Raw genomic sequence first — 213369 nt, forward strand, 5'->3', positions numbered from 1 at the left:
TTATAGACAAGAGTTTGCGATGGTTGGAGTGCTGTTTTTTGTGGGTATTGGCTATAATTTTTAATTTTAGTAAGCCAACTAGATTTTTAGCTAAGGGCTTATCATAGTTGGAGATGCTCTTATGGGGTCAAATAACAATTTCCCATTTAACTTGAGTGTAGCTTTGCTAAATAACATATTAGTACATAATCGCAGATTAAATAGATTGACATCATAATTCATAAGGTTGTGTTATAGCCAGTTTTGGCTACGGATAAATGGAGAGGGCGCGCCCTCCACGGGGTAATCTCGGGAGGCGCGGCCCTTTGTCTGAAGAGCAGGTGTCACGTGTCTGAAGTGTGGAAAGAGTGAGTAATAAGAAGATAGGTGAAGGGCGCGCCCTCCATGGTCGCGCCCACAGAAAGGTAATGTGTGTGTGAGGTTGAGTGAGTCTCGATGACGACCCTTCCGAGGGATATGAAGACCAACCCTTCCGAGGGATATGAAGACTAGTGCCGGGCTCATCTGGTAGTTATCAGGCTCATCTGGTAGTTCCCGGGTTACGTCCGGGCGTGATCTATAATCCCCAATCCTGCTATCTGCCGGGTTGTCCTCGTGCGGGGGCTTGGGGTGATCATGATTGTAGAAGGCCCTCAGGGGTAACATGAAGGCCGATCATATGTCCGGGTCCTGTATTCTGGTGAGTTAGTCCTCATTGGGGGACTGGGACGATCGTGTAACTTGGCTCCTCATTGGTCTTACCTCTTAGTGAGAACCTTCGCTAAGGGGTAAGGACGCGTCACTACACCTCAAGGAAGTGGTCACGGCTCTATCCAATGTCTCCTCCATGCTACGAAAGAGTAGCGGTTAGTGTCATCTCTCGTAGTGGAGATGATGCCGTATCCGTGATGTACTTGGACTAGGAGTCTAAGGTAGTCGCCTCAAGGCATACTTCTAACTGGAGTAGAACTCTAAGTGATAAGTCACCGACCCACGGTTGGTCTTATCCCCAAGAGGCCTAGTCCTGATCAAACTAGGACTCCTGGTTCTATAGAACTACGTACGGCTTGATCCCCTATATAAAGGGGTACGTAGGCACATCAAGGGGATATATCGAGAGTTGTGAGAACGAGAGCAGAAATATATTACCTTGATCTCAGCCACCCTCAAACACCTAAAAACCACCGTCCACGGCGGATCTCCGTCATATAATCACCGTAAAAACACCTAAGTCCGTCAACGAACCTCACGTTTGTTGATTCACCAAATTCCTCTATCAACAAATTGGCGCTAGAAGGAGGGGAGCAGGTGAAGTCTCAAAGAGGAAGAGATGGCTAACCATGATGATGATTTGTACGAAGGAGAATACTACGTCGAGGACGAACCATACTCGCCGGTGCACATCCAGGACCCCCGTACTTTGCCAAACAACCCACCTCCGGTGGTGGTTAGTAACACGGAACTGCTCGGCGCCCTCCACCGAATGGAGCAGAACCAGGCAAGGTACAACACGAGGCTGAACACCATAGAGTCCGTGCTTGAGGAACTCGCACCCAGGCGTCCTCACCAGCCTAGGAATCACGACCGAAGAGGACGCAGACGTTTCAGACGCCCTACACCCCGAATGTTGGAGTATGAAGATACTACTCCTGACGCCAACCGTCCCCAAGGAGCAACTGCCAATCAGGGAGCTCAGGGCCCTCAGGGCGCGCCCTTGACCGTCTCCATACCACCAACTCAGCCAGGAGGGTCGGGGCAAGGAAGAGGAAATCAGAATACAAACGCCCGACCCTTGGCCGAAAGACTTGGGATCACACAAGACAGCTTAGCCATGATTGTGCATCTGGCGGGAGAGGAACAGCGAGAACGCCAGGGGACCCAAGGCGCGCCCTCAGAGCAAAGGCGCGACACTGGCGTTGGCAGAACCTACCGGGGAGTAAGAGGTAGAGGCAGAGACCACACATCGGTCGGAGGAAGAGGTCGTGGACCACCCATAATTGAATACCTCCCTTCGCAGAGCGAGTCTAGCCAGCACACGCCAAACCAGCTAGGTCGAAGAAGGTCGCGCCCCCTCAATGGTAACACGGGCGCAACCCATCAAACCAATCTTCAACAAACTACACCTAATGGCCAGACGGGTGTGACCACTCAAACCACTCCTCACGGTCATACGGGCACGAACCCTCAAGCCAATGCTCAGCAAACTATTCCTATCATTACTAATACTCAACAAACTGTCCCTGTCATCACCAACCCTCAGCAAACCACTCCCATCACGACCAACCAACAGGCCACTGCAACCCAACAACAAACACCCACGGGTACGCAGACGACCCTTGCTACGACAGTCGTTCAAACCCCAGGCGGCAACACCAATACTGTGACCCCACCCATCACTACCCTAGCTAACAATACCGGCACAACGGTTACACCCATTACTACCCAAACGACTACGCAAACTATCCCTGGACTCGGAGCCATCAATGGAGAAGACCTTAAGAAACTGCTTGCCCTCCTACAGGCTGGACACTCCACCGCAGTACCAAACATCCCTTCACCATTCACCGCTGCAGTTCGTGACGCCCAACTTCCAACAGGATTCAGGCATGTGAACGCAGACCTTCGATACCATGGTAATTCAGACCCCCGAGAATTCTTAATCAGGTTCAGCATTGAGATGGACTTGTACCAAATCCCAGACCTCGTCAGGTGTAGGTTCCTCGCGGCAAGTCTGAGGGAAAGCGCTCAGCAATGGTTTCAGAAATTAGGGGAAGGTGTGATCTCTTCTTGGGTAGACATGCAGCGAATGTTCATGATGCAGTTTCAGGCCGCAACCAAATACGCCCCACCGGTCACCACCTTAGCCAACGTCAAGCAACGCGATAACGAATCCTTAACCGCATACTTCAAAAGGTTCAACCAGGAATCTATGGGGGTTACAGGAGCGTCAGACGAAACCTTAAAAAATTTCCTCATCGCTGGTTTAAAGGTCGGTACTGATTTCTGGAAGCACCTACAGGGGAAAGACCCGTCTAACCTGTCGGAGCTATACGCAGCAGCTGAGTCCTTCAAGAAGGTAGAGCAGTCACTCGCCGAAAATCAGAAAGAGATCGCTAAGTCACGGGGTAAGAGAAAAGAACACACACCTAGCCCAGAACCAAAAGGGCGTGGACGTTCCCCAGCAAGGGTACACATGGCTAGCGATAGAAGGAACTGGAGCCCCCCGAGACAACCAGGCACATACACCCCTCTCGTGGCGTCAGCCGAGCACATCTATGCAGTAAGCAAAGACAAGGCCCCTTTCCGGAAGCCGCAGCCTATTCCCTATAATGTTGCCAAAGACAAGAAGAAGTACTGTGACTTCCACGAGTCAGCTGGACACAACACCGCGGACTGTAGACACCTTAAAGAGGAGATCGAGGAGTTACTCAGGGCAGGTTACTTAACGGAATGGGTGAAGAAATATAGAATGGATCACCCACCGGAAAGGCGCACCCGCGGAAGGTCACCCGAAAATAAAGATGATGAGAAGCAGAACGATACCCAGTTTGTGAGGGAAGGTAGCATTAGGAGCATATTCGGAGGCCCGTACATAGGTGGAGGTAGTCGAAAGGCAATGGAGAGGTACGCCAAGGAGGCAAGGGACTACCCCCTTACCAATGTAAACCACTTATCAGCTAGGGCCCCGAGAGTCTTCAAAGGAGAGACCATGGACATCACCTTCACAGAGGACGACGCTAGATGGGTACACCATCCCCACAACGATGCCCTGGTGGTCGCCATGCGCATTGCCACTATGAACGTTCACCGGGTATTCGTGGATAATGGAAGTTCGGTTAACATCCTCTATTACGACACTTACAAGAAAATGGGACTACCGGATAAAGACATGACAGTAGAGAATCTCTACATCTATGGCTTCGGAGGAGAAGCCATCAAGGCTAAAGGAACCATCCGCCTACCCGTGGCATTGGGAGAAGCCCCACGGGCGGCCACACAGATATCTGAATTCGTAATCATCGACCACCCGTCAGCTCATAATGCACTAATGGGGCGCCCCCTCTTGAAAGACATGAGGATAGTCACCTCCATCTATCATCTCACCTTGAAGTTTCCCACTCCTGGAGGGGTTGGGTGCGTGAAGGGATCTCAGTACGAGTCTCGCGATTGCTATGGCCGATCACTCAAAAATTTCCAAGAAAAGAGAGGGGCGAGACCCCACGAAGAACTCCACTCAGTCCACGCCATCTACTTCATACAATACCCAGAAAGTGATACGGAGGTCGCGCCCTCACCCCTACCATCAGAAGAACACATCCACTTCGAGGATAAACTACCCCTCGCACATGAGCCAAAGGTGGGAGAATGTAGAGAAAAAGCAGCGGAGGTAGAGGTCACACCCCCCACCAAAATCCGGAAGATAGACAAGGCAGAGGTAGTGATGGAACTGGATGATCCCGTACCCGTTGAAGGAACACTCAAGGATGCATCCCCAGAACACAGGGCAACCCCCCAACAATTTGATTTTGATCTAGACCCTAGGTTGCCTATGCTCGTGCAGAACACGGGACCAGCCGAGGACACAGTCGAGATACAGGTTACACCGGGGAGTGACGACAAGGTCCTCAAAATAGGGTCGAAACTAAGTTCTGAGGTAAGGATCAAGCTGACAGAGTTCCTAAAGACCAACCTTGATGTGTTCGCTTGGAGTCATGAAGACATGATCAGGATTGACCCGGCTGTTATGTGTCACCATCTCAACATCGACCCCACCAAAAAGGGCATGAGACAGAAGCGCAGACCAATAAGTGGGGAAAGAGCCGAGGCCCTCCAAGAAGAGGTAGATCGTCTCATGAAAGCGGGGCTAGTCAAAGAGTCGTTCTACCCAACATGGCTAGCAAACCCTGTCCTGGTGAAAAAACCCAACGGGAAGTGGCGTACCTGCATAGACTTCACAGACCTCAACAAGGCATGCCCCAAAGATAGCTTCCCATTACCTAGAATCGATCAGCTGGTAGATTCAACGGCCGGCCACGCCCTCCTTAGTTTCATGGATGCCTACTCAGGCTACAACCAGATCCCCGTGTACGAGCCTGACCAGGAGCACACCTCGTTCATTACAGACAGAGGTCTGTACTGTTATATCGGCATGCCGTTTGGACTCATCAACGCGGGCGCGACTTACCAAAGGCTCGTGAACATGATGTTCAAGGATCAAACCGGAAAGACCATGGAGGTGTACGTTGACGACATGTTGGTAAAATCCAAAAAAGCCAATGATCATGTGTCCCACTTATCTGACATGTTCGAAATCCTAAGGAAGTACAGGATGAAGCTCAACCCTCAAAAGTGTGTCTTCGGAGTAGAGTCAGGGAAGTTTCTTGGTTTCATGGTAAATCACAGAGGTATCGAGGCCAATCCCGCAAAAATCAAAGCTTTGATAGAGATGAAGTCTCCAACCAATGTCAAACAGGTCCAAAGCTTAACCGGGAGGATCGCCGCTTTGAACAGGTTTGTGTCGAAGTCTTCCGAAAAATGCAAAGAGTTCTTCAAAGCCGTGAAGGGTGCTTCCAAGGATTTTGAATGGACGGTAGAATGTGAAAGCGCTTTCGTAAAAATCAAAAAACACTTGGGTGAGCCACCCCTCTTAGCTAAACCAGATGAAGGTGAGACGCTCGTACTCTACCTAGATGTCTCAGATTATTCCATTAGTGCCGTTTTGGTGAAGGAGGACGCGGAGGGTCAGTCCCCGGTCTATTATGTGAGCAAAAGGTTGTTGGACGCGGAGACTCGCTACACAAGTATGGAAAAGTTGGTGTACGCGCTGGTACATGCATCCCGAAAGCTACGACCCTACTTCCAAGCGCATAAGGTAGAGGTGAGGACCGCGTACCCCCTTCGTCAAATCATGCATAAACCAGAGGTAACATGTAGGATGATGAAGTGGGCGATTGAGTTAGGACAATTCGACATTGACTACAGACCGCGAACCGCCATCAAAGGTCAAGCCCTGGCGGATTTCATTTTAGAATTCCCGGAAGATGGAGAGAACTCTGGCCTACTAATCAAATATGACCCAGACCTACCACCACAACCAGACGCCCCGAAAGAGGACATCCCCGAACTATGGTGGACGGTGCACACCGACGGAGCAGTAAATAGTGATGGGGCAGGTGCTGGCATAGTGTTGATAAGTCCCGAGGGACACAGGCTCTTAAATGCCATCCACTTCACCTTCCAACTATCTAACAACGACGCAGAATATGAAGCGTTAGTGGGAGGCTTAAAGCTAGCCCTCGAGATGAAAGTCAGAAGGCTCGTGGTAAAGCTTGACTCAATGCTGGTGGTAGAGCATATAAAAGGAGGGTACCAAGCCAAGGGACCTAAGACAGCTATGTACCTCAGATGCGTCCAGAGGTTGCTAGACCAATTCGAGGAAGTGCAAGTAAACAAGGTACCTAGGGAGTTCAACGGAGACGCCGACGCCATGGCAAAACTGGGATCTCAGAAAGAAGCTTCCTTATTGGGGGTAATTCGATTGGAAATCCAAGAGGTGCCTAGCATCCCAGAGCTAGATGTCATGGAGGTAGGAGACGGCGTCGAGCATCAAACATGGATGACACCAATATGGGGTTTCATTAAGGAAGGAAAGTTACCCGAAGATAAAGCCGAAGCACGGAGGCTAAGATACAAGGCAGCCAGGTATGTCGAGTATGATGGCAAACTATATAAGAGGGGCTTCAACCAGCCGTTGTTGAAATGTATAGACGGCGATGAGTGCACCTATGTACTGAGGGAGGTCCATGAAGGCATATGTGGAAACCACTCGGGAGGCAACTCATTAGCTATGAAGGTCCTAAGGCAAGGGTACTACTGGCCTACCCTAAGGAGTGACGCCTTCGATTTTGCCAGAGCATGTGATAAGTGCCAACGGTTTGCCAACTTCACCCATAACCCAGCAACATCCTTGACCAGCATGACCAGTCCTTGGCCCTTTGCCATGTGGGGGATAGACTTGATTGGGGAACTCCCTAAAGCCAAGGGAGGTGTGAAGTACGCAGTGGTAGCTGTGGATTACTTTACCAAGTGGGCGGAGGCCGCGCCCTTAGCCACCATCACAGCCAAAAAGATTAAGGATTTTGTTTTTAACTCTATTGTCTGCAGGTTTGGGATCCCTTACAAGCTGATCTCGGACAACGGAAAGCAATTCGATAGCAAGGAACTGAGAGGCCTCTGTGATGACCTAGGAATAAAGAAGGACTTTGCAGCGGTGTACCATCCTCAGAGCAACGGGCAAACGGAGGCAGTGAACAAGATCATTAAACACACCTTGAAGACAAAGCTGGAGGATAGCAAGGGAAACTGGCCAGAGGAACTCCCCATGGTGCTATGGTCTTACAACACGACTCCTAGGACTACGACTGGGGAGTCGCCATTTGTGTTGACCTACGGATGTGAAGCCATGGTTCAAATAGAGGTTGGAGCTGGATCGTTCAGGCGAGATTACTTTGAAAAGCAAGACAACAACGTCAACCAAAGACTTTACTTGGATATGATCGAAGAGATCCGAGCTACCTCGCAGATACGACTAGCTGCATACCAGCAGAGAACAGCGAGGTATTACAACAGCAAAGTAAAGGCTCACCCATTCCAAGTAGGGGACCTCGTCCTCCGGAAAGTTGTGCTCAACAACAGGAACCCCTTGCATGGGGTCTTCGGTGCTAACTGGGAAGGCCCCTACAGAGTGAAGGTGATACTATGGAAAGGAACCTATAGGTTGGAAGACCTCGATGGGAAGCCTGTTCCGCGTCCTTGGAACGCGGAGCACCTAAAGAAATACTACCAGTAGCCAAAGGCTGCATAGACTAGCCATGACACTAATGTCACCCCTAGTCTAGGGGAGTAGTAGTGCATATACGCTCTCTCCTAGGTACGGTTTTTTGCTAGTCTTTTTAAGTCCCCTTGGGGTTAACAGCTCCCTGGGACGGGTGCGGTTTCGTACTCGAGCGCATTATTTCTATCGTATTTAGGTATGGGCCCAAGGCCATGTTATGTTTCAACCATCTTAATAAAGGCCTAGAGCCAATCTATTTTCCACAAAAAGAATGTGTCGAATGCTTGTTTCTGAACATTATGGTTGAGATGGCTTCTGAGCAGCGCCCTTACTAATAATAATGTAAGCCTTAAAAAGATCCCAAGGCAGGCGGAGGTCGCGCCCCCTACCAGTATTAGCAAAAGAACTTGTATCAGAAGGACGATAAAAAGCACCCTCCCAAAGGTGGGCGCGCCCCTAATAAAAGGGAGGCCGCGCCATCCGTCTAATCACAAGTTCTAAGGTAACAGTTTGTTACTCGAAGTAATAGTCATAAATGAGCAATAGAGATTTCATAAGTGTCTTATAGTGAATTTATAAGCCCGCGACCTCAACAAGAAGGCGGTCGCGCCCCCTTCAAGTAGTTGCATGCAGAGGAAGCAATAAACTTACAGTGTAAAGGCGATAGTACATCGCAAGGGCGCGCCCTTTATCAACGTTGCTAAAGTTACATAATTAAGTGATGAGAGATCAAATGATCATAGCATGAATAAGCATTATCACTAGTTGGCAACATAAGCAGATAAGAAGATAAAGTTAACGATAAATTGCCGAAGGCCGCGCCCCCCGGGTGAGTTAAGTATGTCATAGACAAAATATCCTTAAATACAACTTGCAAGGCATCAAAAGAGGGCCTGCTCCTCACTGTACGATCAAGTTTAACAATAATTAAGGGGCTTGGTTGTCAGTCGCGCCCTGGGAAGTATTATCCTGAGGGCGCGCCTGCTCATCAGCTTCACGGCTGGAAGAAGCCTCTTTGGCCAAGGTCTCCTCGATAAGAATCTTCTTAGCAGCGATAAGCTCCGGCTGCTCAACCTTGAACTCTTCCACCCATTTGGCCATCCCAGAACCAAAATGGGAGCCCCAGTCAAAGGAGGGCGCGCCTGCAATAAAGGTGGCCACATAGTTGTTGACCCCATCATCGAAGGCCGCGCCCTCGATCTTCGCGGTCTCTGCGGCTGAAAGAGAGGCCTGGTTATCTTTAAGTTGCTGATTGGTGGTAGCTAAATCCTCATTGGATTTCTTCAGGCCCTCAACCTCTTTCTGAAGGGGCTCGAGGCGCGCCCTCTCTTCCTTAAGAAGCCTCTGGCAGCTCTTCCACCCTTCCTGGGCTTTCCTCAGATCCTCCCTCTGGGATTTGAAATCCTCCCTCAACTTGGAGAGATTCTCCTCGGCCTTCTTCAGGGAGGCCGCGTCCTCTAGTCGACGTTCCTCCTTGTCGTGGAGATGAACAAGGAACTCGGCCGCACCCTTTAGCAGAAAGATGTCCTTCTCCTCCTGAGGTTTGGCCCTCCATTGGTCAAGCTCCTTTTCATCGACATAGGTATCACCCATGTTGGCAAAAAGGCGCGCCGATTTGCTCATGGAGGGCGCGCCCTTGGTTAACTGCCTCTTCCTTTTGGCAGGTTGTTGTTCAGTAGAGGGAGCTTCTGGGATGTCAGGAATTGTCCGAGTCAGGGCAGAAGCCGCGCCCTTCTCTGGAAGTTGCTTAGAGCCAGAGGCCGCGGCCTTGTCTGGCTGGTGGGCAGCGGCACCTTTCTTGCCAATGAAGCTTGGACGAGGCATATCTGCACAAGTGAAACCAAGAAAAAGGGTTAGGAGTTGGAGAAATCAATTAATATTAAAGGACACGACCCCGGTAGGAAGGGCGCGCCCTCTCCCACTAAAAAAAATATATATATACAATTGCATATTTAAACGGCATGTGGGAAGAATAATGCAAGTGGAAAAATGCATAAAAGATAAGTGGCAACGTGCAAGGGCGCGCCCTTACGTGTCAAACGCAGCCTTGAATATAAAGCAAAATAAGCATGGCACATACTAGCAATCAGGGGAGTATGAATAAGAATATAACGTAAAGGAAGAGGGAATAAGTAGAGGGCGCGCCCATATGATGGGGCGCGCCGTCGTCATACCGTCTTCGTTGTCACCCTCCGAGTCGCTGGACTCAGCCCTTTTTCTCTTAGTTCCTTTCAATTTCTCGCCCACAGGGCGTCCATCAATGAATCTCTTCCATCCTACCTTCGTCCCAACTTCCTCTGGTAGTAGCTTAACCTTGATCAGGTTCTGCTCAGTAACCACAGAGGGAAGGTTCCTCTCAGCAAGTGGAAGGTTGAATACCTTGGCCACGCGCTCAGCTTCCTCTACTGTAAGAGTCGGTTTATCGTGATAAACTGAAGGAAGAAGGTGGAGAAGTAAGGATCTTGGAGTAGAAAGAAGAAAGGCCGCGCCCTCACCTGAAGGGCGCGCCCTTATAAGAACAAGAAAGGGAATAGCATACCTGGTTCTGGGTTAAACTGGGTGGTGACCCGGGTAGTGTTGTAAATATAGAAGAATGTGTCTTTCCACTTCTTTACATGCGTATTCCGTCCCTCAGAAAAACCTTTTCTGTTGTGCTCGTGCTGCACCACAAGGTAAAAGTATCCTGGTTGACTTTGAGCCAACCTGAAGAAATAGCTCACCTCCCTCATGGAGGGCGCGCCCAAGCCCACTTTATCGAAAAGAATATAAAGTCCAGCGGCCAACATGTAAGAATTGGGTGAGAGTTGTATGGGCACGACCTGGAACCAATCACACAGGTCGACATAGTATGATGGTAAGGGCGCGGTCACACCCAAGGGTACGTGCCTAAGGGTGGTGACCATTCTTGGTATTCGAATGTTTTCTTTATCAAAACTATGGGGTCGCATCCCATCCTTGGGGACAACAGCTTTCCCCTCCATATGATAATAGGCTTGCAGCCATTCCAGCTCATCCCAGGAGATGAAGGAATCTTGGTCTACACAGGCCAGTTTGCCTGCTCTTCTCTTGATGGCTTCCACAGCCCTAGGAGACAAGGTGTCATTATCGGGAAGGGTGTCCCACTCAATGTCTTCTTCCCATGACTCTATCTTGGGATGTTCGTAGGGCTCCGGAGAAGAGTCAGGGGAGGTGATTGTGAACTCACTAGGTCCCTCTTCAGGCGCGCCCTCGGATTCTGAAGAACTCTCTTGACAAAGGGGAGAGGTAGGAGGAGTGTCGTCAATTGCAATACTTTTCCCTTTGTCAGGTTTAGGAGGCGCGGCTTCAGTCGTCCTGGAGGGCGCGGCCTCCGTTGTGTTGTCAGCCTTGGAGTGTGGAGGGCCATCGTCGAACCACGACTCGATTTCGGAATCGTAGTCAGCAGGGCGCGCCCAGTGGCTGGATGGCTGAGCCTGAGTAATGTCCTGAGGCTGTGGCGAAGAGGAATCCATGTCTGAAATGAAAGTGCCCTCCGCTATTTGTTTGTTGATTCTATCTAAGAGCTCTTGTGGAATTCTTTGAGGACTTCTGAGAGGAGAAGGAGGAAAGACCTCAGGAGGGGAAACTGATATCCCAATGCGGCTGAGGAAATCTCGAAAGGGATGAAAAGGAGGAGACGCGCCCTCGTCTGCCAGCTGAAAAGAAAAAAGTGAAGAAGGTGTGAGGGCGCGCCCATGGAGATGAATATGAGAAGATAAAGAGAAAAGAGATGAGTGAAGATGGGAGGTTCGAAAGAATAAAAGGACGCGACCCGGTAAGAGAGGGCGCGCCCTCTATGCATTATGACTAGCGTATGGGAAAATGGTGGTCCAGTGTGGCTGTCACTATAGTTCGAGAGCGCGCCCACGATGGAGGCCGCGCCCTTGGGTACTTAAGCCCTTATTCGACAAACAGAATACATTCTATTACTAATTGTGATTTCAGATCAAACGCAAAGCAAGCCAATATACAGATATAAATATACATATATATAACAGCAAGAACACGAAGAACAGCGGGAAGTTAGAGGGTCATATGTGTAAATCTAATCGAATACGTGGTGAAATCTTGCAAATGAGTAACGAAAATGTACCTTAGGAGTTGGGGAGTTGATTTGCTGGAAAGAAATCGCTGGAAGTGGCCGGAAATTAGTGAATCGCCGCCTGGAGAGTTGGAATCGCCGCTGTGAGAGAAAGAGTGTGAAAATGGTGAAAGTGACGAAGCGAAGGGATATTTATAGTCGATTGTGCCAGCTGTCCTCCTAACGGTTACAACTTTTCAAATTCTTTGAAGGATGGAGGTCGCGCCGTCTGAGGTAAAGGCGCGCCTTCCATGGAGTAATCTACGGGGTAAAGCTGCCCTTGTTTATGACTCGAGCCTGAAAATTGGGAGATGAATAGTTATGCTGAGAAGATTCCATAGACATTTACAATATCTGTGAAATCTGGGGAGTACTTGTTATAGCCAGTTTTGGCTACGGATAAATGGAGAGGGCGCGCCCTCCACGGGGTAATCTCGGGAGGCGCGGCCCTTTGTCTGAAGAGCAGGTGTCACGTGTCTGAAGTGTGGAAAGAGTGAGTAATAAGAAGATAGGTGAAGGGCGCGCCCTCCATGGTCGCGCCCACAGAAAGGTAATGTGTGTGTGAGGTTGAGTGAGTCTCGATGACGACCCTTCCGAGGGATATGAAGACCAACCCTTCCGAGGGATATGAAGACTAGTGCCGGGCTCATCTGGTAGTTATCAGGCTCATCTGGTAGTTCCCGGGTTACGTCCGGGCGTGATCTATAATCCCCAATCCTGCTATCTGCCGGGTTGTCCTCGTGCGGGGGCTTGGGGTGATCATGATTGTAGAAGGCCCTCAGGGGTAACATGAAGGCCGATCATATGTCCGGGTCCTGTATTCTGGTGAGTTAGTCCTCATTGGGGGACTGGGACGATCGTGTAACTTGGCTCCTCATTGGTCTTACCTCTTAGTGAGAACCTTCGCTAAGGGGTAAGGACGCGTCACTACACCTCAAGGAAGTGGTCACGGCTCTATCCAATGTCTCCTCCATGCTACGAAAGAGTAGCGGTTAGTGTCATCTCTCGTAGTGGAGATGATGCCGTATCCGTGATGTACTTGGACTAGGAGTCTAAGGTAGTCGCCTCAAGGCATACTTCTAACTGGAGTAAAACTCTAAGTGATATGTCACCGACCCACGGTTGGTCTTATCCCCAAGAGGCCTAGTCCTGATCAAACTAGGACTCCTGGTTCTATAGAACTACGTACGGCTTGATCCCCTATATAAAGGGGTACGTAGGCACATCAAGGGGATATATCGAGAGTTGTGAGAACGAGAGCAGAAATATATTCCCTTGATCTCAGCCACCCTCAAACACCTAAAAACCACCGTCCACGGCGGATCTCCGTCATATAATCACCGTAAAAACACCTAAGTCCGTCAACGAACCTCACGTTTGTTGATTCACTGTAAAGCATAATGTAACGTAAATGTAATTACGATAACTCAACACATCAAAAGACAGAAAACAATACGTAAGTATAATACAGGAATCTACAGGTTGGAGATTCGATACGAACAGACAAAGACAATCAAGATATCTGAGACGAGCATCCGTCCACTGGAAGAAGTTCATTAACATGTTCAAGCCTCAGTGAAGAATAAAGTTCAAATCATTTCTGCTATCAAGATTGCCTGAAGATCAAGTATCAAAGACCAGAAGATTCCAGTATATTTAATTTGATTATTTATAATCAAATTTATCGAAGCAACATCTAACCCGGAATGACTGATCAAGTATATTATCAAGCAAAAGAATACAAGGGATTATTTCAGTTCGAGTCGTTCGTGAACCAGACCAGTGCACAGGACGTCAGGACATGCGAAAGTATTCAGTGGATTCGATCAACGAATTAATTGATCAAGTCAATCGAGCTGCTCCTGGATTTATTGCCTAAAGCCATATTAATTAAATATATATGTATATATATATATTAATTGTGAATTATTTGAATTTAAATAATTCAAGTAATTATTTTATCACAATTAGTTATATATATATATGTATATATTTAATTCGTGCAAAATGAAATGACTTGAAAAATTCTTTAAGTCATTACACTGTGTAATAGCTGAGGCGCAAGGTTTGACTAAAGTCAAAACCTGCGCCTCTCCTCCTCACAGTATAAGTCTGTAAAGAATTTCTAAGTCACTATATACATGTAACCACTGATGGAGCGCAACCTTTGACTTAGTCAAAGGTTACGACACTAAAACCTGTCCAGGCGCAAGTTTAATGTAAACTTAGAAAATTCTAAGTAGATGTTCTTCAGTATACAAAGGGTGCAACTTTGGTCAGAGGCGCAACCTTTGACCAAAGTCAAAGGCGCAACCTTTGACCTTTCTACTGTATACTGGAGCGCAACTTTTGTAACTTAGAATTTTTTCTAAGTTAATGGTACAGGGAAGTCTTTGGAGCGCAATGTTTGACTGGCGCGACATTTGACTTTCCCTTGTACACCAGTGGTGCATATTTGAGTTAGATTTATTTTTGTAAATCGAATCCGTCCAGGACGAACTCAAGTCGTCCAGGACGAACTCGTTAACCATGGTTAGTTGTTGGAAAGCCTATAAATAGAGGTTGATAGTTTCATTTGAAACCAACTACACACTTTGTAAGTGCACACACTATACACGTTCTCGAGAGTTAAATTAGAAGATCGTATTTATCGAGAGTTTGTAATAGAGTGATTGTAGTCTCTGCAGCCGACACTTGTGTTGGAATTTGTAGCACCCGAGGATTATTTCTAATACAAGAATATTCCCCGACTTGCTGGAGTTATTTATTTACGATTGATTTAACATGGACTGAAACAAGATTATCCGCAATTAAATTAAATCGAAGAAATTGGTACGACGTATTCAACCCCCCCCCCTTCTACGTCTGATTGGACCTAACAATTGGTATCAGAGCTTAGCTGATCGATATACAGATCTGAGATCCGTAACCAATCTGAAAAGCTAGCTGTCCGTACAATCGTAATTTTATCTGATAACAATGTCGACACACAAGTTAGGAATCAAAGTACCTCCATTTGACAAGGATGACTACAACAACTGGAAGTTGAAGATGTTGCTGTACATCAGAGTTGCTAATCCCATGTTCATTGGGATTCTGGAAAATGGTCCATTTGTGCCTATGAAGATTATTCCTGAATCTGTTGAAAATGGTGTTCGTATTCCACAGAAGTCTGTTCCCAAAGAGAAAAGTGAATACACTGACACTGATAAGGAATATGTTGCACAGGATCATAATCTGCAACTCATAATTGTTGAATCAATGACCAAGACAATGACACATCTGATACTAAGTCTGAAAACTTCAAAGCAGATGTGGGACACTATTGAGGCATTGATGGAGGGATCTGAAGAAGTCAGGGAAAACAGATACGATATGCTAATTGCCAGATATGAAGCATTTCAGGCAATACCTGGAGAGAACATTTCTCAAATCTACGAGAGGTTCATGTTGTTACTGAATGAACTCACCCTGCATGGAAAGACTTATCCACAGAAAGAGATTAACAGAAAGTTCTCATTTGTGATGCCACCCCATCTAGTTGTAAAGACAGAGACCATCCGGGAAAGAAGCGACTTCAGGACTATGACTTTGGAAAAGCTATTTGGAAAACTGAAGACGTTTGAGATGGAACTTGAACAGAGAAAGATTATATATGGTGGTGGATCAACAGAATCCAAGAGTATGGCCTTACAGAAGACCACTGCACTTATTGCTGATCAACCATACTTTGGTTATCAACAATTAGTTGAATATGGTATCAATGATCACACTGTTGCTCAGAGTGATTGTTCATCCATCAAAGCTGACTATCCTTCTACCATTACTGAGATTGTAGAAGCTGAAGTTGATGAAGTTTCTGATGAACCGGAGGATGAGTTTTACACTCAAGAAGAGCTGGAGCAGCTGGAAGATAAGTCAATGGCTTATATGGCTGCAAGGTTCAAGCATATCAAGTTCAGGAAGAACCCCCGGTACAAGAAAGCTTCAGGGAACAAGTTTCAGGGTAAAGGAGGATACTCAGGCTCAGGGTCAAAGACTACTGGCAGTTTCAAACCAAACATGTACGACAAGAGCAAGGTCAGATGCTACAACTGCAATGACTTAGGGCACTTTGCAACAGAGTGCAGGAAACCCAAAGCTGCTCCTGTCAGAAGCAACTCATATGATAAGAAGAATTCTTATGAGGATCTGAAGAAAGAGAATGAGAAGCTAAAAGCTAAGTTGGAAGCAATGGTGGCCAAGCACAAAGGAAAGGCTTACATTGCTGAGGGAAAAAGCTGGGATGACACATATTCTGATGATGAACCTGTCCAGAGCAATTATGCATTTGCATTAATGGCTGACACTGTCGAGGAATCTCCATCTCAGGTATCTCCTGAAATTTCTGTTGATGACATGACTACTGCTGATTATAAAAAGACTATAAATGAACTAGGTCAAGAGATGTATAACTTGCACACTAGTTTATTAGCTTCAGAATCAGATAACTGTAGTCTTTCTCTAAAGATAGCTAAACTTGAAGAAAGAGTAGATGAATTAGCTTTAGAGAAACTCATGAACACTAACCTTAAAGATAGAATTGAATATCTAGAGAATAAGGAGAAGTGTAGTGCAGAAATTGAGGAGTCCCTTAGGTCTCAGATTGCTGACCTAGAAACTAAGCTTAGGGCCTATCAGAATTCTGCCTTTCTACAGAAAGAGATCTTGGATAGTCAAAGGGTTGATAAGAAGGTTGCTATTGGCCTTGACTATAGTTCTTTGGAAAGAGCTAAAAGAAAGAAGAGAAAAGAGAATGAAGGCATATTTGTTTCAGCAGGAACTGAGAATGCTCCTGAAGGAACAAATATACCTAAAATTCTGAAGAACACCAAGACCCCTATCTTTAGAATGGCACAAACAGAACCTCTGATAGAAGAAGACCTTGTCATCAAAGAAGAGTTGAAAAATGAGGAAGTTGTTAAGCCTCAAGTAAAACAGGAATCACAAGATATACCTTCTAATTCCCAAGTCAGAGATGACTCAGATAAAACTGGATTAGGAAGTACTAGTTCCAACAAAAAGAAGAACAACAGGAATGGCAAGTTAGATCCTAAGAACACCAATTCTAGGAATTCTAATGCTAGAAAGGTTTGTAATAACTGCAATTCTACTAATCATCTTACTCATGCATGTAAAGTGATTAAAGTAGATAATTCTGCTTCTAGCATGCCAAACATTGTTAACATGAATGCTGTTCATTTGCCATGTGGTAGAGTAGGTTGCATGCAATGTGCTATGAATATGATGTCTGCATGCTTTACCATGTTGAATGCATCTTTTTCTGCACCATCTGCCATGAATATGAATATGCCTGCACCTTCTGTTGCCCCTGTGGCAAAGACTGCTAGTCCTTCTAAGAAGAAGGAAACTCCCAACTCCAAGTCTAAAAGCACTTCTGCTAAGACTAAAAAGGATAAGAGTCCAGTCACCCCTGAACAAGCACATGTTAAACCAGTTTCTGTTGATAATCCTGTTTCTACTAAATCACCTGGACCCAAGAACGTCTGGGTACCAAAGAAAGTTTAATCCATTTGTGAATGCAGGGCACAGGAAAGAAAAGAAAAGTTGTGTGGGTTCTTGATAGTGGGTGTTCAAGACACATGACTGGTGAAAAGTCCCTGCTCACAGATGTGGTGATGAGAACCGGCCCAATTGTAATCTTTGGAGATGACAGCAAAGGTTTTACAACGGGATATGGTAAGCTGAAAGTTGGAAATGTCATAATTGAAGACATCTCTCTGGTGGAAGGACTCAAGCATAATTTACTAAGTATCAGTCAGTTCTGTGACAAAGGATACGACGTAATCTTTCAGAAGGAAGTTTGCTTAATCCAGAACCGGAAGAACAAGGATCTTACACTCCGTGGTGTAAGAAAATCAACTTTGTTTATAGCCGACATAGACTCAGCAAGTAAGGGGGAGGTCAAGTGTTTCTACACCAAGGCCTCTGCTGATGATAGTTGGTTATGGCATCGGAAGCTCTCACACTTGAACTTTAAGACTATGAACTCTTTAGTTAAAAGGGAACTTGTGAGAGGATTGCCACAGAAAGAATTCTGTCAAGAAGGACTCTGTGATGCATGTGAAAAAGGGAAGTCAAAGAAAGCATCACACAGGAGCAAAGGCATGATTGATATTGGTTCACCCCTTCAACTGATTCATATGGATCTGTTTGGACCAGTCAACATTCCTTCTATATCAAGGAAAAGATATGCTCTTGTGATCGTCGATGACTATTCAAAATACACATGGGTATTATTCTTACATTCAAAGGATGAAGCAGCACTCGTCATCATTGATCATATCAAGAAGATTGAAAAGGAAGCAGATCTGCCAGTAAGGGCAATCAGATCAGATAATGGAACAGAATTTCGTAATGCTGTTCTTAATGACTTCTGTACTGATAAGGGCATCTCTCGTCAGTATTCAGCTCCAAGGACTCCACAACAAAATGGTGTCGTAGAAAGGAAGAACAGAACCTTGATTGAAGCAGCAAGGACTATGATTAGTCAATCAAGACTTCCAATCTATTTCTGGGCTGAAGCTGTAAGCACTGCTTGCTACACTCAAAATCGTACCCTGATTAACAAGGATTTAGATAAGACTCCTTATGAAGTAATGGCCAACAGAAAACCATCACTGAGTTACTTTCATGTGTTTGGTGCAAAATGCTTTGTGTTAAAAGAAGAGCATTTGGGAAAGTTTGATGCCAAAGCTGAAGAAGGCATATTTCTGGGTTATTCTTTGGAGTCTAAGGCCTACAGGGTTTATCTGATCAATGACGACAAGCTGATTGAAAGCATCAATGTAAGATTTGATGATACCAGACTCCCAAGTCTTCAAAAGGAAAATGAATCTGATTCTCTGGAATTTGAGAATTTAGAAGACATCTACTTAGGAGAAGATGAACCTGAAGCTGATATAAGAGATCCTAATGCAAATGAAGAGAATGCTGATCCTGAACCATCTGGAGGAAGTATTGGCAACAATACAAATGATCATCATGGTCACAGTGGTCAAAGTGGAGGATCATCAAATAGGATATACATCAGCTCAGGGGGAGTAAGTCAAAGTGGATCTACTAGTCATCACACTCAACACAACTATGATTTTGGTGAATCATCAAGATTGAATCTGCCAAGACAAAGGGTATGGAGTAGAGACCATCCTGTTGAACAAATCATTGGTGATCCAGACACAGGAGTGCAGACTAGAAGAGCAACTCAGAATGAATGCAACTTTGCTGGATTCTTGTCTCAGATAGAACCAAAGAAAGTTGAAGAGGCTCTAAGTGATCCAGATTGGGTATCTGCAATGCAGGAAGAACTCAATCAATTCGAAAGGCAGAAAGTTTGGAAGCTAGTGCCAAGACCTAAAGGAAAATCTATAGTTGGCACCAGATGGGTTTTTAGAAACAAACTGGATGAAGATGGTATTGTTACGAGGAACAAGGCAAGACTGGTTGCTAAGGGTTATTCACAAGAAGAAGGAATTGATTATGATGAAACCTATGCTCCAGTTGCTAGGCTTGAAGCAATCAGGATGTTCTTAGCATTTGCTGCACACTCCAACTTCAAAGTATATCAGATGGATGTGAAAAGTGCATTCCTGAATGGTGATCTGGAAGAGGAAGTCTATGTTGAACAACCCCCTGGGTTTGAAGATAAAGAATTTGAAGACTTCGTATACTTTCTCTTCAAAGCACTCTATGGCCTGAAGCAAGCCCCTCGAACCTGGTATGACACTCTTTCCAAGTTCTTACTTGAAAATGGTTTCACCAGAGGTATCATTGATAAAACTCTTTTCCATAAAAAGCATAAGGATGATATAATTCTTGTACAAGTATATGTCGATGATATTATATTTGGTTCTACTAATGATCTTTTGTGCGAAAGATTTGCTAAGTTAATGCAGAGCAAGTATGAGATGAGCATGATGGGAGAATTGTCCTTCTTCCTAGGACTTCAAGTCATTCAGAAGCCTGACGGTATTTTTATCTGCCAATCTAAATACATCAAGGATCTTCTGAAGAAATATGGAATGGAAGAAGCATCTACTGCCAAAACCCCTATGCCAACTGCTGTCAAACTTGATCAGGACAAATCTGGTAAGTCAGTTGACATCACGAAGTATCGAGGTATGATTGGCTCTCTTTTATACTTAACTGCTAGTAGACCAGATATCATGTTCGCAACTTGTTTATGTGCTAGATTCCAGGCTGATCCTAAAGAGTCACATCTTATAGCTGTTAAGCGTATTTTTAGGTATCTTAAGGGAACCCCCAATCTAGGGATTTGGTACCCTAAAGATACAGGTTTTAATCTAGTTGGCTATACAGATTCTGACTTTGCAGGATGTAAGATTGATAGGAAAAGTACTTCAGGAAGCTGTCAGTTTCTTGGACGAAGATTGGTGTCATGGTATAGCAAGAAGCAACACTCCGTGTCTACGTCTACAGCGGAAGCTGAATACATAGCTGCTGGAAGTTGCTGTGCTCAAATCTTGTGGATGAGGAATCAACTACAAGATTATGGACTCATGTTGGATAAAATTCCGATTCTGTGTGATAACACGAGTGCCATTGCCATTGCCAACAATCCTGTTCAACACTCCCGGACAAAGCATATTGATATCAGGTATCATTTCCTTCGCGAGCATGTCATGAATGGAACAGTAGAGTTACACTTTGTACCTACTGATCAACAAATTGCAGACATCTTCACTAAACCACTAGACGAATCCACTTTCTCTAGACTGGTTGGTGAACTTGGGATGTTAAATATGTCTAATTAATTAGACAAGAAATGACTGCAATTTGTTCGTAAGTTCACAAGTTTTAAAATGTACATATTTTCAGGACTTGTGAATTTACAAAGTGCATCCAGTATTTTACATATTAATCTGATAATTAGTTTTAATTATTTGCCATGATTTATATGATTTGCATGATTATGTGATTAATTGCTAAGTGGTAGATATTTAGAATTAATTTTCTTGAATTAGTTAAGTGCTTATATTCAATTAATGAATATTAGCATTTACTTAATTCATATTTTAGTTATATTTGATTAATGGATTTGAAGCAATTCAAATTATATTAAGTTTTCCATTAATTAGATCTTAATTAAAATATTTGCAGCATAATTTATTAAATATTTATTGACTGAATCTTGATTTAGTTAAAACTTATTTAATTTAGTTGTGTTATCAATTTGTTAGATTATTTTGAATTTAATCAAAACTCGTTTAACAAATTGGTAATATATTTGGGCAAGCTTTTCTCAAATATCTCTAAGTTTAAAGTGTCCAGTTGGTAAAAGCCTAGCGCATTTAGTCAAATGTTGCGCCACTATTTATCAGAATATGGATCTTTTGAACTGTTTTTTTTTTATATATATACTCAAAACTCTTCGCAGCGCAACGTTTGACTTTCCTATAGTCAAAGGTTGCGCCACGAACTGCTAATAGTGTATATATGTATAGGACTTAGATTTTATTTCTAAGTCACACAGGGTTGCGCCTCTATACACAGGGGTGTGTATAGAGGGCATTTTGGACTTTTCACAGTTCGCGCTCTCTGTTTCTTCCTGTATATACAATAAGGGGCAACTTGGTCATTCACCAAGTTGCGCCTCACCTCTGTATGTGTATATGTACCACACTTAACACCTTTTTTATTATCTTCAGCCATATACACACACCGATATATACACTCAAAACCTCCCAAACTGCCATTCAAACTCACGAGTTCGAGGTTTTTAAATCCACAAAACACCACCAAGATCCCGTCCATTTGGAATTCTGAGACCAGTTTCGTGATCCCCTTGACGAGCTCGTTCTTTTCATATAAATCTTTTCACGATCCGTCGTCGTTTTTCGTTAGGGCTTTTTCGAAACCTTTCACATTCAAGGACTGTTTTGTACGTGATTTTTGCATCGATAATTTTCGAAACCGATACCATTATTCTTAGAATTTCAAGGAGTATAACATACTTTAATTTCATCAAAATCTGAAATTCTTGGAATTAGGGTTTTTCGGAGCGTTATTAATTAATTATTTTCGTGACATAAAGTGAATATTTGTTCGTGTTTTTTCGTGAAACGAAATTTATAATCATTTTTAATTTTAATTAAAAATGGCTGCAAATTTTGAGATTCCGAAAACAAATTTCACAATTGTAGAGAATAATAATTTAATTACGCAAGCGAATTATCGACGTTGGGTAAGATATATGTCAGAATATTCATTTGCTAGATTTGCTATGACAGAATCAGTATATCTTAACAAATCTCTCCTACGAGATTTCTTGTCTTCCATTTCTGTTGTGAATGCAGGACAGGTACTTGGTATTACTTGTCAAATTCAGGGACGAACACTATCAATTACTGAAAATACCCTGAACACTGCTCTGCAACTTCCAACAGAGGACTTTGAAGCTGTTCCAGATAGGGCTGAAAGAACAAACTTTTTCTTTGCTATTCACTGCCAGAGGGAGAATGGTGATCTTCCAGGAAAGATGTACGTCAAGCATTTACCCAGAGAATGGAATTTCTTCTTTAACTCCATTTCTCATGTATTTGCACCAAAGACTGGAGGGTTCCATGGAATTACTATCTTCAACCAGGAAATAGGAATTGCAATAGCACAGAACACAAGGATAAATCTGGGACACTTAATCATGGGAGCTTTTCAGGATTCTCTAAGAAAGAACAGGAATGTACTTCTCTACCCTCGGTTCTTTCAGATTGTTCTGAATCAAATGCTGACTCCTGCTGAGAGAGCTGTCTATCCAAATATAGACAATGTCATATGCTCCTTCATGACCACAAGGGTGATATCTATGCTGGAGAGTCACCAGAACTACACTAACAATGAGGATGTGGTTCTTCCGGAGGCAATGCAAGAATTCTTAAACAACCAGAACTTGCCTCCACCACACATTCAAAATGTTGCTGATCCTGTGGTTCAGGAAGAGGAGGCCCCTGAAACACAAGCTGAAGAAGTCACTGAGTCATCTCATCAAGCTGATATCCCTGAGACTCAAACTTCTCAAATAGAAGAGGAAGTGATAGTGGAAGATGCACAGACATCCTCAGATGACAATGCTCAATCTGAAGGAGAGGATTCACTGCAAGACAACTCCACTGATTCTGAAGATGAAGTGAATACTCCTATTCAAACCACTGCAGCTGATGTAATGGTGGATGTTGATGAACTTTTCTCTAACACTTACAATCCACTGCTACAGTCAGGTATTCCTTCTGACTCTGACAACTTGTCCTTCGATGCACCTGATTGGGTTCAGAATCTTTTGGATTCCAATCAGCTTTCACCACCTATCACAAGTGCTAATGAATTTGAAATCCCCCAAATTCATAACCAAGGCACCACTTCACAAACACCTGAAGCAGAAACTACTCTACCCCTCAGCCAACCACTTATTATTTCTGAGAGAGAGGGAGAAAGTGCCTTTAGTGCACCACAAAAGGAGATTGTTTCTGAAACTGCAGCTCTGTCTCCTAGTCAAGAAAGGAGAATAGAACCTGAGACAACTGCAGATATGTCTATTTCTTCACCACCTCAGCCAAATACTATTCCAATGCACAGTGAGGTTGCACACACAGTTGAAGAATTGACGGTTGCGAACACTTTGTCGTCCATGTCAGGGATAGACACTGTTGTTTCTGATCCTTTTCAGGGTCAAGTGCCTTCACAGGCTTCTGGGGGAAACTTGGATGAAATGCCACTTTCTACATCCTTGTCTACCCCCCTGGGAGGAACATTCCCAGATCCTTCAAAGGACTCTTCACCTCTCGAAGGTGAACGGCAATCTGTTTCTGAGCCCTTCGTATCAGGAAGTGTGCCAGTTATAGAGGACTTGTCACAAAGTCATTCGCCGTCAAAGGCAGTTGTGGGAAACCAGGGTGCTTCGCCTATTCAAGGATCACATCCTTCGAGCCCTGTGTCTACCCACCCTGAGATTCCAACTCAGGATCCAACAAAGGACTTACTACATTCAAGTAGTTGGCAACTTGTTTCTAATGACTCAGATTCATCTGACGAGGAAACTGAGGACGAAGGCTCACGAACCTTCATTGCACCTTCTGTGACCTCTCTAGAAGAGGCTAAGAAGATTTCTATTGCAGGTACATCCACAGCAGCTGGAGATTCTTTGAGTGAGAGGGAAACACTTACAGAACCAGTTATACAGAAACCCTCTGCCCCACTGAGTGCTCTAGTGTTGCGTGAAATGAGAGAAACACCTGCAGAACGAACAAGTGAGAACCCAACAGCCCCACCTACAATTGAATCTGCTATTCCAACTGTATCTGTGACAGAATTTGAAGCTCTGAAATTCAAAGTTCAACATCTTGAAGCTGAGAATCTTGTTCTACGGGAGGAGTTAGTGGAAATCAAATCAACAATGGAACAAAGGTTGGCTGCACTTGAAGCTAAATTGCTGGCATCTCAAACTTCCAGAGAGGATTACTCAACTGAGGGGGAGAGAGCAGCAGAAAAAGCAAAAGGGAAAAGGGTGATCACAGGGGTGTCTGAAGAACTGATTGATTCTGCTCTTAAACATCAATTCAGTTACAGTCATGATGAATACATCCCTGAGTTTGTTGATGATAGAATAATAAGGATGGTTGGTGCTGAAAATGATGATCTGGAAGAAGGAGAAATCCCAGACAATGAAGTCTTTGCTGATGAACTTGCATATCATAATGACATCTTTCCTCCTCAAGAATTTGAAATTGCAAATCCACAAGACATTGCTGAAGTTTCTAAGGATTATGCTGAGCAAAGGAGAGCAAGGGAGAAGTTAGAAAATCAAAGACGGATTCGAAGGGAAAGGAGACTTGCCAACTTACATAAAGATGGAGCTGAATGGGATGTTGCTAGATCTGTGTTTGACTTTCCAGAGGTCATTCAGGAAAACAATGATGACGAAGTGAAAGATATCTTTGACTCCTTCAGGAACAATTACAAAGACTTACATGATTATCACGAGGTGTTAAATGATATCATTTCCACTGTGTCTGTTGCTGTTCTTCCCAGAAGAGGATGGATGGTAAACATGTCATTTGAGCTACAAAGAGAAGGCCATGGACTCAAGCATGTGTCAAGTCAGTTTCTCAGAGATCTATCTTTAACTGAGCTGTTTGTGGTAAGAAATAAGATCATCTCAACCGGCAGAAAGCATAATGAAGTATTCAGAGATATGGTGGAAGAATGGATCACTGATATTGGAGTTGAAATTCATGACAAACCTTCAGTTATCAAGTATTTCAAGGATGGTATGATTCAGAGTATTGGACTCACTGATGAAGCATTGTCAACATACAATCCTCGTATACTGAAACATCTGGAAACTCAAGTCAGGGAGAAGTGCTCAAGGACTAGCAAGGGAAGACTAACTGCAGAACTGCTATATGCCTATCGTCTGAACTTTGCTGCTCTGAGAGACTTAGACTTATCAGCAATCAATCGTCAACCACCATATCCACTGCCTCCACTCAATCCTGAAATTCCTGAAAATCCAAAAGCACCTGTTGTAACCTACAATCCTACCTCTGTGATATTCAAGAAGAAGAAAGACTCTGAGACCACTGCTATACCTCTGACAGAAATTGGAAAGTTCTCTTCCAAAAGAATCATTCGTGCTGTTGCTGCTGTCAAGTTATCAGTTGTGAAAGAAGATAAGAGTGTGCTCAAAGATTTAACTGATCTTCTGGAGATAAGAAAAGCTGTAGAGACTGTCCATAACACTTCAAGGGTTCGTGCTCATCCATCAAGAATCATCATGAAAATTGAAGGGATGGAGATGAATGTCACCTTTAAGAAGTTGAAGAAAATGGTTCATGTCCAGACATTAGAGAAGATGAAGAAGAATCTAGAGCAACCTCCACCTGAGAACACACTGGAGCAAGTGGCACTGAGTACCATCACTGCTAGGATTGAAGAAATTGAGAGCAAGCTCACTCAGAAGAAAGAGGAGGAAGCTGCAAAGAGAAAAGCTGAGCAGAAGCTGATTAATGCAAGAGCCAAGAAACCAAGGAAAGATTAGTTCAGGCTAGAGGAACAATGGCTGCTTGTATTTACTTTTGATTTCTGGAAAATGTAACATATAATCCAGACTGTACTTAGTATTATTTCCTGTTTAAAATAGTATGCTTTTTCATTGTGTCAGTTGAGTCAACGAACCTCACGTTTGTTGATTCACTGTAAAGCATAATGTAACGTAAATGTAATTACGATAACTCAACACATCAAAAGACAGAAAACAATACGTAAGTATAATACAGGAATCTACAGGTTGGAGATTCGATACGAACAGACAAAGACAATCAAGATATCTGAGACGAGCATCCGTCCACTGGAAGAAGTTCATTAACATGTTCAAGCCTCAGTGAAGAATAAAGTTCAAATCATTTCTGCTATCAAGATTGCCTGAAGATCAAGTATCAAAGACCAGAAGATTCCAGTATATTTAATTTGATTATTTATAATCAAATTTATCGAAGCAACATCTAACCCGGAATGACTGATCAAGTATATTATCAAGCAAAAGAATACAAGGGATTATTTCAGTTCGAGTCGTTCGTGAACCAGACCAGTGCACAGGACGTCAGGACATGCGAAAGTATTCAGTGGATTCGATCAACGAATTAATTGATCAAGTCAATCGAGCTGCTCCTGGATTTATTGCCTAAAGCCATATTAATTAAATATATATGTATATATATATATTAATTGTGAATTATTTGAATTTAAATAATTCAAGTAATTATTTTATCACAATTAGTTATATATATATATGTATATATTTAATTCGTGCAAAATGAAATGACTTGAAAAATTCTTTAAGTCATTACACTGTGTAATAGCTGAGGCGCAAGGTTTGACTAAAGTCAAAACCTGCGCCTCTCCTCCTCACAGTATAAGTCTGTAAAGAATTTCTAAGTCACTATATACATGTAACCACTGATGGAGCGCAACCTTTGACTTAGTCAAAGGTTGCGACACTAAAACCTGTCCAGGCGCAAGTTTAATGTAAACTTAGAAAATTCTAAGTAGATGTTCTTCAGTATACAAAGGGTGCAACTTTGGTCAGAGGCGCAACCTTTGACCAAAGTCAAAGGCGCAACCTTTGACCTTTCTACTGTATACTGGAGCGCAACTTTTGTAACTTAGAATTTTTTCTAAGTTAATGGTACAGGGAAGTCTTTGGAGCGCAATGTTTGACTGGCGCGACATTTGACTTTCCCTTGTACACCAGTGGTGCATATTTGAGTTAGATTTATTTTTGTAAATCGAATCCGTCCAGGACGAACTCAAGTCGTCCAGGACGAACTCGTTAACCATGGTTAGTTGTTGGAAAGCCTATAAATAGAGGTTGATAGTTTCATTTGAAACCAACTACACACTTTGTAAGTGCACACACTATACACGTTCTCGAGAGTTAAATTAGAAGATCGTATTTATCGAGAGTTTGTAATAGAGTGATTGTAGTCTCTGCAGCCGACACTTGTGTTGGAATTTGTAGCACCCGAGGATTATTTCTAATACAAGAATATTCCCCGACTTGCTGGAGTTATTTATTTACGATTGATTTAACATGGACTGAAACAAGATTATCCGCAATTAAATTAAATCGAAGAAATTGGTACGACGTATTCAACCCCCCCCCCCCCTTCTACGTCTGATTGGACCTAACATTCACCAAATTCCTCTATCAACAGTCGGTTATTTATTTATTTTTCTTGAGCAGATTGGAAGCCCTTCATATGCACGACCTCAGCCAGCGCAGTACTGGAGAACTGTCATGAAAGACGAGGCAATGCCCGAAGCAATTCAAGGCCTGATGGAAGCTAGAGAATCCGGACCGCCTCTAATCAGCCACAACAATCTGAAATCAGACTGCCATACGTCTACTGCCACTGGTACTGCATTCAACAACAAGAAATCAAGGCTTTCTGCTCGAGATATTGAACCAAGGCCTAACATCTCAGCTTACCACGATGATGAAAAGCTCAAGAAAGGAAATGCTCATGTGGATGATATTGAGCCCAGGCCCAATATTTCAAGCTATCATGGAGACGAAAAGCTCAGAAACAATGAGTCTTTCGACAAAGATATTGAACCGAGGCCTAATGTCTCAGCTTACCATGATGATGAAAAACTCAAGAAAGGTAATTTTTATCGGGATGATATTGAACCAAGACCTAACGTTTCAAGCTATCATGATGACGAAAAGCTCAGAAACAATGAGTCTTTTGACAAAGATATTGAACCAAGGCCTAATGTCTCAGCTTACCATGATGATGAAAAGCTCAAGAAAGGTAATTCTAATATGGATGATATTGAACCAAGACCTAACATTTCAAGCTATCATGACAACGAAAAGCTCAGAAACAATGAATCTTTCGACAAAGACATCGAACCGAGACCGAATGTTTCATCTTACCATGACGATGAGAAGCTTAAGGAAAGTGATTCTTTTTCAAAAGATATTGAACCGAGGCCTAATGTTTCAAGCTATCATGATGGCGAAAAACTCAGAGATAACGAGTCTTTTGACAAAGACATCGAACCAAGGCCGAATGTTTCATCCTACCATGACGATGCGAATCTCAAAAAAAGTGATTCTTTTTCAAAAGATATTGAACCGAGGCCTAATGTTTCAAGCTATCATGATGGCGAAAAACTCAGAGATAACGAGTCTTTTGACAAAGACATCGAACCAAGGCCGAATGTTTCATCCTACCATGACGATGCGAATCTCAAAAAAAGTGATTCTTTTTCAAAAGATATTGAACCTAGGCCTAACATTTCAGCTTACCAAGGTGACAAGAAGCTCACAGAAAATGAATCATTTATCAAAGATATTGAACCAAGGCCGAATGTTTCATCCTACCATGATGATGACAAGCTTACAAAAACAGACGCTTTCACAAAAGATATTGAACCACGACCTAATGTCTCATCCTATGATGACAATGAAGCGCTTAAAGAAGATAAGTCATATGCTGATGATTTGAAGCCAAGACCCAATATTTCAATATACCAGGAGTAGTTTGGGGTTGCAGAGTAAACATATGAGCCTCGAGCATCATATGATCCATCATCCTCATAGCGTTATCTTAAATAAGAGGATTTTCGTTTGTACTATCTATTTGTTTTGCTTTAGAATGTTGTTTTGTTTGCCAAGCTTAGCATCTGTAACATATTTCATGAAAAGAAAACGTGCTTTGTTTGTTTGTTCAATCACTGTCCCGGCATTAGGACACTATCTGTTTTGATGAACAAGCAACTGGAAGGATGAAAACAAGCACCAATAGTTTTAAATCTATCTCCAATCTCGGCCACTGTTGAAACCTTAAACTAAATTCTCTTACTCTTTTGGTAATGACAGTAAAAGACTGAATAAGAGTATGGCATAGTCTTTTGCTAACGATATCAAAACAAGAACAAATGTATCGACATACTATGAAAAAAGTGACTTTTCTTCAAAAAATTGATTGATACCTTTGCAAAAGTTTTTGAACTAAGGACTAGTTTTCGGCCTACAACGATGCTGAAAAGCTTTGAAAAAATAATATTAGGAAGGATTATAAACCAAGGCCTAAAAGCTCATTATATGATGATTCCGCCTTTAAGAAGGAATAGCCTGAGAATCATGCCTTGAAAGAAAGAAAAAACTCTCCAAACTCCCACTGATTTCAACCGAGAACCTGCAGAGAAGTTACAGAAACTACTTCAGGACACAAACTTAGCTGGATATTTCAATCAGTAGTTCAGTACACAGCAGCAGAAATGAGATTCCAATTCAACTTGTCAATAGCTTTGTGAATATCAGGCTTTAATGTAGAGGTGGCAAAACCATTAAACCAAACCAAATTTGTGAATTTGGATCAATATGAAATCACATTTAGAAAAATGAATTTGGTTTGGTTCCTAGTAGGGCTGAGCATTCGGTCGGTTCGGTCCAGAACCGGACCGGACCGAACGGACCGAAGACCGAACTTCTGAAAATTTTTGGACCAGACCGGACCGAAGTTTGTATATGGACCGAACCGGAACCGAACCGAAATAGTTCGGTCGGTCCGGTCCGGTCCGCCAGAACCGAACTTTTTTTGAAAAATTTAAATTAATTTGTGTTATAAAGGAAACTTCAAGCATAATTAATGTAAAAAAATGCAGCGACCAACACATGATTTAGAAAGCCAAGTAACATTCAAACACCATTCCAAAATAGCATTAAGTTTACAAATTTTAAAAATTAAAACAATGACAATTGACATTAGTCTGCTAGAGTGCTAGTTGATCAAAAATAAAATCACTGCATGTATTAGCCTCTGAGTTCAGCTAGTCGAAATAGCTTCTTCCTGCTCTTCCAACTTTGACTGCATAATTACTTGTTCTGCCTCCAAGTCTCCAGGTATAGTCGTATAGAGTCGGTGAATATAGATATTAGATAATATAATATAAGTGTATAAGTATAATATGTTATTTAATATATAAAATAAAAATATTATTTATATTATATATAAAAGTTCGGTCGGTTCGGTCCAGGACCGAAGTTTTTCGATGGGGACCGGACCGGACCGTATTTTATTTCGGTCCGGACCGAAATACCCGAACGGACCGAACTTTCAGAAAATTAGGACCGGACCGGACCGAAATTATTCGGTCCGGTCCGGTTTTTCGGTTTCGGTTCGGTTCTGCTCAGCCCTAGTTCCTAGTCTCACATTTTTCACAAAATATGGATCTAACTACATCTATCTCTCTCTTTTTAAGATTTCTTAATGACATACACTTTTGTGTTTTTTCCCCTTCTTCTTTTTGCTTATCATTTTATTGAAATTATTATGTTTTATAAACTTTTAAACAAATAATAATTCATTTTATCACATGTGAGTCAAGTATCAACCCATAATTTAGTGCTTAAATAATTCTTAATAACACACACGCACATCCCGTGATTCGAACCCATGACCTTTCTTCGATAAGTCTAAGAGTTTGAACCACTCTATCAACTCATACACCCACACAAAGTATTGGTGTATTCACTATTTATTATATTGTCACTTTAGTGTATTAATTTTTGTTCATTATTATATACTTGTTTTTTATTTATTAAACTAGTTTACTCATAATTCAAACTAAAACCATAACCACATTTATTAATACTAGTTGATAACCCGTGCCAAGCACGGGTTTAAATAAAATTTTAAATTTGTTATTTATTAAAAGAATAATGTCTTTTTTTAATTACTTACATTATCATATTTTATTATATTTATTTAAATTATTGTTTTTAAATAATATTTAAATTATTGTTATTTAATATAAAACTTTCTATATATTAAAATTTGATCCTGTTTTAAATTTATTTCATTACAATAAGGGTTCATGTTCAATGGAGTCCACAAAATAAGAGTATCGGAGTCCAAAATTATCCAAAAATAATCTACTCGTTTCAATTTTAATTTTTTTAGTCTACAATATTTGTAAACGTCTGACAATTTACAGGTTATGTTCTACAATATAATCGTTGCAATCAAATGATAAAACAATTATTTTATAAATCACTAAACACTATATATGTTCTAAAATATAACTCATAAGTAGAATAATGATCTTAATGATTGTTAATGTTAAAAGATGTTAATGATTAATTGATAATAATATTTAAAACTACTTAATGATGGTAAATTATATATGGAATTTGAATAATTAAAGATATTTATTAGACCTGGCAATTTGGTACACGACACGAAAATACGACACGAACACGAAAATACACGTTAAATTTAGATTCGGGTTCGGATTTTTATTTTATATACACGAAAGTACACGAATGTACACGATATAAATATTTTTTTTAAAAAATAAGTATATGTTCGTGTGTGTGTGTATATATATATATATATATATATATATATATATAATATATATATATATACATGTACAAATCTGTACACAATTGTATACATATATAAAGATTTAATATATATTTCATTATATAATACATAAAAATGCATATATTTCATTATATGATACATAAAAATGTATATTCTTAATATATTTTAATTAAATTTAATTATAATATTTATATTAAATGTACACGAAAAGTACACGACACGTTTTGAAACGGGTACGGGTTTGAGATTACGTACACGAATTCGAAACGGGTCGGGTATGGATTTTACCTTCAAGTAGACGAAACGTGAAAGTACTGGACACAAAAGTACACGACACGACACGATTGCCAGGTCTAATATTTATTATGACTAAACTAAAAGATTATGAGTGGTACTTACTACGTCTTATATGCGGATTTTATTAAACATAACTCTAACATATGTTTTATTTTAGTAAAATTACTATGTTGTTTGATGATTTTTAAATTGTGAAAATAATATTCAAGATCAACACATATAAGTTCGTTTACAGCGTCTTTAATCTTGAATTAAAATTTGAAATTTTCAAGTCAAAATTATTTTATTCACCTGATAGGCAAACATTATATATAATTTTAGTTGGAGTTTTTGTAGATCTAATAGTGGTGTTGTAGTTGTTTGATAAACTAATATTATAGTTTGACAAATTTAATTAACTTTTGAAAAATATTTAGATATAAAATTTTTGGAAGTATGTCTTGTGTTTCGGTTCTTTTATTATATGTTGCAATATGGACATTGGCTTCATCTTTGAGCTTTTATTTGTCAAGTCAGTGTTACCACCGACTTATTCGTCTTTATCGCAATCTTCTAAATAGCACTGAATAATAATAATAATAATTATTAAAAAATATATGACCAAGTTTTTTGGTACTTTGGTATCAATATTGAATTTCGTTTATTTTAATTTTGAAGTATGATAGAAATTTCATAGATTTGTTTCGTAAATTAAACTATATGAGTTTTAAAAATTAAAACGAATAATTTTGTTGACATTATTATTCTATTGGTAGGATGTTATTTTATTATAAAATCTTTAATAGTATAATTATTATTACTGTCGAATAAAAAAATTATAAGATGATGACCAAATTAAAGTTATTTTATAAAATAAATTATTTGAGTTTTAAAATTTGAAATGAGTAGCTTTGTTGACGGTAATTTTGTAAGTGTGATAATTATTAGTATAAAATTCTGATCATGCACGGAAGTATTCTCATAGTTATATGATGATAATAATTATTAAAAATTATATGATAATAACCAAATATTGGTACTTTGATATTTAATATTTTGATGATATTGATTCCGCTTATTGATAAAAATTATATATGGATATTATATTAATACCAATATCAACTCCTTATCTATTTAAACTCTAAAGCATGATAAAAGATTTACAGAGTTGTTCTGTATATTAAATTATTTGAGTTTTAAAAAATTAAAACAAATAATTTTATTAGTGAGATAATTGTTGTAATATACAACCCGGACAAATGTAGAAATTTTTTGATAATAATAGTAATAATTGTTAAATATAAAATAATATGATGATAGCCAATTTTTAATATGAATTTTGTAGAATTGTTTCATAAGTTAAATTGTTAGCGATTTAACTGTGCGGATAGGATAAATGTTATATTACAAAATTCTAAATACTATAAAAGTCTTTTTTACAGCTGCATAATAATAATTATAAAATCTTAACCAATATTGAAATTTTTAATTATAAAATCCGAATCAATATAGATGTCTTTTCATAATTGTATAATAATAATTATAAAATCCTAAAAATGTATAAAATCCTAAAAATATGAAAATCTTTTCATAATTCTATAATGATTATTGTTATTAAATAAAAATTTTATATAACGTTGTCCTATTCAATATTGAAGTCTTTAATAATAAAATTCTAATCAATACAAAAGTCTTTCATTGTACTAATGAATATTAAAGTCTTTAATAATAAAATTCTATTCAATATAGAAGTCTTTTGATGATAGTATAATAATGATTATAAAATCCTAATCAATATGAAAGTAACCAAATTTTGGTATTTTTAGTACCGATGTTCCATCGAAATTCGCTTATTAATAAAGGGTATTGATATGGCTTGGAACTAGATCCATTTTATGAGGATCAAAACCAAACCAATCACACATTTTGCCATCTCTACTTTGAAGCGAGGAGACCATTTTTCGGAGTTTAAAGTTCTACAGAGAGCCTGAGCCAGAAAACTTTGTCCCATATGGTTCTACCTGGCACAAAGACATTCTTCTCAAGGGTGATAAGGGAAGTCAGATCAAGCTTCAAATGTTTGGCCAGACGGAACATCGCGAGGCTGTTATCCGGGTTGTAGTGAGTATTGCCTTCATCCTCCCGAATAGATATAATAAATCAGGTTCATCCCACTAGTTCAAAGACAGATCTGTTTCCAGGATTAATAATCAAAATGTTGAAAAGGTGTTCATCTTTAAGTACTCGAGATGATATTTTGGCTTTTATTTTAGATTATGAACTTTTTTACATGATAATCAAGCTGCAGTTACAGGACAACAATAATGAGAGTAACTTATAACGTGAAATGGCAGGTAGAAAGAATAATCTTCTAGCTGTAGATGTAATTGGGGTCCTCTGACAAGTGATTGTCAGGGAACATTTACACAACAAAAGGAAAATTTTTTTAGTATCTGCGGTAAATAACCACGGCTAGATCTTTCCGCGTGTTTCTTACGCGGACACACAGGGCTATCCGCGGTTAATAACAGCGGACAACACAGAAACCCTAGGTCTCTCCTTCTCCAAAAAAATAAATTATACTCTCCTTTTTAAATTTATGGATTTAGATGATTATTATGATTAAACTAATTTTGTTTTGAATAAATAACAATTAACTTTATTTTATATTATATGTTTAGAATTCTTTGTTTATATATTTTTAATAGTTAGTAGATTATTATTAAAATTATCATTATTACCTATACATTCTTATGTTAGTATTCTATTATAAATTTAATTATTTTTTTAAAGTTTTTTTTATTGATTGACTAATTTATTTTTTTTTGTGAATAGTTAATATATAATTTTTATTCTTGTCACATATTATATATTATAAGTATTATTTATTTTTTGTGTTATATAAAATATATTTAAATTTAATTTATTTAACAAAAATATAAAATGCTACTTAGACAATGTATATTTTTAAATGTTTTTCTTGTTTTAAGTTTTAAATTAATTTAAAAGAGAATAATATTTATGTGGTATATATACCCCATAAAAGAGAATAATATTTATATACTTTACAAAAAATAATATTTATATGTTATATATACCACATAAAAGAGAATAATTTTTATTATATATTCTCTTTAAGTACATAAATATCACCCTAACCACGAAATCCTTTACAAAATCACACTTGTTAGAGTAAAAGAGAGAAACAATATAAACAGCAAACCATGCAGCTAGAAAGATCGAGAAAATACAAAAATATTTAGTATAAACGTCTAAAAACATACATTGTCTAAATAGCATTTTATATTTTTGTTAAATAAATTAAATTTAAATATATTTTATATAACACAAAAAATAAATAATACTTATAATATATAATATGTGACAAGAATAAAAATTATATATTAACTATTCACAAAAAATTGATTGAAATCAATAAAAAAAATTAAAAAAATAACAATTAAATTTATAATAAAATACTAATATTAGAATGTATAGGTAATAATGATAATTTTAATAATAATCTACTAACTATTAAAATATATAAACAAAGATTTCTAAACATATAATATAAAATAAAGTTAATTGTTATTTATTCAAAACAAAATTAGTTTAATCATAATAATCATCTAAATCCATAAATTTAAAAAGGAGAGTATAATTTATTTTTTTGGAGAAGCAGAGACCTAGGGTTTCTGTGTTGTCCGCTGTTATTAACCGCGGATATTCCTGATCTAGTGTCCGCCGATATTTAAAAAGTTTCTTTTTGTCCCAGCCGCCGGGAAACAGTGTGTTGTGTAAATGTTCTCTAACAATCACTTGTCAGGGAACAGGACCCATGTAATTGATGTGATTGTATAAATTGCTTATTGTTCCAATTATCTTTATAAAGCCAGAAATAACAAGTTTGGAATGAAAAGGAAGAAAAAACAAGAGAAAATTAATTCTCTTCCCTCAACAGGTTGTATTCTGACTTCCGAGTCACTTAACCTTACCTACGCCAACATATCAAACCCCGCAATACTATTGTTATGTCCTCACAGTTCTTATTGTGCACAGAACTTGAACAGAAAATGAGAAACTAAAATTGTCATCAGTCTAGAGACCATGATGGAGATGAGGAACAAAAACCCAAAAAGCTAAACCATGCACATCTGAAAAATAGGAATTCTTCCCTTCTTATTGGTAATATTTTCCTTTTTATGTGTTAAAAGAAAGTCTAATTATCTGAGCTGTAGCTTCTTCTTTTTTGTTATATTATTGTGATAAATTATAGTGAAGACAATTCAAGAAACGTTGCACAAGGGACTGACTACATACCATAATTTTGATGCACCTTGGTGAAGTTGTAAATGGCTTTTATCAAGGAACCAAACTTCATGGACTTTAAGGGTCCCATATGTCTGAAACAAGGAAACCGGTTTAACTGATAGTACTAAGTAACCTATACAGTAACACTACAAAACCTTCCTTCTGGTATGAAGGAGCAGAAATAGAAGACAAATCTGATGTCTGCAAACTTACATGATCTCAGTATATCGAAGTCTCCATGCTGGGAAACCGAGGTGACATCTTGCAGGCCCATAAACTAATAGAAGATCTGGATCTGCATGTGCACAACCTAATAGGATTTCAAGAAAACAGCAAAACATAAAATATATATTTAATGCATCATGACCCAAGTAAAACTGGGGAAGAGTCTACTAAAGAAATAGGAAATCCATACCAATTGCTTTTAGCGCCTCATCGATGCTAGAATCAGAATAAATAAACTCTTTTTGCTCTCCACCAATATAATTTTTCTTATAAAGGTAGTTAGCAGCTTCTGCAACTGCATGTAATATGTTTCCTGCATAAATAGGATCATAAGTTGGCATTCTTGAAACAGCAGTAACAGTGCCAACAATTACGCACACAGTAATCACTGGTAATATAATTTAATGAAGAAACTAAGCACTTAGCCAAAAAAATGGAAACGGAGTCCGGAAACAAGTAAATAGCACTAATCTAGTTTACAGTTTTACGCAACTTAGAAGAGCATTTTGCAGGAAAATATGACTCCAGAAATTCTTAATGATTATTAAGTTGCCTTATTTTTTAAATAATTTGACAAACATGGTGTTCTTCTTTGTTGTAATCTGACCAAGATAAATAAATAAAATATAATGAAATCTGATAGCGATAACATTTATATTAAACCTACGGCAATATCTTGAAAACAGAGACAAAATGGACCCTGAAATCTTATTATAATGGAAAGCTATCTTCCTGTTTATTAAATCTGATCTTTTTATATGTTGAAGATGCTGGAATTCTTTTTATTACACCAATTTTGATTGCGACGAGCACATGATTCTGGTCATAGATTTATCTTTCACACTTTCAAAAAATTTCTTTATTTATTTAGAAAGACTGCAGAAAAATTAGAAACCATCATGGTCTCGATTGTGACTCTGACACTATGATGCAGAACAGTGTTGTAAAAATAGCAGACGTATAGCAGCTTGACATTCATAAACTCCATGTTAGTAGGATATTGTCCGCTCTGGACAATAGTCAAACCTGCACGGATTTGTTTTGACTCCTCCCAGAAGATCTCATACTAATACAGTTGTTTTACCTGTTTACCAAGACAAATCTTCTTTATGTTTAAGGCGTGAGAATTGGGTTGACACCCACTCAACACCATGCACATTATGCTAGTAACGATCTCTGGTGTGCTAAGTGCATAAGACCCGACAAGATATATTTTAAGAATATAATATTGTTCCTTGCGGCAACATGCTATTGGGTGGTGATTTCGCTTATAGGGTCAAATCAATATGTTCTAAGAAGAAATATTTGAATATCAATCTCATTGATCTCACAAGATCATACCAAATCCCATTTGGCATGATTCTTGTGTTCTTGAGGTGGATGTGAATTGTTCATGTAAAGAAATTGTTTTGCAGTATATATTAAAGAAAACGAAGAAAAGAGGCTTTCATTATTTCATGTATTATTCTTTTTTGATGCAACTATGGTCATCTTAAATAGGAAAAACAAGGGTCTTTTATTTATTTTCTTTCTTTTTTGCTGTTTATTTAGGAAGAAGTTAAGCTAGGCAGATAGAAAATGTTAAGAAGAACAATGAAAGTGCAAAGGAATGAACAAACCATGTACTGGAAACTCATTACACTGATATTTACCACTTCAACTACAATATCAATGTCACAATAGTATCATTTACATGCTAGTAATCACAATTTCAGAGGTGGCTGAGACTTGGAATGTGGCTCCAGCGCTCCACCACTGCTTTTAAATTATAATTGCATGGCCGCCAGCTTACACATATTTAGCGAACAGTTTCACTCTCTGAAACATTTTAATCAAGTTTCACCCTCAGGAACATTTTATACTTAAAGCGGAGTTTAATATGTTTAGTTATCATCATACATACTATATATGAAAGAATGACCCAGGTACTGCTGAAGTATCCTGTTTTTCAAAAATGTCGGTCCAAAATGCTGAATATTGGCCCTATATACCCTCGCGCTACAAAATGAATGGGCTCTGTTAGCAATGTTGCAGGAAGAATGAGTTTGATTCATTTATAATTATTTCCAAAGACAAAGAGCATATTTATTTCCAAAGTAGTAGATGCTTTAGCAAGAAAACTTTCAGCTTAGGCCTTTAAATTCAAGACCTCATGCAGCAATGCAGCAAAATGCTGGTAATGTTATGAAAGATTAGGCAATGCCAGAAGCAATTTAAGGCCATACAGAACTTGGTCGCTTCTGATCAACACAATAATAATACCCGGACAGAATGTCACACATCTACTGTTACTGCTATACTTTGTTGTGACGAGTAATCAAGCGATTCTGTCTGAGCCATCAAACAAAGACCTAATATTTCATCGTAAAAGGATTATTTACTCACTAACAAAAACAAAATATTAGAAATATAGATGCAGGATACTATTTATTAGTACACCAAATTAAAATATTAAACTGGGGCACACGATATTGGTCACAAATGTTCTCTCACACCTTTTACTTGTGTATTTTTTCCTCACATGCAAATCTCTTCGAACATTATTGTTCGAAGAATAGAAATAAACTAAAATGGCCTTCGAATTGTGACTACAAACATAAAATGGAGAACATTATTGTTCAGTTTGAGTAAAAATACCAACTATTCTCGCACATCTGACCCTCAAAAAGCATGTAGACCCTACAATCTGCGGATTGATATGCTATTTACAGATAAAAATATGCAGAAGATTTCAAAGATGAACAAAATCATATGGCAGCCCTCAGTAAAAACATTTTTCAAGTTCTTAGAGGAATTTCATAATAATGGAAATGTATGCTGTCCCTTAACCAAACACAATGACAGTGACAACCATGGTCCATGTATAGTATAAAGGCTACAATATCTGGATTCCATATAATTATGCTTATAGGCCAGTCTCATAAACTGCAAAATGATAATGAATTCGAGATCAAGACCACTTTCTATATGCAAAATGGTGAACTAGAATAAGATCAAATTCACTATCGTAATGTTTTAGTGAAGTCTGTGATTACCTAGCATATATATCCGAGATCAGATAATACCAAAATTCTCAAGCATGAACACGATTTTATCAGGTTCTTAGGTTGGAACCCCCGTATCCAATATCCTCAATAGAAGTAGTAATTAAGCTCCATGAGATATATAGTTTTAAGTAAGAACAAACTCTAGTTAAGGAATGTTCTCACTTTTCACGTTCTTTTTCTTTTTTTTATGTTTCCACTTAATAAGTGTAACCATTCATCTGATAGGATAGTGGAATGCTCCTGTCCGATGTGCGGCTCATTATTGTAACATTATTACGCTGAACCAATCATAGCTATGCATCTTAGTATTTACCACCTGTATAAGAATCGCGCTTGATGTCAAATTTGCTACAACATATATACAGTAAAATTCATCTGTCCTATTGTGGCCGATTAAGCAGTATATATATGTAGCCGCTTTTCCTATAGTATACGTCTTCTAGTAATTGCTTGTTCCTCTTGTTTGAAAGATATATTTGTATTTGAATTAACGCGAAATAGAGTTTTATATATGTTCTACAGTGGTTCTGCGGTTTGAAATTTGAATTTCATGTAAAATGAGGAGTACTTACAGAACATTGCAGAAAATGTATAAAATTTTGAGTATTCTATAAGTGTTGGCTAATACACACCCTCTAAACGATGGCATTTCTTATGGGGCTAAACTACAATTTCCCATTTAACTTGAGCGTAACTTTGCTAAATAACCTATTACTAAATAATCGCAGAATATAGATTGACATCATAATTCATAAGGTTGCGACAGGACTGAATCAGATGTTGCAGGGAAATTGATTGCAATTTTGAATTGTAGAAGCAACTCTTGGCAGCGTTCGTCATCTGCGCAGCTAAATCAAACTTAAATGGTTTATCTCTGTTTTATGCTCAAAAGAGATCTAAATTAATTAGACAGAATTCTTGACCCTTCTATCTTGATCAACCAATTTTCTTCAACGGAAATGTCCTTCGTTCAAATTATAGCTTCTGTTTGACAATACTGTTATCCAGATGTTGATATGGGGTCTCCGCAAACTTAGGCTTTGATACCATGTTAAATGATCGATTTTTCTAAAATCTCAAGATATTGGAAAGAGGCTTGTCATGATCATATTGTATTCTAACATACCAGATGTTCTTGTAGCTTATTTGATTATTATTTTTGCTGTGGTCCCTTTTTCAGTGACAACACAATTATGTAACGTTATATCTTGATCACTTGGACATGGTACCTGCATAGAACTGAACATATCTGAATTTGAGTTTGCTGTGTATTGATTAGAACTAAGGCTTAATATTACATGTTGCTGATTAATTTTGCAGTGAAGTAAAAGAATTGTGATGAACGGGTTGTTGACCTGATCTTTCACATTTTCCGGGAATAAGGGCTCAAATTTCAGAGTTTGATCAAATGGTCCTGAATATTATTTTCTACTTTAAAATGTTAGATTGCACGGTGTTCATTTCTATTTCATTTCTTAACACCAAAAATCGTGTAAACACGAAAAAATGAAACATCACCTAAACGCCAGACGATATAACGTTTTCTTCTAAGAACCAAGTTGGATAATCCGGCATTAATAAGTAATATTTCGAGCCATCTTTCACATATACGAGATTTTGGATATTTTTCGTGAAAATTATGATATACTTGCCTTTTCTCGTAAAGAATTACTGTTATTTTTATTTTTTTCTTCTTCAAAGAAGAGTTTAAAATCCACTTATATATTATTTTATATATTTAACTCAATCTTACGATTTATACAGTTAAATCTAATACTTCAATCATATAGTCTTGTAAAGTTATAAAACTTATTGAATGAATAGAAAATGTTAAAAAAGAAAATAAAACGAGAAAACTTTAAAATTGTGACCAAAGTTTACTCAAATAAAAGTAACAAATAGTATACCCTGCTTCTATCTGCACCAGAGGCGGACCACTCGTCCAAAAATCAACAGTAAGACTGTAACACTTAAATCCTGCTATAAATAGCCAAGTAGCTGATGAGAGCTTCCATGCAAATTGCATAACAGTTTCTACTTTGATTGAACATGATGGCATCACCATCTGCTTTCTGTGCTGTACTTTATCTCCTCCTTGTAAGTCTATATCAGTATACTGCTCGGTTCTTCATTTTGCTTAACAAGTTTGAAGCTGTGTATATATTTCTCACATATATAATTTATATATTACTACGCCTTTTGTCCATGCATAAACAGTTGTTATTACCATCTTTTCGATTACCTGTATCAGCATTGTTCTAAAAGTTGGTTTCCGTAACTCAGTGAACTGATTAGTATTATCCTATTATTCAATTAATCATCCGATTAATCTCCGATCAATCTATTTAATTTCTTAGTAATACTTGTTTCGTGTTTTCACCTATTAAGTCTGATTCCCTTTTTTACAACAGTGCATGTATGTTTTTATTCTCTTGAATTGGCAAAATAGTGATGTCAACTATAAGTTAGCAATTATCAAACCATTGCTTGTCTTGTTATGTCAGTGAGTTTCTTTTTTTTTTTTTTCTTGAGCAGATTGGAAGCCCTTCATATGCACGTCCTCAGCCAGCGGAGTACTGGAGAACTGTCATGAAAGATGAGGCAATGCCCGAAGCAATTCAAGGCCTAATGGAAGTTAGTGAATCCGGACCGCCTCTAATCAGCCACAACAATCTGAAACCAGACTGTCATACGTCTACTGCCACTGGTACTGCATTCAACAACAGGAAATCAAGGCTTTCTGCTCGAGATATTGAACCGAGGCCTAACATCTCAGCTTACCACGATGACGAAAAGCTCAAGAAAGGAAATGCTCATGTGGATGATATTGAACCGAGGCCCAATATTTCAAGCTATCGTGGAGACAAAAAGCTCAGAGACAATGAGTCTTTCGACAAAGATATAGAACCAAGGCCAAATATCTCAGCTTACCATGATGATGAAAAGCTCAAGAAAGGTAATTCTTATCGGGATGATATTGAACCAAGGCCTAACATTTCAAGCTATCATGATGACGAAAAGCTCAGAAACGATGAGTCTTTCGACAAAGATATTGAACCAAGACCTAATATCTCAGCTTACCATGATGATGAAAAGCTCAAGAAAGGTAATTCTTATATGGATGATATTGAACCAAGACCTAACATTTCAAGCTATCATGATGATGAAAAGCTCAGAAACAATGAGTCTTTTGACAAAGACATCGAACCAAGGCCGAATATTTCATCCTACCATGACGATGAGAAGCTTCAGAAAAGTGATTCTTTTTCAAAAGATATTGAACCAAGGCCTAACATTTCAAGCTATCATGATGAAGAAAAGCTCAGAAACGATGAGTCTTTCGACAAAAATATTGAACCAAGACCTAATATCTCAGCTTACCATGATGGCGAAAAGCTCACGGAGAATGAGTCTTTTGACAAAGACATTGAACCAAGGCCGAATATTTCATCCTACCATGACGATGAGAAGCTTAAGAAAAGTGATTCATTTTCGAAAGATATTGAACCAAGGCCTAATATTTCAAGCTATCATGATGACGAAAAGCTCAGAGACACCGAGTCTTTTGACAAAGACATCGAAGCAAGGCCGAATATTTCATCCTACCATGACGACGAGAAGCTCAAAAAAAATGATTCTTTTTCAAAAGATATTGAACCAAGGCCTAACATTTCAGCCTACCAGGGTGACAAGAAGCTCACAGAAAATGAATCATTTATCAGAGATATTGAACCAAGGCCGAATATCTCATCCTACCATGATGATGAAAAGCTTAAAAAAACGGACGCTTTCACAAAAGATATTGAACCACGACCTAATATCTCAGCCTATAATGATAATGAAGCGCTTAAAGAAGATAAGTCATATGATGATGATTTGAAGCCAAGACCCAATATTTCAATATATCAGGAATAGTTTGGGGTCGCAGAGTAAACATATGAGCCTCGAGCATCATATGATCCATCATCCTCACAGCATTATCTTAAATAAGAGGATTTTCCTTTGTATTATCTGTTTTTATTGCAAGTATTAAGAATGTTGTTTTGTTTGCCAAGATTAGCATCTGTAACATATTTCATGAAAAGAAAACGTGCTTGGGTTTGTTTGTTTGTTCAATCACTGTCCCGGCATTAGGACACTATCTGTTTGGCTGAACAAGCAACTGGAAGGATGAGAACAAGCACCAATAGTTTTAAATCTATCTCTAATCTCGGCTACTGTTGAAACCTGAAAAAAAAAACTTACTCTTTTGGTAATGACAGTAAAAGACTGAATAAGAGTATGGCATAGTCTTTTGCTAATGATATCAAATTACCAAGACCAAATGTATAGGCATACTATGAACAAAGTGACTTTTTTTCAGCAAAAAAAATAGAGTGATACCTTTGCAAAAGTTGTTGAAACAAGGACCAGTTTTCGGCCTGCAACGATGATGAAAGGCTTTAAAATAAAATAATTTTATGAAGTGTCCCGTATGGTTCTACCTGGCACAAAGACATTCTTCTCAAGGGTGATAAGGGAAGGCAGATCAAGTTTCAAATGTTTGGCCAGACGGAACATCGCGAGGCTGTTATCCAGGTTGTAGTGAGTATTGCCTTCATTCTCCCGAATAGATATAATAAATCAGGATCATCCCACTAGTTCAAAGACAGATCTGTTGCCTGGATAATAATCAAAATGTTGAAAAGGTGTTCATCTTTGAACCGGAGGAATGCCCAACTGGTGTGAAGATAAGACTATGATCTCATAGCCATATCTGCTATAGTGGTAAGTACTCAGGATGATATTTTGGCTTTTATTTTAGATTATGAACTTTTTCACATGATAATCCAGCTGCAGTTATAGGACAACAATAATGAGCAAGTTATAACGTGAAATGGCAGGAAGAAAGAATAATCTTCTAGCTGTAGATGTAATTGATGTGATTGTATAAATTGCTTATAGTTCCAGTTATCTTTATAAAGCCAGAAATAACAAACAGAATCAAACACTAAACTGAAGATGTCCGATTCTGACTAAAACGCAAAGCACCTACGACAATGGTGGAGTATTTCTAATTTCTAGTACTGGTCCAAAAAACTCGTATATCAAATATACCACAAGTCAACTGTCTGAATATCAATTTGTGTCGAGAGTTCTCTTCTAGTAAATCAGACTGTTTTTTTGTAGAAGTACGATAATTCTCCTCCTGATATATTGGTTCATGTACCTGGAAAAAAAAAGTGAACAGAATTAATGAAGTGACTGGCCAACTACGATGTAAAGACTATTTTTCATTCGGTCATTGTGTATTACTATTTTTTTTACAACTGGGATAAAAAAATATTAAGCTGTTACAGAGAGCTCAACTTAGTTTGTGGAATGGAAAAGAAGTAACAAGTTTGGAATGAAAAGGAAGAAAAAACAAGAGAAAAAATATTCTCTCATCTCAACAGGTTGTATTCTGACTTCCAAGTCACTTGACCTTACCTACGCCAACATATCAAAACCCGCAATACTATTGTTATGTCCTCACAGTTCTTATTGTGCACAGCGCGTTAACAGAAAATAAGAAACTAAAATTGTCATCAGTCTAGAAACCATGATGGAGATGAGGAACAAAAACCCAAAAAGATAAACCATACACATCTGAAAAATAGGAATTCTTCCCTTCTTATTGGTAATATTTTCCTTTTTATGTGTTAAAAGAAAGTCTAATTATCTAAGCTGTAGCTATTGTTTTTGTTATATTATTGTAAATTTGTGATAAATCATAGTGAAGACAATTCAAGAAACGTTGCACAAGGGACTACATACCATAATTTTGATGCACCTTGGTGAAGTTGTAAATGGCTTTTATCAAGGAACCAAGCTTCATGGACTTTAAGGGTCCCATATGTCTGAAACAAGGAAACCGGTTTACCCGATAGGACTAAGTAACCCATACAGTAACACTACAAAACCTTCCTTGTGGTATGAAGGAGCAGAAATAGAAGACAAATATGACGTCTGCACACTTACACGATCTCAGTATATCGAAGTCTCCATGCTGGGAAACCGAGGTGACATCTTGCAGGCCCATAAACTAATAGAAGATCTGGATCTGCATGTGCACAACCTAATAGGATTTCAAGAAAACAGCAAAACGTAAAATATATGTAGCTATCGTTACCTAATTACCAAAGTATATAAAAGTGCAAAAGGACTTAATTTAATGCACCATGACCCAAGTAAAACTTGGGAAGAGTCTACTTAAGAAATAGGAAATCCATACCAATTGCTTTTAGTGCCTCATCGATGCTAGATTCAGAACAAATAAACTCTTTTTGCTCTCCACCAATATAATTTTTCTTATAAAGGTAGTTAGCAGCTTCGGCAACTGCTTTCTTTCCATCAGAAAACGAAGCCAATTCTAATGTAATATGTTTCCTGACCAGGGAATCAGATTTAGTGGCTTCCTGCATAAATAGGATCATAAGTTGGCATTCTTGAGACAGTAACAGTGCCTACAATTACGTACACAGTAATAACTGGTAATATATTTTGATCAAGAAACTTAGCATTTAGCCAAAAACATGCAAACGTAGTCCGGAAACAAGTAAGGGGTCGTTTGGTTGAAGGGTATCTGGAATCAGGTATGAGTTTTGTTCATTCCAAACCCATACCTGCTGTTTGGTTGCAAAAATTAAAACTTCAAACCCATACCTCAAACCCCCAAGGTATGGGTTTTTGATACCCAAGGGAGGAGGTGGGTATGAGATGGAGGGTATGGGAATCAATTTCATTTTTGATTTTTTGTCGCTATTTCAGTAATTAGATATTAATTTTTAATACAACAATAATCAATGATGCAAAAATATATAATAATAATGTTTTTTAATATTTTTATTTAATATAAATTAATAATATAATTTTTTAAAATTTTGAAATATATTGATTTCAGGACCCAACCAAACACCTGATATCAGATATGATACCTTAAACCCATACCATCTTAACCCGATTCCTCATTCCAACCCCATACCACTCGGCGAACCAAACGACCCCTAAATAGCACTAATCTCATTCAAGGTTTTACGCAAACTTAGAAGAGCATTTTGCAGGAAAATATGACCCCGGAAATTCGAAATGAAGTTTCTTTATGCTAGATTGGCAGGACAAATCTAATCTTCTCAGCTTTGGTAACAAATTACAAGTTTAATTAAGTATTGTGATACCTCATATAACTTCACACGGGTTAATTTCTCGAAGATGGCTTCCTTCGATTTCTTTAGCAAACCTAAAGATTGAAAATTGAAAAAAATGATCTTTGTGGTTCAGAGTGAGTCGAAAAACACTAGTTTATGTAACCAGCCAGTATAATAACTGTAAGAGAACACCGAACTCCTTACCTTCAGGGTCATATAGGCAGACATGCTTAATACCAATATTTTCAAGATGCTGTAGAAGTTCAAGAACTTTAGAAGTTTGACATGCTTCTTCACTGTCCACAACAATTGCCAGGTACCGGACTCTGTTTGAATCAAGGGAATTATACCTCTTTAATAACCCGCTGGATATAAGATAGCTTTCAAGTGTTTGACCTAACCCTAATGCAAAGTACCATATATTGACGATTAAATGGACTAAATGCCAGAGCAAAAGAAGTCCCAGATGTCCAATCTGCAAAAGATTTTAATGTCGAATGAGAATAATTTATTTAATATCATGCTCGACCAACTGAAAGCCTGAAACTCAACTATCTACAGATGCAGTTAGTGATATGTACTCATTTCTCCAGCATCAACTGGCTCACTGGGTAATTATATTATCACATACGAACTATTACAAGGTAGGAAATACAGAGCTTACTGATTTCTATTAATTGAAAGAGATGTCCTTGTTAACAGAAATGAAATAAAACAAAAATGGAAACAATAACCACTGTTTTCCTTTTAAACTAGTCATCTATAAATATCAATTTTTCAAATCTCATTTCAGTAAATTGTGGTCATCATTATCAATTCGAGATTATGACAAAACCCTGATGAGATATAAAAACAAGACGAAGAACTTCATGGCTATATTTTAAAAGTCCGGCACATCAAGCAAGAATGATGTGAATACTTCCTCCAGGGAGACATTTCTACATAAACTTCCTGAAGCCCCCATCCCACGTGCTTCAAAAAGCAGGTGATTATGCATTGTTGTGATTAAGCCGATCAAGCAGTCATTGCATTGCAAATATTAAAAAAAATAGTGCTTGCCAGCTGAATTTTTTAACAATTAAATTATAATAATAGATTGGAAAATTTCTGTTCTTCCTGGTATATTGTTTTAAAATTGTTATTACTTAATCATTGTTTAAATTAACGGGGGTGCTTATCAACCCTAGCTCCACCATTGCCGAAAAGTTTAGAGAGTTAGTGGTTGTTTGGCACGGTAGAAGCAGAGCTTTTAATGATAAAAAACCAGCTTCAACTTCCTGCGACTGTTTGGCCCCTTATCTATATTGACATCCAAAATATTGGTTACACAATTCTGGTGAAGAATGTTTGGCCCCTTATGACATCCAAAATATTGGTCACACAAATTTGATAAAGACAAGAAAGATGAAATAAGTTTCACCACAATAAAACCAGAAAACTTAAACAATAACGAATACCAACCTGAGCAATTTGGTATAATGTGATGGCTTTAGCTTTCTGCATCTCACCTCCAAGATACATTATTCTACGATCACAAATTCATAAACATAAATACCTACAACAACATTCACAATCACAATTCAAAAATTACATCAACAAATCAGTTGTATAAAACTCAAACATCATGAAAACCAACATCTTTAGAACATATCCAAGAAATGAAATTAAATTTATAAGAAAAAAAAGACAGGCCAGGCAATGATTCAAACAAGTGGGGTGCTATTACACAAGTGCAAAATCAACAAAAAAACTACAACAGAACAAAGCAAACAAGTAGGTCAGCTAACTTTTTTATGGGTACTCAAGAACAAAAAATTAGCATAGAATCAATATGTAGAAACAGAGAACCAAATTTAAAATTTTAAAAACACAGAAAAAGAAGCAAGAAATCACCTTTATTTAATTTGCTCGCATCAGGGGAGATGAAGTAATTATACACACACAGTAACACGTGAAGAGTGATTAATACAAACTTTTATCTGTTTTGTAGAAAATCCCAAGTTGGGCAGGTCTCTGTTTAGTTGAAGAATAACAAGCTGGGGGGTTGTAGCTCAATTATAAATTTTCAAATGACAAGAGTTTAGCGATTGAGCACAAGTGATGTGTCAAGAAACAATCAAGAGTTTAATACCAGCACGCTTCGTCGAACCAGGTTTTGACACGTACTTACTTTTGACGTATCAAAATTCAATATTCCGCACGCTCAGAAGGACAAGCTTTTTACGACTACGTGGACATTGTTGGTGAACGTGACTGGTATTTTTCCGTCAGACTAATAAAAATAACAATTTTTGTTTGTTTAAGTAGTAATTAGAGGTTAGTTGATTGAATTATACTTATGTTTCAGCTAACTGATTGAAGTAGATGTTTTGACTAGCGGATTGAATTAGCGGTTTCGTCTAAAACTGTTTGTTAAATAATTGTTTTATTAGCTTTTTATGACACATACTCAAACCTATAACCCAAAAAACTCATAACTTTTTGAAAATTAGCTTTTTGAGCTCAAACATCTATTTCAATCTGCTGACTATCAAACATTATTATTAGCGGATTGAGATGGTCAAACCTCTAAATCACCCTAAACCTCTAATTTTACTCCAAACCGTTAACTTTCAAACACAGCCTTTGGTGTATCCATGTGAACATGATGGCCTCTTGTATTAACAACAACCACAACAATTAAAACCATCTAAATTTATACTCCCTCTGTCCTATTTATTTTTTGACACGTTTTTTAAGATTTTTTAAAGTGTAGATCTATAATATTCTTCTAATTTTCTTTTCCCCTGAATAGAAGTTTGGTGATTATACTTATATTCGAAAAAAACAATTTAAAAAGACATTATTAAATTATATTATATTGGAGTCTCAAACGGGACGGAAGAAGTAGATATTAGTGTCTAGCACGTGCTCACGCTACACGTATCCTTTTGTTATAGCCAGTGGTCTGCGGACTCTACACTTTTTTTCTTTTTTTTGATAATTCGAGATTATATTTCATACTAAAAGGTTAGCCATCTCACTTTGAAAATGAGAGGACTAAAGGTACAACCCAGGACTTACATACCAACTAGTACTAGACAGAACTAAAAGCAGCTGAAACTAAACCAGATACTAGCGACTAAACATAGGATCATATATAATATAAAGCCATAACTAGGCAGAGAACTACTATAGTCTCTATTTCAGCTTCCAACCTACAGACTTAATCCAAGTCGCCGAGTGGAGACTCAAAAGCCCAGAGGGGTCTTTAGGGCCATAACTCGCAACAAATGAGTCCTCCACCGCTCCTTCAATCGTCTCCTCCATCTCGTCGATGTCCATCTCTATTCGGGTAAATCTTGGGGCATTAAGTTGGCCTAAACCAAGGTCATCCACCTGGTCAGCGAGAGGAACACTGATGTCAAAGTTAACAGGATCAGGGGCTCCATACGGCACCATGATATCCATGAGATCTTCATGATGCACCCCCATGCCCTGGTCCCAGTCGAGTAAATCTTCCACACCCCCCACCGGCCTGTCGAATGTATACAATTTTTTGCAGGTCTCCATGCCAATCAGAGGCGTCTTCGGGGGGAGTCTTCCCATCTATTTGCCTAGGGCCTCCATCCATACAGGGGCCTCCTATATATACAGTCCTTTAACTTTAGGCCCATGTAATAAAATAAAAAATAGATAAAAGCCCAATTAAATATAATGTTTTTTAATATTTTAAATCACTTTAAGTCTTTAATATATCCAAAAAGGTAGAAAACCTAATACCCTCAATTGAGCAGATATAGAACCAGAGCAACAAGCCAGCAAAGGTAATATATAGTGATCTCTTCAATTCTTCTCTACTTTGAGATTTTTAATTCAAAATTAATTTTCTATACTAGATACTACATATTTTTGATTATTTGTAGTATATTACTAGGGCCTCCGAAATCCTGGAGACGCTGCCAAGCTTGGCGAGGAAACGGGGAACACGGCTGCGGGAAGGGTTGACGTAGGCCACCACACACTTACGACTCTTGTCTCTGATGAGAGTGTCTAGTTGATCTGTGACGTCAAACACCGAAGCAGCAACTCCTTCACGGAAGTGTTTACACTTCGTCTCGTTTGTTAACTGGGAAGTTTTTTAAATTATTTGTTAATGTTTTTTTTGACAGATTATTTGTTAATGTTATATCTCTGTCATTCAATTTAAAAAATAAAAGAGTGAACTTCAGAGTTGTGATCAAAATTTACATTGATTTTCAAAACATTGGCTAGAGATCCAAATTCTCAAAAACATGGCCAAATTTTGGCTTCGCTTTTCAAAAGTGTGGCTTCCCTTGAATGTCACTAACGGCAGCCTAACGGGAACCACATTTTTGAAAAATGAACCAAAGTTTGGTCACTTTTCTGAGAATTTGGAACTCATTTTTACCCTTTTGTTCATTCCAAATTGTCAGAAAAGTTGTCAAATTTTGGCGTGCTTTTCAAAAATGTGGCTCCCGTTAGGCTCCCGTTAATACATTTAACGGGAGCCACACTTTTAAAAATCGGAGTTAAAGTTTAGCCATCATTTTGAGAATTTGAAATTCTGACCAACTTTTTAATAATCGATGTAAATTTTGGTCAAAACTTTGAAATTTACTCAATATAAAATTATTTGTTAATGTTATATTTAAACTGAATGACAGAAAAAATTTGTTTGAACGAAGAAGACTGAACAGCGTAACTGGGCGATGGAGGAATAAGACTAGATAACATACGGTTCATATATTGTACTGATGATTGATGAATGTGTGCACTAATCTTAAGTTCTTAACACGTATTTTTTTCAATATAATAATTTACCATATTAGAATATATTTATAATTATAAAACTAATAAAATAGATAGTTGATTTTCATTAACAAGATTAGAATCTTACCAAATAATGGTCTGCATACATTCATTATTATTCTTAAAAAATAATACATTTATTATTATATATAGATAATTGATTAAAAAATTGTATTTTAAACTTGTTCATGTTAGTTTAATGAAATGTCAATTATAAATTTTTTCTGATACCAAATATTATTAAATAAATATAATTTAAAATTTTTAAGTCATTCAGATTCAATTTAACAAATGTTTCAAAATACAATCAACCAGAATTTTCGTTCGTTCAAAAAATATGATCAAGATTTAACTTGTGAGTCTTTAAGGTCCGTTTGAGAGTGTTGTTGAAAATTGCACTGTTATCATTGAAAGTGCTAATAAAAAATTGTTGATGTAGAAATCAAATAACTGTTTGGTAATTTTTTATTTTTTACATATTTTGTATTATATTATAATAATAATATCTTTGATGAGATTTAATAGCGAAATCTATCACAGTAATCCGTAAAAACTAAAAAGCACCTTTTTACAAAAATATGAAAAGATGTTCTTTTTCTAAAAGCGGCTTCTTTTTTTTTGTCAGGATCTACATACTCGTAGATGAGTTGTATCATAGATACAATAACCGCATTAGGGATTACTTTCATCCAATAAAGTTTATCATCTAACCGAAAGATACGGAAAAATATCTCCGGACGTTTAGATAATAAGACTTGAAAGTCTGATAAGAAAACCCGTAAGGTCTCTCTCCAAGATCCTGAAAAACAAAGCAAACAAAAACAAGCATAAGAATGATAAATTAAATAAAAAAAGTATGTTGGAGGAAAATAAACCCAATTATGACATATAAATCCTGACAAAAATAATTATAATAATATAACATCTTATTCAAAAATAAGAATGTTAGAACTAATAAAAATAAGATACAATTATGAAAAGTGATAATGTCTAACCAAAGTAAGAACTTTGGTTAGACACGCAGTACTAAATAAATCATAATACATACTAATCCTTATTATGAGAACAAAAATACATAAACAAAAACTTAAGATTTTTGTTAGGAAAAGAAGGAAATCAAAATTAAATCATATTTATATCCCAATCAATGTAAATTTATTATTTAATTAACCAATTAGTCAACGAAAGGATTATCATAACATCACAAAGTAAAAGAAATAATAGATTCTAATTATTAATCCAAGAATAAATTAACCGCAAAATATTCAATTAGGACGATAATCGTGCCAACTGCCAACCCATATTGGTCCAAAAAATATATGCCACCAATTATGATCACCCAAATTGGTACAAACTCCTTGAACGTTATTAAGACCTAATAAAAGCCATAAATTATGGCACCCAATAAATTTTCATAAATATTAATAAAATAACAAAATTTAATATGCCAATTAAGCGGAATAAATGCACACAAACACTTACCAAACACACATTCATTTCAAAACATCCCTAATATGTATATATGTAAATATAAATTGCATTTACACAAATATAAAAGCGGCTTTTTAATTAGAAACTTTTGAGTTAAAACTGTTGTTGAGAAATGTTGTTTTTAGACTTACTAAATAGTTCTTCAACAACTTTTCGACAAAAACCTGATGTTGACAGCAATGCGAAACAGTACTTTATCGTCTATTTACGAATAAAATATATTGCTATAATTACTCATTTTTATTTTAGACGACAATAAATTTCTTAAAATTTATAACGACGAACAATATAAACATAATTATTTAAAAAATTCAATTGTACATCAGTAGGACGAACACAAATAAATTATCATTCTTGTTTATTCGTCACTGATCTTTAATTCCCTGTGTTGTACACAGATCTTGTATATGTGGATAAATTGAACAAAAGTCATTCAAAATTTTCAACGATTAAAATTTTGGACGTCCTATTTTAATGTAACAGTCAGAATCCTTTTTATAAACCATGATATAGTCACTTTAAGCATTTGATAATATTTTTGGTGCAATTTTTTTTGATTAGTTATATAGTAAATTTACAAGTTCATCTAGGGTCATTAAGAATGATGTAAAATCTACTCCCTCTGTCCCATTTAATTGTATACCACTACAAATATATATGTATTTTTTTATTTTATATACTTTTTGTGAAATATAATTACAAATATTAATTAGTTTACCGAAAATGATAATATATAATTTTTTAATTCCAAAAATCACTGAAAATTATCCAATATTCTAACATTATTCTACAACAGAATAATAATTATCCAGGACTATTATATTGCAGATGCAATTTCAAAAATCAACTTTTTTGTTTTTACATTTTGAATCTGTAAAATATTTCATGTATTTATTATTTAATAATAAAAGATCTTGTATTATTATATTTTTAATAAAATAATTTATATATTACAATTTTTTTTATTTTTTATTTTTGCTAAATATATATTATATATTACAAAATTACACTAACTTATAAGTTAAAGTTATCCAAACACTTCAAAAACTTATAAGCCACGTATCCAAACACATTTTGGAGCTTATAAGTCCAAACCAACTTCTCGTTTTTAATCCACTTCTTTACTTTAAGCAATAAGTCACTTCTTTTAAACTCAGCCAAACGGCCCCATAGTTCCGTAACTTATTTTTGAGATTTTCTTTTTCTGAATAAAAATATAACATCCAAACTTTAATTCAGAAAAAGAAAATTTTAAAAATAAATTACACAACTATACTTTACAGGAGCATTAAAGTCCGTGCCGCGTCCCCGTCCCCCAATGTATACTACTCAGGGGACACGGAGGGAGTATCTGTGATTGTGACGAAAGGGTTTGATTGGCTATATTTTGTCAAATTTATTTTTTTTTACACAAGACTCCCATTTTACTCGAGTCGGGCCTAGTATGAAGCGGTATCTTTCCCCATTCCCCTGCAGGATATAGATTTGGCACCAACTTGTTGCTTGCTGACAAAACTAATCAGAACAAGCACATCTCGATCCACATCTTCTTCTTGTTCGTGTGTATAAAATAAGTGCAATAATGTAGTTTTGGTTCTTGAGTAATTTATCTGTCAGAAGACAGAGTACTCTTGGACTCCTGGTATATATAAGTTAGAATATTTTTTGTTAATGTCTTCTCCTAAAAAAACACCGGAACATATGTATGTCGGGAATCCGGAATCGTTATACCATTACTTGCTAAATTTAGTGTCCTTTTTACTTTAGCCACTCCCGCAAACTACCATTCATGGTAAACTATATAGTTGCAACTTGCATATAAGGGGAAGCAGATACACAAGTATGATTTGATTTGATAATATAATTATACATATAAAACATGTTAACTAATTCTAGTTTTGGGGAGCTGTAGTCGTTTTGAACTCAGCCTCTTCCTTGTTCATCTTATCATTAGCCTCTTTTTTCTTCAACTTCTTGAGAGTTGATCTCCAGTTGAAGTAAGTCCCAAACAACAAACCCACCTCTTCGAGATTCCTGCCCTGAGTCTCAGGGAGTAAAGTGTAAAAGAACACCCATGCCACGCAAGCCACCCCGGTAAACAAAAAGAAGGCCCCACCGATCGAAATAGCCTCGTACAAGGATATAAATGTCATTGAAATTACACCACTCGTCACTCTATTCATCGCCACTGCGAGACTGCACCCTTGAGCTCTTAATCTTAAAGGGAACACCTCAGAGCTGTAGACCCACGTAATGGGCCCCATCCCGATCGAGAAGAACGCCACGTAAGCCATGACTCCGGATATAGCTATAGCCACGGCCCACGTCACTTTGTGATCCGTATGGTCAATGACGGTCAACGCTGTGCCGAGCAGAAACAATGACACGATCATCCCCGCCACGCTGGACAGAAGCAACGGCCGCCGTCCGATCTTGTCGAGCAAGAAAGTGGCCACCAAGATGAAACACGTCTTGGTGAATCCGACGGCCACGGTGGCGAGTAGCTTCTCGTTATCGTTAGTGATCCCGGCCTTTTCGAAGATTCGGGGACTGTACAAAACGACGGCGTCTATGCCACTTGCTTGTTGGAAGAAATGAATTCCCACGGCGGCGATCAAGACGTGACGCACGGCTGGAGTGGGGTGGAGCAGCAGCTCTTTCCACACGGCTTCGTCTTTGCTGCGTTTGGGGATTGCGACGACGTCGTCGTTGCATTCTTGAGGAATGCCGGCGGCTTCTTTGATGTCGATGAGTCTGAGCTGAGCTTCTTCTGGGCTGTCTGAGGTTTTGTCGAGGACGCGTTTCGCGTCCCCGAGCCGGCCCTGCATGACGAGCCACCGAGGTGACTCGGGCATGGCTAGGACACCCAGGGCTAGAAATACAGAAGGAACCGCTCCGATTCCGAGCATAAATCTCCAGCTCAGGTGTGCTGACATCTTCGAAAATCCGTAATTCGATACATATCCGAGCAAGATACCTGGCCAAATGACACGTGACTTATTAAACAAATAAACATTTTTCATTTTAAAGTTGAAAATAATTTCGAGCGTATAACTAGTTCGGTTAGATTACAACAATTTAGTAAATAACCGAATTGAATTCTTATATGGTGATCCAAACGGAATCAAGAATATACTAATTAGGAAGAGCTAGCTGTAGCAAATAGGTGAAGGAGCATGTGGCTAGCTGGTAAGGAAACAAAAGAATCGGGTAACCGAGACAATGAAAGATTGTAGTAAATGGTTAATGAGCTGTGTTTTCTTGTACATATTGCAATACCGACTTGCACTTTGGAATCACCTTCTTAATATATGTCCAACACAGAAGTAGCTAGTAGTATGGTCCTGTGCATAATAACGCAGTGCAGTCGCCACTGTTTATTGGTTGACCTTAAATAAATTTCTAAAAATGTTTAATCTTGCTACAAAGGATAAGCTATCTATCTTTACTAAATACTGCTCACAACTTTGACTATCGCCCACTCTATTTTTACAGGTCTTTCAACTTTTTAGCATACTTTCATGTATTGTAACTACATATTTGAAGTTATTATTATTAAAAATAATAAAAAAAATATATAAGGATTATAATTCACACTAAACAGTTTTCAAATTATATTTTTTTATATTATAAAACAAGGAAGATATAAGTCACCCTGATGGTTGGACAGTGGCGCTTAAAGCTTACTCCCGTTAATGGACTACCACACTCGGGGTATGAGTGTGCTAGTAGCCTAGCTGAATCAGTTGAGATAGGCGCAAGCGGGTCAGACACGGCTAAAAAAAATATAAGTCATGTTGGTGCATTATTGTCCGTCATGGTTAGTAATAACTATAACTGCACGGAATCTATGTCGGTGAAATTACTCCACTGTCACTTGCAAATTAAATTATGGCTTTCTAAATTTTAATACTTCAATTAAGACTCCTAGTATCTTCAAAGTAACGAGGAGTACACAAAATAACTGTAATAAATGATGTTTCACCTTTAGAGTTAGGTGCCGGCAACGTATACATATACTAGGGACAAAAGTAACATAAAAATTCATGTCTAGCATAACCGTTTAACAAGACTGATATATGCTTACCGGCGTTGATGAAAACTTCCGGGAAAGATGTGAGGAATCCGCGTGACGACGCTGGAGAAACCTCGGCCGTGTAGACCGGAGCAATCATGAGAGCATAACCCACGCCTATTCCGGCCACAAACCGGCCCACCATGAGAAAGGAATAGTTGGTGGCGAACCCCATGAGAAGAGCTCCGACGAAGAATATGGCGGCGGCGAATACGATGGTGTAACGCCGGCCAATCCAATCTGACGTTTTTCCAGCAGCGGCGGAGCCGACGAGGGAGTACAGATTGAGTATTCCGATGAGGATCTCGATCTGCACGTCGGACACTTTGAGGTCATCTTTGATGTAGATTGATGCTCCACTCATTACTCCAATATCTAAGATCATTTACACAAAATTAATTTATCGACCAATACGAAAACATGCACAAATCTTACACTATCTCAGACCGTTGATTTAAATCAAAACATATATAATTTTCGAAATATTGTCGAGACGATACTAATCATAAGCAAGCAAGATGGAAGTCATGGAACCTAGAACGATACACTATGTTACTAGAACCGTTCATTTAAATCGAAATATATATAATTTTCAAAATATTGTCGAGACGGTACTAACCATAACCAAGCAAGATGGAAGTCATGGAAGCTAGGACGGCACAACCAAGAGCATACTTGTTCTTCTTGGGTGGTTTAACAGGGTCAAAGGCGGTCCTTTCCAGTATTTTTGGGTCAGCCATTGCCATTATAGATGGATGGATATTGAGGATGGAATATGGATAGTATGAAATGTATGTAGCTATAGGCTAATACAAATAATCAACATGTGGTAAGAAGAAAGGGTGAAATCTACATGTGAGCGTGGCCTTGTATGTTGCACTACTGCTCTTTAAATAGACCCTGCTGGAGGCGGGACCTTGATACTCTACACACACTTCACATCCCTGTCACTTGTGTGAAATATTATTTAAGTGCTTTATTTATTGCTCCCCTCTTGGATTACTTGTGCTGCTTGTTCAAATTTTGATCAATTTCGTCATCAGATTAGACTGGATAACTAAATATGAACATATTTCCTTTTTATTATATATTGTTCATCACTTTATTTCTCTCATCCTAAACAAATGTGATAGTTTGAGTGTGTTCAAATCGAAATAAATTATATATATGAAATCTCTATATATAATATAGCTAGACAGTGTTTTAAAAATCAGTGCAACTACATCAAAATTTAAAATTTATTTTGATAAGAAATATATATATTTTTCTATTTAAATCTAGTTTTTATATAACATAAAAATCAAACATGAAATTATTGAACATGGGAGAGATTAGGGATGACAATTTGTATCAAACCAATGGATATCTAATCCGCACCGATCTGATTGAATTTTACCAAACCTGAATATTTCGATTCATGTTCAGGTTTGATTTAAAGCCGAACTATATTAAACTGTTTCGAACCCGGCCCCAAAACCCCGAAACCCATTTTATTCTGACCCGAATCTGAACATGATATGAAACCCGTTTATAATATATAAATAATATATTTATATATACATGCAATGTCTCATAATTTAAAGTAGTATTAGTATAACATACAATTTTATTACTACTAGTACTAAAAAAGATTATAATCTGTACAAATTAGAGTCTAACATTACTGGACTATATATTATCATTAAACATATTTCAGCAATAGAATTCGAAATAAGTATATTATTGGCTAAGATTTTGACTGAGATTAACAACAAAAATATATGTGAATCCAAATCATCAAAGATGACTAGCCATTTCGTTTTGATACTGTAACCCTTTGTTCAACTCTCCGATAGTTTTTATTATTAAATTTCTCCATTTCGGTTGTTTTGAGATAGTGTTACTTTTCAATTGCCTTACTTCATCTCTAATCCCTAATTCAATCCCAAAAATATTATTGCAAGAAAATATGAAACAAAATAAAGATAAAGATATCCAACTTGAACGTCGAAATGCACTAATTGAGTATTTGTGGAAAGAATATACTAATTTTAAGAATTAGTATATTTTTTATGGGTAGCGGTCCACAGCCATTAATGGTTGTGGAAGAGTTAAGTAACACTCAGTTTCTGGGCCGTTGGATGCATATCCAGCGGTCAGGATCATATTAAAACTTTTACATGTCCAGTGCTTTTTTATCGCTGGACAGGAATATTCCCGTACAACGCTATGAGAATATCCCCGTCCAGCGATAAAAAGGCGTTGGACATGTTAAAATTTTAATATAATCCTGAGAAACTGTGGGCTATATAAACAGTCCGTGGCAATTATATGCCAGGGATCCGGACCCATTTTTTATATAACATTTTAATTCTTTTAACTTATTTTATGTAACATTTTATCATTTTCGAATTATTTTGTCACATTTTATCTTTGTCTGATTGTTGATTTTATTATTAAATTAATGATGATTTTTTTTTAATATATCTAAAATTGAAATATATGCATACAGTAATGATGAAGGAAATCTATGCTGATTAGATTGAAATAGAATTTGAATCATGCTAAATTCCAATTTTTTGAATTTACACTTGGAGTGGGCTTATCATCCAATCACTTGCCTGTATACATATCGGTGACTGATAGCTAGGTTAAAACAGAAACGGAAACTCTTCTTTGGTTCAAACTCTATTCGTCGCTTTTAAATATCAGGCTGTTAAAGTTACGTGCCATAATCAGCTATGAATATCATTACTATCTTTTTTCATATAACAAAAAGTTAAGAGTACTCAGCTCCGTATGAATAGAGGAGTATTATTTTACACTTTTGTAAGTCAAGCAAGTCAGTGGCAGGTGAGCTGAGCCTGGAGGTGAACTTGATTGCTTTTGTCTATATATGTACACTTGCCATCAACTTTTCTAGTCAAAAACGATGGCCAACTTGTGATTTCTAAAATAATGGGATCCACTTTGATCACTGTCCTATTTTTCTTTGGAGTGATGGGGTGGCATATCTCATCCGATTAGAGGGGATCCTTCTCTTTTAGAACCAGGAGGGTGCTCTTATCTTAACGATAATTTAACATGGTAAAGCCGTAAAGGTACCCTGATATAAAGAAGCGGAGATGAAAATGGAGCCATGTACGCTCATTAGAATGCCGTAGAGAGGTTTTTTTTCACTGTGTACGGTATTTAAATTGATATACATATTTATTTCACCAAAATTTAAACCATCTTTGTAAAATAGACTCTTGGACACAGTCTACCTTGTTAGAGTTTGAGGCTTATTTTGAGGTCGCACGTATAAAAAGCACCCAGCATAACGTTGCCCGCAACTGCTATCATGTCATGAATCCAATTGAACATACATGATGATAAAATAAAATTTATTTAATTTTATTCAAATAAAAAAGCACGAATCGCAATAATAAAATTCACATATACAACTACTATCTGTCTCTGCATTTATATACTCAGTATTATTTTAAACTCTAAAATAATTTTGTACCACAAAATAAAATTTTAAAATATTCCCAAATAACACTTTAATTGGGTGGTATTTCATTATTATTATTGCGGATGAAACCAATAAAAAATTATCGTATTAGAACTTTAAAAAAATTCAGAATATTTTTGAAATTCCTAACTTTTTTTAAAAAATTTAGTCCATTGTTGAGGAACATAAACTCTTAAATCGCCCTTGTAAACAGACTCTTGGACACAGTCTACCTTGTTAGAGTTTGAGGCACATTTTGAGATCGCACGCATAAAAGCCGCCAGCATAACATTGACCGCAACAGGTATTACGTCATAAATCTAATTGAACATACATGATGATAAATAAACATTATTTAATTTTATTCAAATCTCGAATATCCATAGTTTGTTATCATAATTTTTCTAACATAAAAGCAATTAAAAAGAAAGTGCCCACAAATACATATTAAGATTTATTTACTCCTTTTATTCAACTTTGAATACAGCATAATATAAACAATTTCGAGAAACAAACTAAGATAACCATATTTAATCATGGCTAACAACCCTCTAAATAATAATATAATAATAATGTAATTGATTATGAACACGCTTACAATAACAATATCGCTAAGGTTGTTTCTGCAAGTTCGCAGGACCGCAGTTCTGGCCGGTTTTAGCACAATCGTTCCAACACTTTTTAAGACACAACAAGTTGACCTGACCATTCAGAGGAGTGCTGCAAACGCTAAAACATCCTCCGCAACAAGTCTCTTTAGGCTTGTCATCTGCAGCTATATTGTTTATGCTCATGCACACCAATACCATTACAAACAGCGATGCATATGTGATCTTCTTGCTCCCTGCCATTTTATTGTTTTGATTATTTTGATGAAATATACTTTGCACTTTGTTAGCTAATGATATGAATAAACAAACACGTTTCGTATTATTTATAATGGTGTGAAATAGGATGATATTTTGATTTCAGATGAATTTTATGATAAACTTTCCATAACGAAAGTTTAATGATAATATTAATGATAAGATGACACTTTAATTTGTGTATTTCGATAATTGTAAGGATAATGTTACTATGTATGTAATTGAAGAAGCAAAGGGAAAGAACTATATATATATATAGTGTGATATGATCTGGATGATAAAAATTCATTCACACAAGTTTATAATTAATTATTTATGTAGATAATGTTAGTGATGATATTTATAGAAATTGTATTACTTATTTATTCATATATAAATAATTTTAGTGATATTGTTCTCGTTTGCACAAATAAAAGAAGAAAAAGGGAAAAAAGATATTACTAAGATTTGCAGTAATTTTCCTATAAATGTAATTAAAATAATTTCAATGATTAGTTAGTAGCGGGAACAAGTCTAGTGATAAAATTTTCTGGATGTGATATTATTTTTATGTTTGGATAAATTTAATGAGTATATAAATAAACCAGAACAGTTCGAGTTGCCAAACATGCACATGGCCTGGGTCTAGATAAGGAATTACATAGCATTACATAATTTGTTTTGGTTGACCCCAAAAATTAGAGTTTAAAAAAGTCCACAACCCCGTAATACATGACACGAGTCATATACTCGTAAGAAAATTTGACATCGGCCGTTGGGTGTGACACAAAGGAGAAACTGATTTTATATACGCCATGATTTGCAGAGCTTTTCCCTTTTAATTCAGCACAGCATTCAATAAGGAAATTTTTATAAGTGGTTTAAGATTTATATTTCACTAAATATATGATTTTTAAAAATTTTTAAACGTAGGAACCCACAGCTACTACCCTTCGGATGCGCACCGGGTACACAATAGCATGCAAACTACGTGAACCAAGATAAACAGCACTTAAGCGACAGACTCTGATCCAGGAGGCATAATCACAAATTCTGATCGCTTCAAGAGTCGAACCCGTGACCAAGAGGATACACGTCCCCTCTTTTAACAAGTTGAACCAACCCTTGCGGGTGATTTTATTAAAACAGACGAGGGGACAAACTCCCGAACTACATTATTATAAAATAAGTCGTTTTATCATATTATAAATATATTATATCATGTGCGGATAATTTTTTTTAGAACTATAATGTTTTGTTTTTGCCAAATTTAAAGTGTATTTTATTAATAATTTGAAAGAAACTCAATCGGGACAAACCCCCGACTGATTATGCAACCAGGTTGAAAAACAAATAAACAAGCTAAATAATTAGTCGCTTTGTTTCCAGATTGCTTAACTACTTGAATACATATATTCTGAAAATTAAAAATGAAGATGATGATTTTCCGAGTAATCCAACTGGCATCTCCACTGAAAATAGTAGCTTCACAATTGACCAACGAGCTAAATAATTAGCCGCTTTGTTTCTGGATTGCTTAACTACTTGAATACGTATATTCTTAAAATTAAAAATGAATATGATGATTTTCCGACTATCCAACCGGCATATCCACCGAAAATAGTAGCTTCATAATTGACCCTCACAGACTCGAAGTAATTACATGGATAGTGCAAAATTCATAGGACTCATGAGTTTAGAGGCCTCATGTCATGAACAGATATTTTTTGTGAAAGGTGAGCACATGTGATATCCACTATCGTTCCAAACATACCCCAGCAATCTACCTGTCGGACACCAGCTATAAACATGTCAAAAGTGTTGTTGATGCGAGATTTCCACAACTCCCGGTACACCATAAAATTCATTTTCAACACAACCAACGCATCGCACAAAGCGAGACATTCAAATACACAAACAATAATTCAAACAGAAGTAAACGAAAAAATCCAAAAAGGTTTTTCGAGTTCTTTGCAAAACTCGATTTTATTTGATGAAGAAACAAACTAAAAGATGACGTTTATTGATTGAAAATTAAAAACAAGAGAAGTTGTATTTTGTGGATGGAGAATCGGAGGTTAGGAATTGAGATTAGCATGGGAGAGAGAATTGAGATGGAAAGATACGGGATAGAGATGGAGGTGGAGATAGAGATGGCAGAAGAGATGGAGATTAGGGTTAGAGGAAGATGAGACGGCCGATTCTCATGAGATTAGGGTTTTTTTTATTGTAAATTTATATTGACATAATTTATGGAACTGCAATGTTAATTGTCAGTAAAATAATGTCTAGTGTTAGTTTTTACGAGGGATGATAAATAGAACTTTAATATCATATTATTGAGTAATCTTCCCCGTCCATTAAATTTTTTAATTAAAATTGGATAAACAATATTATAATGGAAATATTACAAAGTTTTCTTGTTTCGACACGATCACATAATCTTCGACATGACCATGCTGTCATGTAAAAACTTTTATTATTTGAACTCTTATTATTTGATCTTGATACATGGTGACAATTGTTTAACACGAAAATTTAGGGCTGTAATTCGAGCCGAGTCGAGCCGGGCGAGTTTATTCGAGTCGAGCCGAACCGGCTCGGTTAACTAATCGAGTCTAAATTTTTACCCGAACTCGACTCGGTTAATTTCACGAGTCGAGTCGAGCTGGCTCGTTTAGCTAAACGAGCCGGTTTTATCGAGTCGAGCGAGCCAGCTCGTATAATTTTACACTTAATCGAGCCCAAACCTCTACCCGAACTCGGCTCGTTTAATTTCACGAGTCGAGTCGAGCCAGTTCCTTTAATTAAACGAGCCGAAATCTTTGCCCGAACTCGGCTCATTTAACGAGTCGAGTCAAGCCGAGCCCACTTAAACGAGTTCGAGTCGGGCGAGCTCGCGAGCCGCCCAAGTCGAATTACAAGCTCCACGAAAATGTGTTTAAAATTAAAAGATCTTTATAAATAAATAAGAGGGAATAATTTTTAGGTCAGGAATAAGTGGGTGGGTAAACTTTTAATGGGACCGTTTGAGTAAACTTAAAAACAAAGTACTTCTTTCTTAGAGAGTAAAGTGAATTAGATATCAGAAGTATATTAAGATTTATAAGTAATTAAATTATTTGAAAAATAAGTAGAAATCATGAAATAAAAAATAACATTCTTAATTTTTTATAAATATTCTGACTTTACACAAACGGTCAAGAAGAGTAGAAGTTGACTTTTTAGCAGAAAAAGTCATAAGTCGCGCTGCCCAAGCAGGCATAATTTTTGTACACCGGGCCAATCAATAAATATTATTTTTTTAATCTTCTTGCAATGATATTAGTAAGATTCTTATTGCATTATCAAAAACATATTCTTGATGCAAGCTAACGCAAGACCACGGGATATATTAAATTAAATTATTGATGTATTTTGCGTAAGCGCATTGTATTTTCGAGGATAATTCTTCAGAACCGTCCTTGGATCGCTTTATATTTTTCATTGACATCCCCACGGGCCGACAGATCTGTCGACTGTCGCATATTGCATGAATACTAAGATAAAAATGTCTAAAATATTTAGCAAAAAAAAATGTCTAAAATAATTGAACAACTTGCAGTTTAAGCAGAATAGATAATTAATAATACGGTCTGTTTAGTATGTGTCTATGACACATGCTAAAAATTAAAATTTATGAATTTGGATATGTTTAATTTGTGTGGTTGTGTATTTGTAGGTGGTCCATCATTATTAAAAAGTATTAAAAAAAATTTATCAAATTTTGTGTTTATTGTGTGTGCAAAAACACATACCAGAAAAGTTGTTAGTAATAATTTTAATTACAGAATTAAGTAATATGATATTGCTGAAAGAGTATCTTTAATCATGTTATCTAAAATAAGATAAAATAATAACTAACTAAAAATTGTTGAATTTTACTTGAATAAGATGTAATAATATCTTGTGTAAAAAAGTTATTTAATTATTATAGTGATAGATGATTTGAAATTATACTAAACGCGATTGACAAATTTTGTGCCATGAAATGTCTAAACTAAAGAAATATTTATATTCTTCATAATTTTAATTTAAACATGGCACCATATTTTTAATAAAAAAAACCCTTTTTTATCGAAGATAATCTAAATTTTCCTAACCAAAAATATCGGACAAGTAAGAACGGTTGAAATTATGAATTTATGCTTACTTCAAGTAGTAATTTTTGACTAATGACCGTGCAACAGAATTTTGATTGGTTTTTAGAAGGTTGGTAGACTGCTTCCTTTCTGTTACGCTATTGTTCAAAAAATATAAAACAGATTGTCAGATTGTATTCGTCCACGATATCCGATGTGGACGTGTATAATTAAACGGCAAATCGAATCTGTGCGCGAAGGGGCACAGTGTTAACACATGTGACCAAGCTTTCACACGCGATTTTTTTTTGATTTTTTTTTTAATATGACGATTATTAGTCTGATAAACTTAAGCTTGAACGTCGGTAATCGGCAAAAAGGGCTTCTTATTAGTGGAGTTTTTATATACTCGACCGTACTAATTATTCAACTATTTTGAAATTTACAATGGTTGTTACTCGGATTTCCTAATTTGCGTAAGAAATGAAGGGGGTATATGGTATATAAGGCGGATTCCAGAAAAGCAGGACTGCTAAAGTTGATTTTCTCACGGTCAATCAAGGCGGCACAAACCAACTTGAATCACCAAACTGAATCTTTAACTTTTATTTTAATATAAATTAAATATTCTTTAAAGAAATTAATTTTCATTTTCAATGTACATAGTAAACAAGAAATATATTTCGAAATATCATTCAAATAAAAATATTTTACTTGCAAATTGAGCCAATCAAGTGTTTTTTCTACTAAAATTTAAGTTGTTAACTTATGTCGTTAATAATTACTCCCTGATCAGACCAGTGATGGATATCAATCATCAATCAATATATATATATAAAGGAGGATGCGGGCGTCTCTAGAATTGTTCGATTCAGTCTTCTGATTTTTCTTAAATTTCGGATATAAACTATAATTATAATTCAAAAAATCATGTCTAAGAATTCTGAAAGTAATACAACTCTTTTCTTATTGAATTCTAAAGATAATACAACTCTTTTCCTTTTTATTTAGTATTTCTTATTGAATTCTAAAGATAATACAATTTTTTTCTTATTTAGTAATCTTCAGAGAGAAAATATAATTATAATTCGAAAAATAAGGTTAGAATTCTATAAGTAATACAACTCTTTTCTTATTGAATTCTAAAGATGATACAACTCTTTTCCTTTCTATTTAGTATTTCTTATTGAATTCTAAAGATGATACAATTTTTTTCTTATTTAGTAATCTTAAAAGAAATAGAATTATATTTAAAAAATCAGGTTTTAATAGGAATCATAAAATAAAAATAATTAACAAAAAAATAGGATATATAAAATAAGAATCATATATTGATTTTATAATAATGTAAATGATTCTTGATTAGTATTGTGTTTGACGGGCACGGGAGGCGGCCCAAACTAATTTTTATCTAAATAATAATAAATTTTTTATTAGTATTATGTTTGACGGGAAAGTGGCTAATATAATTTTTATCTATGTTATAATTTTTTTTTTGTTAAAACGGCGGTTCAAAATAATTACAAAATAAAATAGGATATATAAAATAGGAATCATATATTGATCTTATAATTATGTAAATGATTCTTGATTAGTATTGTGTTTGACGGGCACGGGAGGCGGCCCAAAACTAATTTTTATCTAAATAATAATAAATTTTCTATTAGTATTATGTTTAACGGGAAAGTGGCTAAAATAATTTTTTGTCCATGTTATAATATTTTTTTTTGTTAAAACGGTACCGCGGTTCAAATTAATTTTTATCACAATTAGAATAATTTTATTAGTATTGTGTTTGACAGTAAAGCGACTCAAACTAATATCTAAATTATAATGTTTTTCTATTAGTGATATGTTTAACGGGAAGATTACTCAAAATAATTTTTATGCTATTCATATCAAAATTTATAACGCCGCCGCGAAGCGCGGCTTTTTTCACTAGTATACTTATATAAAGGAGAAGCGAGAGGCGGGTAGGTGGCGCCTCTCAAATCGCTCCGTTTTATTTTTCTAATTTTCTGGAATTTTTGGATGAAATCAATATACTTATATAAAGGAGAAGCGAGGGGCGTGTAGGTGGCGCCTCTCAAATCGCTCCGTTTTATTTTTCTAATTTTCTGGAATTTTTGGATGAAAAATATCAAAAATTAGAACTACCTTTTTTAGTTTCGGGTATATTAGAAGTAAGTTTCAGAATCTGATTTTGTTTTAGATTATTCATGGAATATAGTAGCTTCAAAGTTTTAATCTGATTTTGTTTCAGATTATTCATGGAATATAGTAGCTTCAAAGTTTTAATCTGATTTTGTTTCAGATTATTCAATTATGGGAAAGAAAGATTATTTATGGAATATAGTAGTTTTAAAATTTTAATCTGATTTTGTTCAGATTATTTAATTATGGGAAAGAGTAGCAAACAAGTCTCTATCCACCTATAAATACCCGTATAGATCGTAGGATTTTGGATCATCTAAACACAACCTCCTCTCTCACTTATATAAAGGAGAAGCGAGGGGCGTGTAGGTGGTGCCTCTCACATCATTCCGTTTTATATTTCTAATTTTCTGAAATTTTTGGATGAAAAATATCAAAAATTAGAACTATCTTTTTTAGTTTCGGGTATATTAGAAGCAAGTTTCAGAATCTGATTCTGTTTCAGATTATTTATGGAATATAGTAGCTTGAAAGTTTTAATCTGATTTTGTTTCAGATTATTCAATTATGGGAAAGACAGATTATTTATGGAATATAATAGCTTGAAAATTTTAATCTGATTTTGTTCAGATTATTTAATTATGGGAAAAAAATAGCAAACAAGTCTCTCTCCACCTATGAATACCCGTATAGATCGTAGGATTTCGGATTATCTAAACACAACCTCCTCTCTCAATACCACAAACCTACCTGATAGTTCTCTTACTCGATTTTTAAGGGAGAAGCGAGGGGTGTGTAGGTGGTGACTCTCACATCGCTCCGTTCTATTTTTTAATTTTCTGAAATTTTTGGATGAAAAATATCAAAAATTAAAAATATCTTTCTTTTGCTCGATTTTTAACTCGTAGGTGTCGTTCTTCTGCAACGATAAGTGAATGCTGTTACAATAAAGGTTGTTGCAAGCAAATGTAGTTATAGACTGTTATATTGGAGTCGACAAATCCAAACACAGGATATTGATGGTTGATGTCAATAAATTAACTATTAATGATGTATATTTGTTGGTTATTCTATAATATTTGTTTTGTTCATCGGATATGTTTGTTGTTAAATTTTATATTATTTACTTTGTATACATGAAAAAATTATTCATGCATTATCTATTTGCTCCGTTCAAGCAACTTTTAAGAGGGTAGTTATATTTAAATTAAATGTTTTTGTGCACAATCAATCTAAAAAAATTGGAGGAAGGTGACAATGTAAGAACATGATTACTTTTCCAAAAAAAAAAACAAATAAAATTAAGATTCGTCATGGTTTAAATTGTTAATTACGTGTGTAAATTTATTTTTATTTTTTCACCATGAATTATAGTACAATTTTGCAATTTTATATATTAGTATTTGTATTATATCAAGATTTTTATAATATAAATTTATTTTATCCTACAAATATTAACTTGAAACATTAATATACTTTTTATAGACAATCATAAAATTATTTTATTTTACAAATATTAATATTGGATCATTAATATAATTTTTATAAGCCGCCGCAACGCGCGGATTCTCAACTAGTTTAATTATAATTTTAGATTGAATAAACCAATTTTATTATATATGAATAAATTACGAATTTGAGGATCCTTTATTTTCAAGAGTCACGTGTGATCCGTGCTCCCTCCCGGCCGACGCAGCCGTTTAATATGATTGTGATCGAAATGTATTAAAAGAGTGTGAAGCAACATGATTGCATTATTACATGTTAAAATATAGTGGTGTATAAGACAGATGGAGAGACCGAGAGGAGTTTAAGTTTATTGAGTTATTGAAATTATACGTAGTAATAATAATATATGGAAGATTGCATGTGATCGATCTTCACCTACGTATTAAGAAAACATAACATTGTCGGACAATAATATTTCTGGTTAAGTAAAAACAAAGATTAAATCAAAGAAAAACAAAGATTAAAAAACTTAATCTTCCGACACCTGGTTAGTTTGGTTTATGTTGCCCAATTATCGATACAAACGAAAAATACGAACTTCCAAGCAGGGCCGTTCCATACGATTTGAGGGTCCTGGGGCGAAAGAAGAAAATGGGTCCTAATTTTTTTTACTTCACTTTTAGTCAACTTCTGTAAGAAAATGACTATAAAACAATAAGGTGTACTGGATGTAAAAAAAAGAAGATTAAACAAATGTTTGATGACATTGCATGATTGATAGTACCATTAGTTTAGTTACGGACATATCACTTAGTATAGAATAGGCTTATCTATACTATACTATAATAATTCTATAACATGCGCATACACTGTTAAACAGTTTCATATACTAAAAACACTCATCATAATACATCATCATATAATATTTTAGAAAAAAATTATAATGATGTTAAAATGAAGTTATAAATATCCAATTTTGAATACTTTTTTTTAAAACAAGATCCTTCGTATAATTCTTTTTAACTCTAATCCGTTACACGACAAATATAGTATCCACAACAAAATATTTATAAATAGATAATAAATTATAAAAGCTGAATTTTTTCGAGAAAATATAATTAGTTAGTTAATATAATTTAATTAAAATTCAATTCATTATTACTAAAAAACAATTAAAATAATCTATATTATACTATAATAAGCCAACATGGGTATAATTTGTAGTCGTACAAAAGTTTGGTATGGTCATGTCTTAGTTATGTTTTTTTATTTGGTACTCTCCCTCTGAAACTAGAATTCTATAACATGCGCATACACTGTTAAACAGTTTCATATACTAAAAACACTCATCATAATACATCATCATATAATATTTTAGAAAAAAATTATAATGATGTTAAAATTAAGTTATAAATATCCAATTTTGAATACTTTTTTTTAAAACAAGATCCTTCGTATAATTCTTTTTAACTCTAATCCGTTACACGACAAATATAGTATCCACAACAAAATATTTATAAATAGATAATAAATTATAAAAGCTGAATTTTTTCGAGAAAATATAATTAGTTAGTTAATATAATTTAATTAAAATTCAATTCATTAATACTAAAAAACTATTAAAATAATATTAAAATTTAAATTATAAATAATAAATAAAGAGTTGTATACCCGCCCGTGCGAAGGGTTGAAAGGCTAGTATATACTAATAACAACTAGGGAATTATGCCCGCGCTTCGCGAGCTCCCTTTAAAATAATTAATAATTCATAAAATTGCTGTATTATGGATTTATTTTGTAAAACTGGAAGCATATGGGAATTTATACTAATACTGAAAATAATTACATCAACAAATGACGACCACGATAAAACATCAGTAGAGTCCATGGGTAAGACGGAGTATAAGGCAATATATTTGCCTGATACTAAAATTGCTTTTTGACAAAAATATTCTCTTACGTGAACACAGCAGAGCAATACATATCAAATAGCCTCTCTGATAATTTTCTTGACAAACACAAAGACGTGGCTCCAGTTCTTAACAGCTATGATCAAACAATTATTTTAAACGTCTTTACTATTTTTTCTTGTAAAGCTTCTCAATCAAATCTGCTGCATCTTGAACTGTGGCAATGGTCTGAGCACTTTCTTCTTCCACGCTGATCCCAAACTATTTCAAGTGCTGAAAATTTTTGAGTCTTCAGAAACCTCAGTAGTATCGGGGAGTCCCAATTGTTTCTTCACAATCTCACAGAACTTCTCCACTGTCTCAGGCTTAGCAGCACATTAATTGCACCAAAATACTTGGCTTTAGCAGAAAATGAACACCGGGCGAGACCATTATGACTTGCTCAAATATGGAAATGACAATCCATTTTCTTGGCTTTAGCACAATCAGTTTAGTTTTCAATGTAGCATGGTGGAAAAAAATTTGGTTCTATTTTCTTGGTTCTGTCTAGTAATTGTGTTTTTTGTAATTTGACAGTACATACACATTCTGGGTAAGGACAGACAAAGGTGAATGGACATTTGGGACGTATCAATGGATCTTGATTGAACTAAAGTAATACTCTATTCAATGATGTATATTCATTCTCAACCACGTTTACTAAGTCATATGTTTGTTCTCTTGTACAATAAGACTATACACCACTTTTAGATATACATATGTACATGATTATACCCCAGAAACATGAATAAAATCTAAGTGAAATTCAACTCACATTGTCAAAATCATCTTGCTTTATAAAAAATCCTTCAGACTATACATCTCAAATAAAAAATGCAATCATGCTCTTTGAAAATTATAAAGCAGACATAGTCTAATGAAATAATAAAGCAAATGAGGTCATCTGATAAAAAGAAACTTATGAAATCAAAGCCTAACTGGATGAATAGAATTCATTTTTAACAGAAAGAAAATCCTAGGATGAAACCCAAAACAATAATCTGAATCAAGGAATGATGCGGCACAAATACTGAGACATATAGCGCTTGCATCCTGTAAAAGAGGCAGGTAGTATAACACATTTTCCAACATGTGAGGGATCATTATCTCCCCTACGGACAGCATCACGCACAGAGGTATAAAGATCAGAACGAATAGTTGTCTGGTTTCCAGATATCCAGTCCAATCTGTACTGCTCCATGGCAGTGAAGGCGTCAATCACATATTGTTGCCACAATCTTCCACCAAGATGAGGTGTTAAACCTGATATAAAGATATGGAAATCACAAACAAATTTCTGATTACAGAGTACACACCATAGGAAAATAAATTTTTTGGCAACTATAAAAGGTACATATCTCGGTAATGACAAAATCAGAAAATATTTGAATCTTAATATGCATTGCTTAAATTCAATAACAAAAATAGAATATTTAATTTATCCTTTGTTTAAACTAATGTGAGTACATAAATAATTAAAATAGTTTACTGTCGAAAATATTTGAGTACAACAAAAAATTTTAGAAATCTATATAAATAATTTTTTTTTATGAATTCTTGAAAAATAGCAAATTCCTGGACAACACATTACAATATTATGAAAATTTAATTTTTCTTATGGTTAACTAATTTTTTGAGAAGGATATGTTAAATTGAGAATGATATGAAAAAAATATAACATGTTAACATTAATATTGTAAAAACAGTACCTTCATTCAGCCGTATCATCAATTTATATGAATAATATTCTTTCATTGAAACATGCTCTCTGATTTTCCGTTCAGCTTCTACATCAGTGCTATCAATTGGTGCTTGTCTTCTATTTTTAACCCTTTTCAGTGGAATCTCCGTGTGATATCCATCATCTCCTAGTGGAAATAAAAGAGGAAACTGGAGCTGCATGAAATAAGCATCTGTCTCAAATACACGCTTTAGGTAACCTTGGTTAGTTTGGCACACAGTGTCTCTACACCCAGATGTATCTGCACTGGCATTAACAATCAAACCTGCAACCTCATTGGATGGACCAATAATGTTCGGACGACCATTTTCTGCTTGTGATGATATGAGTATCAACTTGAACTCATCTTGTCCATTATCTCGGAATCTCCTCTGAGCAGTGAGAAAATATTTCACCAACTTGTTATTCTCATTAAGCATCCGTGTTAGACTTTGAACTATAACTGGATCCACATCATCCGCACTTGAACCGACAGCTCCAATTCTATTTTCAGTTTCATTATCAGTATCGTATATGTATAGCTGACAAAACTTTGGTTTTTCCCCCTCAGCGGGAATGAGGCTTCCAATAAAGTGCATATTCTGTCCTCTAATCTTGAAACAGAAAGGCGCTCCACCTCTATTAATTTTGTGGTCGACTTTCCCACCACTTGAACACATTGCAAACATACAATTATACACGCGGATATTCTTTCGGAAATGTTTTGTACTGGAACCTCCATAGAGTAGAGAAGATAATGGCTCAGGAGCATGCTTCTCCGGGGGGAGAACAACTTGACCACTCTTACAGCACAATGAGAAAATAGGAGCTGCATTCGGATTTGATTTATTGTTGCGCTCCATATCCCACATTATTCCGTTACATTGTCGGCAAATAGCATTTGGAGGACCGAGGTTGGCATAGCCTTGCCACATATCAGGATTAGAATCCTCAGTCGCATCCTCACCTGTACAGAAAATGAGTTGGTATGTAAGACTATTTTACAATACATGAATTAATTTGAAACTACTTATAACAAACACAGTACCTTCATCATACAGATTATCATGCTCTGTATCATCAGCTGCATCGTCAAAATCCCGGGAGAGATCCTTAACACCAGACGTAGACGCGCCACTACTTGGCCGGAAAGGTCTGCTAGACTCTGCAAGATAACAACCAAACAGATTGATTGGCTACATACTGTTCTGTTGCGAATAAATATGACTGCATGTATACATCTAGTATATAAATCAAAATTGATTAAGATATGTAGAGGCTGAGGTCCTTGTGCAATGGTGCTTAAAATACCTGATTCGTGTAGCCGGGACAACACATAAGACGATGCGAAAGTAGAACTTGAATTCTCAGACGTGTTGTGAGGAGCATGCCTGTTTGTGCTGTGCAAGTGAGGAACACTTGTCTGGTAGGTTACAGTGCTACCGGGAGTCCTGCAATCTTTATATAGAATGAAGATTTAATTAGCAACTTGTCATATAGTTTGACATCATAACACACTACTAACCGGCAGTAGTTGGAGACTTGTGAGTAGCTCCCTGTGTGCATGGTGTATTAATGTCATCTGCATGTGAATCCATAAACAATGAGTGTACTACTGAGAAGGAAACGTAAATATGTATTAACGCGGGAAGTTGAATTAATACCATCCATTGCAGTTGCCTGAGTACCTGTTTTATTGCCATCTTCATTACCAAACCTCTGCGCCAATAATTTTTCAATTCCTAGACCTCTGGTTCTTGGTTTCTTTGCTGCAAAATTAAACAGTAGGTAAGATTGTTGGAATTGAAATTATGAGGAAAGCGAAAGGCAATATAATTACCAGCCTTCGGCGCTTTGTTAAGATCAATCACTGATTCTTGGGAATTTATTATTTTGTTAACCCCTGGACCACGACGTCGCGGCTTTGAAACTGCACATGCATAAAAATAAAAAAAATACACATAAGCACATGTATTACATGCCAGTTCAAGCATCACCAACCATGCGAAAAGGCTGTAGTGTAGCTAATACCATCCTTTTTTACTGAGTCTTTTTTTGATACAACTGGAGCATCAACAGCAAGCATGTGCGAATACAACTTTGAAACTGCAGGACCTCTTCCTCTACGTCTGGGAGCTGCGCGTGAAATTGTCTCATTTTGGAAATAAATTATAGGTCATTAGACTTTTACAATTATGTACTGAACAGCAGACATGGTGCACGTGGAGTATGATAACTTACCCTCAGAATTACCACATCCATCAATATATAATTGTTTGTTCTCATGGCCACTACTTTTGACAACATTTTCTTTTGGTTGATTATAATGAGCAGGAGCATACTGGCCGACACCTGAAAGAAGCATGGTATCGTAAAATACAATTAAAGTTGATGATATTTAAGAGGAGAGTGACGATGAAAAGTGCTTTTGTTACTTCCAGATAAAGAGTTTTGTGTGACACATGGCTGCGTTTGATTGAACCCCGGGACGTGCTGCTGAGTTGACAAAGGGATGTTCAGAGCAGGCGCATTGATGTCAAGAGATCGGAGAGGTTGCCTTTCGGTAAAAACTTTATCTGATAAATCCGGAAAAAAAAAGTCAGATAACTTTATTCCAGATATGAACCCAGTCAACAAACAGAGGTATGCTTAATATTTAATGCATGTATATTCTGTGTATTGCTCCAAGAATCATGACCACTATGCACAGACATGAGAATACAGGAGGTGCTATTGTATCTATAGCCATGGCAGCAAATAATCTTTGCAAATTGCCAGTGTTTGCCACTGGATCATCTTCTGTCTATTTTCTACTTTTAAAAGGTGAAAACAGCTCTCTCAAAACCTGGTGGTTATCTTTTATATCATTTTATAAAAAGATTAACAAAGAGTATCTTTTATATCATTTTATAAAAAGATTAACAAAGAGCAAGTACATTAATCTAATCAAAAATTAACAAAGTAACAAAATAGACTAAAGAGGCAAGTTTGAAATTTAACCCATTGGGATTAAGTAGCTACTGATAAGGTACTAAAGAGGCAGTGTGACCATGTTATATGCAAAGTACTAAGGTAGGTATACACATGTAAGCTCTGGTTTTTTATGCTTTGGAGAAAACTTAAAAAAGTGACATACCAGCATTTGTATTAGCATTGTTCCTTGTGTTGACATTTGAAGGCATCGTTGAAAGCATCCTCTTGTGCAAGAATTCATCGAGTGCTGTTCCACCGCTGCGACGTTTAACGGCTAACAAATGCGAGATGCAAATCATCAACAACGGGGAGATCAAGTTTGACAATGGGGAGTAAAGAACTGTATACCTGCCTCGTAGTATGGATCACCCGTCCGAACTACTCGCTTGCGTCCTGTAAGTCGTCGTTGTTAAATCCATGTTTTTATGATACAGAGCATAACCAAGTTCCATATTAATTAAGTACCAAGAACATACCTGCCAATTCACTTTCTGTAGAACGTGCCGAGTCTTTTTCGTCGAGCACCATATCTGCACAGAAGGAACGTCAGTAATGATCACACAAACATTACAATGATCCACGCTTTTTAGGTGCATAGTTGACCTTGGACAGGATGCATACCGACAAAGAAAGAAGGTGTAGAATTGCAGTTTAAACTAAAACTACCTGTCGATCGGGAAGGATTTCTGCGTGGAGATGGTGGCTGGTCCATTGATCATAACAGTTGAGAGTGGTTACAACATATTTGAATTTGAATTTTAGTGAAGATATGAGCGTGGGAATAGGATCCTGAGTTATGCTGCGTGCGGAAGTAAACAACTGCACCGGGTCGAGGCATCTGGTTATTTTAAAACGGGTATATTAAATGGGTAAAATGAGGCCCTATTCTAGCATGCATTAAGAATACTAGGGAATTATGCCCGCGCTTCGCGAGCTCCCTTTAAAATAATTAATAATTCATAAAATTGCTGTATTATGGATTTATTTTGTAAAACTGGAAGCATATGGGAATTTATACTAATACTGAAAATAATTACATCAACAAATGACGACCACGATAAAACATCAGTAGAGTCCATGGGTAAGACGGAGTATAAGGCAATATATTTGCCTGATACTAAAATTGCTTTTTGACAAAAATATTCTCTTACGTGAACACAGCAGAGCAATACATATCAAATAGCCTCTCTGATAATTTTCTTGACAAACACAAAGACGTGGCTCCAGTTCTTAACAGCTATGATCAAACAATTATTTTAAACGTCTTTACTATTTTTTCTTGTAAAGCTTCTCAATCAAATCTGCTGCATCTTGAACTGTGGCAATGGTCTGAGCACTTTCTTCTTCCACGCTGATCCCAAACTATTTCAAGTGCTGAAAATTTTTGAGTCTTCAGAAACCTCAGTAGTATCGGGGAGTCCCAATTGTTTCTTCACAATCTCACAGAACTTCTCCACTGTCTCAGGCTTAGCAGCACATTAATTGCACCAAAATACTTGGCTTTAGCAGAAAATGAACACCGGGCGAGACCATTATGACTTGCTCAAATATGGAAATGACAATCCATTTTCTTGGCTTTAGCACAATCAGTTTAGTTTTCAATGTAGCATGGTGGAAAAAAATTTGGTTCTATTTTCTTGGTTCTGTCTAGTAATTGTGTTTTTTGTAATTTGACAGTACATACACATTCTGGGTAAGGACAGACAAAGGTGAATGGACATTTGGGACGTATCAATGGATCTTGATTGAACTAAAGTAATACTCTATTCAATGATGTATATTCATTCTCAACCACGTTTACTAAGTCATATGTTTGTTCTCTTGTACAATAAGACTATACACCACTTTTAGATATACATATGTACATGATTATACCCCAGAAACATGAATAAAATCTAAGTGAAATTCAACTCACATTGTCAAAATCATCTTGCTTTATAAAAAATCCTTCAGACTATACATCTCAAATAAAAAATGCAATCATGCTCTTTGAAAATTATAAAGCAGACATAGTCTAATGAAATAATAAAGCAAATGAGGTCATCTGATAAAAAGAAACTTATGAAATCAAAGCCTAACTGGATGAATAGAATTCATTTTTAACAGAAAGAAAATCCTAGGATGAAACCCAAAACAATAATCTGAATCAAGGAATGATGCGGCACAAATACTGAGACATATAGCGCTTGCATCCTGTAAAAGAGGCAGGTAGTATAACACATTTTCCAACATGTGAGGGATCATTATCTCCCCTACGGACAGCATCACGCACAGAGGTATAAAGATCAGAACGAATAGTTGTCTGGTTTCCAGATATCCAGTCCAATCTGTACTGCTCCATGGCAGTGAAGGCGTCAATCACATATTGTTGCCACAATCTTCCACCAAGATGAGGTGTTAAACCTGATATAAAGATATGGAAATCACAAACAAATTTCTGATTACAGAGTACACACCATAGGAAAATAAATTTTTTGGCAACTATAAAAGGTACATATCTCGGTAATGACAAAATCAGAAAATATTTGAATCTTAATATGCATTGCTTAAATTCAATAACAAAAATAGAATATTTAATTTATCCTTTGTTTAAACTAATGTGAGTACATAAATAATTAAAATAGTTTACTGTCGAAAATATTTGAGTACAACAAAAAATTTTAGAAATCTATATAAATAATTTTTTTTTATGAATTCTTGAAAAATAGCAAATTCCTGGACAACACATTACAATATTATGAAAATTTAATTTTTCTTATGGTTAACTAATTTTTTGAGAAGGATATGTTAAATTGAGAATGATATGAAAAAAATATAACATGTTAACATTAATATTGTAAAAACAGTACCTTCATTCAGCCGTATCATCAATTTATATGAATAATATTCTTTCATTGAAACATGCTCTCTGATTTTCCGTTCAGCTTCTACATCAGTGCTATCAATTGGTGCTTGTCTTCTATTTTTAACCCTTTTCAGTGGAATCTCCGTGTGATATCCATCATCTCCTAGTGGAAATAAAAGAGGAAACTGGAGCTGCATGAAATAAGCATCTGTCTCAAATACACGCTTTAGGTAACCTTGGTTAGTTTGGCACACAGTGTCTCTACACCCAGATGTATCTGCACTGGCATTAACAATCAAACCTGCAACCTCATTGGATGGACCAATAATGTTCGGACGACCATTTTCTGCTTGTGATGATATGAGTATCAACTTGAACTCATCTTGTCCATTATCTCGGAATCTCCTCTGAGCAGTGAGAAAATATTTCACCAACTTGTTATTCTCATTAAGCATCCGTGTTAGACTTTGAACTATAACTGGATCCACATCATCCGCACTTGAACCGACAGCTCCAATTCTATTTTCAGTTTCATTATCAGTATCGTATATGTATAGCTGACAAAACTTTGGTTTTTCCCCCTCAGCGGGAATGAGGCTTCCAATAAAGTGCATATTCTGTCCTCTAATCTTGAAACAGAAAGGCGCTCCACCTCTATTAATTTTGTGGTCGACTTTCCCACCACTTGAACACATTGCAAACATACAATTATACACGCGGATATTCTTTCGGAAATGTTTTGTACTGGAACCTCCATAGAGTAGAGAAGATAATGGCTCAGGAGCATGCTTCTCCGGGGGGAGAACAACTTGACCACTCTTACAGCACAATGAGAAAATAGGAGCTGCATTCGGATTTGATTTATTGTTGCGCTCCATATCCCACATTATTCCGTTACATTGTCGGCAAATAGCATTTGGAGGACCGAGGTTGGCATAGCCTTGCCACATATCAGGATTAGAATCCTCAGTCGCATCCTCACCTGTACAGAAAATGAGTTGGTATGTAAGACTATTTTACAATACATGAATTAATTTGAAACTACTTATAACAAACACAGTACCTTCATCATACAGATTATCATGCTCTGTATCATCAGCTGCATCGTCAAAATCCCGGGAGAGATCCTTAACACCAGACGTAGACGCGCCACTACTTGGCCGGAAAGGTCTGCTAGACTCTGCAAGATAACAACCAAACAGATTGATTGGCTACATACTGTTCTGTTGCGAATAAATATGACTGCATGTATACATCTAGTATATAAATCAAAATTGATTAAGATATGTAGAGGCTGAGGTCCTTGTGCAATGGTGCTTAAAATACCTGATTCGTGTAGCCGGGACAACACATAAGACGATGCGAAAGTAGAACTTGAATTCTCAGACGTGTTGTGAGGAGCATGCCTGTTTGTGCTGTGCAAGTGAGGAACACTTGTCTGGTAGGTTACAGTGCTACCGGGAGTCCTGCAATCTTTATATAGAATGAAGATTTAATTAGCAACTTGTCATATAGTTTGACATCATAACACACTACTAACCGGCAGTAGTTGGAGACTTGTGAGTAGCTCCCTGTGTGCATGGTGTATTAATGTCATCTGCATGTGAATCCATAAACAATGAGTGTACTACTGAGAAGGAAACGTAAATATGTATTAACGCGGGAAGTTGAATTAATACCATCCATTGCAGTTGCCTGAGTACCTGTTTTATTGCCATCTTCATTACCAAACCTCTGCGCCAATAATTTTTCAATTCCTAGACCTCTGGTTCTTGGTTTCTTTGCTGCAAAATTAAACAGTAGGTAAGATTGTTGGAATTGAAATTATGAGGAAAGCGAAAGGCAATATAATTACCAGCCTTCGGCGCTTTGTTAAGATCAATCACTGATTCTTGGGAATTTATTATTTTGTTAACCCCTGGACCACGACGTCGCGGCTTTGAAACTGCACATGCATAAAAATAAAAAAAATACACATAAGCACATGTATTACATGCCAGTTCAAGCATCACCAACCATGCGAAAAGGCTGTAGTGTAGCTAATACCATCCTTTTTTACTGAGTCTTTTTTTGATACAACTGGAGCATCAACAGCAAGCATGTGCGAATACAACTTTGAAACTGCAGGACCTCTTCCTCTACGTCTGGGAGCTGCGCGTGAAATTGTCTCATTTTGGAAATAAATTATAGGTCATTAGACTTTTACAATTATGTACTGAACAGCAGACATGGTGCACGTGGAGTATGATAACTTACCCTCAGAATTACCACATCCATCAATATATAATTGTTTGTTCTCATGGCCACTACTTTTGACAACATTTTCTTTTGGTTGATTATAATGAGCAGGAGCATACTGGCCGACACCTGAAAGAAGCATGGTATCGTAAAATACAATTAAAGTTGATGATATTTAAGAGGAGAGTGACGATGAAAAGTGCTTTTGTTACTTCCAGATAAAGAGTTTTGTGTGACACATGGCTGCGTTTGATTGAACCCCGGGACGTGCTGCTGAGTTGACAAAGGGATGTTCAGAGCAGGCGCATTGATGTCAAGAGATCGGAGAGGTTGCCTTTCGGTAAAAACTTTATCTGATAAATCCGGAAAAAAAAAGTCAGATAACTTTATTCCAGATATGAACCCAGTCAACAAACAGAGGTATGCTTAATATTTAATGCATGTATATTCTGTGTATTGCTCCAAGAATCATGACCACTATGCACAGACATGAGAATACAGGAGGTGCTATTGTATCTATAGCCATGGCAGCAAATAATCTTTGCAAATTGCCAGTGTTTGCCACTGGATCATCTTCTGTCTATTTTCTACTTTTAAAAGGTGAAAACAGCTCTCTCAAAACCTGGTGGTTATCTTTTATATCATTTTATAAAAAGATTAACAAAGAGTATCTTTTATATCATTTTATAAAAAGATTAACAAAGAGCAAGTACATTAATCTAATCAAAAATTAACAAAGTAACAAAATAGACTAAAGAGGCAAGTTTGAAATTTAACCCATTGGGATTAAGTAGCTACTGATAAGGTACTAAAGAGGCAGTGTGACCATGTTATATGCAAAGTACTAAGGTAGGTATACACATGTAAGCTCTGGTTTTTTATGCTTTGGAGAAAACTTAAAAAAGTGACATACCAGCATTTGTATTAGCATTGTTCCTTGTGTTGACATTTGAAGGCATCGTTGAAAGCATCCTCTTGTGCAAGAATTCATCGAGTGCTGTTCCACCGCTGCGACGTTTAACGGCTAACAAATGCGAGATGCAAATCATCAACAACGGGGAGATCAAGTTTGACAATGGGGAGTAAAGAACTGTATACCTGCCTCGTAGTATGGATCACCCGTCCGAACTACTCGCTTGCGTCCTGTAAGTCGTCGTTGTTAAATCCATGTTTTTATGATACAGAGCATAACCAAGTTCCATATTAATTAAGTACCAAGAACATACCTGCCAATTCACTTTCTGTAGAACGTGCCGAGTCTTTTTCGTCGAGCACCATATCTGCACAGAAGGAACGTCAGTAATGATCACACAAACATTACAATGATCCACGCTTTTTAGGTGCATAGTTGACCTTGGACAGGATGCATACCGACAAAGAAAGAAGGTGTAGAATTGCAGTTTAAACTAAAACTACCTGTCGATCGGGAAGGATTTCTGCGTGGAGATGGTGGCTGGTCCATTGATCATAACAGTTGAGAGTGGTTACAACATATTTGAATTTGAATTTTAGTGAAGATATGAGCGTGGGAATAGGATCCTGAGTTATGCTGCGTGCGGAAGTAAACAACTGCACCGGGTCGAGGCATCTGGTTATTTTAAAACGGGTATATTAAATGGGTAAAATGAGGCCCTATTCTAGCATGCATTAAGAATATATGGATATGGATACATAAATTATACAAATCCAAGTGCAGTGCTTTAAGTCCAACTATCTGAATTTTATATTGCATAGTCGTAGAATAACAGAGGAAGTTTGAAGATGGACGGGATGGATTTTAATAGCCTGTCTCTTGGGTCGCGCTGGAGACTGTTGACGTAGGAGAATCGCCTTCTGCAAAGAAAAGTCACCGAGCTGCTATGCATTTTTTATGATATGAACCTCAAATTTTGGTTGTTGATGCCGACTGACAGAGATGCACAAACAAATTTATTAGCCCTGTTTAAGGTGTATTATAAAATTCTTTTATTTTATAGTTTAAGAATACTCCATTTTTTTATGTGAGTAGAGAGTACAAATTAATTTATTTTTTATTATTTTTTCTGGAGAGCGGTGCAAATAAGTGCTAGATTTTTTTATAGTGGGTAGCACTCCATAGCATACCCTCTTATATGGAGTTACGTATCACACCATTATAAATATATACATAATATATATTCTATTATATTTTTTATGAAATATAATTTCAAATTTTGATTATTAAACCGAAAACGAAGTTATACAATTTTTTTATTCCAAAGATCATCTAAAATTATGCAATATCTCAACATGATTCTATAACAGAATAATAATCATCCAGAATTATTCTGTTGTAGAATCAGTTTCGAAAATATACTTTTTTAATCAAATTTTAAGTGTTAAATTACTTAAAATAGATTTATTTTATAGTATTTTATATTAGAATCACGTTTTATATGTATTTTATAACAGAATTTATAATAAAATTGATGATTTATAGTGGCGCACTATGTAACTCCACATAAGGAGTCCCTCTCTAGAATGTTGGCCTACTTATAATAATGTAACACTAGTATACATTTTTATTGTAAATAATATATTTAAATAAAATAAAATTATGATGTGAATTTAATTTTAGCCAAACTCAAACTCAAGTTGGCTTTGATCCTCGACAGCTCGACTCCTCAGCCTCACCCCTCACAAAGTCACACTCCAATCGTCGTCTTCATACTCCAATCTTCATCTCTTATTGACTCTCTCAATCGCTCATCAGTCATCTCTCAATCTCTACGACCGAAATGCAAAAAAGATTGGATAACTTTGTAATTAAAACACCTAAACCTCGTTTCTCCCTCGTCTCTCCTGATCTCTCCCTATCTCTCTCTGCAAACTCAAGTCAGTAGTATTTTTAAGGTACGTGGTTGTGTAGTTTTTGGACAAAGGCAGGTATTTTGTGTGTGTTTTTTGGGAATGCTGTGTGTTTTTGAGATGGGGTTTCTTGATTTCTTGTGGGATATTTGTCATTAGATTCCGTTTAAGAACATGTTTTTTGTTTTAAATTTTGGATTTCAAATATCATGATTTCATGTGTCATTTCAAATTCTAAATTTTACATTAGTGTTTGAATGTTGTGGATTTTAAATGAAATTTAAATCTAACTTTTTGTGTATCTTACTCATGGATATATTTTGGGTGGTCATCGTCCGCTTCGCGGTTGTGTGCGGGAGAGATAGCATAGCGGTGGTGGCTGAAATGGTTGAGGGTTGTGGCGACGGCAGTTCAACGATCAGTATGAGATCCGGTTTCAGAAAGGAATGCGTTAATTGTGCCTTAATTGAGAGCGTTTATTGTGCCTCTTAATTGAAGGCGTTTATTGTGCCTCCTAATTGAAGACGTTAACTGTGCCTTATTTGGGGGCGTTAATTGTGTCTTAATTGAGGGCGTTAATATCTTATTAAATGTGATTTAATTAAGAGTTTAATTGTCTCAATTATGAGTTATCATAATTGTGTGAATATTTTGATCAGCACATGCATATACACGTGATTTTATTAATAATTAATTATTGGATATGAGACAACCCGGGTCAAATCCCAAGCCTTTTCTGAAAATCGGGTCAAGTCCCGAATTCCGAATCCGAAAATAAGCCGAAATACACTGGCCTAATTACAGCAACTTGGGTAATCCACAAGCCCACCACAGACCCCCAAAAGATCATGATTTGTTGGTGCAATTGGTAGTAGTACTTATGCTTATAAACTAAACTAAAGTCCACACACTTCATGATGTGGGATTGGGGTGTTACAAACTCCCCCACTTAAAAATTCCTGACGTCCTCGTCAGGCCGAAACGGATAGCCCATAGGCCCAGATCGAATCTCTTTAGCCATTGTGGGATAATATCGGCTGGCTTCGTGTCCCCACTTCCGGACTCTAGCCATTGTGGGATAATACCACCAGCCTTCGTGTCCCCACCTCCGGCAACTTGACGAATCAAGCTTTCGAGAGCCTGCTCTGAATACCATATGAGACAACCCGGGTCAGATCCCGAGTCTTTTTCGAAAATCGGGTCAAGTCCAGAATTCCGAATCCGAAAATAAGCTGAAATATACTGGCCCAATTGCAGCAACTTGGGTAATCCACAAGCCCACCACAGGCCCCCAAAAGATCATGATTTGTTGGTGCAATTGGTAGTAGTACTTATGCTTATAAACTGAACTAAAGTCCACCCATTCCTCGATGTGGGACTGGGGTGTTACAGGATATATTTTTATTATTTTTATAATATATATAATCTGTTATATATATCGACTTATATTTTTCTTGTTTCCTTTGTTTTATTTTCAGGATTCTTGGAAAAAGACGGGTTTTTCTTTTTGGACATTAAAGTTTTATTGTCTAAATTTTCCCGGTCATCTTGCATGTCCGACAATTAGATAATAAATTTAAAAAAATAATCACAGTGAATTGCCGATTCATTTTGTGAGATTTATTCTCATTTTCAAAAAAAACAAATAATACAATGCTAATCTTTTGAGAAACAAGAAAAGTAACTTACTCCTATATCGTTCTGCAAATTCAGCCTAATATAGTACTAACTAGAGAAAAAAACGCGCTCCGCGCGAGTGAGAAAAATATGAAATATGAAATATTTTAAAAAACTCAGTATAATATATAATTTGCGAGGCATTTCATTCTGTATTTGTTGCTGAAATATAAGAAAATATTATCAGTTACAAAGATAGTAAGAGTGAATCAGCATTTAGTTACGAAAAGGAAGTAAACATAAACACGTGCTTTATCCTTCCATACATCCAAACTATTTACAAAATAAAAATGGCAGAAGAAACAGCATTACATCCTGCATCCGATTATTGTACAACCATAGTCTTGATATGTGGAAAACATCACAATATTCTTCAAAAGTCTTGCAAATCTCAACCTAAGGTAATGTACAGAAAGTTATCAAGTATTTGTAATCACTATGATATAAGTTTCTGCAACTACTGTATGATGCTCAAGCAGACCCCATCGCCTCCGTTTACCACTCATCATGTTCATCTGCAAAGCAGGCAAACTCTAAGGTTGTACCTTAATCAGCCCCATCTGAGAAGGTGGCATTACCACCAATTGGATGATCACACTTCCAGGTCGACCCAAACGGCTGAAGTGTGAGCAAACACCCTGGCCCTAAATCATTTACAAGACAAAAAATAAAAGGTCCGGGTAATTATATTGTACCAGAGAAATAAAATCTGAATATGGAACAAAATGGTTACTGCTTAGTAATGCAAGCCCGTGATGTTGTCTTAAAAAGTTATAGTAAGTTAATACTCTTGATCTAGCTAAATAATTGAAAGAAAGACTTACAGGTAGCAAAGGCAGTCCTTGGTCAGTAAGAGTGACAGTTGTCTCTACTCTCTGGTTTGCTGGGGTGGCGGAACCTGCAGGAAGATCTGAACTTGCAACCCCCGGTTCTCATGTAGAAACTTCAAATGGGCTGTCCAGGTCGTTCAGGATATATTCATCTACTTTCACCTGGCCCGGCGGATGCGCATAGGAGCTGGATCCAATTACTGGAATGATCATTGAAAGTGCTGGGGGAATAGGCAGAATGCATGATGTTCGGTAAGCAAGAGCCTAAAGTGTTCAAAGAGAAATATAAATTTAGCAAAGCATAACTATGTTATTTGTTAACACGATAAAAGCAGCCAATACAATTTGAACAGTAGGCAAAAAAGGGATCGCGATTATTAAAATATATATTAGAAAAAGTTTTTAATAGTCACTCTTGCCTCTAAGCATCTCCAAATAACCTGTGCTTAAATTTGCAGCTAATGTTTCCCACTACTATTTACAACATACTTCAGAGATATTGTGTAAAAGAAGTGATGAGAATATAGATTTTCCATAGCCATAAGTCCATAACATTTTCACCACTCAGTGTGCTATTATATTATGAATAGGAACGGAGTGCTGGACTACAACTTATCTGCATGAAAACAATGCACTTACCTTCACAAAAAACGATCCAATTTGACATCCAGAGAATGATTTCACAGGCCTCTTTTCAAGCTGGAGGATATTGTAGAGATATATTCTGCAATCTATATTATACAAATCTACAATGAGCTTCACCATTATTAGTCAAAAGCTTATGTTGTGGTTGGATTGGTAATATCAAGCATAATCAAGTAAAGCTGAAAGAACAAATGTACCTGTTATCCATACATGAGGCAGAAATATACATTCCATTTAAATCTTGTGACAGGCTAGCTATGCCATATGATCGTCTTTCCTGAGAAAATAGGAAAAAGTGATTGACTACTTCTAATACTTGCTCAAGCTAAGTGAACAGACAGACTGATAATCTATCTATACAGAATTCAATGATATCCCACAACTCGTATGATTTCATATAACAAAAGTTGTTATCCTATGCACATGTATAGATATAAATATAAAAGCCTATGAAGACCCTCATTTATATAAATATAAAGATAATTAGAGGCTTAGAGCAATCCATAGTCCAACATAGCAAAAGTAGATGAATCTTTGCCTCTGTGACATGGAAAGACATGGGTCATATGACTGTACACAGAGGGAGATTATGTTTTTGTATAAAAGAAATCTAAAAAATGAAATGCAGATTTAACGCAATATTACTGAGGGGCATAAACTATTTTCCAGATTTGAGCCTTTGCTAATTATGTTTTCACCATTAAGGCATATTGGTTACAGGTTTCCGTGGCAGTTCCAGGATAACAAAATGTAAGCCGAAAATTTCCCTTAAAGACATTAAAATGGGGAAGTTCACTTCAAGTATTATGTGACTTATCTAGCTCAATATCTAACACATCAAAAATGACATTTTCACACACACATATAAAGGCTTCTACGATATAATCTGTACTAACATTTGCAGAAATCAACAATTTACAACCATTTTTTTAAATTCAGACATGCTTAGATACCTTCATAGTTACCAAAGAAGGAGCCTCATATGAAAAATCAGGAGCTTCAAAATTGACTCAATTAGCTCATCGATTGGTTGAGTAGCAGCATGCCCAAATTCCTGATTAAACAAACTCAGACAAAAAGAGGCATCCGCCGTAAAATCGGCAAACAGGCAGCGGAGTAGCGACAATAATGAGGTGGAGGAAATCATCATCTTGCATGATTTTGACAGCTTTTCAGAGAAAATATGCGGGGAAGAAATCCGATTAATGCAATTCATATCAATTCACACACCCTCACATCAAATTACAAAACAAACACAAAAGATAACCAAAGCCCTAAAAATAATATACATAATTGACCAATACAATACAATCAGGAATAAAAAAGAATCAGAGCTTGACCTTGCAAGAGCCATTGCCAAGAGCTTCGTTGATTGTTAGTTTTGAAGTGAACCGGCACTTAAAACTTTGAGTTTCGATCCTTGAACTGGAGCTTAAAACCTTGAGTTTCAATTTTATGAATTCCCAACTGAAGCAATGAAGTTCAGTAATTAAATGGGGACCTTTCAACTTCAACAGAGGATTCAATTCAAAATTACAAAGCACTGATAAAAAAATTGTGAAATTCTAGAAATTCAGGAGAACAGAAGGAGAGATCTTGAAGCCGCCACGTCAGCCTATGAAGACCCTCCTTTATATAAATATAAAGATTTCCCTTAAAGACATTAAAATGGGGAAGTTCACTTCAAGTATTATGTGACTTATCTAGCTCAATATCTAACACATCAAAAATGACATTTTCACACACACATATAAAGGCTTCTACGATATAATCTGTACTAACATTTGCAGAAATCAACAATTTACAACCATTTTTTTAAATTCAGACATGCTTAGATACCTTCATAGTTACCAAAGAAGGAGCCTCATATGAAAAATCAGGAGCTTCAAAATTGACTCAATTAGCTCATCGATTGGTTGAGTAGCAGCATGCCCAAATTCCTGATTAAACAAACTCAGACAAAAAGAGGCATCCGCCGTAAAATCGGCAAACAGGCAGCGGAGTAGCGACAATAATGAGGTGGAGGAAATCATCATCTTGCATGATTTTGACAGCTTTTCAGAGAAAATATGCGGGGAAGAAATCCGATTAATGCAATTCATATCAATTCACACACCCTCACATCAAATTACAAAACAAACACAAAAGATAACCAAAGCCCTAAAAATAATATACATAATTGACCAATACAATACAATCAGGAATAAAAAAGAATCAGAGCTTGACCTTGCAAGAGCCATTGCCAAGAGCTTCGTTGATTGTTAGTTTTGAAGTGAACCGGCACTTAAAACTTTGAGTTTCGATCCTTGAACTGGAGCTTAAAACCTTGAGTTTCAATTTTATGAATTCCCAACTGAAGCAATGAAGTTCAGTAATTAAATGGGGACCTTTCAACTTCAACAGAGGATTCAATTCAAAATTACAAAGCACTGATAAAAAAATTGTGAAATTCTAGAAATTCAGGAGAACAGAAGGAGAGATCTTGAAGCCGCCACGTCAGCCTATGAAGACCCTCCTTTATATAAATATAAAGATTTCCCTTAAAGACATTAAAATGGGGAAGTTCACTTCAAGTATTATGTGACTTATCTAGCTCAATATCTAACACATCAAAAATGACATTTTCACACACACATATAAAGGCTTCTACGATATAATCTGTACTAACATTTGCAGAAATCAACAATTTACAACCATTTTTTTAAATTCAGACATGCTTAGATACCTTCATAGTTACCAAAGAAGGAGCCTCATATGAAAAATCAGGAGCTTCAAAATTGACTCAATTAGCTCATCGATTGGTTGAGTAGCAGCATGCCCAAATTCCTGATTAAACAAACTCAGACAAAAAGAGGCATCCGCCGTAAAATCGGCAAACAGGCAGCGGAGTAGCGACAATAATGAGGTGGAGGAAATCATCATCTTGCATGATTTTGACAGCTTTTCAGAGAAAATATGCGGGGAAGAAATCCGATTAATGCAATTCATATCAATTCACACACCCTCACATCAAATTACAAAACAAACACAAAAGATAACCAAAGCCCTAAAAATAATATACATAATTGACCAATACAATACAATCAGGAATAAAAAAGAATCAGAGCTTGACCTTGCAAGAGCCATTGCCAAGAGCTTCGTTGATTGTTAGTTTTGAAGTGAACCGGCACTTAAAACTTTGAGTTTCGATCCTTGAACTGGAGCTTAAAACCTTGAGTTTCAATTTTATGAATTCCCAACTGAAGCAATGAAGTTCAGTAATTAAATGGGGACCTTTCAACTTCAACAGAGGATTCAATTCAAAATTACAAAGCACTGATAAAAAAATTGTGAAATTCTAGAAATTCAGGAGAACAGAAGGAGAGATCTTGAAGCCGCCACGTCAGCCTATGAAGACCCTCCTTTATATAAATATAAAGATTCAGGAGGACAGAAGGAGAGATCTTGAAGCCGCCACGTCAGCCTATGAAGACCCTCCTTTATATAAATATAAAGATAGTACAAAGAAATGACGTAACACCTGTTTTTTGTTGTTTTTTCGCAAAATAACATGCACCACAGTTTTTCTACTTACGTACTACAATTGAAAATTTCTTTCATCATTTTTTTACATTTACAAAAATCGATTAAATGACATATTAAACTAGATACTTTTGATGATTAAACACATATTTTATTTATTATTAAGTTTAAATTTGTAATCCTGGATAAGGATACAGTAAAATCAGAAGAGAAAACTAAAACTAGATTTTGATTGTTGTTGGAATATAGGCCTCAGCCCAATACGCCAAGGCCCAAAAGAGGTCCAGCCCATTATTTGAACTTCAATGTCACTACTGCAACGGTCGAGGGAGGGAATCTCGCCTCATAAACTCACCATCACTTCCCTCCCGCATCGGACGGAAGCGTTACAAACTCAGGATCATCTCCCCCCTATATAAAGTGGGCAAATCAAGGGTAAAGGACATTCATACACTCATACATACACACTTACGCTTGCAATTCCAAAAACCTTTTCTTAGAGCCACTAACTTATTCTCACGCCGGAGGTGAATCGGGGGGACAATCCCTCACATTCTTCTCTTTTTGAGGTCACTCTTTTGCTTCGGCATTCGGCAGAATTTTGGCTCCAACATTGGCGCCGTCTGTGGGAAGCTCCTTCGGTCCCGTATTTTAATCAGGTTGCCCCAAGATACGGGATCGATCGGAGTCTTATAACAAGTTACAACTATTCAGAATTCGAAGTAGGCATTTTTATTGATTGTAAGGGAAATTATTACATAACTGGAGGAGAATTGTAAAATGGAAAGAGAAATGTTCGGTCGGGAAGCCTTACTGATAATATTTCCGGAGGTGGGAAGCATGCCAAGTATTCTTAATGGGGCTCCCATCCGTCCCTGCCAGTTTGTAGGTTCCCGGCCGAACGATCTCGATAACAGTGTAAGGTCCTTCCCAGTTCGGCATAAGCTTGCCTTGCTTAGTCGGCATAGAAGTTGCCAAGTCTCGAAGAACCATGTCCCCAACTCTGAAAGAGCGCTTCCGGATGCCCGAATCATAATACTGAGACGCATGCTGTTGATATCGGACGTTCCTCTGATGGGCTGCCTCTCTTTCTTCTTCTAGGAGGTCCAGGTTGCCCCGTAGGCCAAATTCGTTAGTCTTGGGATTGAAGACCTGGGTTCGGTAAGACTCTAGGCCAACCTCGACTAGAACAAGTGAATCGGTCCCATAAGCCAACTGAAATGGCGTTTCTCCTGTCGAAGACCGAGGCGTGGTTCGGTACGCCCAGAGGACCCGGGAGAGTTCTTCGGCCCACAGCCCCTTAGCTTCTCCTAGGCGTTTCTTAATACCGTGAAAGATGATCTTGTTAGCTGCCTCGATCGCTCCGTTTCCATGGGGATGACCGACTGAGCTGAACCTTTGTTGAATGCCGAAGCTAGCCAAGAATCCTTTGAACTTGCTTCCGACAAACTGAGTGCCATTGTCGGATACACACACCATCGGTATTCCAAATCTCACAATTATCTGCTCCAGGAAAAACTTCTTGGCGGCCTGTTCGGTGATAGCTGAAAGTGGTCGGGCTTCGACCCACTTTGTCATGAAGTCAATGGCCACTATACAGTATTTGGCCTGCCGAGTACTGGTCGGTAAGATCCCTACTATGTCGATGGCCCACATGGAGAAATGTATTGGACTGAGGACCGAAGTCATTTCTTCGGGCGGTTGCTTTGGAACGGTGCTGTGGATTTGGTATTGCCGGCATTTCTTGGAGTAGTTTGTAGCATCTTCCCTTAGGGTCGGCCAGAAAAAACCCTGCCGGAGTATTTTGATGGCGAGGGATCGACCGGCCAGATGTTCCCCACAGATTCCTTCGTGAACTGTTTCTAAGGCAAGGAGTTGTTCCTCCGAATCCAGGCATCGGAGTAGTGGCTGGGAGACTGATCGCCTAAATAGTCGGCCCCCGTTCTAAGGCAAGGAGTTGTTCCTCCGAATCCAGGCATCGGAGTAGTGGCTGGGAGACTGATCGCCTAAATAGTCGGCCCCCGATCAGTGTGTAGCTAGTTGCTCGGTACTTGATCTTCTGAGCTTCCTTCTTTTCTAAGGGTAGGAACCCCTTCTCCAAGTAGGCTCTGATGGGGGTCATCCAATTTATGCCTTGGTGAATCTCCAGGCAAGCTTTCTTGTCGACCGAAGGCGTCTTTACCTCAGTTAAGTAGATGGACCCCGTCAAATTTTGAGTCTCGGCCGAAGCTAGGCGAGAAAGAGCATCGGCGCGTCCATCATCTTCTCGACCGATGGCGCTTAATTCAAATGTTTCAAAAAACTGAGTCTGTTCTCGGACCTTAGCGGCGTAAGCTTTCGTTCGTGGCTCTTTCTGTTCATACTCCCCGGAAAAGTGTTTGACGACCAGCATGGAGTCGCTAAAATCCCTCAAATGTCTGACTTCGAGATTTTTTGCCAGACCCATCCCTGCCAGGAGGGCTTCGTACTCGGCCTCATTGTTGGTCAAGGGGAAAGTGAATCGGATGGCCTGACAGATCTCAAACCCATCGGGACTAGAAAGGATCAACCCAGCCCCACACTTAGATCCGGATACCGACCCATCCATGAATAATTTCCATCTTCCTGGAGTCTTGATGAGCTGTTCTTTCGGCTCCAAGTCTTTCGGCCCGGAAAAAGTGCATTCCACCATGAAGTCGGCCAGGGCTTGGGTTTTGATGGATGTCCGGGGGATATACTCTAGGTCGTATTCCCCCAATTCTACGGACCAGGCGACGACTCGGCCCGAAGCTTCTGATCGACTGAAGATCTTTTTCAGAGGTTGGTAGGTGACCACCTGTATCGTTCGCCCCCTCGAAATAGTGTCGCAATTTTCGGGAGGCCATGACCAGCCCATATGCGAATTTCTCGGCATTCGGGTATCGGGTTTCCGTATCCTTCAACATATGAGACACATAGAAGACCGGATGTTAGTTCTTCTCGTGCTCCTTTACCAAAACCGCACCAAGGGTTCGGTCGCTCACTGCCAAATACAGCTGGAGGGTTTCCTTCGGATCAGGCCTCATCAGTAGGGGGCTTTAACCAGGTATTCTTTTATCTCCTCGAAGGCCTTCATGCAGCGCGACCCCCACTCAAAATTCTTCGCTCCTTTCAATACTTCAAAGAAAGGGAGCGCTTTTTCAGCTGACCGAGAGATGAACCTGCGAAGGGCTGCCAGTCGCCCAGTTAACATCTGAATTTCTCGGATGGTCTTTGGGGCTTCCATTTCTAGTACTGTCTTTATCTTTTCGGGATTCGCCTCAATCCCCCTTGCACTGACCATATACCCTAGGAACTTGCCACTACAAACCCCGAAGGTGCACTTGGCGGGGTTGATCTTCATGTTGTTCCGTCTTAGGGTCTCAAAGGATTCTTTGAGGTCGTCGGCGTGATCACGAAACAAGGATTTTACTATCATATCGTCCACGTAACATTCCATGTTTCGGCCTATCTGATCGGCGAAAACTTTGTTCACCATCCTTTGGAAAGTGGCCCCGCGTTTTTCAGACCGAAGGGCATCTTAATGTAAGCATAGGTGCCCTTCGGGGTGATGAATGCTGTCTTGGGAATATCCTCGGCATCCATGGCGATCTGATGATATCCTGAAAACGCGTCCAGAAAGCTGAGTATTTGATACCCAAAGGTGGCATCTATCAGCTGATCAATGTTCGGCAAAGGGTAGTGGTCATTCGGGCAATTTTTGTTGAGGTCGGTATAATCGACACACATTCTCCACTTATTGTTGGACTTCTTGACCACTACCACATTAGCCAGCCATTCGGGATATTCAATCTCCCCGATGAACTTGGCTTCCAATAGTTTTTCCACTTCGGCCTCAATCACCTTCTGTCTTTCCACGACGAAGTTCCTCTTCTTCTGTTTGACGGGCACAGCCTGTGGATGAACATTTAGCCTGTGCCGAGCGATCGACTCATCCAACCCCGGCATGTCTTCGGGTCCCCAGGCAAAAACATCATGGTACCGACGGACCACATCAATCACCTTCTCCTTCAGCCCTGATTCCATGTCTTTACCGATCCGAACCATTTTTCCCGAGCAACCTGCGTATAATTCCACCTCTTCGGTCTCAGTGCCTGGTTCGGCGATCGGGTTCGAAAGATCATTCCCAAACTTCTCCAACTCAATATTGATAGAATATATTTTTATATATATTCTATATGATTTTATTCTCATATTTAATTATATTTTACACTGATTTGGATATTTATTTAATAGATTTTATTGTTTTATTGTAGGAAATAAAGAATTCCAAGTTGAGAAGGATTTGGAGATAAATTAGCTATTTTGGAGCCAAATTCTATTAAAATTCGGATTTATTGGGTTCTACCCAATTTCTACACTGATTGGGCCATATCTTGAGTTCCGGATGTCGGATTTGGACGATCTTACAGCCCACGCGAAGCCCTTGGAATTATCTTTAATTTGGAGACAGTCCAAGAAGCAAAATCCGAGCAGAAAAGCCTGTAAACTGAAGCCCAAATACAGCTGCGAATTTTAAAGGATAATCCTACTTGATTTTGGATTTCTATTTGGATATTAGTTTTAAATATTAAAAGACTTTATATTATTGGAGGAGGGTTAGTTTTATCAGGGTACACTCTTAGAATAGAATTAGGGTTAGAAACTAATGGAGGAGGCCATGACTTTTATAGAGGTGACACTTTGAAGGTTAAAGGTTCTCTTCTTTATTCTTATTAGTTTTATTATGTCTTTTGATTGTCTTGGTTATTTAGTTATTATTGAGTAGTGTAATCTAGGGCTTAAGGGGAAGCCATGTTTGCACTATGATGTTGGCATGATTTTACAGTGATCTGATTGATTGGTTAATTCTAATTGATATGTTTCAATACTAATTTATGTAATCGGCCGATATCATGAATTGATTCTATGCGAATAGGAGTATAATCGAGAGATATACTACTAGAGGCACACATACAATTAGCAGAATTGAATTTGAGTGCGAGAGCATCATTGGATTTCTGAGAGCGTTAATACTCGAGAGAGATTAACATTGCTTTAATTACCTGATCAATTGAATTACTAAAGTGATTATACGTGTAATCATGTTTCGAGAGTGTTGATACTTGAGAGAGATTAACATACTCTTGTTATTTGACCACTTTAATTGTTTTAGCTTAGAAGCCAATTATTGTGTAAGCATGGTGGACCTGATTGCCCTGGACTTTTAATATATTATTTTCGTGTCTTATTAGTTAGTGTTAATTTAGTTATATTAGTTAGTAAAATATTTTTACTCATCATTTGCTCTTGAAACAATCGACTTTAACTGAATAAAAATTGATAGCATCCGTCTCCTTGAGGATACGACCCGCATTTGCCAGTCTGCACTACAACAGACACCGTGCGCTTGCGGTTAGTTATAAAATAACACATCAAATATGCAGGGCGTGACCACTGCCCCCAGGACCATCTTCGGTTCGGCGCCGTTTATTTCCTTCGGCGCCACCTAGATCCTTGTCTTTCTCCAGATCCTCCAGCATAATGATTCGGGCGGATTTCTAATCGCCCCTCATCTCCCCCACTCCTTTCTCGGTCTGGAACTTTAACTCAATATGGAGGATCTTTCTCCAGATCCTCCAGCAAGAACGGGTCTCCCCAAAATGGCATTGAAGGGGCTTACCACTCGGACCACATAGAACTTGACTTGTTTCTCCACGGTATAAGGAGATTTACCGAGCAACAAGGGCAAGTGGATCGTACCTTCGATCGGGACGGGCTGATTGTCGAACCCGTAGAGAGGAGCTTCATAACAGGTATCAATCTATTTGCCTTCCAAATTCATTTTCTGGTAGGTGTTATAATAGAGGACGTTGACAGAACTTCCTCCATCGACCAGCACCTTCCAGATCTTGTTTTGACCGATCACGGGATTAATGACCAACGGATCCTCGTGCGGCAGTATAACATCCTCATAATCCTCTAGAGAGAACATTATAGGAAATGACTATTTAGTAGAGTTGATGCTATAGAGATTGTAGACATGTCGGGCATACTTTTTCTTCGCCGTCTTGCTGCTTTGGTCCAGAACCGTGCCTCCGAAGATCGTTCGGACTTCGCATCTGTACCTTTCTCCCTCTTCGGGTGCCTTCCCTATATCTTCTTTGGGACCCAACCGATCCCTCAGATCTTTAACATACTGGTTCAAGTCACCAGCCTTAACCATCTTCTCTATCAACTTTTCAAGTGGTAACACTCATCGGTATTATGCCCGTTGTCCCGATGATAGTCACAATAATTATCGGAATTCTTCTTGTAATCTGGGATCTTCATCTTTGGCGGCCGAACGAATCCTGGCTTCCCCTTAATTTCGTTGAGAATCTTGGAGACTGATGCGTTCAGAGGGGTGAACGTCGTGTTGTCTCTATCTCTTCTTCGTTTCGGCTCCCCTGTCCGACTTCTCGTCCCTCTCATCTCTTCGGCCTCGGTTCCCATCATTTCTTCTTCCCTTGTTGTCCGATCGGGAACTGTACCGATCGTCTTTCCGGTCATTCTTATGTCCCCCAATTGACTCCATCTTCCTTCTGATGCTCTCCCCCCGTAGGTAAATATCGTTTAAAGACTTCGGGGGTATATCGTACAAGGATGATCGGAGCTTCTTACCTTTCACCGGGTCCAAACCAGCCGTGAGGAATCCCGCAGCTTTTACCTTATCCAGGTTAGTTACCATCCCAGCCTCTTCTTTAAACCTGGCCAAGTAATCACCCAACTCTTCATTAGGCCTCTGTCGGCAGTGAATGAGGGCCTCAGTATCCTTCTCTCTTCGGCACAAATGAGAGTAGTGTCTTAAGAATTTGCGCTTCAGCTGATCGTAGGAGCTGACCGATCTTGGACGCAAGGATCTGTACAACATTGTAGCAGACCCCTTGAGGTAGGTTTTGAACATCTTGCAAAGCATGATGTCACAATGCCCCATACCGATCATCAGGGACTCATATTTGTCGTAGTGATCGATCGGGTCGCCCTTCCCGTTAAATCCATTCATTTTCAGGAACTGTCTCCCCGGGGGCGGCCGATATTGCTCAATCTCTTCGACTATAACCGGCTCATGGGTCAATGTTTTGTCCCCAAACATAGCCTTCTCCATTCGGCGGAGTCGGTCCCGCACATGGGGGCCTTCCTCCCCTTGGGAATCCGAAGGTGTGACATGCCTGTGACGAGGCCCTCGGGAGTGCGACTCGGAGTCCGAAGACCCGTCTTGGTCTTCCCAATTCCTCTTCTTGTTTCCTTCGCCCTCTGGCGCTCGATCTCCTTCGGCCTCCAGGGCCTCTCGGAGGGCCCTCTCCTGGAGCTCAATTTCCTCCCTTTGTAGCTGGAGGGCTTTTAGCCGTAATTCATCGGCCTCCCTCTTCTTGGCTAGTCGGGCGGCCTCTTGTTCCTTTGTCTTGGAAGACTGGGCCTTAGCGGCCTGTTCTTCCCGCCATTTCAGCAGCATCTGCTGTTGTTCTTCCGGAGTAGGCAGCAGCCCCTCGGGACTGTTGCCAAAGTCCAAACCGGCGTTTGGGTTGGAAACAAGCGTGCAAATATTTAAGTTTAACCGTGGGAATCGATGGGTATTATACTGAAGCAATTTTTAAGCTAAAGATGTACACTTTCGGAAAAAATAAACCTGTATCGAGACCGAATGGTCCAAGACATACATAAAAAGATATACGATGGAATTGAAAACATGTATGGAGACGATTAAAAGTCGAAGACATACATTAGCATTATCTAAGTTATATCCAAGACATACATCGGAAACGAAAACATGTATTGAGATAAACCAATTATCAAAAAAGGATAAATATCAAGTTGGTGACTCGTTTCATCCAAATGTATCAATTGAGTGACTGATTCCCAAATTGACTCAAATGAGCCACTTATTAGAAAAATTTGTATCAAAAATATCATTCTATCGTTAGTCAAAATTTTAAAAGTATTATATATTGAGTTTCGCACATTTTTTATGAATGGTATTACATATAAATGAAAGATTCCGAGTTCTAGTATTTTAGATAATATTTTTAGATTTTTAAAAATTTATCTCCTAATTATTTTTATTTAAATCAAATAAAACAATCAAAAAATTAAAAATAAATAGTTGATAAAATTTTAAAAATCTAAAAATATTAGCAAAAATAGTGGGACTCAGAATCTTTCATTTGGATGTAATACCATTCATAAAAAATGTGCGAAACTCAATATATAATATTTTCAAAATTTCGACTAACGATAGAGTGATATTTTTGATACAAATTTTTCTAATGAGTGACTCATTTGAGTCAATTTGGGAATCAGTCACTCAATTGATACATTTGGACGAAACGAGTCACCAACTTGATATTTATCCCTTATCAAAAACAAGCCCGAAGGCGAAATTAAATAAAAGCCCGAAGGTGAAATATCTTTACAAAGCCCGAAGGCAGATTGTTTTTACAATAAAAGCCCGCAGGCCAACAAATTACAAAAGAGAAAATTACTCCGAGTAATCAGTCTCGGGATCGGAGGAAACGACAAGAGGCTCGTCCGGATCATCAAGGCCGATCGGATCAGAAGCGCCTTCGTCCAGAAGTAACTTGTGATCCAAGCCTTCCTTATGAGCTCGACGAACCACCTCGTCCTACCCGATCTCGAGGAACCTATTCTCGGTCTTCTCCAGGATTTTCTTCGCCTTCTTCTCCCTTCGGCGAGCGGCCTTCAGGGCCAGGTTCCGACGCTGGACCCTTCTTATCAGGGTATCAACCTGGCCCTTCAGTCGACCCTCCGACTCCCGAAGATCTTTGATATCCTGATGGGCCGCATTCAGCTCGGTCTTCAAAGCCGCCAGGGTGTCTTCAGCAAGATTGGCCCTGATAGTGAGGGCGTTGACCCCGGCCATCTGCTTCTGCATGTCCTAGACTTTGTCGGTCACCGCCGCCGCCCATGGAGAAGCCTGCACAAAATTTAGACAAGTTAAAATCATATTTGAAGCCCATAAAACGAAGAGGCGAAAGAACGATGATGCTTACCAAGGAAAGAAAACACATGAGCTGCTCACAAGCTTGCAGCGCCGTAGCCGACTCATAGGTCCCCCTATCAGCCGGAAGAATCTGGGACCTGCAAAAATCCCCCGAAACGTCCTTGATCCGGTCGGGAGCAAGGATCGCTATCGAATCGGTCGATAAGACCGACCATTCGGGAACGCAAGGTCGGACCTCAGAAGAACCGTCCGGCCTCGTCCTCTTCCTAGCCACCTCGGGGGCTGGAACCTCTTCGACTTCTGAGGTCTTCTCGATCACCCCCTCCGAGCGACCGGCCTCTGGGGTCTTCTCCCTAGCCACATCCGCCTGGACCATGGCGCCAACCGTTTTTTCGCCACGTGCCCTTGCTTCGGCCTCCTTCTTGGCCGCCATGGCCTTCGCCGTCTTCTGCTTCAGGGCTTCGGTCCGAGAAGACAGTGCACAAGAAAAACAAGTGTCAAAGCAATGCACAGATATAAATGAAGAAATTGAATATCGAAAGAAAAGCATGGAATAAATAGAAAGACTACCGTCACTACCCCAAAGAGTGAAGAGCCACTCCTTCTCCCGGCTCATCGATAACAGAATCCGGTTCGGCTCCTGGACTTTGTTTAGTTTCTCAAAGTCTTCCAGGTCCTTGCCGACCAGAAAGGGAGTGGTGATGATTGAGGGGTCGACCTCCCTCCACGTGGAGAACTTGTGGATCGAGTGACCCCCCAGATAGAACCATCATTCGTGAGTCCCCTTGTTGCTCGAATTGGTTTCACACCAATTCGGTCGGCTGGTCTTGCGGCCGATGGTATAGAAACCATTACTCTTGGCATTCTTTTTGAAATCGTGATGATTCCAGAAAAGAGCCGGCCGAGGAGATACACCAGCCATCAGACACCGGTGCTGGAAGACGTTTATGTACGTGAACCCATTCGGGTCTAATTGGCCCAGGGCGATCCCCGTCTGCGTTAGGAGTTTCTTCAGCATGGGGAGGCATGGGGACCCGAAAGCCACACTTAAAGGCGTTCTCAGAGATGCCCACGCACCTATGGCCGTCCTCCGACTCAGGAGTTTGATAGATGCAGTCGTTCGCGATGGCCGGGTAAATATCCCATGATCGGTGAATCTGATATTTCAACCGAAAGGACTTCAAGTCGGCCTCGGTCAGCAACGACGGAAAATTGGCCATTGGAAACTTCAGCGCATCGCTGAAGTGATCCGCAGCCGAATAGGAGGTCCCCACAATGTCGTCCGACCGATCCATTTGCCTGCAATCGAGAGAAGGCAAATATAAGCCATGTACTCGGAAAGAAAGAAGAAAAAGAAATAGACGAGCCCGAGTACAGAGGGCCTAATCGGGTCGGGCCAACAGGGCTCGACTAAACCTAACCCTAGAAAACCAACCCAAGCAACAATACGACACGCATTAATCGACGGGGTTCAAGTACAAAGAAAGCAGCAAACGGAAGGGGAAAAACGACGGCAAGGCCCCGAGTTGAAAACTCGAAAACCACCAACGGGCCCCAACCAGAACTCTAATCTACAACAACTCAACAATATTGCAGTGCAAATGTAGACAAACAGCAAAAATCGAAAACTACCAGAAAACAACCAATGCCGACAAACCGGCAAGAAACCACCGCCGGAAAACACAATAGAAGACTCGATAAAACTCCTAGAAGTCTGATAACATTCTAAAACATAAAGACAGTAAGAGAAATCATCAAGGAAGGAAGAGGAACTTACTTATTGGAGAAAGAACGGAAAGAAACGGTAGAGGTGAGCCGGAACTGGGACTACCGCCGGTTGCTAACTTGAGACTGGGAGAGTAAAAATTCGAGAGAGCGGGGAGTTGTGAAGAAAGTGAAGGGATGTTGGAAATATGAAAAGAAACCGAGTAATGATTTGTATTTATAAACAAATTATGAAAAGGCGCGCCTCATTTATGGCACCCTTTGGAATGCACGGCCCAGATTCAACGCGAATCTCGAGGTAACGTCATCCAGCCAAAACCCACTCAAACGGCACCTTGCGCCGTTCGGATCAAACATTTTGAAATCATGCCGAAGCGCCTGTCGATCTCCCAGCCTAATGCCTCATCCGATCGGTCAGTCAAAACAAACTCAGACTTCGGCCGCGTTTACAACCCGACCGAAGCCTGGGGACATGTTAAAATATAGCCTCAGCCCAATACGCCAAGGCCCAAAAGAGGTCCAGCCCTTTATTTGAACTCCAATGTCACTACTGCAACGGTCGAGGGAGGGAATCTCGCCTCATAAACTCACCATCACTTCTCTCCCGCATTGGACGGAAGCGTTACAAACTCAGCATCATCTCCCCCCTATATAAAGTGGGTAAATCAAGGGTAAAGGACATTCATACACTCATACATACACACTTACGCTTGCAGTTCCAAAAACCTTTTCTTAGAGCCACTAACTTATTTTCACGTCGGAGGTGAATCGGGGGGACAATCCTTCGCATTCTTCTCTTTTTCAGGTCACTCTTTGGCTTCGGCATCCGGCAGAATTTTGACTCCAACAGCTGTTTTTGGAGTTGTAATTATAACCGCGAAATAAGAACGTCCGATGTACAGTTCTCAACCATCCAAATAAAATTGTTGGCGTTTTTTATCCACGGCTGCCATCTAAAATTGCACAGCAATTCGTGGCAAAATAAATATCAATAAATAAATTGCAAGCAGTTGGACATTGCACTGGCCTATAGCACTGGTCCATCTTTTTAGCCACGTATGAACATTTGACTGATTGGCACTGCCCATGGGCCATGGCCTATGATTTCCCTCGTGGGATTGAACATTGACTTTTGTACTTTGATAGTGGCCCCTCTTCGGCATTACTCTTGAGTAGACCTGGCAATTCGTGTCGTTTCGTGTACTTTTCGTGTCGTGTACTTTCGTGTCGTGTATCTGGTACACGTACACGAACACGACACGAAATGAATTCGTGTACCTGAAATCCAAACACGAACACGACACGAAAAAAAACGAAATAACACGACACGACACGAAGTACACGAATTTTTTGTGTGCTTTGGAAATACACGACACGAATTGAACATGAAAAGTACACGAAATGTACACGAATGAAATATACACGAAAAGTACACGACACGAAAAGTACACGAAATGTACACGAAATGGAAAAATAGAATATTAAATTACATTTTAATATTTTAAAAATTGATATTTAATTAAGTTTTATATATTATTTGATATTATATCAATGTTATTTATAAAAACTACTATTATAATTAAATTATATATGATAAATCATGTTATTATTAATTATTATTAATTATCTATTATTATAATTAATTAATTATGTCGTGTACCTCGTGTCGTGTCGTGTACCCGATGGGTAAACCCAAAACCGACATGAAATTAAGTCGTGTACTTTCGTGTTCGTGTATTTTTCGTGTCGTGTACTTAAAATGTAAACACAAACACGAATTTTTCGTGTCGTTTTCGTGTCGTTCAATCGTGTCGTATATGAAATTGCCGGGTCTACTCTTGAGTCTTGAGTGCTAGCTCATCTGCAAGATTGTTTTATTAACTTAAAATACACAAATAATATAGCTTCAAAAGAAATAACATATATATATATACACAAATAATATGTTAAATAATACATAAAAGAGGCTTTTAAAACTTTAGTATGTTTTCTCCCTTTGTGCACATAATTCTTAACTGATTTTTGAAGAATCTGTTTCATTCTCTTCGATATATATCAACTATTTTTCTCTCTCTTCTAATGAATATTGAATAATTTATAAATTAAACAAAAGAATATATATTATAATAATTGCTCTTAATTTAAGAAACTAAAAGACTCTTTAGAGATTGTGGTAAAAAGTTCTTAGGGCTCATTTATTAACGGATGAACCCTTCGAACTGAACTGGATGGCACGTTTCACTCTATTAAGGCTGTTTGTTTAAAATGTTTGCGGCTGAACGAGCCTCTAAATCAGGTCGACGACTGGAGTTACAAAATTTGTTTGAACCATCCAGACAGCCCACAACACAAACTTCAGTTTGCCTGACCTCCTCCTAAATTTTTTTATTTTATACTAATAATATTAAAAAAATTATTGAAAATCTTAAAATGAAAGAAAATTATATTTTATCACTGCAATTTATATATTAATTATAGATAAAATTTTAATAAAGCATATAATAATGATCGATAATCATAACTAAAATAAATTTAATGAAATAAAATATTATCAAATGAATATCTTAAATTTATAAAAATTATATAAATTTGTATCCAGAACTTTTTAAACAATGATTAACAAACAACATTTTCGGTTTGGTTCAGATTAGCTATCATTTAGAAATTCTAATCATTCAGAAAATTTGATCCAAATTTAACAAATAACCCCTTAGTTTTTATTGCTTTGTAGGTGATCCTTTGTTATTTTTCAAAGAGACAGTGAATTTAATTTATTTGGTTTTCAAATAGTGTCTCTGATATTATTGACAATATTTTTGTCACATTTTTGTATTCAAATTTTTTTATTAAATAACTGATATGGGGCAAAGTACTTTTGTACTTTGAAAACTATAATGAAATATTTTGATAAGAGACAAGAACAAGAACAAGGTATTTTCCTCGTCTTTATTATTTGAAATCTGTCCGGCAAAATTATTTTATTACTCCGTTCTAAAATTCAGTAAACCGGGTCTAGTACTCGTTTTTATCCCTATCCGAATTTCGAGTAATTTTTTTAACAATATCAATCGGAATTTGATTTCATATTTGGGGTCAAACTCAAATTTGATTTTTTCTATGTTTACCTAATTCTCAGAATTTGCTTTTATGAATTATGATATTGTCAAAAATTATTAAATAGATGTATACTTGAACTCCATAATAGCTAATGTGTTATTTATTATTTATTTATAACATATTATCAATATTATTAAATAATAATTATTATTATATAATATTTATCTATATATTATACAGCAAAAGTTATTATTGTTAAGTTTCAAATTTAAATACTTGTAACGAAAATCTGATTGAAATAAATTTAAATTATTTAAAAAAAATTAAATTTCCAAATAACTTGAATATTTATTTTTCCGCAGCAAAACCGAAAGTCGACTCCAATATGTTTCCCCTTTTTATAACCTTGCCTTTTTGAGTTCTTTTTTCTTTCTTTTTTAATTTATGGGTTCCACTAAAAAGGGAGCTGCATCTCCACCAACCCATTGGCCCATTAAAGACAGGTCACCTTTATGCATAGAAGTCAGAAGATAAAGATTGATGCCCACTTGTTTATCTCGTTATCAATGATTCTTATTGGTAAAACAAAAGCCCTTAATAATTTTGTCAATTTGATACTCCCTGTGTCCCATTTTAACTGATGTTTGACTTTCTGACACGTATATTGAGGTGTGAAAAAACAATATCTATACTCAATAAAAAAATTCAATTCTTATATCAAATAAAAGTTTAGATTCTAAATTTTTATTTGATATAAATTTTATAAAGAATAATTATGTCTAGATGTGATTTTTTTAACATCTTAAAATACGTGTAAAAAAGTCAAAAGCAGTTAAAATGGGACGGAGGGAGTACCTCGTTTGGGCTACTGCTGCGACTATTGAATTTTTCGTGTGTCATGTTTTTGAACTTTTGGTTGGGTATGAAATCAAATATATATATAATAAATTAAATAAAAATAGCAAAGACAATAGGAAATTTGGTAAAAAGGAATGAGAGCAAATTATTAATATTTATGTGTATTGAATATTACTCTATTTTCATTTTATAATGAGGGGGTAATATAACTTCATCGATTTATTTATATTTAAAAGAAAACACAATTCTATTTTAATCAAAGATATAAAACATCGTTATTTGGTTTTTATTCTACTCCCTCTGTCAGACAATACATGTCACTTTGACTTTTTTCACGTAATTTGAGGTGCAAATAAAACATATGTGTATATATTATTTTTCAAATTTTTTTTTTCTAAATAAAAATATGGATGTTATACTTTTATTCAGAAAAAGAAAATTTAAAAAATAATATATAGAAATATGTTTTATTTGCACATCAAATTAGGTGCAAAAAATCAAAATGATATGTATTTTGGGACGGAGGAAGTATATCGTATAGGTGCATGTTTGTTTGGACACCACAGCTTCCCGTAACTTCCTGTGGAGTATATGAAAAAGGGTTTCTGTTATTTCTTCTTTGTCGTTAACTCTCTCGTAATAAAGAAGTCTAGTAAGTAATTTGGGTTAATGCTCTATTTCATCATTGTACTCGATCAAAATTTTCAGTTGACCTACCGAGTGAAAAAAGCTTTCAGTCAACTAATTGTACCATTTAAAACTTGCAGTTAGGTCATTCCGTTAGTCTCCGTTAAAAACGTAATGTGTTAATGTTCTATTTCATCATTGTTTTTGCTCAAAAATTTCATTTCCCCTACCAAGTAAAGGACAACTTTACAAGCAATTTCCCTTCCACTTCCTCATGCTCCTGATTTTTTCTTCCACCTTTACTATGGTGTCAATGCATTAGGCAATGTAGCTGATGTAATCTGCCTGAGCCTGACTGCCTGAGGTCTTTGCAGAATGAGTACTTACATGATTTGGAAAATTCCATTAGCTTTACTTCGTTGAAACAGAGCCTGCCAAAATGGTGCTAACCATCCTGTAGTTGGTTCGTCCCAACTCTTTTTCTGAGAAGCAAGCTGAGCTTTTACGCACATGATTTCAATGAGAGTGAATATAAAAATAGTACTGAATAATAAAACAAACCAGTGGCTACCTTTTAGTTTTACAAGCTTGAGGAATGAATTAATGGTTTATATGGCATTTGGCATTTGCACCCTTGCCCCAGGTATAATCCAAATCTTTCTCCTCCCCCGGCCTTCTATGTCTGAAAATCTGAAAGCCCCAAACTAACTTGAAGAACCCTAATTTACACATGTAAATCTGAAAATATATGCGATTCCGTTAAAGTTAACGTTTTCCGTTAAAGTCAAACACATGGTTAACGGCGGTGAAATGTTTTTCAAACTTAGTTATGTGATTGTAAGTTTTTAGATGCTTTATTATTTAAATGAAAATTTTTTTGACTCGGTAGGCCACTTGAAAGTTTTGGTCCAGTACAGTGATCAATTAGAGTATTAACCCTAAGTAATTTGGGCTTATGATAGACATAAGTCAGAAGCCCAACTGCCTAGCTTTTCTTTTCTTTTTTTTTGACGAACAAGCATTTTATTAATAAGACTCACTTGTAACAATATTACCAAACAGACCTCCTATCGAAAACTCGATCCGGAAAAGAACGCGACAACCTAGCTAGAGTACGCTTATTCTCTCTTGCTTCTCTTAAACTTTGCACACTCTCATGTGAATGAACTTTTCAAGCCCATATGCAAAATACTAAAATAGACTTAAAAGTTAAAACTTAAAAAGTATGGGGTGTTTGGAAGTTAGTGGTTTGAAATAAAATTAGAAGTTTTGTGTATTTTAGAGGTTTGACTATTTCAATCCGCTAATGTTAGTGTTTGGTAGTTAGCGGATTTAAATAGAGATTTGAGCTCAAAAAGCTAGTTTGAGGAGTTTTTTGGGTTAGCGGTTTGGGTATGTGTCACAAAAAACTCGTCAAACAACTATTTACCAAACAATTTTACAAGAAATCGCTAATTCAATCCGCTAGTCAAAACATCTATTTAAATCAGCTAGTCAAAACATCTAATTCAATCCGCTAACCGCTAATTTTCAAACAGGGCCTATGAGTTAGTTGACTTTGTATATGAGTTAGTTGACGCTTTCTGGTAAAAAACTCCAAATCTTTTCGTTTAATTACTTGTTCTTTAGTTGTTCTTGTTTTTTTTTGACAAATGCAAGAAGATTTCATTAACATGAATATAATACAGCCGGGACAAATCCCCAACTGCCGATACAACCAGGTGGTAAAACAAATAACATACTAAAAATAATTAGATTATTTGTTTTCTGATCGTTTAACACATAGAATTTAAAAATTCTTGAAGCTAAAAACGAAATCAAAAACATCCCAAGTGATCCAAACTGCACCAACATCTCTGGAAATAGTACCATCGCAATTGACCATATCACGTAAAAACCATTGTTAGCCCAATGTTCAGAAACACCAATCGCATGAATTGAGATTGGAGAAACGGCTCCATAGCTATCTACATGCCGGACACCAGCTATAGACATGCCGAAGGCACCCCAGCTATCTACATGCCAGATACCAGCTATATACATGCCGAAAGTGTAACCCCGTGAAGAATGAACAATCTTTGATTGTGAAAGGTGAGCTCTTGCAATAATCACCACCGTCTCAGAATCAATACAGTCTTTGCAGATCAGCAAAAATATCAATAAACTCGTTCTCAACAGATCCAACACCAAATGAACCCAATCACAACTAGACAAAACCATAACAAAACACTTCAAAAGGAGAGACAAGACACACACTCCAAGAGGAGAGACACACAAACACCCAAAAGATTGGGTTTTATTGAAAGGAAATTAACGAGAATAAAAGAAAAATGAAGGGGTTGGGGCTTTCCATCGGAGAAAACCAATGGAAGCCCCTTGATTTACTTGAAAATGCACAAACCCTAGATAAGAGGAGGAGAGGAGGGAGGCGGCTAAAACTCCTTCTTTGGACAAAGTTATCTTAAATCTATATTATAGAAACTTTCGATTTTCGTTCTTATTTGCTTTCAGAGGGCTTTTTGGATTTGTTAGTTGATTGATTATCTCCAAATATAGATTAGTGGTGCAGATCTAATCGTTTTAGTTTGCAGTTGGATTTTCTATCGTGTGTTATAATTATAGTTTGATTTCTCTCCTTGGTGAGAGTGTGTGATTTTTACCTCCTTTTGTGAGAGTTGGTTTGGATTTATCGATAAAAACCTTCCGAAAATTGCATTTGTGGTTGATAACTTAATCGGTTTTTTTTTTGGAAAAGATGGTGAACACTGAGTAAGGATTTATAAATAAACCATCGTCAATTTTAACATCTCTTATTTGTCTCATCTTGAGTATGAAGACACATGTTAATTTATTCTATGTTTGTTCGACTCGATCATTTTTGTAGATGCCATATGGCTATTATTTATTGAATTATCTCCTTCTCTTAAAAAAAGATGTATTGGCATTAATTTATTTTTTTTCATTTTTTTTTGCAAACAAAAGTTTTATATATAAAAACAGTCGCGTTGAACAAATATAAAATGATTTTTAAAGAATGAGATATTTAAAAGTATCTTTTTCTCCGCATCCAGTTGGATTAATCATGTTTGAGTTGTAGACCATTATTACAATTCATTGCCAACTTTATCATTAAATCAAAAATCATATTCTCGCAAATTGAGGAAAATAATCAAAACTCTATAAGAAAAGAAACAACCTAACTCTCACCAACGAGAGTCTACACCAAACCGAAATAATAAATAAAGATAAATAAATCTTATATCTAGAGTGGAACTTAAAAAAGAAAAGAAATTTCTTATGATTTTAGATCTAAGTATTTTCCCAAAAATAGATCTAGGGCAGAATTGCAAAAATAAGAGAGATGAGATTGAAAACCCACCTATTCGGAAGAAAGATATCGAAATCTTTGATGATTTTAAATTTAAATTTCCCAAAAAATAGTGTTATTCAAAAACTAAAAAGAAAATAAGATGATTAAGTGATTTAGGGCTTTTCATCAGTAAAAACTAATGGACGCCCTCAACGGTTATAACAAGAGAGACTAGAGAGAAATGCGATGATACACTTGACGTGGTTTATGCCACTTATTAAATCAATACCAAAATTTCTCTTTGAATAATTGTATAACTAAATTTTATATACTTAATATTTGTTTATATACAACATATGTTGGCTTATTACAATATAACAACTCTAATAGATAGAAGTTTATACAATATTATTTAAATTCAAATTTAAGTTTATAAGACTAAAATTATAAATATTACATATGTATCATATTTATATTATTATTATTATTATATCATATTTGTTTTATAATTTCAAATATTTGAGTTGTAAAGACAAAATGTTTTTATAAACTTATGTGGAGAACATAGTTCCTGAGACTGATTGAAATTATAATTAAAAATAAGATATATTTATAATTTTTTTTTGGGAAAATAGATTTTTTTGTCACCGAACTTATTATGTTTTTAAAAACTTGTCATTCAACTAAATTTTTTTTTCTTTTTAGTCACTGATGTTAGGTTTGGATTTGTTTTTGGTCACCAACTTAGGTTCGGATATGATTATTAACATTGTGATAATTTTTTGTAGCATATTTTTTTTTGTCATATTGTAGCATCATTAATACATAGTGATAGTATATAATTTTTTGATAATATGATGCATGTTTATATTTTTGAATATAGCAATAATAACATAAAATGAGGTAATATAATATTAAATCAGGAAAAATCGTAATTAGAATTATAGAAATTCATTAAATTATCAGTATAGAATCAATGACTCCATATAATTCATGCTTTTCATGATAAAATATAGTCTAATTGAGTGATACGAATATACGATGCATCATCTTTCACCATTAAAGTTTCAATCACCTAATTCAGCCTAAGATCTCTCTTAAATTTTTCTTCATAATTTTTAATAACTTTATCTTATTATAATTTTCAAGATAAAGATAAATAAATAGTGAGGAAAACTTTTACTTCGATTTATGAGATTTTCTCTTTGCATATAAAAATTCAAACATTAAATTTTTATTTGGAAGTAAAAATAAAATAATTTATGAGACTACATCTTTTAGAAACCGTAAAATACGTGTCAAACTCTTATCACCGAAAATAAACGATCTTGGGTACATAGAAGTACTATATATAAAGATAGATATATATCAAATCATCAAAATATTACAGATTATCAATATATTTTAATAATATTACAAAGAATTAATAAAATGGTAATAATCATATCCGAACCTAACTTTAGTGGCAAAAAAAAATCCGAACCTAACATCAGTGACTAAAAAGAAAAGAAATTTAGTTGAGTGGCAAATTTCTAAAAACATAATAAGTTCGGTAGCAAAAAAATCTATTTTCCCTTTTCTTTTATCTTATTTGAGAAAAATATATAAAAAAGGAGAAAGAAAGAAAAAGAAAAGGTTTGGGATGTTGAGATTGAGTCCTATGCAGGGGTGTACACGATTTCGTAAAACCGACCAAACCAACCCGAACCGATCACTTTTCGACCGAACCAACCCGAATTTTTTTAACCCGATATGTATTTGGTTTAAAAAAATATAAACCCGATTTAATTGGGTTGGTTACGGGTTTGAATATTTTTAGGCCGAACCAAACCAACCCGAACAAAAAATAAAATATTTCAAATATTATATATATATATATATATATATATATATATATATATATATGCATAGCCCAGCACCCCGAATATATTTTAAATATATCATGTTGTCTAAATTAGTGATTAGTGTTACAAATATATGATTATTGTTCACCAAATGGTATATATTCTGCAATGTTTCGGAAGGTAAAGTTTCTTAACCTACCCCAGAAAATTTATTATAAAATATTTAAGTTGCATGTTTCAGTTTTACCAGAGTAGTCTGATGTGATTATACTGGTACGCATAGGGGCGTAAAGAGTTGAGCATCAGTTTATAATATTTATTAACTCAACCAAACCGAACCAAACCGAACCAAACCGAACCAAACCGAAGTACTACAAATTGGTTTGGGTTACAAATTTATACGGTCTGGGTTGGGTTGAAATTTTGAAAACCCGACTTAATTGGTTTGGGTCGATAAATTCCGTCAACCCGCCCAACCCGAACCGTGTACACCCCTAGTCCTATGCAAAGTAGTACTCCTATATGCAGGACTATTGAAGCAGCTTAAAGCTTTGGATTAGCAACAGGCCTTGTTTACATAAACACGAGCACACACATATAAACAACCATCAATCTGATGGCGGTGCTGGGATCTAATGAGGTAACTACTGCCTTACTTTGTGATTCGATTAACTAGGGTTTTAATTGTGTTTCAATTACTCTTTAAGTAACTATATTTTTGTGTAAATATTTAGATTTGTCAACTGTCTGCGCGGATGATCCGCGACCGCAAGTTTTAGGTTTGTGAATTTATGTTGTTTGCTTTATTCAGGTTGGGCTTCGTATGCTTCTTTATCCCTTTGCTTCTAACGTTGTTGTCCGAACGGCTTGGTAAGCTTCTTATTCTGCCTTTTTTTTTTTAATACGTTTTTTTGTAAAGATTGTTTTAATCGGAGATGAATGTTTGTTTATCTATATTGGTTGTGTTATTGGAGCTGAGATGTATGTACTGCCATTTCGTAGAAGAAATTTTGATTTTGTAAATTTATGTTTATGCTTTTGGGTAAATGCTTGTGTCCAGCTCTTCTGTTGGGGTAGCTCTACCTGTTTACTCTACGTTTAAGGCAATTGAGACCAAAGATCAAATTGAGCAACAAAGGTGGCTTGTATACTGGGCAGGTTAGTACTACTCTTGATACTAATATATGTTGCTTCCACCATTATGTTGTTGCCTTTGTTTTCAAGATTTGTGATTCATCAATTTATGCTAATGTTCCCCATTTGTAATGAATGATTGTGAAATATTCGAATTTTTGATAATTTATTTCAGGTCACTTCTCTTATCATTTTATTCCTGTGATTTGTAATAATCCCTCAACCTTGCCCAGTATTGCATTACTATTACTATTATGCACTTTTCATTTATATTATCTTTGCTCAAACTATTTATTGATTGCAGCCTATGGATCTTTCAGTGTTGCTGAAACCTTTGCGGACAAACTTATCTCATGGTACATTTTTACCTAATTGGGTTTTGTCTATTTAAATTCCAAGTCGTAGAATTTGCATTACGATATTATGCATACTGTTTACGGCTGGAGGGTTGTTGTGGGACTGTCAGGAGTTTATCTAGAAGACTATAAATGAGTTATGGCAAGACTGCCTAAGTGCTTTATTGTATAGTGAAGATAAATATCATGTTTCTGTTCCCAAGATTAGATTTTTAAGTCTACCCTGAAAGTTGTAGTAGTAATAGTAGTATCTATATATCCTCTAATAATAGTTATGACAAGTCTTTCTTGATGATCGAGTAATAATCACTACTCAAAATTTTCAAAATTGTTTCCATTGCATTGCTTGAGGTATATCCCATTGAACTTACCTTTTTGAATTTTGCAGGTTTCCATTGTACCATCATATGAAGCTTGCATTTCTAATTTGGCTTCAGCTTCCATCTGTTAATGTAAGCTTTATAGCCCCCCTTATTTTCTCTTGATGAGATTTATTAGCTTTTTTACATCATGGCTGCACATGAATGTCTCATAATAATTTACATGTAAAAGATTATCGACATCACGATGCAACGTCTTTTTGCTCAGTCTCTGGGGTGTGTATAGCGCTGGAAATCTGCAATTGATTCATTTGATTTTTAAGATTTCTCAATTTTGGTAAAACAATATCGGAAATATTTTCTGTTTGACAGGGGGCGAGGCAGTTGTATACAAGTCATATACGCCCTCTCTTCTTGAGGCATCAAAGAAGACTCGACCAGGTTGTGGGATTCTTATATACTCAGATGGTAAAAACCTCTCAGTACCCTCAAATTTCTTTACGAAAATATATCTATTGAAGTTAAACAGAGAAGTGAGAGAACTATCCTTTGCATTGATTGTTCTTTTAAAATCTTGGTCTTATCATCCTGGCATCTGCTTATGCCCATAGGATGATGTAGTAGTAAAATATATAATTATTTCCGAATTGATGAAAATAGTTTTTGTTTTTAAAGTTTGACCAGACTTTCTCAGAAATCAGTGAATATGCTATATTGTTACTATTCTTGATTCGGGTTTCCAGTTCTAGGAACAAAGTGTACATATTAGTTCTGTTACTGCATGTGGGGAAATTATGGGTGTCCTTTCATCTGTCTGGGTTGCAGGGAAAATTTTTTAGTGCACGCGAGGCGGAATTGCAGTTTGCAAAAGCTATTGGAACAAAAATCATGGTATCAGGTATTATATATTTTAAGTTACAGGTTTCATTTAATTTTCTCTAATCTTGTGTATAATTTTGTACTTATCTCCTCTACTTCTAGACATTAGAGAAACAGTATGCTCCATATCGGTTTGGTGTTTTGTGTTTTAACCTTTTACTATTACACCGGTTGAACTCCGGATTTTGTTTTAATTTCTTCCCATGAATCAGCCAATCACATTGTTAGGGATATCATTTATCCAAACCAAAATCCTGCAAATAGTACTATTGAAGCTCCACCAAGACCTGACGAAGCTTCCAATTCAGACCATGACGAATGATGCGGCAAAGAATTATTTGTCCACTTTATCTCAAATACTCAAATCCCTGGGTATCTTCTTGAGGTTCATGCATGTTGGCTGAATATGAAAACAAATAGCTTGTGAATCACTTAGCTTTTGGCTGTTGTAGACTTGTAGTCAGTTTGTAAATACATATTTTTAGGGTTCAAATTCATTTGCACTTGAGCTTTTTTCCAACAATGTATATATGAACTTTTTTTTTTGGATGAAATTGGTAGATGTAGATGGCCATGCGAGAATCTTATGTTTAATGGATTATCATTTACTATGCTATGAAATAGATTACAATGTTACATATAGTGGGCATTCCCAATATCTGGTTCTAGCTCTAGATTACAATGTTGCCATTGTCTGGCAGTTGGATAATATTCCCATGTACAAGGGAAAACCACAATTGTGGTATTAATTCAATTACAAGAGAAAGTTCTCGCAATTTGGTTCATTGCACTCTGTTGTTGATATTGTATCACAAAATCTTGTTATCCTTATTGCAGATATGTGTATAACTAGGGGTTTTGATAAAACCATAAACGTACTGGGCTTGAATTCTCATACAATGGAGTTTTGAGTCATGAATCTGGATTCTTTTACATATGACCAGCAGTTCCTTCTGCTGCTGGTATATCTTGGCAAATATTCTTGGACCACGGTTTGGACGGTTGTGGAGGTTCAAACCGAAACAAACTGAATTTTTCGTTTTAGAAAATTTACAAACCGCACCCAAACCGAATGTTATAAAAACCATTCCAAACCGAACCAATTCTTGAAGGATTGGTTCGGTTTGGTTTCGGTTTAAACCAAAATATAAAAAAAAAAATCATTCATTTTTATATTTTGTAATAATTCATGGTGCTCTCTTTTTTTGTCACTTAACAAAATACTTAATAAAATATAAAGTTTAAACTTGTATAATTTTTTGATATAAATAATTTTAGGTGTTACTTTTATACGTTGTTATGAAAATCAATAATTCATTTTATTTTAAGAACTACACAAAATATTTTATTTAAAAGAGAAAAATAATAAAGGTTGATTATGAATGAAGAGTATATAAAATAAGGATGGTAAAAAAGGGGAAGAATAATTTTAAAAGTATAAAATAATATTGATCAACACTTGAACACTTAAATACCTAAATTAAATTTATAAAAATATTAATTATATAACATATGTGCTAATGGTTCGGTTCGGATATTTCGGTCGATTTGAAGGTGAAAACTAGATCGGATATTTGAACTCAGTTGAACATCTAAGAGCAGTCCAATACTAGATGCTATATATCTATTGCTATTGCTATAATATAGCACCAAAAAGTGTTTTTTTGGTGCTAAAATAAAACTTGCACTCCAGTTCTTTTTTTTTTTTTGAATAAAAGATGATTGCATTACTAGGAAATATCATACAGAAGGGTCTCCAACAATATACTTGGAGGAGACGTAAGCACATTTGGACAAGTTAAGGAACAGGGTAATTTCGCCACTAGATGAGCAGCCCTATTCGCTTGTCGTTTGACAAAAGAAACTGAAAAACCTGGTCTAGCATCAAGAATACGACGACAGGCATCCAATATGAAACCAACTTCCAGCAAGATTTCAGGGGGAGATTGCAGGGCCTGAACTGTGAGGAGAGAGTCCGACTCGATGATCACATTGTCATGGTTTCTAGTTAGAAGCCAGCTTAAACCTTCGAGTACTGCAAGGGCTTCTGCCTCAAAAACGGAGGTGACCATACATTTGTTAACTACTTTGCCGCGTATAAAGGCTCCTGAATGATCCCGAAGCACTAAACCAACAGAGAATGAAGAGCCTCCCAAGCTTACAGCTGCATCAACATTAAGCTTTAAAGAACCCAGGTCTGGTTTCCTCCATTTAACTGGACGTTGAATGACAGAAGTAGAGTTAGAAGTCTTCTATAACTAGTTTCAAATTTAACAAACTTATTAACTTTTACTTACCTTCTATAAATTTTATTAAATATCTCAACAAATTCTTTCTTTGGAGTTGATGTGGCAACATGGATGGATCCATCCTTGGTTTCAAATATAGAACCAAGGATGCATCTATGCATGGATGCATCCAAATATAACACCCCTTTGGAGTTGAGTTTTTTTACTTTTGATGTTATAATATAGCAATAGAACCAAGTATAGCATTGCATTGGAGTTGCTCTAAGAGCAGTTTGTGTGAATAATTTGTGTCTTAACTTCTGAAACTCTGGTCTGAAACTCTGGTTTGGGAGGATGAAATGAAAGTCGTGAACAAAATCAAATTAAAAAATGGGTGGAGAGGAAAAGTAAAAGAGAAATTTCTTTTCAAGAGCTGTGTTTGAAATCTGGTTTAGATATGGAGGAATGAATGGGAACAAGCAATGAAAACCGTAAAAATTTATCTACAAACAGTACAAATCTCATATTATTTTCCCAACATTTCGTTCACAACCGAACACAATAAAATAAAATATTAATGGGTTCCGCAGTAACAAATTAAAAATGAAATCTTGGCTTCATGACGGTTGTATAACCTTTGCAGAACATAATAGTAATGTGTCTGTATATTCTTCTTCATTTTTCACTACATAATAATCTTAATTGATTTTGAAGGAAAGTGATTTTAAGCCCATGTTTAAACATCTCTAGAGTAAATAAGATGAGAAATATATAGATGTAAATGATACCATATCAGAAGATGGATGAAGTCAACAACTTGTAATGCTGCATATATGAAGGGATATATGTTCAACTGTCTGCACAATACTAAGAAACTTAATGGTAACAAAACGTTTTGTACAAAGTTGATGACAACAATTTAAAATTATATAACTAATATGAACCAGCTTCTTCTATATCTGAACCTGTATCCACACACTTATCCGAAGACGAGGATTCACTTGGAATATTATCCTCCCTGTCTGGATTTTGAGCTTCAATATTGGCAAATTCATCTGGACGGCACATCTCCTTAATCTCTTCCTGTTTTATAAAATACAAGACAATTTGTTAAGAAAACATTTGGAGGTTGATTGAAGTTAGAACATCACATATACACATATTGTAATCGAATGATGTTTAGATGGTGTACCAACAAGGCCTTGTTTTCTCTACGTATCCTGATACACTCTTTGGAATAATTGTTCAGGGTCTCTTTAAGTTCTGAAGTTTCACTGCTTAATTCATCAGCAAGTGCTTGTAGCTTTTCACACTCCTGCTGTGTAACAAATAAATTAATGTAAGTGGAGATCCTCTAATATATATTGCAAGCTGGTTTGATTTGATTGTAAAAGATAGATTTCCGTGAAATTTAGCATATACTCCCTCTGTTTTCAAATACTTGACGTTTAACTTTGTGCACACATTTTTAAGTGCATTGACTGCATAGTTAGAGTTAATATTTTTAAAATTCTCTTTGTGAATTAAAGCATAAATTTAATATTTTTATTCAAAAAAAGAAAATTTTAAAAATAATAATTTTAAGTATGCAGTCAAAGCTCTTAGAATTGTGTACCAAAAAATCAAGCGTCAAGTATTTGAAAACAGAGGGAGTATATATATTTACAAAGGAAAAAGTTATTAATTTCTCTCCAAGATGTTCAATTGCATGATGATGCAGATATAGTTGCTATACTGATCTCAGACTAACCCAGCTTGGTTGCTGGTAAACTTACACAAACCTTTTGGCGAATTCTACGCCTCCTAGCAGCTAAAGTATTGGCACGTCTTTTCCTGATTTTTTCTAGTTCCTTTTCATCCTGCCAAAAGATAAAAGTTGTAATGGTAAAAGATTTAGCACTTCGGTTTACAAAGAAAAATTGTATTATACAAGAGTTGTATTCACCATTGGTCAACAAGTCACGAATGAGATGAAATAATGACACTGTAACATACCTGCATCGGGACATCTGTGATACATTCACCTTCTAAAACCGGAAAGATACTTGCCACGGTATTTCTTACGACCATGGACTCCGGTAAGACAGATGATGTTTCTGAGTTTATCACATGTAAGCTGGATTCAGAAATTAAAGTATGTCCATGTGATGCTTCTTGACTCGTATATATCTTCTCAGTGTCTAATCCTGTGCCGATAATCCAGATTTTGAGTTATTTTAATCCATATTTATCTTCAAACCAAAAGGTCAAGAGCATTATGTAAAGCAACAGAACGATACTTTTTCAATGCAAAAGATAATATGAAATGGTTAACAAGGTATGCGAAATCGTTAAATTGTGTAATTTATATTTACCTTTTGAAACCACACAATTTGGCATATGCTTTTGACCAGCATCAGATTCTTGTTTTTTTTCAAAAAACAAAAATTGTTGCATCTGTAACAGAGGAAAAAGTGCATGAAGAAAATAAGTATTCACGTCCTGATTTAGATTCTTATATGTTAAGCCGGTTCTCCTCGCCAAGAAATATTTTCTAGAAACTGAAGTTCAATAAGAAATTGTCTACACTTACCTTAGCCTGATTTTTTTCTTCATATTCGTCTGATGATTGACGATGTCCACTGTAGAAGGCCGAATAACAACGACAATTAGAAAACAAACTTCTCCGGATATTTCATTTATTTAAGTTTAAAAAGAACCACAACTCACAACTTACCTTGATAGCGTGTTTTGGAATTCAGAGGCTTGAAATATCTTCACACTTCCTTCTGGCCTCTTGTTCAAAGTTTCCCTGCTCTCATTGCTCTTGCCCTCCTTCCCAAGAGAGATGGTTGTGGGTACACAATCCTGATGGTTAAAAAAAACATAAAGCTGCTGTAATGTTTTGTGCAAAAGATGAATAATTTGTAAAAAGTGTAGTCTCAGTTACAAATCAATTTAAAGGTAGAGATACAGAGCCTGAATTTAAGAACCACCTCAACCGAATTCATATGACTTAGAAATATATGAGGGTAGCCTGAGGTAGCAGCACTCTGGAAAGAAACAGAGAAGTATGAGAACTCTTCCAAGTCCAAGTAGGAAACTTACAATAAAAAATCAAAGTCTGAGGAAGTACCTGATTTCCATTTGCTTGAGGAGCAGAGATTGAAGGAAAAAACGAGATAGGATTTGCCAGAGGGGCAGCAATAGGTGGGAAAAAAGGATACTCGTACAAGACAGGCGCAGTTTCACGATTTACCTGAACACAGAAATTATGCCACAAATCAGTAGAATGTAATTTCTTATGAAATTGTAAGTAGAAACAAGATTATCCATATCAACAACATAAAGGAACAAAATCCTAGCTAGCATAGTCTTTCAGGGTAGAACTGTTAAGTTGCACTGCAGTACTGTCAGTTCATATATTTATTCGACAATAATCAATGTGCTTTGGTTCAAAATTTCTTATTTCCATGTCTTCTAAGCAGATTTGACAGATAAACAAACAAGGTTGCACACCTGATTGGGAATAAGTTTCTCTAAAGGCTTCCAAGATTCTGTGCCTTTATCAGTCATCGACGGGACAGAAGCTGAGTCGTTCTCACCGGTTCCCATCAACTTAAAAGTAAACCCGTTCAATTGTATATCAGTAGACTTGATTGTGTCCAACTACTAACTCGAGTGGCTGTTACAAACAAGCAATTATATAACTGAGTTTGTTCAATGCAAGATATTCTTGAAACTAACTTCCACCCAAAAAATTTGATAGTTCCGTAACATTCAAGTTGAATAGCTAGAACATACACTTCTATGCTCAATAAAATCACCAAAATGTGCATGTTTCAATATGCTGAGTGCTTTTTTAAAAGGGAATAGGCGGAATAATCCCATTAGGTTTAGGTACTAACATTCATTGCACCTGAAAAACTGAAGAATCAACAACGGACCTAAGTGTGACCTTACCTAAATACAATTGCAGAAAAAAAATCTAGACTTTACGTCACCCTTTAACACTATAAAACTGCTATTATTCAATTACAATGCAATCGCGCCTACAAATTTTAGAACAAGAATAATCAAGAAAACAAGGATTTTGAAAGAATAATTTCAGACAAGCGCAAACGAGACTCATCAAGATATTACCTTAAATCTCTTATTACCACCGCCCAAATCCCAAAATTAAAGAGAAATTTATCCTCCAAAATTCAGCGTACAAATTCACGAATAGCCCTAGCGACAAACACGCATTCCTCACCCACTATCCAAAAATATCGATATATAATCCCTACCATATAAATTAAAAATCGAAAATTCCTGCCTCTAATATTAAACAAAGAGTTCAAAAAATCACCAATACAACAGTAAAGCAAGCACCAAGAAAAACAAATTAAGTAAAACAAAACAAACCCTTTTCCTCTACAGCTCATCTATGAAATTATAACAACAAATCAACACAAAAGCATTACACATTATAAAACGAGAGAAGCAGTACAAAACAACAAGCCCAGCTTATAAATTTCAATATAAACAATAAAAAACACAATTAAAAAAAAACTTACTGCTTCGAATTTGAAGAAGAGAAATAACCCACGAAGCAATGTATATATAGAGAGAGAGGGTGAGAGAGAGATTAGAGAGACCCTAAACTTGATGGCGCGAGACTAAGAAGATGGGGAAGAATTTGATATCGCCCTTTTCTTTTTTCAAATATTTACTTTAATAAGATAAATAAGACTAGGGATAGTAAATCGACGGCTCGGATTAAGTTGCTTTGGAATCTACGGTTCATGTTTCATATGGACATGTAGAGACAATTTAGAGTGGTCGGAGCTACTTATTAGTGGTCTTATCGTAAGTATGTGAGTACTAAAAGTGAAATTAGAATTTTAACTTGAATGGGACAGGGATTAGTCATTCTTTAAAAAAACTAGTCCCTGTTTTAAGAAAGGGAAAATAGATTTTTTTATCACTCAACTTATTATGTATTTAGAAATTTGCCATCCAACTATAATTTTTTTTATTTTAATCACTGATGTTAGGTTCGGTTTTTTTTTTGCCATTAAAGTTAGGTTCGGATTTGATTATTAGCATTATATTAATTCTTTGTAGCATTATTAAATATAGTGGTAATTTTTAATATTTTGATGATTTGATATATGTCTATATCTTTATATGTAACATCTTTTATGTACCAAGATCGTTTAACTTGGGTGATAAAAGTTTGACACGTAATTTACGACTTCAAAAAGATGCAGTTTTATAATTATTTTTTTCTTTTGAAAAAAAATTTCAATTTTCCTCTCTATCTGTTTATCTTTATCTTGAAAATTATAATAAGATGAAGTTATTAAAATTTCTGAAGATAAATTTAAGAGAGATCTTAGACTAAGTTAGTCGATTGAAACTTTAATAGTGAAAGATGATGCATCGTATCACTCAATTAGACTTTATCTTACCAAAAGGATAAATTGTTTGAAGTCATTGATTTTATATTGCTGATTTAATGAAATTCAAGAATCCTAATTATTATTTTTTCCGAATTTTAATATTTTATCGGCTCATTTTATATTATTATTACTATACGTAAAGATATAAACATATGTCACCTCATCAGAATATTACATACAATCACTATGCATTAATGATGCTATAAAAAAATATATCAAAATGCTAATAATAATATCTGAGCCTAAGTTAGTGACTAAAAACAAATCCAAACCTAATATTAGTGAGTAAAATGAGAAAGAATTTAGTTCAGGGGTAAATTTCTAAAAACATAATAAGTTGAATGGCAAAAAAATCTATTTTCCCTTTAAGAAAATATATTTTTAATATTGTTTTAGATATTGTCAAAGAGGTGTTTCAAGTTTATTATTTAACAATAGTAAAATTTTATTTTTAAAACATATAAAAAAAACAGCAATAATATTTATTCTTAAAAAATAAGATGACACTATCATATTGATGTTGTGATTTGTGAATATTTCGTCTAATGTTGATTGTGAATTTGTAATCGTAACTTTCAAAACCGGAGATGATGAAGATGATAGTACTGTGGGCCTAATATAGCTCAATTTGGGTCTGGATGACAGTAGAGTCGGTCTCATTCATTCTTTTGTAAGGCCCAAAATTAAATCTCATTGTTTGGCCCAAAAATATACTCTTTATAAATCTCATTGTTCGTAGAGTCCCTCTTCGAATAGATAGCTAGTTTCAAATTTATTATTACAATATTAATAGGGAACAAAGAAAATAAGGATAAATACTGGAGTTACATTAAAATAGATTCCGTGAATCACCGTGACTCGTTAGAACTAATAAATTGATAATTTTAAAAAAAATTCATAAACATGTAAGCAGAAGATATAATTTGTTTTCAATTGAGAAAAAGTGTTTGTATTATTTTCCAAATCCGGTGACACACTTGTTAGGACCGAACTTTCGTCTATAATTACACTTATATACATTCTTTGTTTATGTATTCTTTTTATGTCAGTGTCCTTCTATGTTTTTCCGTCAAGCTCAACCTTTCTCGTTCATTTCAGCTAAATAATAATTTCTTTGTGCCAAATTTGATTATGTGTTGAAATTGTTTTGATTAAAATAATTTTGTGATGTTAATTATTCTTATTTCACTTTCAAAATTTTTTGACTAAAATAATTTTGTGATGCTGATTATTTATTATATGCGCATTATATTGAAAAATACAGGATACATTAATAACTTTTACTCCAAAATCCAAACTACAAGATACGTTAATAACTTTTACTGCATAATTACATTAAAATTATAAAAATATCGAAATTTTAAGTTAATTTATCTCAACCCGTTCTTACGGATTAAAAAATATTTACACAAGAAATAAAAAATTTTGTTTTCGAAAAAAAAAATTCTGAACTTTCCACCGCGATTGGGTAAACCTAAACACGTTATGAGACACGTAGCGTCAGAACTCGAAATCTCTTCCGAAAATAACCAGTAGATAATTGCCACGTGGAAAGAGAGTGACGTGTCCTCTTCATTGAAGTAATTGAAAGAGTATTGGATTTATTCCACAATGATATATGATATATTACTTGAAAAAATAAAAAAAGTGAGACGGAATATGCGGAGAAGCGATTTGGTCGGACACGCCAAGCTGTCCGATAATTAACTAACCCGTAGCTTTCCTCCGATTTCTTCTCCTTGATGTTAATTTCAGTTTCTTCACCAAACACACCCTTAATTCTTGCCACTTTTACACATATGCCATTGTTCAGGTAATTCATGTTGTTCCATTCGGATATGGACGTTTTCTTGAATATTAATCGGTTTCTTAAAATTGTTCTGCTTTCTCAAGTGTCAACCTCACCCATCCGTAAATTATCTGTATGACTGTATGTAAATAAACATATTACTTCTTCGCTATTTTTTTTTTGAAAGTGTACTTTCTTCGCTATTATATTATCATTTGATTTTTATCACCAAGTCCAACAGCATCTTAATAAAAACCTTATATATATGATAAAATATAATGTCCTAGTGATTTAGGACACTATACATATACATCTATTCCAACAATATGTCTTATTTTCATGTTTTAATATCAAAATATTAATATATTTGAATACAACTATATATAAGCTAAGTATGAAAACGTGTGAAAAGAGAGAGAAAGTGAATATTTTATGGATTAAAATGGTTTAGGACAAGTGTGGTAGTGCCTTATAAATAAGGCACATGTAGTGTGTCCTAGTATTTTACGCACCACTAGGACAATGTTGGATTACATCCTTATGTCAAATGCCTTAAATTTTAACTTAGGACATCATTATAGGGTACTGTTGGACTTGCTCTATCGTATGTTAAGGTAAAATATAAGATTAAACTTCAAAGTTTTTTTTTTTGGTGTTTACAACTTATCACTTTTAAACTTATAATAAAAATATATCATAAAATATCTTTTAAAATGATAATTTATATTTTTATAAAATTAAATTTTAAAAATAAGTTGCTTGTAATATATAAATTCGAGTCCAGCCAAACACGCCTGTAACCGTAACAAAATTTAACTTATTGGCTCGTAAGCTGATGTATAACTTGTACCCTTTGTAATCATGAAACTTAGTTACAAAATTACATGCAATGAAACCTTCTCTAGAAAACAGTGGATGGTGCATATTCGGTACTAGCATCAACAATTTCTGTCTTGTTAAGCCTAATTAGGATAACTAGATAAGTTCGAGTAATACTTTGTCTATCCTTTATTTACGGTCCACGGACTGATTCGTAATCCAAACTTAGATCTTAAGTTTACATTTCAAAAACGAATATATTTTTATTAGATCTTGTAAAATTACAAATACACCTCGACATCTTGATTTTTCTTAAATTATCTTATGAAATAGTAAAGAAAATATTCCATAAAATGGGGATTTAAGTGTAATTATGATACAATGAATGAGAAATAACGAGAAAGTTGATAAAGCCTACTCAAGTTATACTTACGTCAGACACATTATCTGATAGAGCTTGGCTGCCATATTGCCCATATATATCTATAAATATCTGAATTCCCAACTGTGTTTGGTAAGATGATGCATGAAGTTTTGTTGTCTTGTTATTTATGAGAAACTTAAGGCCATCTATTGTTCCTCTTGTGCAAATCCAACAAGTGCAGCATACATTTAGAAATTTAACTCCTTTTGCAACCAAATCTGCCGAAATCAGGTTTGAAGCTTCGTTCAACTTTGAGTAAAGACCAGGTATTTAATGTCACCACCTCTTCTATGCATACACCGGCTCTGTTTGGTTGAGAGAAGCGAACCTACTTCTGATTTCTGCTTTTCTTGACCCGTTTGTGTAAAGAAAGCACTTTTAAAAAGCTGAGAATGCTAGCTTCTCTCTCACAGCTTCTGTTTCTTTTCCAAACATTTTATTAATTTTTTATTTCTCACTTCTACTCCACTTCTTTACTATAAGCAAGAAGTCACTTTTTTTAAGTTAACTCAAACGACCCTATTGTCTATTGTATTCCTTTTGTTCTGGTCCATGTTTATGCTACAATTTCAAGATGTCAGAGAAATGTGGAATAATAAGTTTTTTAATATATGAGAATTTAGATATATTTATCCAGTCAGACATATTTTATTTTTCAAAAATAAGTTATGTATTTTTAAAAAAATATGTAAGTTTATGTTTTATTGAAGTTTCTTATTTCTGTTTAATAAATATTATGTAAATGTGAAATTTTTTCTGAAACAAATCGATATTTTTTAAAAATGAATGTTGCCAACTATGTTGATAATATTTATTTAAATATCTAAAAAAATGTAGAAAAACAAAATGGACAGATATTTTAGGACCAGCCACCCTTGAAACCAAACAAGCAATGAATGAATCATACATGGCATTAATTTCATCCTTAATCACGTATGGGTAATATTAGTCACATGTTAATTGCATCATTACGAAACATACGTGTTTACTCTCTTGGTTTTGTCTTTTTAGCTGATTTAAAAAGGTTGTCTTAGCTACACTTAATAAAACTTGTGGTCGAGAATTTAAGATCTGCATGCATTTATGCATTATTAATATATAAAAAAATTATCAAATAAAATTGGTAGTCATCCTTTTGAAAATTATTGCCACCCTCTTCGTCTCACTCTTCATTACCTCACAATCTTCGGCCTCAAGTTTGTCAGTTTTTCATCCACTGTTTTTCCGCGTTTACAACTGTAAATCTCTCTCTTCCTCTCTCCCTCTCTCGACTCTCATTACACAAAATCTTTCTCTCTCCCTCTCTCATATTACACAAAAATATTTTAAAAACTCTTTATTTTCATTACAGTGGGGTAGGCACAATAAACAAACATTTATAACCAAAATCGAACTTAGATATATACATACAAATTGTATTTTGTATGTATACATATGATGTATTATAGAGAGAGAAAGAGAAGCAAGAGAGGCGGCAGAGAGTACATTGCTTCCCGGTTTGAATCATGAAATAAGTTATGATGCGTGCAAGCTTTACTCATTATACTTCTCACCACCACATCTCTCTTTGGTTCTTAAACGCTTTCTAATTTCTCAAGTATCATCATCCATCTCTCTCTCTAATCTTTCATCACCTTCAATCTTTATCTAGTATATCCTCATCAACTTGCCCATTCCTCTTTCATTTTGTCTAAAACCCTGCATTTATACATCTCTCTCTCTCTCTCTCTCTCTCTCTCTCTCTCTCGCTGGAATAACTTTCATTTTGATTTCTTTGGCAAAAAGTTTCAATCTTTGGTATAAAAGATTTCTGGGTTACAAGGGTTTGAGCTTATTTCAGTAGCTATCTTGCTGATTTGTGATGGTAAGTGTTTGAAAGTTTGGATTTTTACATCTGGGTGTCTTTTATCTTCTCCATTTGTTATATTGATTGCTTAGTAATTGGGTTTTTCTTTGCTGCAAGTGAATTAGCATTTTTCTGTTCTTGAATTTGTTTGTTTTGTGGGTGATTTTAGATTGGTGCCCCCAAGAGGCTAGATTTTATTTTGAGGTGGTAGGGTGTTGATTTTGTTGAATTTTTAATTGTTAGATCTGTGAGAAATGGGAAGCCATTTGAGCAAAAAACCAGCTGAAACTTCTGCAGCTTCTGCAATTAATTTCAATAACAATCTGCAGTTTACAACTGAGCTTCATTCTTATGAAGCTGCGTGTCGCCTTGATACTGATTTGCAATCATTTGACACCAATGTTCAAGCTAAAACTAGTCATGTTATTAATACTCTAGCAGTTGGTGTTGAGGTTCGAGCACTTTCGTTTGATTCTTTAAAGGAAGTCACTGAATGTCTGTTGGAAATGAACCAAGAGGTTGTGAAGGTGATCTTAGAGTGCAAGAAAGATATATGGAAAAATCAAGAATTGTTTGAGCTTGTTGAAGATTACTTCGACACCAGTTTGCAGACTCTTGATTTCTGTGCTGCGTTGGAGAAATGTTTGAAGAGGGCGCGTGATAGTCAATTGCTTATTCTTGTCGCCCTCCAGCAGTTTGAGGAAGAAAATGGAGTTGAAGGGAACAAGTATGTCAGGACTTTGGAGGAGTTGAAGAATTTTAAAGAAGCGGGTGATCCATTTACGGATGAATTCTTTCAAATGTTTCAGTCTGTTTATAGGCAACAAATGGTGATGCTTGAGAAGTTGCAATTGAAGAAGAACAAGCTTGACAAGAAGCTTAAATATATGCACGCGTGGCGAAAAGTTTCAAGTATAATCTTTGTGGCTACATTTGCTTCTGTGTTGATTTGTTCGGTTGTTGCAGCTGCCATGGCTGCACCACCAGTTGCAGCCGCTCTTGCTGCAGCGACGGCAATTCCATTAGGTTCAATGGGAAAATGGATAGATAATCTTTTCAAGAACTATGAAAATGCTGTTAAGGGACAGAAGGAGGTTATTAGCTCTATGCAAGTTGGAACTTATGTTGCTATTAAGGATTTAGATAACATCCGTGTACTCGTCGATCGTTTGGAGATTGAGATCCAATCCCTCTTGCAAGACGCAGAGTTTGCTATTACTAAAGAAGCTGTGATGATTGGGATAGAGGAGATCAAGAAGAAATTGGGAGTGTTTATGAAGAATGTGGATGATTTGGGAGTGCAAGCTGATGTGTGCAGCAGAGATATTCGCCGCGCTAGGACAGTGGTTCTGCAGAGGATTATAAAGCATCCTAACCATTGAAACATCCTTCTGCTATGCATCTCACTGGGCGCATGGTTCCTATGCTTAAAGCTTCATGAGACTTCGACCTGTTGTAACGCCGGTGCTCAACTTTCATATATGTATGTCCAGAGCCGAATCCATCGAATTCGCCTCATGGAAACTTTAAGAATAATCTTATTCGGAGTCTGAATTACATTTCATTCCAGTATTTAGGAACAGACCATTATATATTTGTATGTATTACTTCTATCTAGTTTTCATCCATTTTTTAAATTCAAATCAAGGTTGCTTTATTTTACTTGGTTCATTTCATAAAGTTTTCATTGTTATGATTAGCACAAGATTGCTCATAATATATACCTGGTTGTTATTGATTGGCCTGTATGTTCATTATATTCAGTGTTCTATAATTTATTTTTTCGGACAGACCGTGTTCTTTAAACTATAGTTCAAATTCACCTAACATGCCTGTAGTGTTAAGTTCTGACTGCTAAACAACAAAGTTATAGAATTAAGCTGTCTTTAATACTCATAATATTACTTAAATCAGTCTTTGTCAATGGCATTCCTAAAGCAGCTCATGTTAAATCAATATCACTAGTGTCTAGATTTTGTCAATTATATCCGAGAATCTCCTTTGGGACCATTTCTGTTGACATCTTTTCCACAAAAAGAATCCCCTCTTGCCTCTTGGGACCATTTTATGTTGTCACCTTGTTCATGCTAAACACCTGTTATATGATTTTCCCTGAGAAACCAACCAATCAACTTAAAGATTTACATGCAAGTATGCCATAACCAGATTATTGAAAATAAAAGACAGGGCAGATCATCTGTAATCCCACGGTATATTGTCTAATACACATTATTTAATTTTACAAGAAATTCACAAAGTAAAAAATGGTGAGGGTCGAAAGTTGAGATGGGTAGCAGATGCCATGTACACACATACTAACAAGAAATATATTCTAAATGAGACATATGAGAAGGCGGCATAGGTAAGTATGCTGGTCAGGATGATTACAAAAAGAAAGTTTACTAGACACTTCATAGTAGACAAGTCATTTTCAGGTCCTTCATGAGGAAAATGGCCTCGTGAATGGAAATCAGATAGCAATTGGTCCTTCAAGTGAAATGCATCTATCAGCCATGATGAAGCCTCGTCTTCAGATTCAGGGATGTCGTTTAGAGGGATGCGACGAACATGCATATGAACTTCAGATGGGTCTACCCCAAATGCATTGTCCAAGAAAGTTGGGCACCGATATTTGTACCCAATTGTGATGTCATAAACTGCAATGCAAGGTGATGCAACACAAGTTAGGCCATAAAATGATTCACAAAATTTACCAATATATATATTCTCAAATCAAAAGAATTCTTCAAGAACACAGATGAAGGCTGGCTTAATATAACGTCCTGAAGAGTAGCATATCTAATTTCCTACACAGACTGAGGAGCAAAATAACTCAATTTCAGTAGACATATTTTACCGAGTGACATATAACCGTTGCAGCTTAATCATTCAAATAAAACCAAATGCCTGTTCTAAAAGCCATAGCAACAAAGATGAAGGAAATCGAAAAATAAAGGTCCAAAGATAGAGTAAAACAGATCTCAGATATGATGAAGATAGTAACGATCTCATATGAGAACCGGGATATTCTTTATATCCAGACGCCAAAGAGTACACTACAACTTACCCCTCTCAGAAGGAGCATTACATGATTATCACAATGCACAAGTCATTAAAACGTTAACAATGATATTCACATTTAGTAACTTAGAGAGCATTAATGTATCCAGAAGACTACTTGTGTTGGCTTCATCATGTGTTAAGACCACTGGTTTTCCCATGAATCACAATATTATTACCTCAATATTATGTCTGTACCTGAACTTAATGGACTAATTAAATAACAGAATAAATAGTGAAGATAAGTACCTGCATCCATAGAGTCTCTCAATTCCTCCAAGCATGCGCAGAAGCCCTTTGATTTTGGAAGCAAAACATTCTTCATTATAGGAAGTCCATTTTCAGAGGCGTATTTCTGACTGCGTAAACATTTTTGCTCACTGTACCACAAAGACAACATAATTAGATATAGTATGTTAACCTAGGAAATTTTGCAAATTGCAATAGTAACTACTCTGGCACTATGCATATTGAGCGTTGAGAAGAAGCTTGTCAATGCATCTACTATTATAAAATAGTCAAGCAGATGAAAAACAATGGCATATTACGTGAAATCTGTGCCTTCTGGGAAAACGGCAAGCCACAAGGGATCTCTGCGATTTTTGAAGGTTGAGAGCATTTGGCGCATTGGTAATTCATCAACCTCCCATTTCCTCTCCACCGAAATAAACTCCATAATATGAAATGCCCAACCAAACACAGGCAGTTTCATTAAACTCTTCTTAAGAACGTATCTTATGTTGCCCAATTGTCCTTTCCTCAATGCAAGGTCCCACAAGTACATCCAATCAACCTCAGTTCTATGGTTTGCAATAAGTAGCACTCTTTCATTTGAGGGAACACGTTCTCCCGCTAAAACTACTTTGGTCTTGTTTATTTTTTCAAACAAAAAAGGCCACAAAGCAAGCCAAATGCCAAAGAAAACTGACGTTGCTTTTCTGCTGTAATGTACGCTGAAAAATCTCATGAGTACAGCCGTAACAAAACCAATGCCAACAAGCATCATGATTGCTGTTGAAAGAATGACAATTAAGCAAACCACACCCCTTGATACTCTTGCTGGAGTCAGAGGGTGACGTTTTGGTCCATTATAAGTTTTGAGAGGCCCGCATCCATCCATTAGTCTCAGCAGTGCCCAAGTACCTCCTGCACTCAAACAACATCAACTTAATGGTCAGAAACCTATTAGATGTTTACATACAAATCAATTCCTTACATCATAAAGTTGAAGATAAGACTGAACTTTAATGTATAAAATTGGTCAAAGTTTCAGAAAACCTAGCATCAGTCGCATAATAACAGAAATTGGAAAGTTATTATTGCAACAGTATGAGCATGGTAATTGTAGACACAAAAGCTATTAAACCAACAACTTATACTAAGATGCTCAGCTTTTGTCCAATGAAAGATTGGCTTGCACATTCCTTTTTTTATTGAGATAATAAAGAACATACAAATGTAATATATAAACAGGCTACATCTTAACATGACAAATAATTACAGAAATCAAACTTATAACCACCGATCTTCTCAGTACCTCCCTATCCCCTCATACTTATAGATGCGAACCAAACCAACATACCACCTAGTGGTATAGTCTGCGGACAGCAAAAATGAACGCAGAGATTACTTTAACTCCAAGTAGAGAGGTCCTACTCAATTATGTACATAATCGAAACCTGGACCGCTATGATTTTAGTTGTTATAGAACTGCTTTTGCCACTGGACTGATATCATGACAAGAAATCATCAGAACCATATTACCTGATCAAAACCCACAAACAAACTCGAGAGCTTCTTTCCTCATTAAGAAAGTAGATTCTAGCCACATAGATAACACAGACATTTCTACATCGGCGCCCGAACAATTTATCACATCGAAAAAATAGCAATCACAAATTCGAATGCTTTTAAACCTCAAATTTCAATTTTTTTAGTATGGACACTAAGATTAATGGATTCTGGAAATCCACTCGAAGATTCCAATAATGGGGCTTTAGTTGACGATAAACATGATGTACATATTAAACCTTCGCTTAACAGCTCAGAGTTTAGGGAAAGTTTCATCATTAACATGTCACATCATTAGTCGAGATCACTGGTTGCTCCCTACTGCCTCACACATAACCAAACACAAAACACCATAATTGAAGTCTATATATAAAACCCCTTCTGCCACCACATTGAAATAACACCAAGAAATCAACAGCACCACTTAAATCAGAACATAGTTTCAGAAACTAACCAAACCCACAAACAACTTCAGACAATAACAAGAGTCTCCTAATCAAACAATCAGATTCTAACATCACAAATACCACCACATACATTTGCAACATTCACACACTTCAAACCCCAAGCCTATAATTACAAACATTAAAATAATGTTCATATACTAATATCTTGAAATTTGAGCGAATCAATTTCTGGGTTCAGCTATTATACAAAGTAGTTGAAGAAACATTTAAGAGAACAACCATAAATGACAGAAAAATTAAAGCTTTGTGAAGCAAAATTGATGAAACTTACTAAAGCAAAAAAAGAAAAAGAGAGTAAAGAGAGCGGTTGCTTGTGATGCAGATAAGATAAGATGATATTCCTCTAAGATCGGGGGTGAAATGTAGCTGTGCACAGGAACCTTGGCATACACATGTATGTTTTTCAGTGTCTGATATTTTTTGTGCTCCAGCGTCCAAGCACAGTGTTGCTGTTTTTGCTGGTATAATCTTTTTTATTTTTACATTTACTTTGTCTTGAAAGTTTATATTTAAATACACCTATTCAATGCGGATTTTATGTCTTGAAAGTTTATGTTTAAATACACCTATTCAATGCGGATTTTAATGCGGAATTTATTGATATATTCGGTTGTATTTTATATTAATTCAGATATTTATTTAATAAATTCTAATATTTTTTGTGGATTTAAGGTACTTTTAAAGTTGTAAAAGTTTGAAAAAAAAAATTTGGCTTAATTTTGGATGAAAATTCGGATTTATTAGATTACAAATATTCAACTAAAACAATCCAAAAATGAGCAGAGAGATATTTACGAATTCTAGCAATAGAATCCTATTCAATTTCAAATACTGTATTTTATATTTATTACGCCATTAAATATACTTTTATTCTAAACATGTAGAAATGAGATTTTATTATTATATAATATATAATTTTATTATTATTAAATATATAATGTTACGTACTTCCAATTTTGTCCCAAATTTTTTTCCAGAGAGACTTGATATGATAAGTGGGTCACTTAATTTTTTATTATTGACGATTTATGAGTTATTAAAAGTGTAATAAAAATTATTTTAATATTTTTTGTTGACTTTAAATCAATTTTTAATTTAATTAATTATAATTTATTACAAAAACAGACATTCCTTTATTTTAGGGTTGAAAACGTTTTCTAAAAAAAGAATCAAAAATTGGTCGGAGTTCGGACAAACCTACGGATTCTTGTATAGCGCAAGGGGTTCTTGAAATGTGATGTTTTAGACTCTTGTATAGCACAAAGGGGCTCTTAAAATGTGATATTTTTTGGGAATAATATGTCATAATTAGATTTAGGGAAATTCTCAATGGTACACTCGTGATTTTAGCTTTTCTAGATGGTACGCAAAATAGTTTTGACTTCCGGTTGGTACAGTTAAACTATTCTGCCATTCTATACCATACCCTTGTCGTCAAGTTCTATTAAACAAACGTTTATTAATCCTAAACTAATTCTAAAATAAAATAATAAAAAATCTAAAAACAAAATAAAAGCTTATTTAACACGGATTAAAAGCCGGATTAGGTTAAAAGAGATGGACCAGACTCATTTATATATGATCGAGATCTAGATCGAATGTGTTTGTGATTGTATGTGTGTGTTTGTCATTCAAGGAGATTACGACGGCTTGCGGTGATTATGTATCGCGAGAAAGAAGAATCAAATGGTGGTGGGTTGCTTTGTTGGCGGCGCAGCAGCAAAAGAATCAGATGGTGGTGGGTTACATTGTTGGCGGCGCAGCAGCAGTTCGTTCACGATTCGATCGTGGAGGCAGTATTGTATTGGCAGTGGTGGTTGAATTGATGGGTTTTGTTGAGTGTTCGATTGTCGTAATAGGGCTCGGTGATGGTGTGGTGAGTTGTGTTTAGGTAGGAGAAGAACGGAGACTGGATGAAGGGGTTGTTGCCTGATGCTATTGTTGGCTTAGTTTGCCGGTGATTGCTGGAGTAATAACATCGCAGACAAGGAAGACAAAGGAGGTTTGAGTAATAGCAAGAAGGAAAAAGAGAATAACAGGTGGAATAAACGTATGTTTAACAAAATTTGACGGCAGAGTTATGGTATAGAATGGTATAATAGTCTAGGTGTACCAACCGAAAGTCAAAAATATTTTGCATACCACCTAGAAAAGCCAAAACCACGAGTGTACCATTGAGAATTTCCCTTAGATTTATTATATATATTTTTTCTCTCAATATTTACTTATTCTTCTTAAATTAGCATTATTATGTTTCTCTTTACTTTTTTTCTTCGAAACAATGTTTTTTTTTGTTTTGATTTTTAAGATCATGGAAAGAGATTATGTGAATTTTCTTATTAGACTTTAAAGTCTTATTATCTAAATGAGATATTTTAGGTATATTTCGGCTATATGATAAATTTTATTGGTGGAAAAGAATCCATCATGCGGTTTTTTATCATAATTGCTAAATACGGTTTAAAATTACTTTGTGCACTTCACAGAGATTACAAATATATCTTCCTACATTTTTGTGTAACAGTATACAAAATAAAAACAGCTCTACTATTTTATGCACACGTGAACAACATTAATATACACAATCAATATATTCATACACTAATTTGAAACATGAGTTTTGTAACTAATCATTATCGGCTAATTTTATTATTATTGGTTTTTCAACATTAAATTATCCTTCCTCAACTTTACTCTAAACAACTTAAAATTTTGATTTTTATTTGAATTTTTATAATATAACTTTTAATATGTATTAAGAATTTAGAAATATTTATCTGATGCAATGTTAAGCTAATATATTCACCCTTCAAAAACAAAAGAATTTAGAAATATAATTTAATTATATAATCTTTATTTATATAATTTTTCTTTGACTTTACATATAATTTTATAATTAAAATACTTGACTTATATATATAATTTTATCCACGTCTTTAATTTCTTATCAATGTGTCTAATTTCGTTATTTCGTTCATTCTCATTTAATGAGAAAAAATTATAAATTTGAGACTATACTATTAGGATCAGCGGATGGACTAAAATCCCAATAACATAAAATATCAAAAAATTGATACTAATGAGGGGGTGAATACTTGATTGATACTAATGAGGGGTGAATACTTGATTTTATAATTAAAATACTTGATTTTTTCTATAATATAACCTTCGGCTGGCTTAGAATCTTTAATATGTATTAACAATTTAGAAGATAATTTGTATATATAATATTTATTCATATAATATTTATTTGATAATATATATAATTTTATTATCAAAATATTTGACTTTATATATAATTTTATCCTCCTCTATAATTTTTTATCATTGTCTTTAATTTTTTTTTAATAATTTAACCTTTAGCTTGCCTAGAACATTTAATGAAAATTTAGCATTTTGATGTGTTATATTTTTTTCCATTTTTTAATTTTTCAATTGTTTTATTTAGATGAGAACTTGAATATATATATATATATATATATATATATATATATATATATATATATATATATATATATATATATATATAACAATTAATCCAATAATAAAAGATTAAAATTATTATGAAAGTAATTTTTAATAACTTTTCATGTAATTGTAATTATTTTTCTTGTGATTGAAAATTACTCTTTGCACAAAATTTTAAAATGTATTAAAATTTATAAAAGTGAATGACTTTTTAATAGTCAATAATTATATTAATTCACAATATTAAATATACAAAACTATTACATTATTGAAATTGTGATATCATATTTTATAATAATTTTTTGAAAAGAATACATATTTTTGAATAAAAACTAAATATTTTAAAATTTAAAAAGTAAGAATTATTTGAAGTTTACAATTAGCGCCGTAGCATAATGTTCTGCGTGCAAACATATGCCTATCCCACACAGCCTCTATGTTACTCTGGTGTTGGAATCACACAGCCTCTATGTTACTCTGGTGTTGGAATCACGAAACCTATTTATTAGGGTTTGGCTCGTTTAATAAGTCAAGGGCTAAGCTTGTAATTTCCACGAACTGCACAAAGAAAAAATGGAGTGTATTTAGCAACACCTATGATACAACTTGTCTTAGATTAAAAAAAAGAAATTAGCCGTCACTTTCCATTCCTCACCTTCATCCTCTACATCCACCAAATCATTTTCGCTCTCCCATCTTCTCCACTATTTACCTGTTTTTTGTTTTTCAATAAAATCGAGTGTTGCTTAAACCTCGAAGATTTCAATCGAGTTTTATTTTCAGATCTGTTTCGGATTTGAGCTTGGACTTGATTGTTTTCTGAATAAATCAGATCTTTTGAAATCAAAGGTCCGATTGTGTTTTTCCGTCTCGCCTTTTGGCGTGTGTTGATTTAGTACCCAATTTTTGGGTGTTATATTTGTGGTTGTTATGTCTTCCTGCATTATCAATGAGAATGATTGGGATGAAGTTTTGGGAGATCTGGTTTATCGCATCATTAATACTTTCGGCATGTCTATAGCTGGCTCCCGGCATGTAGATAGCTGGGGTATGCTTGGAACGGTGGTGATCGCATGTGCTCACCTTTCACAAATTATAGTTGTTCATTATTCGATGATTCTTGTTCCTCATTGCTTAGTTTTTGCAACTGAGTCGTCTAAACACCGCAACATCCATGGAACTATTGTGAAGGTCAATTGTGAAGCTACCATTTTCGGGATTGATGTAGGCTGGATTACTCGAGAAGCCTTTGTATTCATTTTCAATTTCAAGAATCATTGGATTCATTGTGTTAAGCAGTCTGGAAACAATGCGGCTATTTGTTTAGCTCGTTTTATTGTTTATTAACCTGATTGCATTGTCAGTTGGGGATCTGTCCCGACTAGATTTGTTTTAATTTAATGGAGTGAATTTGCATTTTGTCAAAAAAAAAAAAAAAAAGAAAAAGAAATTGGTCGGACAAAGCAACGGGCTCTTGTATAGCGCTAACTGCTAAGGACTAGAACCGGTTTACATAATTTTCATATTTTGATGTTGATCGGGTCAGAAGCCCAGTTTTTTTTTGTAAGGGGGTCAGAAGCCCAGTTTGAAATAACCCAACCACTGATGAGTCCAGCTCACTAGATCATTGATCAACATTAAACGAATAATAAACATCTTGGAGAAGAAGCGATCCTCGATCGAAACAGTCCTGCTCTATATACACACAGTTTCTTCTAAAACCCTCCTCGTACCAAACTTCAATTTCTCCCTCACACACAAACGCACACCCAATTTCTCATGGATATTGACTTCCCTCAGTATAGCTTGAGCTCGCAACTTCGAGGCCACGAAGACGATGTACTCTCTCTCTCTCTCTCTCTCTCTCTCTCTCTCTCTCTCTCTCTCCCCCCCCCTCCTGTACACACTCATGTATAGATATAGATTAACTGTATATGTTTAATGCCAGTTGTTTGATTGAGAATTTTTATAACCTTAGCTAAAAGACTAATTGATTTTATGTTTTAGTCCTGGGGATGCTTTGACACAACAAAGGCCAGTTGATTGCGATACAGTGCTGAATGTATTTGTTTTGTGAAAACTGATCATATGTAACAAAACTGGTCATTAGATGAGTGCATTTTACATTGTGTTTTTCAAGTTGGATGGGTAATCATTACTTAATTATGTGGTTTTGTTGGTTATGATAAGTTGATAACCCATCCAATCTTCTTGGTCTGGACATAATTATAAACTTTTTGTATTTAATAGGGATACACGGCACAATTAAATGTGTCAAGTCACTCAATTCAAATGGCAAAAGGCGGATGAACCTTTTGTACTAATTAATATGATTTGTTTGTTTATTAAACTAGGTCCGTGGTATATGTATATGTGGTGATGTCGGCATAGCAACTTCATCAAGGGATCGAACTATAAGGTTCTGGACATTAAATCCGTCAAACAATCGTGACTATATTTTGTCGAAAATATTGCTGGGGCACACTAGTTTTGTTGTTCCATTGGCATGGATTTCACCAACGGAAGAATTTCCTGAAGGTAGAATTGTATCTGGTGGCATGGACAAGCTGGTTTTTGTTTGGAATTTGGTGAATGCAGAAAAACTTCAGACACTAAAGGGTCATCAGCAACAAGTGACAGGCATTGCATTGGAAGGCTCAGATATTATATCAGCGTCTGTTGACTGGTTAGTAATATACTTATGTTAAATCTTATGGACCTGGATTAATTATCACTTATAAGTATGAAGTTAATTATAAGTGGAATATAACTTTTAATTTATTAATGGTGGGCAAAGATACACAATGACGATAAATTTTTCGATTTTCTTTTTTGTCTTTAGAACATCATTGGCGGCAAGGAGGGTCGACGACCAGCCTGGCTGCTATGCTAGTTCCACCCCTGCTACTATTACTATTATATTATTAGTATTTGCATATACATTCCATCAATGAAATTCCTTTTTTCCTTTACTTGGGAGGGGGTGGGTTGAACCCCATATTCCCGCCAGAGAAATAGAGTTGATACCATTAGGGAAAGTCTCAATTGGTTGAACCCCTGGCTTTATACATAACATTATAAGTGTAGCCGGTTTGCAATATATTACTCAGTCATATCATGTTTTAAGATTGTAGAATTCTTTGTATTGAAATACAGTAGTGACTTCTGCTTTATAACATTTTTTTGGAGTAAGCCTGAACTCCAAGTTTTCTGAAAAGATTTCCAGTATTTATTGTGTGTTAATAATTTTATATGTATTTGTGTCACTATAAATGCGTCATACTTCATATAGGTTACTTGCCCCTAAGCCCTATAACACTTTGCTTGCTTTCAACAATTATGTCTATTGGTTTGAGTATTTTAATTATTAGTTTTTACATAATTTCAATAAACCCAATAATCTACAAGGAACCTACTCATGGAAACAATAAACGGAGGACGGTGCCTTGTTTGCATCTTTGCGATGCGTCTCAGATCGCTGGGTTCACGTCGACATTGATGTTGTATGACTTTGATGATTGGAGGAGAACGGAAAAAGAACAGATGAAGAGGAAGAACGGCTGTGTATATCTGTCAACGTGAAATTCATTATATATCTCTACAAAATCTGTATATATGCAATATGTGGAACGAATGGCCACTGATCGTATTAGGGTTAGCAAAACTTCTTAAATTTGGGCATTAAATGTGCAGTTCACAAAACTTTATATGCTTAATTCCAGTACTGATGTATTTAGATGTCACCTTTTAATGTTTTAGACACAAGCCCAAATTTAAACAACAAATCCAATATCATTGTCAAACCTTATAAATTATGAAGTACTCCCTCCGCCCCTCTCATTTCTTTACAATTTTTTTGCATTGTTTGGCACGCATTTTAAGGTGCATTTTTTTTGATCAAAGGTGCTTTTAAAATATAGTTTCATAACCTATTTTTAACATTTTTTGTATAAATTTTTAAACATTAAATTTTTATTCATAAGAATTTTTTTAAAAAATAACTTATGAAACTATATTTTATAGAAGTTTAAAAAAGCATGCCAAGCCCCGACCCCCAAGGCCCAAGGTAAACAACTGAGGGGGACCGAGGGAGTACAAATTATCAATGGACTTGTAATAGTACATAATTTACACCGGTTATTAGTAATAAATATTAATATTATTATATAAAATTGTATTATGTATTTTGAAAGTATATTATAACATAATTTATTATAGAAAAGACCCATCGTACCCGTGCGTTCCATCGTACTGGATACACCAAAAGTGATGTTCGTGTATCCGTTTCGTACCACAGGTCAAGTCGAATCCCGTCCTAATACCTATGTAACACTAAACCCACTGCCATATCGACTATGAAATTCCCCCTTGCAGCTATAGTAAAAGTTAAAAACCAACCAAAACTACAATTTTGTGCATAACCAAAACAAGCTACCTCATCCAAATAGTTGAGGGATATTTTTATCTTTGAATTTAAGTTGGTAGACCTCTTTTGCTTACAAGTACAGCCAGGAAGGGATCTGGCCAAAAATATTACTCATCATCAAGGTTAACACTAGGAATTAAAAATATGCTACCAACTTACCATCCCAGAAGACTTCAGGCCATCTCTGATTTCCTATATATCGAACATCCTTCATACCCTTTCTTGTTGAATTATTGGCCATCTACCAAGTTCTTGTGATGGTAAATTGTTTTAATTTAAGGCATTTGTTCAAGTATATATACTTTTTAATTATATTCCATTCATTGTTTGGCCAATTGTTCTCGTCATATGATGCCTTCACTATTCTTATTTATCTGTCAACTTATAGGATGAAATGTTATTATTATTATTTTCTACTACAGCAATAATTAATGAATTTTCTGAATTGGGAAACTCATTGTAGTACATTAAGACGGTGGAGAGGGGGGCAACAAGTTGAGGTCTGGGAGGCTCACAGCACAGCCATCCAAGCAGTTATGAAGCTTCCATCAGGAGAACTGATAACAGGTGGCTATAATTTAGTTTTATTTGAAATTCTTTCACAAAATTGCAGTGACTGTGTAGGCATTCTCTTCTCCTCCCCCTTCCCCCACAATGTATCTTCTACCTTATTTTATTGTTTACCATGATTTCATTGTTTGTCGGTTAATTTGGAAAGAGTGCAACTGCTATTGGAAGTTGATGATTTCATTACAGTGATGGAATATTAACAGTTTGTTGTTGATATTCCAGGTTCTAGTGACACAACGGCGAAGCTTTGGAATGGAAAGACATGTTTACATACCTTTTCTGGGCATTCAGGTGCTTCTCTTTCTCTTCGTTTTTATATTAGCAAGTTAAACTTTAATATGTAAGTGAGTTTTTTTTTGTTTGCAAGGTTATGGTTTTGATGTCAATTGAAAGTGAACTTATGTTGGTTTGATGTTTTTTCAATGTGTGAGTCGGTCCCATGTTATGGTTTATTTTAGGTTCTGATAGCGTTGATGGAGCTGAGTAAAATGAGGACTTGACCTTCAGTAGGAACTAGCGTAGGAATACAATTTACAATTTTTTATTATCTACCAATGTTGTATGTTTTATTGTGTTGCCTTTCCTTTCTTTTATCTTTAAATTATTCTATTTCACTTTTTTTTTTCCTGAGTTCTAGCTTACTTTTTGTTCTATACTCCTACAATTTTTTCATTACTAACTACGACTGCATGTTTCTCAGCTTATATCAACTAATTTGGATTGAATATGACATGTATGTTGTCTGAGTTTTGACACAGGATATCAAGTTTAGAAACAAGTATTGATGACAAAAGTTAACTATGAGTTTTAACACCAGATATATATATGTCTGTAAACAAGCTTGGACAAATAGTCAATCTATAGTTAGTTGAACAATTTGACATTTTCTTTTAAGTAGTTATGTTGCGAGTAGATATGGCCTATTTACCGTTCCCTCGGCTGCATGTTCTGGATCGATGCATGCTGCCATGTTTTTGCCTACATACAACATCGTGTCTCCTAGTTTTATTATATTTCAGAATCTACAATTAGAGATGCTTCATTTCTAGATAAAATTTGGTATTGAGTTTTAGCATGTCATTTTATCTGGTTTTCATACACTCCGAAAATTGTTCAGATACTGTTAGAAGCTTGGCCGTGATGCCTGGGTTGGGATTTCTTTCTGCATCACATGATAGGTAAGTTCTTTATTCTATTCATGTAGAGTAATTTATAAAATTTCTATGAAGTTATTTCATAACTGTAAATACCTGTGTTGGTTGAGGGTACAAAAAGATATATAGTACTAATAACTGTAAATATTTCTTGAGCGTTCAAAAACTTTGGGACAACAGAAAAAGGAATTGAGTTAAAAATAAATGGTATAGAGGGAGCATGTGGGATAAGCTACACTTAGTCATCCCAAGTTAATAAGATATACTCCTATTGAGCTTGCGATTGTAGCATATTTATGAATTAAAAATTCGAACATAGGCATGTACAGTTGCAGCGACTCAAAGTTAAAAGGTTAGGTTACACTTATAGTTTGTTAAAATGTTACTGTAGCTTGTCTGACACCACAAATGATGTGTATGTACCTAACTAATATATCAGTTCTATTTTCTCTTTAGTCTATATATAAGTATATAAATTGAACTCTCCAACAGCCTCGTGGGTTACGTTCTTGCTTAGAATTTTCTAAAAATGTGCATATTGCTTAACAATGACAATGGATGTTGATGCACCTAACTAGAATATAATTTTATTTGATTCTACTTATTATATTAGCATATAAAATTGCACTTTCCAACACGAGAGCATTAGTCATAATCTTGCTTAAAGTTTTGGAAGAGATGTGTATTATGAATCTACTGACCATGAACTGTAATAATTGTATTTTTTACTTTTAATTATTAAATGGCCAGAGCTAAGTACAATAGGGAAACTGATTAAAAGATATGCAACTAATACTGCAGAAGTTTGCATGGTAAACTATTTTGGATTGCATATTGAAACCAATACTAGTTTCCTTGTTATTTAGAAGCTCGTCAACTAGAATGTCTGTTTGTGAACTTCTCTCTAAGTGTTATCATTACGCTTCTATTGTGCTCCAACCCCTTCACTGATTTGTTCACTATTGATGCCATTTTAATAATCTAGATTTTAGACGCTCAATTCAGATTTTGGTTTTCTCAATGGCAGTTCCATCAGACTATGGGCTCTTAGTGGTGAAGTTTTGTTGGAGATGGTTGGTCACACTTCTATTGTCTATTCTGTTGATGCACATGTGTCTGGCCTTATTGTCAGTGGCAGTGAGGATTGTTCTGCAAAAATATGGAAAGGTTAAGTAACTATACTGTACCTTATATATTAGTAGCAGAAATGTGGAGTAAACGATATATTTATAATCATATTTAATCTGTAGAGTGTTTGATATGATATCTAACTCTGTACATATGCTTAAATCTAACATCTACATCTGATTTCTTGTCAACAACTTGGATCACAGAAATACGTTGAATATAATATATGTTTGGTACTGTCTTGTATGTGTCTAAATTTGTTAATATTAACCCTTGAGATGTTCTAAACATTTGGCATGTGCAATTTTTGTTGTGCTTTCATCTTGACTAACATTTATACTAGTCCTAGCAGTTACGCAGTTATACAGCAGTGTCGTATGATGATTTAAGTGCTACCTACTTGCATCGCTATATTGTGATATAATTACTTTTACCCGGCCCTCGCTTTTCTGTGGGTATATATGTTTTCGAATCTGTTAATGTGGCTGTTAAAGACTTCGATATTAAATCCTATGTTTTTCCTTCCATTCAGTTATTTACTATGATGTTTGCGGTCCTTATTAGAAGTTTATACTCCATTGTATATTTAGCATATTCGATAAACAATTACAGCGTGCTATCATCTAATTTTTTTTTTTGGCTTTAGATGGAGTTTGTTTGCAAAGCATAGAACACCCAGGCTGTGTTTGGGATGCCAAATTTCTGGGAAACGGTGATATTGTGACCGCATGTTCTGATGGGGTTGTCCGTGTCTGGACAGTTCATCATGATAGAATTGCTGATCCTCAAGAAGCTGAGTTGTATGCATCTCTACTTTCTGAGTACAAGTGCAGTAGGTAAGAACTCACATTTGATATTCTAAGGATAAGCATGTTGTTTATCTAAACTTTTTAGGTTTTGAACTGTTTACTCACCCTAAATTAATACCCTTTTAGCTGAGAACCATCTTTACCTGATTTACAAATGCTAAATGAGTACAGGAAGAAAGTTGGAGGCTTAAAACTGAATGAATTACCAGGCCTTGAGGCTCTACAAACACCAGGTTTGCTATTTTCTTTTTTGCTTGTTGCATATTCTATTACAATAGATGACATGATTAACTTATGCTTCAATGATTTATTATAACGAAAATTGAACACATTGTTATGTATGTCATCCGTTGCCTGTCCGCAAGTGGTAGTCATGTGTAAGATGAAGAAAATCAAGTTGCTTAGATTTAAAACTTTTTTCAATTGCTTTCTAATGAATTTCAGATATCTAGATTTTCGTATATAACTATGAGGGTGACTTGTATGCATACACATGATAAACATAAGATGCGTCGAAAGGGTTGATGTTCCTATTGACTATAATCTGGGTATAATTATACTATATGGCATTTTGCTCAGGAACCAGTGACGGGCAAACAAAAGTTGTGAGAGAAGGTGACAGTGGTGTCGCATATGCATGGAATATGATTGAAAATAAATGGGATAAGGTAATTTAATTCTACATTTAAAATATATATCTGTATCTTATGAGCAGTCAAATTGCAAGTTGCATCCTCTCCTTGACCTCATCAGTATCTTTCCTTGTGTTGCATGCCAATCTTGCTGCCCCCTCTCCCTCCCCAACAATTAAACACCTTAAAACTCCAGTAAAGGAAAAGAACAAACCTGGTGTTTGTAGAGCTCTGAAACTGAATGAAGTACCAGGTCTCTAGGCTCTACCTACAAACACCAGGCTTGCTCTTCTTCTTCTTCTTCTTCTTCTTCTTCTTCTTCTTCTTTTTTCCATTTTGCTTGTTGGATCTATTCCAGTCGTGTTTCTACACATGATTTTAATCTGTGACTTTAAGGGGGCATTGGAGCTTGATGACTCTATAAATTGTAGTGCAATTTGTATATTTGGATTGAAGTTTACCCTTGTTACCCAGTGTACATTAGTGTACAGCTAGGAAGATGATCTTGTGAAACTTGTTTCTTTTTTGAAATTATCATGGAACTTGCTTTTGATCAGCTTTTTCCCCTCCATTCAGATTTAGCTCTCTTGTAGGAAATAAACATTTTGTACTAACAAGTTCTGATCATTAGATTGGGGAAGTTGTTGATGGACCTGATGATAGCATGAAACGTCCTGTTCTTAATGGAAAGGAATATGACTATGGTTAGCCTTTTGTTTGAATTTGAGTACTTTAATATTTCTTGTTTCATGTGACATGTCATCTTTTTAGTAATATTTTGAGTTAACATTCTGCAGTCTTTGATGTTGATATTGGAGATGGTGAACCTATTCGTAAATTGCCCTATAATCGTTCAGGTAACTTAATTCTCTCTGGTTGAATGCTATACTGTTTTTCTTTACATGATATATTTCTGTTTAGTTATTTTTTTTCCTTATGTTGCATGCCAATTCCCCCCTCTCACAATTATACACGCTGAAATTCAAGTATAGGAAATAAGCTCAATAATTCTAGGATAAAATCTCTATTGGGATATGTTTTTAATTCAAACAAACCAAAAATAGTTGTATTTCCCTCTCGAAAGTAGGGTCCGCTTAGGCTGTACAGAGACCTTAGCCCTACTTCTGGCAGTAGGTGTGATTTTGTGAAGATCCTGGGCCATGAAGTACAATTTGGGCAAGTTCTACAAATTGTTAAGAACTATGGAAACTCCTGGAGAAGTGGGGATCTGCATAAAGGGGATTCAATGTCTGAAAAAAGCCTGGATCTGTATGTTTTGCTTCATGCAAATATGAATTCAAACTTTTTGTACCTGGGACTGAGTTTCTATAAAACGAAAAACAGGTGTGACTTAGGTGAGCAACCTCACCTGAACAAGGATCTAAGAGCCCGATATGTGTTATTATGCATCCTACCACTCCCCATCCCTCGAGGAAACATTGGTCATGAAGACCGGATCAACTGAATTTCTAGAACCTAACTTCTGGACGTATGCTCCACAAAAAAGTCCATACTGCACGTTAGAATACTGGTGCTACCCAGCGCTTGAACTCAGGATTTGCAGATAAGTTTGGCAATGATACCATACCATGTCATGAGACCATGATTACCATGAAGCCCGACTGGACAAGTAGTTGGATCTCTATGACGACCACGCCGGTTGAGTTTTGTTGACTAGGTCATAAATTGGGTCCAAATCTTCCAACTCGGCCTGAAAAGTCTCACAAGAAAGAGTGAGTAGTGAGGAGTGGGGGGGAGAGAGATGAGGCCTACCCCAATTTTATTAATTGATTTGATTGAATATAAACTGTTTTTTTTTATTGTATCAACCGTGAAGGCTATTGTTATTATATGAGCTCATGAGTTGGGGCATACAGTTTAGAACTGTTTTTAAGGTTAAATCATACTCCCTCCGTCCCCCCTGAGTAGTATACATTGGGGGACGGGGACGCGGCACGGACTTTAATGCTCCTGTAAAGTGTAATTGTGTAATTTATTTTTAAAATTTTCTTTTTTTGAATTAAAGTTTGGATGTTATATTTTTATTCAGAAAAAGAAAATCTCAAAAATAAGTTACGGAACTATATTTTAAAAGAGCATTGAAATGTGTGTCGAGCAGTTGAAAAGAAACGTATACAATCAAATGGGACAGAGGGAGTAATTGTAATGGAAGCGCAACAAAAGTTCACTTTACCATCTTGACCATTTTGGTTATGCAGATGGCCCATGTTATATAAGTACAATTACATAAATTGATTATTTTATCTAAGTTGCTGTTTAGCTAGCCAGATCTTCACGGACCCTACTCAATTTAGCATCACAACAAGTATGCATGAGATCAACTGTACTTGTCTTTTCTCGGGAGGAATGTCTAATACAATTATCATATGCATCTCAGCAGGATTGAAGATGTTGTCAAAGGGAAGAAAAATACTTACTTTAGCTGTATTAGAATAATGAAGTGACTGACTGTTTGCTATTTGTCAGGAATCAATGGTTCCTGAGCTGTTTTAATACTATTTCTGGTGTTTACTGTAATTTATAATTGCAGTAATGTAAGATAACAAGAGAGAATAGCAGAAATGAGACGAGAAACAGAAGAATAAGGTGAGAATTCAGAGATAATTAGGGTTGAGAGAGAGCTCAGATAGATGAGAGAGAGAAACAGATTAGAGTGAGGAAGTGGAGAGAGAGTGGTGGAATGTAATTCCATTTTCTGGCATAATCTCCTCAAGGACACATACTGAAGTCTATTCATAGGCCTTCTAATACCAACACATGTAGACTGAATTACTGAACTGCCCCTGTCTATTTGTTTACATTCTCCTACTCTTATGATACTACTAATATAGCAGATTCCTAATACTATTCAAATGTGCTATTTCTTTTTAGTTCTTTGAAGAACGATTACATCGTCTACCCTTATGTATCATAACTGTTATTAGAAGATTTATAAAGGAAATGTGCACTATACCTCTGTTTACTTTGTCAACATCTCTGTGCAAAATATATTGGTGAAGTGTACCCTGTCAGAAGGAATTTAATTGCTATCCTAAACTTCTTATGGGCCTTCTCAGTCCATGTTTACCCTTGTCTGCTGCTTAGTGGAAATCAAAATGATTATGGACAAGGTTGATGTAGGAGGGCTTGTGCACAGTTAACTCTTGTTTGTTGGACTTGAAAAATGAAATGTGTTGCATAAATATGTTTTTCTCAAGCATAATTATGTGCTTGGTGATCCTTTTTCAGATAGTCCATATGACACGGCTGACAAGTGGCTTCTCAAGGAGAATCTGCCCCTTTCCTATCGCCAACAAATTGTAGAGTTTATTCTACAAAATTCCGGGCAAAAGAATTTTACTTTTGATTCATCATTTCGTGATCCCTTCACTGGCTGTGAGTACCACAACAGATGTATATGAGGAGTTTATCTATACTCACTACAATTCTTCACCTTTTAATGTGATCCATTTTTGGTTGATGTACATTGCAGCCAGTGCTTATGTTCCTGGAGGACCTTCAAATGTGTCTGGTATGTGTTCGTGATCAACAAGTGAAAGTTCATGTATTGGATCTACACCAACTGATACATTGTTTCAGAATCCGAGGATGATTCATATTATTTTTTCTTTGTTTGATTAACTGCAGCTGTCTCGGCCAAACCTACTTTTAAGCACATTCCAAAGGTAAAATCATAAACTGTTTGGTTATATATATAGTGCAGTTTAGGAGTCAGGCTACACTATATGTATGTGTACTCAGAATTCTGCTGTGGACAACATTGCAAAACTTGTGTTTAAGATTGCATCCTTTTAATACCAGGAAGTTGACTAGTGTAAATATAGGACTTAATCTGTATTTAAGCATTTGTGTGGCTGTATGTACTTTTAACATTGAGTTTCTATGTTTAGACAAAAATTACATGATATTTAAATCATCTGATGGGGGTATGGGAGGTTTGTAATATTTCAGCAGTAGTCATGAATTTTGTTGATAAAAATAAATTGCAACTGAGCAAAGCATTATTGCCTTTCTGTTCTCAACTTATATTGTTGATAAAAATGCATGGCAGTCGAGCAAAGCATAATTGCCTTTTTGTTCTCAACTTGAATTATTAGTAAGTTATCTACTGTGGGATGTCTATTCATCCTTGTTGGTATTCTTTTTATCCTAGAAAATCAATGTATTCCTCCCCTATCATTGTCGTTTCTCGAGTTATCTATGGGTAATTGTCACTTAGATCTACTTAACTTGTCTTCTGTTAAAAATACTAGATTTGTCATAAATATTTGTTTCCATTTTATTTTATCTTATCAGAATAACATATTTACATCAAAATAATAAAAGAGATCTCTATCTTTTTTCATACATGCAACCCTTGTGGGAGCATCTGTGCATATTATCTCTTGCATACAGTTGAAGAACCTGAAGTTAAGTGTTGTTTATATATAAATGAGTGTCGGCTGTATATATTTTTTCCATCCAGGATGTTATTGTTAAGGGAGAGTTTTGCAAGAACTTGCCAATGTTCGATTACTGTGATCAGTTTGTTTCTTTAAAAGATTAAGTATGTAATATGATCATGTTCTTTCATTACAAAATGTATTGCTACTCGATTTTTTTTTCCAAGAACTCGGCCAAAAAAAGGAATTGTATTACAAGAAAATAAAATTGTAAATATTTGCGTACAGTTATTAGATGTGTTGCTCTAGTCACATTTTTTTGTGTTAATCATTTAAAGCAACTCTCCAGAAAGGGATGTTGGTCTTTGATGCAGCACAATTTGATGGGATCCTGAAGAAAATTTCAGAGTTCAACAGTTCTCTTATTTCTGACCTGGTAAATCCTTGTCCTTGCTCATTGCAAGTTTTTAATAACATTTTCTGTAGTTTCCTTGTCCCAACTTCTAATGGCGCCAACATCTTTTATCCAAATACTTTGGAACTTTACTTCAAATATTTTGTCTTACACTTGACTTGTTGTACAACTAACACCTGCTCCACTTGCATTTAATTTATTAACGTTAAGCCAATTTTTCGAATGTCTTTGTGAACCGTATATGTAAAGTTTTGCCCAAGTGTTCGTTTTGCTTCTAGTCCAAGCAAATTAAGAGCCTTTGTACTCACATCACATAAACTGTTGGAAGTCTAAAGAGTTCTTGATTGCCCTTGTCAAAAGTAAGATCTTATATGCACAAATACCTTAATAGGTGTTTTCAGTGTATACGGGCACTTAATTTAGATAAATAAGGGTTGTTATACACCCCTCTCAATGTAGTATCAGATGATTATATTGTTGCTGCTTACTTTTGTCATCTTAACTTTGCCTGTGAAGGAAAGAAAGAATTTAGCTTTGACTGAGTTAGAGATATCAAGGTTGGCAGCAATAGCCAAAATTTTGAAGGACACATCACACTATCACAGCAGTAAATTTTCAGATGTTGACATTGCTTTGCTGTTACAATTGCTGAAATCATGGCCCGTTGAGATGATGTTTCCTGGTAAGTTGTGTAATTGGATTCATTAGAAAATAGTACTTTTGTCTTCCTTCATTTGAAATTTGCTACAAGTAATCTGTTTACAAACGGAAAGCTGACAAGTAGTGAAGTGTGTTTCGGGTTAGGTTCCTGGTGCTTATCATTTAGGAAGTAGCCTTTACTGGTCACCAGATACTGGGCAAAAAATTAATCCTGGGTGTGAGCTATGATCACAGCTTCTAATTTGTGTCTTCTTGAAGTAATAAATTTGATTTGAAATGTTTAACCACTTACATTTCAGAACATTCTTCTATCTGAACGAGTAATATTTCTTTGTAAATTAGTTTTGCGTCATCCACTTTTTAGCCTTTTCTTTGGTGAAGGCCAATTACGGAAATTTAAAGGCAAACACACCCATGCTTTTACTTGGTTTTAAACTCTTGACCTCTAATTGCTAAGGGGGAGGGGCACTCTTAATCAGAGTAGACTTTTTGTTGTGATTTTTAATTTAATTTTTTTATTTCAATGAACAGGGGAGAACACGTAATCACAGTAGTGTTTATGATGTTAATTGTTTTTTGTTCTATAAATATTTTATGCATAAGAACAGGAGAGAGAACTACAGGCCTTAAGTGATCATTGTTAATATATTTTGCAGTCTTCTAAACTGTTATGATGTTAAGTTACATCCTGATCAATTACATTATTCCATTTTTGAGTGTTTTAATTTGCTAATGTTTACATTGTTCCAGTGATTGATATTGTGAGGATGATTGTCCTTCATCCTGATGGGGCAACTATACTTCTCAAACATGTTACAGAAGCAAATGGTATCTTCCAGAACCAGAATCCTTTCACAAAATCCTTGATATTCACTTATGATTAATAAACAGATGAGATGGCTCATAGTGTATGGGGTACTGTGTTGATGGTGAATATGCATACCCTTATAAACTTGCAGTATAACACCATGTTTTTGTCCCAATAACCATGCATTTAACTGATTAACCTTATAAATTGGCAGTATAACACCATGTTTTTGTCGCGATAACCATTCATGTCTTGGGCCCGCCTACCAAACCATTCGTGTCATATTTCACACTTCTGGATTAAATAGTAAAAACATGATAAATTGAAATATAACTTCAAAATATCAATAATTAGTTATTTAAAGCTAGTTAATAAATACTAAATATTTTTTCGATTATGTTCTTCCAAAATTTAGGTCAGATATACTAATAAAATTTTCCTTTTAGATACAAAAATAGGAAAAATCAAACCTTATAGTGTTTTCTCTGCATTCTGACACTTGTGTTTTAGTTTCTATGCTGGTTATCATATTTAAAAAATCAATGTAAACATTAAAAGTAAAATTTAGTATCGTCTAAGTTTATTAAAAACTATTTGAGCATGTGAATTAATTATATAATAATTTTTATACAAGTTCAAATCAAAGTTATTTTAAAAATTAGTAATAATATTATCTAAAAGAGACTGATTGATGACTTTGATTGTCAAAAGTGTCACTACGATTCATCCAGGATTTGAATATGCAAGCTTTAATTAAACTTAATATCTAAACAGATAATTTAGTACAGAAAAATGAACAATAACTTATTTATGGTTGTAATTTTTTAAGTGATTTTGTATAAGGTATGGTAATAGATAACTTATAGACAACTTGTAAATTTATGAAACATAATATACTTATAGAATTAAACAGACAGTTAAGAGTTGAAAGGCTAATTAACGTGAAAAAACAAAGAACTTTCTTAGTTCAACGAATTTTGTTGTGCGACTAGATTTTCAGAAATGGAGGAAGTAGTTAGCAAGACTTGGACCTGGAGTTTGCAACGAAGGAACTCACCACAATGATCTGATATTGGAAATGCTGTGTTGGCATTTTGGTACACATCAATGTACATAAGTACTAAATTGTTAAACTGAATTCTGGTAATCTGGTATATTCTAATGAATTTAAGAGGCTGACATAAATGGAAAGCAGAGAGGCCAACTGCACTTAATAGATTCATTTGTATTAGAGTGTCACATGTCATTTCACTTTAGCACTCTTTTTTGGATGTGGCATACCCTGACTTAGTTTTCTTCCTTCATTAGATACACTCTTGGATACGCTTCGGAAGGTTACTACGAATCCTCTGCCTGCGAATCTTTTGACCAGCATTCGTGCTGTGACTAATCTCTTTAGGAATTCATGCTACTATCCGTGGTTGCAAAAGCATCGGGGTGAGGTTAGTACTTACAAATTCTTAATTTATAAATACTTTTGGAATACGTTGCCATAAAATGTAGGTTGGAATGGCAAGTAAACTGTTGTTATATATTCTGTTCACATTAAATTGCTATAAGGTTTTATCTGTAAAGAGCATTAACTTTTGAGTAGATCTACAAGCTTTAGTCTGAATGTTTTAACTTCTATTTTAAGCTTACGAGTGAGTGCCAAACTCTATAAATAAATTTTTTGGTATGCTAAATTTATAAATAAATGTCATTGACAGGCATTTCCAGTATGTGATTAACTTATATAACATTATAAAGAATTTTGTTTAGTTGGCAATATATATATCGGTGAGGTTTGGTGAATCTTTTGTGAAAAAGGCCTCAAAGGTAAGCCTTAATTTTTAAGTACTTCTGTGTGTGTGTATCAAATTTTTAAATATTCGAAAGGACCACTAAAACTCCAGGAGTGAACATGTTATGTTTTCAATCACGATTAATGATATACGCATATCTGTTTAATTGTATCTTCAGTATTGCATGCAAGTATTATACTGGAAAGTGTTATGCACCACTATGATATCTTACAAGTGTATTAGACTAAGGAACACATTTTTTTATTTACAAGTTAGCTCAAATTTTTATGGAATTTATTTATATGGACACTGCAGTAACTCTGCTCTGAGATGTGTGCAACGTCAATTTTTAGTTTTATGCGCATTGAAGGACCGCTGAGCTTTTTTATGTGTTCCCATCTAGCTTTTTTCAAATGGATTAAAAGAATGTTGAATTGTAGTTGTTTACTTGTAGATCCTAGATGCGTTCTCAAGTTTCTATTCATCATCAAACAAGAATGTGCAGTTATCTTACTCCACATTAATACTCAAGTAAGTCCATATTCTATGGTTTTTCTCCTTGTATATTTCTAGGAATAAGGATTGTGTCTTTTGGCTCTTTAATCTTTTAACTCACCAGTAAACTTGTGCTTTCTGCCACAATGTTTCTTCTGGTGTATGTCCAAGCAAATAACTACTTTCTTTAGCTGTTGTAGCTTTATACCCTCACTATCTGTATCACAATTAAAGTATATTTTCTTGATATACATCATTGACGCAACTCAGTAGCGGCTCTTTCTCCAAAGGCTTGCAAGCTGTACCCTAATTTATTTACAAAAGCTGGAATGCAATGTTTAAGAAGTCAGAAATAAGTCTGGCTCAGTGAGGTCACTGCATAAAGATTAGTTGGTTTATTAGAGAAATGAAAAACTAATAGGCATAAGGCAATAGCATGTTACTATTTATATATATATATATATATATATATATATATATATATATATATATATATATATATATATATATATATATTTTAACAAGCAGTGACTTTTTTAATTCGTTAGGTTAGTTTGTTGTTTACCACTTTAAGTATTATTTATTGTCCTACATTTTTGTATTTAATCTAAAATATATATATGTGCGTGTGTGTGTGTGTGTACTATACAAGCTTTAACATTTAAAGTTTTGGTCGGTATTTGGGCCGACTCACAAGCTTATTAATTTTAAAACTAATTTTAACAGGCCAACTCTATCTAATTTTAGAAATATTATAATTTTAACAAATTTCCTGAACCTCTTTGTTTTTAAATCTAATAAAAACATATCAATCGAAATACATCCATAAACATTTAATAAATTTGAAACCTACGATTATAACACTAATACATCTCTAGAATAAAGTTAAATATAAACAAAATAATGATAATAAGGAAACAAATATTAAAAATCATCCAAGCAATGCATGGGATATAAGCTAGTAATTATTATTTATGTAGGGGCAGTACATTGATTAGTCATAGTAATTGATCTATGCAGGATTTTTTAGAACAGTTGCTGAACTCGACTCCCTAGTGTTGGTGTAGAATATAAAATGCAATATGTATGAACTTATATTAGATGAAAGATAAGGAATGAAGAAAATATATAGTAGAAGTTTATTTAGCAGATGCACGGATAATGACTAACATACCTTCTTATTTACTCAAATACGACTACTAGTACGCTTGTGTCAGTAACAAGATACTACCCAAACTTAAAACTTTAGATTAGCCTCCATTGCAAACTTTAATATAAAATTGTTCAGCCTTTGGAAATCTCTTGCCTTCTCATCTTTATTCTTTTTGTTGATTTCAGCTATGCTGTTCTTTTAATTGAAAAGAAAGATGAAGAAGGCCAATCTCAAGTTCTTTCAGCTGCCCTACAGGTATCTGCATTAGTGATGTGTGATTTTGAATACTGTTGGGCTGATGCAACAAAGTTCTAACAGACACTAATCCTAAAAAACTATGCGCCTTCTAATATATAAAGTACTCCTTTATATCTGACACAGTTATAATTTATAAATGTATTGTTTAAATGGATAAAATTATACTTGAGATGTACTTGTCTTTTTAAGCTTTGATCATTGAATCAGTCTTGTCCATCTCTGTGCTTCTAGACTGAAGCCACAATATCAACACCACACGCACACACATACACACACAAGTTGAATGTAGACCTAAATTATTTGTACTTGATAAAGAAATGGCAAATCATTAAGTTCTTTCAGTGTTATGTATTGAATTTGATAAGCGATGTACATGATTATCCAGTAAATTCCTGAACAACTTACATATTGTCATTTTGATGTTGCTCATTATGGAAAAAGTGATACTCTGTGCTCTCTTCTTCGTATTAACTTTTGGTATTTATATAAATAGATTGCCGAAGAAGAAAATCTTGAAGTAGATACAAAGTTCCGAGCTTTAGTTGCCATTGGATCTCTGGTATGCTTTCAGTCACTAGTTTTTGTTATTGAAGCCTATGTAGCATGGTTTATATCAATGTGGTCTAGTATCTGATTGGTTGGCATGTTGAAGTTTCTTAGTTATGTGTTATGGTTGTAATTCAAGTCAAGTCTTTGTATAAGACGTCAAGTTTTATGTTTTTTTAGGGGTGTTCATCAAACTGCATGAACCGCATAAACCGCCCGCACCGCTCCGCAAAATTCGATTTTTATTTTTCGTGGTGTGGTTGCGGGTTAAAATTTTAACAAACCGTACGGTGCGCTGCGGGTTGCGGTTTGACATTATACAAGCGCGGTTCAAACCGCACCGCACCGCTATTTTCTAATATATAAAAATATATCACATATAATTACAAATATTTATATCATATAGATAGATTATTTATTATGATGTTATCTCCCATGTGTGTATATATATGTTCAAGTTACTCAACTAAATTTTAATAATTTTACAATATAAATTAAGGTTAGTTCTAAGATGACAAATTAAATATTATAATTATATCTGTTTTCTATAAAATAATTTGTCAGTGTTAAAATCTTTTCATCTTCATCATTATCATACTTATATTTTAGTTTATATTTAACTCTAAATTTTTAAATATATAAATAAATAAATAAATATATATATATATATAAATCTGTAATAAAAATTATTTTTAAATACATATAGTTTAAAATTATATATATTGTCATTCAAAAGTATAAATTTCTAATGTATAAACCACACAAACCGCACCCCAATTTTGTGGTGTGGTTGGCGGTTTTAGGAAAAAACCGCACCGCGAACACCTCTAATTTTTTTTTAATATTAACGAATTGCTCTATATATAGTCACACTTCACGTCTTATACAAAGTCTAGTAGAGATTACCTATAGACTTATATATCCACACAAATTACATGTATCAATCTCGTTATTCATGAAATGTATATTCAGTAAATCTAAAACAAAGTTTCGTGATTTTCCCTCCATAAAAGTGTTGAAAAACGATCATAATATCCAAACTGGTTGTACAATAGACCCATATTCGTCCAAGGTGGTTCTACAGTAGAACCAAATTTAAAAAATCTAATTTTTTGCTTAAGTTGTATGTGTTAAACTGTCTGTGCATGTTACGTATGATTAGTATTCTATGTTGGGATCAAATTTTACGCGTAAGTATAATTAATTTCAGAATTATTTATGAGATTTTAAAGTAGAATTAAATGATTTTCTACGGGAGTCTATATAAGCTGGTTCTCTAAGGAAGAATGACTCATATCTAAATATGTATATATATGTATATGCTAGTGATTTGAGTGTTTTAAACGAGTCCCCGTGGAGATTGTGTAGTTTGGTGAGATTCTTTGACGACAACGATGGACATTTTGATATAAGAGCATCTCCAGCAGCTTCCCTATATGGTATCCTAAACTATTAATATAAGGAATATGACATAAAACACAACTCCAGCAGAGTCCTAGCCATCCCTTAAAAAGTTAGGATCCCCACTTCATTCCTTATTTTTAAGGATTGTGGAACCATTCCTCATACTATTTTGAAGAATAAAATATTCATTTCTCTCCTTTTCCCCCTCTTTCCCTCCTTTCTCTCTCCTACTCACAAGTTGAATATAATATTATAATAATAATAGGGAATAGAAATAGGGAATGTTGTTGGAGTTCCCATTCAATAAAATGTAGTAATTCCTTAAAAATTGAATATTTTATTATATATTTAGGGAACATGTTAGGACTCTGCTGGAGATGCTCTAAAACCCTATATAATTCTGCAAGAACTGGTAAATATTTGTAATCCTAACTTCAATCAGCATTCAGCGGTCTTTGTTTCGCTAGACTTTTGCAACTTCAACTTAACTGTGGTCTTTCCACAGTGAAGTATATTTACATTGCCCAATATGTTGCAATCATAGAGACTTATATAACTAATGTTTCAGACTACAAATTTAATAAAGAAAAGAAAGACGTGTAAGAACCTAGTTCTGGACATGATATCTGTGTCTGTTCAATTAATTATTTTTCATTAGGGGTCTGTCTGGACTTGGTTCAGCTATCGTTTTGGACATAATTGGCAATCTACTTTGCTAGAGGACAATTAAATTCCAAAAGATATCATTTTATACATGTGTGTGCCTGTGGGTATGTACCCATATCATTATGATGTATTTCTTAAAGTTACTAGCGTTTAAATTTGTGGTGGTGGTGTTTTTATCTTTAAATGCAGATGCTCGATGGACTCGTGAAACAAATAGCCTTGGACTTTGATGTTGAGAATGTTGCAAAATTGGCAAAGGCATCAAAAGAGCCGAAAGTAGCTGAAATTGGAGCTGACATTGAGCTTACCGTAAAACAGAGTTGAACCTACTACTGCTAACTGTCTTACTGTTCTTTCAACTAGTTACGCAATGAATTTTCCGTAGGATAGTGGAATTTGAAGAGGAGCCCAGGAAGCCTAAACAAATGTAAATTACATTATGTAATGTACAATATAATTGTACTAATACATCAGAGGCAGGGTTTTGGACCTGATGAATGTCAGTTGTACTTCATTCCTGTTCTGCATATGGAATCTTTATTATATCAATTTGATGGGGAAAGGAGGGTGTAATTTGGTCTTTGCCGTAAATTTCATGAGCTTTATAAACACATAGAAGACAATTCCGCAATTCTCATTGTGGTCATTAGTCAGCCGTACAACGTAGGGCTGCCATTCTTTTATCTAAATTGATATTACATATTTTAGCATGTCCAAATAAGTAGTTGCATGTATATTGCTCCTAATGTATATAGTACCAAAATGTAAGTGTCAACTATAATAACATATAATGGGAGGGATTTAATTTGTTGAGAAATGTTACATTAACTACACTTGAAAACTCTGTAGACAAGGGGTAAGTTAAAAAAACTGTTGATGTTGTGAGGGGGTGAGATGCAAGTTGAAGGGAACATGCTTTTGTTGACGAATGTTTTTCTAGTAAAAAATTGTGGGCAAAAATATCACAGAAATATGCTTTAATCAAAATATTAGTTCAATGTAAATGGGGCCTAGAAAGTTCTGTAGAAAGGCAAGATGAATTTATAGAGGGGGAAATGTGTTGTTGAAAGGACACCACTTGGGAAACATTGACTGAAGGTGTATCACATGCATGTTGAAGACTGAAGAGGGTGTGATCAATAATACAGGAATCCATGTATGTTTTAGGTGGATGTTAGTGACTAGTGAGTAATATACATGTGTTTTTTGGGTTGTTGAAGGCTGCTAAGAAAGATGGTAGGTGATTCTATCAATTAACCCGTACCATCAACGGTCAATCCTCCCATGCCCCAGCGCCGGACATTGACGAATTTTATGTTCCCTGCGGCCCACGCCTCTCCCACTGTATTCGATCATAATTTATAGTCACAGGCTACTACGGGTGAAATCGAGTTGAGCCGAATACTGTCAGGCTCGGTCGAGAAAAGTTCAGGGCTCGAGGTCGAGTTCGATCGAGCTTTAATTTCAAGTTTGAAGCTCGGTTCGAAAACAATTCGATAGGCTTGAGTTCAGCTTGAAAACTCGAATCGAGTCACCAAATATTTCCAAAAACTCGAAATATAATCGATTTGACTCGAGTTAGATTCGATCAAATTTATAAATTATAAATAATATATTAAATATATTTGTAAAAATATATTTATAATAAAAAAATTAAAAAATAGTAGAGGCTTGATAAGGCTTGCGAACCTTACGAGCCGAGTAATTTGAAGCTCGAGCTCGGCTCGGTAAAACATCCAAAGAGCTTTAGTTCGAACTCGGTTCGATTATTATCATTATTATCAAATCAAACTCGAATATTTTTCGAGCTCGTAGCTCACCAACAGTTTGGTTTGTTTACGCCCCTACAGGCTACTCATTAAATTAATGCTACTTATTCCAAATTTTGTTTCTTTTTCTTTTTTAAAATTTGGGTGATTAACGTGCATATAGGAGATTTCATTATTATCCACACATGTAGAATCAATCAGATATTACCAACTAGAATTTGGGAATAAATTTTGAAATACCTAACATTTTTCCTAAATTATACACACTTCTCCTTTTTTGCTGTGACCATTCCTGAACTTTTTATTTCTTGTCTCATTACAAGTAGAGATGCCATTAGTCAAGTTGTTTTTAGACAAATGTGTTATTTTTTTATTTTTTATTTTTTTTGCTAAATGTGTTAAAATTTTTAATGTTCACTTACTTAAAATACACTCTTCCGTGCACGATTGGATAGCCCAAGTGGTAGGTTTATCCTCTGTTGTCCCGGGAGACCCGGGTTCGACTCTGGCTCACCAAAAAAGTATTGGAACAGATACTAATTTGAAAGGCATATAAGTCTGCATTGTCAAAAAAATACACTCTTCCGTGCTCTGCAGTTCTTGTTGTTTCTGGAGAAGAAAGGAAATGAGATAGTTTCTTCCGGTTACTTTTTGATACTGAATTTTTTTTTCAGAAGCACTTAAATACTGAAATGTTCTTTTGATTTGGACAAAGATGCTAACTTATTTTGGAACAAGTAATGGGCAATAGTTTTAGTTCCCAAAATTTAAACACTGAATTATAAAACAACAATAAAGGATGAAATATTGAGGTTGAAAGGTTAATTAAATGGAAAGTATAATTTAATGCACATTTGATTTAATTCTAAGTAATTTACAGTAAAAAAATATAATAATTAACACATAATAATCAGGTTAAAGGCAGGAAGCCGCCTAATAACAACAATACGCAAGCAAAACATAAGCACTTAAGTTTGAAGTGAAGTTGATTTAATTCAAGTTGTTGCAATGAATTATAAGCTACGGCCCCTGACACCAGCCGTGCACGTTGCCCCTGCTAGTTTAATCATCTTTCTTTTTAACGATGACTAAATAGGAATAAAACATAAAAATACTAGTAAACTTTATCTGCCCTTGTATTTGTTTCTTAAACTAATTCCCGTAGATTTCCCTCACGATTTTTCCAACGTGCTCCCTCCATTTTCTCAGGTCTCTCTCTCTCCCTCTCTCTCTCTCTCAATAGGCAAAGATATTGTAAGCTTGTGGGTGTGTTTTCTTCTGCCTTGCATTTATATAATAATTTAGATCTGCTTCACTCTAGTTTCTCTACTCTTTCTTTCAACTCTCAAATTTCTTTAAAACCCCATCTCGCAACTCTACTTGTTTGCCAAATTTTATAGTTGATGTATCTGTATCTGTATGTATTGATGTTGTGAATTTTGTGTGGTTCAAGATGAACAATTTGTTGTTACTTTGTGTGGCTTAATTTGGCCCATCAACCAAGATTCTTTCTTGGTGTTTCTTTATATGTTTATTTCTCAAACTCCAGCTGTACATGTCTGGTCTACTTAGTTTATTGTTAGATTTAGTATTGAGATTCCATACTATGATATTTAGATGATCCCCAAATCTGCATCAAGGTTATGTCCATGATTATGTTAGTGGTATTTGCTTAATTGGCAGTGATGTGGTTTATTTTCTCCAGTGGATTTAATTGTTTCTACGAGTTCCGATCTCATTAAATTCATAGAAAAACATATAATTTCATTGTGGTTGTCTTGTTATAGAAGAAGTAGTTGATCTCTGATGTGTGGATAACAGGAATTTGGGAGTTGCCGAGGGTATGGATGTGGGTAGTGCATTTGAGAACTTGATGGATCCCTCTTGTTCAAGTGATACGAAGCCGGAAATGGGTGTTTTTGAGTGCAATATCTGCTTTGAATTAGCTCAAGATCCGACGGTGACTCTCTGCGGTCATCTTTACTGTTGGCCCTGTCTTTATCGGTGGCTGCATGTTCATTCGGTTTCACCCCAGTGCCCGGTTTGTAAGGCACTTATTCAGGAGGAGAAGTTGGTTCCAATATATGGGCGGGGAAAGCTAAGTTCTGAGCTTAGTATGAGATCGGTACCTGGAGATGTTATCCCCAATCGCCCTACAGGGCAGAGACCTCAAACTGCTCCTGCTCCTGCTCCATTTACAAACTTTCTTCGACAACAAGAAGAATTTAATTCAGTCGGGGAATTTATGCCAATGGGAACCCCTAGGTTCGGCAATTTAACAATCTCTGCTCTTTTTGGCGCCATCCCATCATTATTTAACCTCCAAGTGCATGGATTTCATGATGCTACTATCTATGGAGCTACTACCGGTGTCCCTTATTTGTTCTCTACTTCATTTCATGGCGGATATGCTCATGGTTTTTATCAACATTCAGCTCAACAACAGGTTACAAAATCTTTATTGAAGATCTGTTTCTTGTTTCTTGGTCTTCTCATGATCCTTCGACTAATTTCATTCTCACTGTCCTATTCCTGAAGTTAAATCAATTTTAAGGAATGTTAGTTAAGCTTATGTATATGCTAGCTTGATTAACCTCCAAGTGTTGGCCTGGAAGGCGGAAGCAGTTGCACTATATATCTTTCCAGCGCTTTCAGAGGTTAATTCTATAGGTGATCCACATCAGCATCTGCCAGTATCTCCTTCTCTTTCCCAATTAAATAGTTTGTAGCTTAATATTGAAGTCTCATATCTGTCATTACGGATATATATTATGATCAAATTGTGTGGTGCCATACATGGCTAATAATGATAGATGAATGGATTCCACTTCCCTGTATGCAAAATTGCAAACTGAGTAATATTGTTACCTGTTCTTGCTAATAAGGTTCCTGCGATTTTTTGGGTGTGCCTCTTTTAATTTGTGTGCATCTCCTTTCCTTGAAGTAAAGATGGCTAATAATGTTACAATTATATTATATGTGATCACTTTAAAAAGTGAGTAATATACAGTAACAACTTCTGGGTAAAAGTAAGTTCACTTCTTCCTTTCCTTGAACTAAGCCAAGTCTTTAAAATCCAAAGAAGAATGGTTTATGGTGCGGTTCCTAAACAATTACATGTCTGCAACTGCACGCCCACAGAATACAGATGTCGTATGCATGTTATTAGTAGAAAAATCGCAGTGGAAAAAATCATGTTATTAGTAGGAAAATTGCAGTAAATAATGATGTTAAATGTTGGGACTTGGGAGTAAATATTTGGTTTTATAATATAATAAAAAAATCAGAATTTCTATTTGTAAAGTATCATAGGTTACGGTTTTTATATTCCCTCCGTCTCATAAATTTTTATATAATTCTTTTATTGACATGTATTTTAAGATTTTTATAAATTATATTTTTACATTTTATTTTTTAAAATTAAAATTTTATTTAAATTATATTTATAAAAATCTTCGAATACAAAAGATACCAAGCTCTCTATTCCAAGATTGTACCATCTGGGACTGGGACCGTCAGAGTATAATCTATTATCTACTGTATAAGTCAAATGATAAACAATTACTTGAAATTATCCCGTCGTAATGTTAAATATTTTAAAGAAAGTTAAGAATCAAATGTCACATCAAACTTTCTTGAAAATTCAGCTCTTTACTAAAGTAAAAACAAATACTGCATTAAACCTCTTTTTATAAATCGAACTCATAATTTTATTTTAGGTATTAATTTTATGGTGTTTTCTCTGCTTTTTCTTTTTCTATAAAAATAAATACTTATTTTGAAAAAAAAAATCAGGAAAGAATACCCTAAATAAGTACCCCCACTTGTTGTACAGTGAGGAAGGACGAAGGGTCACTGCTATAGGCTATTCCAGCGCAAAAAAAAAAAAAGAGGTTAATTTGAACAAACATCAAACAACACAAGGAAGCAATCTATTATGGCATATTGAGCCAGGGGCAAAGAGAAGAACAAAGCCTTCTTTCTTGGTCATCCTTGAATGGAGCTTTTTCCAGAATTTCAGATAACATGCATGCAACTTCAGCTTCATGAGACTGAACAATATCACTGGTTTCTGAAAATCTTGTTATAGGACACTCAGACAAACCTTTTCAAGGGATCATGATGGTCAGTGGTGTCCCTGTAGAATCAGCATAGTGACTATGGGGATTTCAAGGAAATTATCTTGAAACTGCTCAGACAAACCTTTTCTATCCAGAACATAATTTAGAGAAATGCTCAGAGTCTGGGCTGATAGAATAGATATTTGCTTTAACAACCTGGTTAGTACTCTGTGTGCCTAGATATATGATTGTCATATAATTGGTTACCCTTACACTGTCTACTGGAGCTGATAACTCATCAATACCAGCTGGGCAGCTTCAAATTATGGCAACAATAAGACATACAAGGTCATGCAACGAGCTCGATCTGGCAGCCGATTAGGTACTCACAGGCAGCAGATCCATCTCAAGTCCAATCACAGATCATTCCATTTGCAGCGAAGATCAGCTCACCACTCACCTAAGCTATTTGCACATTTAGTCTGGAGTCCTAGAAGAAGATGCCATAAGCAAATTCCCATAATTTTAAACCTTCATAACAACTGATACAAGTATTAGCAATTACACTAACTCACTAAGAACAGACAAGATTAAGGTAAAAGATATGTTCCTGGGACTGTCAACATAGTCTCCCCGAGTACCTACTGCAGTCTCATACTTAGTTCATCACAGGAGGAGCAAGGTTTAAAGAACTCCGTGATGAGGAATAACCAATTGTCATCTCAGTGCCCTTGATTGAAAAACAGTATATCAACTCTCCTAGTCCATATATATTCAAGTAAATACAAGTTATTGGTCTCTAATTATCTTGCAACATACGGACGAAGACATAATAATCATAACCCTTATAACTGCATTTAAGACGACCAATAAACAGCTTATAAGACACTCAATGATGAACACAAAACAATATCTGAACAATATTCATAATGCACTGCAACATTGAACGGCATTTAGGAACATAATTCATATATTAAATCATGCAAACAAATTCAGTTTGCAGAGTGAATGAGAAAAGAAGGGAACAAAAAATAGTAGTTATCCTATCTATGGAAAATATCCTTCCTATATACTCAGTGTAAAGATTTCGTTTCAATTGGAATTTGGTTATTCACCATCTACGAGGATCCCCGCTAAAAGCGCCCAACTCATAAACTAGCTAAAAGCGATCAGAAACACAACTTCTTAGGTTGACATGAACTATCCCTTTCTTCCAATTTTCTTTTCCCAGGCATGTGGATAGCTCTGTCATCAAGAATCTCCTCTTCTGCAGTGGAATCAAGAAGCTGCATCAACTCAGGCACGTCGAAAGAATCCATGTCAAAAGAGTCCAGACCGGGCTCATCACAGCGTAGGCCATCTTTACAGAGACCCCCACCAAACCAATCCGAGCCCTGAACAACATTTTTATCAACAGCAGCCATTGATCCTTCACCGTTACCAACCCTACCATCCATCCCCACCAAACCCTCTGGACTCAAACTCGTAATTTCCTCACCAACATCACAATTCACCACAATCACACCCTTCGTCGAACCAACGCTTCCCTGAAGATTCTTCATGTTCTCTGTTTTCTTCTGGGCTTTACAGGCCTTAGGAGTAGAATCAGTTTTCTGACTAGCCAACTTGACAATAGCCCTCCTGGAAGAATCAAAACTGATTTGGCAAAGAACAAGATCATCACCACCCAAGCCCTCATTAACCCCCCACAAAGAATACTCATGCATCTTAAAATACACCGCCTTGTCAGGATCAACAGGAACACTCACATCATTAATCACAAAAACCAACATTCTCTTCCCCCCAATCACATTACCAAAACCATCCTTGATCGGCTTCCGCGGCGTCTTCTGCTTCCACGTACCGCACCCCGCCTTTTTATTGGTATTAAATCTTGATCGAGATCGAACAGGAGCAGTACTAGAAATCTTGGATAAGGACGTGAAGACATAAACAGAGTGGTCGATCCAGGAATCAGAATCGTTAATATCGAACAAGTCCCAGGGAGTAGAATTAGAGCCGTAGAGTTGAATATCATCTTTGATAACATTGCTGCATGGGAGTTGTTGACCCAGAACTTTAGGCTTTAGATAGTAAGTTATGAGTGCATCGTCACTGGGCTTGAACTTAAAACCAGGAGGGAGATTCAGGTTCGCCATTGTCGTCGTCTCTCCCGCAAAGATAAATAGAAATGATGTAATGTGTGTGTTTGGGAGAGGAATGAAATTTAGTAAGAGTTGTGATGTTCTTGGAAGGGGAGTGTTTATATAGGCTTCGGATTAATCTAACGGTAATACTTACTTCCCGAGCCGTGGCCAAACGGTGGCCGGTCGGGTTGGTCACGAATCATGATAAAAAAATAATTTGGACAAATTCAGCCCATTAAATATGAATTTGGGTTGAAATTTTTCGTGTCGGGAAAGTCATTTTCAGATTAAATACAAGTAACTCATAACCGAAAATAAATATAAAATTTATTAATCTTAGATAATAGATATTAATATAAACAATATAATTATTATAATAATATAATTTCATTTTGGAAACCATGGTTTTTGGAAACCATGTTAAATATTGTACATATATTCTATTTTAGGGATAATAAAATATCTTTGGCTACTAATATCTTTGCGGATATAACCTGTCTGGCTCAGAACTCAAAGATAGAGGAGCTCCATTCAGCTATGGAAACTCTAGCTCTCAACAATACAAACACTGCTTTGTATCTATCATCAAGACCACAAACCCATCTCATCAATTCTCCATTCTTTCCGTACATTCATAGAAAATATGGTCTCTGCAATCGTAAAAACTTAAACTTTTGTACGCTTAAACTTTCTTGTAAGCTCACTAAAACCTCTCAAGATTCTGTGAACACCAAGAATTTGCCTATAAAAATTGTGGGTCCTGCTGATAAGGCCCCATTGTTATCGGAGAAGGGCAGTGCAACGTCAGAGAGTAATTCTCAGAGCAAGCCTGGCCGGAAAAAGGCCACCGGAAAAATGTTGGTGAAGAGATACTCGAAAAAGGTTCTGTCTGTTTTGTCTAATCTGTCTTTGGCTATTGGGGAAATGTTTGCTATTGCTGGCTTAATGGCTATAGGTATGTGTCATTTTGTTTCTTGTATATTGGATTTGGGTTATGAATTTGTGGTGATGTTTTAAGTGATTGTTCATTTAATGTGTAACTATGAATAATATTCTAAAATTACCCCCTTCTTATTTCTCGTTTCTGATTAGGCTCCTTCTGCTATATATTTAAAGTAATATGATGAAAGGGGGTTGACATAAGATAAATTATACTAACATATAAAGTTTCTGAGTATGTGTGAGATTTTCGAAAGAGACCTCTAAAATGGGATGGAGGGAGTAGTTATTTAGAGTATGTTCGGATTCAGATTCTTTGTGCATCTCCAAATTTGCCGCACCGCTGGCCCTGGGTGTTATGTTCTCCATATTAAGCTTCACACTCTATGTCATGATGTTGAGTAAGATACATAAGCATATCTATACGGATTGATTGCATTGTGATTTATGTAACATGGAGTGCTCGATTTGGAATTTAGCTGCTGAATATAGCTTCATAGTATTGTTTTTTTTTTTTTTTTTTGACAGAAGCTTCATAGTATTGTTGAATACTTGCATAAGAAAATAAATATTATGTATTTAGATGATTTAATATCTTTAGTTGATATATGTCCTAATAGTCAGATTTACAGATATAATCAGTTAAATTTCCTATTAGGTGAGAAAGTACTTTACTGTCAAAGTATGAACATATTAGTAATCTGTACAGTAGCATAACAGCATTCAGCCCTAGATTTTAACTCTAAAATGCTAATGTTTGCTGCGAAAAACACACATATTAAGACCAGTGTTCTAAAAGTCGGCGATTAATCGGGATTAATCGCCGATTAATCGCTGTTCGGTCGGTCACCGTCTCGATTAAGCGTCAATCGGTGAAAAAATCGTTTTTTCTGAAAATCGGGATTAATCGGTCAAAAGTCGGGATTAATCGGAAAAAGTCGGTCAAAAATCGGTGAATTTGAAAAAATTAAAAATAAAAAGTAAAAAAATCTTAAAATTCTAAAATTTAATTTTAAATAAAACAAAAGGCACGGAAATGACAAAACACATAAATTAAAGTTGTTTTATTACCTTTCACTCTTTCAATATTAACTTTAAACTATAATTACATAAATTTGCAATATCTTCCTTCGCAGATTCAATCAAATTCATGTTTATATATGAGATGACTGGACTTGTATATGTATATAAAGGCATGTTTTGTGTTATAAAAAATCATTAATCTTTTGATTTTATATGACTATAAATTTATACTATATATAATTATATTAATATATTATTTAAAAAATAATATTAAATTGATTACGATTAATGATCCGATTAATCACTCCGATTAATCTCCGATTATCCGATTAATCGCTAGACGGTCCCTTCACCGACTAAGTCCGATTCCCGCTTTTTACAACACTGATTAAGACAAATTAAATTTTGTAAGTTGTTTCCATGCATACCCTTATTTATTACATTAAATGCTAAACTATAAGTGTATACTCCCTCTGTTTTAAAATATAAGTCGTTTGACTTTTTTGCACTCGTTTCTAAGTCTTTTGACCGTATGTTAAAAATCAATTTTTTTGAAATTTTCTTCTTTTGAATAAAAATATATGATTGATATTATTATTCAAAAAAAGAAAATTTCAAAAATATTGATTTCAAGCATGCGGTCAAAAGACTTAAAAGTACGTGCAAAAAAGTCAAGCGACCTATACAGGGAGTATATTTGTTGTAAAGTCAAACATTGGAACTAACAATCAAGGGGTAAATATGAAAAAGATGTGTAAATATGCATTGGAACAAGAATGAGACAACTATTCAGGGACAATTTTTTTTTATAGGATCTTTTTTCTCATTTATTGTAGTTATGGCTTTTGCTTCTTTTTTTTGTTTTCTGATAATTAGTAAAGAACATAAAGAAAGAAGTGGACAACTTATTATTCGAGCAATGTAGATGGAAGTAGAATATACATGTCACATGGAAGTAGTATATACATGTAACATAGCACAAAGCAACCCTCATGGCCTGTACAACACCAATGGCATCTGGCAAACCAAAGAATTGAACAAGTTTCATTCTTGGATGGGGTAAAAAGTAGTACTTGGACCAATGCAGAGATAAGTTATTATCATGAAATAAATCTTACCACCTGTTGTAAGGGTATGTGAAATAAGTCAGGTCTTCGATTGAAGAATCGACGGCCAAATCTTCAAACGTAGGTGACTAAAGAGTAAAGAGTACCATCAGGGTAACACTCTTCCCGATTGCTGAGAGTTTTTTCACCGGAAAGTACATTAGATAGAGCAAAGTTACATTCTCTAAACAAATTCTTGAACATTTTAAATCCATTTAAAACACATGAATCACTTTTGTGTAATGTGTTGATAGGGAATCTGAAATTATCTCTGAATCTGCAGGAACATTCATTGATCAAGGTGAGGCTCCAGGTTATTATTTTCAAAAGTATCCCGAGGAGAACCCTATATTTGGGTTTGTATCGTGGCGATGGATTCTCCCCCTTGGCTTTGACCACATGTTCACCTCTCCAATTTTCCTCGGAACTTTGGCTCTACTTGGAGTATCTCTTATGGCATGCACATCTACAACCCAAATCCCCATCGTTAAGGTAGCAAGAAGGTCTGGCTTGATTCTAGAATTTTGTAACCTTTACTGCAAGAAGGTGAATGAAGTTGATTCTCTGTATTGATCAACTAAACTTTCTCCTGCAGGTGGTCTTTTGTGCATTCGCCTGATACAATTAAAAAGCAGGAATTTTCCGACACTCTGCCCAGTGCCTCACTTCAAGATTTAGGTGTCATATTGATGGGGGCTGGATATGAGGTCACTGTTTACTTTGAGAACCTAGTTTTAATTTATCTCTTTCACTTATCCATGCAGTTTTTTCGCACTTAAAATTCAGGAAGACTGCCAATCCCAACATTTTTCATAAGATTCTCAAAGAAATTATTATATATTTGCTGCAACTCATTCTCCTAAATCCCGACTTTAACAATTTGTTCATTACAGAATGTCATATAGATCAAGTGAAATATAATTTGATTTTAAAAGGTTTAATTTTTGAATAGGGCTGTACTTTCTTTAACTTTTAATGTGTTGGGATAAAGCCAGTAAGAATTAATTTATGCAGCGATACCGGTATGGAATCTGTCTTTGTTTTAATTAATGCTTCAAAGAATAAAATGTTATGTTCTGCTTGTTATACAAGAATTATGTACTTCAAAGACCATTCTGATTTTTAAATTTAATCGTGCTTTGCGTTTATTATATAGGTATTCCTAAAAGGGCCATCTTTATATGCTTTTAAGGGTCTGGCTGGAAGGTTTGCTCCAATTGGAGTACATATTGCATTATTATTAATAATGGCCGGTGGAACCCTCAGCGCAGCAGGGAGCTTTAGAGGATCTGTAACAGTTCCTCAGGGTTTAAACTTTGTGGTTGGAGATGTTCTGGAACCAATTGGATTTCTATCTACTCCTTCAGAAGCTTTTAGTACCGAGGTTCATGTAAACAAGTTCTACATGGAATATTATGATAGTGGAGAGGTATGCAGTCCCGAAGGGACTGTCGTGACCTTTTTATTCCTATGCATGGGGTTTGTTCTATTTATATATTTACTCTTTTCTCACAAGTCATTAATGTTCCAGGTCTCCCAGTATTACACTGATCTTTCACTATATAACCTTGAGGGTAAGGAGGTGCTGAGGAAAACAATTAAAGTTAATGATCCTCTAAGGTATGGCGGGATCACTATTTACCAGACAGATTGGAGCATTTCTGCACTACAAGTACTCAAAGATGATGAGGGCCCTTTCAACTTGGCTATGGCACCTCTGCAAATGAATGGAGGTGACAAGAAGCTCTATGGAACTATTTTACCTGTTGGAAATGTTGATTCTCCGAACGTTAAGGGAATGTATGCATACATAAGACCTTGTCTATGAGTTTTAGTTTATTTACAATGTTCATATTCATTTCTATGCAGTTAATTTTTCTCCTCATTCTAAACATATTCCCATTTTCTGAAAATAGATCAATGCTTGCTCGTGATCTCCAATCAGTTGTCCTTTATGATCAAGAAGGCAAATTTGCAGGAATTCGACGACCAAGCTCTAAGCTTCCAATTGAGATTGATGGGTCAAAAATTGTAGTAGTAGATGCAATAGGTAGCAGTGGCCTGAACTTGAAGGTAAGGAACATGACAAGTCCATCAGAAAACACCGCAGTAGATATTACAGTTATCTGTTATAGATTGTCTTTCTGTCCCCTTTCTCTCAGCTGATGAAAAATTAATTATATAACAGACTGACCCAGGAGTACCGGTTGTCTATGCTGGATTCGGATTTCTAATGCTCACAACTTGCATCAGTTTTTTATCTCATTCACAGGTCAAATATCTTATCTTATCTTCTTTTTTTTTTTTTAATTCGTGTGTCCTCTGCATATTAGCCTAATATTTAGAAGTAAACATATATATTTTTTGTCAAGGTTAATAACATTGTCAAGTTGTTTCTATTGATTTTTTTGTTGTTATTAAGTATTAATAAGTTCATTCCTGTTGTCAGCTCCCCCTACTTTAGATTTTTATAAATGCACTTTGAGGCTTTCCTTATGAATCTGTTATGTGTTCATCAATTTTCTCTGCTCTTGAATCAATAAAGGTATGGGCATTACAAGATGGGACGTCGGTGGTTGTCGGGGGCAAGACTAATCGAGCAAAGACCGAATTTCCGGATGCAATTAATCGCTTACTCGATCAAGTGCCAGAGATAGTTGCATCTTCACAGCCTAAGTAACGAGATACTAGTTAACCGGTGAGCCTCAGGAAGGGCATACTGCACTTTCTATTAGAGAAGAATGATAAAGATATAAGCAAAACACCATTATCGAAGATTTGATAAGCAAGAGCAACAGAAGAAACAAGAGACAAGTAAGCTTGCCTATGATCCGAAAGTGGGACCACATATCCTTGTTGATTTTTAGTATAGAGTATCTAATAGGTTATATGGTTTTTCCACGTGAGCTTTATTAAGTTGTACTGTACATATTGTTGTAAAGAATCACAGATAACGAATTCGGAAATAAATTATACACAAATATTATTAAAATGGGTATAAAGTTGCTCCTCATATATGGATGATTAAGAACAGTTCAATCAAATTGTTCACATGTACTCCGTTTAATTTTGCTTCTGATCTATACTTGATACACTTAAAAATCTAAATATCTAGGTTTTGTCTTTTGACATAACATTTATCTTCCGGTTGCAACAGCTAATTTTTTGAGCTAGTTTTCTAAATATGATATGAATATCTTATGCAATGATATGGATAAAATTTTTGTAATTATCAACCTCTAATATTGAAAGCACGAATCTATTTCTCCAATCAAGTTATTTTCTGCGGCTTTCGCCTGATGCTGAAATTTTACACAATAGACATTTATCAAGTGATGCTCTCTCCTTTCACAACAATATTTTACTATAGACTCTAAAGGGCATCGAGTATACCCCATAGTTGAAGTAGTACACAACAGATCAATGAAACCATGCTGTACATCAAGTAAATAGTAGTGTTGTCTAGTTACAGAAGATGCAGATCTTTCAGTCTAGTTCCCATTCTCTTCAACTTTTGATGCGGCTATTTGTACTAAGCATAGTCTAGGCCGTTTGCAGGGCTTCTTCACGTTTGATGTCAAATACCCTGATAAGCGCATCTTCAACAACCTGATCAATTCAATTTAGGTACAGTTATTGGGAATTCAAGTCAGTCTCCAATAGTCTCTATATGTATCTTTGCAATATGCATGTTATTATAAAAATACATATTTATTTTCTGTGGAAGTTCTGAATTTTAAGCCACAGGGGATTAAACAAGAAAACAGGGTAATAGTAACTAGCGAAGCAATTTTGTTGCTCCTAAAGAATCATTGATACAATTAACCATTGGTGAGTATACCTTGTCAGGAGTAGATGCCCCGGAAGTTACACCTATTGTGATAGGACCTTCTGGTAGCCAGTTTTCTTTCTCGACCAGCTCCCCGTGCTGTTACAATGAAATCAAATAATCATCATAATACTCTCTTTTTTCTCTTCGTTATATAAATTCTTTTAACAAAATAGAAAGCAGGCAGTAGATCAAGAATCAGGGAATAGCTTGCACAGACTTACCATTAGCTTGTGACTTATTCTATTTCCAGGACCAATTCTCTTCTCACTGTCAATCCAATATGATGGGATTCCACGTTCCTCTGCAATTTCTTGTAGATGTGATGTGTTGCTTGAGTTCCATCCCCCAACCACTAACATAAGATCAAGCTTTTCATCCACCAGTTTATACATGGCATCTTGCCTCTCCTACATAGATGTTGGTATGCGATGAATATAATTAGTGCCACAAATCTTGGATTATGTGTGCGGGAGTAGGAGAGTGGCGCACAAAGCTTGCAACTAATATACAAAATCCTAGGTAAAGAGGTTAATTACTTGTGTAGCGTCACAAATAGTATTGAAACTCATGAAGTGGTTGTTGACATTTTCAACTCCATATTTTCGCATCATAGTCCTCTCTACTAATTTCCCTGTATTTGAAAAACACTAGAAATATCACATGAAGGCAATAGATTAAACAAATGGTAAGATGATTTAAAACTAAAACAGAACTAACCGATTTCCTCTGTTTCTCCCTTCAGCATGGTAGTTTGATTGGCAATTCCAAGTTTCACAAGGTCAATATCCGGATCAAATCCCTTAGATACAGCATATTTAAATTTCTGAAGACAAACCATACAATGTCTAATTAGAGTATAAACTATAAAAGAAACACTAAGGTCTATAAAAAATTGAATGTCTATACCTCCATGAATGCTTCTTTGGTTGAACTGGACCCGTCAAGTTGTCCTCCAAGGATGTAATCACATACATATGTTGCCTAATTAATAAAAAGTTAAATTAAAATTAAAATTAGAGTAAAATCTCATTGTATTTTCTGTACATTGTCATCTGTCCATGACGAAAATAATGAGGAAGGGTGTTATTTAAGATATACATACTTCTGCCATGTTCTTCACAATGATATATGTTCCTGCAAAAGATGCAGTAGCTACGGTCTCTTCATGGGAATATTTACCGTGGATGATGGAACTGTACTCTCCCTTCTTGTGCTTTTCAACAGTATTCCATACCTGTCTTGTGAACACATATACTCATGAGAAGGAATGTATTAGATATATAAGAATCAGAGGCAAGGAGATCATGTTAACCACGGCATTGCATGCAAATAATACCTTAGACACCCAGGGGCATGTAGTGTCAACTATCTGTACATTTTTGTCATTCAAGACCATCATTTCATCCACAGCAGCTCCAAAAGCAGGCAAAATCACAACATCACCCTTGTCAATAACATCAAATTGCTTCTTGCCATCCGTGATTGGGATATCTTTTACTTCCATATCCTCTAACCGCTAGGATAACAAACACAGTCTTTGACTCGTCATTATGAATAGTTGAAAACGTAAGGGTATAATAAGAAAAGATTAAACAAAAAGGTAGCACATTTTTGAATCCTAATATATATGTGGATGCATAAGTTTACCAGGAGATTTTTTGAAGTGTGAACATTACATGTATTAACAGTAACTAGTTGAGCAACAACTAAAATAATTAATCAATGAGAAAATTATGTGTTTTTTTGTTTTCCTTTTTCCTCCCCTAATAATTGGCTCAAAAATTTTATTTCAATAAACACCATCTAACAGTAAAAAATGCATTGGTTCATTTATCATAAGATAAATCAACCAAATTTCTTCACATCCTAAACCAGATTATTGACCCCAAACGAATATCATGTACGTAACATTGCACGTAACTTGCCGCATTTTTGGGTCTAGCATTTAAACATGTTTATGAGCAGCACGCAGAGAGAACTGTAACTAGCTACTTGCAGGTGAAGTCAAGTACCCAAAAAGGCACATTTACAAATATATGGAAATATCCAAGCATCCACTTTACGACAGAAACCAAGATCACATCCCGCAAAAATGACACACCACTACAGATAAAAGCAAATTGTGAAAACAAGCCTGGGGTTCGGGCTTTCAACATGACGGTCAAACAAGTGACCCTTAGACGATGTGGTAGCATGTAGCAGGTAGCCAGTATCCTGCCTAATAATTACTTAATGTATTAATTTGATTGATTATGGAGGTAGATCACTCCTGAAGAAAATACTAAGCCATTATTTGTACCAAAACTCAGTACTGAAGTGCAAAAAGGACCGGTCACCTCGACTAATAAATAATCTGTGATGAAATACTATTGTAAAAACTCATTGCCTCTAGCCAAATAGAATGATACTCATAGGTACTAAAATGTTAGCGAATAAATCCGCTTACCAGACTATGTGATCTGTATAATATCCTGTGGCACAATAACACTGCACCTTTAAAGTTATCATTATTTTTTAGCGATAGGGCTGTAATGAGCTAATACCCTCACAAACAGCTGGGTGTTCGCCTCGAAAAGAGCTCTGTTCGGGTGTGGTTCGATTTATTAACGAGTAAAACTTGAATGCAATATTATAGATCGATTTATTAACAAGCCAAACATAATCACGGTATATTTCGGCTCGATAGTTCATAATTAAGATCGTTAATATGTTCGTGAGAAAAGTTCGTTAACTTGCTCATGAACAAGCATGTGAAAAAGTTCGATTAGTAAGTTTGTGAACATGCTCACAATTTATTGATCTGTTAGTAGTTTATAAACAAGTTCAACTAATATTTTTTTTTATTTTATCAAGCAACAATAATTAAGCTTGTGAGTATGTGCACAATCCAATTATTTATTAATATATAATTATTAATTACTGCCACTATTAGCTAGAGTACATTAACTAATCACTTTTTTTCTTTACTTGTAACTACAATTTGTGTTGTCACAGTTTATTGGGAGGATTGGATAGCCATATTTTACTTCAAGATAAATTATCGGTTGGCAGATGAATTGGTGCAAACTCTAAATTATTATCAGATTACCTCGTTTTATGTAAGTCACTTCTTGTTGCACAATCATATTTTACTAGTCATTTATTTTATATCAACTTTATTATTTTAAAAATTGAGATGTGATTAACTTATTGGTTGATGAATTGTCGTGATTCTAAATTTGAATTTATGATTTATTTGCAATATTTCAAGGTCTTTTTTTAGTTTTGATTTTTATACACAAGAATATTTTATATTTCTCATTTTTAGTACTACTAGTGCTAGTAGCCAACTGACATAAACAGTAACCTGATATCCCGCTTGTGAGCTGATTCACGAGTAATATATTTGATTAATTTGTGAGTATTAAATTGTGAACAAACTATAAACAATCTCACGAATAATATTAATGATTTGTCTCTGAGTACGAGCTTGTGAGAGTTCTCAAACCGTTGGTATACAAATTTTTTTCTTAATGTACCAAGCCCAAACAAATTTTCTGGTTTGATTGAAGCTCGAACTCAAGTTCGAGGTCGAGTTGATTTTTTTTAACAAACGATACATGAGCACTCTAGGATTAGTCTCGGTTCGGCTCATTTACAGCCCTATTTAGCGATAATCGAATATCTATTACTATAAGTATATCAAACCATATCCACACCTCCTTGTGAGAGCTGTGTTTCTTGATGTAGGATTTTAGATGTCTAATAACATATCATAAAATAGAAGAAATAGGCAGCATTGCTGTATAAATCTGATATAATAATGTCAATAGGATATATACAGAGCAAACTAACAAACATTATCTGATCTCCCTAATAATATTGTAGAATTCAAAAATAAGTTAAAATCATTATTCCAACAAAGTAGGCTTAACTTGATCAATTAATCTACATAATCTAACCATTCAAATTCAAAATATTAAGCCTATTTTCAAAACTTGTGCATTATGTATGACTTAGGACACGCCCCCTCACACTTGACAACATAACCTTTTCAGGAAGATCACACTAGGCTCCACAGATTTTTCCAACCGTTCACACTGAGGGGATCCATCTTCAAACCTTTGACTCGGATACCACTTGTTAGGTCGCAACCGATTTGTATTTGGCACATCCAACCTGGTACTGATGAAGTTTATTAGGTGCTTACATACAAGAAAATTATATCCTTATGGTTGTACTTCTGTCGACACCACCCAACACTTGTGTTCACACCGAGGGCTCCCCATATCGTACAACATACAACCGCAACCCATCACCCCAAGACCCACTCTGAACTTTTGGCCTTCCGGGAATGGGCTAGTTTTTGGTGCTGAAGTGAATATTTTACACAAATTTTTCTGGTTGAGTCAGTTGTCTTGTTTCTGCGTTTTCCAGAGTTCCAACAATTGAACCGTCTTGAATTTTGGAGAATATCTGCCTTATTTTCTAGTATCTAAATTCTGAACATTGGAGTCAGATTTTGAGGTCCACATGGTTAGTTTATTGTGTTCAGGACAGAGATATTTGTACCACAATGAGTGTTAAACTCCCTACAGTGAGTTGATTTAAATCAGGTATTTTTGGCCTGAACATGATTACTAAGATAAGCAAACAAAAGTGAATTAGCTATGACATTATATCGTATACACATATATACGTATGACGTATCCATAGAATACAAGAAGGAAAAAAAAAAGCCTCTTTCACTTTGGCCAACAAAAAATTTCTTCATCTTTTTGTTGTTTGATTTACTTATTTTTATTTATTGCTTGTGTTAAAGTTTATAACCTATGGTAGCAAAGCTCTATGTGAGTTTTACATAATCCGTCTTCACTTTGGGTTTTATATAGCGCGTTGAGGTTTGTCTCTCATTTGGGACTATAATTATGATTTCTGTAGTAGTAAACAGGTTCGTCTGTTGTTAATTTATACCTAAAGCAGCACTATAAATACTTGCGAATACGGAAAGAAATTAGAATACAATACCTTATTAACAGTTGGATTATGTATAATCTCATTGGTAATCCAGATCTTATCATCCGGGAACTGTGTCCTGGCTTCATAAGCAATCTGAACAGCTCGTTCAACTCCCCAACAAAAACCGTAAGACTCGGCTAATTTTACAGTCACATTTCCCCATGTGTATTCATATCCATTCTCCTTCAATATCTTGATTACATCACCTAAACATAACATTTGAATATTGAGTATACATACTAGAAGATTTTAATTGGTGTGATTGATGTAAATGCGTGGTAAATTTCATTTATTATTTTTATCTCCGATTAAAATGTGACATGTCATTCGAGAAATTTAAAAAAATGTTGTGTCTGTGAATAGAATAAATAAATACTTACTGGTGTATTCACGGTTCATGAGCTCAAGAGTCTCCTCTTTACGGCCGAAACCTTTCCGATTATAATTATCACTTCTCGTCAAGTTTTTACGGAACACTTTCGCGTCGAAATCAGAGTCGAGAGTCACCGCCGGCTCTCCGGCGTGGCAACGGACGGAATTTGGTTTCCGGCAGCTGATGAGCTTGTTCTCCGCGGAGTAGACGCCGGTGACGGAGGAGAAACGGCAGTATTGCAGAGGAACCGCCATTGAAGTAGCTTAATCAAAGAGAAAGTGCGCAGGTTAGCGAGGGAGGTGAGTTAGTGTAATATGTGATAATGTGAATGGTGATGAATCAAGGCCTGCTGCGCATTTTATCTTGTCCAGACATTCTTATCTTCGTCGTCTTCTCTGGTGTCTTGTTGCCACGTGGAAGTATATAAAATAAAGTCATCACTTATTTTTTTGATGATGCTAATTATTTTGGTGATAATAACATTTTTGCGTCGAAATTTAACAATTAATTATAATATTAATCAAATATATAATTTTGAATTATATATATATATATATTAAAAAATTAAATTCTTATATTTAAAAAGTGAAATCATGAAAACTTTTCATATATTGGTAGCAATTTTTATCTTTCATTTTAAAAAATATTTTATTTTCAGAAATCAAATAAATTTCATAACTTATCATTTTCGTATGTTTATTAGACACTAGCTTATAGCCCGTGCAAGGCACGGGAGCTTTTTAATTATTTATAAATTTTTTAAATATATTTTAAATGGTGTGAAGAAATTTAATTTATAAATAATAAATTAAAATTTTCAATAAAATAAAATTCGAAATTATAATTTGTTTGTAAGTTAGAACTGTGGTAGATACATCATCACAGCCATTAATTGCTTCAAATAAACTATTGTAATGAAGCCATTCCTTTTCTCGTATGTACCCTGCCAAAGTATTAAATTCTTTCTATGAAATTTTAATATATTTTGAGTGGAATACGTTATTGCCAACTCTTATTAGATTATATTTATAAATGTATTTTATATTAGAATTATTATAGTGTGATTTAAATAGCCCGCAAGGGTGGATTAACGCTATTGCGTGATCCGAAGGTTAGCGGTTGCGGGTTCCTAGGTTAAAAAAAATAAAAAAATATTTAATGTGATTTAAATATATTTCAAAAAATTTATATGGTTCTAAATTAAAATTGATAAACATAATTTGTTTTTGAATTAAGAAAAGGAATCATAAACATGCAATAAGAAGGTAGAATCTATTTTGGATTAAGAAAAATTTTTTGTATTTGCTAATCACATAAATCCGGCTTATTAATTTTAAAATATATTATAAAAAAATTGTGACCGTGAGATTTATATGATTCCACGAATAAAACTGGTAGAAAATATTTATTTGGGATTAAAAAAATCATATACACATGAATTTGTTTTGGATTCAGAAAAGGAATTATAAATATGCAAGGTGATATCAGTTGCCTTGTAGAACAGAAGTTAATTTTCCAATCTAGCGGTGCTTATTTGTTCAATATAAGATCCAACGGATGATAAGCTTTTAGACCAGAGGACCATGCGACCAAATTATCTCCTTTATGCTTATTATATATAAGTATATAATTAGAAGAATATTTTTAGTTGTCCAAACAAACGCATAAGAATCAAGATAAATGCATATTTTCCTCCGGACAGAGCCTTAAATCAATCTCTTCAGTTTTCCTTGGAGGAAAAGTCTTTGGTGAACCTGTGAACCAGATATGACCGGTGAACCTGTGAACCAGATATGACCATTGTCCTCCCATGAAAATGTTAGGTACACAAAATACTTTCTATATGCTACTGTTAAGCCCAAAATACTTTCTCAAATTATTGGATATGATAGCATTAAGACCTGCACTCCTGCAATCAACAATAAAATCATGCAGACACATCACCTGTCGGGAAATTTTTCGAAGATAGCAGAAGCTGCCAGCTATCCGCTAGGCAGGAGCTGGGGAAACAGCGGTATCCCAACTACCAATCCCAGTAAGTTACAATGCAAGATATTGTTACTCCAGTGTCTTTTCTAGCCAAGTATCTCTTACTTGTATACCATACTTGAAAGTAAAATTCAAACTCGTGTGTCCATATATTAATACTGACCGAACAGGCCAATGGTATATATAAAAACACAGATAGAACCATATGAAAACATCCCCCTACAGAGTTGGGTAGCTTTCAACTTACAACAGATGCTCTCTTTTGATATATGTATAATATGCTAATGTCACATGGCGTGATACAACACGATCAGAATTATTCATCCGGTATCTGGCTAGATATATTAACAACCACAGTCTCGCACATAAATTCTGCAGTAGTCTATGCCATTTGAAGAGATTCTTCGCCCTTGAGAGCGAATATCTTTACAAGGACATCCTCGACAGCCTGTTCAAGTTTATTTAGAACAAATCAGTTCAGAATTATATGTTTGGAATTCAAGAACCTCAACATCAGATGTGTGCTGAAAGAGCAAAGGAAGCAAGTATGACAGATATACAGAAACAATTTGCAAAAAAATATATTACCTTATCAGGGGTACTTGCACCAGAAGTTACACCTATTGTTATAGGGCCTTCAGGTAACCAGTTTTCTTTTTCAACCAGTTCGCCGTGCTGGTATAATGGCTTTAAGTTAATTAAATGAACAACATAATGCAAACTGGAAATCGTGATTAAGTTGTTAGGAGACTTACCATTAACTTATACGCTATCTTATTTCCAGGACCTATTCTCGTCTCATTATCCACCCAGTAGGATGGTATTTTATATTCCTCTGCAATTTCTTGTAGGTGTGATGTGTTGCTTGAATTCCAGCCGCCAACAACTAACATAAGATCTAGCTTATCTCCCACCAGCTTATACATAGCATCTTGTCGCTCCTAAAGAAATATCAGCATTAGGCACAAAAGGTAAGGTACTGCACTGGTAGCACTTAGCAGATAGCTAGTTGTGAATATATATTTACACATACAGGCTGATGACATTAAGATGTATATAGTGCCTTCTATCTGTAAAATTTATGTAATTGGCAGTTCCACTAATAATTTCAGTACCGCACTACCGCCAATTTGTCAAATGGTACAAAAAAATAACTTGGACTTGCATGAAGTTGATTATTTTGTATCCTGTGTGAAAATAGACCATTGACATGTTGATCACTTTGTCAAGGAATGATCTAGGTCATTTACAGCAATTGTTTAAAGAGAACTTAAGATAAATCCATGTCAACAGTCTAATGAGTCCTGCTGTAAGTTTGCAACTCAGAAAAGCACAGAAATGGACAATAAGGCAAAAATATTTAATCCTATGGAAGGTAACCAGCCCACGCTACTTCCTATACTACTCATTGAAGTTGCTGAAAATTAACTAATTTACCTCTTCTTAAAAAAAAATAAAAAATTGATCATTAAAAGGCTTAAAGATTGTTAATTTTATATTTTCACTTTACTCTCTCATCTTTGACAATGCCTTACTGGCTTGCTTGTCTTAGTGCTGCAGATTCATGTCCTAAGTGATATTCTAGTATCACTACAGCGAACACATTAAAACATAGTTAGAGCCCGAGAAAAAAAACTATAACTTAACAGCATGAAATGTGGCCTGCCATAAAATTTCATATTCACGATTATGTCAAATATTTGTCATCAAAACCTAACACTTAAGTAAGCATAAGAACTTACTTGGGTAGCATCACAGATTGTGTTAAAACTCATAAAGTGGTTGTTGATATTTTCTACACCATATTTGCGCATCATTGTCCTCTCCGCTAATTTCCCTGGTTACATGAAAATATGTTGGACATTATAAATCCGTAATGCAGGATAAAAGATAGACCAAAAAAGAGAAAAAGTACTGTGTGAAACATTGACATACCAATCTCCTCCGTTTCTCCCTTCAGCATTGTAGTTTGGTTTGCAATTCCAACTTTTATCAGGTCAGAGTCCGGATCGAAACCCTTAGACACTGCTTTTTTGAATTTCTGTTGACAACAAAAACTCACAAATCAAAATCATGTCTAGAAGATTAGAGTACAACACAGTACTGAATAGGGCACCAAAAAGATTCTACCTCCAAAAAGGCCTCTTTAGTTGAGCTAGATCCATCAAGCTCACCCCCAAGAATGTAATCAAACACGTATGTCGCCTAAATAAGAGCAAGTAAAACAATTGTCTCAAAATATATGTTCTTAGAAATTCCAGTTAAAAAGCAAGCAAAATATTTCAGACAATAATATACCAAAAAAATAACATACCTCTGCCATACTCTTAATAATAATATATTTTCCTGCAAAAGATGCAGTTGCTACAGTCTCCTCGTGAGAATATTTACCATGGATGATGGAAGTGTATTCCCCCTTTTTGTGCTTTTCAACAGAATTCCAAACCTGTAAAAAAAAATATATATGATGTTTCAATATAAGGTGGATGCTCGACAACAATCTAATCCACTGGACTTAAAAGAACCATAACACGTGACTCTATACCTTGGATACCCATGGGCAAGTTGTGTCAACTATTTGTACATTTTTGTTATCCAAGACCCGCATCTCTTCAACTGAAGCTCCAAAAGCAGGTAGTAGCACAACATCACCCTTATCAATAGCCTCAAATTGTTTCTTTCCACCCTCAATTGGGATATCCTCGATATTCATATTCTTAAATTGCTGCAGTAACAGGAAAAAAGTTACGTTTCGACGACTTAATTCATAGATAGCTGATAGGGTGGTTGAGACTACAGATCCAACAAAAATATTGTTTGTTTTTAAACATTCTGCTTAATAGTGCATGCTAAAATTGAAGTTTTCCGCACAAGGCTTCTGGGTGGACTAACGCATGCAAATACTTCATTAGTTGACCCAGTACAAAAAACAGGATTACGTAAAAGAGTCTGTGTAGTTATCCTTGATATGCAAAGTATGCGTTTGAAATAGTTAGTATGTATTACATAGAGTACCACAGTCATAATGTTACTGGGCCTAATATGCGGAAGAATATAGGTCTGACATACAGTTTCTCTTGTTAATGATTTTGTGCAACATCTTTAGGAAAATGTGTATGCCATTGAGTAGGACACTTTACTTGAAGTTAGGCAGGTATCTCACACAACGGACGACTTATCTTAGATTATACACCAAGCCAACAATGAAACTTCTTACTCACCCATGAACATCATTAGTAACAGATATGTTCTATTCTAATAATAAAACTAAAAAGAGAAGGAAATCAGGCAAAAAAAAAAAGAGAAGGAAAATATGCCAAGCTATATACCTTGCTAACTGTAGGATTATGAATAATTTCATTTGTGATCCATATCTTCTCTTCTGGGAACTGTTTCTTTGCTTCGTAAGTGATCTGGATTGCCCGCTCAACACCCCAGCAAAATCCATATGATTCTGCAAGTTTTACAGTAACATTTCCCCATGTGTATTCATACCCATTTTCCTTTAGAGTTTGTAAGATGTTACCTGCAAATCATATATGACGACTATTATTTTCACCAAACTCTTTACATTGAAGTTTGCTATGCTTAAATTTTCACCGAGGAAATTATTTGGACTAGTAAACAATCAGGAATCCACATATGTAACCATGTGTTCAAAACAATAGGGTAATAGCAGATAAACTTAAGCACGAGCTATATGAATGTTAAATTTTGAATATAGACGTAAGGATTTCTAAAAAATCATTTGTGCCTGCTCAAATGGCCTTCAAATGCACAGATACCTAACGCCAGTTTAAGAAACTCTGGTTTTACTTTTTCATAATGCAAGGGGCGTATAAGATATATATATATATATGTGCACTCAACTCTCCCCTGAATACAAATATACAAATCATTACAAGATTGCATATTTTGTACTGCTAGTAGATAGCATATGCACATATCTCATTTCAGATCTACCAAATTCAACATAATACTCTAAATTTAGCATCTGAACATATATTTCACTAGCAAAAAACATTTTAAACTATTATTCATTAGCACACAGTATTTTTTTGAAAGCTTTATAACTGAGTATAGAAAACAGTAGTTTAACTATCACCGAAGGAGAGAACGGTGGTGTTTGTTTCCAAGAATCAAATCTGGTTTCTGACTTCTGCTTTTCTTGACCCGTTTGTGTAAAGAAGTATAAGCACTTTTAAGAAGCTGGGAATGCTAGCTTCTCTCTCACAGCTTCTGCTTCTTTTCCAAACACTTTATTAACTTATTAACTTCTCACTTCTACTCAACTTCTTTACTATAAGCAAGAAGTCACTTCTTTTAAGTTAACCCAAACGGCCTCCATTCCAAGATAACATGTCAAAACGTTAATTTAAGGTATAAACTTACTAAAATCTACTACCTCCATTCCAAGATAATAGTTTTGCACGTAATTTGAGGTGCAAAAAAATCATATCTCTACATATTATTTTTCAAATTTTCTGTTTTTGAATAAAAATATAGATCTTAAACTTTTATTCAGAAAAAGAAATGTTAAAAAATAATATGTAGATTTTTTTTTTTTTGGCACCTCAAATTACTTGCAAAACGTCAAAGCGACTATTATTTCGAAATTGAGGAAGTATACTTTGGCAAATATCGTTAGTAATCTAGTGGAGTATATTAAAAGAACCCGAGATGAACACACACAAACACACACACGGTCATGTACTAGTACTTCTAATTTACAAGTAGTACTCCCTCCGTCCCATTTTTGTTGTCACCTTTGGTTTTGTGCCGGTCAAATTGACCAAAGTTTGACTGAGATTTGTTAATATTTTATCAATTGAAAAAATAAAAAATATATGTCATCGGAAATAACTTTTAATCTACTTTAAGATGTAATTTTTAATTTTTTAAAATAATGAAAGAATGATTTATAATTTCTGGTCTAAGATCAGTCAATTTGATCAACAAAAATGGAAATGTGACAACTAAAATGGGACAGAGTGAGTATAAAGTAGGTACATATCACGAGCCAAAAAAAGAGAAATCAGCAGTCATTGTACTATGAATTGTTTGTCACACACATGAAGATCTTGCTTGAGCTAAACATGTGATTTTAGAATAAAGACACTGTCATATACACTAAACAACTAAACAAAACCAGGTCTTACAGACTAACTTTTGCACAAACAGCATAAAAAATAATTAAAAGAGCATAACAATTAACAAAAATAAAATAATGAATTTAACAATAGCATTTTGCAAATGCGAAAACACACACACACACACAAACATATGATCAGTAAACAACGAAAAACGTGATGTGATGACAAAATAATACTAGTATAATGCTTAGTTAACAAAATTATAAAGCTTACTGTTATACTCTTTTTTGATATCTTCGAGCGTCTCATCTTTGCGTCCAAAGCCTTTGCGATTGTAATTCGCCTTTCGAGTCAAATTCTTCCTGAACTCCTTAGTATCGAACTCAGAAGTAGCGCCGCACCTGACGGAGGAGACAAGTTTTCGGCAAGGAAGGCGCTTCAATTCCGGCGAGAAGACGTCGGCGGGGGAGAAGCGGGAGAGATGCAGAGAGATTGACATGTTGAATGCTGGGAGAGAGGAGAGATTGGGGGTAGCTGGATGAAATGGAAATAACAAGAGAGAATAAGCGAATTAGATTTATAGGAATAAAAAATAGGGGTTTAAAGTGACAAAAATGTGATTAGCGAGGGAGATGGGGAGTAGCTGGCGTATTGTGAAAATGGATCAACTTCTCTGTAGATTCCCCGTTTGACAAAGCTCAGGAAGAAAGACTGCTAACTTATATGGAGTACATGTCTTCTTATTCTAATTTTTTCATTTATAATTCATTTAATTTTGGGTATTGATCCCATTTATCAATTGTTTTGAGAGGTAGATCTCAAATATATGGTTTGTTATTTGAATCTGCAATCCAAAATTCTATTCTGAGTATCGTTTATCTTTTTTTATTTGTTAATGAAGAAATTATAAACTCGTTTCATTTTAAAACGTGTTATCTTTTGTATCTATTTAATATTTTCATATCCAAATGTGATAGTTCGAAAATCAAAACTCATTCTAATTCAACGTTAATAGATGATATTTATATTTTTTTTATTCTATATGTCACTTATATTAATTGTGATATGTTGAGTTATTTTTCTAATTTTGATATTAAAATATTTATAATGCATCACTGTGTTTTCGTTAAAGCTTATAAATTTTTGTGTAAGTTGAACTCTTACTTTTCAAATGAAACCTAATATTTTTTATTATTATTATAATTAGTATTATACATATGAATATTCAATTCTTATTTAGCAGAGAAAAGAAAATGTTCAATTTCTAGTATATTTTCAAAGTAAAAGAGACTCATATACTAAGAAAATGTTCAATTCTTAATATATTCAATAAATGATTTTAGTTTGTCAAAATTTGGAAGATCCATAAATTAACAAGTTATATGTGATGATGGATTACAAGGATGATAAATAATTGAGTCATGAATCACCGAAATTTATTATAGTAATTATAATTGGTCTCGTAATTTATAATTTTCAACTTAAAAATACACTAATTAATTTTAAGTCAATATCATTAAACTTCAAACACATATACAAATCGATTTTAATATAAATTTGTATGTATACAACTTACAAGTATTAAAATTTGAGTTTGCCTTATTTTTTCACTTCAATCGGGTAGTTATAATATACTCAAATATAATTGCAAAAGATACAAAATAGGATCATTAGTTAAATAATCAAAGTTGGCTTCTTTCATGTATTACTACATGTTATTTGAATTCTTTTTTTTCTTATATAAAAATAATTTCTTCAAATATAGATAAGTATATAGACAATACAAGCAAGGAAAACATGCACAAATGGTCAAATAACATCAAATAACGAGACACTCGATGAGTAATGTAAGCAGGTCACAACAACCACCTATTAATTTCTTTGCGTCCCACCCTCACAGTCCAACTACATCTTCAGCTACACTTTTACGAGGGAGATGATTAGATTAGTACCCTGATATTGAATATAGTTGGATATGGAAAAATTATACGAATTAAATACAAAATACTATACAAATAAAAATGATATGTTGTTGCGATTTGTTGCCACCGCCGTGTATCACAGATATTTGTGGGCCGGCTTCACAAATTGGATCAAAACCAGGGTGTTCTAGTGTTCTGGCAAGTGGCATCAATAATATTAGACTATAGTACTCCCTCCTTCCCCCTCAATTGTTTACATTGGAGGGGGACACGGAGACGACAATGTATAAAAAATGAGTAAAATTAGATAAAAAATGCGTAAAGTGGTGGGATCTATCAATATTTAATATCTATTTATCTATTTATATAATAACTAGCCTATAACCCGTGCGAAGCACGGGCGAACATATAATTTTAATTTGATTATTTATAAGCTTAATATCATTTTATTTGTATTTTTTATTAATTAAATAAAATGGTATTAAATTATATTAGTCGATTCCATATGTGAATGTTTATTTATAAGCTTAATATAATTTTTTAGTGTTTTTTATTAATTAAATAAAATGTTATTAAATAATATTCGTCGATTGGTTATATTTACTTTTGAAAGTTTGTCTTGTGGAATATTTTTCTATATTATAAAATATTAGTATTAACAATCAATTTGTTTTTCTATATGTGAATGTATAATGTGGTTTTTGATTAATATTAACTCATATTATTCATATGTCATTGCATAACACATAATACTATTGTATTTGAAAACATTTAATTATATTAAAATATTGAGCTGAAATTGTTAGTTATTGGAAAGAATTTATTCATTTGAAAATTTTAGTTATTAAAATGTTTTTATTATCCATAACAAAAAAAGTGCAAGTGTCCCATAACCATGGCAAAAACAAATCAATGCTTTGGAGTAGTTGTCCTGGAGCTTGGAAGCCAGCTTTTAGAGAAAATCTCCAAGCCTCTGGAGTTCAACTCATACGACTGTTTATGAAAGAATCTCACATCATTACTTTGGTATAAATAAGTTTGTTTAACATATATCAAGGCAATAGCAAATTTTTGCAAACATGAATAGCAATAAGCTGATGGAAACTTATAGATAATATTTTAACGTTTTTAATTTTATTTTAAAACATGTGAAAATAATTAGTGTGGTAGAGAATATCTTTGCAGTTGAGATGGTTTCTTACCAAGAATTATGTATATGCATATGATAATAGGTATTTGTTTTCTGGCAGTATACTAAAGTTAGCAATATATAACAATTAAAAAACAGATAAAGAGAGATGCAATAATGTATCCTCTTCTTCTCAGTACTCAGTTTCTATTAATAATTAAAAAGCCGGATAATAGACATGCCAAACATGAATAGCATGATGTTTGAATGTACTTGGGAAATATGCTAATGAGATGTTATGACTTGTATGGATCTCCATCTCAGCAGACATGAGTCAGAAAATTTAAGTTTAATATGGAGCGTCTATATGTTCAAAAAGAAAGAACAGGCGCATTCTGTTTGCATGTAGACCGGGTTTCTAATGAGACCTATAACCTATTGCTCGGAGGTTTGAAACTAAGGTTTATGCACCAGTAAGAACAAGAATGAAGAAACCATAGATGTTATAATCAAGTCCTTTGTACCTCTTTCATCTTTACACCTTCATAAGGAATCTGCAACAAAAATGAAAAAAGATCATGTTATGCCCATAGTTGGTGCATTTTCGGATCAAACGCTTTACGTGCATTATTCATTCTTAATCTTTCAATGGTTTTGAGGCAGCTGAAACTACCAAGAACCAAGAAAAAACACAACAGGACTGTGCATAAATTAAGAGTCTAACCAATATAATAAGTGGAATTTCATTAGCATAATATAATAGCTTACACATATTTACTTGTACTAAAACACTAAACAAAAATACTGACACAAATTTATAACATAAGGACTATAACACCAGACTTTGCCAATTCAAACATCGATGAAATTAGAAAGATGCAAATCAGTATGATACCTTCTCTTGTGACACCAAAGATTCGAATAATAGCAGCAGGACCAAAATAATTAGGCAACAACTCTTTGTGACTCTCTCCGATCACATAATCAATTATCATCATTAGGAAAGAAAATAGGTAAATAAATCTAAAGGAGCAATCAAGTAAATACAATAAAAATTTGTACAATATATATACAACCAAAATAAAATCCTTAAGCGAAATAAAAAGCAAGCTCGACAATTAAATGCTAACTAACCTCGTGATCAGTTCTTCGATCGGTCAAAATGAGGAGACGGGGTTCACTAAACGACGTCTGCAACTGATTAGTAAAAGTACCAGGAGTGTGACGGCCAATAATAGCATTGGCACCCGTGTACTGAGCAAAGTTCAACACCGCTCTCTGACCATAAGGCCTGGCAGACTGGACAATAATGTCCTGGGGGTTCTCGATGGCAACAATGACCCTGGCTGCCATCTGAAGCTTCTCCCATGACCCATGTCTTGCCCAAATTGATAATATAAATACCTACTCATTAACAATCTCGGTACCATAAATGAAGCGATTGTTTTTATAATGACACATATTTTGCCCGCTACGCATAGTTTATAATTTTGATTTTGTTCTGAATAAAAAAGATAATTAATTAAATATTTTCAAAATATTTTTCCGCTTCTTTTAATGTTAACATCTAATCGTTATTTTAAAAATTATAGTTAAATTTATCTTGAGTAATGTGTGGTGGACCATAAATATTTTCTCGAAGATCTTGACATGAAGTATGGTCTGATTTATTTATTTTTGCTAAATTATGGTCTGATTTTTTACCTGTTACGCATGGTTTATAATTTTAATTGTTGCTTTTAAATATAATAAAAACATTGAATTGAGTAATCCAAAAATATTAATTTGATTTAATTCATGTTTATAAATCTAAAGTTTTAAAACAAATTAAAATTGAAATTGTTTATATTATATATGTTTTTAATATTAAATTAGAGTGGGGGGTGGTTCAACATAAATGATAGTTTGAAGGTTTTGGTTATTATATTTGCAGATTCTTTTAAAAGATATTTATGCATATTTATTTATCGATAATATTGTGATGAATTGTCAAAAAAAATTGTCAGCGTCAGTGTTATGATAATTCAAATAAATATTAACATTTGTGATCTACAAATTTATTTAGTATCTAAAACAACGTATAGTGTGCCAACATACATAATTTAATTAACTTTCTATGATACTTTTTAATAGACTAATATAAATATTATATTGATAATTCCTTCCAGCACCACTTATAATCTAAAGTTAAGGTGTTATCATCTAGTTCGAAAACGTAATCCTCAAAGGTGGTGAAATTGCCATATGGGCCGGACAAATATAATTCTAAATAATTTGTTCAAATTATGACTTCATTACTTCTAAGAACATTTGAAAGTACAGCATCTCCATTATCAGAAAAGATATAGTCCAATAACTCAAGTTGGTCACTGATTGAAAAAGTGACTCAAATGAGTTACTCATTTAAAAATCTATATCAAAACCATCACTTTATCATTAATCGAAATTCTGAAAGTATTATATATTGAGTTTCGCACATTTTTTATGAATAAATATCACATCTAAATGAAAGGTTCCAAATTCTACTATTTTAGCTAATATTGTCAGATTTTCAAATGAGTAACTTATTTGAGTCACTTTTTTAATCGGTGACCAACTTGAGTCATCCGGCTCTAATGAATCACCTGATTTGACTGGGTTTATAAAAAATTATTTATAAAATCTATTCACAATAAATAACTACTATATGAAAATATCTTATTAGAATTTGAAAATAATAAAATAACAAAATTTTAAATATGACTAACCAAAACTTACACTCAATCATCTATATTTATACTTTTATTATATTTGTACTTTTAGTAGATATAGCTCTCTTCCCTCTTATAATCTTAAATGAATAAATTAGTTATACAATTTTCGTTGATATGCCTGTACCCGATCTCTATAACTGACTATAACTGATAAAGTATTCTTTTTCTTGTAAAGACCAACAACAGAATGCGATACAACTATGGGATTATAAGTAGAAAATATGATCTCATCTATTCTTTTGCTTATAGGTGGCACTAAATACTTGTTTGAACAATCAAATTACACTGCAAGGTGATCAAAAAATCACCTTCCGATGTAATTTTGGACTACATAGTTGGTGATTGGAACAGTATACTATGCATGCCTGTATTCATAACCATCAGTAACTTAAAACTAAACTCGTAATATGGTCTATTAACACCGCAAGCCTGGACCTTTTTTCTGTAATACATTAAGATATCATGTCCTATCTTGAGCAGAGAAAAAAAATTGGTATTCAACTAACCACACATTCTGTAAGAAAACAAAAAAAAAAAAAAACTCTAAACCCACCGTCTGCACTACAAGAAAAACAGGGTCATACAACGGTTTATCACCGTTGTCTGTCATATCGGGATTCCGTTGAATATCGAGGCGATATCTGATTAAGTGTCACACAATGGTTATTCAACAGTTGTTGAAACGAGATTGCCACAATGGTTTCAGAACACTTGTTTGAAAGAACATGACACAACAACTTGTAAAAGAAAACCGGTTGTTGAAACCACTTAACACAATAGTGTAGTGGAAGAAATACTTGTATGAAATATTTTCACACGACAGTTTTTTAATGTAACCTTTGTTTGTTTGCTTATATACAAGTGTTTTATAGAAATGCACAATTGTTTGGAAGCTCAAGCACAATGTCAAAGTTTATTTAAAGTTTATTTACACGGTTGTACTTATTATACACACACAATGGTTTAACATATAAAAACTGTTATCTGAAAGCTTAGCTGCAACAATTTAGATCCAAAACTCAGTTTTTTTTATTTAACACACAATGGTTTATATAACTTAAAACAATTGTTTTAAAGTGTATGCAAAACAGTATAGTTCATACCAAATGTTATTTTTAGTTTAGTTACACAATGGTTTAGCAAATAATCCATTGTTTCTGTTTCTTCATAAAAGGTGGTTTACTAGTTTTTGATATATAACTTGTCCTCATGCATTTACAAAAATATCAAAAACAACAACTACATGAAAAATTAATTTGATCATGTCAAGCTACCATCAAATTCTTGAAATATTTACAGTATCTCTATGTCTTCAGTGATTGCTTGGTTGAATTAATGTGACCATTAGGAGCAGAAACATCTTTCTTCCTTGTTCCATATTCTCAGCTGGTATCAGCCCATGAAGGCTGAAAAAGAAAATAGTAGTGACTAAGTGATTAACTAATATTGAATGATTTTACCACGTCAATACAACAAAGTATTACGTACTTTAACTATAGGACAATATCAATCGGTTTGTAATTTTTTTTCCACTGAAGATTATAAACATCGAATAGTATGTGTACCACATATCATGAAATAACATGCTGCTCTTTCCCTATTCATTCCAAAGGTTATCTAGTTCACAAATTCTATTGTTGGACATCCTACTATACCAAAGTGCATCTCCAGGTGCCTGAGGTGTGTATTGGTCAAATTCATTTATGGTATCTAGCAATCAATATTCCAGATTTAAGAGACTCAATGACAGATATTAATTTCATAACTAGAACATGTGTTGGAAGCCATTGACGTCACTATCCAACTATCGACAGACTAACTAGGCAATAGGTTATATCTGATAAACTACTTTAATCACCAACATAACCAAGTTTAAGAGACAATTAACGGTAAAGAGACAACTTTAAGATTTTAAACACAAAAACACCCATTTTGAGATATATATTCAAGGATAACAAGAATTAGCACATCAAAATATTCAAGTAATTTTTGTGATAAAAAAGTCAAAACAAATACAAAACTCAAGATTTCCATTAATAAACAAGTGATTTCTCTTAAGATTTTAACAGAATGGAGCTACCTCAAAGCCAGAGAGTTGCTCCTTAGTAAACTTAATGGTCAAACTGGTAACAACGACAGCATTGTTAAGCTCTTGCAGCTTGCTGTTGAACATAAACAAGTGCCCTGCTCTTACCAACATCATTCTGTGTGAATATAAAGTTGCTAGACAAATCCAACAATTCACCATTGCCTTTGTCATGCAGGGTCACGGACTTGAAACCAAGTATAAGATTCTTTGCTACATTAGATTAGAAGAATATATTATTCAACTTAAAAAGTTTCGGAAAATTAGATAGACATATGAGGTCATTTTTAGTCCCAAGATGGGCAGACACCCTGGACCATATATGCTAATATGTAAAAAAAACAAAAACATAAATCAATAGGCATGTTTACTATGAGAAACACATACTTACCATAGGCATATATCCCTAAAAGAGGATTCTCCTGCAATTTCATAGAACAAAAAAATGTCATAACTTAATGGTAAAATGTGAACATGGGAATATACTTTGTTCGAAATAATCACAATTACAAAATACCGGTTAATACCTATCATAATTAGTGAGTATCAACAAGCCCCAAATCCAAATCTCTAACTTACATAATAATATAGCCACAAATCGAAGCCATAATTCACTGAACAAGCTCCAAATCGAAAATCCAAATCGAGGAAGCACTGAAATCAAAGAGAGAGATAACTTAATTGAAGTTTCACCCAATACATCCAATTAATTGAACTCAAAAATGAAGAACCCTAAGCTGAAAAAGCCTCATCCGAAATCTTCAAAATGGAACACAGATCAATCGAGAAGTCTAAATTTGAAACAAAATACATACTACTTCGAAGAAATTAAAGAATTTGAAGAGACTTTTACAAGAGATAGTTGTACAAGAGAGAGTGAAAGAGATAGAAATTGAGATCTATGTTTTGTTAAAAGTGAAGCAGAGGAACAAAATTAATGGGCGGCATATTTGCCGCTCTACTATTTCATGGGCCTTTGTGCCATTTAATATTATTATAGATATATATTTAATTTTTTTGAGACTTTAAAATAAAAAAATTTGCATCTTATAATATATAATAATTTTTAAGTTAATTATGTTTATTATTATGCATAAAAAATTATGCATCTTATTTTAGTGACATACAAAAATAATAAAAAAATAATAAATTTATTTTGTACGACTTATTAAGAAAGATCTAATGAAATTACTAAATCCCTAAAACTTGACTCGTGCCAGATTAATAGAAATATTTTTTAAAATAAATTTTTCATCGATCTAACCGTACGGATGTTATAGCCACTCATTTTAGTCATGTAAAAAAATAAATAAATTTATCTTGATTAACTTTTTATTGAAATTCTAGTAAAATTACAATTCCCCAAAACAGAATTTGTAACTGATTAACTGAAATATTATTTGAAATAAATTTTTCAATGATCCAACCGTACGGATGTTAATACCCACTCATTTTAGTATTTTACTAAAATAATCAAAAAATAAAAAATTGATCTTGTACAACTTCTTAATAAAAATCTAGTAAAATTACTAGTCTCTAAAATGAGATTGGTGCCGGATTGACTGAAATATTTTTTGAAATGAATTTTTCAACGATCCAACCGTACGGATGTTAATACCCACTTATTTTATTCATGTACAAAAATAATCAAAAAATAACAAATTTATATTGTATGACTTTTTAATAAAAATCTTATAATATTACAAGTCCCTATAATGTGTCTCGTGCCAGATTAACTGAAAAATTATTTGAAATGAATTTTTCAACGATCTAACCGTAAGGATGTTAATACTCACTTATTTTATTCATGTACAAAAATAATCAAAAAAATAATAAATTTATATTGTATGACTTTTTAATAAAAATCAAATAATGTTACTATTCCCTTACATGAGACTCGTGCCAGATTAACTGAAATATTTTTTGAAATAAATTTTTCAACGATCCAACTGTACAGATGTTAATACCCACTTATTTTTGTCATGTAGAAAAATAATCAAAAATAATAAATTTATCTTATAAAACTTTTTAATAAAAATCTAGTAAAATTACTAGTCTCTAGAACAAGATTCGTGCCAGATTAACTGAAATTTTTTTTGAAATGAATTTTTCAACGATCCAACCGTACTGATGTTAATACCCACTTATTTTATTCATGTACAAAATCCAACAAAAAATAATAAATTTATCTTTTATGACTTTTTAATAAATATCTAGGAAAAAAACTAGTCCCCAAAACTGGATCGTACCAGATGAACTGAAAATATTTTTTCAAATGAATTTTTCAATGATCCAACCGTACGGATGTTAATATCCACTTATTTTAGTCATGTACAAAATTAATCAAAAAATAATAAATTTATGTTGTATGACTTTTTAATATATATCTGGTAAAAATACTAGTCCCCACAACGGGATTCGTAGCAGATTAACTGAAATATTTTTTGAAATGAATTTTTCAACGATCCAACCGTCCGAATGTTAATACCTACTTACTTTAGTCATGTAAGAAAATAAAAAATCGTTAATTTATCTTGTATGACTTTTTAATAAAAATACAGTAAAAATACTAGTCCCGAAAACAGGATTAACTGAAATATTTTTAAAATGAATTTTTCAACTATCCAACCCTATATATGTTAATACCCACTTATTTTGGTCATGTACAAAAATAATCAAAAAATAATAAATTTATAAATTTATCTTGTACGACTTTTTAAAAAAATGCTAGTAAAATTACTAGTCCCTAAAATAGATATTGTGCCACATTCGTTGAATTATTTTGATAAAAATCCGTTGTTTCCTTAATGAACCTTCTAGAATAAGGTCTAAAGACAAAAGTTATTTCATTAAAGATTGTTGTCTCATCTTTCCTAGAAAGTTCTAGAACGAGTCTTTTAGACAACGGTTTTCTATGGGAAAATATTCTCTGAGAAAATCTGTGACAACATTTCTTTTGACAAAAACCGTTGTGTAAGCGTATCAACGTTTTTTAATCTGACGACTGATTTTAAATCTCCTTTCAATCAACGGCTCTCATTGCACCATCTCAGCAATCCAAGTGATAGTCTTATGACTAATCATATGGTGCCACCTCATCACGTGGTGTCTATCGAAATTCTAAAAGAGTTATTTCAGACAACTGTTTCCATCCCGTTGTGTGATATTGTATAGGACAATATATTCGAAAAACCATTTTACAAACTTTTTAATTTGTACAACACAGTTTCAAAAAGGCTTGTCTAATTCATTAATTAGACAATTGTTTTGAAACCGTTGTAGTGATGTTTCTTAGACAATGTTATTTTTTTTAATGAAATGTAACCGCTGTGTGAATTACACAACATCGCGTTAAAAACCATTGTCTTAACGATCTATATTCACAACGGTTACTAGACCATTGTGTCAACAATGTCACACAACACTTTCAAAAATAAAGCTTGTCTGTCAAGTTTTGAAGATTACCACATAGACAATAGTTTACGTAACTAATGTCTATTCCGCTCTCAGACAACGGTATGTTAAGGAAAAATATTTCTCCGTTGTATGTCAGATTGGCACAACGGAATTTTTCCAAACCGCTGTGTAATGTGTGTTGTCTGAGGCTGTTTTTCTTGTAGTGCTGACTCATTTCTCGGAATCTGAAAACCCAACTTCTTCTCCTTAGGTGCTTAGCAATAATTCCTTGATCACACCCATGGCAACAATATAAGCGCTTTTCCAAACTATATTGCCTTTACTACTGAACTAAAACTTGACGAATTCAACAATTCACTGACGGACTCATGATTTAGTATCTTAATCTGAGGCACCTAAATGGTGTAAATCATCCCACGCCAAGCTATATACCATCACCACCTGCAAGGCTGCAGCAACTTGGGAGCCCAAACTGTAGACCGAACAAACACCATCACCATGTCAAAACTTTATATATAAGAAGAAACATTGGCCTTATATCAAATTTGGTATTTAGCACCACTGAACATGGGCAGAAAAGCAATGACACATACGCACATATGCGAGTTTTTGTATCTTCTAAGCAAAATGCATACACTAACTAAAATTGTCTAAAAAAACTGAAGATCTACTTTACCAAGCTAACCGTTTATTTGAGCCGGTACTTGCTAAAAACTGATGCATGATGTCTAGCTTTTCCTCCCATTAAAAACTGCAAATAAGAAATCAATTAGTTAAAGTACCAAACGAAGACACCAATAATAATTTCAAAGTATCCTTAATCACATTGGACATCTGGGCTAGCTCTGTCTATCATAAAGCTTTAGAAATTAACCGAGCACAATAAGATAAAACTTCAGCTGCGGTTCCTCTGATTCAGTTATAAAATTTTCTTACACGACTCAGTCAGAAAGAAAGCTTTCTGGGATTTCACTGCATTCTTGCGGAAGTATCTAAACTTCATTGTGGAAATATCAATGGCAAAATCTTTCTTCTTTCTTTTTTCCTTTTAAAAGGCTCTCACTTTATGGTTCTTTATAACTGATGGATGTTCAAAACCATGTCACACTTAAATTGATAAAATCTATTAGCCTATCAACTCAATAAGGCCTACAGTTAAAGAATAAAAGAAATAGCCATAAAAAGAATTAAATGTACCTGAGTGCAATCAATAGACATATACATTAACTAAGAAACAAACACGGAACTATATGCTCTACCATTCAAATCATTAAGAAGTAAGCAAATAATTTTCAAACATTTGAATGAACTTGCATAAATCGTACGAAACATATCAAAATATCATACAATATTAAATATAAATGAAGACTAATATCTCAAACTCATTTAAATATAAAAAAGTAATGGAAAAGTTGTTTAAGCGCTTTCATTAAACACATGGACTGCAAAACTAAATCATAATATAACACTTTCAACAATCCAAATCAACATCGATCCAGAATTCCAGATGCTACTTAATTAGATGGCCCCGATATATTAGAATCATTTACATAATTTAGTAGCTCAGTTGATTAAATCTGCCAGGTGAATACAGTAACAGATCATAAGTCAAAGCCCGATTTATTTCCACTGTCTCCTCTCTTTTTTCATTTCTTTAGACCTCTCACATTTTCAAGTCTTTTATTTTGACAGTTACATCTTCAAAGTCCTGCTCTATCAGAAATGTATAGGAGAAAATTGTGCCAAATATAAGAAAAATACCTATGTCATTATAATTGGTTGCGGAACTATCTTCAACTGGACTCGAACTGAAATCCAGTGTTCTTCTTGGAATATTGTTCTGATTCCCAAATATAGTGGAGTCTCTAAATGGGGTATTCAGGCCTGTTGAGGGGATAGATGCCTCAGTTGTGTCAGGACAATGTAATTCATGAGCAAATGCCTTCTTCACTGCAATAACATCAGAATCAGTTCAAACATCCAATCAAACTAATGCCAAATTCTCAATAGTGCCTTCAACTGAAGGACACTTTGTGCGGCCAATATTGTTCAGGGGAGGCTTTGTATTATAAGTATGTTTTAAAGCACCCTTCTTTGTCCCAGAAGCTGTCAAAGGTGAGCATAGCTTGGTCTTATGTGATATATTAGCTACTGGACTGGAGGGGTCCGTGGAGAGAATGACATGTTCGATGGAACATGATTACTTGCCAAAACTGGAACACTGTTGTCTTATTAAAAACCTTATTTCCAACAGGAGACTCCCTTAAACCATTTGGAGACACCTCGTAAGAATATACAGAACTCCCTTGAGGCATCCCATAAGAACCTGAAAATCAACATATCAAACTGCATTTACAAAACTACAAAATTATAGCACATGCACGTGAATTAAACTCTCTAAGCCAGGAATATGTACTAACAGTTGAAGTGATTGTTCAAAATTATATATTATAAAAACAATCACTTCATTTATGGTACCGAGATGGTTAACAGTTGAAGTGATTGTTCAAAATTAACCTAGGGCAAAATTCATATATCAGCTATAAGTAAGTGGAAAAAAATGTGATGTAAAAAGTACCATAGTTGCGGCGCTTGAAGACATAATGTTCCATTTGAAAGTAACAATTTTTGGTACCGAGATGGACCTCCGCAGCCAACATCTTCTGAATGTCAGCCTCTTTGGAAGTGAGTTCTCTAGCTACGCCGCCGCTCGCCATTTTCAGATTTTGAGCAACTCACTTCAAGCGGCAAGCTCGACTTGTGCATGTGTTGTATATAGATAGATAGATGACCCAAAATTGGTTTTGTCTGCAAAGTCAATCTCTGTTGGGAAAGAGTCCTAATCGGAGGGGAAGAGAGTCCTAATAGGACACGGTTTTTAAACATCAGTATAGCATCAAGACGAAACCAAAAAACGTGAATAAAAAGCAGGACTACAAAATATACCTATGTTGGCTTATTATAGTATAGTATAGATAGTATAGATTATAATAAGGAAATGTCAAAGATATCAAATTGGTTTAAAAATGGATAAAAATAATACATATTGTATGGTTATCACTTATCAGTTATAATTCAAATAAGCAAGTTACGCTATATTGCTAATACATATTGAAATAGGGTAAGGTCCTACATGTGCACATTCTTAATAGCTTCCAAAAATTTGTCAATTCAATACATAACAAAACACATATTGTGCCGCATTAAAGAACTTCGTAAAGTTCTTGACCATATTTTCTGGTGCAATGATGCACCAAATATTGTATTTCTTCGTATACATAAACGACTCTCTTCAGCTCATTTAATAGCACCATTTAGATAAGTAATGCATATATCATCATACATCACATAAATTTTCAAAAAGAACTACAAAGAAAATCATTTATGACCTCATCATTGCAGCTGGACCTCCAGTTTCTATTTCGTCGAAAATATGTACGTGACATTCGTTCTTGAAGCTGGTCTTGCTGTGCTGGATTATTTAGGCTCTCGAGCATTTGCGACATAGATGGATCCTAGTATTTAGTCAAAAGAAAATTACACATGTCATTCAAGTTATTCCATACACCAAATTAAACTGTTAAAACTTAAAAGCTCTAACTCAACATAAAAGCTAGGAAATACCTGCATCAAAGCACTCCGAAGTCGTTCAGCCATGGTCATAAATTGAGGGTTCTGCATAACTTGTTGCACACTGGAAAAGTACTGCTGGGGATCAACTTGTGGGATTCCATCACCAGCTCAGCACCCTCAAATGACTTTTTAAGCTGCTCAGCTATCTGGTTGAATGAAGGATTTTGGGCTATTTGTTCAGCCAATTCCTTGACACTTAGATCCTGAATACAAACCTTAATACATGAATCAAATTTAAACTCTGAATATCTTCTTACTTAAACAACATTTAGTTGTCAACAAACTCAGAATCTTTCAAGACTCTAATAAAGAGCAATTATCACCGCACCCACAACATTCTCCGGAAATCGAGTGTGCAGTGCGGCGGGGTGGGTGAAGAATCCCTGCTTTTTTAGCCTATTGCACAACCAACTCCAGCATAAAATAAATCAAAATAAACAAATTAGAGTTAATTTCAGAAAAAGTTCAATAGTACTTACATTGAGTAACCCAGCCACAGCTGAGAAATTAAACGGATTTGCCGCCATCCCAGTTCCTGGAGCAGCAGTTGCTCTACTTGGCCCGGATTGAGTATCTGCGGAGCTTGACTCGGATGTATTCTCAGTTGGGACACTCTTCTTATCTAAGATCCACAAAAGAAAAAGATCCAAACTTTACTAACCAAACTGCGTGAATATGAGTTAGGTAATTAAGCTTACCTCTTTCAATTGTTTTTTTTCCCTCTTTGTATTGTATTGTATGTGAAGCTACCAAGCTCTCGCCGATCTACCTTTGCGTTCTTATCAGATGATTGCTATGGAGAGAGAGAGGGTGAAGACGAGAGTGTCCTATGAAATTTGTATTTTGTAGTAGGATAGTAGTATTTGTTTTTGTATATAAACCAATTTCTATTATCTACTGAGAAATAGAATTTTAGTGGGAGATGAACTTAGTACATATTAGTTTAGAGACCATAGAAAAAGTGACGAAACCAAAAACCAAGAACAAAATATGGGACTACAAAATATACACATCTTGACTTATTATAGTATAGTATAGATTCCTGAATGATGCCCAGTCACAAAGTCCACGTAATTCGTTAAAAGCCACGTAAATGCCACGTAAATGCCACATAAAATCCAGCTCAATGGTTACTTTAAATATGTAATCTCATATTTTCAGTCTTGATTTATGCTTCATATTCTTTGGATGTTATGACACAATTAATTCGTGTTGAATGACTGTCATTTTTTGTATGTATCCTATTTTTTCTTTCCTTCTTTACAATCATTCCAGCTTTTATTTTTAATTGTCTTAACCAATATGTAAAGCATTGATTGTTTTTCAAAATCAAATCAATTCTTATCATCTATTTTAAAAACTCAAATTCATCGCTATCTCTCTCATCTTTTTTATTTTTCTCCTCCGGTTTCAAGTATGTTAATTGAATAATTAGTATAACTTGCACGGGAAGTTTACTAATTGTTACAGACTTCATTTTACTTATTTTGATTCTTTTAATTGATTTCATATGTGTGTGTATATTCATATATTTGCGTATCTATAATTGTAATTAATTACTTCCAATTCCTCTTTGATTAAATATGGGAAGACATCCTAAGCACTCTGAAGACTTTATTGTACGATGTTGCATGAAAAATTAAAAATTCAAAAATTGAATCTATATACTTCTTAAAGCATGAGTCATTTTTAAGGCTGATATGGTAATTTCACATGCTCTTGGATCAGCCCATTAAGCTCTGGATCGACCCAGCATCTTCCTCATTCAAATTAACACTATGAAAAGATATTTAAGATCTTTATGTGACCCGACCCGGATAATACTGGATATGCACCATGTTCATACCATATCAGTAGCGCAGCATTGAATGCAATCCCTTCGATCAAGCCACTCATTACGAGCTCATTCAAATCATATCAGGATCATCGTATTAAGATCAGAATTTAAAAATAGCATTAATCACACATCCTTGAATCGTGCCACTAATCACGACGTCAGTTTAGATTAGCTTTGCTACTTATTTGCATATGATATTCTTATTAGATCAAAGCAGATTAGTTGGATTTCACATTCGAAATCATTTTTTCTTCCACGTCTGTAATCGCGACGAGTATGTTTTCTTGCTTGGTTTTTGAACTGATTTGTGTTCTCGGTCGGATTTTGGTGTAGTACTACTGATCTTGGCTTTCTTTACACATTAATTTCTCTATCCACGGATTTTGCTTTGCGCTTATTTATTATATTGTATAATCAAATTGTACTTATCTTGCACAAATCGCGTTGATCCGTGTATACATCAGGTAGTATCCGTCAAAGTCCTCTTGCGACGATGCTTCGACAAAGGATGATGTTTCGAAGTCAAAAAGAGAATAACACCATTGGCCGTGAAATAAGTCTGCACTATTTCCATCTTAATTTACAATATTTGCTACATTGTGTATATTTGTTCATTCTATTATTTTTGAACGGGTTCTGAAGTTTGTTGTTTGAACGCTGCAGGTACCATAATCAGTACATGATTTTGTATTTAACGTGTTTGATAATTTGCTACAGAGAAAAGCTGAGAGATCCGTCCTCACGATTTCTATTGATTTCATGTTCCAGGAATTTGAGAAAAGGTTCGAACACTTTAGTGCAAATGAAAGATTTGTGTTGTAATATAGAAATTGGGATTATTTTTTGAACATCATTTGTAACTCTTCGTGTTGGGATTTGTGTTGTGCAAAAAGTAATCTTAGTGTTTTGTTTTTTAATTCTTCTGGATTCAATTTATTTTGATTTTGTATAGATGACATGATAATTTGTAATTAATTGTTTTGCATAATTTCCTTTCGTATTGATAGTGATTATGATGATGCATATATGTCCTCCACTGTATTTATTGAGCCTCTTTTTGTTATTGAGTTTTCCTTACAACTGTTGAACAGAGATGATTCGTCCTGGCAACCATCGGATGCTCATCGTGTGAAGATTTGTATTCACTTTTCCTCAACATCTGCTTTATTGATCTAGACTTTTTGTTAACTTTTTATCGTGTGCCATTGTTTTTTGACAAGAGACACAGAGAATGAATATGACGCAATTTCCGTCCAGATACATGAATCTAGCATGCTACAACTCATATGTAAATACGGAAAAGTAGTCAAAATATATTTGATTTTCAATGATTTTGGCATTTATTATTACAATCCTTTTTTTTTGTATAATATGTAGTGGTTTCGATATTCAGTATATTCAATTTTCAAATCTTGACTTTTTGTTATAATTTCGAATTAATGGAGTCTTTTTTCACTCCACAATTTTAGCTCTTAATAACGAAGTTTTTATATATTATATTTTTAAATATTCGGATACATGGATCTAGACTGTTATAGCTCATGTGCAAATAGGGAAGTCAAGCTTTATTTGATTTCCACTGATTTTTACATTAATTGCTAAAAAGCTTTTTCATTTAATTTTTGTGGTTTCCATGTTTATTATATTCAATTTTCAAATAAAGATTTTTTGCCATAAATCAAATTAATAGAGTATTTTTTTAATTCCATAATTTTAGCTCTTGATAAGGAAGTTTTTATATATTCGAATTTTTAATGTTTGGATGCATGGGTCTAGCCTGCTATAACCCATATTTAAATAAGAAAAAATAGTTAAAGTATATCTGATTTAACTGATTTTGGCCGTTATTATTACACTCCTTTTTTGTATAATATATACTGGTTTCCATATTCAATACATCCAATTTCTAAATCAATACTTTTAGTTATAATTCCTAATCAATGGAACACTTTTTAACACCACAATTTTAGCTCTTGATAATAAAGTTTTTATGTACTAATTTTTTTTATATTTTCCGATACATACGTATACACTATTATAACTCATAGCAAGTAAGAAAACATAGTCAAATATAATTTGATTTCCACCTATTTTAGCATTTATTACTACAATTTTTTTTCGTATAATTTGTGCGGTTTCTATTTTCACTATATTCAATTTTCAAATCGACTTTTTGTTATAATTTCCGATTAACGAAGTATTTCTTCACTCCACAATTTTAACTCTTGATAAGGAAGTTTCTATATATTAGACTTTTTAAATTTTCAGATACAGGAATCTAGCCTGCTATAACTTATATGTAAATAAAGAAACATAATCAAAATTTATTCGATTTTCAATGATTTTATATTTATTATTACAATCCATTTTTGTATAAAATATAGTGGCTTCCATATACATTAACAATTCAATAAGCAAATCAATACTTTTTGTTATAATTTTAAATTAATTGAGTCTTTTCTCACTCCATAATTTCAGCTCTTGATAAGGAAGTTTTCATATACAAGATTTTTCAAACTTTCGATACATGGATCTGGATTGTTATAGCTTATATGTGAATAGAGAAGTTAAACTTCATTTGATTTCCACTGATATGACATTTATTATTACAATACGTTTTTGTTTAATTTATGCGGTGTCCATGTTCATTATATTCAATTTTAAAATCAAGATTTTTTTGTTATAATTGCATTATTAATAGAGTATATTTTCACTCCACAATTTTAGCTCTCGATAAGTAAGTTTTTATATATTTGACTTTTTAAATTTTCGGATAAATAGGTCAAGCCTGCTATAACTCATATGTAAATAAAGAAAGGCAGTCAATGTTTATTTGTTTTTCGCTGATTTTGACATTTATTATTACAATCCTTTTTTCTAATATATGTACTGGTTTCCATATTCACCATATTCAATTTTCAAATCTAGATTTTTTTATATAATTTTCAAAGCATGTTATCTGTTTATAATCTGCATAATAGGGTTAAGTTTAAAATTATTTCTGTTTCTAAATACATTGATTAATATAGTCTGCGTTTTTATAATTCCTGTTGCGTGATTTTATTGTTTTTCAATCGAATCATATATATTATCTTTAACATTTACAGCGTACTGATCGCCAATAACATAACACGATTATTTTGACTCTTATATGCGTTGCCTTTCATAACTTATATCTCATATCATATTGTTTATTAATAAAAAATGTATAGCTTACCTAGATTAAAAAAAACAAAAAATCATACCCATGTGCTTAGCACGGCCAAAATGCTATGAGCATATTTTCATTTAAATAACTTAATAATAAATTTTTTTACATATAATTAATTATAATTTTTTGTTATTTTATTTAAGATATGAGGGGTCGCCGTTAGGCGAACCCCGAGAAATTTTAATTATATAGTCATTACTATTTTCATGTCTTTTATAAATATTTTAGAAAAAATTACTTAATATTTTTTTTATTATTTTATCTAAACAAATAATGATTTAATAATAGATCTATAAACTTATAAACTTTTATTCAAAACATTATAAATTATCATTATATTATATATTTGGTTATATTAATGATACTAATGAAAATCTATTCCGTTATAAAAATAATACGGAAACTGTTTTATTAAAAATATTTATCACGTATATCTGCTTATTATCAATTTTAAATATAGTCAATAATTTTAGCATATAATTTTAGTAATGTAACTGAATTATGACTAGTATGTATTTCTTTATTGATGTATTCGTTTAAGGTTAATTATTTCTTAATCAATTTATTAATATTAATTAAGGAAGGAGGAGACTCTAGCGTCAGCATATTCACCTTAATTTTATAATTAAGGAATGAATGGAAGCTTTATAATCTGTATAATCAGGTTAAATTAAGAATTATTTATGTTTCTAAATACAAAGATTTATATAGTCCGCGTCGTCATAATTTCTGTTGCGTGATTTTATTTTTTCAATCGAAATTCGTATATATTTTATCTTTAACATCTACAACGTACTGATCGTCAATAACATAACTCGAGTATTTTGACTATTACATACGTTGCCTTTCATAACATATTTCATATCATATTGTTTGTTAATAAAAAATTTATAGGTTAACTAGATAAAAACAAATCATACCCGTGTGCGTAGCACGGGCCGAAATGCTATAAGCATATTTTTCTATAAATAAAAAGTTGATAAATGAGCATATTTTCATTTAAATAACTTAACATTAAAATTTGTTGCATATAGTTTATTATAATTTTTCGTTATTTTATTTAAGATATGAGGGGTCGCCGTTAGGCAACCCCGAGAAATCTTAATTATATAGTCATTACTATTTTCATGAATTTTTTAAATATTTTAGAAACAATTATCTATTTTTTTATTATATTAACTATACAAACAATGATTTGATTATTGATCCATAAACTTATAAATTTTTATTCTGAACTTGAAATATTATTATTATATTAAATATTTGGTTATATCAATGATACTAATGAAAAATCTATTCTGTTATAAAATCAATACAGTATCTATTATATAGATATTTATCACGTATATCTTCTTACTATCAATTTTCGGTATAGACAATAATTGTAGCATATAATTATAGTAATGTAACTGAATTATGACTACATATGTATTCCTTTATTGATGTTTAAGGTTAATTATTTCTTAACCTATTTATCAATTTTTATTAAGGACGGATGGAAACTCTATCATCAACATATTCAACTTAATTTAATAAATAAGGAATAGATGGAAGATTTATAATCTGGATAATCAGGTTAAGTCATGTTTCCAAATACAAAGATTTATATAGTCCGCGTCGTTATAAACATTTTTTCGTGAATTTTTTTTTTTCAATCGACATTCATATATATTATCTTTAACATCTACAACGTACTGATCGCCAATAACATAACTCAAGTATTTTAACTCTTACATACGTGCCTTTCATAACTTATATCTCATATCATACTGTTTGTTAATAAAAAATGTATAGGTTAATTAGATAAAAAAAATAAAAAATCATACCCGTGTGCGTAGCACGGGCCAAAATGCTAATAAACACGTTAAATTTTATAACTTAAAATTCATAAATAGGTAGTTTGACTGCGCCTATTACCCGTCAGATTTGGGGTTATTCACGACAAAATGTATATGTTAAGTTGATAAAAAATCAAAGAATCAATACCCGTGTGCGTAGCACGGGCCAAAGGCTAGTTATCTCTTAAATTGTTGATCATCTTATCTTAAAATATTTAAAATTAAAATATATTTAAGAAAAATTTCAAACAATAATTTTCTTATCTTTATACATTTAATTTATTTCACATCTACATATATATTTTTGTATATTTACCTATTTTTAATTGTAATTTTTTCCTTATCTCTTTCGAATTAAATTTCTAAAGACTTCCGAAGCACTTAAAAGATTTTTGTATGATATTGCATTAAAAATTCAATAGATTGAAAGAGTGATTACCTCTTAAACTGCTAATCGTCTTTTCTTAAAATATTTAAAAATAAAGTATAGTTAAAATATTTTCATAAGATTATATTGAAAAGAATAAGGTATTAATGCACGAATAAATATGTTATACTTTAAAAAATTATGATTTGACTATTATTTTGTTAAATTTATTTATGTGTTATTGTTTTCTTCATTATTTTATTTTTTAGTTTTAATAAAGTAATTATTATATATAAAAAATGTGAGATGCGTCATTATATATGTTTTACTCTCTTATCTTTTATTTTAAAATAAATATGAAATGATTCAAAATTATATACTAAAGCACTAACAGAGCGTCGCAATGGTAGGGTGTGTGAACCAGCATTTAGTTGATATTTAAGCATGCTCAATCAGCTGCATAATCAATGCTTTTTATATATGTAATTGGTTTGAATTTTTTTAATTTTATTTGAAAAATAATATCTTTTGAGGATCAGAAATTGTAAGCAATTTAGAAGGTACATGTGGTCAATATTTAGCTCTGCTTGATTATATGCATGATTGGTGCTTCAGAATGGGAATGGAGTGAATTTCATTCGATTCTTTCCATTACCATCTACAAATTTGCAAAATTGGAATCATATGTTTGTCTCTCTTCAATTTTAGATTCAAATTTCCTTGATTATAGCTTTCGTTAAACAATATTATGACAAGAATTAAAACAACCATTTTATTTATTCTAATTTGTTTGATTGCTTTCATATCTATGTATATGTATATGTCTATATATCCATATATTTGGTAGAGATTGGATATATATATTATGCTAATTTGTTTGATTGATTTCATATCTATGTATATATGTATATGTCTATAAATCTATATATTTGGTAGAGAGTGGATATATATATAACCGTCATCAAGACCTCATATCCTTGATTGTTTGTATTCATCTTTATTTTTATTTTTCTTTTTTAAGGCTGATATGGTAATTTCACATTGGAATGGATCAACCCATCAAGCTTCCGGTTTGACCCCGCATCTTCTTATTCAAATTAACACTGCGATGAAACATTTCGGATCTTCAAGAAACCCGACCCGAGTATCGTTGGATCTGAGAGCACATTCAAATCATATCACGATCATCATATCAAGATTAGAATTTCAAAATAGCATTAATCACGCATCCTTGAATCGTGCCACTGATCACGACGTCAGTTCATATTTAAGCTTTACTACTTATTTGCATATGATATTCTTATCAGACCAAAGCAGATAATTTTAATTTCACATTCAAAACCATTCTTTCTTCCAAGCCTCTAATCGTGACGAGTATGTTTTCTTGCTTAGTTTTCGAACTGATTTGTGTCCTCGGTTGGATTTTACTGCAATACTACTGATCTTGGCTTTCTTTTCACATTAATTTCTCTACCTACGAACTTTGCTTTGCGCTTATTTACTTTATTTAATAATAGAATTCTACTTATCTTGCACTAATCGCGTTGATCCGTGTATGCATCAGGTAGTATCCGTCAAAGTCCTTTTGCGACGATGCTTCGACAAGGGATGACGTCTCGAAGTCAAAAAGAGAATAACACCATTGGTCGTGAAATAGGTTTGCACTATTTCCAGCTTAATTTACAATATTTGCTCCATTGTGTATATTTGTTTATTCTATTATTGTTGAACGGGTTCTGAAGTTTGTTGTTTGAACGCTGTAGGTATCATAATCAGTATATGATTTTGTATTTAACGTGTTTGATAATTTGCTACAGAGAAAAGCTGAGAAATCCGTCCTCACGATTTCTATTGATTTCATGTTCCAGGAATTTGAGATTATTTTTGATTTCTAACGATTATTTTTGCATAATTTCCTTTCGTATTGATAGTGATTAGGATGCACATATGTACTCTAATGCATTTATTGAGCCACTTTTTGTTATTGAGTTTTCCTTGCAGCTGCTGAATAGAGATGATTCGTCCATGCAACTATCGGATGCTCATCGTGTGAAGATTTATATTCACTTTTCCTCAACATCTGCTTATTGATCTAGACTTTTTGTTTACATCTTATCGTGTGTCATTGTTGTTTGACAAGAACCACCGAGAATGAATATGACGCAATTTCTGTCCAGATACATGAATCTAACCTGCTATAACTCATATGTAAATAGGGAAAAGTAGTCAAAATATTGATTTTCAATGATTTTGGCATTTATTTCTTTTGTATAATATGTAGATGTTTCCCTATTCACTATATTCAAGTTTCAAATCTAGACTTTTTGTTATAATTTCAAATTAATGGAGTCCTTTTTCACTCCATAATTTTAGCTCTTGATAAGGAAGTTTTTATATATTAGATTTTTAAATATTCGGATACATGGATCTCGACTGTTATAGCTCATATGCAAATAGGGAAGTCAGACTTTATTTGATTTCCACTGATTTTGACATTAATTACTAAAATACTTTTCTATTAAATTTTTGCAGTTTCCATGTTCATTATATTCAATTTTCAAATCAAGACTTTTTGTTATAATTTCAAATAAATATCTCACTCCATAATTTTAGCTCTTGATAAGGAAGGTTTTATATATTTTGACTTTTTTAATTTTTTTTGATACATGGGTCTAGCCTGCTATAACCCATATGTAAATAAGAAAAAACAGTCAAAATTTATTTGATTTAACTGATTTTAGCTGTTATTATTACAATACTTTTTTGTATAATATATACTGGTTTCCATATTCAATACATTAAATTTCCAAATCAAGACTTTTTGTTATACTTCCCAATCAATGGAACACTTTTTAACACCACAATTTAGCTCTTGATAATGAAATTTTTATATATTATTTTTTTTATATTTCCCAATACATGGATATAGACTGCTATAATTCATAGCAAAAAGGATTTAAAATTTAAATTTATTTAAAATATTTTCAAACAATAATTCAAAACATTGATTTTAGCACAATATCACAAATTATGCATTCATTCTAGCTTTTGTTTTTAACTGTCTTAACTAATACGCAAGCATTGATTCGATAAGTGCTATAATTCAAAGCATTTGAAATTTAAATTTATTTAAAATATTTTCAAACGATAATCTATTAAAATGGTTGAAGAAACGAAGACCACATAAGGATACTAAACCACCTGGTTGTGAAATTGTTTCTTCAAGTACCTCCAGAGTCGGAGCTTACGGTCTAACTTGACTTGCTCAAAATAAGAATTGCAAGACTAATACAAATGTGATGCATGAAGAAATGATTGGTGGTAAGTTTGATGTTTTCATATCATGGACGAAGTATTTTCATCCGGGCTATATTGATTTTAAATGACATTTTATTTTATTAAATTTAATTTTTAATTTGGGATTATTTGATGGTTTGATTTTCTGTTCTTAATCATAAAAATTATTTCACAACGCCAAAAAAAACAACTACAATATCAGGATACCCGTGCGCGGAGCGCGGGCAAGAAAATCTAGTTTAATAATAAATTTGAGATAGTGGAGGAATGTAGAGGGTGTAATAGTAATTTTTATTGTTAAATATGAGATAGTAGGGGAAGATAGTGGGTGTAATGATGGGAAAAACTTACTATTTATAGTAACGTAAAGAAATGAGAGGGACATCCCAAAATAGTAACGGTAAAGAAATGAGAGGGACGGAGGGAGTAATAGATTTATATTTTATTTATTTAAAAGTGAAATTTTAAAATTTGATCAGTTTTTCAGTTCATATTTGGGACAATTTGTGCCCTCCTTATTTTATATCATAATTTAGCCCGATTATATATTATAACTAAAATACAATAATCATGTTGTCTATTTGTATACAATTTAATATCAACTATTAGATATTTAATATTAATTTTAATTAATATATATATATATATTTATATCATTCTAATTTAAATCATCAATATACTTATATAAAGGGGCGTGTAGGTGGCGCCTCTCAGATCACTCCGTTCTATTTTTCTAATTTTCCGGAATTTTTGGATGAAAAATATCAAAAATTTGAACTACCTTTTTTAGTTTTGGATATATTAGAAGCAAGTTTCAGATGATTTATGGAATATAGTAGTTTTAAAGTTTTAATATGATTTTGTTTCAGATTATTTAATTATGGGAAAGAGTAGCACACAAGTCTCTCTGCACCTATAAATACTCCCATAGATTGTAGGGTTTTGGATCATCTAAACACAACCTCCTCTCTTTCAATACCACAACCCTATCATCGCTCCGTTCTATTTTTCTAATTTTCTGGAATTTTATTTCTAACTCGGTGATGCCGTTCTTCTTCAACAATAAGTGAAAGCTGTTTACACAGTATTAAAAAAATAAAGATTGTTGCAAGTAAAGGTAGTTATAGACCGCTATGTGGGAGTCGACAAATCCAAACACGAGAAAAAATATAGTGTTGACATAATATTGATGGATGATATCAATGAATTCACTATCAGTGATGTATGTTTGTTGGTTATTCTTTTATAATAATATTTGTTTCGTTCATCGAACATGTTTGTTGTTAATTTTTATATGATTTACTTTGTATACAGGAAAAAGTTGTTAATGCATAATCTGTATTAAAAAATAAAGGTTGTTACAAGAAAGGGTACTTATAGACCGCTATCTCACAGATTTAAGTTAGATGTTTTTGTGCACAGTCAATTCAAAAAATTTGGAGGAAGGTGACAATATAAGAACATGGAGAGTTAAAAAAAAACACAAATAAAATTAAGATTCGTCGTGCTTTAAATTTTTAATTACGTGTATAAATATATTTTCATTTTTTCACCATGAATTATAGTCCAATTTTGCAATTTTATATATTGGTATTGATATTACATCAAGATTTTTATAATATAAAATTTATTTTATCCTACAAATATTAATTTTAAAACATTAATATACATTTTATAGACAACTACAAAATTATTTTATTCTACAAATATTAATATTGAATCATAAATATAATTTTTATAGGCGGCTTCTCAAATCTCAACTAGTATATTTTAAATAAAAATGCATATAAAAATATAAATAGTTGAATGTTGTAACTTACTATAAGCATCCTCAAAATAAAAATAAGAAATAAGAATAATTTTTTGAAATCACACAAAATATATCATAATATGGTATGTAAATAGTCCATTCAACTAAATCTTGGCTTGGGTGAGGTGTTTTACCCTGAAAGTGGCATAAAAGAGGAGAGGAGATCATCATCATTGAAGACGAGCCGACTCGTCAAAGAGTGTTTAGGCAGCAGGGAGGTATTGTTATCAAGGAAAACTCTGAGGCTTTACAGGAAAGAATTCGTCATCGGCTGTTGGGAAAGGGAAAGCGAAAATGTGCCCCGGAGAAAGCAGCAAGTTCTAGTCTGGTTGTTGATCTTTGTTCAGAGTCTGGGAGTTTAGGTCATTCTCAGTTTTCTTTTAGGGTTGCTAGTAGTGGTTTTGGTAGTTCTTTCTCTTCAGTTCAGTCTCTTGCAAGCGATGGTTTTATCTCCTTGTATAGTTGTATGTAGCCTGTCAATGGACCGGAGCTCCGATCCGAACCGGTTCGATCCGGGGTCTTCTTAGCGGATATGAATTCGACAAAAAATAATCCGATCTTAAATTTGATCCGATAATAAATAGAGCGGATATGGATTTAAGATGATCCGATCCGTTAATGACCCGATCCGGTAGAATATATATATAATAAAAATTATTTTTATTTATAATAATTATAGTGTTATAATTTGGATTTTATAATTTATGTATATAGGTATTCTGTGAGATAAAACCTGAACTCTTTTTATAGGCTTATGTTTTCCATCTTGAGATAGACGTGGGCAGTTGGTGAGCGTAATATTCAGTGCTGGACTGAGATTAATAAGTTTAAGCAGTAAAAATGATTAGTGGAATCCAAATTTAAGTTAAAAAAACATAAGCCAGATAATTTAAGTTAAAAAAACATATGCCAAATTTAAGTTAAAAAATATATAAATCAGATTTAAGTTAAAAAAACATAAATCTAAGTTAAAAAAAATTGCATTCGCGTGTATCGTTTGTGTGTGTAGGTCGGAGAAACAAAACGTCACCACCTCCAACGGTGGTGATGCGGCAGCGAGGGAGAGAGGCGGTGAGAACTGGAGAGAGGGAGAGACGAGGATGGAGAGTTGTGAGGGTAGAGAGAAACTAGAGAGAAGGAAGGGATGAACGAAGGAGAAGAAAGAGAGAGGTAAGGGGAGGTCGCCAGATTTTGGCCGGAAAATGGGGTAGAGGCCGACTTTCTCAAATCCGTCTTGGTGGATGTGCAGATCGGGCCTCTACGAGTCTAGCAATGGTGGTTATGTAAGCATTAGATGTCGTCGGAATTTGGCCGGACAGTGGTGGCCACCAGCGGCGGTCATTGAAGGTGAAACCTGGTGGGGAAGATGGTGAAGGAAGGAGATGAGAGTGAATATCTCACAAATAATTTAGTGAATAATTAAAAGAAATAGTAAAAGAGAGAGAATAAAATGTTAAAATATAGTGTATATATATAAAAGCTGTTGAGAAACTGATTAACCATGTTAATTATAATTTAATCTAACGCCGTCACGCTTTATTTGATGGTAGTACACCAACTGCTGAACATTTTAAAGAGCTGTATTTCATCTGTAGGATATGGAAGTATAGTATTGAAAATGCGGGAACGATTGAAATGCATGTAGACATAGTGCACTTTTCTCTTTAATAAATTGGCTTATCCAAAAAGAAAGATAGATTTTGAAATAATTTTACTGACTGATGAGTAAAAATTACATTAGAATTAGAAGGAGTTAATGAAAATCATGTAACATATTTCAGTTTCTCGCTTAGGCAAGTTAAACTTTTTCCGGTCAATTAATAATTTCTTTTATGATATATCGTTTTTTATTTATTGCGTGGGAATTAAATTCGCCTTATTAATTTTAATTTTTTGAGTAATATTAATATTTTTATATGTTTTAAGAAAATATATTAGATAAAGTTAATTTTGTAATGGTGTGATTTATATGCTTTTAGAATTAAAATTGGTCGCTAATATTTGATTTGGATTTTAAAAAGAAATCATAAACATGTAAAAAAACAGAATTTGTTTTAAATTAGGAAAATAAATCATAAACATCCAAACATATAACAGTTACACTCATATTTACTTTTCTCTAAATCTTACCTTTGCTTATTTATCTTGTATATGATACAACTAATGATAAGTTACGAGATTATATAACCAAATTATCTTTATTACGCATATCATATATAAGTATATAGTTGAGAACTTGCATGCTTGTCTCAGAGAATTTTAGTAGCCCTCCAACTATCTAAAATACAAGTGAATTGGACCGAAATTCTTTTATGGGCTAATTTGATCTGGGCAAGATTTTGAACCAGATATAACTGTATCGATCTTGCACGGAGTGAAAATTAATGGATTATATTTGAATTTATACAGAGTCTAACGAAGTCCATCTAAATAATATAGAATTGATGT

The 213369-nt window shown here is 34.9% G+C and overlaps 17 protein-coding genes, 2 long non-coding RNA genes and 1 pseudogene across 29 annotated transcripts; 7 read left to right on the forward strand and 13 right to left on the reverse strand.

Moving 5' to 3' along the window:
- The first annotated feature begins 11918 nt into the window (after positions 1-11918).
- On the forward strand, positions 11919-29128 carry LOC108226040 (uncharacterized). Its single transcript, XM_064080126.1, has 5 exons — positions 11919-12016; positions 12125-12180; positions 24005-24100; positions 25436-25662; positions 27727-29128. Exons 1-5 carry the CDS (start codon positions 11919-11921, stop codon positions 29029-29031), a joined length of 1782 nt encoding a protein of 593 aa, XP_063936196.1. The 3' UTR covers positions 29032-29128.
- Positions 29129-29378: 250 nt separating this feature from the next.
- LOC135147101 (uncharacterized) lies at positions 29379-37292 on the reverse strand. 3 transcript variants are annotated; one of them, XR_010284586.1, is made up of 6 exons: positions 37188-37286; positions 36885-37007; positions 36683-36779; positions 36479-36561; positions 34180-34332; positions 29379-29689 (listed from the first exon to the last, which is right to left on the reverse strand). XR_010284586.1 is itself a non-coding variant. In XM_064079699.1 (5 exons), the coding sequence occupies exons 1-4, from the start codon at positions 37033-37035 to the stop codon at positions 34333-34335; spliced, it is 348 nt and encodes a 115-aa protein (XP_063935769.1). In that variant the 5' UTR covers positions 37036-37292; the 3' UTR covers positions 29379-29689; positions 34180-34332. The 3 variants fall into 3 exon arrangements, 2 of the variants coding, with proteins under 2 accessions (XP_063935769.1, XP_063935770.1); XM_064079699.1 differs by having other exon boundaries at positions 34180-34349; positions 36885-37292; XM_064079700.1 differs by having other exon boundaries at positions 36885-37289.
- A 4388-nt stretch (positions 37293-41680) lies between these two features.
- On the forward strand, positions 41681-43857 carry LOC108227604 (uncharacterized). The gene is made up of 2 exons (XM_017402845.2): positions 41681-41838; positions 42277-43857. The coding sequence occupies exons 1-2, from the start codon at positions 41791-41793 to the stop codon at positions 43654-43656; spliced, it is 1428 nt and encodes a 475-aa protein (XP_017258334.1). The 5' UTR covers positions 41681-41790; the 3' UTR covers positions 43657-43857.
- LOC108227605 (uncharacterized) lies at positions 43125-131573 on the reverse strand. Of its 4 annotated transcripts, none has more exons than XM_064079697.1 (8): positions 131564-131573; positions 48369-48452; positions 47112-47382; positions 46938-46999; positions 45995-46178; positions 45742-45838; positions 45538-45620; positions 43125-44950 (listed from the first exon to the last, which is right to left on the reverse strand). In XM_064079697.1, the coding sequence occupies exons 2-8, from the start codon at positions 48426-48428 to the stop codon at positions 44943-44945; spliced, it is 765 nt and encodes a 254-aa protein (XP_063935767.1). In that variant the 5' UTR covers positions 48429-48452; positions 131564-131573; the 3' UTR covers positions 43125-44942. The 4 variants fall into 4 exon arrangements, with proteins under 4 accessions (XP_063935767.1, XP_017258336.1, XP_063935768.1 ...); XM_017402847.2 differs by lacking the exon at positions 131564-131573 and adding an exon at positions 48801-49161 and having other exon boundaries at positions 45742-45823; positions 48369-48462; XM_064079698.1 differs by lacking the exon at positions 131564-131573 and adding an exon at positions 48801-49157 and having other exon boundaries at positions 48369-48432.
- Positions 54997-58164, reverse strand: LOC108227602 (polyol transporter 5). Its single transcript, XM_017402843.2, has 3 exons — positions 57905-58164; positions 57298-57660; positions 54997-56187 (listed from the first exon to the last, which is right to left on the reverse strand). Exons 1-3 carry the CDS (start codon positions 58029-58031, stop codon positions 55103-55105), a joined length of 1575 nt encoding a protein of 524 aa, XP_017258332.1. The 5' UTR covers positions 58032-58164; the 3' UTR covers positions 54997-55102.
- On the reverse strand, positions 72050-76862 carry LOC108203621 (uncharacterized). Its single transcript, XM_064079052.1, has 14 exons — positions 76638-76862; positions 76448-76501; positions 76320-76364; positions 76135-76245; positions 75434-75574; positions 75240-75350; positions 75030-75134; positions 74839-74928; positions 74687-74767; positions 74524-74580; positions 74310-74456; positions 74047-74163; positions 72988-73965; positions 72050-72541 (listed from the first exon to the last, which is right to left on the reverse strand). The coding sequence occupies exons 1-14, from the start codon at positions 76681-76683 to the stop codon at positions 72285-72287; spliced, it is 2340 nt and encodes a 779-aa protein (XP_063935122.1). The 5' UTR covers positions 76684-76862; the 3' UTR covers positions 72050-72284.
- LOC108226041 (uncharacterized) lies at positions 77883-83019 on the reverse strand. Its single transcript, XM_064079024.1, has 14 exons — positions 82471-83019; positions 82281-82334; positions 82153-82197; positions 81968-82078; positions 81267-81407; positions 81073-81183; positions 80863-80967; positions 80672-80761; positions 80520-80600; positions 80357-80413; positions 80143-80289; positions 79880-79996; positions 78821-79798; positions 77883-78374 (listed from the first exon to the last, which is right to left on the reverse strand). Exons 1-14 carry the CDS (start codon positions 82514-82516, stop codon positions 78118-78120), a joined length of 2340 nt encoding a protein of 779 aa, XP_063935094.1. The 5' UTR covers positions 82517-83019; the 3' UTR covers positions 77883-78117.
- LOC108225201 (HVA22-like protein k) lies at positions 111476-114298 on the forward strand. Its single transcript, XM_017400024.2, has 8 exons — positions 111476-111613; positions 111785-111843; positions 112034-112131; positions 112412-112463; positions 112852-112915; positions 113156-113251; positions 113609-113681; positions 113875-114298. Exons 1-8 carry the CDS (start codon positions 111590-111592, stop codon positions 113982-113984), a joined length of 576 nt encoding a protein of 191 aa, XP_017255513.1. The 5' UTR covers positions 111476-111589; the 3' UTR covers positions 113985-114298.
- LOC108225492 (transcription factor HBP-1a) lies at positions 116691-120650 on the reverse strand. Of its 3 annotated transcripts, none has more exons than XM_064078952.1 (11): positions 120517-120650; positions 119389-119554; positions 119006-119128; positions 118866-118922; positions 118607-118737; positions 118463-118511; positions 118245-118326; positions 117886-118076; positions 117672-117749; positions 117083-117208; positions 116691-116973 (listed from the first exon to the last, which is right to left on the reverse strand). In XM_064078952.1, exons 2-11 carry the CDS (start codon positions 119482-119484, stop codon positions 116824-116826), a joined length of 1083 nt encoding a protein of 360 aa, XP_063935022.1. In that variant the 5' UTR covers positions 119485-119554; positions 120517-120650; the 3' UTR covers positions 116691-116823. The 3 variants fall into 3 exon arrangements, with proteins under 3 accessions (XP_063935022.1, XP_063935023.1, XP_063935021.1); XM_064078953.1 differs by having other exon boundaries at positions 117083-117205; positions 120429-120586; XM_064078951.1 differs by having other exon boundaries at positions 120429-120586.
- Positions 125616-127856, forward strand: LOC108225127 (UPF0496 protein At4g34320). 2 transcript variants are annotated; one of them, XM_017399945.2, is made up of 2 exons: positions 125616-126212; positions 126364-127856. In XM_017399945.2, exon 2 carries the CDS (start codon positions 126449-126451, stop codon positions 127574-127576), a length of 1128 nt encoding a protein of 375 aa, XP_017255434.1. In that variant the 5' UTR covers positions 125616-126212; positions 126364-126448; the 3' UTR covers positions 127577-127856. The 2 variants fall into 2 exon arrangements, with proteins under 2 accessions (XP_017255434.1, XP_017255433.1); XM_017399944.2 differs by having other exon boundaries at positions 125618-126212; positions 126438-127856.
- On the reverse strand, positions 128349-131968 carry LOC108225170 (probable 1-acyl-sn-glycerol-3-phosphate acyltransferase 5). 2 transcript variants are annotated; one of them, XM_017399987.2, is made up of 4 exons: positions 131784-131968; positions 129803-130400; positions 129504-129634; positions 128349-128851 (listed from the first exon to the last, which is right to left on the reverse strand). In XM_017399987.2, exons 2-4 carry the CDS (start codon positions 130372-130374, stop codon positions 128445-128447), a joined length of 1110 nt encoding a protein of 369 aa, XP_017255476.1. In that variant the 5' UTR covers positions 130375-130400; positions 131784-131968; the 3' UTR covers positions 128349-128444. The 2 variants fall into 2 exon arrangements, with proteins under 2 accessions (XP_017255476.1, XP_017255477.1); XM_017399988.2 differs by lacking the exon at positions 131784-131968 and adding an exon at positions 130792-131702.
- A 4635-nt stretch (positions 131969-136603) lies between these two features.
- On the forward strand, positions 136604-156882 carry LOC108227669 (uncharacterized). Its single transcript, XM_017402947.2, has 22 exons — positions 136604-136819; positions 137335-137666; positions 139870-139973; positions 140199-140267; positions 141094-141154; positions 142158-142297; positions 142905-143094; positions 143239-143300; positions 143647-143735; positions 144331-144403; positions 144497-144556; positions 146949-147095; positions 147193-147231; positions 147348-147385; positions 148452-148538; positions 149034-149199; positions 149928-150005; positions 151294-151427; positions 152224-152300; positions 153603-153672; positions 154169-154234; positions 156481-156882. Exons 1-22 carry the CDS (start codon positions 136760-136762, stop codon positions 156613-156615), a joined length of 2277 nt encoding a protein of 758 aa, XP_017258436.1. The 5' UTR covers positions 136604-136759; the 3' UTR covers positions 156616-156882.
- Positions 156883-159083: 2201 nt separating this feature from the next.
- On the forward strand, positions 159084-160897 carry LOC108224796 (uncharacterized). 2 transcript variants are annotated; one of them, XM_017399518.2, is made up of 2 exons: positions 159084-159269; positions 159882-160897. In XM_017399518.2, the coding sequence occupies exon 2, from the start codon at positions 159904-159906 to the stop codon at positions 160594-160596; it is 693 nt and encodes a 230-aa protein (XP_017255007.1). In that variant the 5' UTR covers positions 159084-159269; positions 159882-159903; the 3' UTR covers positions 160597-160897. The 2 variants fall into 2 exon arrangements, with proteins under 2 accessions (XP_017255007.1, XP_017255008.1); XM_017399519.2 differs by lacking the exon at positions 159084-159269 and adding an exon at positions 159304-159326.
- Positions 160898-163290: 2393 nt separating this feature from the next.
- Positions 163291-164280, reverse strand: LOC108226043 (NAC domain-containing protein 68). Its single transcript, XM_017400998.1, has one exon. It carries the CDS (start codon positions 164278-164280, stop codon positions 163291-163293), a length of 990 nt encoding a protein of 329 aa, XP_017256487.1.
- Positions 164281-164741: 461 nt separating this feature from the next.
- LOC108224523 (cytochrome c biogenesis protein CCS1, chloroplastic) lies at positions 164742-170328 on the forward strand. The gene is made up of 8 exons (XM_017399171.2): positions 164742-165223; positions 167620-167839; positions 167932-168043; positions 168493-168765; positions 168868-169136; positions 169253-169409; positions 169525-169608; positions 169882-170328. The coding sequence occupies exons 1-8, from the start codon at positions 164806-164808 to the stop codon at positions 170014-170016; spliced, it is 1668 nt and encodes a 555-aa protein (XP_017254660.1). The 5' UTR covers positions 164742-164805; the 3' UTR covers positions 170017-170328.
- A 354-nt stretch (positions 170329-170682) lies between these two features.
- On the reverse strand, positions 170683-176933 carry LOC108228008 (4-hydroxy-3-methylbut-2-enyl diphosphate reductase, chloroplastic). The gene is made up of 10 exons (XM_017403458.2): positions 176547-176933; positions 176176-176372; positions 172505-172684; positions 172271-172402; positions 172075-172149; positions 171886-171991; positions 171705-171799; positions 171390-171575; positions 171178-171264; positions 170683-170945 (listed from the first exon to the last, which is right to left on the reverse strand). Exons 1-10 carry the CDS (start codon positions 176791-176793, stop codon positions 170880-170882), a joined length of 1371 nt encoding a protein of 456 aa, XP_017258947.1. The 5' UTR covers positions 176794-176933; the 3' UTR covers positions 170683-170879.
- A 1720-nt stretch (positions 176934-178653) lies between these two features.
- On the reverse strand, positions 178654-184353 carry LOC108228046 (4-hydroxy-3-methylbut-2-enyl diphosphate reductase, chloroplastic). The gene is made up of 10 exons (XM_017403516.2): positions 183895-184353; positions 181858-182054; positions 181074-181253; positions 180843-180974; positions 180659-180733; positions 180464-180569; positions 180271-180365; positions 179284-179469; positions 179117-179203; positions 178654-178976 (listed from the first exon to the last, which is right to left on the reverse strand). Exons 1-10 carry the CDS (start codon positions 184118-184120, stop codon positions 178911-178913), a joined length of 1350 nt encoding a protein of 449 aa, XP_017259005.1. The 5' UTR covers positions 184121-184353; the 3' UTR covers positions 178654-178910.
- Positions 184354-189764: 5411 nt separating this feature from the next.
- LOC135146972 (uncharacterized) lies at positions 189765-196891 on the reverse strand. The gene is made up of 4 exons (XR_010284157.1): positions 196690-196891; positions 195614-195679; positions 195139-195400; positions 189765-189986 (listed from the first exon to the last, which is right to left on the reverse strand). It is a non-coding gene; the product is annotated as an uncharacterized LOC135146972 (long non-coding RNA).
- LOC108226502 (uncharacterized) lies at positions 190561-192466 on the reverse strand. The gene is made up of 4 exons (XR_010284181.1): positions 192039-192466; positions 191903-191933; positions 191506-191724; positions 190561-190831 (listed from the first exon to the last, which is right to left on the reverse strand). It is a non-coding gene; the product is annotated as an uncharacterized LOC108226502 (long non-coding RNA).
- A 1419-nt stretch (positions 196892-198310) lies between the features above and the next one.
- On the reverse strand, positions 198311-200457 carry LOC108227014 (ankyrin repeat domain-containing protein 2B-like; annotated as a pseudogene).
- Positions 200458-213369: the final 12912 nt, after the last annotated feature.

The sequence above is a fragment of the Daucus carota genome, chromosome 6 (genome assembly GCF_001625215.2).
Source record: "Daucus carota subsp. sativus chromosome 6, DH1 v3.0, whole genome shotgun sequence".
Taxonomy (NCBI): domain Eukaryota; kingdom Viridiplantae; phylum Streptophyta; class Magnoliopsida; order Apiales; family Apiaceae; genus Daucus; species Daucus carota.

What these genes read in the sequence shown, in the direction of transcription:
- LOC108226040 (XM_064080126.1), top strand. Translation starts at nt 11,919, where the DNA reads ATGTACCTTAGGAGTTGGGGAGTTGATTTGCTGGAAAGAAATCGCTGG. An exon ending in TCCATGGAGTAATCTACGGG is followed by an intron (nt 12,181 to 24,004) that starts GTAAAGCTGCCC and finishes CTAATGACTCAG; the next exon opens with ATTCATCTGACGAGGAAACT. An exon ending in TTGTGAAAGAAGATAAGAGT is followed by an intron (nt 25,663 to 27,726) that starts GTGCTCAAAGAT and finishes TTTCTTGAGCAG; the next exon opens with ATTGGAAGCCCTTCATATGC.
- LOC135147101 (XM_064079699.1), bottom strand. Translation starts at nt 37,035, where the DNA reads ATGCCAACTTATGATCCTATTTATGCAGGAAACATATTACATGCAGTT. An exon ending in TGAGGCGCTAAAAGCAATTG is followed by an intron (nt 36,780 to 36,884) that starts GTATGGATTTCC and finishes AAATCCTATTAG; the next exon opens with GTTGTGCACATGCAGATCCA. An exon ending in CTTCGATATACTGAGATCAT is followed by an intron (nt 36,562 to 36,682) that starts GTAAGTTTGCAG and finishes TCCTTGTTTCAG; the next exon opens with ACATATGGGACCCTTAAAGT.
- LOC108227604 (XM_017402845.2), top strand. Translation starts at nt 41,791, where the DNA reads ATGATGGCATCACCATCTGCTTTCTGTGCTGTACTTTATCTCCTCCTT. An exon ending in CTGTACTTTATCTCCTCCTT is followed by an intron (nt 41,839 to 42,276) that starts GTAAGTCTATAT and finishes TTTCTTGAGCAG; the next exon opens with ATTGGAAGCCCTTCATATGC.
- LOC108227605 (XM_064079697.1), bottom strand. Translation starts at nt 48,428, where the DNA reads ATGTATCTTGGAGGTGAGATGCAGAAAGCTAAAGCCATCACATTATAC. An exon ending in CCCGTGTGAAGTTATATGAG is followed by an intron (nt 46,179 to 46,937) that starts GTATCACAATAC and finishes CTATTTATGCAG; the next exon opens with GAAGCCACTAAATCTGATTC. An exon ending in TGAGGCACTAAAAGCAATTG is followed by an intron (nt 45,839 to 45,994) that starts GTATGGATTTCC and finishes AAATCCTATTAG; the next exon opens with GTTGTGCACATGCAGATCCA.
- LOC108227602 (XM_017402843.2), bottom strand. Translation starts at nt 58,031, where the DNA reads ATGGCAATGGCTGACCCAAAAATACTGGAAAGGACCGCCTTTGACCCT. An exon ending in TTCCATCTTGCTTGGTTATG is followed by an intron (nt 57,661 to 57,904) that starts GTTAGTACCGTC and finishes AAATGATCTTAG; the next exon opens with ATATTGGAGTAATGAGTGGA. An exon ending in GGAAGTTTTCATCAACGCCG is followed by an intron (nt 56,188 to 57,297) that starts GTAAGCATATAT and finishes TCATTTGGCCAG; the next exon opens with GTATCTTGCTCGGATATGTA.
- LOC108203621 (XM_064079052.1), bottom strand. Translation starts at nt 76,683, where the DNA reads ATGGACCAGCCACCATCTCCACGCAGAAATCCTTCCCGATCGACAG. An exon ending in TGATCCATACTACGAGGCAG is followed by an intron (nt 76,246 to 76,319) that starts GTATACAGTTCT and finishes CGCATTTGTTAG; the next exon opens with CCGTTAAACGTCGCAGCGGT. An exon ending in TGATAATCTGTATGATGAAG is followed by an intron (nt 73,966 to 74,046) that starts GTACTGTGTTTG and finishes TTTTCTGTACAG; the next exon opens with GTGAGGATGCGACTGAGGAT.
- LOC108226041 (XM_064079024.1), bottom strand. Translation starts at nt 82,516, where the DNA reads ATGGACCAGCCACCATCTCCACGCAGAAATCCTTCCCGATCGACAG. An exon ending in TACAGAAAGTGAATTGGCAG is followed by an intron (nt 82,198 to 82,280) that starts GTATGTTCTTGG and finishes GACGACTTACAG; the next exon opens with GACGCAAGCGAGTAGTTCGG. An exon ending in CAAGTCTCCAACTACTGCCG is followed by an intron (nt 80,290 to 80,356) that starts GTTAGTAGTGTG and finishes TTCTATATAAAG; the next exon opens with ATTGCAGGACTCCCGGTAGC.
- LOC108225201 (XM_017400024.2), top strand. Translation starts at nt 111,590, where the DNA reads ATGGCGGTGCTGGGATCTAATGAG. An exon ending in TTCAGCTTCCATCTGTTAAT is followed by an intron (nt 112,916 to 113,155) that starts GTAAGCTTTATA and finishes TCTGTTTGACAG; the next exon opens with GGGGCGAGGCAGTTGTATAC. An exon ending in AACAAAAATCATGGTATCAG is followed by an intron (nt 113,682 to 113,874) that starts GTATTATATATT and finishes CCCATGAATCAG; the next exon opens with CCAATCACATTGTTAGGGAT.
- LOC108225492 (XM_064078952.1), bottom strand. Translation starts at nt 119,484, where the DNA reads ATGGGAACCGGTGAGAACGACTCAGCTTCTGTCCCGTCGATGACTGAT. An exon ending in GTCATATGAATTCGGTTGAG is followed by an intron (nt 118,738 to 118,865) that starts GTGGTTCTTAAA and finishes TTTAACCATCAG; the next exon opens with GATTGTGTACCCACAACCAT. An exon ending in GAGAAAACAAGGCCTTGTTG is followed by an intron (nt 116,974 to 117,082) that starts GTACACCATCTA and finishes TTTATAAAACAG; the next exon opens with GAAGAGATTAAGGAGATGTG.
- LOC108225127 (XM_017399945.2), top strand. Translation starts at nt 126,449, where the DNA reads ATGGGAAGCCATTTGAGCAAAAAACCAGCTGAAACTTCTGCAGCTTCT.
- LOC108225170 (XM_017399987.2), bottom strand. Translation starts at nt 130,374, where the DNA reads ATGGATGGATGCGGGCCTCTCAAAACTTATAATGGACCAAAACGTCAC. An exon ending in CCAGAAGGCACAGATTTCAC is followed by an intron (nt 129,635 to 129,802) that starts GTAATATGCCAT and finishes TTTGTGGTACAG; the next exon opens with TGAGCAAAAATGTTTACGCA. An exon ending in GAGAGACTCTATGGATGCAG is followed by an intron (nt 128,852 to 129,503) that starts GTACTTATCTTC and finishes CTTGCATTGCAG; the next exon opens with TTTATGACATCACAATTGGG.
- LOC108227669 (XM_017402947.2), top strand. Translation starts at nt 136,760, where the DNA reads ATGGATATTGACTTCCCTCAGTATAGCTTGAGCTCGCAACTTCGAGGC. An exon ending in TTCGAGGCCACGAAGACGAT is followed by an intron (nt 136,820 to 137,334) that starts GTACTCTCTCTC and finishes TTATTAAACTAG; the next exon opens with GTCCGTGGTATATGTATATG. An exon ending in TGCAAAAGCATCGGGGTGAG is followed by an intron (nt 151,428 to 152,223) that starts GTTAGTACTTAC and finishes GTTTACTTGTAG; the next exon opens with ATCCTAGATGCGTTCTCAAG.
- LOC108224796 (XM_017399518.2), top strand. Translation starts at nt 159,904, where the DNA reads ATGGATGTGGGTAGTGCATTTGAGAACTTGATGGATCCCTCTTGTTCA.
- LOC108226043 (XM_017400998.1), bottom strand. Translation starts at nt 164,280, where the DNA reads ATGGCGAACCTGAATCTCCCTCCTGGTTTTAAGTTCAAGCCCAGTGAC.
- LOC108224523 (XM_017399171.2), top strand. Translation starts at nt 164,806, where the DNA reads ATGGAAACTCTAGCTCTCAACAATACAAACACTGCTTTGTATCTATCA. An exon ending in TGATGGGGGCTGGATATGAG is followed by an intron (nt 168,044 to 168,492) that starts GTCACTGTTTAC and finishes TTTATTATATAG; the next exon opens with GTATTCCTAAAAGGGCCATC. An exon ending in AATATTATGATAGTGGAGAG is followed by an intron (nt 168,766 to 168,867) that starts GTATGCAGTCCC and finishes TTAATGTTCCAG; the next exon opens with GTCTCCCAGTATTACACTGA.
- LOC108228008 (XM_017403458.2), bottom strand. Translation starts at nt 176,793, where the DNA reads ATGGCGGTTCCTCTGCAATACTGCCGTTTCTCCTCCGTCACCGGCGTC. An exon ending in CATGCCCCTGGGTGTCTAAG is followed by an intron (nt 172,403 to 172,504) that starts GTATTATTTGCA and finishes TTCACAAGACAG; the next exon opens with GTATGGAATACTGTTGAAAA. An exon ending in GGGCATCTACTCCTGACAAG is followed by an intron (nt 170,946 to 171,177) that starts GTATACTCACCA and finishes TGAATTGATCAG; the next exon opens with GTTGTTGAAGATGCGCTTAT.
- LOC108228046 (XM_017403516.2), bottom strand. Translation starts at nt 184,120, where the DNA reads ATGTCAATCTCTCTGCATCTCTCCCGCTTCTCCCCCGCCGACGTCTTC. An exon ending in CTTGCCCATGGGTATCCAAG is followed by an intron (nt 180,975 to 181,073) that starts GTATAGAGTCAC and finishes TTTTTTTTACAG; the next exon opens with GTTTGGAATTCTGTTGAAAA. An exon ending in GTGCAAGTACCCCTGATAAG is followed by an intron (nt 178,977 to 179,116) that starts GTAATATATTTT and finishes AAACTTGAACAG; the next exon opens with GCTGTCGAGGATGTCCTTGT.